We start from the raw sequence: 277,903 nt of genomic DNA on the forward strand, positions 1-277,903 counted from the left end.
GACTCGACCATTCATCCGTTTATTTAAATAAACCACTCACAAAACACTTTCTTATTTCTTATCTATTGAAAAAAAAACAACTGTCATAAGTTGAATTGAATTGAAATTATAATAAGAAGTTTAATTAGCAGTAAAAAATATATTGAAAATACTTTAAACACGATACTACATATATTGTAAATGTTACATACATATATTATGAATTATGAATATTTTTAAAAAGATATTAAAAAGATATTAATATAAAATAAAACAATTATTTATTATAACTTTTTATTCTCAATTATGCACATAAATAGTATTAAAATAGATAAAAAATGCAGATATATATAAGTATATCATTTGTTTTGATAACATTTTTTATGACAGCTATTGTATACAATATATGATTAGTTTAAAATAAAAACTCCAATATAAATTTCTCTAAATAAGCTGTATTCTTTATTTAAAATATTAAGTCGTGTCATACTCCACATATTATAATATAAATGCTAGGTCAACTAGCATTGTTGGCATAATAGTAATGTCCTCAAGACCGATTTCGGTCACGGCGACCAGTTTCAAGAGAAATTAACAAACTGTGCAGGACATATTACAGTGCACAAATGTGTGCGCAAACACAGGTGCACTCTCTATTCCCTAACTCACATAATCCGATGGGACGGCAATCCGACATGACCGGAAAGAGTTGAGGCGCAGAACCAACGGATTTACTTGCTTTCCGAGGCACCGACCTGATTATTTGTCCGACCTGTGATTTGTACCTAGGACCTCCACGTCTGCAGCCTTACATGTAGCTACTAGACCAAAGAGGTCATATTGTTGGCATACCTATAATGTAAATGTATGTATTTTAGAAACCGGAAACCCTATTATACAATCATATTTCCTAACGAAACTCGTTTTACATTCCGATGTTGACAGGGATTTTATTTAAACGGACTTAATAATAAAAAAGTTACTTATAGGAATCTAGGTCGATATTCTTTAAAAAAATTATTCGATCTATTTTTAAATAAAAGTAAACAAAAAACAAAAAAATATCTAACTTAAATCTTTAGATGCTTTTATAAATTTAAACCAAGAATATATTTTAAAAGATAAAAAAATATATATTTTAATACCAGGTCAATATTAGATATTTTTGGACACAAAAAACCCCTAATTAATAGTCCCTTGCCTTTTTTTGAAGGTAAAGACAAAAATAAGAAAAGTAACAAAGAATATCCAATTGCCTCTTTTCCTGTTAATTAAAAGGATTCGAAACCTGACACAATTAGGGTAAAAACCGACTAAGTACAAGTTAAGTTTTTTTTAGTTGTCATCATCATTTGTGTGGAATAACGAGATTAAAAACATCAAAAACAAATTGTTTATGTAGGACATTTAAAACTAAACAATGTTTGTTGCCCACGTGTTTAATCCACAAGGCCATCAGGTGGATTATTAGAATGAACAACCAAATCCGGTAATGAAATTAGTGATTAAGGCATTGTCGTTACAAGCACAAAGGACATTACAATTTAGATTACTGGTGCGATTAATTTAATGATGCCAATGCTTTAGGTAAGAGTCGAGGTAGTATCCTTGTGCATCGAATCCTAATGAAAAGTTGGGGATTCAAAACTTTAGTTAATTTGTGGTTATAATTCATCTTGTGTTCGATTCTATTGGTGAAGGAAAGCAGCTTGAGATACTACATCTGGGCGACCAACGTGCATTAGAAAAGCATTGTGGACCAAACTTCAAAGCAGAGATCTTTGCCCAATGGGACATTTACAAACTGTTGCAAAACAATGGTTGATATAAACGTATAAAATGAATATATATTTTTTTAACCTGGCAATGATCTCCTGACCGATTTTGTTCTTCAGAGATTAGCCCACCGCGCAGGACACAAGTATGTGCGCAAGCGCAGGTGCACTTTCTATTCCCTCGGACGGCAATCCGACACGAACGTAAAGAGATCAGGGCCAACGAGTTTAAGTGTTTTTCGGGGCAAGGGAGTATACTCACTTCCAACTTCCAGACTGCGGGCTACTAAAAACTTAAAAGCATTTTATATCTTATATATTTTTATTATTATTTTTGTGATTATGATTGTGAGCATGAACCAAAGTAAAATTCATGTACCAAAAGTATGGTACATGAGTCAACTTAATAATTGCAATGCTTAATTAATGATAAGTTTATTTATCATTTTTTTCATTCCCTATAATAAGTTTGTATCTAACAAACGCAGAAGTGAAAGAGTTTGCTAGACCATTCCATTTAAATCAGCGATGGCAAGTCACCAATACAATTATTTATATAATAGAATAAATAAGAAGAACAATATTGTCTCACTTACGACTTACCAGTGTAAAATTCAAATGACCAACTGGCTTCTCAATTTGGGCTATGATGAGACTGAAGCATTACTAAAACGATCAATATAACATTGACCTAACCTATTCTTTCTTCCTACCCAACCCTTCCTTATAGTATATATATTTAGATGTATATATTTATATAGTATATTTTGTTAAATTAAATGATATTTGATTATTATGTTTATAATGAACAAATAATAAATAAATGTGCTGTCGACTTGAAGGGCGATAGTAGCTACGACACCGTTTTATACTAATGTAGTTCCTATCGTATTTATTGTTTAATATATGTATAATTTGTTCAAAATAAATAAATTTTACTATCGTACAATTATTTTTCACTATCTATGTTATTACTACAAGCACGTAAACTATACGTTTGTAGTATTTGTAAGGCCGTCAAAACTACGTATAATGCAATGTCGATGAACTCTCAACTAGCGAGGGCGTATCTACACGTATCTAGAATTATAAGTACACGGATACATTTTGCAAGAGTGACGCAAAATACGTCGAGTATCGTTAATCGATTAAGTTTAAATGTTAACATCCTAATACACTTGGACGTCTTGCAACATCATCTGTAAAATAAAACATTGTTGCGTCTATACGTAAAATATTTAAAAAAAAAAAACACATTATCTGTACAGATAATAAATATTTTTAAGCACGCTTTCATTCTCTCGACTATATACATTTTTTTATTTTTATAACATAGGTGGACGGGCAAGTGGGGCACCTGATTGTAGAAATTTTAACTATTGCTTATATCAAAAATGCTCGACCAACCTTGGGAAATAAGATGTTATGTCCCTTGTACTTGAAGGAACTGGCCGACTCAAATTTCAAACCGGAACACAACTATACTACGTAGGTATTGCTGTTTGGAGGTAGAATATGAAATGAGTGTGTAATATCTAGCCTGATGGGCTCGCACAGATCCCTACCATGAAGTTAAAGTAGGGGGTACGTATATTCGTGTACTCCAAACTTCTAAATACATTTGGAATTTCGCAACCCACTGTGACCACTTACCACGTGGTGGCACATTTGCCGGTCCACTGACCTGCTTTATATCACAAAAAATTCCAAAACCCGTTTTTATGTAGTAACAGCCTGTGCATTTCCTAATGCTGGGCCTTCTCTCCTTTTTTGAGGACAGAGCTTATTCCATCACGCTGCTCCAATACGGGTTGGTGAAATACACATGTGGCAGAATTTCAGTGAAATTAGACACATGCAGGTTTCCTCACAATGTTATCCTGCACCGTCAAGCACGAGATTAATTATAAATACAAGTTAAGCACAGATCTTTCAGTAATGCTTGCTCGGATTTGATCCCACGATCATCAGCCATCTCGGCTATTATACTATAAGTATAAAATAATGGTCTATAAATATATATAAAATAACAGGGGCTATAAAATTATTAAAGTGCGATCTTCATTCGTGACGCTATGGTAAGTGGATCATTGACGCGATTACGTGAACGGTCGGCAGTAGGTCACCACTTTCAAGTTTATGTATATTACAATTAATCACCGATAGAGCAGTCACTTCTGATTTATCTTCAGGTAATCCACATCATCATGTATCATCATCCTCAGATGTTTTGTGTCTTTTATGTATCTGTTCTATAATTTGGATTTACGTTATTAAAATATGCAATGTTTTTATTAACAGGCGGCATCACACTAATACTAATACTACAGAGATGCAGCCAGTTCTTCTCGGTGGGTACATTTCGAACCGATGGCAGGTATGTTAAAATAAAAAAATTTAAAATAAAGTATATTTTGACTTTGACTTTGATATGACAAATGTAAATAGAGTATTTTTTTACGGATGTAAAAGTCGCAGGCTCGATCCCAGCTTAGGCTATTGTCATCTCCGCTTTTAGCACACGCTTAACACTTAATTGGAGAGGTAAATAGGAATAATAGTAATTCCTCACAACGGGTATTGCTCTATCAAATCTGAATATATATAATAAATAATAAAATAATAATTTTAATATATATAATGAGAAAACTGTATTAACATGCAAATACTTCCAGTGAATAGTTCTTAAGCTTTCTCGATCGATCATTATTATCGTCCATGAAAGAAATAAATAGTTATAATACAATTAGGTAATTGATTTTACTTTTTTTAATGATTCTTCTCTATCCGTATTCTCAATTTCACCATAATCGGTACAGGTTTTAAAATTATACGTTTAACCAAATAGCTTTTAAATTTAGTTATATTTATTAAATAGAAAAACTCGCGGCTTTGCCAGAGTGGAAGTCAGTTTGTGACAAAAATCCTTCAAAATCTGACATACAAACATACATAAGTATGTACGTCTACTATCTGAATTCCTGCGAATGACAGAACAGTTTAACATAAATAAGTGATTTGTAATGGAAATTATGCTTAACTGAGAAATGTCTAACACTTAAGCAATAACTTTATCCGCAGCAAGTATTTGCGAAGTTAACCAATGCCCGATTGGCCCACAAGTGTTAGGGTTGACACATTGTAGATTTTTTTTTAAAGAAATCTTATTGTAAAGTGCTAGTTTTTTATTATCTATTATTAAGAATTACCTACGAGAAAAAAAATTATATTCAAAACTTGCTTTTAGAAACTTTATAAATAAAAGGCTGACAACCCTATACGGCCGAGTAATACTTATTAAGCCCCGCGTTAAGAAATACTTACAAAATCATTATACACACGATTTCTACCGAGTTTTATTTAATCAAATTGACATCCCAAAAAAAAAAACATAAATTAAATTTCATAACAGCTAATTAAATATGTAAAAAAGAAAGTTCAAGAATTAATGTCGGGCTACTTATATACTTATAACATGAAATAAGTAATTCTTGTAAATATATTGTGTATCTCGGAAACGGCTTCAACGATTTGGCTCAAATTTTGTCTTTAGAAAAAGTTTGGTTTTTTAATATTTTGTAGATGTATTTTCAGAAAAAAAATAAAACTAATTATTAGTCGAATGAAAGTCGGTCGATCTCCCAAGTATCAAGTTGTTTCAGCTTACGTTATTTTCAATGTATCTGCATTTTTTTATTTACAGACAGCTTCACAATCACATACACTTGTGTAGATGCTCACAAGACGATCCAAGTCTTCGTTGAGAACTTCAGCCGACTTCGATCGCTCAAAAAAGTAGAACTAACAAAGCCTAAATTCCCACTGCTGGTCAAAGGCCTCCTCTCCTCTCCAAGAAATTCTTAGAGCTTATTTCACCATCCTGTTGAAATGCGGATTTCATTCGATATTAAGCAATAGAAAAATTAACCATTCTTGCCCGGGTTCGAATCGACAATCTTCGGTTAATATTCACATATTCAAGCTATCTCGATGACTCTAACGATGACGTCATAACAAACTCGTCATGTGTATAATCGATATGATTACGAAAATGTTGGTTCTACTCAGACTCATACTTCTTGCTATAATTTTTCAATGTCATGAACGTTATCTAAGCTATTTTCTGTGAATCACCATGACTCTGTGTGTTACATGACGCCAATAAAAGTAACAGCTTTGGTTTTTTGCTTTTTGTTTGTAGCTTATTCCACCATGCTGCTCCAATGCGGGTTGGTGGACGACGCCAATAATGAGTACAAAATATACAGCTGTTATAACTCTGATATATTATTATTTTATACTTTACCGCCACCCATAGACGTTAGCACTATAAGAAATATTAAATTCTCTACATCACCAATGCTCCACCAACCTTGGGGACTAAGATGTTATGTCCCTTTTGCAAGACACAACTAAAACACAACAATACAAGTATTGCTGCTTGGCAGTCGAAAATGTAATGAGTAGATGTTACCTAACCTTCGAACTTAGATATCCATCACATCAGATTATGAGAGCAAGAGAACAGAGAGTGCAACTGTGTTTGTACACAAACTTATTACTTTCATATCTCTTGCGCAGACGACCGTTTTTCACCTTTTTTTTCTGGTATGAGTATATGCTGTTGGCCCTATTGGCCTTTACAGCGTCACCGGGCGTTGAGGCGAGTACTAGACTCCGCCTTGAATTTCGAGCCGTCTTGGGCTCTACATGACGTCCATCCTGAGGGTGTCTCCTACAAGATCTATATACCTCGTAGTCAGTTTGGTGGGAAGCGCTTCTGCAAGAAGCACCATACTATGTCACGACCGGTTTCGTGACGTCACTAGTCGGGGACCACGTTTCCGCCGGCGGAAACGGTGTATGTGTGTTGGGTATAGTGTCTTCCCTTAGACATGATTTGTGATTTTGTATCATCTGCAGTCGTTTGATCTGATACGGTGAGCAGTGGGCAATGACAGGACTCGCATAGGTCATAATGGGACGTATGAAGGTTTTGTATAATGTCATCTTATTTCTAAGGGACATTTTACTCCTTCCACATAGCATCACATATAATCACCAATAATGGCCAACGTCTGAATAAATACGTCATTCATCTTTACAATTATAGTAGCAAACGGGACACCTTGGTAAAGTACCACTGGCCAGAGACATCTTGTGTTAACAATATAATATGTCTTCAATAAATATCAATAAACAATGGAATACAGTTATATTTCATTCATAGTTTGGTCCTTCTGACATTTATAAGCATTATTGTTATTATTCACAAATAGAATTATATAAAATAATTTTCACAAATTCAACGTTAAAAGATCTTTCAATTAACCCCCAACCAGTTCATACGTAACTGAGTTACTTATTATAAAATCAAGAGAGGAGGTAACACAATAAAAACATGATTATATATTGTATTTCATTTATTCCTTATTATTACATAACACGCACTTCTGTTGTCAACACGTGTACTTAATAGCTGTGTTATTGCTGGCTGGTAATACCAGAGATCCATTCGTTGTATTTTGCGGTGTTCAGAAATACTGAAAAGAATACACAAGAAATAAATTAGATCAATGAACTTCACTTTAAGCCTAATAAACATTGTATATATAAAATGTAATATTAATTATCGTTTAATAGTTTACTTGGTACAGGGCTTTGTGCAAGTACGTCTGGGTAGGTACCACCCACTCCTAATATACACTACCGCCAATACGTAACTAGAGGCACAAGGCTATAACAAATATACAAAGTGCGACCGCTGAAACACTTTGTATATTTACGACTTACGACAGTTTACATCCGACATATTACAATACTGGTGACGTCACATGCTATAAAATTCCGAGTTTACTGTGTTACACATAAATATTCCAATATATTTCATATTTAAATATAATCTAAAATACTACGTCCTTACTTGTAAACTGAGCAGCGTGTAATTAGTTAAACAATGCTGTGTCCTCTTCTTTCGAATTTCAAATCAATAAGGACAGAAAGAGATAAATCTATGTTTAACTATTACGCTGCTAAGCAACTTTTATAAGTAAGTGTGTGAAGTAAAAATTTTATTATGATGCCATTATTTTTAATGCAAAATAAATATTTCCGTTCATTAATCTAAACTTCTGCTGTATACTAAGATAATAAATAACAACTTTTCGTTAATTTCTACTTTTATTACAATTTATGACAAACATTTTTTTAATTATTATTACATTTAAAAATAAACTACGTATTGATATATGTGTATAATATATTCGCTTTATTTATCGGCTAATAATTTAATAATTATGTTGTACAAAATGTTGATGTATCTAACGATCGAATATTGGCGAGATGAGTCCGCAATCTATCATATTAAATGTGATAAATGGGTTTGTAATTGACTAATTTTGACCTCCATTCATTGCTTTTCCCTTGTTGGGAATCTATCATTATATTCGATATAGTATTTTTGTCTTAATATATAAAGAAAACGACCAGGTATTTATGAATTATAAAAATATAAAAATATTTTATATGTTATGTATGTATAAAATATTTATTATATATAAACCGTTTAGCTAGTCATAAATATCTTTTTTTTAAGTCTTTGCTTTTTTCTTTTCTTTTTATGACATTTAAATTAAAAAAAAATTGTGATCAACAACAAATTAATTATAAATCGAATTACATCTTAAAATTATTTATTTCATGATTAAAATTATTTTAATGAACGTTCTAAAACAACAAACGCTAATATCTTGCGATTTATCTTTACATAATTTAATAGTATATACATATTAATATTCGGTCGGTTAAGTAATGACCATGACAGTTGTATAAAAAAAAATTATCATCAGCCCAAAGACGAATTTCATATTTCAAACGTTTCTCGGCATTTAATCTTTACTAATATTATAAATTCGAAAGTTAGTCTGTCTTTAAACCTGCAAACCACTGAACCGATTTTAATGTAATTTGGTGTGAAGCAAGCTTGAACCTTTAGAAAGGATATAGGCTTTTTTATACTTAATACACCTCCCCCCCCCCTTTAAACACGGACGAAAATTGGTCATATAATAAAAACTTCCTTACCTGCGCTGCCTTCCGTGACGTCGGTAAGCACGCCGACTTGCACGCCTTCGCTCACTAGAGGAGCGCCAAAGTCGAACTGTCAAAAAAAATCATTTATAATGACAAACAGTGTTGCTATTCTATAAGAACAAAGTAGACACTCTTGAGAAATCGGTCCTAAAATATCAGAAACATTATGTTTACCTCGGTAGCTTGTCCGTCATCACTGCTGCCGACAATGCTGCCATCTTCGTTAGCTTTCAAATCCACGTTGAAGCAGCTCAGCTTTTCTCCGGGAGCTGAATTAACATGAAACGAAACTCTTGTTGAATGTTCTATTATATAATCCTTATTAATATTATAAATGCGAAAATGACTCAATTTTTTTGTTACATCTTGACACCTCAACCGATCATAATAAATTTTTTCATACACGTTGTAACATCTCTCCCCCCTTAAACGTGGGAGAAGCCGCCGACGGAAACCGGTAATAAATCAAAAGAAGGTACAGAAAAACTGTGTGAAAAGTTTGGGAATGAATATTTCACTAAATTAGGGGCATTAGGTTGTTACACATATATTATTGACAGTGATTAATAATGTTTTATAATTTAGGTCGTATGGTACACAGGTGGCAATCTGCGCCAAAAATATACTTCATGTGCATAGTGCGCACAAGCACAGTGAGGGAAAAAAGGAAAAGCTGACGATCAGAAAGAAATCAGACGCAGAAACAATCGCTTTACGTGCTTTTCGGAGAACGGAAGTGCGACATGTCCAAACACCGAACTGCTACTGAGAATATAAAGACCCAACTATAGCAATAAAACAATACATACACTGTAATAAACAATGCAGCTTATTACGCAGTTTTAAATAATCAAATTATTATTATTATTACTAATTTGATATCTACTGCCGCTAATTACACGGATAAGACCATGGAGATCAAGTAGCTTTGACTATGACATCATGACTTTTGCAATTACAATCCTAAATAGTTATTTTATGAAAAATATCTTACCGCCTTCAACAGCACCATAGACGCAAAGTTTTCCAGATGTAGGCAGTTCAGTGTTACTTGCAGCCAGAGGAATGGGGCTGATGTTTACTACGAAATCAAAAAAAACTATTAAATTAAATAATTCTTTCATCCCACCCCCACCCACAGATTAAATAATTCTTTCATCGTTGATTTGATATTCGAAAGAAGAAAACATAATTATTTATCTATTAACCTCTTAAACGTTTATAGGTATGGATGATTAATCATCAATACAGCATTGATCTGGTCTGGTCTGGTCTCTTTCCCTCAAATTTCAAATCAGTAATGACAGAAAGAGACAAATTAATAAGGGCGATAGTCATCAGTGTTTAACTAAACTTCCGCTAAACAACGTAAGGACGGTAGTAGTCCCTAACTACCATTTTAAAACTTATTTAATTCGAAATAAGATTAATAATTAAAAAAAAATAGTGCTATTAACGGGCCAAAAGTCCCAAACGCTATTGAGACAATCCTATTAGTTAAATAAGAAACATCAGAAGCGTCCAAACGAAATTAAACCAAATTGGTTATTCGAAACTCTAAGAAGTTTGTCTTAACTTCCAACAACCCTTTAATTAATAGAGCGGTCGTTAGCGTCGAATTTTAATTGTGCCGACCTACGTTCAGCTGGAGACTCAATTATTTTCTTATCTTTTTTTATAAAGTTGTATTTCTCAAAACATCTAAAATAAATACAGTTTATAGATATTCCTTATTTTTAATTGTATTAAAAAGTTTTAAGCAAAAGTACTTAGTTTTCGCTTAATACTCTTGTAACTTAAACTATTTAAGTCTAGACTAAATTACTTTTTATAATACAAAAATTGACAATTTTTAAGTTACAATCTTCTATATATATAATAATAATATCCTGGGACATTATTCACACAAAGCCATCTGATCCCAAACTAAGCAGAGCTCGTACTATGGGAAACAGACAACAGATATACTACATATACTACTTTTGTTTTGTAAATACATACATATAGATAATTATACCCAGACTCAGGACAAACAGACATGTTCATGCACACAAATGTCTGTCCTGGGTGGTAATCGAATCCACAACCTTCGGCGTAAAAGGCAAGTATTTATCAACCACGGCAACCGGCCCGTCAAATAAAGCTTATATTGCACAGAATAATTATTTCATATTGAATTCTAGACTTCCACATTGCCGAGAGTTAACCAAACCCTGGCCTTAGGACTAACTTACCAGTATTTTGCAATTTTCTATTGATGTCAATAAGAGCTAGGTTGTTATCGGGGTTGATTGTGACCGTGGTGCTCTCCGTAACCAGTTCAGGACGGATCACGTCAGCAGCGCCATAACGAATCCAGATGAAGCGGGAGCTATGACACAAAGGTAGCTGATGTAATGACATATCACTTTTTATTTATGTAGTGGCCCGAATAAATTGGAATAATCCAGATTTATAAGCAAAATTTTCCAGCCAGTTCGAGACAAAAAGTCACGGTTTAAAAAAAAAATTAAATAAACGTCTACATTATTTAAAAATCCAAAACTTATACAACTGATTTGATTCTTGCATCTGAAGTTTATATACCTACTCGACAGTCGAATCAATTTTTTATTTATTTGTAATTATTATATAAAATAAGTGCGAAATGAAGCTTTCAACAGATATAAAATATTGAAATTGAAATTAAAAGAATTAATACTTAATAAAATAAAGCTTTGTTAATGATGAATATATATTTTTTATAATAGCAACGAAATAATATATAGTTTATGCGCCACGCATACAAGAGGTAGTGTAGAGAGGCGTCGAGTTGGCACGATATATGAATCGGCGCGACATTGGTTGTTTTACATTAAATACTAATGTTATACTTACTTCTTAACACAGCTAGCCGAGGTGAGGACCCAGGATGCGTCGACGATCGATCCAACGCAAGTTCTGAGAAGACCATCGTTGTCGGAGGCGGCGACGCGCAAGTGTACTACCCAAGGGTTTTCGCCATTCTGCGCGGGAGTAGATAGAGCTGTTGAAAGAATTAATGTTAATTAGTTACGTTAATTAATCTCTTTATAATGGTGAGATTATCGGACCGAGTAAAAAGAAAATTTTACAGAAGCACACAAGTACTTTTTTTTTTTTTTAATTTGAAACTTGAACGGTAATGCTTTAAACAAGAAAAAAGAACAATAAAGAATTAAAATAAATAATTATTATAAATAAAAACTATAATTTTTAAATATTTGTTGATAACACAATGTTCTTATTCAGATTGTTTAATAATTTAATATTGTTAATTGACGATCCAAAAGTGCTTCTAAAAACCTAGTATTTTGTTCTGATTTTGATTTAATTACAAATTAAAAAATGTATACTTACACCCTACACCAGTGCTGCGAGCCTGAAAAAAAAATGCTTGATCAGAATTCCGAGTAATAAACATTGATAAATATAAACAATGAGCCGACATAGCGAGATGGCTAGAAACTGTAAATCTTAACCAAAGACCACGGTTTTGGAACCGTGGCTTGGGCCCTGCTCTGCTTGGAACTGCTGAGTTCTCATGTTAATCACATTTGTGTTTATAATTCATCTCGTGCTCGAGATGTAAGGAAAACATCGTGAGAAAACCTGCATGTGTTAGATTACACTAAAATTCTTTGACATGTGTATTCCAATTGGAGTAGCGTGGTCGAACAAACTCCAAAACTTTCTGAACGACAGGAGTCGAGGCCTTGGCCCAGATGTGGGAAATTACCAGGCTGTTTACTATGAAAAAGTATTGTATAGAATTGTATTGTATAGAATAAGATGTTATTATTTAGTGACTAATAAATAGTTTTGACCAAAAAGTTTTTATCATTCCATAATAATGCTTTCCTGGATAAAATACTAATACGCTTCATTAATTTGTATTACATTTATCACAAAAAAGATTAATGTAGATAATACTTATTAATTTCCAATCATATTCAATACATATACAAAAACGTATTTTATCTTTATAATTACCTGATTTGATTACAGATTAAATAAAATAATAGGCCTTGAATGTTATTTCTACGTAAGTGATTTTTAAATAATTCATTTTGATCATTTTAAAACTTTCAAAAATTGTATAATTAATAATTTTCACTGCTTTGAATGGATCTACGTTTTTTTGTTTAAATTTAAGTTTAACAATTTAGGTTAGGTATTTTTTTTTCTTTTTAATATGTATTATATTTTTCAGCAAACTCCAACTTCTGCGAGCATGCCATTTCTACTATAGTTGGAATTATAGAATAGAATATGCTTTATTGTACACCAAAAGGGTTACAGAAACATACTGTTAATTATCTGGTTTTCCTCAACAAATGTTTTAAGAAAATATTTCAAACGTTAGGCATTTTATGGTCCATAAACCAGGGTCATTGAACTCACACATGTGTGTAACAGCTATGCGTGTGTTACTTAAAAACTTGGGAACTAGGTACGCGCTTACGTAAGCTATGTCGATAATTTGTGAAAAAACTTAATAGTTTCACTTAGAATCGCTGGGAATTTATTTCAATTACATAAGAATTTATATCTCAAAAAATACATTTTACTTTAAATATTTGTGAAAACAAGATTAACATACTTAAATATTGAATATACAAAACACGGGCGGTACACAAAAAGAATAACAAATAAAACTCTTTACTGAAAATAATGTGGGTATGACAAAACAAAGATGCATTTCTTTAGAATTGCGAAGCCTTTAACATTATTTTAACTCTACCTAATTAAATAATATACATTATTTAATTTAATCGAAATAGATTTTTTTTAGTGGACGCAGTTTTTTAAAACATATTTTATCTGTTTTTGTAAATTATTTATTCCATATTCAGATTATATGTTGTAATACTTTCTAATTTATGATAATTCCAGTTCATTATTTATTTTGTAATCTACATTATATACTCGTGTAATATATAAGATCCACCTATTGGTATTATTTATACCATTATTATATATAATATAATTTTGTACATTATTATTAATTAATACTAATAAGATATTAATAGATAAATCACAAAATACATAAATAAAAAATACTTTAGTTATATAATTAAAACTATTAACATAAATAATCAAAATCCTGGAATAATTTAGAAAAAGAATAATTAAATAAAATTGTCAAAAAAAACAAAAACGGTTAAATAATTCTCCGTTGAAGAGAAATATACTTTTGCAAAAACTATTGAAATATTATTTTTATTTAGAGGAACTTGAATTCATACTTGGATCCACCCTGAGATACTATGATAGAATTCAAATTTTCGCCTTTGCAGAGGCCGTCATTGTTAAATTTAATTTTAGCTTTAAAGCAATTGAATTTTTTTATACTTTCTTTTTTTCTTTTTTATGGTTTTTAGTGTTACGGTGTTAACCCACAATAATTCAGCCTTATGTTTTTTCACTTTATTCATAAAATGGCGGTGAACTAAATTCTAAAATGTCACTGAAAAATTCAAGAATGTCACACTGTAAGCTAATCTTAATGTACATTTTTTTTTCTCTTTGTAAAATAAGCTACAAGTACAAGGACTGCCAGTGTTAAAATCTAATCTCGAGACCAAAATTGCGAAATATAATATTATTCAATTGAGTTGAAATTATATAACATTCTGCTAAAATAAATTTCAAAGTTATTTAAACGTTTAGGTATTTCATTTCAATGTATTTTAATACTTTTGTTAATACCGAGATTAATTTTGAAATACAATGAATACAAATAAAAATAGAATTAAATGTTAAAAATAAACCTTCTTAGAGTTTTATATGTTAAAAAAATAAATTATTTTATATAGAATGAAGGCTTAACAAACTGATTTAACAAAAATTAGTAAATAAAAAACCCACTCGTGTCTCGAAAATAATTATGATATATATTAAAACATGAAAATCGAATATTGACGACATAACATATTATAAAACTAAGCCGCGTCTTTCTGTATGAGAATGCGATAAACAAAAAAAAAAAGTCGCAGGTTCGATCCAGACCTTTGAGCTGTCCTCCCCACTAACACAAGTTTTACGCTTAATTCGAGGGGTAAATAGGAATATTAGTAAGTCCTTTAAAAAAACGGGCATTGATATTATTCTTATTTTAAATATTCAGAAAAAAAAATTAATTCAGAAAAATCAGGCCGACTAGAACTATACCATAGAACTATACGATATTATTACGAGATTATACGGGTTGGGTGGCTGGTTTTCTATTATTAAATGAAATTTATATTGTCTGTATTGTTTATATTGTAAGCATTAAAATATAATAATAATGTAAATAAATATATAGTCTGTATTACCTGCACTGCGGCGAACACACACAACAAAGCGAATCCAAAAGCCTTCATCTTCGGTCGCGTACAATGAACCACTAATAATTTTCAGCTAATTGTTTTATACTAATTGCATTTTTATCTAAGATTACCGCCCACGTCAGCGATTACTATTATTAACAGTTATTTTTTATCGAGCTTAAAATATATAATCCAATGATAACACATATTTAATAATATTAGTTAATCGTAGAATATAAAAATATTGTTATATATGGAAAATTATTACGTATTTAGGTAATTGGATTATTTATTTATTTATTTATTTATTGACACTTTATTGCACCCAAACTTAAAACTAAAAATTACAATTTTTAAACAAAAAAAAAAAAAAAAGTTGCATGAGGTGCAACAGGCGGCCTTATCGCTAAGCAGCGATCTCTTCCAGGCAACCTTTGGGCAGAGGATCATAATATTTATAAATGGGAAGGGTACAAGCCAGTTTACCTATATACTACATACACTACTACATTCATAATACATACATACATATATATACTACACTACTATTATATATAATTATTAAATTGTTTAATTGTCCATGGAACTAGAGTTTATTAAACTTAAATAAAGTATCAGCCTGTAAATGTCCCATTGCTGGGCTAAGGCCACCTCTCGTTTTTTGAGAAGAATGTTTGGAACTTTTCCCATCACGCTTTTCCGACGCGGGTTGGTGAATACACATGTGGCTAAATTTAATTTGTCTATATGCATGTTTCCTCACGATGTTTTCCTTCACTTTCGAGCTCGAGATGAATAATAAACCCAAATTAAGCGCATGAAAATTCCGTAGTGCTTGAACCGCGGGTTTGAACGCGCAAACTACGGTTAATATTAATGTAATCTCAACACTGGGTCATCTTTTCTTGTACATCAATTATTTTTACACAGAAGGATTAACCAGCGTAAAAATAAACAAACAATTATTTTTTTTTTGGATAATCGACTAACTTATTTACAACTACCCCACTCATGGAGTCAACCAACGGTATAAAAGACGCTGATTTGTCTTAACAAAGCTCGAACTCAATCTATACTCACTATTAGCTAAAAAAGCTGAGAAAGTTTCAAATGACTTTAAATATATTGGACGTCTAGATTGTAAAGACGCTTATTGTTTGTAATTTATTTCAAACGTTGTCCTAGCCCGTGTGGTGTTTGTTGATTAGTTGGACGCAATTTTGAAACTTATTGATGTTAGTTTTATTGTTCATGTAACTCCTTGTAACTACGCACGTGTATATGGCTTTACACCATGATACTTTCTTTAATGATGAGACATAAACTAATATTACAATACAATTATATATTTATTTAAGAGGTCAACCAACAGTGGACACAGTATCACATGAAAATACAATATTACATTTTAAAAATCATCTCGGTAAATGTTGATAAGATAAACGTTTTTTTTTTTTTTTTTTAAATTAGATGTAGGCGAACGGACAAATGGACTACCTGATGTTTTGCGGTCACCGCTGCCGCATAGACAATGGTGCCGTAAGAAATATCGACCATTTCTTACATCGCCAATGCGCCACACACCTTGAGAATTAAGATCTTATTTACCAAAGGTTTTACTGGCCCGCTCATTATACCAACCGAAACACAACAATACTGAGTATTGTTATTTGGCGGTAGAATATTTATCGAGTGGTGTAGCCCAGGTGGGCTTACATATAGCCCCACAACCAACTAAGTACATCTATTCCATCCCATACCGTAATAGTCAATACATCTTAATTAAAGAATTAAATTCGATCCCGGGATCCCGATCGGGAATTCGGGAAATTCGGGATTAAATTTTACCAATCTCGGGATTTTCGTGATTGACAAAAATGAAAGAAACGCGACTAAAGCCTTAAATTTTATGAAGTTTAACGTCTTCATTTTAATTGTGATTTACTAACAATGAGATTATTTCTTTTAGGAATACTTTGTTGGGATAAAAATGTTTACTTTTGAATTATCTACTCAATGTGTTTTGGACTGATCTTGTACACGTATAATAATAACGTTAGAATTTATTTCGAAGTTAATTTTTGTTTCTAAAATGTATACAGAAGCTGTTGTTTACATTTAATTAATATCTTGTGTAAATTAAATTAAATATTATTTAGGTATAAAATATTATTTTGCTGAAATTTAACTTCTGAAGAGTGATTATTTTATGAATGGATATTTTGTTTAAATGGATCGAATAATAATCGATAATGAAAAATAAATATTAAACTATATAAATAATTTTTTATTAGCGTTTGATGATTAAAATTTTATTTGAACGCTTAAAACAGGTTAAGCATAATTAACTTAGGTGAATAATTGTTCTATGTGCGTATTTATAGGACAGGGCGGAAAAAAACAAAAAAAAAACAGCCTATACTTTCAAAATGTATTAATCCGCCCTAACAATGTTAAAATGCAGATTATTTAATATGATTGAAAATTAACTATTGAATTAATATCACTTAACATTAAACAATCACTTATTTATCTAAATCCAACAATCCTTATTTATTTTCCATAATAATTGTCTAATAATTTCAAAGAAGTTTCTTACTTTATTGGTAAAGTATCCATTATCTTGTTAAATTACATTTTAATATTTCTACCAAAATTTCCATCAAGATAAGTTTCTCATTTACATAATTCAATATAAAGAAAGTATTGATATTCAATTTTTTTTTAATTGATACTCGAAATCTCCACATTAGTGTATCAAAGAAAAAATGTAATAAATGACCTACTTGACAATTCATTTTAAAAGAAATATATTTGAAGATGTAAAAAAGTAATATTTCAATTTATTGTTGGTTTAATTTTTAATATTATCGTTAACCTTGGTAAGAATGCGTGCAGCCTTCCCTTTTCTCTTCGTTTACTGTTTGGTCACGATGTCAATTTTTGGCGGTGATTAACCAACAACACTAGGGATATTATAGTGCATACGTATGTGCATACTTAGGAGTCAATACAAACGAAGGCGTTCTTTAAATGTATCTTTGCTTAATATATCTTTTATAGGACGATAGGATGACAATTCGACAAGACCGGAGAAATATCGGGTGCAGGAACACCGGTTGAATGTGCTTTTTCAATTTCGAGGTACGGTATCGCTGCTAACTTCCTGACTCCAGGTTACATTTGAGAATTTCTTTTTTCATTTGAGAATTTCGAGAACCAGGATTTGAAGCCAGAACCTTCAGCCTTATAAGCTATAAGTCAGTAACTCATACAGTTTACTGGTGGTAGGGCTCGTCTGGGTAGGTACCACGCACTCATCAGATATTCTAGCGTAAAACAGCAGTACTTGGTATTGTTTGAGGAGTGAGTGAGCCAGTGTAATTACAGGCACAAGATACATAACATCTTAGTTCCCAAGGTTGGTGGCGCATTGGTAAATGTAGGGGCTGGTTAACGTTTCTTACAATGCCAATGTCTATAGGCGTTGGTGACCACTTACCATCAGGTGGCCCATATGCTCGTAATATTAAAAATAAAAACTATAAATCTAGACACTGAACTAATGAATTGCCGAAATGACTGCCGTCTGGGCTAGATGTTTGTTTTGATGTATATAATAATAATTTCCTGGGACATTTTTCACACACTGCCATCTGATCCCAAATTAAGCTTGTACATAGCTTGTACTATGGAAACCAGAAACTGATATGCTACATATATTATTTTTCTTTTGTAAATACACACTTATATAGATAATTACACCCAGACTCAGGACAAACAGACATGTCCATGCATACAAATATCTGTCCTGGGTGGAAATCGAACCCACAACCTTCGGCGTGAAAGGCATGCATCCACTAACCACGCCAACTGGCTCGTCTAATGTATATATGTATTATGTATGTGTTAAAGTTGTAGTCGTTCCCGTCGTGAGAGTTAATAAATTGTCGTAACAAATTGACATCACCTAAATCTAGATAGATAATGATATTACAATACCGTCTAATATTTTACGCGTTTTCCATTAAATCTCAAAAATTTACTAAAATTACAAATGTATTTGAGTTGAGTTAAAAAGGTACAGACCTCTGATTTTTAAACTTATGTTAAAAACTCACCTGATTTTATACTGATACTTTGAAATAACTACGTAATGAGGCTGAAGTTAAAATCTAGGCTAAATACATTTAATTTTTATCTTAAAATATTATTAGGCTTACAGACGTTAAAATGTAACAACAACAACAATGTCCGTAGCCATTCTTAATCCTAAAAAGTCGCTCGTGATTCTGAAAATAAGAACATGCAGTCACTTCAAAAATAAAGCGAAACTACAAAATTATTACGAAAGGGACAGAAAACACGAACCGCCTACGCAATCTCTTGGTATCTCAAAACATGGATATATATATTATTTTTATTTATTATTCTTTGTCATATATTCGTTTCAATAGGTAAATACCTATAATTAAAACCTATTTCTTAACAGAGATCTTTAAGCACGATAACATAGAAAGTTAATAAGGCGTGAAAATTGAAAAAGTAAAAACCGATGTATTTCTAAATCAGAATCAGTTGAAATTAGTCGTTAAATCCGGATGTAGATTAGTAATCGCTTCGCGTCCAGTGATAAGTTATCTAGTTAAAAGAAACAGATTAATGGATTGATATGATTTTTCTGCTTCTACGACTAATCTTAAAGATACCTATCATTTTTAAATAATTGTTTTCAATAAGGTTTATGTAATAAATTCGTGTTCATATATCGATTATCATGTCACTTCATCGCTTAAAATATTGAACACACCAAGGAAACATCCACACTTCTGCTTACGAGTGAGATTTCTTCAAAAGAGACCTAACATGCAGTGTGTGTCTGATTCAGAAAGAAGTATGTATGTAGGAGAAAGCAGACCAACACAGGGTACTAGTCTTTACTTGAAAATTAACGAATTATCGCTTTAACGCATGGCTACGTCATGTTGATATAATACATAATAGTGAGCGAAATCACATTTTATATTAAATTTGGAAAAAAAATTGAGCATTTACTAACAATATAATAAATTTCATTTAAGATAGTAACTTATTAAATAAAGCTGTACTATTACGGAAAAAATATAACAATATATGGAATACACATTTCCTTTGTTTTTCGGTACTATATATTTACCTAGCTATTGCCCGCGGCTTCGCTCGTATGTATAGGTAAAGGATAAATCGTTGTATGGAAGTCTGTGATTTTAAAGTAACGCATGAAATATCATTCTGGTTAGGAAAAAGTATATTATGGCAATTTTTTCCTCGGTGAACTAACAGTAATGAAAAAAACGCCGTACTTACAAATGTAAGTTTGAAAATGCTCATACTTAAATATTTGTTTTCGGTTTGTAAATAACTTTGTACTTTAAAGTTTATAGGTTAGATAGGTATTTCGTTTCGTCGCGGCATATATTTTTTCTCATTATTTTGTTAAATTTATATCTTGTCGATTAGTTGATAATAAGTTTTTTTTTGTTAAATACACAGATTTACCTTTCAGTTTTAAAAGGACACAACTACTTATGAAGGTGTCGCTTGTCAAAATAAATAAAGCACAGGGAAAGACATTTAATTATATCGGAATAGATTTAAGGGAATGGTGTTTTTCCCATGGCCAATGGTTTGTTGCTCTATCTAGATCCGGCTGCGGCTAAGACCAATAAATACTAATATCCATTCCACTCATATAACATTATAAGTCTGTTCTTAGTAATTTCTTTAAATTAAGTTAAGACGCGGGTGAAACGCGGACACAGCTAGTTAACAATATATGTAAGTAACACACAAGAATCTTTTAACGCTAGTGTTTTGTTTTACTTAGAAATGCAATTACAGCGTGATAAGGGGCTATTTATTTGTCCTATCATGTTTTGCATCGATGCACGAAGGTCAAAATTATCATGAAAACTTCTTAGTCCGTTTTAACTACACTTTAATGTGTTTTAAATGATATACAAGTCAACACAACAGGTCATTTTTTACAACACTTTTTATAATAAGTACGAAATTCAGCGAGATATATAATAATCATTGAATTTGTCAAATAATTTGTTACTTTTTTAATGACTGGCAAAGGTCTTAAGTCTACAGTAATTAGAGTTTATCAGCTATACCCAACAAGGAACAGAGTAGGTACTTATTTCAAGGATAGGGCCGAGTCAATAAAGTGTATATAAAATTACCGTGACAGAGTTATGTTGTATATACTACATTAGATTAACTATATTAATAATCGGACATTAATTCTATTCAATTATGTAAATTAAAAAAAAAAAACTTCATTAGCTATTTTAATAAAAATAAAACAATAATAATTTCAATGTTATATTCCTTGTATTTTTTTATTTATGTTCTTTTATTTGTCTTTAGTCTAACTTTATTATACAAGCTGTGGTTTTATTTCATTGAAGGAACACACATTTTAATTATGATTTAGCGCCATTTTTGCTATGTATATGCATCTTTTTTTAGAGACCCTTAAATGAATTTATATGTAATATCGTATAACTAAAAGGTTCTCCTTGCATTCCAAGTGCGGTTTACTGTAGAAACACTATCAAAGCTAATTTCAATTAAATTTGTACCTTTTATTACGTCCCTCTAAATATTTTCATTTGAATACTATTTATTATCGCCTTATAGTAATACCATTTAAAAAATATAAATAATTTATTTCTTTATAACTCATTACTTTACCAGACCAAGTTACATTTGTTCGGTAAGTATAAAATTTTACGCTTCTAGGAAAATCATTATTAAGATACTGATTATTGTATACAATTCTGTTTAGAATCATATTCATATTATAAAAAAACAACAAAGCTGATAAATAAATTATTTATTATTTATTTCTTAGGACTCTTCGACCACGACTTGCTCCTCTCCGGCTGCTTGGGCAGCGACCAGCTCCTCGACCGGTGTCTTCTCTCGGGGGACACGCGACTGCTGTCCGCGCGAGGCTGGGTGTCCGTCTGTTTGGGGCTGGGAGTTCGACACCTCGACTTAGAACGGGATTTTGTCTTGGATCGTCGGCTTCTAGATTTCGACCGTCGTCGTGACCTTGAATTTGAACGGCTGTGAGATCTGCGGATTGGATTGTACGCATTAGTGAGTTCCATCAGTTTTAAGGAAAACGCCGTGACCGAATGCTTACCTCGTGCGTGGTCGAGAAACAGTATTTAAGAACAAATCGGCCGGCGGTAGCGTTAGAGATGCGAACACACAAATAGACAAATAGATACGATTACGTGAATAGTCGATCATCGTTATAACCGATAAATTTATCTAGACTTTTTCATTTTTATATTACTCAGTACATTAATTGGTGTATAAATGAGACATTTTGTTTTAATACAGTAATTTTGGTGATGTATATATATATGCGTAGACCATAGTCCTGTAGTTTCGTAAACATGTAGAACTTTAAAAATATTATTTTTCGATTCTATTTTATAGTCAAAATTGATTTAATTTAATGACAAGTGGCGCAAAGGTTGTCCATTGCCATTGTCCAGCGTGAAAACACGGCTTGTGTTATGGGCAGCTTTTGTTCTAAATTATTGAAATAAATTAAGGATGTTATACTTCATTTATATTGTATAACAAATATCTAACCTTGACCTCCGGCTCCTCGACCTCGTGCGTCGAGTCCTACTCCTGGATCTCCTACTCCTGGATCTTCTGCTCCTCGAGCGCGACCGGGAGTATGAGCGGCGACGGGAGCGGGAGCGCGAACGTGAGTATGACCGGCGCCGCGAGTGGGAGCGGGAACGAGAGCGCGAGCGATTATCGTGCTCATTGCGATGCCCCGCTTCGGTTAACTTCTTGAAATATCTAAAACACAATTTCGATAGCGTATGTCATAAAAAACAGTACATTAAACTCTTACCAAAGATGTATGTTTCGTTTCGTTAGATAATAGATTTCAAGCTCAATTTTATATAATATTTGTTAAAAGAAATAATTTCAAAGAAATATTTTTGTGGACACAAGGATAATTATCGTAACATTTATAATAATGTGGACTATTATTAAAATTACGAGAAAACGTGCTTCGTGCCATTGAAACCTGTTTAAAGGTTTTCTAAGTTTTAAAGTACTCAGATTGTACTTTAGACATACACGAGGATGAATCAAAAAGTTCTTGGAATTAATTAAAAAAATACGAACAATTAAAAAACTATGTTATAATATCCTACATCCTCCTCTTAATTCAATACACTTGGAATAATATATTTCTAACTTTCTTACTCTTCTTGTAAAAATAACTATCAAAAATGTCATCTACGGAAGCCATACCCGCGCCATCATAGTAAGATTTCGTTCTACGAATAAGCTCTCTTTGATTTTGGGGAAAAGGGAAAATCACTGGAGAATGAGCACGTAAGAGACACTGGATGAAGAAAGCACAGGTCCAACGTTTTCGGAATTCAATTTGCATAATAGAGAAGGGTAATCTGCACTACTGGCATTTTATCAAAGGATAGGTCGCACCCTTTTCGAAACAAATTACCATCCAACCCCAACCAAATCAATTATATAATAACTCTAGGAACAATTTGATTCATCCACGGAGTCTTCAATATTTGTTTTAAATAGATTTAACTACACGAAGCCTCCTGCGGGCCTCCGAGTCGTGTGGTGTGTGTGTGGGGGGGGGGGGGTGTAACGAGAGCAAGGCATACTGGTAGTACAGGTGCGCGGCGTCGGGCCCGTCGAAGTGCGGCAGGCGCGCGCGGCCCCGCCCGCGCCCGCGCCCGCGCGCGCGCCGCGCGTCGCCCGCGAAGTACGCGCCGCGCACGTAGTACGGCGCTGCCGACACCCGCCGTATAGTATAGTGCCGGCGATTCGATCGCGCACACGTACATTTTTTAAATATTTATGCTGACCCACGATTCTAGATATCGCCTTAGGTACAGTCTAAAATCTATTCAGTAATTTTCGAATAATACTTGGCCAGAGGTATTTTTTAAATATGTAGAATTATAACTATCGCTCAAGATTTCGCTTCGAGTAATGTTTTAATTTATATTGTTTTTTCATTTTACAGTGTTACAGGGCAAATAGATAAACTCTTAAGCCGGCGACTGACCTCCGCCATTACCGTAAAATAACATTCGCGAGTGTCTTACGTTACACTGATTACTATTAATGTGCGCAACGCGCTCATTCGGTTGTGCTACACTTGCGTTCATAATGAAAATGTCAAATATATAATATACAGAAAAACTCAAATGTATACGTGCCCTCTATATCGAACTTATAAACTTCTTTATAAACTTTTATAACTATCTAACTTATAAAATAACCCAAATAAATTAATAAAAAAACCGGCTCGGCTCGCTGCACTAACTAAACGAATACCTCCTAACATGTTATATTACGTTAAAATGATACAGATCAGTCACCACCTTTACATTTACAACAATAAAACTAACATCGAACGAATATCGATTTTGAAAAGATCACACAAAAAATATATTGCACGACTTTTTAAAATTCGATGAAACAAGCAACGACGAACGATATACAGACGCACAAAGGACAACAATTAAATAAGTAGTAACAGAAATGCAAAAAATATTTTATAGGTTTTACAAGTACTTTTAATTTGAAGTTATAAAGTATGATGACCTCCTAACCAATTCCCACGGCGACTAATCTCAATGGAGAGCCATTTGTGAAGGACATATTATAGAGCGCAAATATAGACGCACTCTTTTCCCGCACTCTCATAATCCGATGGAGCGGCAATCCGACAACAAGACACAGCCTACTTGATCGTTAGTTGCTATATAAGACCGCAGACCACGAGGTCCTGGGCTCAAACCCTAGGTAGGGCCGATAAAAATGTTATCGGGTTTTCTGTCGAAAAATTCTCAGAAGCAGCCCGGAGTCTGAAAGTTGGAAGTGTGTACACTCCCGCGCATCGGAAAGTATGTAAAACGCCTTAACTCTTTCCGGTTTTGTCGGATTGCAGACCCGATTGGATTATAAGAGCGTGGGAATAGGGAATGCAGCTGTGTTTGCGCACACACTTGTACTCTATAACATGTCCTGCGCAGTTGGCCTCTTGAGATTCGCTGTCGCGGCCGAAATCGGTCAGAAGGACAAAGAGAAAAAGTGTATAATATATTTTATCTAATAAATAAACATGCATATACATTATCTGTGGGCGCGGTCTAGTAGTGCATCTCGTGTTGATGTGACATAAGAACACGAAAGAGGAAACTACACATTATTTCTTAATATTAGCTAAGAAGAACGTTGCTATCGTTATATGAATTTCTTTTTTTTTTATTAAATTTTAATTTATTACATCAAATTATCTTGCCCTGCGAGGTTATTAATATTCATACATATATGAATGTGTCTTTGTTCGAGTCGAACGTACGTGTCGTTCCAAAACCATTCGTTCAATTGCGATCAACATTGTAGTTACTGTTGACACTTGCCTTTAGTATAAAATAGTGCCATCAACGTGCAACAGTTGGCGCGCGAATCGTATCGGATAATTGTTAAAAAAAAAAAAAAAAAAAAAAAAACTAAGCAGACATTTCTAGTCAAGCCGAACAATAACCAGTGAGTTATAAAAAATAGATCAATACTCATACTTTGCGGGTAAGCATACTGCGGTGGCACCGCTGGGAAGGGGTAGCCGAAGCCGTATGGCCCTGGATACCCGTACATTCCTGGAACAATAAAACTCACTACTAAAGTATCCACCAGCAGGCGAGCGCATGCGAGTAATAAACAAAACGATCGTGTCTTACTTACATTTAGACTACAGAAAAAAAGTATTAGCGCACTATCTGTGCTCGCTACAGCAATTTGCTAAATCGCTTGTAATAAAATTTATCATTTTTCCTAATTTAAAACGAATTAACAAGTATAGTTTACTTGGTGGTACATTATGCAAGCCTGTCTGGGTAGGTACCACCAACTCATCATATATTAACCCAAAGAGCATTCATTGTGTTTCAATTGGATGTGTGAGTGAGCCAGGGTCAATAAACACGCACGGCGGCGGATTTCCGTCCCATCCAATAAAGAGTTCATTAATTTGAGGGAAGAAACATCATCATCGAAATTTTTATTATGTTAGTAAATAATAATCGCGTTGGCGATTGATACTGAATGATTAATATTTCGTACATCGCCAATGTCTATGAGCGGTGACCATTTACTAATAGGTGGCCCCGTATATGCCCGTGCTACCTAATACAATAAAAAAAATGTATTCGTCGCACCTGCAGTCTTGTTGTAGATAACCTCTCGCTCTGGCGTGGTCAGCGTCTCGTTCTTGACGCGCTTTCGGTCGCGTTCGTCTTCCGATATTGAACTGATCGACGATTCCCGCTTGGGTTTCTTTGTCTCCAATGCTGACCGGATTATTATACGGCCTGAAATTAAAATAAAAAAAAATCAGTATAAGAGATATAAGAGCCAAATATTACGAAATCCACTCAAGCTATAAGTGGAACACACACATAACCACTTAATTATTATTTTTTGACAGATATATATATTTAAAAAAAAAATCTTTTAAAATAATAAAACATAGCATACTAGTATCACCAAGAGTGTGATAAATATCAACTCAATTGATTTGGCCGAAATGACTTATAATAAAAGCCGTAAAAAGCCGAGATGGCCTAGTGGTTAGAACGCGTGAATCTTAACCGATGATCGTGGGTTCAAACCCGGGCAAGCACCACTGAATTTTCATGTGGTTAATTTGTGTTTATAATTCATCAGCATTCAGCTTGACGGTGAAGGAAAACATCGTGAGGAAACCTGCATTTCATTGAAATTATGCCACATGTGTATTCTACCAACCCGCATTGGAGCAGCGTGGTGGAATAAGCTCAAAACCTTCTCCTCAAAAGGGAGAGGAGGCCTTAGCCCAGCAGTGGGACATTAACAGGCTGTTACTGTTACTGACTTATAATTCAGTTGCAAGATTAGTCTCCCACACACTAGCAGATCAAATGTAATACAGTAACAGCCTGTTAATGTCCCACTGCTGGGCTAAGGCCTCCTCTCCCTTTTGAGGAGAAGGTTCATCAAATGTAATAAGAGCTTTTAATTATCAAGTATAAACAAATATTCAAAAAAATATTTTATAAACAAATGCAAGTAAATTAAACTCTTAAATGATTTTTCTTGTTTTTATATAAGTTGTCTGATGTTCGATGATGGTTTTGTTATTTATTATTATGTTTCATTTCGGCTCTAGTTTTTCTTATCATAGAAACAAGATGTTTGTATTATCTAATACAATAATGTTAAATGAAAATAAAAAAAATTTTAAATTTCCACAGCTGGGCAAGCCAGTGGCAGATGTCTTCCTTCACCTCCGGTGAGAATTTATTAGAAGACATCAATCTATCATACAAAGAAATAGAGGTTCTTGCCTGGATTAGAAATTGCTATCATCAATTAAAATCCATGTGTTCTATACACTGGGCCATCTTATCATTAGTCCCATAGTAATATAATTTATGTATTTCTTTTTATCTTATTACAATAATACTATTTACTGAAATGCATTCTAACTCAAACATTTATTTGCTAAGCCACAGGATAGTATTTTTTTTATAGAATAGGAAGGTGGGAGAGCATATGGGCCACCTGATGGTAAGTGGTCACCAACGCCCATAGACATTGGCATTGTAAGAAATGTTAAGCATTGCTTACATCGCCAATGCGCCACCAACCTTGGGAACTAAGATGTTATGTCCCTTGCGCCTGTAATTACACTGGCTCACTCACCCTTCAAACTGGAACACAACAATAACAAGTACTGCTGTTTTGCCGTAGAATATCTGATGAGTGGGTGGTACCTACCTAGACAAGCTTGCACAAAGCCCTACCACCAGTAGAGTAATAGTAGAGTTAATATGCTTACATACCGTCTAGTGCGTGTCTGAGCCGTTCTCTCTGTTCTTCAAGAGCTTTTTCTTGTTGTTGCTTATAATTGTTAACTATTCTTTGCCTTGCGAAACAATCGCTTGCATTATAATATCGTGATGATCTTTTGCTATTCTGGTGAAGTTCTGGACGAAGCTGTAAATCATTTTATAATATACATATGAGTTTTCTTTCATTATATTCATGTCCGGTTAATATAGTATTGAACTTTGCTATATAACATAGTATGAATAAAGTTGATTGACCGAGTAATTTGTTTCATTCATAATCTGATTCATATAATACATGGTAATTATTCTCAATAGAAGTGTGCTAATCGTGTGCCCTATATAATTCATCATTTTCATTGTGGTAATATCAAGCAATGAATATTGTCAAAATGTTGATTTATAAAAAGACTTAACTAGACGACACTGTATGAATTTTAAGCAAGCTATAGTATTTCTTTTTACTATATAACATAAATAGTGACAAATATTGATGTTTTGTAAAGGTGCAAGTTGAAGTGTCACCGTAGCATGCGCAAGCGACCCCGTGGCGCTCCTCGTTAAAATGGAAAGGGTACCACTGTTCCCGTGGAGAAAATGCGTAATGCGATTTTACAGCGTTAAAAAATACAACGTGCAAGTTAAGGTTTGTAAACTGTGTGTAGTAAGGTGAGAGTAATATAACGAACAGGCAATCCAACATGAATCAGATCAGAATATTTTGTAACTTGATCAATAATAACATTTTATTTCTGGGTCAAGGCTTTTTATTTATCTTAGCCATTGAAATCAGCCATAAAAAAGTAAGAAAGTCAGACTTACCTCAATTCTCTTAAACAATTCATCAATCAATCTTATAGCTTGTAGTCGTTTCTGTGTCTTCAGTAATTTCTTCTGCTCTTCTGCCACTTTTTTATTGAGATCAACATTATCCTTAGCCATCAATTTTGCAATCTGTTTTTTTTTTCTTCTTTCTTCTCTCTCCCTCATCTTTTCAAGTTTTTCTCTTTCATGGTGATCATTTTTTTGCCTTAAAAAACATTTAATTATCTACTATACAATAAATCCAGTTATTTTAAAAATCACTTGATTAGAAGAGACAAGATAACAAAATTTTAAATAATATGTTTATTTAATTAAATGCAATTTAAATAAAATTAAGTAATTAACTGACTACCTTTCTTTGGCTTCTCGCTTTGCAATTTTTTCTTTTTCCCGTTTTTCTTCTTCCTCCTTAGCCCTCTGCCTCGCTGACAGCCTCTCTCTGACTATAGACCTCCTTTTAACTGCAGCATCTGTCATATGTTTTGTCTTATCGAAGTCCACTTGTATGCTGCACCATTCGGCAATGTCTTTATTTTTTCGCAACAATTTACAACCCCTAAGTGAATCCATACAACGTACAAAACCAGCATATTCACTGAACTGCACATATCCTTCAAAATATAATGAAGCATCTTGAGCAGGTATTGTTATACCTCTCATAGGAGCTTTCATTTGCATACGGAAAGGATCAGCAGCTGGTATATCCACCTGTCTCACTATGCCATACCTTTCGAATACTTTTTTGAATATACTCTCAGAAGGAGGTGCATCATCATCAACGTCACGATCATGAACAAACCACCTGATAGGCAAATTCTTTATGTGAATTGTATCAGGTCTCTCACCGGGCTTCATTTCGTCCATGTCTGTTGCATCTCTAAAGAACGAATCCCAAGAATGCCGACTCGGAAAATCAGATTTCACTTCCGCAACTTTAACTTTCAAAGGTTCTGGGTAGTCTGTTAACTGTATTATCCTGTCTTCGAGGCGTGCCAGAACACGATCGAGTTTCTGGCGGTTTTCCAGTTCAGCATCGAACCTAATCACTTCAGAACTGTGCTTTGACACTTTCAATATAGAGAAGTTATCAGGTTGGATCATTTTCCTTAACTTCTCCATCAATTCCCAATTGGACAATGATTTTCCGTGTACCTTTTGCGCGGGGAGCTGGACAGTAATGTTTAGCTTTGCAAACGATTTAAGATACAAACGCTGTGGCAAATACAACACCACAATGTCTGATGTATCTCTACAAACTTGAATACTCATTTTGACTAATTTAATTTATAATTTTATTTTATTTTAATACAATAATTACATGCAAAGTTACGCCCTAAAAATGCTAATTAAATAAAATACTTAAAATAATGAATATGAGAAGTGCTTATGTCTATATAATATTTATATAAAAGAATAAATAAAAGGTTTAATGAAATGACCAAAGAGTAATCCTATGCTAGATCCCATCGTTTGCGCCACTTTAACAATTATTGAATATTTTAAGTAAAACTTCTAATTGCTCAAAACAGCATATTCTGAGTTTTTATTTAATTTACTAAACGTTAGTAAGTTGTCCTTGTCACAACTCACAGATAGAACACAAAAACCAAGATCATTTTATTGACAGATATTCAGAGTTCAGTCTCTTTCTTAATGATTTTATATATACAGCCAAAGCATTCTACTATACAGCCACTGACAACGCATGATTATTGATTTTTGGAATTTGGACATCATACTAATACTATAAAGAGGTTTAAACTACTGATCTTACGTATATGAAAAAAATAATCTTAATTTTGACTATTCCATATAATTATTTTAATCATATTTTTGACTATCATTGGCTTGACACCACAAGTTTATTGTTTATTGGTTGAACATTGTCTATAGACTAGTTATGTTAATATTTTGCAATTTTTGCATATTTTTTGACAGCTTTAATATGCTGAACTAGTCGGAGAGAAAATTTTCTATCCTGGCAGTTTTAAAGCAACCGTTACTAAAGTTAAAATATCGGCAAAATACTTTGTATAAGAGATTTAGTAGGTCTTATTACCTACTTATCAGCGAGCGAATTGTTATCTCCATCGAGTTTCTGGTCATGTTTCCACACCAACCCAATGGATGGCAGCACTGTGCAACGTGAAATTCGCAATAGTCAACTTCAGTGATACGCTGGTTGACCGTTGAATTTGATTCATTCGGAAAAATGTTGTGAAACAGTGAATACCTATTTGTATTACCATAACTTACTGTAATAAATTATAAGTACAACTTGGTTTATATTCTGTATTCTAATATCAGAAGTGTGTTTAGTAACGACGCCCAGGATGCCTCGTAAACGGCCGAAAAATGGGAGACGATCGCGGAGGTAATAGTACTGAAAGTGATTATCGCCGTAGAAGTAAGAGGCCCGACACCGTTCGTCTACTGTGAGTCAACTATTTTATTATCGTCTGTTGTTATATCTGAGTTTGGTCCTTTGTTGCATGATGTGAAATAATCTGGATTTATGTTCTAGAAGCAAGCGCTATTAGTTTTGTGTCGTCAATCACAATAATTAACAATAAATTACATTTAGAGTTTAATGAAAGTGATATAATATACGTAATCGTGGGTACAACAGGCGACAGTAATTTGCGTTCAGCGTCGAAGCGGGTACTTTTAAATATTGTGACAATTACGACTTTCCTTTATAGCAAAGTTCAATTAAGTTCAAATTTTAAGCAGACCTCAAATAAAAATGCAATTTCTTTTCTAAAACAAAAATCGCCATATGTAACTAATGGAAAAACTGAAATAAATAGTCGCCCAATTGAACCTTTTATAAGTAAACAGTCGAATTATACTTCTTATAATTTAACAATTTGTTACCGTTGCGGTCAAACGGTACATAAACGTAATTTCTGTTCTGTTTAAGATACAGTAAAATGTTTACATTGTTACAAAATTTATCATTTAGATAAAGCTTGTAAAAGTAAATATACCCTCTGAAAAAAAAATATTATAAAACTATTTTTGTTAACAATAAAGTTGCGAAGCTTTTATAGATAACTATAGATAGTGATTGTTCCCCATCAATTTAGTCAGATTTACAATGAAGTTCAATCGATAACTATGTACGTAATAGAATCGGTTATCGGTATATATGTATTAGATGGCTCCTATTTGCACAAGTTTTCTTTTGAAATTAATCATAAAGCTGGTTTACAAATGCAACGTAGATGCACTTTGTGGAAATTCCGTTAAAAATAATGAACCAAATCATCAGGCCGTTTGTAAAAAGTACTCAAAATAAATCTTAATTATTAATAATCGTAGATTTTTATAACAATTGTTTTCATATCTGCCGTTAAAAATACCAAAAGTAAATTAGTTATTAATGAATTGGTTACAAACTTTTACAATATTTGGTAATCTGAAAAGACTTGCATATGAATAAGGTAGCGCTTTTACTTCAAAATTATATTTAGATTTTTTTCCGAAAAACGGACTATTAGACGCCATATACAGCTGTGCTGTGCAGCTGTGCTAACCGAACTATATTGGAGGCTCCACGTACTCTGAGTGCAAATACTGATTATATGATACAAAGGGGATCAACATATCACATATATACAACAAGGTATTAACAGTACAATTAATAACACCACAGCAGTGATACCAAGCGAAGTATTTTTCGGGTATCACTTGCGAATGGACGGCGACATTGTAATTGATGATGATGATGATGAACGGTTAATAGACGTAACAATATTGAGAGATAAAGTTGATACTAAATAGAAGAAAGCGCGCAGAAAAAAAATATATAGGTTGGTGATTTAGTCATTAGAACTCCCAAGTTGTTCAAATGATGGTCAAAGCACAAAGTTAATGGAACAATAAAAAGGTCCATTTCAAATCTCCGAAATACTGGCTAACGATCTATGCAAAATTACTGACATGAGAGGTGCGGAAAGAAGTACAGAGCCTGATAACGGAGTAACATGTGTAGAAAATATTAAACCATGGATAAATTTGCAAAATATGACTTATTTACTGGATGTTATTGTAGGTAAAACTTAAGTATTGTAAGTATATTATAATTGTGTATTAATTATTATAAATTACTTTTTAAAATTATATTATTGTTTTTACTGATGTCTAATGTATTTATTGTGAACCAAACAAGATGGTGCGGTAGGGTCTCCAACTTGCAGCTCCAACAGATATCTATAATGAACACTGTTGCAAGGGTAATATGGTGATATACATTGGCTTCTGTCATCTCTATTCCAAACCATGATGAACAAGCTAATCGATACTTAGTACGATTGCTTATTTACCAGGGGTCTAACCGTTCCATTCGAATTTTGATGCTGCGTGAAAACATATAAAAGATAAACACTATATAAAATATATTACACAGAAGTGTCAATTTATATTTATTAGACTAATAGATCAATTAATTATTTCAGCTATGTTATTTTTGTTCACAAGCAAATACATCGTACATATACGCGTTCGAGGACCAACGCGTGAGCAGGAGGGCCGGATGTCGCCATCGAGTTGCCGAGTCATGTTTCTACATAAACCAATGGATGGCAGCACTGTGCAACGTGAAGTTCGCAATAGTCAACTTCAGTGATACCGTAGACAGAGAAACAAATAGACCAAGGGGCTGTGAAACCGCGATTGAGACAGGGATAGTTTGTCAATGTGTGTGTATAATGTTGCCATAGTAACTGCATTCCTTGTTTCAGGAATTAAATAAACCAAAACGAGGGATTAAATTTTTATTTTTTTATATTTATTATACATTTTTTTATTAAAATATATTTTGTTTTCCAACTACACCCAAAATCCGTTGCATTGGTAGTTTTTGTTTCCGTTATCAATAGTACTTCATCATCTTTATATGTTACTGGATTAGCATTTTCTTCAGATGTTGTAATCTAAAACAATCAATTAAATTATTAATAAAAAATGGTTGCCACATATATTTCTATGTTAACCTCTTGAGTCGGAATCTAATAATATAATAAATTAATGAAGAATATGAAATAATATTGTCGTTAGGAAATTATAAATAGTAGAACGAATAAATTAAAATAATATATTTACATATAACGAAGCACTTTAGGTTATTATTGGACTCCGTATTTATTGGTTTACAGTGTCGACGAGTCGATATTTTTTATCGAAAATCGGGACATTTTTTAGCTGACTCTGGCAGCACTTACATGATAAATAATTATAGGTATATATGATAAAAACTGGAAAATCCTATTATCTTCAGAATTTTAATGCAATATAAGGTTCCGTCGTGCTATGGCATAAATAAACATCACTGAGAAACTATATTTAAGGACAAAATATCGTACTTACGCGTGAAATACACGCCGGCAATTTTCTTCTTGCTGTCGCTTTAACATGAAATAATATACGTGTCAAAACGTAAATACGACATGAGATGATTTCACTTTGACCAAGTCGAAATAATATGACAATGCACCATTGTATAACCTTCGATATAATATAAGGGTTGTTTCTCTGTCTTTTCACTAGATAAGAATCGTTTTCTAACATAAAAATAAGCAAAAATTAAACAATAAACACAAGGTGCGTTCAGCACCAACTGTCAAGTTTGTTTCGCTACTTGAGTAGCGAAACAAACACTAAAACTGGTTACGCGATAAGGGACAAAAGATTGGATAATTCTATCTCTATCTTAACTATTTGTAACGCAATTTTCGTTTTCTTTCTTGTGTAAGTGAGAAGGAAATCTTCATTGCGTCTATTAGTTTCTCTGTCTACGAGTGATACGTTTGTTGAATCTGATTCATTCGTAAGTGTTGTGAAACATTGAACACCTATTTGTATTACCATAACTTACTGTAATAATAAATCTTAGATTATATTCTGTAAAGTCTAATGGAATTAATCCTTGTCAAAATATATAATAATTTCGGACCTATTAATAATGAAATATTGAGTTATTTAAGTAAAGGAATTATAAATGTACTTTCTGTTGGGGAATATTATTAACTCAATATATTATTGACGAAGAAAGCTCCCATATAGGAAATCTTAGCCGACAATTTGAAGTAAAGATTTTCTAAGCCTGTCTACTCAATGTCCTTAAATCCGTCTTCTATTTACATTTTTTTGTAAACATATTTAAAATATAATATAATGATCCATAGGTTTTTTTAGGGTTTATTATGTTGTAATATCATCATTTCATTCATTCATCGTCATTCATCATTTATCAAGAGAATAAAATTACACAATATACACCGGTAATTTCATCGCTAGACTTTAGCGGCTAATTTTAAAGGCCGCAGATTTATGGGGTCAAACTTGGGTCGGATAATTATATTACAAATTAACAAACATTCATGTTAGGTAGATATTTCGACTTAAGTATAGCATATAAGCCTCATAAATTAAAAAACTAGAAATTCTCAGTATACCAATAGACACAATATCTAGCATGCCTTACCTGTTTTCATCCTTTTATCTCCAAATTGGATTTTATTCAATTACAATGTTAATTCGTTCCTAGCTAGTCATTTGACTAGTCTAGGGGTAAATTATAAATAAAAGATAATGATTTAATAAAGAATCCTTTTATTCTGTAATACAGAGTCAAAGACTCTACAAACGACATTGCAATCTGGATATCTATTGCGTTTTAAATGTGATAACATATCAAATACTGTTTCTTAAATCTACACCATAAATAATTTAGCAATTTACACAGCTCTGCATTAGCATAAGGTAATTTATATCAAGTTTGAACTTCATAACATGAAGCAATCTTATATGTCTAGACTAACTTACACCAAAATAAATAAAAATTGTGTAGTTACCGAACCTATTTCAGACGTTGCCTGAACTTACTGATGAGTCAAAGCTTCATTATGTTTAATATTACTTGACATTATAATATTCAGTAATTGGTCATGTTGGCATTATTTTTTATTTTTTCCTAGATATAGTTCATTCAATTCCAATTTCGATATATAAATTTCAAATTCACTTAAAAACATCTTTTAATTTTACCAATATAATTTTAAAAATTGGCTTATTACAACCACTTATTAAATGTTTGATTAATATGATGAAGCCCTGACAAAGCCAATATTAGTTAACTATAGGAACCTGTTCTAAATTTACCTAAAAATGTGAGCTTACATTAATATATCTATTAAATACTTTGTCACTGGTGCAATCAGGAATTTCAAGACATTAATAACTACAGCAAACAATTATTACATTATTATAATGTAATATATTAAAAATGCACTTTTCATTGCAGTTTTTAATATTAATAATATATAGAAAGATTGTTTGCTCTCTTATTCCTGATCCAATAGAAAAATATTAACTAAGATTTTAGAAAAGCATTGCATGTGCATTTGTTAGTGATTTACCAACGTGACAAACAAAATAATTACGGCCACGAAATTATAATACTTATTAATGTACATATTATGATAATTCATATAACAATATACTTTTTAATTTACAGTTTAAAATATGACAAAGGTATTTTATGTTCAGGTTAAACATAGATGTATTAGTACCAATCACTGTGTCTACTTTCAATCTCATTGAACATGTGACAATTTGTTGTGAAATCATTTTCAATTGTGATGATAATTTAAAGCGTAATTACTAAAACTAAATTCAATAGCCATACAAATGTATAAACACGTCCATTTAGTGTCGTTGACAGTGAATAAGACAAAATTTACATTATTTACTAGAATTAAAGCTAAAGTGCTCCAAAACATAGTAAATATTTAATATATGGTACATAAAACATTAACTCGCTTGTAACATAAAACCAACTAAAACTCTTATTAGTTTACAACATCAATAGCTTCGATCTATGAAATAATTATAAAATAAAAATCTCAGTCTTCTATTAAATAGTTATTATAGATCATTATTTAATTATACTCGGGATAAACATTGTATCATACATTTTGTACAAATTAGAAATTGACCTGACCTAGATTAGTGTTTAATATTATATATACTATATGTATATATATACTTTACCATTATAATGTGGTTTGTGATGATAAACAATTTGAAACGTTGACTTTACTTTTATCATATAATACACAGCAATTGTAAAGTCTCAACACAGAAGGAATCCCCATCGACACCATACACTAGTAAGCCATTGTCCCGTTAGTTTGCGCGTTTACACCGTTATATTACACAATGGCAGTGTTATTAGCCATTACCACAAATGTTCATTAAAATTTTCTTCTTTTCTTCGGCTTCTGATTGAATCACTAATGTTGTTTGGACTAAATTTCACACATCTTACATCGAATATAATATGCTTGATATGTCTTACAATATCTCAGCATATCTTTAAACTGTTCTGCAAGTAGTGAAAATAATTTTAAGACCATTATTGATTACGCACAAATTTCACTTGGGATAGATTGTTCAATTCAAATTTATTCAACATTTTTTTTTTCAGATATAATCCCGAGTTTATGCTCTGTATACTGATAATGTTTTGCATTAGATTATATTCAGATCTGAATGTCGACTTTTTTTATATAGTTCGATCACTCATTCACCGAAATTCATTTATTTTGAATATTGACTGGCATATTAATTGGCTCTAGCTCGTTTTGCGTGGGAGGAGGGCGGCGCGTGCGCAGGCCGCGGTGGCTGGTGCGGAGGCTCGTCGGCGAGGCCCGACCTCATCATATACTTGAACTGCAACATGTGCTGCATCACATCTCGAATTTGAACCAATGCCATGCCATTCTCGCCGGCCGCTGCGGATTTACACTTGCCTGAGTTTCGTAGTACTTGAAGTTGAGTTCTGGAAAGATAAATTCGACATATTTTAGTAATTTTCTTTATTCAAAAATGCAGTGTGCTTTTCTTTTTTTCTTTAATAATTATATGCAACCAGGTCAATGATCCACTTGATAAAATTAGTCATAAATATTGGCAATAATAAATGTAAGCTAATTCTTAAAGTATAAATTGGACACGAATGATATAAATTGTTGCCATCGGTAGCTCGATAGAATGTGAAAATTAAGGATTTTCAGTATTTTTTAATAATGTAAATGCTCTAAAATGCTACTCACGTGTTAGGCCTAAAGAGTGTGAGGCCCAGCGCGTCGAGCATGGCGCGACATGTGGTGAGCGACACGCGCGGGAAGAAGTGGCTGGCGAGGTCAGGCAGCGTCATCAGCAGCTCAGAGTACTGGTACGGCTTGGCGTTGATACAGGGGACCATCGTGTTTTCTACAACTGCTTTTTGTACCTGAGATAATTGATTCGGTTAATTAATGTGATAATGATGTTCTCCAGACCAATTTTGTAAGTTTTCAAAGTAAGTACAAGATGAACGCAAATACAGGTGCAATCTCTATACCCTCACTCTCATAATCCATATATAGGCCGGAAAGAGTCAGGCGATTCTTAAACTTAAAAACTTGCAATTCGTCGGGGGTTTGAATCCAGGACCACGGGATATGCGGTCATAAAGGACCACCACTTGACCAACAGTACAGAATGTACGATTATAATAGTTTCATCACATCGTGACTTTTATAGGAAAACATGGGCACAAATTAATGCAATATGCAATAGAAAAAGGCTGTGCAGAAAAAGTGGAATGTTTATATATTTAAAATTTGAGTAGCATGTGTATTTCAAATCAGGATGTTTTACCTTATACGGCGTATGGTTGCCACTTATACTGATGTCTGGTATCGGTGTTAGCCTTTTGCGAGTGTCGATGGAGTGAGAGGTTGAGTGGCCATTCATTGACCCAGTGACTTGTGGTGGAACACTGTTAACGATGAAACAATATTAACGTATCTAATCATATAATTATATATATTATGAAATGTGTATTTATTTGAAATTTAAAATGAATATTAAAAAAAAAAAAACTATAAAACAAAACAACAAAAAAAATAAAATATGAAAATGAATATTATAACGCAGTGGCAGTAACAAGACAATGGCGAATGGAATTAATTTGAACTATTTAAGAACATCCTGTATACGCACTCAGTGGAGAAACAAGGATACAGTACCCTGAGGTGTACCAAAAATAGCTTAACAGCTATTAGGGTGTCAAATACTGTTACCAAGATATAAACGTAAAGATGTTTTCAATTATCGTTGTATTCATTCTATATCTTAACCATCTTTGTTTGTATTACAGTTATCTATCTCTTTTTTCTCATAACTCTGAATGTAAAATTAATTATTATGAAATAAACTATTATAAGTATATAAAGGCGTCTATTTCCATAATGTTTATAACAATATATTGTTTGTAATATTGAAACAGATGCAATTTTAATGATTTAAGCAAATAAAATGTAACAGAAATGTAAAAAAAGACTTTTCCTAAGTATATTTATTTTATTTCCTAAGCATTTTAAGTACAAGAGTATTTTGCATTATCATAAAAAAATGGTTATATATAAGCAATTTTTAATATTCTTATTAATATATAAGAGATATCTTGGACTCATTGTTTATTTAAATAGTCTTACATACACCAGTTTGATAAGATAAAACATTATGCTAATGATCAACAACAACCAAGCTAGAGAAATTAAAAATATTCAATCTGAGTCTACAATGAATCTCTGCTATTTATTTATGGAGTATTTTTATGATGTTTGTCATCATATGAATTAATAATAATGTCCTCCAGACCGATTTCGGCAACTGCGGCCAATCTCAAGAGAGATTAGCCAGCTACGCAGGAGATATTATAGTGCACAAGTGTGCACTTTCTATAACCTAACTCTCATAATCCGATGGGACGGCAATCCGACACAACCGGAAAGAGTTCAGGCGCAGGACCAACGGCTTTACGTGCTTTCCCAAGCACGGGAACACACGAGTGTACACACTTCCAGTCTCCGGGCTGCTACTGAAAATTTTTCTGATAGAAAAACCCAATAACTTTTTATTGGCCCGACCTGGAAATTGAACCCAGGACCCCCGGGTCTGCAGCCTTATATCAAGTCACTAGACCAACGAGGCAGAGGAATTCATTAATAGAAGATGCAAACTATAACATATGCATGATATTTTCTCAATTTAATATTTCACTTTCTTATCAATTTTTTTTAATTATACTTTATATTATATATAATAATTATATACTAATCGTATTCATTGAAATGAAATGTATAAGTACGTTATAGCAACTTTTAGAAATTAATTTCCTATTGATTAAATCTATTAACACAAGCTTTGAAAGCTGCACGTATATTTTCGTATATATGGAAACAACGAGAATAGATTTCAGTGAAAGTTATGTCCCGGAATCAAAATTACGATACTCTTATATTAAAATAAATGAAAATACGTCCAAGAGACTGACAAGCTATATTCGTTCACGTTCGGAACATTCGACGATTCATTTATTCACCATTTCAATATAAATGTAACTACGAATTCTGTTCTTGCCAAGTTGCTGACGTATATACAGGATGTTCTGAACGTTATGTCTGTAGTATGGTTAAGATGCTCACTTCATGGTGGTGGTGTTCGCCGTACTCCTCACCAGAGGTGGGGGCGGCTGCTGGCCCATCGCCATTGTTATTGCACTGTTCGGAAACTGGAATAAACGATAACAGAATATTGTTCACCTTCCATTCGCAAGCAAGCTTTATAACGAAAAAATAATGCTAATTTCTAATCATTCATCGAGAAAATATATACGAGACTATCCATCTCGACTTCGTCCGGCGATATAAAAGTTCTTTTTATGTTATATAAATATAAAAAAAACTTCCATACAAGATCTACTAAATAAAAATGTAATCAAAATCAAATCGAATAGCTGATACCACACTGGTACAATTGTAATACATATGGCTAAAAATGTTGTTTCCTATAATAACCCAATGGAGGAAAATATTAGTTTTACCGGTTTCCCGAAACAATACTATTGTGAACATGACTGACCAATTTATAGAGTATTTGTTTTCTGTGTGAATAATTCATCAAAAACAAATTTAAAAAATAAAATAAGCAATAAAAGTTATATATAACAAAATATATGTATAAGATGTAATCAAAAAGTCTTATGGAACACAAATAGTTTGCGTGTGATCATCTACAAATCTCAGATTTAGAAGAAAATATAACTATGAATCTGTATGGTAGTGCGTGTAGGGCGTGCAGGTAGGTATGTGTGTCGCGCGCTTTGTTAGCGAGGTGTACCTGCACGTTCCGGTTGTGCTGCGAGCGGTGCTGCGGCATGGCGACGGCGGCGGCCGCGATCGCCGCGCTGTTGTAGCGCGCTGCGGCCTGCGCTTGCGCCACTTGAGCCTGAGTGACAATTATTGTTATCAACATTTTTAAGTCTTAAGTAAAATCAAAAATACGATAAGAAAATAGAGCCCGTAGTCGGTACGAGTTGAATCAAATCTAATATTTTAGAAACTATTTTAATATTAACACGAGACATAATCACAAACGCATAATTGGATTCAAAGAACCACGCCATACACATCCACATCTTCACTACGGCTTAAATTGTAACAAAGTTCTTCGAATAGTATGATTGATACTCGTTTGTGTCTCAGAAGCAGCGACGCGAAGCTATAAATTATCTTTTCACGGCATCTTCTGACATTTTACATCTTGAAAAACCCCGTCGTTAAATATTATTTTAAAGTCATCAATTCCTCTCATTGATTTTATTACCTATTTATTAGACTAATAATTTACCTAGTATTAAGTATTAAAACGCTAACCTGTGCAAGCCTGATGACTTGTTGCGTCTGCGCTTGCGTCAGCGCTCCGGGCAGATTCCAGCCGTTCGCGAGGGCCTGTACGGCGGCTGCGGATATGCCAGCGTGAGGCATCTGCATGGCCGACGAAGCGGCCGAGTGTCGCTGAGTAGGCCGCCTGCCTCGAGACGCGCTCACATTGGTGACGCCGAGGGACACACCACTACCAACCACTCCGCTTACCGCGCCCGGTGGCGGCGCTGGCGGAGCTCTCGTCCACTGACCACCGCCAGACACTGAACCTAAAATAATTCATATTTTTGTAAACAGGTCAGGTTTGGTCCACAGTTTTTCTATATTAATCTATAATTATAATAACTTATGTCCATACTATCACCACACAGCCACAACTAGCGAGTTTAAATAGCTAAAATTAGGAACATAGTTATATTTTATAACGTAAACACCTCGCCTCGGGTGGCTGTTTGAACATAATGTGTTTTTATTGCCACGGAATAATAATTAAATACGGAATACTATAACATTAGTGAATTATTAGTTTTTCATGTTCACTTGGTATAAGGGCTTTGTGCAAGCTCGTCTGGGTAGATACCGTCTATGTATCACACATTATTCAGTTTTATTGTGTTCCGATTTGAAGGGTGAGTGAGCCAGTGTAACATAACATCTTAGTTCATTACATTGTTGGCACACAGGTGATGTATTTATTTGGCAAATAACATAATATTTTTTTTAATATGAATTTATAAAAAAATATTTAAGAAATATATGTTATAAAGTAATTAAATGATAAGTTTAACCGTAACAGCCTGTGAATGTGCCACTGCTGGGCTAAAGGCCTAAAGGTTAGGAGCTTATTCCACCACGCTGCTCCAATGCGGATTGGTAGAATACACATGTACAGAATGTCAGTGAAATTAGACACATGCAAGTTTCACGATGTTTTCTTTCACCGTAAAGCACGAGATGAATTAAATCACAAATTAAGCACATGATAATTCAGTGGTGCTTGCCCGGGTTTGAACCCACGATCGTCGTTTAAGATTCACGCGTTCTAACCATTAGGCCATCTCGGCTTATGATAAGTTTATTCCAACGGAATTTTTACGAGTGACATATCGGCAACGTCTCTCATACACGAGGTAATCATAGGTTTACTGTTATTTTCAGTTTTTAAATACCGTTTAATTGTTCATCGGAAGTCAACACAGAGTAGACATTTAAATTTATATTTCAAATGTATGTTAAGAATATGTTAATATTTGTTTTAGCATCCTAACTAATATTATAAATGCGAAAGTGAGGTTATTTGTTTGTTACGCTTTCAAGTCTTAACAACTCGCAATTACAACCCCCCCTCGCCCCGCCGTCCCCTCTCACACGGGCGAAGCTGCGGGCGTAAACTAGTCTAACACATTACTCAGAATTCAATAAAACGCGTAATAAAAACTAAATAAAAATCACTACGATTTGAACCTACGAACTTTCAATCGTTGCCACCACGGAGCCAGTACGGCTAACAAGGCTAATAGCGAATAAGACGTAAAATAAATTAAAAAGGAAACATCTACGCGGCCGATGCAAATTATTTTTATCATGTCAAGGATTTGTTGAAGGTCTAACCTCAATACCAAACCACTTTTTAACTCAAGCGAAGTATCTATCTAGCACAAAGAATATATTAATTTTATATAGACACATTACTATTAATAACGTATAATAATTGAATATATAACAATTATAGGTAGTAAATTAAAATATATACATAAATATGTACTAAATATTTATGTATGTGTGTAGTAAATATGTACATCATGTTATAAAGAAATTAAAAAATAAATTACAGACTTCTAATATATTTTAAATCATAAAAAAACTTCGATGTTGATTGTCCGTAAAAATTATTATTAATTGATTTAAATTATAAAAAAACGTTATTTTAAAGTTACAAAAACGTTAGACCACGCTTTAAGTTACATTTAAAAAGTTGTCTAAACACGAGTGATCTTGACCCGCAGTTTAAGGAAAATTGGCAACGGTGTCAGTATTACTTAGCCACGTGAATAGGTCGACGGTGTTTAAAACAATGTTTTATAGGAAACCTGCATTATTATATCTGATCTAGTATCTACGATGCCTCTTGTTAACCATCAAAAGAAGCGTGTGAAGTAAGCCTTAAAGCTTCTTAATAGAGATACCAATAATAAGGCAAATAAAAAATAAAAACTGAATTGTTTTTTTTATTTGTTCAATAATTCATAAAAACCTACTTTTGTTTACTCTTTACCATTGTATGCATAGTTAGATCATACTTATATTCATTACTTTTTTGTGACTCTCCCTCAATCTTTAGAAATAAGTTATTTAATTATTATAAAATGCATGATTAGTTTAAATTAATACTTTTAATAATTTTTACTTATGATTTCGCCGATTGATTTTTTATTATAACAATGACATTATTTAATTTTGACATTTTTTTAAAATTACTGATGATTTTTTGTTATTTTTAATTTGAATTTGATTAGATGAATCTTGAAGTGCTATGTACACTTGTAATTGACATGCATATTAGATATACTATTATTGTTTTATAAAATAATCTTTTCAATGCTTTATATGTGTGTTGTAAGTGTGCTATTATAAATAAATAAATAAACGAATAGATTACTTGATGTCTGTTTCAATTTTAGCAACAAATATTGTTTATATGTAAACGTTCGTTTGTTTTTCTACAATTAGAGTATACCTAAGTGAGCAATAAGTTTATTTGCATATTAAGTTAGCATTTGCGTTGTTTACTAGTTTTGTTACTTTTATATGTCGAGATGGCCCAGTGGTAAGAACGCGTGAATCTTAACCGATGAACGTGGGTTCAAACCCGGGCAAGCACCTCTGAATTTTCATGTGCTTAATTTCTGTTTATAATTCATCTCGTGCTTTTCGGTGAAGGAAAACATCGTGAGGAAACCTGCATGTGTCTAATTTAATCGAAATTCTGCCACATGTGTATTCCACCAACCCGCATTGGAGCAGTGTGGTGGAATAAGCTCCGAACCTTCTCCCCAAAAAGGGAGAGGAGGCTTTAGCCCAGGCGTGGGACATTAACAGGCTGTTACTGATATGCGCATTAAAAAAATTACTTCTTAGTATATAACGTTGGCTTACTAATAAATAAACAAAAATACCTTTAGCTTAAATAATGAAACATACCCCGTGTATGTTTCACTAAAGCTAAGGGTGTTACTGTTTAGCTTTATAAATTACACATAAATGAAAAGTACGAAACCGAACGTAGAAAAACATTACTAGTCTTGTAGGATTTTGACAAGCCGGTTGGCGTGGTTGGTGGTGCTTGCCTTTCAAGCCGAAGGTTGTGGGTTCGATTCCCACCCAGGACAGATATTTGTGTGCATGAACATGTCTGTTTGTCCTGAGTCTGGGTGTAATTATCTATATAAGTATGTATTTATGAAAGAAAAATAGTATATGTAGTATATCAGTTGTCCGGTTTCCATAGTACAAGCCCTGTACAAGCTTAATTTGGGAATAGATGGCCGTGTGTGAAAAAATGTCCCAGGATATTATTATTATAATAGGATGAAGTCCAACAACGTTTATTTAAAAAGTTTTAAGTTTTTAATATGAAAAGGATGATGATCGCTATTAATTTGAACTATTTTAAACACAATAATTGAGATAACAAGTGTAGCCAACTCTGAATCTTGATTCATGCCTCTCGTGCGACTATCATTTTGACAAAGATATTAATACATTTTTGTATAATAAAAATATAGTAACAAACCTTACTAGCCTTAATAGCCATCAAATGTATTTTTATACGTACATACATATAAAGTTCTAAAAACCGAATACTTAATGATTTTTATTTAATATTGTATGCTTTTGTATTCATTTTCTTTCTTTGTCTCTAAGTCATCACACACATAGCCTAACAAGATTTAATAAAAACATAAAAAAATATACTAGGAAATATTATAAATGAATGTTTGTATGTGTTTGACGTTTATAACTCACCACACATACAAAAACATACATTAATGTGGAGGTATTCTTCTAAAATTTTGTATAGAACTCATGACACTTTTGAATGTGTGCTTATTAAATAAAATAGGGTCTCTGAATTTGGTGTTAGACAGCCCATGTATTATTAGAATATCATTCGGAATTAAGACAATCTGAATAGACTATTATATATATGAAAGTTAAAAAAATATTATAATCAATTTCAACTATACTACTATAAAGCTCTCTTAATGCTAACAAACAAAATAGTCTTCGATGACTTCGGAGTTCGGCTTGTACTTAATCAATTTTTTTACGAGAATAAAATACACTGATTGAGAAAGTTTTGCTTCATTTTGTCGTAATAAAAGCAAAAACTGCAATCGACCGAAACATTTTTATTATTTTTATTAAAAAAAAAAACGACTCGTTCTATTTTCAAAGATGGCTGGCTAGATAAAATCATTTTATTTTGTTACATATCTTAATTTTAAAAAAGTTCTTAAACATTTTTATACACAAGAAATTACACTATCATTTTGTTATCAATATAATCCACAAAAATAATTAATATTTGAAGTCCATATATCATATTAAATATTGTATTCAAGTTGTCTGTGACAAAAATGTTATTTAATTTAATAAATGCAGATCAATTCCTTTAAAGGCGGAATTAAAAAGATTTAAAAAGTGAAATGATTAAAATAGAAAACGCCAGTACATTCGGTTTCATAGAAAATTTAAGTGTTACTAACGACATTTATTGTTAAACATATGTTAAAATGACTTTTATTTTAACCACTGTACATCATTTAAAAGATCCATTAAACATTTCCTACGAAATTAAACATAGATTTCGAATTGTGCGATTGTATAACAAAAAACTTGTTATATTACTACGTGAGACAGCAGTGTATTAAAAAAAATAAAGTTTGAAGCAGATCAAATGGCGAAGACGTCAAATGACGATTAAAACTAATCAGAAGGCAACTTTGATTATAAATTGTACTTTGACCTCCGTACATTAAAAAACAAAGTATAAAAAGTTGATTAGAGAAAATATGTCGACAAATAGTATATAAATCTATAAAAATAAGAGTAAAACGAGGCTGCGTAAACACTATGTCTGCGTAAACACACGTTTTAGTCAGTTTAAAATAATAACCGACGTACAAAACGACAGTTTTTAACAACATTGTGTTCTCTGTGATTAGCACGAACGAACTTCCGCTCGGGATACGAGGGGTCAAAAATTCCGCCGAACGAAAATGAAATAAAATATCAAAAATATTTTTCCTTTTAAATGAGATTATCCTCAACTCGATACCTTTAGCAGATCAAGTATTTAAGCCCTTTACAAAAAAAAAAGTCGGGCTTTCACTGTCACTCAATGAACTGAAATGGTACTTGTTTAAAGCAGCCATTGTTAAAAATTGTGAAACGGCATATGTCGGTAGTTTTTCTTGTCTTATTTCCTTGACAGCCTGTAAGATCGCTTATATAGAAGCGTAAAACTGTCAGCTGAATTTATCGTTCAGAGTATGTCCCTTTTCTCTATAATCAATTAATCACATTCTTATTTCCCGAAAAACTGTAGGCTGTAGCCATAATCCTTCAGATTAATTCTGAAACAAATATATTTTTAAGGGACGATATATCATTTTGCGCCATTGCATATAATAATGCTATACTGAATCTCTGTACTTCATTGGTTCAGGCTCTGTGCGCCTGTTACAATTAGCTTAAACAGCTCGCAACTCGCTATCAGCATTCACCAATTTTGCACTGGCTTTCGTTATGCCAAGAGATTCAATGTATCCTCAAAACTGTGACATACACTCCAACTATTACTTGCAATAATTGGAGTGTGAGCCGTTTCTTTTTCAGATATCTTCTAATACTATTTTTTTACTTGGTTGAGATTATAAAAACTGATTTGATTTCGTGATCGACAAAATGTATTAAAAATGATTTACAAAAATACCGTACCGTACCGTAACAGCCTGTGAATGTCCCACTGCTGGGCTAAAGGCCTCCTTTCCTCTTTTTGAGGAGAACGCTTGGAGCTTATTCCACCACGCTGCTCCAATGCGGGTGTTGGTGGAATACACATGTGGCAGATTTTCAGTGAAATTAGACACATGCAGGTTTCCTCACGATGTTTTCCTTCACCGTAAAGCACGAGATGAATTATAATCACAAATTAAGCACATGAAAATTCAGTGGCGCTTGTCCGGTTTGAACCACGATCATCGGTTAAGATTCACACGTTCTTACCACTGGGCCATCTCGGCTGAAATACAGTTTTTTCTAATTCAGATGTAACTGGATCAATTTTAATAAAACTCGGCATAATAATAATTTACGAACAAAGAAACGTTTTAATCGTTTCTGGTACGCTTTATACAAATAATACCCCAATGTTGGACATATTTTATGTAAGCTCTTTGAATTACATGTCTTAATACCTGGTCGGAAATGGTCTCCTTCTGTGTGTGATGTGAAAGTGTGATGTCGCAGAAGGAGGCCGCGGAGCGGGAGCGGGAAGAAGATGCCGCTGCGAATCCGCTCCGCCGAAGAAGACAGGGAAGAAGAAGAGAGGTGCTATGCGCACCTTCTCCCCCACCGCAATCGGCGCCATCGGGACTAGGGAGGTTCACAGTACCCTGGGAACTCTCCCTAAGGAATGAAGGCCGTCAGAGGGTCACGGTAGAATGCGCAAGCGATCCCGTAGTACTGCTCGTTAGGACGGAAAGCGTATCGCTGGTTTTGTAGTGGGTATTTCAATGTTCGGGGTGCTTTGTACACCGGCGAGCACCACATTGGGTATGTGTATCTGTTCCCGTAGGGGAAACGCGTAATGGGTTTTTCTAGCGATAAAAAAAGACTATACATAATAATAATGTCCTCCAGACCGATTTCGGCCACGGCGGCCAATCTCAAGAGAGATTAGCCAACTTCGCAGGAGATATTATAGTGCACAAGTGTGTGCGCAAACACAGGTGCAATCTCTACTCCCTTACTCTTATAATTCGATGGGACGGCAATCCGACACGATCGGAAAGAGTTTAGGAGCAGGACCAACAGCTTTACGTGCTTTCCGAGGCACGGGAATGTACACACTTCCAACTTCCAGACCTCGGGCTGCTACTGAGAATTTTCTGACAGAAAAACCCAATAAATTTTTATTGGAACGACCTAGGAATTGAACCCAGGACCTCCGGGTCTGTGGCCTTACATCAAGTCACTAGACCCACGAGGCAGTTGGTCAAACAACATATGTAAATATCATATTATGTAAATGAGAAAGAGAAACTGCAAGCTGGCCATGAAAAGCTAGCTATTAAAAAGTATGCCTAGTAGTTTTCGCCATGTTTTATATATACTATAATTTACATACCTGATTGATACAGATTGGCATATCAGTTTTTAACTACAGCACCACTCCATAGGGTTGTAGCTTAGTCGTAGTTGTAGTCAGTTGAAGTAATCATAATCATAAAACTTACGACTGTGATGCTGCCTACTAATAACCTATTATGAGATATGAATATAATTAAAAAAAAAAACATGATTTTAAGTAATTTTGCATTCATCAATAAATATCACAATCAGATTTATAAATCTGGAGAAAAACACATTCAATCATACCAACTCTTCAGCTTCATACTGGCACAACTTCACCCACATTTGATGTGCAAGAAGCAAAATTTCATGATAATTGCTTCAGTAGTTACTCAATGAAAGAATAGTAAACAAACAAACTTAATTTACCATTTACAACATATTAGGTTTTAAAATTTACTATCAGTGAGAGGCATTATTTTCTATACAAACCCTTCAACAACTTAAAACAATATAAGAAATATTTCTACAAATTAAAACAATATAAGAAATATAAATATACATTTTTTTTAAATAGTAAAAACTATTAACCATAAGCAAAACTCCAAACATCTTCATATTTTTGTACATTGTTTTGACAGGTATGGTTTCAATTGGAATACCAACAAAATAAAACATACAAATACAAAAATATTAATATTATATTACTTAATGGCATTCTATTAATTCATCAGTTGAAGTTGGCTTAATATTATCGCCCCATTTAAGCTGGTCTTATTATATTTAGCATTATTGGAAATAGAATGAAGACCAAGAGTCAACAAAATCATTGAATTAATAACAATCATTAAAATGTGTTTTTTTTTTTTAAAAAAAGCAATTACTTATCTATTTCATCAATGTCTGTGTACTAGTAGTAGTAGTAATTTTATTAAATCAATATATAAGATTATTGCTCAAGTTTGAAAAAAAAAAACATTCAATATTATAATGTATATTGAGTTGGGAAGTGTTATCAACTGATATGGTATGAAACTTTATACCTTTATACTTTATATAGTAAATACCTAGTTGAACCAAAATATATATCATAGTAAGGCATTAGTAAAATGTGTTCATTTTCCTGTAAAATCCTCATAATATGTCTTCAATTTGGTTTTTATGGCACTGGCAGAAGGTCATTTGAGCTTGATAGACATTGGCACTGTAAGAAACATTAACCATTCCTCACATTGCCAATGTATCACAAGCACTCAAATTGGAACACAACAATACTATGTCTTGCTTTTTGGCAGTAGAGTATCCGATGAGTAGATGCTTCCTATCCTGGCTTGGACAAAACCGTACTACGAGTTATTTTTAACATAGTACATAACTATGTACTATGTTAAAAGTAACTCGTATAACATAACTATGAGTTTTAAACACAAGCTGTTGAGTTTTATGGTTAAATAAGTAAATTTTAATGCTTCTATGGTGAATAAATAATTAAATTTGCATAAAATAATATGTGTGCAATTGGAGATATTATAAAAAGCTGCTACATTTTATATATTAATATTATTTTATTAATATTATTAATATATATAAATATTAATATTATTATTAATATAATACTGATGTTCTAGCAGTTGCTAATTATAGCATAGTAAGAGTGGAGACAATTACAATTGCCATCTCTTTAAGTAATAATATAATAATAAATTCTTACCCTTTGCAGAGATCAGCAGCTGCGAATCAACAACTTTGTTAGGCCAGTACTCTTCAAACTCAGTGCCCGGTGGAAAATAACTTTTAATGTCCGTTAAACTGATCACTGAACATGTCTCACTTGCAAATAATTCATTTCTTATACCTTGCACCTTACAACAGAACTTCAAATAGGACAAATCCCAACCTTTTAACTGATCAGCCTTCAACTTTAAATTGTCCGTTTCGCCTTCAAAGTAAAATAAGGGTACAAACTTCTGTCCATCCCGCACTGTGTATGGCACTACGGACTCCTTGTTTATCCTAATAAAGCCACACTTGTCCTTGTTATTCGTTGTACCACGTAAGAGTTTGTTGTAACACACGTCTAAGAAATTATAAAATTCATAAGCGTCTAATAACCTCACTACCAAGTCCTTCTGCGTAAACGGTTCACGACCAAACTGTCCATCACAATGCCTGTTGTTGATCTCGTTGAGTAGTCGAGCCTCGATCTCCGTTATGTAGTAACTTCGTATACACGTACAGGAGTAGATGTCAGCGTGGAGATAGTTTAGGTACTTGTTGAGAAGTTTGATCTCCACCATTCGAACCGCCACGTATTTCTCCCCTGATCGATATATGTATGGTATGTGACATTTACCAAGCATATCCCAACCAAAGTGACCTTTCCAGCTAGCTTCATCAGGTGCTGGTGTCTTCTTGTCGTCTGATGTCGGTCGTTGTTCTGATGTTTGTTGGGTGCCTGGTTTTCTGGTGAGGAAGTTAAGAATGCCCATTTGACCACCGACAGCCGTAGTCGGAGCTCCCAAGAGCGCTCCGGGTTGAGGCCGCGCGGCGGCTACTGAAGCAGCCAGTGCTTTAGCTTTGTTAGCTTCTACCATTTTAGCGGCCAGTTCCCTGATTTCGGCTTCATCAGGTCGCTCCGTTTTTATCTTGACATTGTTAAGTTCTGTCATTATGGTGCAGAAAAATGCACTTGATTTAATGTTTGGCACTACAGTTTTACAGTTTCACGTTACTCTGACTCCCGCCTACATCGTGTTACTGTGCACCTTCAATCACACATCGTAAACATTGGAACTGATGTACACAACATCAAATTATCACTCACTATTTGACAGATTAGCGATTCACAGCACACACTTCCGGTTGTTTAATTGTTATCAGTGTTTTTTATAATCTCATTGAAGTCGCCAATTGGATTACGCGTCTGCTCGAGGATCTCGGCAACTAGGACTGCGATGTAAACTTCCGTCTTGACGTTTCTAACTTTTAAATGAAGTATTTACCCGGCATATAAAAATTCAATTAAAGTCATAATAATGCTGAAACAACTTTGTTATCCGCAGAAAAAAATATTTTCGTTTCCACGCTGCGGTCGAGGGAACATGAAACCCAAATTTTGTGTTCACGAGGGAAATGCCCAATACCGTTGTATAGTCTCGTGGGGAGTGCGCATTAATTCATGTACATTTTTCACCTTTTGGTGACTCAGCATCGAACAAAATGGCCGCCGACAAGGCTTTGTTGGCCAATCGGGCCATTGCTAGTGATATACATACCTACAAAAATCCCGTCAGTGACGTAGGCGCACTCCCCACGAGACTAGTTCTCAAGGACTTTTCATTTTTAGTTCTCCAACTATCAGTTTATTTTTGGCCACTTATAAATTTTGTACACATTATATATTGCTATAAAATAATCTCAAATATATTTACAATTTTTAAGCCTATTACTTACATAAGATTAAGAATAAAACTAAAACTTCATAATAAATGAGATTTATGAATGTACTCATACAAAGTAGGTAACCACTATGGATAGTCTCGTGACAGAGTTTCTTTGTAAAGAAGGAGTTCGTATTAGAAAATCTATCCTAAAATCGACCTTACAGACTTAATATTAAGGACTGAATTTATTATACAGTAAAAATAATTTTTGCCTTAACGACATGTGTACCGAGACTAGCCGACGCGCGCATTCCACGAACAATAATCCCCTGCACGAGTGAGCAAGATGGCGATAAGTAAAAAGTAGATGTCAAATGTTTAGGTATTTAACTATGAACATAAAGAGAACGTAGGTAGGTATATATAATGCAATTACGAGCTTACGTAAGCAACTCTAACCTACTTCGAATTGAAGTAGGTATTTATACTTAGCGGTATTTTGACAAAACTATTTTATTAAACTTTAATTTTTTTAAACTATCATACGCAAGTAATATAACCACTCCACTCTACTCAACTCCGTTTTAATTAACCGAATCGTTCTTTAACAATATATTCATGTTTAACATTATTTGATACTATCTATCAAATATTCGATAACTTATATGAACTATAAAGAAACACAAAGATTATAATAAGTGCATCTTATACACCGTTTTAAAGCGGTTCTCTTGATTAAGATAACACTTTTAAACAGCTGTATAGCTCATTTCATTAAAATCAATTCAGTGAACCGGTACAACCTGATCTCTCCGTAATAGTTGTTTCCATGTAAATGGAAGGTCATACTTAAATAGTCTGACGTAGACTACACGTTATGGGAAATAAATTATCAGAGCATCGTATTATCAGACATAAATATAATCTGATAAAACGAATTACGCTGTACGTACCAACGGGATAATGAGATAGCAGTTATATATATCAGTTTTTTTATTAATTTAAAAATTAGTCTTAATGTAATTTAAATTTAGTTAATATTAAAAGTATCTTATACTCTTAGCATTGCTGATATAAATAATTTCATTATTTTAAATCAGTATAAACCAGTCCGTAGGCTTGTTATCTTTTACTAGGAATTAAAAAAATACCTACCTTATTTTTAAATGAAATAAATCTTACCTTTTAATCCTTCAATTAATTTTATTTAAAATAATGAATAAATCCCAGCTAACACAATAAACTAAATAACTTAAAAATAGTATTTATAACACTTACTAGTAATCTTGAAATAAAAGCCATTGTAAAACTGGTTTACAATAGGCGAAGGTGTTAATAATAGACAGAGGCAAATTTCCATATTTTTTACACTTATTCTTTCACTCTTAGGGTCGAAGGAAATAATTGTCGAAATAGGCTCATATATAATCGGCCCAGCTTCTGTCCATACACACAAAAATAAGGCAGAATTGATAACCTCTTTCTGTTGGAAGTCGGCTATATTATAAGTGCTGTGACAAAGTTGATGATAACCGAAAATAGGGCCTTTTTATCATGATTATTATTATTTAGTATCGCTTTACTCGCGGCTTTGCTCTCGTCATAATTCAGTATTACTTACTAATTTTCATAGCTCTTTCTTAAAAAATGAAGTATTTTCATACAAACCTTAATACCCATATAAGTTTTGTTGTCTGAGAATAAATTATTATTATTATTGCTTACCTGCCGCACAAAAAGAATCCGTATGCCAATCTTCAGGTAGGCTAGGACTAGTAAGTTGGGCTGCGTGTTGATATATCGGTCAGTTATTCTTTTTTATTATCATTTTAATATTTTTCCATCTCTTGATGAGAACGGGAGCTGAGCTTGTAAATACTTCTAATAGTATGTTCTAGAAGTATCAGACTTTTCCCAATATTACTTTCACTTTTTAAATACCTTTTTTTGACTTATACTGATTTATAAAAACTGTCCGATATCCGTTGTTTTAATTGTCTAAGGTATTGAGTCAAACTTTCTCGCCTAGGGGTGCAGGTTCAAGTTCACCGGAAGTTTTGTATTTAAATAAAGCAAATATCTTTAGCGTTTTTGAGAATTTAGATAACCAAGGTTATCGACATAGCCCAAAGGATTAATAAGTTGAAGTTGCAGTGGGCTGGATACATATGCCGCACAACCAACAACTGTTGGAGTAGACATGTTCTAGAATGAGGAACACGCCTTGGCAAACGTATCGTAGGACGCCCTCCAGTTAGGTGGAGTGACGATATACGCAAGGTGGCTGGCAGCGGTTGGAGATTGAGGCCAAAGAAACATTTATGAACAGATGTTTACATCATCATCATCATCCTTTTCTCGTACACTGCTGGACATAGGCCTCTCCAATGGTACGCCACTGAGCTCGATCTTCAATTCTCAATCTCTATCCGCTGCCAGCCACCTTGAGAACCTCAACCCGACGTTGAGGACAAGGCGCTACTGATGTATATAATTTATAGTAGAAGTCCTGAACTTCCCTAAGAATCTCAAACTTAGAAGCGGCGACTTTTCCCTATGAAGTGGTCAACTTCGTCATATGGCTTCGACCTAGGTGTTGAAAGAAGACTTTCGACCCACGATTTCATTCGATCTCTTCTTTTATAGAGCGTGTATTCGAGTTTCGGAGGTCACGTCTTACTAGTTTTGAAATTTTTTTTATTAAGATCTGACGAAGTGACTGTAGGGTTTTCACGTCGTTTTTGCATTAGCTCTAGAGACTCTCCCGAAAGTTTGGACCTCTTGCCGGTTTTTTGTGCTTGATAGAATTTTGTCCCCTCGTCCCTAAGGATACTTACCACTTGGTCGAGTTCTTGATTGATGTCAACGTTAGTGTTGGTTTCCAACGCAGCGAATCGGTTTTCCAGTTTTAACTGAAATGTACTAGACTCCACGGCTTGGAGCAGTGTAGATCTCATTAGACGGGCGCGCTCGAGTTAATATTTAGAGTGGTCGGTGATCACTTCCGGTATTGAACCTTATGATCACAGAGACATCCTTAAATATTCGCCTCTTGTCCGTCATAATAAAGTCAATCTCGTTGTTAATCATAGCGTTTGGGCTTCGCCACGTCCACTTCCGTTGAGGCTTTCGTAAAGAAAGAGTTCATCAAGAACAGACACTCTTTCTCCAGAAAGTTGACAAGCATTTGCCCCCTATGATTCCTGCTTTCAAATCCGTGTTGTCCTACTACCGATTCGTTGCTAGTATGTACTCCCACTTTAGTGTTCATTACAACTTTCAAGTGGGCCTTTTGGGTAGTGTGCAATGCCTTAGAAATGTCTTCGTACATTTCTTCCACTTCATCATCCGAGTGTGTCGACGTCGGTGCGTATACTTGGATAACCTTGAGGCTATATCTTGGTGAGTCTGATCACAAGGTACACTACCCTTGCCGACATACTGGAGATTTCCCCTGCCCCACCCTTACCATGACCACCGCGTTGGCCAGGAACAGCACGGCGACCGGGAACTAGGGGCCATTGCGTATAGGTGTGTGCCATAGAAGGTTTTGCCCGTAATCACCACGCTGGGCGGGCAGGTTGGTGATTGCAGAGCGTAGCTCGTCGCACAGATGACACTGCAGCCCGATCTGCAGTATTTAGCTACGCCTTCATGGAATGGTTATACCGCCATTAGTCGGTCGCCAGAGCCTCGTTTGTTAATCGGCAGGATGCACCACGTGAGATTGGCTGGGAACAGCTAGATACAGTTGTGCTCCCTTACATCACTTACGTTTACATATTATAATCAAAATTGAACTTTCAGAAATCGTATCAGTTTCAATGTTATTGGCGTTTGGAAGTTTTTGCATTTGTTCGTTTTTCATGGAAACTTATTAATACTTGATTGTAGAGCTTTGTGCAATCCCGTTTTTGTAGATACCACCAACTCACCAAGATATTCTATCGCTAAACAGCAATATTTAGCTTACTTGTTAGGTTCTGAGTTGAAGGGTGAAAGAGCCAGTGTACCTACAGGCACAAGGGAAATAAGATCTTAGTTCCCAAGGTTGGTGTCGCATTGGCGATGTAAGGAATAATTAATATTTCTTACATCGCCAATGTCTAGGCGGTGGTGACCATTTACCATCAGGTGGTCCATTTACCCGACCGGCTACCTATAACATTAATTACGAATAACTCTGCTAAATAAATCTATGGGCCTACATTTATCGATTAGTTTATCGATTAGGCCTAAGATGGATACAATCATTTAGAGAATTAAAACTTTCGACTCAACATTGCTCAGTAGGGCACGTGGATTTGTATAGGAATTTCGCGGTTTCATATTTAATAAATTACCAGTGACAATATTGTAACATTTGTTTCTATAATAAATTATACGCTCGCCAATTAAATACAACACTGTTATGAAATTTCCGCGTTGCGGAAATAATATTATAACATATCTCGTGAATATATTAATATATAATATGTCCGTTGTTTGGGATGTTATATCCGTTAATCCATAGTAGAGCAGAGTGGTGCATGAAACACCAAATCCTCCGACTTAAAGGGAGAAAAGAGTTTTATCCTGTTAACATTAAAACCTTGTGTAATATTTTGTTTAACACGTGGTTTGATATAAGTATGCGAAAACAATATTATTTAGTTGAAGCAAAGTATAGATGCAAGATGCGGCGAGTCTATAATTTAGAGAAATCGTTTGTCCGATATCGATACCGATATTTACGAGTAACTTCATATTGCAAAGAATTTTAGTAAATCGGACAATGCAGACTTGTCATCTTATAGGTGCTACTCATTCATTAGTTTATAGTTACAGAAACAGTCTGGTAATGTCCCACTGCTAGGCTAAGGCCTCCTCTCCTTTTTGAGGAGAAGGTTTGGGGCTTATTCTTCCACGCTGCTCCAATGCAACCCGCATTACACAATGTGGCAGAATTTCAATGAAATTAGACACAGACAGGTTTCCTCACGATGTTTTCCTTCACCGTCAAGCACGAGATGAATTATAAACATAAATTAAGCACATGAAACTTCAGTGGTGCTTGTCCGGGTTTGAACCCAAGATCATCGGTTAAGATTCACGCGTTCTAACCACTAGGCCATCTCGGCTTTTTATTCTTAATGTTGTGTATAACTCATTAGTTAATATACAACATTAAGCCTGAATGAGCCAGAGTCAATGATGAAATAAAGAGCAGCACATAGGTACACTTCATACAATGTCAACGTAGAATCGAATGAAATCGAATAAGTGAAAGGACTTTCTTTATTACATGCGGAAGATCAGCATTTATCATGTTATTTGTATGCATTTGTATCATATATGTGTATTTTTTACATTCCTTGCATTTTGTTACCACTTACGACCTAAACTTCTCGATTAATTAATATTATTTTTGTTATCTATTGGTAGGCGACGAGCAAATGGGTCACCCGATGGTTAGTGGTCAAAACCACCCATAGACAAAACTGTAAGAAACAATACCCATATGTATGATAACAATACCCATGTAAGAAATATTACCCATTCCTTACATCGCCAATACGCCACCTACCTTCGGAAAGTTGTCAGCTCCCTTGTGCCACCACCACATATGGGCCACCTGATGGTAAGTGATCACCAACGCACCTAGACATTGGCATTGTAAGAAATTTTAACCATCGCTTGCATCACCAATGCGCCACCAACCTTGGGAACTAAGATCTTATGTCTCTTGAGCCTGTAATTACACTGGCTCACTAACCCTTCAAACCGGAACACAACAATACCAAGTACTGCTGTTTTGCGGTAGAATATCTACAATGGCTTACTCATTTATCACGTGTTAAGCCAAAACACAACAATACTAAGTACATTGTTGTTTATCGGTAGAATATCTGAATGGGTGGTACATACGCAGACGGGCTTATTAGATCCAATTTTTTGCAACGTATTAAGAAATATGGGATATTAAAAACTATTAAGATCATCAGAAATAAAGGAACTAATTCATAACATGACATGTCATCCCTAAATTATAGTAAGTTATGTCCCTATGTTCCCTATGTAAATACTATATATTTTTATAACGTTATCAAAGCTTTTATATAATATAAAAATAATATTATATTTAACGTTACAGACGTAGACGGGTATAATTTAAATTTGTAAATGACGTAATGCAGACACACGATGTGCAAACCGAAACAGTAGGTAGGTTATATGAAAATTTAATTTGAACTTATCTCATAGCTAGATTTGGGTACATCCAAAAATATTTATTGATTATTATAGATGTTGCTTAGGATATTTTCTTTATATATAAAAAAAAAATATATGGAGTAAAATAATCTGCTAAAAAGCATATATTTGTAAGATTATTAAGTATTATGTGTCATATTTACTAGAAAAATTGGCAGAAAAGGACGGAACATCCATGGTATTTCTGCAACGTGCTCTTTTAATTATAATTAAAAGTTTACCCTTATCTAAAACTCGCTCTCTGAATTTTTAATAAGCTGACCATGTTGTATTTATATATTTAAATGAGTGTTATGATGCAACAAAAATTTTTTTACGAATATGAATGCCCGGAAATACGCTCAGCAATACGAGTATATTGAAGTTGTTTATTATATGAACGACATAGGTATGTTTTTATTAATTTCCTTATTGTCAGTATATTTCTGTTGAAAATGACTTCAACAGATGGTGTTAGAGGTATACAAAAATTCTGAGCTATTTTTTGCAATATAGAAAATTATCTATAATTATTGATAAATTCAAACAGATCTACGAGGGATTGTTAAATTGTCAAAACAAGGGCTTCTACCCGTTATCGGGGCAGTTAGGGTCAGTCAATTAGGTCTTTTTAAAATCATCACGACCTAATCTTATTCCAATAACGTGCCTCTAGTTTTTAGAATGTCTTATTAATAGTGTATTTTGAAAGCTTTTGCACTCATAATCAAAATTTCATAAAGAAAAAAGAAAAAAATAACTCCATAAAACAATGTTACATACGTATTCGCTTGATCGAGGCCTTTTTTCACGCTGGAAAAACGCATTACGCGATTCCCCCACGGGAACGGTTAAGGGGTATGTGGGGCTCGTCGATGTCCGAGGCGCCGAGTGCGCCCCGAACATCGGAATACCTACTAAAAAACCAGCAGTACCCTTTCCGTCTTAACGAGGAGCGCCGCGGGATCGCTTGCGCATGCTACCGCGACACTCTGACGGACGGCTTATGCAGGTCTAGGGGGAATACCAGGGTACTGAGAACTCCTCTAGTCCTGGCGACACCTATTGCGGCGGAGGGAGAAGGTGCGCCTAGCGCCTCTTTCTTCTCCCAGATCTTCTTCGGCGGAGAAGGTCTGCAGCGGCATTCTCTCCTCGCTCCCGCTCCGCGGCCTTCTTCTGCGACATCACACTTTCACAGAAGGAGACCATTTGCGACCAGCACTCCTCGCTTCCGAGCATCACATATAGAGCGAAGTTATAGAGACATACGGAGAGGCACTTGCTGACTCCTCGACATCTCAAACTTTTTCAACCACGTTTGGGCTTTCTTAGCAAGTTTCCCTATTATATATAATATTCCCTATGTATTTGGGCTACATAGTGCCCAGCTATTCTAAATTGATTTCCTAATTCAAAATGTTTCACTATAAAGTGACAAGCCGATTTAACCAGAACTTTAATCTAAATAAAATATTATCGCGACTATTATATTTACTGGTAATCCCAAGACACGCTAAACTGGGCTCGTGCGTAGATTATGCATTACTACTTTTAAACAAATAGACAATGTTTCAAAACCGTAGTCTGTATTATATCTTAAGATGCTCAATTGTGAACTGGCTCCAATTTGTTTGTCAAAAAATGTGAATAGATACATTTTATATATAATATACATAATTATAATAGACATAGGTCTATTTTTCTGAAATTTCATAGCCTTTTCTTTAAAAATCAAGGATTTTTTTTTTTGAAAACAAAGTTCCCTTGTCCCTAAAATTCCTTCCTTCGCACTAACCTATTGTGTAAAAGAAACCCGTATGTATGTATGTCTATATATATATATACATACATACATACGGGTTTCTTCATACATGCATACATATATGTATGTATGTATATATATAATTAGGCTCATGACTTTTATACATCCTCTCTTGCTGTGTTGCTGCACCTGACAGGATCCATAATGGTCTCTTTGTAAGCTTACGACCAAAGAACCTATTTTGAAATACAATAAATTATTGTTGTAACCGCCTGTGAACGAAATACACATGTAGCAGAATTTCAGTGAAATTAGACACATGCAGGTTTCCTTACGATGTTTTCCTACACCGTCACCATAAATTATTGAGTATATATTATTTGTTATTGACAGGTTAAATACAGAAATCATTGCTGTGTTATTTGCAAATCTACTTCCTCCTTAGCAATATCCCACGATGTTGATAACGAGAGAGTGTACACCTGGCCTTCATCCGGAATATTTTTAAAATTAACAAAGAAGGGCATTTATATTTAAATCAGAGACAATTTTTTGTGGTTAATGCAATTATTAAGCAAGCACGAGTGACCTTTAACCGTCGTTCAACGCAATTTTAAACCCTGTCGACCTTTTTTCGTCGCATAACTAAATAAATTCTTTAGATTATTTAAGTATATGAAATTTTAATTAATAATTACATTACTATAAATAATATAGCTAAAGAATAAAATATACTTTTGTTCATACCTCTTTGATATACATCTATGGAATGTTTATTGCCTTCTGCTATAAGCTATAGGGTAGGTATTTTAAAAGTTTGCGACTACAGGTTAAGTGAGGTATGAACGTATGTACATATTCCATTGGATAAGGCAATAGCTCTGCTCTGCTGTATTATGTGGTACAAACATTACTTGATTAATATAAAATTAAAAATAATTGTTGATAATATAATATCGTGGAGTACCGGCTTAGAATAGTACTCCCCCAATCTCATCCCGTGGGTGTCGTAAGAGGCGACTGAGGGACGGGGAAAAGGGGGGATGGGCAGCAGCGTCCCCCCTCCCATAAACATCTTACCCCCTACTGCGCTCGCCAACACGCCTGCCCAGCGCGGCGAGTATGGGCAAACCCCTCCCTTAATGGCAGATGCGCCCAAAAAAAGGCCCCCAGTTACCGGCAAGCCCGCTAGGCCCGACCAAGGTAGCGGTCGCGGTATCGGCAGGGCAGGGGGTGCTAAGAATCACCGGTTCACGGCAGGCTACCGTATAAAACGACTGAAAATGGCAACGTATAATGGACGCTCGATGAGGCTGGACCATCACCTCGCCGAATTAGAAGTAGAGTTAAGTCATATAAACTGGCATATACTGGGGTTATCTGAAGTCCGAAGACAGGGGGAGGACACGATAACTCTAGAGTCCGGTAACTTACTCTACTTCCGCGAAGGTGATAACCTCTCCCAGGGTGGTGTCGGTTTTCTAGTCAAAAAGGATCTCATTAGCAGCATTGTGGAAATCAGTAGTGTGTCGAACCGGGTAGCGTACCTTGTCCTAAAACTTTCCGACAGGTACTCCCTGAAGGTTGTACAGGTATATGCGCCAACTTCGACATACTCTGATGATGTGGTCGAAGCGATGTACGAGGACATCGCAAAGGCCCTCAACGACACCTCGAGGGCCCACTACAATGTTGTTATGGGAGACTTTAATGCTAAAGTGGGAGTACAAGATAGCGGTGAATCGAAAGTCGGACCTTACGGCTTGGGCTGCAGAAATCACAGCGGGCAAATGCTGGTAAACTTTCTCGAAGCGCAGGGGCTTTTTTTGATGAATTCTTTCTTTCAAAAGAAGCCTCAGAGGAGGTGGACCTGGCGAAGCCCCGATAACGTGACAAGGAACGAGATAGACTTTATCATTTCGAATAAAAGGCACATATTTAGAGATGTTTCAGTGATCAACAGGTTTAATACCGGAAGTGATCACCGCTTGGTTCGAGGCACTCTAAATATCAACTTAAAAGCCGAAAGATCGAGAATGATGAGGTCTACTCTCCGACCTACCATGCTCCAAGCTGCTCAAGGCTCCGAAAAGTTCCAAATGGAACTTCAAAATCAATGGTCAAAATACTGCAAAACACATCCCGCAAGTGTTTTCCGCCACAGAGAAGAGACAACGCACCAAAACTCTCTGCTGAGACACTCGAGCTCATGAGAAAACGACGAGAACTACCATCGTTTTTGTCAGATAAGGCCTTAAACCGAACAATAAAAACGCTGACGCGACGCGATCTCCGACGCTCCAATACCCGTGCCATCAAGGCTGCGATTGAGCAAAATCGGGGATCGAAAGTGTTCGCTCGCAAGTTTGGGAGGCCGCGTCTGACAAAACTTAAAACTGAAAATGGTGGGGTCGTTACCTCTAGGCCTGAGATTATCGGAGAAGTAGAGAGGTTTTATGGGCAGTTGTTCTCTTCAAGATCGGATAAACCCGTGGGAATCAGTATTGATGACCAGCGCGCCCCTCTTATGCGCCATTACTCCGAGGAGCTCCCGGTCGTTGACCAAGGAGAGATTAGGGCGGCTCTAGAACAGCTTAAAAACAACAAAGCTCCGGGAGATGACGGAATCACAACAGAGTTGCTTAAGGCAGGCGGGACTCCGGTCCTGAAAGAGCTAGCAAGCCTCTTTAATTCCGTCATCCAACATGGCAAGACCCCGGAAACGTGGAGCGGGAGTGAGGTGGTACTGTTTTTCAAGAAAGGTGATAAAACCCTCTTGAAAAACTACAGACCAATCTCCCTCCTGAGTCACGTGTATAAGCTGTTCTCAAGAGTCGTCACGAACCGTCTCGCCAGACGACTTGACGAGTTCCAGCCCCCAGAGCGAGCTGGCTTTCGATCAGGCTACAGCACCGTGGACCACATCCATACTGTTCGGCAGATTGTGCAGAAGACCGAAGAGTACAATCAGCCGCTGTGTATGGCATTTGTGGACTACGAGAAAGCCTTCGACTCCATCGAAACCTGGGCAGTGCTCGACTCATTGCAGAGATGTTATATCGATTGGAGATATATCGAGGTACTGAGATGTCTGTACAACGCCGCTACAATGAATGTCCACATCCAGGACTGTAAGACGAAGGCGATCCAACTGCGCAGAGGGGTGAGACAGGGGGATGTAATATCCCCGAATGTTCACCGATGCGTTGGAAGACGTTTTCAAAACGCTGGATTGGACTAGGTATGGAGTCAATGTAAACGGCGAGTACATCTCACACCTTCGATTTGCCGACGATATCGTCATCATAGCAGAGTCGCTGGAACAACTCACCGAAATGCTGCGTAGCCTAGGCGAGTCTTCCCGGTGTGTCGGTCTCGGTATGAACTTGGACAAGACCAAGGTCATGTTCAATAGGCATGTCGTGCCGGGACCGATATACGTCGAGGGGAAACCTCTCGAAGTTGTTAGTGAATATACCTACCTAGGACAGATAATACAAGTCGGTAGGAACAACTTCGAGAAGGAAGCCGATCGAAGAATTCGCTTGGGATGGGCAGCATTTGGCAACCTTCGTCAAGTCCTCAAGTCGTCTATACCGCAATGTTTGAAGACGAAAGTCTTCAACCAATGCGTCTTACCTGCCATGACATTCGGTGCCGAAACGTGGACACTAACTGCGGGGCTAGTCCACAAATTCAAAGTCGCTCAGCGTGCTATGGAGCGAGCTATGCTCGGAGTATCTTTGAAGGATAAGATCAGAAATGAGATTATCCGGAAAAGAACCGGAGTCACCGACATAGCTTGCAAAATTAGCAGGCTGAAGTGGCAGTGGGCTGGTCACGTATGTCGTAGGACCGATGGCCGTTGGAGCAGACGAGTCCTAGAGTGGAGACCGCGAATCGGCAAGCGCAGCGTAGGGCGCCCTCCAGCCAGGTGGACCGACGACCTTAAGAAGGTGGCGGGCACCAACTGGATGCGGAAGGCGGAGGACAGGGAGCTTTGGCGCACCTTGGGAGAGGCCTATGTTCAGCAGTGGACAACGATTGGCTGTTGATTGAATATAATATGTTATACACTATCACCCTCAACTAGTTATATCCACTTTAACTCTACTTCCAAAGTTCCGAAAACAACTTCGCCGACATTCGAAACTCCAATTTTGCACGAATATTATAATAAAATATATGAATACCATAGAATAGTTATTATACAGGATTTAGATCTTAAACAAATATATCGTATCAATTCAGTATTAGACTTATTTATTTGTCTTTATTCCTCTTGCACTGGAAAAGAAGATGTTAATAAATACATTAATAATGGAAAAATAGATTATTTGAAGAATGAAAATCTATTCAATAAATATCGGACTTACAATTTTAAGCCGTCGGTTTGTGCTATTTATAATACAACATAATTATTATCTGCAAGATAACTTATATATTTATACCTGTACGTATATATAATAATGTGTATTTTATTACTATCGTTTGCGTTCCTAAGCCATTTATCAAAATGAGTTGAAACTTTGTATTTACAGTTGTTTTTGTAGTTTGTACCTAAAGTTAATACTACATTACCGAGTATGACTCTACAATTAACTAATTTTAACATATAATTATATTTTTTAATGGACGACTCACAGGCAACAGCCTGGCTGACCATTTTTCTTTGATCATTCACAATTTCAAATATGAGCAAATATAATAATGTTTAAAAAATGTTTGAAGCGCTTTTGATTGACACTGCAGCGATATCATAGTGGCAGACGCAGTGCTTAATGTTTTTTAAGGCACTATTAATAATGTCTACCCCATGAGCAAATATCTAAGTGTGTCGTTTATTATCTTCTCCAAATTCACATCAATTTATTTTTGTTTATATAGCCGAGATGGCCCAGTGATAAGAACATGTGAATCTTAACCGATGATCGTGGGTTCAAACCCGGGCAAGCACCACTGAATTTTCATGTGCTGAATTTGTGTTTATAATTCATCTCGTGCTTTACGGTGAAGGAAAACATCGTGAGGAAACCTGCATGTGTCTAATTTCACTGAAATTCTGCCACATGTGTATTCCACCAACCCGCATTGGAGCAGCGTGGTGGAATAAGCTCCAAACCTTCTCTTCAAAAAGAGGAGAGGAGGCCTTTAGCCCAGCAGTGGGACATTCACAGGCTGTTACGTTACGTTTATTTTTGTTTGTTGTAAAACACCTGTGAAGTATAGTAATAATATTAAAAGTATTTTTGATTTCATTGTGTGAAATATTATTACAATGTCCTTATTTAGTATTTAATTGTCAATGCACCTTGAGATAAATGTATTTTTAAATTTAAAATACGTGCATATGAGTTTAATCTTTGTTTGGTTTGTTAATCAGGCACTAAAGCTATCATATAAGCTACACTCATACAAACAATTGAAATCCTAATAAGAAACATAAATTAAGTGTGTGAATTATATCAAATGGACAAATAAAGTAATCTAAAACCAATTATAAAATTGGCAAACCGTGGTAATCACTAATAACGATCATAAAAAAGCGATGTGAACAATTTTAGTTTGAACAAAGTTTGTTATACTTACCTAAGTTTCAAATTCTACACAACGATAGTCAAAGATTGTTTAAAATTAAATATTAAGCATCGACAAATACTTAAACATGCATCAATTTGATGAAATGTTATGATGTAGGGCTTTGTACAAGCCCGTCTAGTTAGGCACCACACACACACATTTTTTTTGTTCGGTTGGAACAAAAAAAATATCCTTCACATTGAGTGATCTTACTATGTACTCTAATTTTTTTTATAGAATAGGAAGGCGGACGAACATATGAGCCACCTTTTTTTTTTTGCGTTGTCACCAAACGCCCTTAGACATTGGCATTGTAAGAAATGTCAACCATCGCTTATAGCCAATGCGCCACCAACCTTGGGAACTAAGATGTTATGTCCTTTGTGCCCGTAATTACACTGGCTCACTTACCCTTCAAACCGGAACACAACAATACCAAGTACTGCTGTTTTGCGGTAGAATTTCTGATGAGTGGGTGGTACCTACCCAGACGAGCTTGCACAAAGCTCTACCACCAGTAGTTTTATATGTTTGTTATTTTCATAACATGCAACCATTACAATAAACACGTAAAGGTTTTTATTTGAACATACAAACTAAAACAAGCTCCTGTATAGGTACTAGCTACCCGACTCGGTTTCGAACATGTAAAATAAGTGACTACATGAAACGTTTATATCTCAATACTTATAAGTCTGCTTTGCCTGTTTTACGAATTCGGTCGTCGTGATTTTCTCCGACATCTTCAACAATTAGTGTCGTATTTCAGGCAATTTCCATTTTTACTAGTTTGATTTTATTTTATTTATAAAACTTAAGTTAGGTTCATAAACAACTTCATTCAAAAGCACAAATAGCGTTCCTACCTTTCTTTTAAGTTAAAATAAAGATGCTGATGTTAAACTTTTTAAAGCGCCCCAAAATTTTGTTGGTTTTGTATTTATTTTAAAGTCGTGAAGCCATGAAGCGTGAGGGGAAAAGGGGGAACGGATAGTTGGTTGAAGCGAGCCAAGTACATCGACTCGACTCATGAGTGCACTATTAGAACAGCTGTAGCTCTGGCGGCGGTAAATAACACGGTATCTGTAAGGTTATTAAAATAAAATGTGCTTATTTTTTCTAAACCACTTACCAACCATTAACATAATTAAGACTTTACTGTTTTTTATTTATTTTATATATTTATTAATCCTTTATTGCACACACTTTACAAACATTTAGTAACATATAATAGCTATAATCTCTTCCAGGCAACCTCTGTAAAGAGAAATGTTTATGTGTTTTTTTTAGCCAGGATCATTAATCGGGCATAATGTGCGAACAACTTATACTTAAAATTTAAGGAGCTTAATACAAATATGTTGTATATATATACACTTATACATATATACATACACACATACATACAAACAAATTTATATAAGAAATAAATAACCAACATTATTTGTTTCGTATTTAGTTACAACAATACAAACAAGAACATTTTAATTATCAATCTGTTTTCGGCTTAAATGCAATTTATCTTCTTAATTAGGTACCACTTTCTCCAAAGAATTTCTAACCACTTGCCCATTTACCTCTTTCCAAGTAAATACCTGAGTATAGAACTATATTCGAATATCCATTCCAAATATGTAAAATTATATATAGGATTTGTTTTATAAATAAAAATTATTATCCAATAAAAACATTTATGCTTTTAGTTTAGTTTAGGCATTTATGCTTGAAGTATAAGAAATTGGATCCTAATTCATCCTTATACTTACTAATTATTTATTTTATTAATTCTTTATTGCACACAATTTACAAACTTGTATATTCTATTCTATAAAAATCTCGTGTCACGGTGTTTGTGGTCGAACTCCTCCGAAACGGCTCGACCGATTTTTATGAAATTTGTTATATATTTGGGAGGTATGAGAATCGATCGTAAAGCATATTTCATATCGCTAGGTGTTAAGTGTGTCCCTATCCAGATTTTTTTTTTCTATTTTGTATTTTATTTAGATTAAGCGAAAAAAATACATATAACCCTAATTTTTCACCCTCCCAACCCATCATCCCATTCTGTAATCACGATTTTTGTATTTTTGTATGAACAATATCAAAATAATTACTTATAGTGAACCTCATCGAACTTTCGTTCACGTCACGAGAAGCGTCGCGTCATTTTGACATTTAAAAATTTGCAAAATATTTAACGATTTATTTAATTGATAAGAAATATAAACGTGTTTTATGATATTGAAAAGGTTAGTAAAATACTAAAAGATCAAATATATTATCGGTATGCCGTTTTTATCAGTAAATACAATAATTTGGTCTATTTGTGTGTGTGTTGCAGTGAAAAATGCCAGCAAGACGCAAGGGGACCCATTTGGCCGTCGAACTAATAAAGCATCAAGCATGCGTAATAATAGAGCAGAGAGAACAGGCGAAGAAATCCAACAAAATACGCGTGTGAGCATGTCACCATTGAACGATTTGCTCATCGGCACGTATCCAGTAGCAAGGCTGTTCCTGAAGTCCAATCGCACACGAAAAAATATCGCAAAGGACTTCGTTCTTCCCCGGGTCCCTTTTTCCCCAACCGTACATTTTTTTTGTTATCATTTTAATTTACGCGGGACTTATATCGTGTCTTCATCGCAATTTTATGGAGGAAAGTCAAGAAACCGAAACTGTAGCAAGTGTAAATAATGCAATCTTGATAAAAATAAGTTAATAAATCATGTAAATTTATTCAAGTATACACACATTACATACATTCAATATTCGTTTCGAGTGATTACTATTGACAGTATAATCAGAGAAATGATAGTATAATCAAATGCTCAGCGTCAAAAAAACTATCGAAAGAAAAAAAAAATAATGACCATTATTTATAAAGCTATAATAACAATATTTAATTTATAGTAGACTCTGTTTTGATTGTTTGAAACTTTTAAACACATATTTGATGTTTAATTTATTGTTAATTTATTTATTGATTTAAATTACTTTGACAACATTAAAAATAAAATCCTTTATAAATAATATTATTCTGAATCAAATTCAATTTTTTAATGCAAAGGCGGCCTTATCACTTACAGTGATCTCTTCCAGGCAACCTCTGTAAAGAGAAATATTTATGTTTTTTTTTGCCAGGATCATTAATCGGGCGTAGTGTGCGAACAACTTATACTTAAAATTTATTGAAAGCTTATGAATTTAATATAAATATGTAATATACTAACATACATACTCATATATATATATATAAAAGCTAAAGTTATATTGAGAGATAACAATTATGCAAACTCTTAAAAATATGTACGGGTTCAGCTTGACGAATTTCTCGAGGCAGGGAATTCCATAGTTTGACTGCTTTCACCGTAAAGGAATTGCTGTATATTTTAGTACAACTCAGAGGGATCAGTAATTTACTGTCTTGCTCAGAGCGCAAATTGATTGGTGTATGAGAGCCAAGGAAGGTAAACCGCTGCTTTAGGTAGGTTGGAGTTTGAGGATGGTAGAGTATGGTATAAAGCAAAGAAAGGACATGCATATTTCGACGCAACCGTATTGGCAGTCACTTTAGTGTTTTACGATGCTGGGTAATATGATCATATTTACGTAATCCAAATATTAAGCGAATACACATGTTCTGTAAGCGCTCTAGTTTATTTAGCAGTTCCTCAGAAATACCTAAATAGACCGAGTCGGTCCAATAGGGGTTATAGCAAAGAGTTGGCTAAGGCGAGATTGGTTTTATACGGCAAAAACTTTTTCCAGCGCTTGAGAGAGCCAATGGAGGCGAAAATTTTTCGACTCACCTCTGCTCCTTGAGGAAACCAAGACAGCGACATCTATTATTAGCCTCAAATTTTTAATCGTTGGGAGTAGTGGAAGCACAGTGCCATTAAGAAGGATGGGAGGGATTCGGGACTGATTAATTTTGTGCCATTGCTGGGAGCTGCCAATAATAGTCGCCTGCGATTTGCTCGAATTTATTAAAAGTCCATTTAAACGATACCATACTGCAATTTTTTCGACTTCGGAATTTAATGTTTGGATAGCATTAGTGAGGTTGTTAATTGGTGTAGTTATGTTTAACTGTAGATCATCGGCATAAAGATGATAATAACAGGAAAGAAGTGATGAGACAGAATTAATAAAAATAGAAAATAGCAACGGTGACAGAACGCTACCTTGCGGTACCCCAGATTGAAGAAAACAAGAAGAAGATAACATATTGTCAAAACTTACGTACTGTTGCCTATCACATAGGTATGAACGAAACCAGACCACGGTAGCAGGTGATAAAATAAGCGCACGCAACATTGCTAAAAGTAAATTATGGTCGACATTATTAAACGCGTTACAAAAGTCAAGAAGAACAATGATTGAAATGAGCTTATTATTGTCTATAGCAAATCGAATGTAATCGCAAATTTTGACAAGCGCAGTGATTGTGCTATGTCCATTGCGAAAACCTGACAGAAGTGGGGTAAGGAAATTAATACTGTTTAGATATAGATTAAGTTGAGAATAGACAACACGTTCAAGGACTTTGGATAAGAAACGAATTGGTGGAAGGATTGGAAGTTTTCGGGATAGGAATTATATAGGCAGTGCGCCAAGCGCTAGAAAAGATACCAGTAAAGAGTACTAATATTATAATAGTACAGTCATTTGGTCCGAAAAAAGGGGTTACCTGGAAAGTTTTGAACTGAAAAACTGCTGTAAGGCGCCATTTTTCCAACATGGCGGCGCCAGTGGCAAAGATACGAGGTGGTAGTTGAAATTCGGAAAGCGCACACCAAAATCTATGAAAATATCAATATTCAAAACACCCGGTACACTTTCCAGGTAAAACTACCAAATTACTGTACTATTATGCAAAAGTGAGATTTTTGTTTATTTATTCGGTTGTTATGCTTTCACGTCTTAACTACTCAAGGGGGTACAGAAAAGGACATTAACATTTAACACTTAATGAATATTTAATAGAAATGAGACTTTTTTTTTTATATTCGCCGGGAGGGCAAATGACTCTACTCCACCTGAAAGTAAGTGGTAGTAGAGTCCAAACGCGACGACGGCCAGTACAGACGGAAAAAACGTTCTGCACTAGCCGCCTTCGCCTTGCCGGCCCGCAAGATGCCTCTTCACTCCTCGTTTGAAGGAACCCGGGTTGTAAGAGAAGGGGAACACGTGAGCTGGTAAGGAATTCCATTTTTTGGAAGTGCGACAAAGAAAGGAGTTGCCAAATTTCTTTGTTCGCGATGGAATTGATGTCACTGTTAGGCGGTGACATCGAGAACCAGCTCGTGTGGATTTAAGAAGGAAGGGGGAAGCAGGAATTAGAGAGAATAATTCCTCAGAGCACTCGCCGTGATACAGTCGATAGAAAGCGCTCAGTGCTGCTATCTCACGACGCAATTGTAAAGGTTCAAGGGTGTTTGTGACCTTTACGTCGCCAATAATGCGTACGGCACGTCGCTGCAACCGGTCCAAGGCCTCAAGTAGGTACTTAGCGGAGCCATCCCAAAGGTGCGAGTAATATTCCACGCAAGACCGTACCTGTGTTTTGTACAGCAGGCACAGTTCTTGTGGCGTGAAAAAGCGCCGCACCTTGTTCAGAACTCCGAGTTTCCGTGAAGCTGTTTTTATAACAGCCTCGATGTAACCCCTTGGACTAAGGTCGCAGCGAACGTCAATCCCCAGCATGGCGATTTTGCTTGGCATCACCAGCGGAGTACCACAGAGGGAGGGAAGAGGGGAAAATGTTGACTTTTTCGCCGTGAGAGCGCATACCTGTGTTTTCTTGGCATTAAACTCAACAAGATTATCAGAGCCCCATTTGGCGATGAGCTCTTACGTCCTATCGAGTTCAATGACAAGATCCTTCCGCCTCTCCTCAATTTCCGCTCGCCCAGCCACTGCGCGTCCGTGGTATCCACCATGCACTGTATTATCGTCTGCATAGCAATGTATGTTCCCAAGAGAAAGCATATCATTGATATGCAAAAGAAAGAGTGTGGGAGATAGCACAGATCCCTGGGGGACCCCAGCATTCACTACATAGAATTGTGAAGCGCAACCATCAACTAAAACACGAAGGCTACGCTTGTGTAGGAAGCTGGCAATCCAGGTGCATAGCTGAGCAGGCAGACCATATGCCGGCAGCTTGGAGAGAAGACTTCTGTGCCAGACCCTCGAAAGCTCGTCGAAAGCCTTGGAGATATCGAGGCTGACAGCCAACGATTGTCCATGCTTGTCGATAGCTTCACCCCAGAGGTGTGTTACGTATGCTAGAAGATCACCTGTGGACCGTTTTGGTCGTACCCGTACGATCATTAATTAAACAGTGATCTTCTAGGTAATGGATTGGACAGTTGGTTGTTTAAAATCCGTTCCATCACCTTACAAAGTACTGAGGTGATAGCTATTGGCCGATAATTTGCCGGGTCAGACCGATCCCCTTTTTTGGGAACCGCTTGCACATTAGCTCTTCTCCAAGCCTCCGGCACACATCCCGAAGAGAGAGAAAGTTGGAACAGGCGCGTTAACACAGGAGACAGCTCCGCTGCGCACTTCTTCAGCACTATGGCTGGTATTCCATCGGGACCGCTGGCTTTCCGTACATCAAGTGATTGCAGCTCCGCACGCACATCATGTTGCCTGATTTTAATGTCAGGCATCGTATGGCCACATGAAGGTATTGTAGGTGGCAGCGCACTACAATCATCGATGACGGAACTGTCGGCAAAGAGTTTAGCCAGGAGATCAGCTTGCTCTTGCGGACTGTGAGCTAGCGATCCGTCCGGATTTCTGAGCGGTGGCAGCGAAGGTTGGCAGAAATTGTTTTGCACAGACTTGGTCAGACGCCAGAAGCTACGGAAGCCCCTAGGATGCGAAACAAGGTCATGACCAATCTGTTCAATGCGCTGTGCATCCGCTCTCGTGTATGCCTTTCTACAGGACTTGGAATTTTTATTATAGTTTGCTTTCAGTGAGTCAAAGTTAGATGCCCCGCTAATGCAGCCGTTGATCCACTTGCGATATGCCGCCTGCTTAGATGATACAGCATCGGCACATTCACGAGTGAACCAACGGTTACGCGTACTCCTACTGACGAGATCTGAGCTAGGAATGTAATATTCCATTCCCAACATGATCTCGTCAGCAACAGCAGCGGCACCAGCTGTCGGGTCATTCCCACTGAAGCAACGTTCCTTCCAAGGGACCGACGCATAGTAATCGCGCATACCGTCCCAATCCGCCGACTTATAGTGCCAAACGCGACGTTTGCATACCGCTAGTGGCGGCAGCTTGGCCTGTGGCACTCTGGTAGATATAAGGCTGCGATCCGAAGAGCCAAGAGGAGCCTGAACTACAACCTGATATTCCACCGGGTGAGAAGTCAGCAGAAGGTCCAGTAGAGAAGGTGCTTGCCCATCAATGTCTGGGATCCTGGTGGGCTAATCAACCAGTTGGGTCAAATTGACATTTTTGCGAATAAAAAGTGTCCCTCAAAATATATGAAAATTAAATGGAGCTGCTGGGGTTACAGGTTGAATTACATTCGCCTTTAACGGAGTTATATTTAAATACCAATCAATAAAAGCATAAATGTTAAACCCTCTAGTTAAAGTAGCTCAATTCTAGTAATACATGAAACCCTGATTTGATTCATTTTGGTTAAACTTTGGTTTACGTAAATGATATTTGTTATTTAATACTTCAACATTCCTGATTATATAACGTAAATTAAGATTCTAATAACTAAGAAAGAAACTAAGATTCTTTGTTTATGTTCCATACCTACCTACTCATTGTTTATAGTTTTATACTTCTATAAGCTGACAGATAATCGCAGACTATTTATTTGACCACAGAATACATAATAACCAATGGTTAGGTACACAATAATAAAACACGTCATGATTGACATTGGCGAATGATTCGCATAATCAATTAATGTTTTTTTATTTAATATAATATTTTCGAGTCTTAACTTACTCACTGAAAACAAATTTTAGCTTCCGCACTTTCTTTCCATACAAATTTTAACTATGTTTATTCTTTTAGTCTTACCATCTTCCGTACGCACATGTTTTTGAATTATTGAAAGAGCTATAACGTTACTTCTTCACGAATTAATATAGACGTATAAGTATGTTACGGAAAATAAATCGATTTAACAAAACAAACGATACTTATATTATTGTTTAGTCTAATGAAATGTTGCTATCGCTATTTGCTAATGTCAACATTTGTCAACACTAAAATGGCAGCTTGATGGCGTCTTTTGTAAAACTAGACATTCTTGTTGCATTTATTACTAAAATAAAAATGAAAGATAGTTTAACTTAAGTTTTGGACATTAAATGTATTTTTAAATATTTACATTATCGTTTTAAATTTATTAAATGTCAAACAATGTGTGGTATATATGTTATGTTTTAAAGAAATATTATAGCTTAGAAGTTCTAATGTTTTCTAACTCTATCATACAGTGTTCGTGTTTGATACCGCGAATTTGTAACTTATTTGAATTTCATTTATAAGTGATTACCTAATTAATAATTGTAAATTAATAATGGAGGATATAAAAGTATGCAGAATATGTCTTTTAATGGATGTAAAAATGTATAATTTACAATCCTACTCATTGGAAACTTATTACGAAGTTTTAGTAGGTAGTAATGTAAGTATTAATTTCAGATTTAATTTTAATAAATAATAATGTTGTATTAAAGTATTTATGATTATGATAATTTTATCGTAAATTTTAATTTCAGACTGAAATTGTAGATCTGCCAAAATATATATGCTATGAATGTACTGCACAATTAAAAAAGTTTTATTTATTTCGGGAGAGATGTTTGCGAGGGCAAGCGACATTAATAGGCTTATTGCACTCATGTGAAAAGGTAAGGTGTGACTAGGTTGTACTATTATTAATGACTAATATAAGGTAAGTTACAGTGGTAGTAATTGTTAATTCTAGGTCCTGCCAGGCTTGATAATTTGTATTACTGTGGTCCAGTTTGTCTTACTGTATTAAATTATAAAAAAAAAATCTGTATATTTCTGTAAGTCTTTAATTTCATGTTTATAAGACAAGTAACCATCTCATGTGTAGTTATCATTTAAATGTTAAAAAAATATCTACTATTTTATTGTACATTGACAATATATGGGCCTAGCTTATAAATTTTGCCTAGTGGCTGTTAAGTTACTTTCGCTCTTTCAGTAATTATTGATTTGACATTTAAAAGAAGAAGACAAATTATTGTTTAAGTAACCACCTACTAAACAACATTTATAAATAAAGCAATATATGTTTTTTTTATAGAATAGGAAGGCAGACGAGCATATATGCCACCTGATGGTAAATGGTCACCAATGCCACCAACCTTGGGAACTAAGATGTTATGTCCCTTGTGCCTGTAATTACACTGACTCACTCACCCTTTAAACCGGAACACAACAACACCAAGTACTGCTGTTTTGTGGTAGAATATCTGATGAGTAGGTGGTACCTACCTAGACGAGCTTACACAAGGCCCTACCACCATTATCTTATATATTACATTTCTGTTTTCAAGCTTATTTACCAGTGGCATGTTGATAGTTCAATTAAAATTAAGTAATTAGTTAAATATACTATTAGATGATTTTAACTCGTTATATATATGAATATACATATGTACAATAATATATTAAGTTGTACCAGGTCACACATGTTTACAAGTCACTTGCAATGAAAATACTTCTTGGAGTTCATTTGTAGAGAATTATCCATTGTTGTCTAAAGAGTTTTATCGCCAATTAACTCTTACTTACATTATCAATGGTCATCTTTAATTTGTCTACAAAGCATGAAATAACGCTGTTATCAATTAATTACAGATTACTAGTGTTGTTATAAAGAACATAGACAAAGATGTATTCCGTTTGTCTTCAAATTTAGCATTTAGCCAAGTAAAGTGCATGAATATAACATCTGATCAAGATATAGTTATAAATAATGAAATTAAAACTGAACCATTTGAAGTGGTTGATGATGGAGATTATTTTGATGACAAAGATAACATTAAGAGGGAAAACAGCTGTGATGATCTATCTTTACTATCAAGTGTTGATAAAGGATTATCAAGTGATGATGATGAACCACTGTCTTTGCATAAAGAGAAAAAAAAAGAAATGAAAAGAAGAAAAAAACATGACATAGAAAAAGCAATTAAAATTGATACGGACAATGTGTCAGAAAAATCAGAGTCAGAAGTAAGTGATAAATGACCGATCGCTGCAGTAATTATTTGAGTGCACTGCAGCACCCGCTTGTGCAATCAAATGATGAATAGTTGAATTTAGCTATATATTGAGCCATAGATAATTTAATTTCTTAAAATGTTAATGTTAGATTGTTTTTCTAATTGTAGTGTTATATTTATTTATAAAATATGATATAAATAATTACATACATATATTGTTAAGCAAGAACCCTGAAGGCACTTTTGAATCTTATTTTAGAAAAAAATTGCAAAGCTATGGCTACTTATGATAACAAACCTATAAAAAACCCGTATTTTATGTATTTATCATGTACAATTAAAATTATTTTTAACCTTGCAGACAACCAACCCTAGTAAAGTATCTCAAGATAGTGTTATGATTGAAGTCAAACCAAAGCGTGGGAGACCCAGGAAGACCGAACAAAAAACTTTCAAAATAAGAACAACAGCAACCAAGCAACGCCGCACCAACAACACTGGAGGTGTTGTTGAAGAGGACTTTGATCTGGAGAACTATTGTGATATTATTACATTAACGGTAATCATTTAGGTTATATACCTATTTAATTTTTATCATATTTAATTTGTGAGCCCATAAGAAGATGGTTTATCTAGAGCTTAAGTGTTTTGCACTTGATTGCTTGTGTTATCATTTTGTTTATGTCTTCTTCATGTGGCAGTTGTACGGTTCCTGGGCTCTTGTTGGTTGTGCCATTTTTTTTTTAAATATTATAAGCCATGCCTATTTTTCAAGGAATTCTTATTTACTCCTCCGGTTAATTGTAAAGCTTGCTTTAGGAGTGGTGACGACAATAGTCCAAGGGGTCAGGATCGAACCCGCAATTTTACACCGCTAGGCGGGTTCGTGAACACGTATATAAAATATAATATAACCTAACTAACCATTTACATCCGTCAATCTACAGGTAGAACAACAGAAGGAGGAGATCAAACAGCGTCAGAGCTCTTCGAATTATCTGAACGCGATATTCCAGTGCAAGTTGTGCTTCAAGGGTTTCATCGACGCGCAGGCGTGGAAGCACCACGTCAGCAAACATGAGCCGGTACCGATCCGACATTATTTCGACTACTCTTAGGTGTACATAAAAAGTCTGCTTATCAGTTTTTTTTTAATACAATAGGAAGGCGGACGAGCATATGGGCCAGCTGATGGTAAGTGGTCACCAACGCCCTTAGACATTGGCATTGTAACAAATGTTTACCATCGCTTACATCACCAATGCGCCACCAACCTTGGGAACTAAGATGTTATGTCCCTTGTGCCTGTAATTACACTGGCTCACTCACCCTTCAAACCGGAACACAACAATACCAAGTACTGCTGTTTTGCGGTAGAATATCTGATGAGTGGGTGGTACCTACCCAGACGAGCTTGCAAAAAGCTCTACCACCAGTAAAATCAGTTTGTTCAAATCAAGAATAACCACTGGAAGGATCGTAGATCTCATTGTTTTCCTTACAAAAAATTACTTGTAAGTTAATTTTAAAGTAAACGGTGCACTGTAAGCTTACGCCTTTCTCCTCCATTTAAGGGAAAAGCTTGGAGCTTATCCAAATACTCTGTTCCTATACAGGTTGGTGGATATACATACATGTGGCAGTTTTCTTATTGGACACAGGTCACCTTACGATTTTTCCCATCACCTTCGAGCATTAGATGAACTAAATGAGCAAATTAAACACATGAGTTCAGTCATGTCTGAATCTGCAATCTCGGCTCTCGGCTTAATTGAATGAACGATATTAATTCCAGAGTGCAGGCGACTTGGAGTGCCAGATCTGCAAGTTCAGATTCAAAACGAAGCGAATACTCCAGAAGCACAGTTCGAATCACGAGAAGAAATATGCATGCAAGTCTTGTACGTACGTCTCTAAATCTGGGTAAGGAATTTTTTGTTTACATCCGTAACCGTAACAGCCTGTGAATGTCCCACTGCTGGGCTAAGGCCTCCTCTCCTCTTTTTGAGGAGAAGGTTTGGAGCTTATTCCACCACGCTGCTCCAATGCGGGTTGGTAGAATTCACATGTGGCAGAATTTCAGTGAAATTAGACACGTGCAGGTTTCCTCACGATGTTTTCCTTCACCGTAAAGCACGAGATGAATTATAATCACAAATTAAGTACATGAAAATTCAGAGATGCTTGCCCGGGTTTGAACCCACGATCATCGGTTAAGATTCACGCGTTCTTACCACCGGGCCATCTCGGCTGTTTGTTTACATATTGTTAGTTACCTGTTAAAGATAGTAGAAGTCATCTTAGTATTTATGATAGTATATACATAATATATTTATATGTTTTTTATAAAGTTTCAGGAATATATTAAATCATTAAAAATTACTAAATTGTCTATGGTTTCATCTTATTATCTTTGATCTGTACTGTCATATGCTATATTGAGTATGCCACAAGGCTACGTGAGAATAAGGTTTTTGCCGGATAATTGTAACAATTAACAAGTAAAAAGGGAATAGTTAAATAATAAAGACAAAAGACGTATAGTGACAACACAGTGGAAAAAAATACAGAGGGATGTTTATAGTTTTTTTTCAACGTTGATCGAAATTTTACTGGTGGTAGGGCTTTGTGCAAGCTCGTCTGGGTAGGTACCACCCACTCATCAGATATTCTACCGCAAAACAGCAATACTTGATATTGTTGTGTTCCGGTTTGAAGGGTGAGTGAGCCAGTGTAATTACAGGCACAAGGGACATAAAATCTTAGTTCCCAAGGTTGGTGGCGCATTGGATATGTAAGCGGTGGTTGACATTTCTTACAATGCCAATGTCTAAGGGCGTTGGTGACCACTTACCATCAGGTGGCCCATATGCTCGTCCGCCGTCCTATTCTATAAAAAAAAAAAAGAATTAGTTTGATGTAAAGGGAAAAGCTGCTGGGCTTACGGTTTGCTCGACTTAATATCAAATCGAACAGAAAAAAGCAGTAACTTTGCTGGCTCTCCAGATTTATAGGCCAGCTACTTGACCAATGAGGCAGTTCTATAATGTTATATATGTTCTAAAAATTGTTCTATAAATACATCATATAATATTCCAAATTCAAAATGGCATCTTCGAACATATTTTCATTTACAAAATATGCAATCTTAGGATATTTAAGGTCATTCAGACCGATTTCGGCCACGGCGGGCAATCTCAAGAGAGTTTAGCCAACTGCGTAGGAGATATTATAGTGCACAAGTGTGTGCGCAAACAGATGGACTCTATTCCGTAACTTTTATAAACCGATGGGACCGGAAAGAGTTCAGGCGCAGGATCAACGGCTTTACGTGCTTTCCGAGGCACGGGAGTGTACACACTTCCAACTTCCAGAGGCTGCTACTGAGCCTACTAATAACTTTTTATTGGCCCGACCTGGGAATTAAACCCAGGACCTCCGGGTCAGCGGCCTTATATCTAGCCACTAGACCAACGAGGTAGTCAGAATTTATACTAACAATAGTATCAGTTACATGAGTAAGAACGTTTCTTTTTCTCCTTTCCTCATATAGGACTCAAGCAAGACAACATCAGATGTGGCATAAAGGTGTCACGTACAAATGCCAACACTGCGATGAAGTATTGACGTGAGTATATGATATATTTTTTTGCGTATTATTTTATATAATAATATCCGTTCGTATCAGCAACAAGTGATCAGAGTGCTAAGTTGCTTTGCGGTTGTATAGTTAATCATTTATTTAGCTCTTTCTATCCTTAATGATTTGACATTCGAAAGACGAAGACACAGCATTGTTTGAATAATTAACACCAACAACGTTTATAAGTAAGGCAGTATGTTGATAAATAACTATTGGTTTTTTAAACTTAAAATTTCGAAATAATTTTTCAAAACATATAAAATTCGAACTTCTTACTGTTAAATTGTATTGTGATTGATTGCGGCCCGCAGTAAATGGACGTCGTACTTGTCGCACGTGCGCATGAAGCACCCGTCGGAGTTCATCTGCGGGGTGTGCGGGTACTCCTTCGTCAGCAAGCTGGGCCTCGCCATGCACAAGACCATGATGCACAAGGCCACTGTCGTGAGTACACTTTCCACTATCAGACCATAAGCAGCTACTGAGGTTTTTACAAAAAAAAAAAAACAATTATAATATACCCAGACTCAGGACAAACAAACATGTTCATGCACACAAATGTCTGTCCTGGGTGGGAATCGAACCCACAACCTTCGGCATGAAAGGCAAGTATCTACCAACCACGCCAACCGGCTCGTCAAATATATATATATATTTAAGTGATATAAAAAAAATATCAGGAAAAAGAAAAAACGAAGGATGAAAAGGACGACATGCCGTACTGCCCGCAGTGCGACGTGAAGTTCGTGTCGATGGAGGCGTACAAGCGACATATGGTCACGTCGGTCAAGCACACGCAGAGCACTGACTTCAAGTGAGTTGAGCGTTTACATTTAAAACTTGCGCTGCTTAGTATTGGAGGGGGGAGGAGGTCAAACTGAGGAATCGAACCCGGGCAACTAGAAAATGTACTGTTGTTGCTGGACATAAGTCTCCTTTTTGGTTATGGAGATTTGGAGCTTATATATGAATGAGAGTCAGCCATACTCGGGTTGCCTCGCGAAGTTTTTTTTCATCGCTTAACACGATATGAGTCATATACTCAACTCCTAAGATAAAAAATACCGTTTTTTTATTATCCTATACTGAGCTTGGATTAATATTTGTAAAATAATTTTAAAACGTCAAAAGGGAGAAAATATAAAAAAGTCTAAAAAATGTGTGATGACGTCACATTAACGGCGGTTGAATGAGGTAGTGGTCTTTGCCCGACTTGCATTAGAAATAATTAATAAACATAAAAAAAATCACTAACGTCGTTTTATTGTAAACAAAAATACGACTTTTATTTTTTTATCAAGTATCAACTCGGTTTATTTAATTACAAATTGAGATAGATCCAGTGATGAGTACACCTATTAAGTAACAGCCTGTTAATGTCCTACTGCTGGGCTAAGGCCTCCTCTCCCTTTTGAGGAGACGGTTTGGAGCTTATTCCACCACGCTGCTCAAATGCGGGTTGGTAGAATACACATGTGGCAGAATTTCAATGAAATCAGACACATGCAGGTTTCCTCACGATGTTTTCCTTCACAGTCAAGCACGAGATGAATTATAAACACAAACTAAGCACGTGAAAATTCAGCGGTGCTTGCCCGGGTTTGAATCCACGATCATCGGTTAAGATTCGCGCGTTCTAACCACTAGGCCATCTCGGCTTCTGATGAGTACACGCTATTGAAAAATTTCAAATCTGCCTACCTATTCTAAAAAAAAAGATGGTTAACATTTCTTACAATGCCAATGTCTATGGGCGTTGGTGACCACTTATCCTCGGGTGGCCCATATGCTCATTCGCCTACTTATCCCTTTGATATAACCTTTATTATAACCCGCACATGTCTGCACTTTGATTGAAACCGAACATATATATTTTTTTTGTAAATAAATGGAAAACACCTAGACTTAAGGCAAATACAAATGTTCATCACACAAACATTTGCCTTCCGCGGGAATCGAACTCACCATACTCGGCATTGCAGTCAGTTACACAGACCAATTGTGCAGTCAAAAAAATCGTATAAATAAAAAATATATAAAGTATTAAACTACTCCATAGATTCACTGTTCTAAAGCAAAAAATTGTTGGCCAAACATTGGCGAATATTGGCGCGTGGGTTGGGTAAAAAGTAAATAATTGTCGTTTCATTAAAATAGTTGGGTATTTTATTATCACGTCGGTGTCACCAATTATCGCACGGAATGGGGAATAATAAATAACTAGTTGATTGACGACCATTTATTCCGCAGTACAGCGATACACTCACTACCGACTAATATTAATTTATAATATGTTTAGCTTTCACGAATAAAGATTGTTGTAGTTGAGTCTTTTTGGTTATAATTATATTAATAAGTCTATAATTTACAACAAAGATTAATCAAACAGATATGTTAAAATTCAAAATGTTAATGCCTATGTGCATACGGCACATTTATATTAAAACAGCATTTAGTTACCGAAAGTATGATATTCTGTCCCGATACATTTATCTGTACAGTTTTTGAACATACACTGAGGCATTGTGGCACGTTAGCACGTTGGCACGTTGGCGCAATCGAAAGTGAAAACCACAAACAAATAAGACCTCACTTTCAAGTGAGGGGTTGGCCTTTTTTGAGACTCTAATCTAACCGGTCATCTAGTGGTGTTGTTGGTCGAAGATACTAAGCCTATAAAGTTAACAACAACAGTTAGACAACTCAAAGTTTAAGATGGCGGTATGGCGCCAATTGCACAAGGCAAATTAAATGACAACGTTTGTCTATTTTTTTGCATATCAAAGGTGCTTACAATAAAAAAAAATTTAAGTAGAATTTCAGAAACAGAAAAATATGTCCACGAGTCCCATCATGTTATATCTAGATTCAAAATATGTAATAATATATGTTGAAAAAATGAAATGTCAGTCGTTATAAAAGAGTAACGGCCGAGTGTCCTGCGTAATTCATGGTAGTGGTGTATCGGTTGCAGCTCGGGCTGTCGCGTGTGCGGCGAGTCGTTCCCGGACGCGGAGGCGCTGCGCGTGCACCACCGGCGGCAGCACGCGCGAGCGCGCCCGCGCAACTACGGCAAGGGCCGGCCCGCGCGCGCGCACTGGCCGGCGCGCTGCGACCACGTGCGTACACACACACGCACCGCACACACGCACGGCACACACGCACCGCACACACGCACGGCACACACGCACCGCACACACGCACGGCACACACGCACGGCACACACGCACCGCACACACGCATGGCACACACGCACCGCACACACGCACGGCACACACGCACCGCACACACGCACGGCACACACGCACCGCACACACGCACGGCACACACGCACCGCACACACGCACGGCACACACGCCGCGCACAGCCCGGGCCCGCGTGCGCGGCGAGTCGTTCCCGGACGCGGAGGCGCTGACACACCGCACGCACCGCACACACGCACCGCACACACGCACGGCACACACGCCGCGCACAGCCCGGGCCCGCGTGCGCGGCGAGTCGTTCCCGGACGCGGAGGCGCTGACACACCGCACGCACCGCACACACGCACCACACACACGCACCGCACACACGCACGGCACACACGCACCGCACACACGCACCGCACACACGCACGGCACACACGCCGCGCACAGCCCGGGCCCGCGTGCGCGGCGAGTCGTTCCCGGACGCGGAGGTGCTGACACACCGCACGCACCGCACACACGCACCGCACACACGCACGGCACACACGCCGCGCACAGCCCGGGCCCGCGTGCGCGGCGAGTCGTTCCCGGACGCGGAGGCGCTGACACACCGCACGCACCGCACACACGCACCGCACACACGCACCGCACACACGCACCGCACACACGCACGGCACACACGCACCGCACACACGCACCGCACACACGCACGGCACACACGCACCGCACACACGCACCGCACACACGCACGGCACACACGCCGCGCACAGCCCGGGCCCGCGTGCGCGGCGAGTCGTTCCCGGACGCGGAGGTGCTGACACACCGCACGCACCGCACACACGCACCGCACACACGCACGGCACACACGCCGCGCACAGCCCGGGCCCGCGTGCGCGGCGAGTCGTTCCCGGACGCGGAGGCGCTGACACACCGCACGCACCGCACACACGCACCGCACACACGCACCGCACACACGCACCGCACACACGCACGGCACACACGCACCGCACACACGCACCGCACACACGCACGGCACACACGCCGCGCACAGCCCGGGCCCGCGTGCGCGGCGAGTCGTTCCCGGACGCGGAGGCGCTGACACACCGCACGCACCGCACACACGACTCGAAATCAAAATAAAAAAATATATTAAAATGTGGGAATAGAGAGTGAACATGTACTTTGGCACACACTTGTGCGCTATATCAGCTCCGGCGCAGGCCGGTCCCTGTAAAATGATTGCCGTGAACGAAATCGGTCAGGAAGACATCATATGAGACACATCCGATTTGATTGTCGAACTGTTTATTGTCGCAGTGCTCGGAGGAGATCCCGAACGCGCGCGAGTACTGGAACCACTTTCGACGCGTTCATCCCGACAAGAACTATCCCGTCCAAAAGGATTACATTTGTGACATCTGCGGAAAAGGCTTTCGGGTAAGTTAATATAATTATTTTGTAATATATTTTGTTCTTTAGACAAAAATTGTTCTCATCGACAAGCGAATTTCTCTTTAAATTCGCTTGTAATAAAATTGTGATAGGATTTTATGATTAAAGCGTCGAGCTGAATAGTCCAAAGATTAAAAGAATAATAACTCAATAAACATTTATTTATTTATTTAATCAAAGGAAGACAAATACAAAAATATTTATCACATTAAATATATATTAAATACTTTATACCAAATAGTAAAATAGTTTGTTTCCTTAATAAGGTTTTAAAATTATATATTAACATTAAATGCACATAGTTACAGTTTTCATTTTATTCAGCTTTTAAAATAGCAGACCGCAATTTTTTGTTAGGTCCCTCTGTGCTAAAAAGATAACTGCAATATTAATCTTTTGAGTATTATCAAAGAAAATACTACTTACTATTACAACTTAGTTTTGTGTTTTTCTGTACCCAGGGTAATGCATTCCTTGTGTACCACAAGAGGACCCACTTCGAAGAGCGAGCGTTTAAGTGTCCCCAGTGCCCAAAGGCATTCTTCAACCGGACAAACTTACAAATGCACGAAAAGACGCATTCGGAGCATCGTCCGCACCCGTGCTCCATGTGTTCGAAGGCTTTCAAGATGAAAGGTGCATTGGACAGGCATTTCAGGGTAAGCAGCTTACGATCGCCTATAGACCCAGAGCCGTTATCTTTATGTTCTACAATATAATGGTGTTTATTATTAATTGCCAGCTCTATACTGAAGGAGCTTTTTCGACCGGCTCGATCCTTTGGCTCTTGAAGGCTGGCTTGGCTTCGGAAGGCGGACGAGTATATTGGCCTACGCCGCCCATAGACATTGGCATTGTAAGAAATGTTAACCATCGCTTACATCACCAATGCGCCACCAACCTTGGAAGTTTAGATGTTATGTCCTTTGTGCCTGTAATTACACTGGCTCATTCACCCTTCAAACCGGAACACAACAATACCAATTACTGCTGTTTTGGGGTAGAATATCTGATGAGTGTGAGTTCACCAGCAAAATTTAGCATTCCACAACGGCGCAATTTTGTATGGCATTTTCTGCCTCGCTCGACCACTCTATGGACAGACAAAATTTTATTTTTTCAATCGTGTCTAAAATAAATAGAAAAGCCGATGTAAATATTATAAATTTGCCAACCCTATTGCAGAGCCACACGGGGGTGAAGCCATACGCGTGCGAAGTGTGCGGGAAAGCGTTCGCGCAGTCCAACAGCCGCAAGCTGCACGTGCGCACCGTGCACCTCAAGCAGCCGTCGCCCTACGTCAGCCGCTCGCGACTCGAGCGCCGCCACAAGCCGCGCGACCAGCCCGCCGCGCAGTTCCTCTACTAGAGCACCACTCGCCTGCTCGCAAGGGACTCGGGGGATTTTTGAGGATTCACGAACTGAACTATTTTGAACGAAGATAATACTCTGGGTGTAATAGAAAAACTTAATTAAAGTGATTATTTGAGACGCATAAGCAACTCAACGAATGAGATAAAAGTTTTCTACTAGGAGAATAAATTGATTTCGATAAACCTTCCGAGAACTGCGGTTTAGGTTTCCGATTAAATTGCTCCGATTCTTAAATAATAATAAAAAAAAACGACAACATTAAAATATATTATACATAATAGTACATTACTAGTCAATAGGTACATAATTATATTTTCCGAAATGAAATGTTACAAATTATATACTTTTATTTTATAACAAATAAAGAAATCATGCACAAAGATGAAGGAAAACGCAAAATGTAGATAGCTAATAAGTTCTAACAATAAGATTTTGATGATGATGCTGTCCTGACGGATGTCGGCACGGCGGCTCATCTCAAGAGAGATTAGCTAACTGGGCACACATATTGTACAGAGTGTGCGCAAACACAGGTGCACTCTCACACTCATGATACAATAAGACGATAATCCGACAGTATCAGTAGAAGTCAGGTGTGTCCTACACTACAAGGGATGTCCAATTACATGTTTCCCAAAGTATGGAAGTGTCACGGTAGTATGCGCAAGCGATCCCGTGACGTCCCCTGACAAGACGGAGTGGGAACCGCTGGTTTTTTAGTGGGTATTCCGGCGCCTTCAGCGCCGGCGAGTCCCACATACCCCCCCATTTATCCCCCAAGTATTTCCCCCACCTCATGTGGGGGAAACACATAAACGTATTTTTCCAGCGAGAAAAAAAAAGGTATGGAAATGTACACACTTCCAGACTCCGGGCAGCTACTGAGAATTGTCGACGGAACAATTCAATATCTTTTTAATGGATTCTTCTGTCCCGACCTGAGTGCTATCAGTCTAGTGGCTAGATACAAGACAGCATCCCTGATCCCGAGGTCCTGGATATAGTAAGAATTTATATATTGCATGAGAAAATTGTGTATTAATTTAATGTTTTTTTTTTAAATTAAAATAATACTTTGTAATTGTATTATTTTTGCCTTTAAAACCAGTATTATACTTTAAGATATTTACATAAAATAATTTTAAGCTATAATAACTAGTTGAATATATAAATGTGATCATATAATGTTCATCCGTTAGTGATAAATAAATTATTTAATACCTTTTTGATTTGCCGTTTATTAATTGTTTTTTTTTCGTAATACAGCATTACTATCAGCAAATCAATACAGAATACAGATCTCGTATAACTCAGCTTTTTAATTAAGGGCACCTTATTCAAAACTGTATTTAATTAATTGCTGTTATTATCAATTTAGGATTTTTATATTAATTTTTGCCGTAACTGGAAGGTACATTTAAAATTCTCGTTTGAATTAAATGTCCTACTTCCTTTCTTATCATTCCATTTTTTATTATTTATACACAAGAAAAAAAATAAAGAAATAAATTATGTATGACTGCCGCCCAAAAAGATGCGTAGTGTTCATGTATATATGTGAGTTTCTTTATTCGACCATAACTTATAAATGCCTGAACAGATTTGGATGTACAGGGTATCCTTGAATCCTTGCAGCATCCTAATCATACTTTTTCGTATTTTTAATTACTATTAAATACTAATCGCTAGGCTAACAAACCAAAGATGTAAGCATAGTCTTTAATGCATGTGCAAAGGAGGAGGATTTGAGTACGACAGTAACAATAACAGTAACAGCCTGTTAATGTCCCACTGCTGGGCTAAGGCCTCCTCTCCCTTTTTTGAGGAGAAGGTTTGGAGCTTATTCCACCACGCTGCTCCAATGCGGGTTGATAGAATACACATGTGGCATAATTTCAATGAAATTAGACACATGCAGGTTTCCTCACGATGTTTTCCTTCACCGTCAAGCACGAGATGAATTATAAACACAAATTAAGCACAGGAAAATTCAGTGGTGCTTGCCCGGGTTTGAACCCACGATCATCGGTTAAGATTCACGCGTTCGAACCACTAGGCCATCTCGGCTTGTAAATAGCGTAACGATAAATAACGTGCACATTAAATACAATAATATCAATGTCCAATATATTATTGTTATATCAGTTTCTTTGAATTTTAATTATTATATTAGTTAAATTAATGAAAGGTTCATAATATTTTTATTTTTAGGAAGTCACATATATAGAATATTAAGTTCTAAGTCATAGTGTATGTAAATATAAATTATTTTTGTTCGTAAATCCTAGAATATCTACATTAACTAGCCCATAATCAGAGATACAACATTTGTTAATATTTTCATACAAAGAATAAATCACGATATCTTTTTATCTTTGTTCCAGTATTGTTATGGCAACCTCATTCATAATTTTCTGTTTGTAAATGTTCCTATACTTAAAAAATTCGAACAAACTAATTATTTTAAACTACATTTTTAGGTATTTTACCAACTATTGTCTTTGATGCCCTCTTGTGAATGATACCAACTTCGGGGTTTTCCTCCCAAATTTGGGGGAATCAAGATGTGCAATGAGTTTTTAGGGAGTCTATTATTAAAGTTTTTTTTTCCTTAAAAAAAACGCAAGACTATAAAATTTATATTAAACTGCGAACTCAACTAACAAACTAAACCAAATATAAACTCCAAGCGTGGCTATAAATGAAATATCAAAAAACTATAATATATTGAGATTGAAATAATAGCTTAACGGTCAGCTTGCTTGTACAACACGTAGGAGGCCCGGTGTTCGATTTCTGGTCACTGAATGAAAAAAAAAATCGTTTAATTTCATTATTATCATCATTAATATTATTAGGTCATTAATTAATGTATGTAAATGTGTAAAATGCACCTGAATAAAAACAACAGCAACTTTATACTTCTTGAATATATTTTTAATTTATACTTGAAATTACCTCTCAAACGGAGTGTACAACAAAATAATTAGGGGTTCTTAATCGACATTTAGGGAAATTTGAAGTTGGTCCTAGGGGGAACATTCTGTAGGAGTTGGCATCACTGCCTTGCTTATGATAGATATTTCACTCTTCGGTCAATATAATGTCACTTTCTGACAACATCGAGACCACTGTGGCAAACATTCTTACTTCTCAGTTTGACTGATCAGTTTCTATTTTTTAGACTGGGGATATTATATTATAATATTAATTATAGTAATAATACATCATACTTATGTACGATAAAACGTTTTTATAAACATTAGACGTGTTCATAACTTTTTATATTTGAAATTAGTCGGTGATAATTTACTTCAATCTACAACTATTCAAATATGTTAAAAAAAGGTAATATGTTTTATTGAAATCGTATATTACTGAAAATATTAAAATAATTATTGAAATGTGTGAGAGTGCTACGGACGCGGTGCATCCACGATTTTTCAAAAAAGATGAAATCCATGTGAAGGGTATAGTATAAACAATATTTTTGTTTAAAAAAACAACTTACAGTATCATAACTATTAGTTTCTTACAATAACACGTGTCGCATAGGCTTAACATGGGTAATTTGCATAACATATAAATTTATAATATAAGTAGAAATTGCTAATATGTAGAATATAAATAATACATAATTGACTTTTAATTAAGTAAATAGTAAGTAAGACTTTTAATTAATATCAAATAATCTCCCACTTACTGTTAATTACATTCTCCTAAAGTAAATAAGTGCTAAAATTATTATATCATAAAAGTTATGTATTTTAATTGCTAGTCATAGTAAAATAAAGACAATTTAATATTTTATAATTTGTTATACTTAATCAATTGAGTGGAAAAATGTGGTGGTCATTGAAAAATTTAAAGAAATGTAAAGCCTATGGCCTAAGGCATATTTTATTTTTATAAAGGCATGAGCTGAGATGGCCCAATGGTTAGAACACAAAAATCTTGACAGAAGATTGTAGTTTCATAGCTAGGCAAATACAACTGAATTTTCATATTGTGCTCGATGGTGAAGGAGAATATATATATGTGTCAGTAGAAAAACTACACATTTGTATCCAACCTGTATGCACAACCAACATGGAACAGCATGGTGGTTCAAACCTTCTCAAAAGGAGAGGTGGCTTCAGATTGCAGATTTGTGTACATTTTAAATGTTAATAGAGCCCAACTATTTATTACAAGCCAAATGTATGGTCATCATAGTATCAGTACATTATCACTAAACTAATTTATAAAAAAAAAATACTTTAATATCTATGCTCCTCAATTCCTTGATTTTGAACCATATTTGAATAAAGAAATAGATATTTATATTGCATCATTATATCAGTAAAATTAACAGTTTATATCAAGTGTATGAGATAAGCAAACATTATTATTCTCATTTACATATATTATTGTTTGTTAATAACACACTGATAAAACAATGAGTTAATAACAAAACTTAGGTTTTTTATATATCACAGAATTTTAATCCTATATTGTTTGAATAGTTATATCAACTTGTATGATACCAATTCATTTTTAAATATAATTATTTATCATTATATATAAGAGACATAACTGCAATAAAGAAGTGTGTGTTATTTGCGACTTTTGTGTATGTGTGTTATGGTTGAATCTATGTTTTAGCAATGCAAAATTGTTATCTTTTGTTCTTTAAAAGTATAATTGGGTAATTGAGTGTAATCATGATTTAATTTTTGCATAAATGTTTTTTTTGGCCCTTTTTTATTCTATCATCATTGAAGGTAGATTGAAGAGTATACTCTTGAAACTAAACTTCTGATCTTTAACTAAAACAACAAACAGTATTACTACGTATGATTAGTCTGTCAACTATAAATTTTAATCTTTTGTCGAAAGATTTACATCTGGTTTACATATATTTAAAAATATTGAAGTAATGATAAATATGTACATGTACAAGATATTCTACGAATATTTTCTAATTAAAATGATTTGTTTATGTTGCCTCTCTTCATCAGTTTGATATTAACTTACTTATTGCCTCATTGGTGTATTGGGTAATTCATAAGGCTATAAAATACTCATGGTTCTGAGGTTCAAACTGATTCAGCCAATAAAACATTATTGGGTTCTTTTGTCAAGAAATGGCACCTGCACTCTAGTGCTAAATAATATATTTATTATATTTTTAAAACATAACTGATCATTATGTGGGGCATCATTATATCTTAAGGCATGACAAAATTCCTTGGCTAGCCCACCAGGTATTGATAAATTTGTGGTCCACTCTAGACATCTTTTTAGCATAACTAAATGAAGTACAAATGCCGAATGAACATTGTTGTTTACAAATGCTCTCGTAACTAGTATTGCGATGCATGCATTTATTTTTTAGAAGAGCTTTTAAGTCTAAATAAATATTTTCTGTTTTAGGTTTTAAAATAGCTCTAATACAATTGGCAGTGGGCCCGGACAAAGCAAAAAATGTTGCATCTGCTGTCAGTGAGATACACAAAGCTAAGGAAAAGGGTGCACAACTGGTAGCCCTACCAGAGTGCTTCAATTCTCCTTATGGGACAAGTTAGTATTGCAATATGACCATCTTATAGTTTTTATAAACTTGTATTGTTAACATAGCACTTTTGATTTTTATATTTAATCTAATGTAGCCGCTGCGAGATAATATGTTCCTCGCAGTTTTGTGATTTAAATAGATTACTGGAGTGGCGAAAAATTTTGGACAAAAATTTTAATATTTTTTATTTGCCATACTAATGAATAATATCAGTAAAAACTATGCCTGACATGGCATGAATTATGTCTAATGTAATTTTAAATAAACAAAAAAATATTAATACAGTGATAATGTAAATAAAGTGTTTAACTAATCATGAACAATTGAGAGAATTCAGGAATTTATTATAGGAATTTATATTTGTGGTATTTCTTAATAAAAAAGGCTGTCTGCATCTAATTTTTTTTTGTATTTTGTAATTTGGTTCATTCAACAAATAAAATTACTAGAGGGATGTAATAAAACATAAAATTCTGCTTGGCCAAGATTATACATAGAGGCACATAATATTTTATTATGAGAATTAATTCCAAATTGTTCAAATTAGGAACCTCTAACGCTATTTTAGTACAAGTATTAGGTCCTTACATATGAAATTGGCGTTTTATACGGGAGGAATATGAAGTCAATTTTTTTTTGTAAAATATATTTAATTAATCAAAATATGCACCGTTGTTATGTATGCACTTTTGCCATCTCATAGGTAGTTCATTGATCCCTTTACTAAAATTTGGATTGCCGCATCGGAGTTGAATTTTTTTCCTAGTAAGAAGTTGTCCAAATTCTGGAAAAAATGATAATCTGTTGGAGCACGGTCCGGGGAGTACGGTGGATGTCGCAGACGTTCCAATTGTAGCTCATCTAACTTAGTGGTTGTTTGTTGTGCAGTGTGTGGTCTTGCGTTGTCGTGAAGATGCAGTGGCCTAGGGCGATTGACCAATCTCGGTTGTTTAGCAGCTAGTTCTTCCTTCATGCTTTGCAATTGCTGACAGTAAATATCTGCCGTAATCGTTTGGCCAGATTTTAGAAAGCTGTTGTGAACGACACCGGCGCTAGTCTACCAAACACTCACAAGTAACTTTTTCGGTTTATAGACATTTATTTCTCATAAAGAATACAAAAAATTCACTTAAAATGAGAAATATACAATTTTTTACGTTAATTTAAGTTAAAAATAAAGATAGTGTCTCGGATACAGTAAATTAAAGTAGTTAACAATATTAAAAAAGATGTAGGTAGTATTAGAAAAGTAATAATTACGCATGCTATAAAAACTTACAATGCAACGCATAGCGGTGAGACCACATTAACTGATATTTATTTTAGTAATAGTTACTTTGTATATATTTGATAAGGCGATTCTTGAATATTGTAAAACTTTCACTGTTTATAATTTCATCGGGTAACTTATTATAAATTTGCACTCCTTCGAACATTATATCCCTTGTTAGAACTTTAGTGGGTTCTAATGGAAGTTAAAATCAAACGATTTAACCTCGGAGTAAAAGTACATTATTCACTTTTGATACAGAGACACAGCGTTCGTTCGATAGTAAAAAGTTATATAAAAACAAAAATATTTATGTAGGTAGGTAAAAAATTAAAAGTAATGTAAAATGAATTAGTGTATGCGGAATTGCTATATTTATTTAGTAGGCGCTTCCTGAAGCCGTAACATCCCTCTTTCCATAGTTAGTTCTAATTATTGGCAACTCTAATTTGTTTCGTCTCCTTGTGTAGTGTGTATGAGTTTTCTTATGAAAGTGTATTTGGGAGTGTATCTCTTGAGTGATTATTTTTCTAATAAGAATGCCAGTTTTAAGAGTGTATAGTTGATTAATGTTAAGAATTTTGGTGTCTTTGTAAATTTTTTCAGTTTGTGTCAAATAATCGTATTTGTATAGTGCTTTTATAATTTTGTTTTGGAGAGTTTGTAGTTTTTGTAAATTTGTCTTTGCAGCTGTTCCCCAAATTTCAACAAGGTATTCCAAATGTGGTTTTACTAAGGTATTGTATATTACTGGACGTACTTTAATAGGAATACAGGCTGATATTCGTCGTAATGCTCCTATTAAGGGTGAAATTTTAGTCTTAACGTGATCTATATGACTTTGCCATGTCAACTTGCTATCTATTACAAGGCCTAGATATTTTTCATGGCTAGACTTTTGGATTGGCTTGTTACATATTGTAAGCTCATCAATATTTGGGATAAATTTATTTTTAGGTGCAAAAATCATGTAAGATGTCTTATTAGTATTTACTGTTAAAAGGTTTGCGAGAAACCAGTTGCTAACTGTGTTTAAATCATTTTGAGCTTCATTTATTAATTTTCTTATATCTTGGCCAAAATAAAAAAGACAAGTGTCGTCGGCATAGAGTGTAATATTTCCAGATATATTTAAGTTACTAATATCGTTTATGTATATTAAAAACAGTAACGGTCCTAAAATCGAGCCTTGTGGTATTCCATATGTTAATTTTGCAGGGTTACTTTTAAAATTTCCTTTTTTGACTACTTGCATGCGATTATTTAAGTACGATTCTAAGATTTTATAAGACGAACCTGTGATGCCTATGTTTCTTAGTTTTTCTAGTAATAGGGCATGGCTGACTGTGTCAAAAGCTTTCTTTAGATCTATAAATACACCGAGAGCTATTTTTTTATTATCTAATGCAGTTCTTATTTTGCTAACCAGATCAACAGTCGCCGACAGCGTATTATATTTAGGACGAAAACCATATTGTTGTTCGAATAAGAAATTAATTTTATATAGGTAATTATTTAGGCGGGTATATATTAGTTTTTCTAAAATTTTTGATAAAACGGGTAAGACAGATATTGGTCGGTAATTTCTCGGGTCCGTTTTTGTTCCTGATTTATATATTGGAGTTACTCTAGCAATTTTCAAAGTATCTGGAAATGTTCCTAGTTCAAGGCATCTGTTCATACAGTTTGTCAGATTAGGCACTATTAAATTTTTAATGCATTTAATTTCTTTAATACTAATATTATCAACTCCATTACTAGAATTAGAGTCCAAGTCGTTAATTATTTTTATTACTTCCTTTTCAGTGGCTGGTTGAAACGACTGTAGTGTATTAAGTGGTGTTGGTTGTGTATTTGTGTTATTTTGTTCGCTAAATTAGAACCAATTGTGGAAAAGAAATCGTTGAAACATTGACAAACCTCTTTCGGATTGTTTATGTTAGTGGAATTTACAATAAGTCGGGGAGGCGTAATATCAATTTTAATTTTGTTCCTAACGAGACTGTTGATTAAAGTCCACATTTTATTCGGCCGCTTAATACACCTGTTAGAAGCGTTGCAATAGAATATATTTTTTGTGTTTCGTATAGTTTTAAAGGTTTCGTATCTTTTTGTTTTGTAGATCGATTCAATTTCAGAATTCTTAGGATCTTTTTTGTGGTGACTCCAAGCAATATTTCTATTAAATATACTACTTATTACAGCCCTATTTATCCAGTCTTCTCTTGGTTTGTTTAGAACTTTTATTTTTATAGTTTTATTTTCTTTAATTTTAGTTATGATATAGTTTTCCAAAATCTCATAAATGCATTGTTCATTTACGATTGGAGTGTCCTTGACTGATTTGTATAGGGCTTCATAATTAGTTGCTAAGTATTCGCGTTTGTCTCTTTTCATTTGTTGTTTTGTCATTTTAATATCTAAATATATCTGTTTGTGGTCCGATAAAGGCGTGTCTAATACAGCCATGTGAAAGATGTTTTCTGGTATATTAGTCAAAACGTGATCTATAATGGATTTTTTGGTTACAGTCTCTCGTGTACAGTAATCTTCACTTAAATTGTTTAAAATATGAAAGCCGGTTTCATTCAGAATAGAATTGTAATCCTTTGTATTCCGGTCACCCTCATCTAATAGGTTGATATTAAAATCACCGAAGATTAAACTTCTACGTTTTATAGTTAGCTGTTGCTCATAGGTTTCTAAAAAATCACTGATATTTGTGTTCGGTGGCTTGTATATAACAGCAATGTTTAAGGCATATTTATTTAAGTATATCCAGAGAAATTAGTTTTCGTTTTTATTGATTGTAGTGGTGCTTTCAAATTTTATACTATTATGAATATAAATAGACACTCCCCCACCAATACGATTTTTTCGATAATTGTACACATGAGTATAGTCAGAAATTTGGAGCAGTGATGCGTCCAAGTCTGATTTTATCCACGTTTCAGTCAGTAGAATTATATGTATAGTTGTTTGTGTAGATTTTATTAAGGTTTTTAATTCATCTAATTTATTACTCTTTACTAGGCTTCTTATGTTTGCATAGATAAATTTTAATGACGAATTGTTTTTGTGTATATCCTCATAACAATTTAGATTCTGATAGGTAATATTTGGAATATGTTCTTGTCTAGTTATTATATTTTTTGTGTTAAAAGTAAGCGGGTTTCGTTTTTTGAATTATCTTTAATTATTTTAGGTATCCCCTTAATATACTTTATGATAAGGTCGGTTTCTCCTTTCTGTACTCGAGATGCTAATTCGCTACGTAATTTTTATATGCTGTTGTTGATTTGGTGTTTCAAGTAACTTTTTCTGAGTCAATTCTCGTTTAGGGCAGGATTTGGTTAGGTCTCCAGGGTTAAGCCATTGCGACGAGCGCTTCCGATTATCCGATACAGTATCCACTTTTCATCACAAGTGATTCGATTTAAAATCCCTTCATTATTGTGTCGGTTGAGCAAAGTAACACAGCAATCGACGCGTGTTTGAAAGTTCGATTCACTCAATTCATGAGGTACCCATCGTTCAAGTTTTTTTACTTTCCCGATTTGCTTCAAGTCGATTAATAAAGTTTTGTCATTTACCCCGAAGCCTGCAGCTATCTCTGAAATGCTTTGTGATGTATCCGCTTCCACAATAGCCTTTAATTCTTCATTTTCCACTTTGGTTTCCGGCTGAAATTTCCAGAACGAAAACGATGAAACCAAAAACGTACCGTGCTTTCTTTTGCGACACCAGCGCCGTACATGACATTAACCCTTCAAGCTGTTTCTGCAGCACTGGTGCCACGGTAGAACCCGTACTCGTAAATATACCGATATTTCATGTTTTCCATTGTGCGGTAATAATCGACGCCAAAGAAAAAAATCATGAGGAAAAAACAAATGAATGACTGTTTTCAAAACTCAAATGTACCAGCTAAATGAATTTATAAATTTGAATTTGGAATTCTTAACCAAAGAGGAGATATTTCAGATCAAAGTGGTCAGTACGACAAAACGCAAATTTCATGTGTAAGGACCTAATATTATAATCACACACACACAGCACTATACAGTAAATTAATAAGCTTATCAATTATTTTTAGAATATTTTGATGAGTATGCTGAAGAAGTGCCTTCTGGTGCAACATGCAGAGCATTGTCCAAAGCTGCAGCTGAGGCAGGTGTGTGTGTTGTGGGGGGGACTGTCCCCGAGAGATGCGGCGATAAGCTGTACAACACGTGCACAGTGTGGGACGGTAGTGGGAAACTATTGGCCCAGCATAGAAAGGTGTCCGAATCAGTCATCTTATAGAGATAAACAAAATTGTATAGTTTTTTTTTTTTTACTAAATTCCATTTTTATGTTCTAGATGCATCTCTTCGATATCGACATTCCAAACAAAATAACTTTCAAGGAGTCGGAGGTTTTGAGCGCTGGTGACCAAATCACCACATTCGAATACCAAGGAGTTAAGATCGGCATCGGAATTTGCTACGATTTGCGTTTTCCGGAATTGGCCCACCTTATGGCCAAGCAAGGTATGATTGAATTTTTTTAATAATTTATAAATGAGTTACACTCGTTATATTATACAGTCATTGCATGATGTCAGGATGCTCGCTGCTCGTGTACCCGGGGGCCTTCAACATGACGACGGGCCCCAAGCACTGGGAGCTACTGGCGCGCGCGCGGGCCAACGACGAGCAGCTGTGGGTGGCGCTGGTGAGCCCCGCGCGAGACCCCGACGCCGGCTACGTGGCGTGGGGGCACTCGGCGCTCGTGGACCCGTGGGCCACGCTCGTGGCGCATCTGGACCACAGGCCAGACACCCTCGTCGCGGACCTCGGTGAGTAGCGGTTGTTTTATCTTATGTTTAGTACCTAAGTAACTGTTCAATACAAAAGGGCTTACATTTGGCGCAGCGCATGTCGCACAATTTACACTAACAATTAACAACATTCTATTTGAAAAAAAATACCTTAAATAAATAAACTGAACAACTACACCTCGAGAGTAACTAAACATGCGTCAGGCATGACATGACGTCATGACAGGAACCTCCGCTCTGATGTACCTAAGCGTGTCTAGGATATAATAAACTTGTTTTAATAAGGGATAGATAGAAAAAAATGGGGTTGAGCGAAACTATTTTTCAATTGGAGAGGTTTCAAGTGTAACTCCAAGATTTCGTATACCGTGTCGCTTCGTATACAGAATAAAGATAAATAAACCTTAGATTTACACATCCCATGCAATTTGTTACATAGTAACAGCCTATAATATATATATATATATATATATATATATATATATATATATATATATATATATATAACTGCTGGGCTAAAGCCTCTTCTCCTTTTTTGAGAAGGTTGGAGCTTATTCCACCACGCTGGTCCAATACGGGTTGGTAGAAAACACGTGCCAGAATTTCAGAGAAATTAGACACATGCAGGTTTCCCGGTTATGCACTTCTACTTGACTAATATATCTTTATTTAAAATATATCAATACTTATATTTAATTTTGCTTCCAAAATTCCTATAACAGCTGACATACATCAAGATCTCGACCAATGATATCGCGTCAATCCAATGTCAAGATTGCTTATTAATCTTTAATCATGTGATTGAAATAGGCTATAGATAATATATTATATTTCTTGTTTTCAGATTTAAGTTTGGTAGAAGAGGTCCGAAAACAAATACCAATTAGAGTTCAGAGACGAACGGACATCTACGACACGATCCATAAAAAGTAATGAAATATAATATCAAGCTGTAAACCAAAAATTAATCACTTATATTAATGCTACAAAAGAATTGAAACTATTGTTTCTAATATGTAATTTTATTTAATGTTTACATTTTTACTATTGTATTTGTACAGTGGATATTTTTTTAATGTTAATAAATAATATATTTAGAGCTTTGATTTTTGTTTCTTCTTGTTCCTTTTCATGTAATTGTCGAATATTTCAAGAACTTCAGACGCACAGCCCCAAAATAAAGTTAAACCACTTCCACCTGAAAAACAAATGTAATAATTCTGTGTGATTTAATAACTGTTTATTTATAAAGTTCTATTTTATCGAATCAACTGAAATTAATATAATTTACTACATTACCAACTGGTTCAATTGGTTGTTTATTAAATATGAATTTCATACTCTATATATAATCTGACTCACACAAACAGCAGTACTTGGTATTGCTGTGTTCCGGTTTGATAGTTGAGCGTGTCAGTGTAATTACAGGCACAAGGGACATAACATCTTAGTTTCCAAGGTTGGTGGTGCATTGGTGATGTAAGCGATGGTTAACATTTCTTACAATGTCAATGTCTATGGGCGTTGGTGACCACTTACCATCAGGTGGCCCATATGCTCGTCCGCCTTCCTATTCTATAAAAAAACACATACTAACAGGTGAATTTAAACTAAGTAAATAATGTTATGGCAATTATATTAATGAGCTTTTTGAGGTTTTGTTTGTCAATAATAAGTTACATTATTTTTAAATAAAGCTTTAACTTAGGTATTAAGGACTAGCTTCCAAAGCTATGACATGAATATAAAAATAATGTTACTGTCATTTTACTCTTAAATATTAATAAGGTCGATTTCGGTATACTAAAAAAAATCAATTCAAGAGTGAATAGTACTTCAAACAATGAGTTAATAGGCGTCTTCTAGACAAACCTTAGGCTGAATAATTACTTTCATCGGGTGTAAACAGCTAGCCTATATAAAATATTGCTTAGGTACTTATAAGAAGATTAAAAGAAGTCAATGCTTTTTTTCATACCATGTCCATAGTTGTGAATGTAGAATTTACCGTCTTTTTCTTCCGATTCAAGTCTAATTTTTTCCCTGCCCGGTCGCAAACCTACCCAATGAGTAATAAGTTTTGCGTGCTGAAATCAAAATGTGCAAATGAAGATTGATTTAGCTTGTACCTATTTCATTAAAAAATTATTTGTAATGCCTTTGTCGGTAAAAATGATGTCAACACCAAAGAATATATGAAATTGTTCAAAAAACATAACAACAAACAACAAGTAGCAACTGGAAAAAAACTTATTCTTTTTGCAAAAACCGAACGCTTAAAACAAGTACTTATACAATAGCTACTTAATTGTTTATTGTTACTAATCTTCCGTCTTGCGTATTTAACTGCACTATGTACATCTATTTGATATATTTAATGCTTATCTATCATATCAAGCCGAGATGGCCCAGTGGTAAGAACGCGTGAATCTTCACCGATGATCGTGGGTTCAAACCCGGGCAAGCACCACTGAATTTTCATGTGCTTAATTTGTGATTATAATTCATCTCGTGCTTTACGGTGAAGGAAAACATCGTGAGGAAACCTGCATGTGTCTAATTTCACTGAAATTCTGCCACATGTGTATTCCACCAACCCGCACTGGAGCAGCGTGGTGGAATAAGCTCCAAACCTTCTCCTCAAAAAAAGGGAGAAGAGGCCTTTAGTCCAGCAGTGAGACATGCACAGGCTGTTACGGTTATCATATCAAGGCTATTGGGATAAAACCATAGAGTATTTAGTACTTTTTAAATATTTAACATATTCCTAACACCAATAAACTTCGCCACCATGAAGAACTCATCTTAAGTGTACTACTATACAAACTTTAATTCCCGGCATCAATTCCATACATCCGTTTAAAATGAAATCAGTGTCATTATCATCGAGATCTCTATTGTAATTATTCTCCTGGTGAGTACCACCCAAAACACAGTTGTATACGCTAAAACAAATATTAATGATTTTAATTTGTAGAAATTGAAATCAGGGATAAATTATAGTAAGTTGTTGGCTTTCTTCATGATTACTTTATAAAGTAAAAGTATATATTATGTACTTTAGTTACATTAATGATATAAAAAGAATAAGGAACGATATCAAAATTCTGAAACATATAAATTATGTATTATAATGTATATATTACTTTGGTATAATATAGTTGCCAGTATCTTCGTCTACAACTGTATGGTTTATCCAAGGCGCGGAAATCTGCAAACGTAATTAATTAATATTTCGTATGGACATGGCGTTTTTATTTTACAGGTTTTATTACCAATACAATGAACTTCACATCATTCGTATAATTACTAAAACATTCTCACGAAAATGCCAATAATTAAAATAAGTATTTCATATAAAAAAAAAATGAGTAAAGAGCTAAACTTCAACACTCACTCGTGATATTTGCCCTCTGATTGGTATCACTTTGTGGTCTGGAACTGCATCTCTTGATCCAAGACCCATGCAGTTAATAACTACGTTATAATCCTTTAGTTTTATATCACTCAAAGAGGTGATATTAGATTGTATTGTAATCCCTTTCGCTTGTTGAAATCGTCTGTACATATCGGCGAGAATAGTTGGTGGGTATACAACAAGAGTTGTAAAAGTGCGACCGACTCTGAGAAAAATACGATGTTCATCAGATTAATAAGATGATGTCGTAATAAGGTAATCGTATATGGTTGTAATTTACTCGGTAGCACAGCTTTGCACAAGCGCTTCTGGCTAGATACCACCCAGTCACCATATTTTCTACCGCAAAACAGAAGTAGGTACTTAATATTGTTGTGTTACGTTGAAGGGTTAGTGAGCTAGTTAAATACAGACACAAGGGACATTACGTCTTAGTTCCCAAGCATTGGCACATTGTCGGTGTAAGGAACGGTTAATATTTCTTACAGCGCCAATGTCTTTGGGCGATCGTGACCATATACAATCAGGTGGCCCAATTGCACGTCGGCCTTTTTTATTTTTATAAATAAAAAGATCAAATAAAATGTAATTATAACTTACACATATTTAACAGAGTACAGCCCGCTCAAGTAATCTAACTGACGTTTATCGAGAATCCGGTAACCGAATACGGATGAAGCCCACTCATCTACGTGCAGTTCTCTTTTCTGTCTGTATAGTTCGAGCATCGGCATAAGAGAAACATCGTAGCCGCCTTTTAGCCAAAGCTTATGCAGGTATTTATAGGTTTCACCGCCCCATTTACTGCAAAATATAACATAAATATGTACATATTACGAATAAATTTATTCGACCCATTCAATATAATATTTAACTAGTATTATTGGCTTTATTTGGGATAAGAAAAGCAGTCAAGATAGAACAACATTTCATTTGCTGCAATAGAGTTAATCCACTGAGGCATCCCGCTTGTTTAATAAAAACAATAAGTGATATACCGCAATGCAGCGTATATACTTCAGAATCCTTATTTTTAAGAGGATACTACTAATAAGGAGAGAGCCAAACGAATTGTGTGCTCACAGACACATATGTAGGTCTCTTTACTAAAGGTCATTTAGGGATACTCTATGCCTTAAAGAAGCATATGCCTTATGCCTATTTAGGAGAACGAATCAGACAGAAATAAGTCTAGTCTAGTAACCTCTTACTGACCTCAAGAGTTGCTGTGGTGTACTCCCACACAGATATGGATACCATAAGCCCCCTGACCCGTCACCGGTAGTATTAGGAGTAAAATCATTTGCTATAATGACTACCTATAAAGAAATAACCTAAATTAGAAAGATACACATCATAAAATAGGTAGGCTTCATTCCTATCACACTAGACAATTATTCAGAAAGCTTTTCTATAACATTATAATCAAGATATGATACTTGAGAGAGAAACACGAAAGCAACAAATCTTTATAAAACCGTCTTGATGTGCATATAAATATTCCATTTTCCATGTTCCATACCAGTTTTCCACTCTAGTATGGCTGAAAAATATCTCTTGAAGATATAAGCTTTTCTTTGTACGACAATTATTGATCATTTTAAATATTGTTGTTAATTGATTTGATTAATAAATATTAAAAACTAAAACCAATTGCTTATTCAAACTCCGATCAGGCATATAACGAAAGCAGTCAAGATTGTTATAACAAGAATTACCTATTGTTAATACTCACATTGACGTTGGGATATTTTTCTTTTATTTTTACAGCACAACTTAAGCCGTTAATACCGGCACCTAAAACGGCGACTTTGGTCATAACTTTACATTTAAAAAATATAATTATTTTAAATAAACTCGCGCCAAATGTTTCGCGGTGAATAAGATTTAAACAATGCTATACAATATACTGGTATATAGTTTTACATTAATACTTATCAACGAGGCACTTACTCTCATATATACAAAGGTCATATAAACATATTAACGCAAGACAAATATAGACTCATATGATAATAAATATTATGTATTGTGAGTTTAATCATAATTGTACTGAAAATATTATTCTTTTACTATTCTCACTACATACATACATTACATTCTAGAACTCAGTTAGTTCATCATGGTGAACATTTGGTGGTGGGGCTTTGTGCATTCCCGTCTCGGTACGTACCACCCATAGAACAGCCATACTTAGTATTGTTGTGTTCAGGCTTGGGGGATGAATAAGCCAGGGTAAATACAGGCACAAGTGACATAGCATCTTAGTTTCCAAGGTTCCTCCAACCTTGGCGAATTCTTACAGCGCCATTTTGTTGGTATCTACTATCAGGTGGCTCATATCCCCGTCCGCTTACTTTTTTATTTTAAAAAATATACCAAGATATATATATACCAAGCGTTGTAAGACATCCTGGATTTCTGCTTTCCGCAGCTAGTCGGGTCCCAACTCCTTGAGTCATCGGTCTACCTGGCTGAAGGGTGACATCAGCTTTTGCCGATTCATGGTAACATCTGCTCCCACGGCCATCCGACCTTTAACAAACTGCCACTGCCACATCGTTTTGCTAATTTTGCAAACTATGTAAAAACTTCATTTCTCCTCCGAAAAACCTCATTTCTGATTTTATAGTATAAAAAAGTAGAATCGCCTTCGTCGTACAGTTCTGGATTTGGCAGTCATTATATTGGTGCTATATAGTCATCTCAGAATCTCGTTCTATCTCCAATCGATATTACCTGTAATGAAATGACCTGGAATCAACAAAAGCCATATACATACATACAACGTTTAATAATCTACTGAATAATATGGAAGTGATATACAGTGCTATAGCCGAATCGAAAGACGGATAGTTGCGTCATTAAGTCTACATTCTCTGGGGCTTATTTAGAAAAAATTATGAAGAAGAATTCTTACAGCCCAAGCCGGATAAAGGCTTTTAACTTACCTACATTGTAGTAGGCTTTCGAATTCCTGTTGGATGTCAAAATCTGCGCATCGCCTGTACGGCCTTCAAAGTGTATCTAAAAGATAGTTTAGGAGTAGGATCGCAATCCAATTTGTTCGCAATCCTGTTGTATTTAATATAACAAGATCCTTGTTGACTAGAAAACCACACCGCCCTGGTGGAGTTTACATTTTACATATAAATTAAGAGATAGAAGATTCAATTCTATAGTGTTTGTACAAAAATTATAAAGCGGTCAAAGCAATTTCAGTAAAACAACAAATGATGATAAAATATATAAGTTATGTTATTCCCACAAGTATCTTCTATATTATATATTAAACTCTAAAAATGTAAGGGATTTAATATAGTTTTAAAGTACGTAAATGAACAATTCTTATTTTTTTATTTGTATTGGCTGTTTTATTGACAAAATAATTGTAAGCCAGCGTCTGTGCGCAACGAAACTTAAAAAGTTGAAGTTTGAATTTAATTTAAACTTGTCAATCTTGTCATATGTCATACAAGTTGAGGCAAACAAAACTTTCGGTTATAAATTAATATTAGTTTTGCCGATCTTTAAAAAATAGAGAGAAAATGAAGTGTGTATAATGCTTTAGAGTGGTTTAATATGCATTACAAAATGTTTCTTACACGGTGTAAATAAAATTTTATTTCAGGTTGACTGTCGACGGGCTACTTGTTTATTTCCCTTACGATTATATTTATCCTGAACAATATGCATATATGCTAGAATTGAAAAGGGCTCTTGATGCTAAGGTACCTTATTCGATATTATAATTACGAAAATATTTTTTATAGGTTATTTACAAAATTAACGTGATTCTAAACTACAACGATCAAGCTTGTCTAAATAAACACGCCGGGTTTAAACAAAATGTGTACAATAAAACATTGTTTTATATATTTACATCATGTTCTTATCTTTGCATAATACAACGAAATATGTTATATAAAAAAATATCGGATTATTTGAATTAGTTCAAAAAGCATTATAAATTAAACGAGTAGTAAGTGTATTCAAATTCTATTGACAGGGTCATGGATTACTTGAAATGCCTTCAGGAACTGGTAAAACTATATCACTTTTATCACTAATTGTTGCATATATGATACACAATCCCCATCACGTCAGGTTAGTTATATATTATAATATGTTCCTTAAATGAAATTTATAACGTCCCAAATACTTTTTATGACATAAAACTTTTAATTAAATTTCATTAGTTTGATTAATTGAAGGACATGTGAAAAACATTTTGTTATATGTATAATTAATTAGTAAAATAAAATATGAATGATAAATTTCTGTATGCAAGAACACTATGTTCAAAAATGGCAAGATATAGGCTAGTAAAGTAAGTAGTAGGCCTGTGTTAAGAAGCTGAAATCCTTGTAATGATATTATTTATAAAACACTTTTTAAAAATTAGATTAAAAAAAAAAGACCATTTTAAAATAGACAAAATCTACTTTTAGAGTTGTTTACTTTAATATATATGTACCTTATGCTTTCAGAAAACTAATCTATTGCTCTCGAACAGTCCCTGAAATAGAAAAAGTTTTAGAGGAATTAAAAAATCTAATTAAATACTATGAAAAATGTCAAGGTGAGATGCCAAATCTTACTGGAGTTGTTTTGAGTTCAAGAAAAAATCTCTGTATACATCCAGACGTAAGTACAAATTTAATATACATAATTATTATCTTTTTATAAGATAGTAATCTATAATTGGGACTGTTTCTGGTGTGACAGTAGCTGGCTTAAATCGCACAACATTCATATTGAGTAAGAGCCCTCATAACATATTTTTGGCTTAAAAAATATGTCTGGTGTATTTAAAAAGCGAGTTTGGATTTTGCATGTTAGAGCCTGGTAACCCTAGTACAATGTTTGTTTTTTTTAAAGTGCCTTAAACTGGAATTAATTCAATTAAATAGGATTATGTTTAATTGTGAAACATTCAGCATAGCTCCAGCTATTAAGCTAAAAAAAAAATTATCCAAAGTCAATAATAATATATTTTAAACTGTTACAATATTTGATGAAAAATTGTTTCTTCAATCGAAGGTGTCTCGGGAGAGGGAGGGAAAATTGGTGGATGGTAAATGTCACTCTCTAACTGCGAGTTATATCCGTGAGAAACATGAGAGTGATAACTCAGTTCCTATTTGTAAGTACATGTATTGAAAATATTCAACTTTGACGTCGATTAAGTCTCGATTTCCGCATTGATTATACACTCAAATAAAATAATAGCATATTATGATTTTACATATCATATATACATACCAAAATGTACACAAATATACACATTAATGTATATGTATGTGTGAATGGATGTATTTACAAATTTAGAAGGAGTTTATCATACTTGATGAATGTATTATATGGTTTCAAATTAAATTAATCATATTGTTAATTCTGATAAAACTTAAAAAAGCTAATTGATTAATTGGATTTAAAAAAAAATACATGATTATTTTATATCTATACATTAAAGTTTACTTGTACTCCCTTTCTCTCTAAGTTTATTTTCGTTATATATCCGTGACTGCCTGTAAGATTTTGCTGTTAATGAAGCCACATTCTGTGTCTATATACTATATTAATTTGTTGCTTTTATAAAGTTTTTATCAATTTAACTTTCCACAAAAATACCGACAATCTATAATATATATTTAGATAAAATTTGCCAATCATATTCACAGGTCAGTTCTATGAAGGGTTCAATCGAGAAGGCAAAGAGTCCATGTTGCCCTACGGTGTGTACACAATGGATGATCTCAAACAATATGGGGCAGATAGAAACTGGTGTCCATATTTTCTTTCCAGATTTGCTGTATGTATAAACCTAAAAACTTCTCTCTACAAATATATAATATGTATGTAGGTTAATTTCTAGAATATTCCATATTATTTAATGTTTATAAACATATGTATATAACGATCAATTAAATAATGAGTTTATTTAAAAAAGTATAAGAATAATACGAGAAAATAATAATTAAACATTATTTAATGTTTAAAGCATGTATCAAAATGTTAATTAAATATACTTAAAATATATATAAGTCGAGATGGCCCAGTGGTAAGAACGCGTGAATCTTAACCGATGATCGTGGTTCAAACCGGGCAAGCGCCACTGAATTTTCATGTGCTTAATTTGTGATTATAATTTATCTCATGCTTGACGGTCAAGGAAAACATTGTGAGGAAACCTACATGTGTCTGATTTCACTGAAATTCTGCCACATGTGTATTCCACCAACCCGCATTGGAGCAGCGTGGTGGAATAAGCTCCAAACCTTCTCCTCAAAAAGGGAGAGGAGGCCTTAGCCCAGCAGTGGGACATTCACAGGCTGTTACTGTATACTTAAAATATATTACATTTGTTGAAGTGCCTTAATATAGCTTTAATATAATGAAACACTGTTTAGGAGGCCTCTAAGACACATACTTTCCTAGTTTAGTAGTCAGGATTCCAATGAATTTTGTAGTACTGAGCTTTACAAATAAAGATTTCTTATTCACATTCTCATTCTTATTTACTTTACAATGGATTGCTTTTTCTTTAAAAAAATATGTATCTTCCACAGATAATACATGCAGAAATCGTGGTGTATTCATACCATTACCTCTTAGATCCAAAAATAGCAGAAGTAGTGTCTAAAGAATTGCATAAAGAAGCAGTTGTTGTTTTTGATGAGGCTCACAATATTGACAATGTTTGCATAGATTCGCTCAGTGTAAAGATCACGAGGCGAACCATAGACAAGAGTACACAAGCCTTGCAAACGTTGGAGAAAGCAGTCGCTGAGTATGTAAATATTTTGCTTATTATATTTATATTATGTTATCGCGGGTTTAAAGCAAACACTGACTCAATGTGTTTAATAAGTATTTATTATCTGTAGAGAAGTTCTGAAGAATATATACCAAAGCGCATTACAGTTTATTTATTTTCATAAATAATTAATTGGTTCTGTCCAGGTGTAGTATGTACCGTTGTAGTACCTGAGAACCTTAGTTTAAATCATAGTTTGGACCAAAATAATTTATTGAGTTTTTATGTGATGGAAAGCTCATAAAACCGTGTCTGATCTGAGTGAGAGAATAGAAGGCGTCAGGAGAACATTACAGATAATCCAATTAAAATGATTAATATAGATTGAAACAAGAGGACGCGTCTCGTCTCGCGGCGGAGTACGAGCAGATGGTGGAAGGTCTGCGGGACGCGGCGGTGGCCAGGGACACCGATCTCATACTCGCCAACCCCATCCTACCGGACGAGGTGCTCAACGGTCAGCACCATCATTTGCTTCCACCTCTCCCACCCACCACTCAGTGTCGGCGCAGTGTATTCTCTGTGTGGAAATCACTTGCAATACTTTTATATCACCACCGCTCCTCCTGGAGACGGCCATCACTAATGGTCTCATTTTCCGCCTTTTTACGGGTGGCTTAGGTCATACGCGGACGATCGATTCGATTCGATCGATTTTTCGACCCCTAAGCGGGTCCCCGTGGGTATCGACCCACGAGGGTCATACGAGTCGAGCACGAGCACCCTAATACACCGACAGACGTACACAGAGAATCCTCCCGTGTGTCGGCAGAGGTGGTCCCGGGCAACATCCGGAACGCGGAGCACTTCCTGGGCTTCCTGAAGCGCTTCGTCGAGTACGTGAAGATGCGGCTGCGCACGCAGCACGTGGTGCAGGAGTCGCCGGCCGGCTTCCTCAAGGACGCGGCGGCGCGCGTGTGCCTGGAGCGCAAGCCGCTGCGCTTCGTGGCGCCGCGCCTGCAGGCGCTGCTGCGCACGCTGCGGGTGGCCGACCCCGCCGCCTACGGCGCGCTCACGCTCGTGGCGCACCTGGCCACGCTGGCCGCCACCTACACGCGCGGCTTCGTCGTCATCGTCGAGCCCTCCGACGACCGCCACGCGCTCAACCCCGTGCTGCACTTCTCGTCGGTACCCCCCCCCCCACGCACACTCGCGCACTCGCACACTCGCTCGACGTCTAGCAAATATATATATAACGTTTCAGATGCATGGACTCGTCGATAGCTATGAGACCCGTGTTCGCGAGGTTTCAGTCCGTCATCATTACTTCCGGTAAATATTTCGAATTGGGTGTATCTCATGTTTTTGCTGTTTTTATTGATGACGATAATCTGCGTGCGATCGGGCGGGTAGGAAACCAGGTGTTCGGTTCGGGTTGCTCCTGCTGTGTTCCTAGTGTGAGTGACACTAAACAAAAAATAACAGTATGTTATTATTACACCGACGATGGACAACGGTGTATACGATCACCAATAATATAAACTCGCTGTGATTATTTAATCATAAGTAACTTTATATTGCAATTTATAAACGAAGCAAATATATTAATTTAGAAAATATAAAACAAGTCATGAACGCAATTGGAATAATAAAAAAAACCTTTGCTCCGAACTGTGATCTAATTTGTATTATGGTGGTGGGTTCGATTCCCACCCAGGACAGATAATTGTGTGCATGAACATGTCTGTTTGTCCTGAGTCTGGGTGTAATTATCTATATGAGTATGTATTTACAAAAGAAAAGTAGTATATGTAGTATATCAGTTGTCTGGTTTCCATAGTACGAGCTCTGAACAAGCTTAATTTGGGATCAGATGGCCGTGTGTGAAAAATGTCCCAGGATATTATTATATTTATAGGAACGTTGTCTCCGCTGGACATGTATCCCAAGATTCTTGACTTTAACCCGGTCATCATGAGCTCCTTCACCATGACCCTGGCGCGGCCGTGCATACTACCCATGGTGAGTTGACATTAGTCAAAATATAATTTTTTTTTTTTGTTAATCCCCGGCATAAAAAGTGGATTGTTCTTATTTCATGTTACGTGTGTATCTGTCTATATGTGATCCATCCCAGCTCCTAAACTTTTTGATGCAGTTTTTTCCTTTTGAAGTCTGGTGATATCGGTTCTTAGCTATGAATTATGAAAATCGGTTCAAGTGTTTGAAGATCATCCGCTCATTATCAACTTGACAAAAGAGTGTTACCAAATTCGCAATTTCGATGGATTTGTATATGTGGTATTAAAATATTCTCATGTACTTTTAATAAAGTTAATGGCCAACGAAAACACATTTAATTTTTTACTTTTTAGAGATTATTTTGTTTCGTAACCGTAACAGCCTGTGAATGTGCCACTGCTGGGCTAAAGGCCTCCTCTCCGTTTTTGAGGAGAAGGTTATTCCACCACGCTGCTCCAGTGCCGGTTGGTGAAATACACATGTGGCAGAATTTCAGTGAAATTAGACACATGCAGGTTTCCTCACGATATTTTCCTTCACCGGAAATCACGAGATGAATTATAATCACAAATTAATCACATGAAAATTCAGTGGTGCTTGCCCGGGTTTGAACCCACGATCATCGGTTAAGATTTACGCGTTCTCACCACTAGGCCATCTGTTGGAGTGTATTTAAATTATTTATTTTATTACTGTGCAAAGAAACAGCAATAGTTTTTTTGCGCTCCTTTGTACTTGTTCTCCAATAACCGTGACATATTTCGAATATTTGTCGTAATTTTACAGATAGTATCAAAGGGCAGCGATCAGGTGGCGATATCGTCCAAGTTCGAGTCTAGAGAAGACGTCGCCGTCATCAGGAACTACGGACAGCTGCTGGTCGAGGTACGGGTACATCACCAGTTCATAATTACCCTTAAAAATGTCAGAGATTATAAATTTAAGCGGGTATACGACGTCATTTATTAGAATAGCAACACCGCACAACGTGATGTATGTCATGGAGGTTGGTCGGTTGTCAGACGCCAAGTATGAAAAATATAAGACGGGTGCCCATTTTATTATGTAGCCGACTGATGGAAATATAAAGTATGAGGGAGTATGTCAGTAGCGCCTGTGCTCGTGTTGTCTCGCGACCCCCGCGGTCTGTCGGTCCCGCGCCCCCCGCCCGGCGCCGGCGCCGGACGGGCGCGCTGACTGATTGAATAAAATCAACGTATTGGACGGCAATGGCGGCCATTTACATAGCAATCCATTTGAATCCGCGACATATATGTTGGTGATATATAATTAGTATTATTGGTTAAAAATGTACATTGATGCCATTTCCTAGGATAGATATCTCTTATAGATAGATATGGAAATATAATAAACTAGCTATTTACTCGCAACTTCATTGCAATCGTAATTTAGAATTACTGAATACCATTTTCCATCTTTCTTAAAAGAAGAAGATTTTCATACAAACTTTCATCCAATCTATCACTACCTTAGCAAATATAAAGGTCTCAATAAGCCACCTCTATTATAATTTTTTTCTGGTATATATATATTTATCTGGTATATATATATATATAATATATATATACCAGAAAAAAAAAAATAAAAAAAAAAATATATACCAGAAAAAAATTACAATTAATTTTAATAAATTAAAAAAAATACAATTTTTTTTAATTTATTAATATAATATACATATATATATATATATATAATTAATTATATATACAGAAAAAATTATATATATATATATATATATATATATATATATAATATATATATATATGGGTTGTGTGTGTGTGTGAATCCCACAAAAACCGCCCCTCCCCCATGGGAGCCATGTACCTTTCTGAAGGTTTTCGCTGCGTGAAAAAAAGGGTTGTGTGTACAAACAAAGGACTGTCGAATTGTTGATTAAATTAATCAACTAGATGTGCCCCGCGGTTTTACCCGCATTAAACTTGTATTATACGTATAACTATGATTTTAACCAACGTAATTCCCGACAATATTCTAAGCACAGATCTGTTTGAAAGTCAATCAGAAATGATACAGTATGTGTGTGTGTGTTTGCAGATAGCGTCGTGTGTGCCGGACGGCGTGGTCTGCTTCTTCACGTCGTACATGTACCTGGAGAGTGTAGTGGGGGCTTGGTACGATCAGGGTGAGTACACGCTGACCACTTGTGGTACCTAATTAGACCAGGAGGCGACCTAAGCATGTGCTACTCGATCCCGTCGGTAGACTCACCGCTGCCAACATGCACTTGTTAGGGATCGCAAGTAACACACACCGACGACCCTCATACGTCACGTCCCGTAAGCGCCTCGGCGTATGACGGCGTTCATCGTTCCTCCTGATTTCAACGGCGTCCTAAGCCGAGGTCCGGCCTCACAGGAGGCACCTTTAGAACGTCCGTCTCTCTTGAGCCCCTCGTGTGGCTCCTAACATCCGGCTGAGTTTAACTCGCCCATCCCGCCCGGTGACGCTGTAGAGGCCAGTAGGGCTAACAGCAATACACAGTCCGGAAAAAAAAGACCACTTGTTCCCACTATGTTTGTCCCATTGTACCACAGTAACGGAATTAATACGATACACAAACACAGTGTTGATCGTCTTAACTATAAGCACAAAAGGACATAAAATCTTAGTTCCCATGATTGGTGGCGCATAGGCGATGTACGGGAGAGCTTACCACCACTTACCACCAGGTGGACGACCAATTTGCCGCCAACCAATTTTATATAAAAAAAACGCCTGGACATTATCATGTTCATCATATATTACTTCATCATATACATCATCATAGCTTAAATCAGTGATCCTGCGGCCGCTGCAATAAATAATAACCATCAAATATTACTCACGAATAAAGGAACTGATTGAATTTGGCAAATTTGATGAAATTAATTTACATGGCGATTTGTAATGTAAACAACAAATTTTGTTTTATTTTTTTGGTTAATCTGTTAGATAATATAAATATAATATGTTGTGTCAACTCCAGGAGTGGTCGCGAGTCTGCAGCGACACAAGTTGCTGTTCATAGAGACGCAGGATTCCGCGGAGACGAGTTTCGCTTTGATCAACTATATTAAGGTACGGGCGAACTCTGTTTGCTGGCAAGTATCACTGGATATTATTGTATATCATTTGTTTTTATAATTTACGGTCACATGTGTGTCCAACCCGCATCGAACTAATGATGTACAAGGTCATTGGCCCCGGGTGAATGCCTAGGGACCTATCCAAAAATAATATAATTTAAAACTAACAGCTTCGGATTAAAGGGATGGCCTCAAATGTCTAGGGGCCCTGGATTTCTAAGTCCAACCAGGAAGTCATAAAGGTTACTTAAATTACGCAGTAATAGTAGAATCACGAACGGATGAAATTGAGTTTAACGTTTCGCTACGTAAATTATGTAAATTGAACCAGTCACGCATCGATGCAGATAAAATTGTGTCTGCTTTACTAAGTTCCAATTCTAATAGCTGCCAACTCGTGCGGTGTTTCAGGCGTGCGAGAGCGGTCGCGGGGGGGTGCTGCTGTCGGTGGCGCGCGGGAAGGTGTCGGAGGGGGTGGACTTCGACCACCACCTGGGCCGCGCCGTGCTCATGTTCGGCATCCCCTACGTGTTCACGCAGAGCCGCATCCTCAAGGCGCGCCTCGACTACCTGCGGGACCAGTTCCAGGTAGCGCCGGCCGCCCGCCACCGGTCAGCGTGTCGCTTGGCCTCAGTAACCACCTGCTTCGTTGCAGATACGGGAGAACGACTTCCTGACGTTCGACGCCATGCGGCACGCGGCGCAGTGTGTCGGCCGAGCGCTGCGGTGAGTGGGGAAAGGGGGGGGGGGCAACAGGCCACTCTCCTACTTCAAAAATTTAATCGAAAAAAAAAAAACATTAATTATGGTCTAACGATTTCACGTGTCTCTGCACAACAAACTTCATAGATTTAAAACTCTTAAACATATAATTTTTAAACAGAAAATTTCGATAACTTCAGTTGGCCAGACACAGAGCCTCTTTTCACTAGCTTTCAAAGCTTTCCACTAGATTAATGATGTAGTTAAATTAAATAATTATTAAATTAAAACCTAAAGCTATATTCTGTGTGCAGAGGGAAGACCGACTACGGTATAATGATCTTCGCGGACAAGCGCTTCAGCCGCGCCGACAAGCGCAGCAAGCTGCCGCGCTGGATACAGGAACACCTGCGGGACTCGCTCTGCAACCTCAGCACGGAGGAGGCCGTGCAGGTACACACGGAAACAGACATACATACACAGCCAACCACAGGACAGAGAACTCATCACTGATTCATTTGCAGTGATCTTTGTGTTCACGATTACATATTACTAACGAGCTATACTTTTTTACATTAAATATTTACGCAAAAAGGGGATTTCTTATATTTTTTAGTAGACGATATGAAAAAAACATTGTCAGGTAGCAGAATCGCTTGTTAATACATAAATAAAACACAAACAATTCCGATTATGTATATACATATATATATATATATATATATATATATATATATATATATATATATATATATATATATACATAATCGTAATTGTTTGATAAATAATATCTTAATAATAGAATGATCTAGACAATTGTTAATTCTAGTGAGAAAAGTACGACCCGCAAATAACAATAATAATAATGTGATGAGATTAGATCAAGACAGCTGAAAGATTTTTTATCTGTGGTATCTAACAATAGCTATAGCTTTATATTTGTATTAATGTCCCCTACCAGTAATAAACTATTTTATATTTTTTAACATTAATACCTAGAAACGATGGAGGTCTGTATATAGATATGAGTCATACATCACTTTTTGTCCGCCATCCGATTTCTGTTACTATCCAATTTGCCTCTAAAAATTTTGGCTCATATGTTCAGTGCCGGTGTTAGGGTTACTGACCCCCCGGGCAAAAATTTTGTGGCGCCCAGTTAAGGTAATCATAATTGAGTGATAATTTTTTGCTGATCCAAAAAATTTCAATCTTTCCTTTAGCATAACCCAGAGCTAACTGGCTCTGGTTTTTGTGATTTTGACTTATTTCATATTTTCAATAATTTACACTTAAGGGTTAGCTTTTCAGACCACGAATTATTATGGAGTGTTTGTTTTCTTGTTAAAGTTCTGTGAATTGATTTGGCACATAGACATATCACTTGAAACGACCCCACCCCGGGCCTCGTGACCCTAACCCCGTCTCGAGTTAATAACCCCCGAGTTAATTTACTATTATTGGCCTGATTTTGCAGTAAAGATTAATGTTGACGGAATAAAAAAATACTTTCTTATTGGTAGTTGCAGTTTCAGAGGACGGTGCTAAAGCAAAGCTGAAGCGCACGTCTTTATGGTCTTAAATTTGTTATTAGTTTTATTGATGGCTTGTGTGTTATGTTGATGACTCACTCGGTGCCAGCGTAGCGATGCGATCGTTTATCGACGCGAAGACTCCTATTATTTATTGAGATTGTTTGTAGCTATTTTATAGTTAAAAAAATAATAATTTTAATTTATAAATGAACGATAAAAACATGAACATGTCTAGTCACTTCTGCGTCCGAGGGGCGAAGGAAAATGCTATAATTGTTAACATTTCGGGTCATTAGAAAGTGCGGTGACTGTATATCTATATGTAAATAAATCTTATCACCGTTCTTCACAGATAAGCAAGCGCTGGCTGCGTCAGATGGCACAGCCGTTCACTCGCGAGGACCAGCTCGGCGTGTCGCTGCTGACGCTGCAGCAGCTGCAGTCTCAGGAGCAGCAGGACAAGATAGAGAAACAAGTCATTCAGAAGTGAGCTGCTGGTACGAGTCTCCAGGAAACATTGGAAGAGGCGTTTTGAGTATAACAAAGTACACGAGGCCACTTCTGTGCTGTACATATGCGTAGAAAAGTTATGAGGAATGCTTTACGTGACATAATAACGTAATTCTAACAAAAAACAGTAAAAGACAGCGGTTAAGACTTTTTTTAACACTTTTTCATTAACTTGACAATAATGCTACTTCTGATACAGATACTTTTTACAACATTGATGTGATAAATAATTGTCTCGTATTAAAAGAAACAGCGGGTCTGATCCATATTGTTACAAACGACTTGTTATTTATAAATAAAAATTGTAAATAATATGCGAAATAATACATAGAATAAGGAACAAATGGCTTGCAATGGTAAGATTCAAAAAATAAAATACATTTTGTAATTAAAGACTTTTTATTTTTCATCCACACTGTTTTTAAAATCAGACAACATTAAGTTACACATAAATTGTGTATCCAGTTATTTCGTCTCGAGTTATAGAAAACATTAAGAAGCACACACAATAAAAATAGCACTAAGGCTAACATCTATAATTGGTCAACCCATTAAGAGTTTACAAACATAAGTTTCAATTTTAAAGCTGGACATTAAATATTAATCCTAACTGCGAATGAGCAAAGTCTCGTTGAATTATATTTAAAAACAATCTAACATTTTCGTTAATAGCCGACTCATAATAATTTATTAGTTTCATACTCGAGTTAATTAATTAATTAAACAGCAATACTTGATATTGTTGTGTTCCGGTTTGAAGGGTGAGTGAGCCAGTGTAATTACAGGCACAAGGGACATAAAATCTTAGTTCCCAAGGTTGGTGGCGCATTGGATATGTAAGCGATGGTTGACATTTCTTACAATGCCAATGTCTAAGGGCGTTTGGTGACCACTTACCATCAGGTGGCCCATATGCTCGTCCGCCTTCCTATTCTATAAAAAAAAAAAAATTAAAAAACAAATTAGCAGTCATGTTTACTTGTTTAGCTAAAATACACAAGATATTATTTCATTTATTCTCTTTTAAAATGTTCGTCTTATAATAAATATAAAGTATGACACACAGTTTCATTGAAATATGAAATGTCGACAGAGTTAATACCTATTGAACTTTCTTCGGAGACCCTAGTCTCAAACAATTAAAGCGTTTCAAAAGGAAGCATTTTAAATTTTGTCACAACACAAATAGTCTCCTGAAATATTTTTCGTGAAATAATTTGAATCTTTGGAGACCGAGTATATACACATTCATAAATAAATTTCAAAAATATTAAGATCTTTATAAAACTTAACAATACTATGTAACCATACAAGTAAGTACTCTCGTATAGTCGACATATGTTATTGTCCTAAATAAATAATATTCCTTGTAATGTAAAATCAACAAAATGGACCTTAGTTTGATCACATACAGTTCACTTTATTACTAATAGTACATTTATATTTAAATATTTATTAGCAAGATAGAAATTTTCTTTAAAATAAAACATATAAATTCATTTTGACATTTAGATAATAATAAATTTTCAATAAATTATGTTAAGTATTTTTAAATTAATAAGTTTAATTTATATAATTTTATAAACATACTTATATGTATATGTGATAGTAATTATTGTGCTTTTTGGTTCACATTAACATCACATGAAACGAAATGTTCTAAATACGAATATTCATTAAATTTATACTCATAAACAGTAATTGCTTCATTGCCACGAGCACCATAACGAATAATTTCTAAAATCTTTAACTAGTGCAATTGGTGCGGCTAGTGCAGTTGGTGCGGCTAGTGCGCATACCATCTAGCGGCTAGTCCTTACGCTTAACCAATTAATATAAATATAAACAAACAATTATTAGTATTACTAAGCTATAACTAGGAATACCGAAGCTTGGTTTGTTTAATATTTATACACAGTTACTTGTGTGGTCGTGTGAACAACCGTTTTACAGAAATACTTTGATATAACATAGTAGAGTAGCACATATATTGCTGTGGAGACGATTATTTTAATTATACATTAGGTATACAGTAAAATTTGTGGCTGAGTAAATACTTAGTAATTCAGGGCATATTCTTAAAAATTACATAATGTATAATGACGCGTCGGAGGGCGTACGTCGCCGAGCCGGCAGACGCGTCACCGAATCTCAGTCATTTTCAAGTTAATGCCGGTCGTAACCGTTTTGGGATGCTTTTACAGTTTAAAAGCGAAAACTAGAAGAAAGAGATTTAAGCTTTCCTGTACCGGTTGCGCCGCTATAGGTCACCGGAGTGCTTCTGAATGGGCCTCGGCTGGTGCGGGTGCGCGTGCTGCGGGTGCTGCGGGTGCTGCGGGTGCTGCGGGTGCTGCGGGTGCTGCGGGTGCTGCGGGTGCTGCGGGTGCTGCGGGTGCTGCCCGTGCGCGTGCCGCCGGCGCGCCGTGAGCGCGGCCAGCAGTGCGCGGCCCGCCGCGCCGCACAGCTCCGTGCCGTCCCGCGCTCCCGCCACGCGACTGCCGCCCGTCAGGGAGTTCGCTATGTGTCTGACAATGGGCGTCGATTACTTGCGGTGTCTAATATTGTACTACGGGTAGAGCTTCGGTTGAGCTCCCACCGAGTGCCAATGCCTTTCCAGACACCCGTAACAACGATACAAATAATGTGTAGGCGTTTTGTTTTAAAGTGAGCGCGATTGTGTAATTGCAGCGTCGAGGGACGTAGTACATTAGTTGGCTCGGTCGGTGTGTAAGGAATAATTAAATTTTTTTACAGACGGGGTGATGACCTACTGTCGAGCGGTCCTCGGTCCTATTATATTGATTTAGAATGCTCGTATCGTACTAACCGTAGCGTGTGGTACGGAGCGTGCTGTCCGCTGAGCCAGTCCAGCGCGCCGGAGTCCGTCAGCGTGGCCGCCCCCACGAACTTTGAGGCGCTGGCCACGGAGAATAGCACCACCACGCGATGACCCTCCTAGGGACGGGAGCAGGGTTAGTGTGGCTCACTCGAGGAAGGACTGAGTTAGGTGTCTTAATGCACATCGATGTCGCTCCCGGTGTCGATGAGCGATAAATTTCCTGCAAGGCGCAGTGAGCTCACCTGCTGCGCTTTCTGCAGTTTCTTGGCGGTGGCGTGCGCGAAGGGGAAGGCGGCGGCGGCCTGCGCGGCGTCCACGGCCGGCACGTCGTCGGCGCGCACCACGAAGTAGCGCACGCTGCCGTCGCTGGCCTCCGCGTACTTCTCGATGTTCGCCAGCAGCAGCTTCCCGCTGGCGGATATGGGGCTCTTCGGGCCGCTGAAGGATTGCGGCGAGAACCCTTGCGGCATGCCGTCGTTCCTCCATCCCGGCCTCTGACCGTTCCTGTACCCGTAGCTCTGGTAGTAATTATTCCCGTAGTCGTTTTGGCTGTACTGAGGGTGGTATTTGTTCTCGTGCCGGTACTGCTCCTCGTCGACGCGCATGCGCCAATTTGGAGAATCTACCGTCAAAGGCTTAGGTCTCTGTCCGATGCCGCTCGGTTGAATCAATCCTATATTTTTCTCTTCGGCGCCGATGACCTGCACCACTGTATTTAAAATTTGTTCATCCAATGGACTCATAGGTTTGGCGGGATTCGACATACGACGGAGCACTAGAGCGCTTAGCTTTTGCCGCAAATAGAAGACGCTGATGGCATCGGATGCGTCGGCGGTGAACGCCATCCAGTCGTCGAGGGTCAAAACTGCCGTGTCCGGTGAAGAGTTGTTTTCGTCTGCTTCACTATCGGAATCGCTCGATAAGCCTGGAGGGTTCGCTCTCTGAGTAAACGCCCCATTCTTAAGTCTTAATGGCCCTCCGAACAGAGCAACAGTCAGTGGAGTTACTAAAGTATTGCACCGAATGAAACAAAACCGTCCAACGCGCGATATTTCCTCAAAAACAACCCAATCAGTCGGTAGATTATGGATCGACTTTTGCGTCCCTGTGACGCCAGCTCCGCGGTTTAAGGTAGAACTTGGATGGAAGGCTACTTTTACTTCTTTGGAAGTCCTCAGAGTACACGAGTCCCTGTCTACCCTCGCTATAGAGGGGTAAAGGCCACTCACCAAGACTGCTTTCACAACGTGCCACTTTTCAGAATTTATATTCACATCCTTTATATCACCGGAGCCTCTCGCTTTAACGAGGCATAAAGCCCTAAGTTGGGCCAATAATTGAGATCGGAAGCCCACAATCATTTCCATAGTTGCACCGCAAATTAAATACTTAGCACAGAAAGCCTTCTCTGTGCCATTGGCTCTGGCTGCCTGCCAGGCTTGGAAGGCCCTGAGCAACGCCATGTGGTCAGAGTAGCAGTCAGCGGCGAATTCCTTCCTAGCTAAGCTACCCTTTTTCCTATTTTCAGGATTCATCGATATTTGGAACGGTTCCTTGTTGGCTAAACTACATACGATAGTCAAGATAGGGTCGAGACACTTCATGACGCACGCGTAGAGCAGCATTTTGCCCAATTTTGGTTCGACTGTGAGATCCAGCAAATGTTGACCGACCTCCGTTAGATCTTCCATCGAGGTCAAAGCTCCGATCGTTTTGAGTAAAGTGACGGCATTGCGGACGGCCAGAAACGACGGTGGTTCTAGAGCTTTCGCTAAGAAATCCGCTATCGGTGTGTTGCCCGGGGCTAACAGTTTAGTATGAAGGCACAACTCTTGCAGTGGAACTCTCAGTATTTCTGGTACGGAGTTGAGAGGTAGAGTTTTGAACCTCCGCTTGGAGCACATGTGGAAGCAATGTCCGGGCTTGGTTCTGCCGGCGCGGCCCGCGCGCTGCTGGCAGCAGGCCCGCGAGGTCCACACGCACTGCAACGAGCAGACTCCTCCGTTCGACTCGTAATACTTTTCTTTTACCTTGCAGGAGTCTACGACGTAGACCACATCGTCGATCGTGATGGACGTCTCCGCGATGTTGGTCGAAATAATTATCTTCCTCGCATTTGGCAAAGGATTGAACACCTTCTTTTGGTCCATCGTTTGCATATTGCTATGCAATGTGAAAATCTGGTACTTCATTACGTTCATTTCCGTACAGCCTTGGATCAAGTCTCTCAGGGTGACGATGTCGTCGTACCCTGGCAGAAATATTAGAATGCTCCCCTTGGGCATGTTCATGTGAATGTGTCGGACCAGCGCGAGCATAAGGTCGTGATCGATCAGCTCCTCCGAGAAGGCGTGGTTGTAGACGTCCAATAGGAAGTCGTCGGCCGAGGTGTCCTCCTCCTGATCACTCCTGACCTCCTTCGAGCGGTCGAAGGTCGCCAGAAGCTTGGCACACTCCGTGTGGCCATTTTCGACGGCATGGTCGTACGGCGTCTTCCCGCTCTTGTCTTTCAGCGTCGGATCGGCACCTGAATGAGATAAATATACATATATATATATATATATGTATATATATATATATATATATATATATACATATATTCAAGGAGAATAATAAGAATAAAAACACCGAATATCAATACCCATTAAGTAAACGTTGGTAACACTTACCATCGGGAAAAAACTCACTTTTAAACAGGATTGTATATTAAAAAATTAATTATACTTAAGTTTTTCATCTAATAGAATAGTATTTTAGCACAAATATAGTGTGTCCAAAATTCAACTATATTGAGATTGTGATATGGTGCCAGCGCCGACCGCCCGCAGCGCGAGTGCGCCAGCGACGAGTGTGTGTGTATGTGTGTGTGGGGGGGTTACCGATGCGCAGCAGCTGTTGCGCGACGTCGCGGTGCCCGTAGCGCGCGGCGCCCGCCAGCGCCGACCGCCCGCAGCGCGAGTGCGCCAGCGACGAGTGTGTGTGTATGTGTGTGGGGGGGTTACCGATGCGCAGCAGCTGTTGCGCGACGTCGCGGTGCCCGTAGCGCGCGGCGCCCGCCAGCGCCGACCGCCCGCAGCGCGAGTGCGCCAGCGACGAGTGTGTGTGTATGTGTGTGTGGGGGGGTTACCGATGCGCAGCAGCTGTTGCGCGACGTCGCGGTGCCCGTAGCGCGCGGCGCCCGCCAGCGCCGACCGCCCGCAGCGCGAGTGCGCCAGCGACGCGTGTGTGTGTATGTGTGTGTGGGGGGGTTACCGATGCGCAGCAGCTGTTGCGCGACGTCGCGGTGCCCGTAGCGCGCGGCGCCCGCCAGCGCCGACCGCCAGCAGCGCGAGTGCGCCAGCGACGAGTGTGTGTGTATGTGTGTGTGGGGGGGTTACCGATGCGCAGCAGCTGTTGCGCGACGTCGCGGTGCCCGTAGCGCGCGGCGCCCGCCAGCGCCGACCGCCCGCAGCGCGAGTGCGCCAGCGACGAGTGTGTGTGTATGTGTGTGTGGGGGGGTTACCGATGCGCAGCAGCTGTTGCGCGACGTCGCGGTGCCCGTAGCGCGCGGCGCCCGCCAGCGCCGACCGCCCGCAGCGCGAGTGCGCCAGCGACGAGTGTGTGTGTATGTGTGTGTGGGGGGGTTACCGATGCGCAGCAGCTGTTGCGCGACGTCGCGGTGCCCGTAGCGCGCGGCGCCCGCCAGCGCCGACCGCCCGCAGCGCGAGTGCGCCAGCGACGAGTGTGTGTGTATGTGTGTGTGGGGGGGTTACCGATGCGCAGCAGCTGTTGCGCGACGTCGCGGTGCCCGTAGCGCGCGGCGCCCGCCAGCGCCGACCGCCCGCAGCGCGAGTGCGCCAGCGACGAGTGTGTGTGTATGTGTGTGTGGGGGGGTTACCGATGCGCAGCAGCTGTTGCGCGACGTCGCGGTGCCCGTAGCGCGCGGCGCCCGCCAGCGCCGACCGCCCGCAGCGCGAGTGCGCCAGCGACGAGTGTGTGTGTATGTGTGTGTGGGGGGGTTACCGATGCGCAGCAGCTGTTGCGCGACGTCGCGGTGCCCGTAGCGCGCGGCGCCCGCCAGCGCCGACCGCCCGCAGCGCGAGTGCTCCAGCGACGAGTGTGTGTGTATGTGTGTGTGGGGGGGTTACCGATGCGCAGCAGCTGTTGCGCGACGTCGCGGTGCCCGTAGCGCGCGGCGCCCGCCAGCGCCGACCGCCCGCAGCGCGAGTGCGCCAGCGACGAGTGTGTGTGTATGTGTGTGTGGGGGGGTTACCGATGCGCAGCAGCTGTTGCGCGACGTCGCGGTGCCCGTAGCGCGCGGCGCCCGCCAGCGCCGACCGCCCGCAGCGCGAGTGCGCCAGCGACGAGTGTGTGTGTATGTGTGTGTGGGGGGGTTACCGATGCGCAGCAGCTGTTGCGCGACGTCGCGGTGCCCGTAGCGCGCGGCGCCCGCCAGCGCCGACCGCCCGCAGCGCGAGTGCGCCAGCGACGAGTGTGTGTGTATGTGTGTGGGGGGGGTTACCGATGCGCAGCAGCTGTTGCGCGACGTCGCGGTGCCCGTAGCGCGCGGCGCCCGCCAGCGCCGACCGCCCGCAGCGCGAGTGCGCCAGCGACGCGGGCACGCCCTCCGACATGAACATGTACAGCAACTGGCTGAACGAGTCCTGCACACACGTACGGCAACAAATACACATTGTTCTTACACAACGGGAACTCATCGGACTAGTGCAGCAATACAATGGATATCTATTTGGCGATACACATGGGGCAGTTTCATCTGACTCATGTAACGGACACCAACATTTTTCTCCAGCGCCAATTAACTAGATGAATAATAATAATAATACTATTAGAACATTTTTTATATTATTTTGACTTCGACCTCACTCTTATAACTTAAAAAACTTACCAAGCTGCCTTCATTAAAACATTCATCTAAGAATTCGTCCATGTCGGCCTGAAGAGCTGGATCGATAACTTCTTTTTCTTCCTTATTGGACTCTTCTAAATTTTGTTTTTGACCTGGAATCAGAAATTTAATATGTATTGTAAATTGTGACGGTATTATTTTGTACAACAGCCCATTTTGTCTTAGAAGCAAAGAACTACTGTGACTACTTTTAAAAACAGGATTAAATAGTAGGATTTTACTAAAATTTAACATTTCATAAAAAAATCACTCTTTAACTTCATTACCCAATATATAAACAAACAAAAATAATATATTTATATAAATAATAGATTACAAGCTGTCGTTTGTTACCTTCAAGATGCGACCAATAACTCTGTCCGCTGATGAGTTTAGCTTTCAGTTCCCTTTCAACATGAAGCATCTTTTTGTTTGTGTACTTTGTCATCTTCAGGATATCCTCAAGGTAATAACGCTGGACTTCGTGGAGCCGGCCGGGTATCGTTACCACGGGACAATTGTTGAAATATCTGTTTTAAAAGATAAGCAATGTATTAATTTCTACAGATTATTAATGATTTGTGAATAGAAAATTTTTAAAACGCTAATTTAACTTAGTTATACACTTAAAACATTTTTACATATATGTCGGAAGAAGTGACAGAATTGTTGGTTGCAAAATAAAAGTTACAGATTGTTTATAATATAAATAGTTTAATATTTTTATGTTATTTATTTCATTTTATTTGAATGTCGAGAGGTTTTACACCCTTCTCGTGCAATTAAGAATGCACCATTTGGATTTGCAGATTACACCTCTCGGTGATTTTATTGGAAATTACCCAGTTAGTTCTAAGAGTAAGATAGCAAGATTATATAAAGTTAAAAAATACCTCAACCATACAGTTTTCCAATAAATGTATGTTAAGAAACACTAAAAAAGCAAGTGTTCTATCAAGGCGTTAAAGATTTATTTTAAAACTCATAATGTCTTTCACAAAAGTAAAAAAAACTATTAAATTATTATATCTAATCTGTGTTTGGCTGTCAATAATGGAATATAAGGAATATTATTATTGTAATGGTCATAGAGTACACCAGTACCTGGAGAAAATCTGCGTGTCCATAGTGGCAGACATGAGCACCAGTTTGAGGTCCTTGAGTCGTCCGAGCGCGTCTCGTAACGCCACCAGCAGGAAGTCACTGAACTTGTCGCGCTCGTGCACCTCGTCCACCAGCACGTGCGTCACGCCTGCACACACAGACAGACACACACACACACATACCGCCTTAGTGCATGGGCCACTGATTCAACATCTGTAACTGCTATTGTTACAGATATTCAAAGGATATTAATTATATATTAATGTCCTTAGTATTAGTACAGTACAGTACTGTTAATGTCCCACTGCTGGGCTAAGGGTTCCTCTCCCTTTTTGAGGAGAAGGTTTGGAGCTTATTCCACCACGCTGCTCCAATGCGGGTTGGTAGAATACACATGTGGCAGAATTTTAATGAAATTAGACACATGCAGGTTTCCTCACAATGTTTTCCTTCACCGTCAAGCACGAGATGAATTATAATCACAAATTAAGCACACGAATATTCAGTGGTGCTTGCCCGGGTTTGAACCCACGATCATTGGTTAAGATTCACGGGTTCTTACCTCTGGGCCATCTTGGCATTTTTTAGTATTAGTATTGAATTAGGGTTAATATTAGTATTTAATATTTCAGCATTTAGTTATGTAATGATATGAACTTTCATGAATTTTACAGAATACTAGAAGTTATGAGAGAAGACCAATAAATATAGAGAATCTTTTGAAAAGTTTCTTGATTATTCACCAGTAAGAGCAGTATCTCCACCCATCAGAGTCCGCAGCAGCACACCATTGGTACAGTATGTAAGTACAGTCCGGGGACTTACACGAGACTCCAATCTAATCTGGTAACCAATTGACTGGCCTATTTTCTCCATTCTTTCATGAGCCACCTGCAAGTAAAAGAAGATGTAATATGTTTATTTTTGTTTCAGTTTATCTAAGTTTTATATAATGTTTTATTTAAAATTCTATTACCAGTTGTGGATCAGGTGATCCTGAGATTTACAAAACACTTAACTATTTAATACATTGGGGTAAGTAGTACTTTACCCTCTCAGCCACTGAAACTGCTGAAATTCTTCTAGGCTGCGTGCAATATATTCTGGCTGGCTGCTTCTGTTCTTGACAGTAGTCTAGCACCAGCTGTGGGAGTTGTGTAGTCTTGCCGCATCCTGTTGCACCCGCTACAATTATTACCTGAAATTTAACAATTAAATTTAGTTTTTTATACAAATACGATAGGTATTTAAATGTTAAAAGCATATAGTACCATTGACAAACCTGATTATGTAAAATTGCATTGAGTAATTCCTGTCTTTGCTCATATACTGGCAACTTTTCCCTGAACTTTAGTAAATCTGGATTATATGTTGTATTTGGTATCTGAAATATAAGCAAACATTTAAATATAAAATGTTCAAAATTATTTATTTATCTATTTATTTAATTAATTTAATTGTTGTTGTTTTTTTTTAATATAGTTTGTTAGTTACATACACTTGTATGTTCTTGTAATAAATAAAAAAAAAATATGCATACATATTTTGTTGCCTAGCCCTGTTTATGTTTAAGGTAAAGTGTATTTTGTAAGATTATATTGTTATTCTAATTCGGATTCAATTGTAGATTCTATTAAATTATTTTTTATATATTTAGAAAAACATAAAATTTGATAATCATTACCTGTGCCACACCATTATTTAATTGTCCAAGTGTTTTATGAATAAGTTGAGGAGCCCTTTCTTTTTCAGGAGACAAGGACAAGTCTTCCTTTTCTTTGGTTGTAATTGGAAATGCATTGAAGACATCCTTGATAGCGCATCGCATATTAGAGTCGAGTATGAGCTTAGCATCATTTTGGATAATAGTTGACCCCACTCGCTTATAAATAGTTAAGAATCGGTTCACACCTATATTTAAGCAGTATGAGTTTTTAGCATGTTGCTCCATATTTCATAAATTGAGCAATAGGTTATAAAAGAATATCATGACCAGTCTTATTGGAAAGTTATTTTCATTATAACAATTGGAATGGAAATAACTTCAAAAACAATTAATAAATATTATTATAATTATTGGAAATTGAAAGGTAGGCGAAAATAAAACTATTAAAGTATAACTTTATGTTGTACACTAAAAGTAAGTAAAAGAAAGTAGAAGAATTTAACCTTTCCCGCGTGATTTAGACTTCAAGCCCAACTTGGCGACAGTCTCGTGAATGAATCCTCGTTCTTGGGCTGACAGAAAAGTTGGAAACTGAAGTTCTGTTTCATTTTCATCGTTTAAAAACTTATCCAACTGTATCTTCAGGGCTATACTCACAGACTCGGCTATTGGAAAATGCTTATTACCTAAATTACGCTTACCCTTCTTTGAATTCATTTTATATTATATTTATAATACGAAAACAATACGAAATTAACCATTGACGAGTGTTAATATATTATACTTTGTTTACTCCGTTATATTGGAGAATAAATAACAAGTGACAAAAATTGGTTATGGTTATCTATTTCAGATATAAGATGTGTTGCCAGTAGAGCCAAAGAAAAAGAAATAGTATTCCAATATTTTTTCCTATGATTACAATTAATTATGAAACAAATGTATAAATTAATTTATTATTTATTATAAGATTTGTATACAAAATAGGAGGCAATATATGATGCCAGTTTTACAGTATAGGTGGATAGATCGCTTCGCATCCTAAATTAGTTAATAGTTCGATACTAAACTTCGAAACAGACCCCAATGGTATTTTATGGTAATACTCTCTAATTATAAAACTATAAAACTTTATGTTATATAATCTCAGGTAATATTTATGTTATAATGTAGATATGTTATGAGGGAAAACATGAAGTCAGTACGTGTAATTGATATACATTGATTTTAAAGTGATAGCATTGCATATTGCATAGCATATGCATGATGAGAATGAAATGATATTGGTATATTCTGTGATTTTTCTAAAGCATTCGATTGTGTAGGTCACGAAACGCTTTTACATAATATTAAGCATTATGTTATTAAAGCTTTTGATATCATTGCTTCATACCTAAGTCAAAGAACTCAATATGTTTTTATCAATAGAATAAACCTATCTATCTGGGTAATGGGCGTTCGACAGGTATAAAGTTTTGGTCCATTCCTATTTTAATATACATAAATGATCTCTCGCTCTATGTTAATGGTATTTATGATATTGTATTGTTTGCTGATGATACATTTCTTACTCTTTAAAGTTGACAGAAAAAAACATTAATAACAACGACGTTAACAATGCAATATCAATGATATAAAATTGATTTACTACTAATAACTTCCGTTTTGAATGTCAAAAGCTCAATGTGTTGTGTTTACAAAACTTGATATAGACATTCTAAAATATTCGTAAAGTTTGTCATCATCACATAATTTTACCCAATATTTTCTTTGATTCTGTTTTTTCTTCGTCTTCGTCTTTCGCGGTTCATGTCAAGATAAAAACTGTATTGGAAGCGTTGGTTGCTGGTGTGTGCCAGCGCGGTGCACCGTAGGCATGTGTCTACGCTCTAATAAACGTCTTCTAAGAAACTGACTTACATATATTATTATTTCCTTTGAAGGAATATAGCAACACTATAACGTTTAGTGAATCTTTAAAATTAAATCTATTGTAATTGTAAAGGAGAATAACTGTCAAGTGTCAATGTCAATTTTTTCTAATTTTGTACGAAATACACACGTGGTTTTATTTTGTCTTTTTGTATTCTAAATAATAAAGAAATTTTAAAAAATAAAAATAGAGTTACTTTATTATGCTTTACTAATTGCAAGTACTCAGTATTCTTATCTTAAATTAATCAAATAAAGCCACGACAATGTCAAAGAAAATTAATCATTTGGTTGTGGATACCACTGCTTTTATAAAAGCGGCCAATTTACAAAATATTGCTGAGTCAATATATACAATTCAAGAAGTTATCGATGAAATCACTAACGACAGGCAGCGCCGAAAACTCGTGGTATTACCATACGATTTAAAGGTTAAAGATGTTTTTACAGAAAACATCAAGTTTGTCACAGAATTTTCCAAAAAGACTGGTGATTACACCAGTCTATCAGCGACCGATATCAAAGTTATGGCCTTAACATATCAATTGGAGAAAGAGATTTTAGGAACTAATCATCTCAAAACTGAACCTACAATGCAGAAAACTGTCAAGGTATCAGGACTCTCTGGTTTTAATTCAAATACTGAAAATAAAACAGCAGTCCAACCCGTTAATTCTGCAGACTCAACATCTGATGGTAATCTAAACAATAATATTACTAGTAATATTAATGAGATATCAAATAATATAGAAGAAACTAATGACTCAAGCAAAATTGAACCAAATATTAACAATGATAATGATAGTTATGAAGACAACATACTAGATGAGGCAGTAGTGGAACAAATCAAGAACATGGATTTAAAAGAAAATGAAGTTGATGCATGCATTGTAAAAGTATCTGATAATGAAGAAACTGATAGTGAACAAAGTGAGGAAGAATCTGACAGTGATGATGGAGAATGGATTACACCAGCGAATTTAAAAGAGAAGAAAAAGGAAATGGAAGAAGGAGAATTTGAAGATATAAGTGTAGAAATTGCTTGCATAACATCAGATTTTGCTATGCAGAATGTTTTAAAACAAATTGGTTTAAATGTAACATCAATTGATGGTAGAATTATTAGGCAACTTAGGACATTTATTTTCCGTTGCACCACTTGCTTTAAAACAACTAGTGTTATGACTAAACTGTTCTGCCCTAAATGTGGCCATGCTACACTTAAAAAAGTAGCAGTCAGTGTTGATGATGAGGGAAACCAACACATTCATATAAATGGGCGTAAGCCTCTTACGGCCAAAGGCAAAAAATTCAGTTTGCCCACACCAAGAGGCGGACAGCACTTCCAATATCCAATCCTTACTGAGGATCAACATATACAAAAAAGATTTGCAACAAAATTAGCCCGAAATAAAACGAATGCCCTTGATGCCGATTATATAGCTGGATTTTCACCCTTTGTTATGAAGGATGTTAACTCAAAATCAGCAGTTTTGGGTGTAAGAGCTGACAAACAGGATATTAAATATTGGATGAAGCATTACTCAAAGGGAAAGAAAAAATGATAATTTTAAAAGTATAATATATATATATTTATCATAACATACTTATAAGTAGTAGATATAATATATGTCTCACTAAGCAAAAATATAGACTTTGCTCTGTATAGTTGAAAAAAATGTAAGCAATCCATTTTTTGTGCTTAATAGTAATTATTGTGAAGATTATAAGGGCACTTATTGAAGTTATATTGCTGTTTTATTTGTCATTATGTTCTTTTAATATTCCTTCAAAATATTTGAAGACCGAATCAATACACTTGGAAGACGTCATTTCATGTTTTGGGTGACCTGAAAATTAAAACGAAAGAATGACAAATTTCCTATACTAGAGTAATCAAAAAATTCATAACATTTTCAAATAAAATTACAAAAACGAAAGATTTGTTCAGGGCTCGGGGATAGAATCTATAAATTAAGACATCAAAACACATTTATATTATCTAATTACAGTATTATACATTTTTTTTTTTTTATAGAATAGGAAGGCGGACGAGCATATGGGCCACCTGATGGTAAGTGGTCACCAACGTTCTTAGACATTGGCATTGTAAGAAATGTCAACCATCGCTTATAGCCAATGCGCCACCAACCTTGGGAACTAAGATTTTATGTCCCTTGTGCCTGTAATTACACTGGCTCACTCACCCTTCAAACCGGAACACAACAATATCAAGTATTGCTGTTTTGCGGTAGAATATCTGATGAGTGGGTGGTACCTACCCAGACGAGCTTGCACAAAGCCCTACCACCAGTAGAATTTATTTGTGTATATTTTTAGCATAACTAACAAACAACTACCATTAATATTTATTTAAAAAAAAGTCTTGAACTCAACCAACTTGTATTTATTATATGTTATACTACTACCTGTAAATTTTACTGGCTTAATCTGAGTATTATGAAGCTGTTTTTTTGAAGAATTACACATCAAAAGAATATGATTGTTATATTTTGAATAGTCTACTCTTACAGTATTAAAATTATCTCATTCTTTACTTAAAAACTTAAATGAGTATACATATATATATTCATAGCTGGTGGTAGGGCTTTGTGCAAGCTCGTCTGGGTAGGTACCACCCACTCATCAGATATTCTACCGCAAATCAGCAATACTTGATATAGTTGTGTTCCGGTTTGAAGGGTGAGTGAGCCAGTGTAATTACAGGCACAAGGGACATAAAATCTTAGTTCCCAAGGTTGGTGGCGCATTGGCTATAAGTGATGGTTGACATTTCTTACAATGCCAATGTCTAAGGGCGTTTGGTGACCACTTACCATCAGGTGGCCCATATGCTCGTCCACCTTCCTATTCTATAAAAAAAAAAAAAAATTATATATATATATAGTATATTCATTTTATTTTTTAAGTATAATATATAATATTATATATATATATATATATATATATATATATATATATATATATATATATTTATTATTGTTGTTGTATCTCCACAGGTGTGCTGTCCTTTGCCTTTGTTGTATTTGTCTATAAATTGATTTACAATGCCAGACAGCATTACAATCTATTTATATCTATCTAATATTACCATTGCAAGTGTCAATATTTATGTTATTAATTAACTGTATACATAATTCAAATTTGCTCTGAAAGTATTTACCTGCTGATACCCTGTAGATATCAGAGCTAGGAGTTTTCATAGGAGTATCTAATGGAGATGAACTTGCTATCCAATTTCTTGAAACCTATAATAAATTAAAATTGTACACTCAATTCTCGTAATACTATAAATATTTTATTATTGGATCACCACCTAAAAAGTTTCACTTAAAAAGATATTCAAACAAGACAGAATTAGAATGAAATTATTAATAACAAAAATATTACAAATAAAGATTATTGTTAACTACATGTTCTAATATATAACATTTTATTAAGAAGAAAACTTAGCCATGAATAAAATATTCTAATAACAAAAAAAAAAATCAAATATTTACCTTTAATAAATGTTTCGAAATTTTAATTCCAGAATAACTATGAACAGAGTCGGTCAATGCAACAGCCTTTACTCTCTTCTCAAACTGCTTTTTTTGTTTATCTGCCAGCCCAACAGTTAAAATTCCACCATAACTATGCGCTACAATAACAATTGAAGACGCTTTTGTATTTGGAATGTATTCGTCCCATACATATTTGACATGTTCTTCAGAACTACCAGTATGTGGTATCCTTTTGTCTTCTCTGTAGTTGTCATTTGAATTAAGAACCATAATTCCATATTCTCTGGCTTTTGCCTGTCTGATGTATGGAATTTGAGTACCACTTTCTATACAATCATTAATTATTAGGCTGTTAAAGGTAAAGAAAAAAATTATCTATTTTATAAATCTTTATGTAGCAAAAGCATAAGGAAACACAGTAGTGCTTAAAAAAAATAATAATAAAAAGTGTTATATTACATAATATAATTTTTAAATCTGATAAATTTATTTGACACAATAGTCTTATAGCTTTATATTTAATTACATTTTTAATTATTAATAAATATAATACTTACGACCGAGCCCACTGTCCAGCTCTCACAACACCGGATCCATGTATCAGAACCATCAACACATCTTTCTTATCATAATCCTGTGATACAAATATAAATGTGCCATTTTTTTCTGTACTCCCTTTGGGTATGGGAAGCTTTATTAAATTCTCTTGTGATTCAAGTAAATGGTACACATGCTCAGTTACTGCTGCCCCAAGTACCTCATAATGTGCTTGACATTCTTGATGATCATTACTTATATTAAATTGAAATGGCTCCTCGCCAGGCTCTCCATTGTCATTGACTTTTCTTAACTGGCCTTCTGTAACAGTTTTTTTTTTACTTATGCAAACTATATAGATATATTCTTTTTTATTCAATTATTTGATATGTGAAGATAAATTACTTGATAAATTACTTGATATGTGAAGATAAAAATATATACAACCAGTACCATTTATTTCGGAGTATTTTTCACAGAGCAAGAGATTTATTTCAGTTATACATTCATTGTGGTTGAAGTTCACCTAAAGAACAATGTAATAAAAAAGTATTTACCGGCATTAAACGCATACCCCAAGTCTGCTATACTTCTAACAGGGGACATCCTTGTCACCTTAGATAAGCAATAGTTTGTTATATTATGAGTGAATTTTCTTTTAGACAATATAAGCGACGTATATATTATTGACGAGAGACGTATGGTATTCATTAATGAGCGGTAATAATATTGTTCGTGTATAAAACACGCCTATATATAATAAAATACACTATTATCAATATATTCTACATCAAGTTATCATCGCCGATTCAAAACAAAATATTTGATTTGACATTGACAGTTTCTTTTTTTTGCTAATATTTTTGAAAAGGCAAAGGCATTTATATATAATATACATACTTTATACTATTGAGTATTGCCTCATTTCACTTCGTTATTTAAATCATAATATTATTTATTAGCCGCTGTTAAGCTGTTCTACCAATTTTCTTGTGATTCTCATGATAAGTTTTATATCTATGTATAACACTATTAAATTTTTTTATATTGTTAAAATCATTGATTTTTAAAAATTATCATTTATTTTTTGCATAAGTAATAAAATGACACAATCTTTAACATTCTTGTTTTTAAGGCTAAGTATGGCATAACTTAATTCTCAAATTGAACCAATTCAGAGACTTTGCACAATAGTTAGAACATCTAAATCCTTACTGAAGAGTTTGAGTTCAAGCCCAGGCAACCATCACTGAAAAGTCAGGTGCTTAAATTGTGCTTATATTGTGCTTGACATTGAAGGAAACATTGTGAGGAAACCTGTATATGTTTGAACTCTGTTACATGTATATCTCCATATTGGAGCAGCATGGTGGATAAGTTGCTAACAAAATGAGATAAGGCTTTAGCACCCAGTAGGAAGATTAAGCTTGTAAATTACTTTTAAATAAAAAGAAAACATTATTTATTTAAAATAATCATCATAACATTGCGCAACATTAGCGAAATAGATTTAATTCATACTTTTGACTATAATAGATATACAATGCACTTTAAATACCATGTACACATTGCATATTTAAAAAATAAATTTAATTATTCATTGTACCAGTCCAGGAATAGAAGTGTAAATGACATTACAAGTAAGAAGAACAAAATGTAAACCCTAAGACCAGCATTCCTTTGGATGGCTTGCTTTATTTGTTCATTCGCATCTTTCATTGTTTCTGTTGTGCCAACAACAGTATTTGCTATCCTGTCAATATCTTGTTCTTGTTGTAGAACCTGAAAATAATTTAATTAAAAAATTTAAGAATAATTTATTTTTATTTTTTAGAAAATGAATTTTAAATAGATTTTTATATACCTTTTCTGTAAATATTTCTTGTAATTCTGCAATATGGAGTACTTTACTTTCAATCTGTCTAACTTCTTCAGTCATGCTGTTCAATTCATTCAATAGTTGAATGTTCTCGGATTCAAACATCTGTAGTTCCTCTGCGCTGAGTTCCCCTTCATCAGACATGACTGCTACTTCATTTTCTGATAAGTCGATTTTTGTTTTTGCATTGTCCACTTCTTCTGTTTCACTATTTTCTTTTTCTTCTTTTTCTATGACTTTATTTTCTATGAATGGATTAAGTATATTAGACTTTGTCTGTGGCAGTTCCAATCTTGATAGTTTTCGAATATCTAAGGCTTTTTTCACTCTCAGAGCTTTTAATTCACTGTGTATTTTACAAACAGCTTTCAAGTATGAATCTATAAGGTCAATTACAGCATCCATATATTCCCGAGTCTGTTGAGCAACTGCAAGCTTACGATTATCATTTCTAAATTCTTTTAGTAGATTTGAACAAGTATTGATTATTCTTTGCGCTCCAGTGTCTATCTGGTCACGTTCAGCTTCGGACATTTCGTCACCAGTTACATTATTATAGAAACTTAAGTACCTCTCTCTGTGCTCCAGCAGAAAGTCTCGAAGTTTTGTTATTTGCGAAGATATAACTTTAGCTGTTGCTATAAAACCCGTTTTCGGTTTACTTTTCAGTATACGTTGTTTGTCATCGCTTGTTGGGCTTTGGATGCCAAAGGCTTTGTTACGAGTTCTTACTGTTTTAATACAAGCCCTAAACAGTGGTGTTATATCCATTTTGTTATTTTAAATTAAAATTTTAAATTTATGATAGGCAAAACAATTCGTATTTTGCAAGTGACGTTGGTTATAATTTGTCAAATTGACAGTGACGTTAATGAAAACCTCACAATTTCGGGTGGGTCTTCACTCTGTATTTACATAAGATACTTCTCCATACATTTGTATAATGCACGTATAGTGGTTAAATATTATTTTGTTAAGAATTTTTTTTTTTTCAATATTAAAAAAATAATTTGCTTCTTCTTTCTTATTAGTACTAAACATTACTTTATAGCCTCTTTATTGATATTAAATTAATAAACCGAATGGAATTGTCGAAAGGCGACCCTAATTTTGTTAAGTTAATAAGTGTTTTTGTTGTAGTTTAAAGGCAGCTGTTGTAATAATAGTAATATTCTTTTAGCTAGAGATTTTTATACTACACTCGTATAGTTGACCCTAGGTATTAATAATTTTTAAAAATATTTTACGTGTGTGCTATCATTGCTGCGTATACGATACGTTGTGGTTTGGTTCTGTTGTACTCTATTTATAAGATTACGATTTCAGCGTTAGCAATACCTGCTATTGACAAACAAGACAATAATGAGTATATACTGTGGGTACAAAAAAATAAGATTTTTTAAAAAAAGCGTACGATTTTGGTCTTATAGTCTACTATTTTTAAATTACATTGTATAGGGTTCATATAGCGATAGATTTTAAATAAATCAACAATATGGCAGCAGCAGATAAAATTTCGCGTCAGGGAAAGCACTCCATTCCTATTGAAATATTGGACGATCTATGCAGGTAATTACGCACATTGTTATTTATAAACCACTTTCATTTACAGAAAATTATATACAATACTGGATTTGAATATCATATATTTGTTGGTTATGTTATAGTAAATAATCCGAAGAAACAATAAGATGTTATAGATAGGCGTTATGTAAAGTTTTTAATATTATATTACTTTCAACGAAAAATCATCATCAAAACAAATCATCAAATGCATGGTATTTCAAGTGTTTGCATTTATATTATACTTTGACCTACATGAACCTCAAAATCTAATTTTGATCGAAAGCTTTTTAACAGCCGATTCATTATCAACCTGCCTCAAGAAGACAGAGGCAACTTAGTTCGAATCTGCTTCCAAATTGAGTTGGCCCACTGGTTCTATTTGGATTATTATTGTACAGATGAGAGTAAGAAGCTCAATACATGTGGTATTCGGGACTTTGCAGCACATATATTTCAGGTATTAATATTTTTATAGCCTACTACTTTATGTCTGTAATAAAATTAATGATCCAGTAAGTATCCAGTATGAATTATTTTCCAGTACATAAATAGTGAATTTACTTGATCGTCTACTGGCCATAGGACTGCATAATTCTAGGTTTTGGGTTTAATTTCTGGGTGGGGCCAACAAAAATCTTGCTGATTTTTTCTGTTAAATAAATAACATTAGTAGCTTGGAGTTAATAATTGGGAAATGTTTTAATAATTGGGAATTCTTTGCTTCGGAAAATATCTAACGCTGACTAGTACTGTTGAGCTGTCCCATCAGATTATGATTCAGATTATGTGTAATGCACTAAAAGTCTCCATTTAATCATAATATAATTATAATAATTCAATTGAATTATAATAAATTAGGGATAAGAAAATTATGTTAATGTGTATGAAAATCAAACAATATAAATAAATACAGTACTGTCTGCTTAGGCATAAGCAGTTATCAAGTTCTTAGCAATATTCAATTTTCTCCTTAGCTTCATACAGGTACAGTGAACAGACTTTCTCAGCTCAGGGATTGGTCTTTAATCAAAAAATTGAGTTTTGTGTGAAAAATAATAACAAATTAGTATTATAAGAAAGAAAATTTTAGAATGTCTGTTTAAATATAAACTATTTTAATTTTAATAATACTAAACCATTAATATTATGAAAAATGTAATTATATAGTTCTTTATATAAAACTTGCCTCACTTTGTCTACAAAAATGAATCTAATTATTAAATTTCAGCATGTCCCACAACTACGAGAGCACATCAGCAATCTTGATGAAGTTTTGGATAACTGGCGTGAATACAAACAGACAGTACCAACATATGGAGCTATCCTCCTAGACACTGAACTGTCCCATGTGCTGCTTGTGCAGTCTTACTGGACCAAAGCATCATGGGGCTTCCCTAAAGGCAAAGTGAATGAAGATGAGGAGCCGTGGAAGTGTGCTGCTAGAGAGGTAAACATAGCTATTATTTGAATTAAAACTTTTTTAAGTGATATTTTAATATTAATTAGTATTTGAAAAATTTATGCTTCATAGTTCAGTATTAATGAATATATATTTTTGATTTTATTGAAGGTTCTTGAGGAGACTGGATTTGATATAAGCAATTTAATTAACAAACAAGATTATATTGAGGCAATGATACACGATCAAATCGTCCGCTTATACATCATTGCGAATATACCACGCGATACAAAGTTTCAGCCGCGAACGAGAAACGAAATAAAGGCTTGCGAATGGTTCCCACTAGCTGACCTACCCGCTAACAGGAAGGATATGACACCTAAAGTTAAAATGGGTGTCAGCCCCAATGCATTTTTTATGGTATTGCCATTTGTTAAACGAATGAGACGTTGGGTAGTAGAAAGGAATCTAAAAGTGGGCAGAAGAACGAGACACAAATCAATGGGTGACATTGAATCGTGCAAAACAAAGAACAAAACCATCTCACAAGGTCTACAGAACGAAATACAGGAGTATCAGCAGAGTTCTGGGCACAAATATACAAGTAATAATCATGGCAACCATTCAAATACGAAAGCGAATGGTAACAATGGCGGCGGTCTTAAAAAGGGCGGGAAAATGACAAAACGTCAACTTTTCACTCCACAAAATACATATACAAGTAATTTCTCCCCCGTGCTAAAAGATAACAGTCCAGCGGAAGAGATTGAAGAGAGCACGTATTTGAACTTCGTCGCGCCATCTTGGGCCAATTTTAAATTTGATAAACGCGCCATCTTGGAATGTCTGACTTGAAAATTAAATATTGTGACTAATGTTGATCTCACTTCTAAAGACTTGTTTCTTATAGGACAAGCTTTCATTCTTTGTTATTGAAATTATAATTTTCTGACGTATATTGTTGTATTATTTATACGTACTTTAAAATAAAAAAGAGATTTATAAAATCTAAAGTAATTCGCTTTATTTATCAAATCTAACATTGTTTTTCTTTATAAAGAGTTTTCAGCGACCAGCATTATTACTTTTTATTCATCGAATATCCAATTGCATTGAAATGATGTCTTTATGTGAAGAAAAACATCTGCCCATTTAAATATTTTTTGCTTAATTTTAGCAAACGCACTATCTTTTTTTTCTTAAACAGAACATCTCTTTAAGAATATGCAAATCACTAAAAATAATTTGTTCATGGTTTCATCTACATATTTTTGATTAGTTTTTAGATTAGTAGTTGAGTAGTAAAACGCCACAAACTAACTTACGAAAAGTGTATGCCGGAAACCTCTGTCAGAATGAATACCTATATAGGGCATACAAATTGATAGATAAAAAAGACTAGGCATATAGTTATAACAATACACAACTGAACATAATTTTTTGTGCTATAAATGGGCAGAATTCATAAGACAGTTCAATTAATTTATGGTTGTAGAGCAAAGTGTAACGCGCACACGCATCCATCAATTCGCGGGTTATCACTGGCCACAGCCCACGAGGACAAAGTTAATTATAATTATGTACCATTGCGCAGTTATCTTGAAAAATATATATAATAAAATACAAATATTTGAGGCGTGAATATGTAAAGTGTTTATTTGAATTGCATTAAAACCTTTTTCTCGGTAATCGTTATCGGAAAATATTGAACAAATATATATGATAGTTAGGAGATTACTTGATCCATACAGCAGCGTTGTTAAAAAAAAAAGTCGCGCCGTAATTTAAAACCTCCATTTTGTAGTCCACTAACAAAAGGTAAAGTAAGTTAATTATAGGCGCAACTTGTGGTCTGTTGAATGTGTTTGTGTTATTTGGATTTTTTAGAATAATTGAGTGAATAATTTGTGATTTGGTGATCTATTTTTAAAAACACCAATTCGAGGTTTTTCAAAATCAGTTTCAACTCTGGTTGCTTAATAATTATATACCTATTTACATCATTTCTTTGTTACAATTTTTTATCAATTAGAAGCAATGGAAATAAAAAACAAAAGTAGGTATTCTTTCTGTTTTCGTACTTATTCCCTTTTTGCTTTTAAGCTATCTATCACGAGATTGTTTTTTTGACATCAGCATATTCAATAATACAAGCCCAACGTTTTTTACGCAATTGATGCGCGTAAATCGTGATGTAAATCCTCAGTCGCGGATTCTTCTTACAAAGCAGTGCGGGACGTGGAGTTCTGCTGAACAGACCTATAGCACTGCAAACACGGCACAAGAGGTGCGAGGTCTGTACGGGGCATAACGCATATTCATCGAAACGAACAACACCCAATCGAGCAAAAGCAACGACGTACATATATTCTCTCGCCTTTAAATAAAAATCAATTCCAAAATGATATACTTGATAAGAAAACGCGTTCAAAATATCAATTTATACAAGAGATTGATGCTTGTTTTGCTTATCTCAGTCATTTACTTTAAATCATTTACTTTAGAAAAAAAAAATTTTTCTAAAGCATGGTCATGGCCTCCAACAACAAAATCACGCTACTTTTCGTACCAATAAATAAGATCGTTTATTAATTGTATCGGGTATTGTAAAATAAGAACACAAATAAATAATACCATTTTTAATATACTTTTATACAGCCCAATTAACAAAATATCACATCAAAGTGTAAGACAAATACAATAATTTACAAAACTATCCATAAACATGTCATTACAATTAATAACGTCCTAAAATAATAAGTTTAATTTTACGTCATATAGAAACTTTGATTGCGTGCATTTTTAACTTATATTAAAATAAAACACTTCCAAAAATTAAATTCATTTCGTTATTTACATTTTTTCATAAACAATAATAGTCAATACTGGTCTTCAATTTATTCGATTATCACAAAATTTATACAAAGTAGATATTTTTTAATGAAATAAACTAAATATTTTTTTGGTTAAATAATATCAAATTTTCGAGTTTAGTGTCATAGAGTGATGAGTGCCAATTGAATTTAATCACTTTTCAATGTATTTGATACTGGAAGGATGTTTTTAAAGTTAAACGAAAAAAAAGGAATTACTGTTCTAATAGCAAGTGAAAAAAAATAGTAGAACTTATTAAAATCGATTTAAATAACAAATATGTACAAAACAATATTTTATACAAATTAGTCTAATTATAAAATAACTGAAAGTACAAAATAACCATAGAAATTCGCGCCAAAAATAGTATTTAGGAAAAGTTTAAAAGAAAAAGGACACTGCCTATTTTTTTATAATATATATTATTTTCGCTGTAATTAAATATGGCCATTATTATCATAAAACAGCCATCAATCTGTAAATATTATTTTCTTCCTTATAACTCGACATGAAGGGAAAAAAATTTGTTTCATAACAAAGAAATGTTTCATAATTCAAATTTTGAACGATAACATTTAAAGTTTCCAATATTTGATTAAACTTAACAGATAATGAGAATTAATAAAACCAAATTGGTGCTTTCTTAACGCTGCCTAAGTAATGCTAAACTTATTTAAAGTCAGAATATTTTTAATGGAACTTTTTCACTAATGCTTATTTAAGCTAAAAAATAATTTAATCACGACTGTTAAATAAATTACCCTATAATTATCTCTTCTGTTCGAGAAATGTTTTTTTTTTTTAAATTATTTAATAAGATTCTGATTAGTAAATAAGCCTTATAAGAATTTAAATCCGTCATTTATTGTACATAGTTTTAGTCAAGGCCAATATAATAATTTTTTATCATTAAATCGTGTTACTAAAGGTTTTTAAAAATATTTATATTAGTACATTTTTTTTTGACAGCTTGCAGATCTATTTGTCATACTCTACATGATGTACACATACGTCTTATGGCGTAGCGAGTTCGCGGACTTTCCTTTATTTTCCAAATACAGTTTTTTATTATTATGGAATATTCAATAATTTTTTTATTCTATCAACGTGTCGGATTTTATTAACACTTCGAATGTGTCAAATAAGCCAAATATTTGCATCGAGTTCGCTCAATAGTATGGCAACACTGGATGTTTTTTTTTTTTTGTGAATATGCAAATACTTATCGGATTCTGTCCTAAGCCAAGCGAAGTGCCGCTTATATTCAATATACTAAGGTCGAATACATATTATTAAATGAGTATAATGTTATATTAACTGACATAAAATGAACGCGACCTTAGTTTACGTTACGCATATAAACAATTAATTTACAACAATTGGTATCTACATTGGTTATAACATACTATGCGTTCGGATCGCATTGTCTAGATTTAATCTTCGTTAGTGAACCTTGTCCTATTATTAAGGTGCCTGTATCGCCTTAGCAGTACGTATGTAATTCCCGAGAGCGCTAGAACGACCGGCACTCCAAGACCTATGGATATTATCATAATGACGAAGAATGAAAAGCCTTCCACTGGCGGTGATCCGTATCCCATGGTGAATGACCTGAAATTATGTTTTGTATTCTAAAATATACTGTTTGTTATTTTGGTTTATGAGGAGGCTTTTGAGGAGAAGGTTTGGAGCTTATTCCACCACGCTGCTCCAATGCGGGTTGGTAGAAATCACATGTGGCATAATTTCAATGAAATTAGACACATGCAGGTTTCCTCACGATGTTTTCCTTCACCGTAAAGCACGAGATGAATTATAAACCCAAATTAAGCACATGAAAATACAGTGGTGCTTGCCCGGGTTTGAACCCACGATCATCGGTTAAGATTCACGCGTTCTAACCACTAGGCCATCTCGGCTTCCAATCACAAGAGGAGTAAAGACAAATAAACAACTTTGACATTAAACTGACGCGATATCATTAAACGAGATTTTGAATGATCGGATTCGTGAAAAAATGTAGGCGAAGTTGTAATCGGAACTTTGGAAGTAAAATTAAAGTGGATATAAGTAGTTAAGTGGAATCGTGTTGTATTATAAATAAAGGGGAATCAATCAGGAACTGTTTGTAGTGCAAAGAGCAACAAGTCATCAGCACCGTATAAATTTATTAGTAGACGGCACTTTTCGTTGTCCATTGATATATTGCCGCGCGGGCCGATTCAAAAAATCCGTTCCAACTGCGCGCGCGGTCGACCTGAGCTCCTAGCTCCGCCGCGCGAGCCAATGTTCGACGGTTTGCCGCGCGTATTGTATACGCAGCGTAAGGCTATAGCAATACTTGATATTGTTGTGTTCCGTTTTGAAGGGTGAGTGAGCCAGTGTAATTACAGGCACAAGGGACATAAAATCTTAGTTCCCAAGGTTGGTGGCGCATTGGCTATAAGCGATGGTTGACATTTCTTACAATGCCAATGTCTAAGGGCGTTTGGTAACCACTTACCATCAGGTGGCCCATATGCTCGTCCACCTTCCTATTCTATAAAAAAAAAGGTTTGTTTATTTTTACACCTTCTTCGATTTCAGTAGGATAATTCGATTATAGGATTTAAGATTAGGTATTCATTGTAGAATTAAATTATTAATTTCCCAATTCGTGCAACGTGCTTAAATAATAATAGCTTAGTTGTCAGGTTTAACGTACCTATGTATGTATGTATGTCTATGAGTTCTTTTTATTCCAACATAACTATTAAATGCCTAAAGAGTTTTGGATGCATTTTGGGTATTGTTAAAATCTTTAGATCATCCTGAGTGACACTGTATATATATTCACTCATTCGGGGTAGTCAGGTTTTTATTGTAAGTGTCAACTCATATATTTCCAATAACATGTGTGCGCGTGCGTGTATGTGTGTATATCGATTTTAGTGTAGTGTGAACTCACCATGCTGTATAATTGTGCTGCTTGTAGTACCCGTCGCCCGTTTCTCCGAACGACACGAACATGTCCTGTACGAGCAGGTCGGCCTGATCGGTTTCGGAGTAGAACAGCTTCAGCGTGCTATCACGCGGGAGGTCCGCCCTGCAATATTTTGTTGATATGAGTCGCAATCAATATTAACTTTATTAATGCAATTATGAAAAATGGATATTATTTTATTTTATTTATACGTACCATCATAACAAATTAATGATTGTTCCCAAAGTTAATAGTGGGCACTTGATAGTTTCTAGAACAATCTGTTATGTCTTTACAAACACACACTATCAAATAGATTTTAAATGCCAGACAAATTTAACTACGAATGACAACAATGACAGTCGACACTAAAAATTAAAAAAAAAAAACACCGAAAAAAAAACAAATCAAGGTTAAATTCAAACTATACACCTAACTTAATAATGAATTTATTTATTAATTTCTCCATTATTTATAAGAGCAAGTCATATCAGCGGACAGTAGGTGGTACGCACCGTGTGAAGGCGGAGACGCGTGCGACGGTGGAGCTGGCGACGCCGCGCGCGTCCTCCGAGTAGGCGACGGGCCGGAACTGCAGGTATCCGCCCTCGCCCGCCTCGTACAGCGACGGACTCTTGATCTCTATGATCTGACACGACTCCGTTAATATACATACGAGTACAAACTGCGCTCCGAAACCTACTTTCGGATTTTATATTCACATCCAAGATATGAGCTATCGTGATAAGTTTCATTAAAATCGATGAGACAATACGTTCATGATTTAATGTACTGTACTGATGATTTTGGGTTCGATTCCCACCCAGGGCAGACATTTGTGTGCGTGAACATGTCTTTTTGTCCTAAGTCTGGGTGTAATTATCTATATAAGTATGTATTTACAAAAGAAAAGTAGTATATGAAGTATATCAGTTGTCTGGTTTCCATAGTACAAGCTAGGCTGTGTGAACTTGGCACCCGACTTTTGAAAATCGATTTTTTTCTTTTTGATTCTTATAGATAATCGTATGTACTTGATTGTAATAAAATTTATTTTAAAAAAGAGACCCAGAAAGAGAATCTGAGTACACAGACAACCCAGAACAGAGCTCTCTAGCGCAGATGTACAAGGAGACCCGACCCCAGCTGAACTGGGAAGAGGGTTTGAACAAAGAAGAAGAAGATTATGTGAATCGAGTAGCTGACCTAGCCTAATGAGATAACACATAGCCTTAAGTATATATCGTCTCACCTCAAAAACGCCTGGCGTATGTTCATCGTCCAAGCTCTTCCGCATCGTGTAATGCATGGTCTCAATAACTGGATCAGTGCTGACCAGCAGCAAGTGTAACGCGTACCGCGACGCGTTGTACTCCCGGCTCGTGGTTAAGTTCACGAGGCTCACGTCGACTAGCGTTGAGTTAGCAGTGTGGATCAAGTGCGGGAGATCCAGTGCGTAGTCTTTGAAGGGGATTAGGTCCAGCTGGAAGAAATACGTTTCATAACTGTATTAGAATTTCTAATTCAAACAAGCAGTGAAATTTATGATATAGGTGCAAACACGTTCGTGACGATAGCCAGTTTTCCGATATGGATGGCCATGGCTTCGCCAGCATGGAATTCAGTTTGTAACAAAATCCTGCCATGGCCAACCTGCCATGGTTGGTGAAGGATATTAGAATAAACATAAGCCGAAAATAGTAGACAACAAAGATACATACGTGAACTTAATAGACGAGACCGATTTTGATAAAATAAAGACTAAATGGTACCTTGTATAATAATAATAATAATACCTTGAAATATTTCTTTAATTTTAAGCCGTTAAGAAGACAAAAGAAAAAAATGTATTCGTTTTAGTTATTTGCCAATTGCTGTATTAACTTAAAAAGTAGCAGAAGCGCTTCCATGACATTAAACGATACATTGTATGATAATATCGTTAAGAGTATTATAAATGATAATTATAACGCTGTTTTATTCCATTTTTATTAAAATGAACCCCCATTTGCTTTGACAAAGACTTTAACAACAATGTATATAAATCACAATTAAGACAAGTTGCACGAATTTGCATAAGTACTTGTGTTATGAATGTAAATTTTTCGCCTCCAAAAAGGTTTTACTAGTAATAAAAAAACGGTCATGAGCGAGGCGGAATCTACGGGATAAGTTTATCATTTAGGTAAAACCCGTATGCAACGTATGAGTTATATATAGTGATAATATTTTTCGTAATAACGTATGATCAAATTTTAACTTTGTTCGTCGTAGTAGTATTTTTTTTAAATTGGATATGCGAAATTCAATTTAATAATTTGAAACTCAGTTGCATTTGTACGGCTTAAATATAGCTTAAAGCTAATGATCTTCGCTACGAGCCACGTGTTCTGTCTATTCAGCCACGACAGCCCTTCTATATTATACCCTAATTAAATAAAAAAAAGCCGAGATGGCCCAGTGGTAAGAACGCGTGAATCTTAACCGATGATCGTGGGTTCAAACCCGGGCAAGTACCACTGAATTTTCATGTGCTTAATTTGTGATTATAATTCATCTCGTGCTTTACGGTGAAGGAAAACATCGTGAGGAAACCTGCATGTGTCTAATTTCACTGAAATTCTGCCACATGTGTATTCCACCAACTCGCATTGGAGCAGCGTGGTGGAATAAGCTCCAAACCTTCTCCTCAAAATGAGGAGGGGAGGCATTTAGCCCAGCAGTGGGACATTCACAGGCTGTTTCGGTTTCGAAAATAAAAAGATAGTTTTCTATTATATAGAGTTACTTATCCATTTTGTCTAAGTTAATATATGTTGTTTTATCAAAATACGCTAGTTTTGATACCTACTCCTTATTTTAATAAATGGTGTAAGTTCCGAGGTACTTACGAGAATCCATGTGTTAACATGTGAGCTCATATACCGACCTCACGCACACATTAACGCACTCACAATAACAAATCTTACGTCTACGTCATCTGACGCACAGGATCATACGCTGACGTCATCTCACGCTCGAAATCTCAGTTAGCTATGTGTACAGAGCGCAAAGATGTTTTCACATCAAAATATCGTGTGATATTTGGTATATCAAAATATGGTTTATATTCGTTTAATATACATTTTAAAAAAATTCGAGAGCTGAAACCCTAATCTTACTTGTGTGACAATTGTATTCCGACCTTAGCTCTAATTATTGCAACTCATACGTTACAATGCTTATTCTGTGTATATTGTCGGTAAACGTAACGCATACATAGCATAACACATATAAACATACACTTTCATCATTATAATATCGAGTGCTTCCTACGCCGGACTTCCTGCGATAATTATAGAACGAGGTCTTTTTAATTGTGTAGGTTTATAAGAAAGTTTTAAGGAGTCATTAATTCAGCCCGCATTTGTTGGTCTGACAAAAAAGTTTCAATTCGAAGTTCTTTTTTTTATAGAATTGGTAGGCTTACCTGATAGTAAGTGGTCATCAACGCATTGGCATTGTAAGGAATGTTAACCATTGCTTACATCGCCAATGCGCCACCAACCTTGGGAACTAAGATGTTATGTCTCTTGTGTCTGTAGTTACACTGGCTCACTCGCCCCTCAAACCGGAACACAACACCACCAAGTACTGCTGTTTTCCGGTAGAAGATCTGACGAGTGTGCGACAGACCAGACGAGTTTGCAAAAAGCCCTACCACTAGTAACAGTATTCTGGATTTAAATCTTGCCTGTTCTACATAAGATTTATTTCGTAAAATTGCATTTAGAGTAAAGGATAACAGTACAGTATAGTAACAGCCTGTTAATGTCCCACTGCTGGGCTAAGGCCTCCTCTCCCTTTTTTTGAGGAGAAGGTTTAGAGCTTATTCCACCACGCTGCTCTAATGCGGGTTGGTAGAATACACATGTGACATAATTTCAATGAAATTAGACACATGCAGGTTTCCTCACGATGTTTTCCTTCACCGTCAAGCACGAGATGAATTATAATCACAAATTAAGCACATGAAAATTCAGTGGTGCTTACCCGGGTTTGAACCCACGATCATCGGTTAAGATTCACGCGTTCTAACCACTAGGCCATCTCGGCTTTAAAGGATAAGTGTACACATAAAAATAAAATAGCATCTATTATTTTATGATAATTTTCATATTTTCAAAGTTTGAAAAAGAAATCGCTGTTATTAGCGATACATACCTACACCAAACGGAACTTCTTACATTCCTATGATTTATTATGTAACTATGTCACGTACACAATATATTTCACTAATTGGATTGCGATAAATAAGTAAATATTGTATACGAATATGCTTAAATAAATTATCTATTTCAAATATATAACAAATTTTACAAAAATACATTACAAATTCATTACTTATACTTTTAATTTTCTGTTTTTACGATTAACAAACGTCGCGACGTAATTAATGTTCTTAGCTAATCAAACTTTCACTGTTACGAAAAGTCTTGGCTATGATTCACTTCCTTTTGCACATTTTATTTTTATTTTTTAAATTAAAATTGTCGGATAGACGTATAATATTCTAACATAAGTTAGATAATAATATTTTCTACAGGACATGATAACTTTTGAGATCTTACGCTATTTACATTTCACGTTTCCCTTAATTTTTTTAAAAACTTTAAAAAAATGATTATACGTTCACAATCATTAGTTGATTTTGTTGTTGGTACTATTGTTATAGCAAAATTAAAAAAAAAAAAAGTTAAAATTATAGTACTCACCTTAATGTTAATAATTTCAGGTCGCCCTCGTCTCTCCTCATTTAATATCCCATAGACATGAACCATCGCCTCTTTATTTGTCAATATACTCTCGTTTAGATGCCAACGAATCCTGTCAAGTTTGTATGCTTTCTGGGGAAATTTCGGGTCGATGTGGCCGTTGTCATCCAAGTCATCATATTCGTAAAGCTACAAATTACAATAAAAATCTCTTTAACCAAAAAACAACAAGCAAAAAAATATTAGTAAAAATGCAATAGTAAAAAATAAAAGCAACTTGGAAACTATATAACTCGTAAATAGTCAGTATCGTGTCTTTTTGCATTCACCTCTTTCTCTTTTAACCGATGAAAAATTGACCAAAAAATAATTTACATATTGACTTCTGAGCATTTTGAGGTGGATGCCAATATATATCAATTATTTTTAGAAGACATTTCAAAACTGTCTTATATTGCGGTAAAGTATATACCTGGATGGTAATTAAAACAAATAAATTTCGTTGTTATTAACGAGTAGAGAAGTAGAGTATGTTTGCTTTTAAACACATCACTGATCACAGACAATATAGATCGTCGTCGTCGTCGGTTTAATTTAAAACAAAAAATCATTTAGTATATAATATCTAGTACGACCATAACTTTCTTACGACCGAATGTCGACCGCGGCGGCAATTTAAAAGACCAGTAATTTCTAAATTATAAATTGCTTCTTCCATTAAAAACCTTTGAATAACTCATGTGATTTATATATACTCTGGATTTAAATATGTAATTATACATTATATTTTTAATTTAGTATATTAATATCTGTATCTCCATACTTCTATGATCGTATAACTTCTAGAAAAATAACAAAAAATATGAATAAACATTTTAATCTCAACGATCTTATAAGGAAAAACTTCCACAGAAGCCATTACATAAAACAAGTACCTATCTAGAAACACACGCATTATGAATATTTGTTATGACATGAATAAGAATTGAGTGCGAAGCGTATTGAATATATATATATATATATATTTTATGTTATAGGTAGGCGGACGAGCAAATGGGCCACCTAATGTTAAATGGTCACAAACGCCAATAGACATAGGCAATGTAAGAAATTATAACCATCGCATACATCGCCAATGCGCAACCACCTTGGGGACTAAGATATTTATGTCCCTTGGCTAATTACACTAGCTCACACACCCTTCAAATCAGAACACATAAATACCAAGTACTGCTCTTTTGCGGTAAAATATCTGATGAGTGCGTGGTATCTACCCAGGCGAGCTTGCACAAACTCCTACCAGTAAATAAAATATCGATTGTATTCTTCGTCTGTCGCTGGAACTCGACAACAACGGCGATGATTTCGAAGACGACCTACCTACTTCATTACCTCTTAAATTTTCAATCACCTAGCAATGACATAGCGATCAAAAAACTCATCCATTTAAAGATCCCTAAAGTTAGACTCTAACCTTTTAAGGCAAAATCTTTGACTTTTTAGCAGACGCTTCCTGCGAGATAGTGTCCGGGTCGAGTGGCAAGTCTCAAGCCTATATTCAGAAAGACTTTAAACCTTTATTACTGCAGCAAATGCAATGATTACAGCGTGAACCACTTGTTTATATTACGAGCATAATAACTCGACAAAAACCATCATCACCCAGTCATCACATCACGCCGAACAGCAATACATAGTATGTTTTGGTTTAAGGAGGCACAACGGCGATATAATGGATAATTAATATTTATTTTAGTGTCTGTCTGATAAACCATTTGCCAGTCTGCCTATTTATTTTAGGAATACGTTAATAATATATGTTATCTGTCAATGGAATGCATTTATTGATACAAATACGTCTTATCAATCTAGTTCACTTCTTCTAATTAATTTGAAACTAATTTTTATAACAATGAGGTAGCGCCTAGAATCGCTTAAATCGTTCTCTATGTGTTAGACTAAATTGCCAGCTGTTTTGATTAAGCCATTGTCATGCAATTGTAATAAATACAAACTTTTGTCAGCAACCCTGACAAAAGTTATTATGGTATTATAATATGGTCTGATTTCCCATCCCCTTGATTTCTAAGAGTAAGGGAATAGAGGACGTAACTGTGTTTGTGCACACTCTTGTACACGATAATATAACGCGTGCAGACGGCTAGTCTCCCGTAAAATTGACCACAATAAGGTGTCAAGTCAAAAGGATATTAACAAAAATGGTTAAGATCTTTGACATTGATGCTGCGTATAAGCTACCGTTTTTGTAAAATCTTGGTCAATTTGTAAAGCTTTTTACTTGATGGTAGGACTTCGTCTTGCACAACTGTCTGGTTAGGTAACACCAACTTATCACATATTCCTACGCAAATAGCCATATCAACTTAAATATGTATATATAAGAGCGAACTTGACTGCTTTGTTGGTCTAATGGCTTGATGTAAGGCCGCATACCCATAGGTCCTGGGTTCAATTCTAAATCCAGGTCGGGCCAATAAAAAGTTATTGGGTTTTTCTGTCAGAAAATTTGCAGTAACAACCCAGAGTTGGGAGTGTGTTCACTCCCAAGTGTCCTGCGCCTAAATTCTTTCCGGTTGTGTCGGATTGCCGTCCCATCGGATTATGAGAGTTAGGGAATAGAGAGTGCACTTGTGTTTGCGCATATACTTGTGCACTATAATATATCCTGCATAGTTGGTTAATCTCACTTGAGATTGGCCGCCATGGCCGAAATCGGTCTGGAGGACATTATTATAAGAGCAAACGCTTTCAGATAAATATTTGTCTTTCTAGAGAATGTGCTCATCTCAAAATATATTCAATCTCGCAACCAGTGATGCTTTCAAAGTTAACAATGCCAGCATTAAAAAAATTTTTTTTGGGTTTTTTATCTGTGAATATGTATCATATAAAAATATTTAAACAAGCATTGCAATTAAATACGGTCTTTAATGTTGCAATTTAGTTAGGTATGTAATGTATATATACATTTGTTTACAATTTGCAGATAATTTCACAATTGATGAATAATATAGGCCAGATAGTATAGATCAGTGAATCATTGTTTTATATGGATAAGTTATACATTACTTCCTGATTATACATTACTTCTTAATTATGCTTATTGTAAAATTATTAAATGATAAATCCTACTAATACTATAAATATGAAATTCTGTATTTTTGGATATTTGTTACTTAATTAGGCAAAAATGTCTAACGCATTTGAAAGAAATTTGAAATAATAATATGATATACCTTAATTAATATACTGCAAACATGCAGGTGAAGCCTCAGGGTGGAAGCTGATCCGAATGAATCTGATCATTTATTTGTATAATAATTATTATTACATCTTTCATATTTTTTATTTGCAATCATTATTAACAATTACTTAAGTGTTGTTATTAAAAAAAAAGATTTATATCCCTAAAATGTTGTCGATTTTATAACTAGTTGAAAATAACAATAGTTTTATTTCATCACTATGATTGACAGCAAAGAAAAAAAATTATGGATGATTAAGTAACAAGCTTTCAAACAACCACCATATTTATAATATTAGTAAGGATAATTATTTGTACTTACCTTGTCGATAGCCGTAGCAAAACTATAGCTTGGTTCTTCTGACAGTACAATGTTCTTTGGTAAAGTGTCACTCCAAGTTACATTTAAAGTTGAATTCAAACTTGTTACAGCAAAAATTACAGTTGGTAAGTGTCTTGTAAAGTCCCATATTTGATGTATTGTGTCTGACGCACCATCACATTTCACATACAATAGTGTTGTGTTAGATGAACAGATGTCACAACCTGGATTTAGTTTTGCTGTTATCTAAAACATAATGAAATTAAATGAACTCAAGCAACAGCTTATAATTATTTAGACCTGTAATTTAAATATATATAATAATAAATACAATAATATATTGCAAAAACTTCGACAAAATCTACTAAAAATTATAGTCTTTTAACATAACAAAGAGATTGACTATTATGAAACCAAGCATTATTTACAAACACTTACCTTTCTATCTTGTCCATATGCGTAGGAAAGTCCAATAAAAATCAATATCGTCTGGAGATTCATATTTATCGTAACAATAAAAGTATATATTATAAAAAAACTATCAAGTATCGATTACAAGGGTCGAGTTCACGATGCAATAAACATACTACAAATTACACGATAAACACTTCAGCACGTGCGAAAGCTTCGAGTGGATATAAATGCACTCGATAACGCCTACCAATATACAGCTATATTATATTAACATCTCTTTTTGTATGTTATTTTAAATATACACTTAATTCTGTCTTTCCATGATACACCAAGTGTCTAAAGTGTCAAGTGACATTTGATGATTTGACAATTGCGTTGTATCATATGGCAGTGGACATAGTCATAAAAGTAGGCCTAGCAGCTGGGGCGAATATAGAAATATTATAAAACTAAGATTAACACGCGTTAACATGTCACGAGTGAAATTCGATATTTTCGTTGTTTCTATGTATCATTTAGAATCAAGAATGTTATATTACTAGATTAAACTTATTATTAACTCACTAAACTATTTAAAAATGTCTGGATATTTTAAAGTTAGTTACGTAATTTTTATTATTATATTTATAAAATATATGTTTATAATTTATAAAAATTGTAATTGCATATTTATATATATTTAAAAAATATACACCATTATGTTTAATACTAGCGGCCCTCCCCGGCTTTGCACGGTTGTAATTTACAAATGAAAAAATAGGAAGCTTGTAAAAAAATATTTATGATTCTATCTCCAGTGGTTTAGGCTGTGCGTTGTCTTTCAGTCAGTTCGTTTAGATCTTAGAATAGATTTATCTAAGTTAACATTTTATTTGTTATTAAAATATGTGAAAGTAGAACTTCAAACTGAACGCTTTTTTGTGTCAAAATTTAAACCACAGAGTAGGTACAAAACCACTACGTTTATGTGAAAAAAAATTATGAAAACAACATTAAAAATTTTTTACAAGTATAGATTATCATAGCTTTGGATATAAGACAATGAAAACAACACTTCTGGGTTATATTTTTTAATATTCAATATAACTTCTTATTATCATAAACATGACTAACAATAAGTCAAGCAAAATGTTCTTATAAATTATTTACACAGCTGTCGCGACAGTGTCGGGGTTACATTTTTTTCGCGAATCCTCATCCTCAGGTGAATGACCGCGTTTATCGTTTCGCTTACCCTTGCTCTTTTTGTTTTGATTGCGTATTGCTTTAGACATTTTTTCTTCACCGGAGCTGAAAAAAAAGATTAATTAATATTAATAATCATAAAAAAATATATTTCTCTAGATTCCCAGCGCTGTTAATGTAGCAGTTTCGATTTTAATCTCTTCAGAAATTTGTCCTTTCTTTAGAGGCTCGTAGAACGTCCCGGCGATTTCACGCCACTACAGTCGAGGTTAATGTACGACATTACCTCGTGATTGGTAGGTGGAATTATTGGCGCGACAGATAACGCGAAATATCCGAGACGCTTTACCTGCTCTGATACACAAGTTTTACACTTTTGAGAGAATTTAAAATAGAAATTATTAAATCCTAGTGTTTTTTTGAGAAGAAGTCGTTTGCTATCATTTGTTCCAGGGGTCTAATTCTATTAAATAAAATTATGTTTATCCTAATCGAATCGTAATCGTTGCTGTTTAGCCGTTTACATATTTTTAATTTAATTATCGACATAAAAGTTTAGTTTTGGTATTATGGTATATGGTAACATTATATCGGTATGGTTCCGAACCTATCAATATAGAATAGTCGAAGTTGGTATGAAAATTGAATCGTATATTAACATCAGCCTGTCTTATCGCATAACATGAACGTGTCGGGTGGGTATCGCTCCGCACGGGAGCGGCGTGGGGGCCACGTTAGGGGCTGGCAGTGCGGGGGCTCACTTGACGGCGGCGCGCGCGCCGGGCCCCCAGTGCGGCGCGGGGTTGAACTGGAAGCGCAGCCGCCCGTGGCGCCGGCTGCTGGGGTTGGCGTCCGGCCGCTCGCTCAGCTCCACCGCGCTCGACACCTCCTGGCTCAGGATGTACTTGGCGACAGGATCCGATTCTATCCTGGAGAAATCATCTTTTGCCGTGAATGAGTCACGTATTATATTGTTTAATATTGATTAATTTATTTTATTAGACGAATCGGTGGCCTCTTGCATTAAATTCATTAAAAAAATATTATACCACATCTTAGCCGTTTTAAACTAGGACTTTACTATACATACTAGACTTGTGTTGCTCGCTAACGAGATATATGAAAGATATATATCGTACTAAAAGAGCGAGTATATCACCATTTCCTAAACAATGTCTTTACATTCTAGTGATAAGATTGAATTCAGATTAACTCAGAGGGAGAGCTACAGAGCGAGTATACCAGTAGCTCACCATTTCCTAAACTATATCTTAATATTCTAGTAATAAGATTTAATTCAGTTAACTCAGAGCGAGAGCGAATGACGAAGGATACAGATAAGACGAATAAAAAAATGTCAGAATGTGTTCCGAATGCAGTGTTGCCCGATTTTAAAAATGATCAGGGCTGTAAAGTTATACAGAGAATTACAAACTGTAGTACGTCATACAAAAATTTAAAATAGAAGCATTTGGACCTAAAATAATCTCTACCGTTCTCGCTCCGAGCGAGATATAAAAGAGCGATGTATATCTCAGAGCCGAACCGAACCGAAACAGCCTGTGAATGTCCCACTGCTGGGCTAAAGGCCTCCTCTCCTCATTTTGAGGAGAAGGTATCTTAGAGCGAAAGATATATCTCTCTTTTCTTCTTAGTGATATGTTTTGCGCAACTCTAATACATGACACATGACGGTTGTATGAGGCTAAGTGGTTTTGTCCTGTAAGTTATGCACTATTATCCGTTTCGTGTGTGATAGTAAATAGTAATTGAAATATGCGTTTTGCCGTGTCTCGCAGGGCTGTGTGCGGCGGCCTCACTTGTGGCCGGCGGCGGCGCGCAGGCGGCGCCAGTGCCGCACGACGTCCCACACGGCGCGCGCGGGCGCGCTGGTCTTGACGGACAGGCGCGCCGCGTGCGAGTACGACACGCGGTGGCCCGCGTTCAGCAGCGCCGACCTGCGCCAGCGCGGCTCGTATACGACTGTCCAACTTTTTTTTTTTTATATTCGCCGGGAGGGCAATTGAATCTACTCCATCTGATGATAAGTGGTTGTAGAATCCAAACGCGACGACGGCCAGTACAGTCGGGAAGAATGTTCTGCACTAGTCGCCTTCGCCTGTCCGGCCCGCAAGGTGCCATGTGTTACAACTTGTGCCATTGTAACACACTAGCTTCCGCCCGCGACTTCATGCGTGAGAGGGGCAGGTTTTAGGTACCCTATATCCATTTCTTTTCTCTGGCCGCCTCGTTGGTCTAGTGGATTGATGCAAGGCAGCAGACCCGGAGGTTCTGGGTTCGATTCCCAGGTCGGGTCAATAAAAAGTTATTGGGTTTTTCTGTCAGAAATTTCTCAGTAGCAACAGGAAAGCACGTAAAGCCGTTGGTCCTGCGCCTAAACTCTTTCCGGTCGTGTCGGATTGCCATCCTATTGGATTATGAGAGTTAGGGAATAGAGAGTGCACCTGTATTTGCGCACACACTTGTGCAATAAAATATCTCCTGCGTAGTTGGCTAATCTCTCCTGAGATTGGCCGCCGTGGCCGAAATCGGTCTGGATATTGTTATTATTAGTATCCATTTCTATATCTGAAAATATGTATGCAAAATTTCATGACGATCGGTCGAGTTGTACGTAATACGCGAAGCTTTACATACAAACAAATTCGCATATTTGTAGCATTTTAATTAGGATTTGTTAATCTTGATATACTAAGAAACTGACCCTGACCGATCTGGCCTGTGAAATTGCACAGCAACAACTGCCTTGTCTTCGTATTTCGAATGTCGTATAATGTCAGAAAGAGCGAAATATGTGTTCAACTAATGTCACTAAGCAACGTTTATAAGTAAAGCTGATAAATTGTACAAATAATATATCAATTGATCAATTTACTTACCACACATTACTACAGTAACAGCCTGTTAATGTCCCACTGCTGGGCTAAGGCCTCCTCTCCCTTTTTGAGAAGAACGTTTGGAGCTTATTCCACCACGCTGCTCCAGTGCGGATTGGTGGAATACACATGTGCCAGAATTTCAGTGAAATTTGACACATGCAGGTTTCCTCACGATGTTTTCCTTCACCATAAAGCACGAGATGAATTATAATCACAAATTAAGCACATGAAAATTCAGTGGTGCTTGCCCGGTTTGAACCCACGATCATCGGTTAAGATTCACGCGTATTTACCACTGGGCCATCTCGGCTTACTAAAATAATATTATTATACAAATAACTCACCTCATAACCAACATTGGCATCGTCTCCAAATGTACTGTCCCGAATATCTTATCAAGTGTATAGTAAAGTGGAACGTCCGGTAGTTCCTCTCTGACCATCGAAAGAATTCCCTGTATACGCTTGGCCGTTCCAAATAGCTGAGGATTGTCTTCCACGTGACTCAGGACCCGGGTGACAAAGAGCTCATCATGTATAGGTGCCGACCAAATAGGACCACCCAACTGAAAGAAATCATAATTCTTAGTTCAGTTTACGATAACTTTTATTAGTTTATGGTTGGTGCTGACCAATCGAGGTGGTGACTGGTGTTATTACTATTTACAGGGGACAAAGTATATTAAAAATTCATAATGCTCGTATACCATTCACTATATTATTAAAATAGATATAATTAACAATTTTTGCTTCATAAAATAAGCCTATGTCCTAGCAACACTCAATTGAATTGTTTAATGAGTCATCTATTATCTTTCTATTTCTTACTTTTAAGACTTTTTTCAATAATAATTAATTGATTGTGTTTTATACCTACTTAGTATAATCGTTTATTTTTATTTCGCGTTATACAAATGAATTTTTGAAATGCCGCAAATAAATACTTACTCGATGCCGTTGGTTACAGTGCTCACAATGTTCCCTGACAGACGGCGCTGGGGGGAGGAAAGCCTTTGTTTGGTCTGGATTCTTTTCAGTTGGATTAGGCTTAAATCCTCCAAGCGGTTGCAGCACCGTATTGTCGCAGCCCACGCAGTGGTATACCATAGACAATTTACTAAAAATGAAACATTATATTGTCGATCCCACTGTATTATAATTCCGTACACACACACACTTTACCCTTTCTTGTGTGTGGTTTTATGAAGGACTTTTATTTTAAGGACCTGCCTCGTTGGTTTAGCGGAGTTTATAAGGCTCTATAGACCGCGAGGTTAAAATCTCAGGTCGGGAATTAATGCAAAGGAATTATCTTGTTGCAAACAGGACTTTGTAAGTTGGCGTTGTTTATGATCTCGTAATTTGGTAAGTGCACAAAGCCGTCACTCCTGATCTCTTTGCAGTCGTCCCGGATAAAGACACATCGGGTTACTAGTGTGATGAAATAAAAGCTAGGAAGATAACAACAGCATTAAGGATTTAAATTTACAATTTAGTCGACCGATGTCGGCTTTCTGTCAAAATAGTACAACATTCTGCTGATGGTCGGCTGTTCTTTCAATTCATACTTGCAAGAATTCTCTTGCAGGAATAGCTATGAGGACATTTAAAAAGTTTTATATTATTGGTACAAGCATTTGATTTAATAATAACGTAAGTAAAGTGGCTTCTTTTAAAATGTTTGGCAATTTGATCAATAAAATTCACCTTGTAGTTTTCTTGCAGTGTATAGCACCAGAATAAATCTTAACAAATACTCTTATGTAAAAATCTGCCGATATACTTAATAACGGTACTATATACCGGCTGTATCTGTTTGCATGTTGCTCTATGCACTGTAATAGAATTCTCAAAGCCTAAAACAACAAAGAAAATTATCAACTGGCAATACTGTTAAAATAACATACCATAAATATAACACAATGGGGTATTAAAATTAAATACCATAATTTTACTAAACAAATAAACATATTTGAAAGTTTTTGTGAAGCATTTTTAGATTTATAGATCTTTAATACTCAGTTACAGCATGTAACACTACACTATACTCTGTGTTGAAGTAAAAGTACATAATATTTATAAGCAAATAAAGTATATAAAATATATCTATGATACTATGCTATTTTTAAAATATATGCTGTCCATTATGTAAAAATTGTGTCAATTTGTCTATACAACACAGAGTATATTTTTTTTCATATAATTTAGTAGTATAATTATTTCAGCAAAAAAATTATATGGTAATTATATGGTAATTTTTTATGGTATGTGTTTCTGGTTTCAAAACATATTTTTTGTTTTTACGCATCTCTTTCGCAATAATAACAAAATGTGATATTTTTTTATTTTGATATATGAAAATATTGCTTTGAGTCTTACCATTTCGTGACAACATTTTGTTTTAAGACTAATAGCACCATATTTGCTGTAACAGGTCTCTGGCGAATTTCCCGCCAAAACGGCCATGTCAGTTGCTGTCACAAGTAAAAGGCCGCCATCTTGAACACTCTGGACAGCAGAGTCGAGGAATATAGATGGACAGCCATATGGGTCTAAATCAATGGCTGCAAACCTTTTTGCTGGATGCTTGTGTTTATACATGAGCATGCTTAAAAATACAATTCAGTTAATGAGAACAATCCTCCTTTTATGAAAGTGCATACAATATAAGAAGTACAAAAACTTTTTACATTAATATTGTTTATAACAAAAACACAATGACTACAAGCGAAATAAATTTTAGTTAATAGAAACCATTTATATCTTAAATTTTTGAAAAATAAAATAAAGCAAGAAATATAAACTTACCAAGCATCATCGTGGCTAGTATCAATCAATGATTCCACTCCATTATGAACTATATTAGCCTTTATTGTTTCAACAGCTTGCTCGGAAAGATCATTGGCTAGAATTTTAGTTATATTTGGTATTTCTTTTGCATATCTGATACTTCTAAGCCCAGTTGCAGATAAAGCCTCCAGAATTGTTACTGGAACCTGTAATTCAAATATATATTTTTATCTTATTAGGATGCCATTACCATATCTCTACTTAGCAAGATTAGCAAGCAAATGATTAATATGCATGTAATGTCTTTTATACCAGTATTGGCATCTTCATATTATTCATATAACTAGAAAAGGCTTTAAATACAGTAATTCAGCAGTTCCTGACCTTCAAATAAATATATTTAAAAAACTTACTGTTTTAATATGTGCAGCCTCAAGGTATAAAATTAGTGGTATTTTATAAAGTAAATATGCATTTTTTTATAGTTTGTTGTCAAAATAAAAAACAATCTATAAAAAAAAAATAGCTTACAAAGGCAATATTTTTATAAAATAACTACCTACCCATCCCAACTAAAGGACTACGTAATATCTTTATATTGAAGGACAAACATACAATGAAAAAATCTTGTTTTATTGGGCCAGTAACTCTGGGATGTAAGCAGAACAATTTACAGAGTTTCTGAGTGTTATGACGATTGTATTTTATTTAAAATAAATTTCAAACTTAACAGCTAGTTAAGTTATTAAATATGTAGATATTTAAAAAGTAATGTATAAAACAGACCTCTATATTACCTCCGGTTCCTGCTGTGTCTTCAACTATATTTTCGGCTGAATTTTTTGCATTTTTTCTTCCTCTAGCAATCTTTTCCGCTTTATAATCTTGAGTGAACACACTTAACACAGCTATACTCAAATCTCTGTTGAATTCCTGTACAGGGTTGTAGAAGACCTTTTCAGTAGTCAAACGAATTTCGGCTTTGCCTTCTTTTATACATTTTTTTTCAAGATTCACTGCTGCTGCTGCTTCCATTTTCATAATAGTCTAATAGTTATAGAGGTTATTAATTTATTTTTGAATTTACATTGCAGTAAATAGCGAAAGGAGTATTTAGTATACTGACCGAAATATTTTTTTTCAATATCTGTAAGTACTTCATATATTATATCAAAAGAATTGTAGATATTCTTAAAATAACCAAGAAATAAAATAAAAACATATGTAGTCATATGAATATGTCAATAAATTGTCAAACGTTGAGCAATTGACATTTTGACACATCGTCCCCAGTCTGACACTGGACTCCGTAGACAGAGACTAACTTTCTCTGTCTACGCTAGACTCACATGAAACTATCATAGACAAAATAGTAGCAGGAAGTCTAAATAAAAAAAATGAGATAGTAAATAGCACGTCTTTATTAATTTTGTAAATTATACAAGAATCTCAATATAACTGTACATACATGATGAATGAAACATAATGTTAATAGATTTTTTTCTTATTTATGAACGAAATAGCATTATAAAGCTCTTATCAAATACACTGTCAAAAATTGATATTGTCAAATTTGACAATAGGCTTGAACTTTGAATAATCTGGAAAAATAACCTTTCACAAATATTAAATAATAATCTATAGCTTTAGTAAAACTTCTTTATGTGGGATATATTATAATAAATAAAGTATAAAATGCACACAGCGAGTGCGATAGTGAGGAACACAGTCCTTTTTAACCCGGCCTTAAGAAAATCAATTCAAATATCTCGTAATGTTACAAGAATTGCATCACATTTGCACCGCAGGCCGGTAGAAAATGCATTAATTAACAGTATTAAGCCCTATGGAACTAGAAATGCTCGAATTTGCAGTCAAAACAATGATTTTCTACTTATGAATTCAGTTAGTATTGTGGTATATTTTTTTATACAGTATTTAAGCCTGTGTTTGATTCTCTCTTTCTTAAACATGTCTTAACAAATCTATATATTTCAAAATAAAATCCTTCATTGGTTTTAAGAATATATTTTATGTATGTATTTATGTTATGTAGTAATTATAATTAATATGTATTTTTATTATACATCTTGTTTTATGTTATTTCAATTTATATGAGCAACTTTTATAATTTATTAAAAACATGTTTATGTGGTCATTTTTATAATTTCAGGTTTGTAGCCGAAGACAGTATTCAACTGGCAATAAAAATGATCCAGAAGAGGAAGAACCGATTGTTGATGTCAAGGAAGAGACTCCTTTGTTTTCCAGCCAGTTGCCAGCTACGGTAGCAGTGCCAGAAGTGTGGCCACAGGTTCCAGTTATAGCTATAAATAGAAATCCGGTCTTCCCTAGATTTATAAAACTTATAGAAGTGAGCTATACATCTAAACAAAATTAATATTAGTGTCTGAACCTTTGCATTTAACCACATTTCGTTCTTCCAGATCTCGAACCCCGCTCTAATAGATTTAATAAGAAGAAAAGTTAAATTAAACCAACCCTACATAGGTATATTCTTACGTAAAAAAGAAGACGAGAAATCTGATGTTGTTTCGAATTTAGACGACCTACATCAAGTTGGTGTGTTCGCACAAATCCATGAAATGCAAGACATGGACTATAAGCTACGTCTTGTTGTAATGGCGCATCGACGGATAAAGATCACGGGGCAGTTTGTCGAGGATGAAGTTGAAACAGGACCGGCTGGTGAGATTATAATACAGTCTTATGAATGAAAATTAATAACTTTGCTTATATTCTATGTTAATATAACTCATATAAATTATTATCAAATATTATATCGTCAGGTATCTATAACCTGATTGGGTCGAAACTTTGTTCAGTTGTTTTAGTTTCTTGTTTTAACCATTTCTAGTTACTACAATACAATAGTTGGCAGGTACGTTGTTTAGAATATTCATTAAACAAAAAAGTTAAAGGGATGTTGTAACACATGTCGGAATTAGCCAAACCAAGCCAACGGAATTAACCAAGCATATATTTGTCTGATTTCGAAGGAATTACAATATTTAGTATGCTATTGTTTTTCAAATGTATTGTAATCAGAGTGTGTAATATTTGAATTGGTTACTTACACTAGTGGCTTAAAATTCAGTTTCAATATTTGACCCGTACATACCTACTGACTGGTTTAGTTAAATAAAAACTTGTAAATTGTTATTAGTATTGCTTATGGCAAGGAGATTGTATTGTAAAAAGGTTTTGGGTAAATCATTTACAAATATATATATTTTGACAAATGCAGACAAATTTCTACATATTAATTAATGTTAGTGTACTTTTTTTTTTACATTGTGTCTGTGACGTGTTATTGAACTTCGCTTATATATTAAAACTACTGTATCTAACTTAATGTATTCAAAAGTATTTCTTTTTTACTAATTTTCAAATGTGTGGCTGTGATAAAACTTGCAGCTTCAATTCTGAAATAAATAATTTCAGAAATGAAGCTTAAGTTTCCGGTATTTAACGTGGAATTTAACGTTACCCGCGAAGAATCAGATGCAGAGAGACGTAGGCGGAAGCATCGCAACACCAGACGACAACGCAACGACTCCGACTCGGAGGGGGAGAAGGAGACGAAGAAGACTCAAACCGATCAAGTCATGATGGTGAAAGTCGAGAATTTAATGCACGAAAAGTTCCAACAGAACGAGGAAGTGAAAGCGCTGTCGCAGGAAGTTATCAAGACCATCCGGGACATCATAAACATGAATCCTCTATATCGGTAAAAATTATTACAATAATATAAATGCGGAAGCGTGTCTGTTTGTTATCCTCCTTGCATCTTGAAACCGATAAGGTGATAAATGTACCCGATTGGCAATTTTGACTAAGACGCTTCTAATAATGTACTAACGTAAAATGGGTAAAAATAAGCGTTACAATAATAATAATAAATGTTTATTTGGAGATAAATATCCATAGCGTCAGTTACAAGCTTAAAAACTAAGTAGACTTATTAACTGTTATTTAGCATACATAAGGGGTCTAAAACAACGAGTTGATACATGAAATTCCCCCAATGTTTAACAAATGGGTTATCCATTTTCAGCAACAATGTATTCAGGATACCGTTAGAATCCGCACATCCTAGCCATTATAGACGCTGCTCTCTTTCTTATGACGGCATAGAAGACACACGGGCTTCAGCGAACATCAGTGATGCACTACAAAAGCGCGGCAATCCTAACAGTATCCTGAATGCATCGATATACACACAACGAACACCATAAATGGAATAAGAAGGAATTAGTAATCGGAATAAGTCTCCGGTAGTAAGTAGTCCAATGCGCTGGAGTGTGCAGGGAGTCGCTGCACCACATGCTGGCGCAGGGGCAGCGCGTGGTGGACAACCCGGTGTACCTCGGCGACCTGGGCGCCGCGCTCACGGGCGCCGAGCCGCACGAGCTGCAGGCCGTGCTCGAGGAGATGGACGTGCGTACCCCCTTCCCCGCTTGCCGTTTTGTCCTTATCCGTCTAATGCAATCATGCACGGTGCTGTGCATAATATAACCTTTCACGTGTTTTCGTATTTTTGTTTTTTTAACATTTGTATGTTTTAAAATTCGCTCAAAATTTATGAAAATCTCTTTATCCTTTGCAATTCAGATACCAAAACGTCTGATGATGTCACTGTCGCTGCTGAAGAAAGAATATGAATTGTCGAAATTGCAACAGAAGATAGGCAAGGAAGTTGAAGAGAAGGTGAAACAGCAACACCGCAAATACATACTCCATGAACAGCTGAAGGTAAAAAAGCTACACCTAACTTTGTTCGGTTTCTCCGATAAAGTTTTCATAAAAATCTTGCAATCGTTAGTGTCTTAATCCACTAGTGTATTGAACTAACGTGTTAGACTAACTTGTATATTATACTGGTCCAGTTTCCGTGCTTTTGTCATTGTTGGCAAGAACTGGTGGACGACCAGTATTTTAAATTTAAAAAAAAAAACCCACAGATAGCAAAATAACAAATTAAAATTTTTCTGCAGGTTATAAAAAAGGAGCTTGGCTTAGAAAAAGATGATAAAGACGCTATAGGTGATAAGTTTCGAGAGCGTCTCGCAGATAAAAAAGTCCCGCAAGCTGTACAGACAGTCATAGACGAGGAACTAAACAAACTCAACTTCCTGGAGAGCCACAGCTCGGAGTTCAAGTGAGTGAGATAAAACCTCCTCCTCCTGCTTCCCCCTTCCTGCATAAGTCTACGCGTGCTGGCTCTCGATGTCACCGCCTAACTGTGACATCGATTCCATCGCGCACAAAGAAATTTGGCAACTCATTTCTTTGTCGCACTTCCAAAAAATGGAATTCCTTACCAGCTCACGTGTTCCCCTCCTCTTCCAACCCGGGTTCCTTCAAACGAGGCGTGAAGAGGCATCTTGCGGGCCGGCAAGGCGAAGGTGGCTAGTGCAGAACGTTTTTCCCGTCTGTACTGGCCGTCGTCGCGTTTGGATTCTACTACCACTTACCATCAGGTGGAGTAGAGTCATTTGCCATCTCAGCGCATATAAAAAAAAAACTACTAACTAAACTATTCATGGTTGTTTTGTTTTATTTTATTACATGATTCCATTTAATACATTATTTTAGGGGCTTAACAGCGATCGTAACTTTTTTTTTTAAATTATTTCCGTAGATATGTTTCCCGATATATAAAAAAAGAGGTTAAATGCGTTTTAAACATGAATATAAAGCTACACACTTCTATGAATAACTTTAGTTGCGATTTGTTCGTGACTGTACTGGTTTTCGCTTTTATGATTGTAAAGCGGGCATTTTATACGGAATGATTGTCATAAATCGTGCAAGTTCAGTGTTTTTTTTTTTCTAAATAAATCTTCAAGTAATTTTAGTTGTATTTTTAAACAATAACTTGTTTTTCATGAGAAGTGTTCCGATATAACCAAAAAACTACTACAAAACTGTATGCTTTATGTTATAATTTCTTATTGATAGTAATTTCTTTGGTCTTTTTATAAATGTTTTTATAAATGTTTTTTTTATAAATTTTTCGTATAAAATGTTTGCATAGAAACATAAACTGAAAACTCATTTATATCTTATTAATTATAGTGTAACACGTTGCTACCTCGATTGGCTAACTTCCTTACCCTGGGGGTTAACTTCCGAGGAGAACCTCAAACTTGAAGAGGCTCAAGTTATCCTGGATGAAGACCATTATGGTATGGAGGACATCAAGAAGAGGATATTGGAGTTCATTGCCGTGTCACAACTTAAGGGGAGCACCCAGGGGAAGATTCTATGCTTCCATGGACCACCTGGTGTTGGAAAAACTAGTATAGGTAATATTTAATCAAGTCATAATAGACATATATAAAATAATATATATATATATATATTTAGGAAATACTTGCCTTGTTAAATCGTTGCACCATATCCCCAAACTATATTAATGTCTCCCAAATCACAGTCTTAAGTCTAAGACAGTGGTTTCTTAGACTCTAAAATATTAAGTCTCTTTTGCCTGCAAATACATTGGCTCACTGATATTTCTATCGGAAACCAGGACTGGATCGCAACAGTCTGTCGATCGGATAAATATTGAGTGCATGCACACAGCCCTGTTACGGGGTATTTGATAAAGTTAGAACTGATCATGTGGTAAATATTTAAATGTAATGTAAAAAAATAATAATTAGTCCTTGAATAATTTACCATAGACACAGAAGACAAGAATGACGAAGATAGAATAATATTAGTTTTGTCTTAAATAAATTTTGTTTATATTTTTAATATTATAGTCGTATGAAATTTCACAGACAAAAATAACAATATATTTTTCAGCTCGTTCCATTGCAAGAGCCCTCAACAGACAGTACTTCAGATTCTCAGTTGGGGGAATGACAGACGTTGCCGAGATAAAAGGACACAGACGGACGTACGTGGGAGCCATGCCGGGGAAACTTGTGCAGTGTCTGAAGAAGACTGGCACGGAGAACCCTCTAGTGCTTATCGATGAAGTGGACAAAATTGGCAAGTAAGTCAGTGGTGAATGTTTATTATGTGTTCAATATATTTGGTTTAATACAATTATGTCTTATTATAAAAGTAATGTTTCAAATATCAAAGACAATTTTATTATTATTTTTATTTATTAAAATATTGTGAGATGATGCCCTGACTAATTTCGGTCACGGCGGTTAATCTCAAAGAGACTAGCCAATTGTACAGAACACTGGTGGTAGGGCTTTGTGCAAGCTCGTCTGGGTAGGTACCACCCACTCATCAGATATTCTACCGCAAAACAGCAATACTTGATATTGTTGTGTTCCGGTTTGAAGGGTGAGTGAGTCAGTGTAATTACAGGCACAAGGGACATAAAATCTTAGTACCCAAGGTTGGTGGCGCATTGGATATGTAAGCGATGGTTGATATTTCTTACAATGCTAATGTCTAAGAGCGTTGGTGACCACTTACCATCAGGTGGCCCATATGCTCGTCCGCCTTCCTATTCTATAAAAAAAAAAAAACATATCAGTTTATTAGTTCAGGCGGAGGATCAATGGCTATGTGATATGGCGGAGGTTAAAAAAATATTGTATTTTTTTATCGTCCCAACCTGGAGTTTCAACCCAGGACTTAGGGATCTGCGGCCTCATTTAGCCACTAGACTCTTCACCAGTGTTCCAAACGCGTCTTTGCCGTCGACGGTATATCTCAACTTTGTGGAGTCGGAAGCTTATTCAATCAAGTCTATTACACAAATTTAATGTCATAATCGTTTCAAACAGAGGTGTGCACGGCGATCCATCGTCAGCTCTACTGGAACTCTTGGACCCGGAACAGAACGCTAATTTCCTAGATCATTACCTGGACGTAGCCGTGGACTTGTCTCGCGTTCTGTTCATATGCACAGCCAACGTGGTGGACCTCATCCCGGAGCCGCTGCGCGACAGGATGGAGCTCATTGACATGTCCGGTGAGTGAGTGTGTGTGTGTTTTGGGGTAATAAGTCCCGTTGAGTTTCTTTCATACTTCTCTCATATTCCCCCGTAGCTTTATGAACCGTTTTTTTTTTAAATTTGAAATGGGTGGGCAGACTAGCAAATGGGCCATCTCATTATAAGTGGAAACCACCGCCCATAGACATTGGCACTTAAAGAAATATGAACCATCCCATCCAATTTGCCACCATCCTTGGGCACTAAGAAGTTATGACCCTCGTGCCTGTACACTGGCTCACGCACACTTCACACCGAAATACAACACAACAATACTAAGTATGGCTGTTTGGCAGTGGAGTACGTGATCAGTGGACGGTACATACCCAGCCGGCTTGCACAAAGCACAAGTGGTAGATTTTAACAGTCTATAATTGTGCTTCTTTGTACATAGAAAAGTGAGAAGAAATGAGAATATTTGTTAAATAAGTCAATAACACTGTTACTTCAGGTTACGTGGCGGAAGAAAAGCTGGCGATCGCGCAGCAGTACCTGGTGCCGACGGCGCGCAAGAACTGCGGCCTGTCGGACGAGCAGCTGCACCTCAGCGCGGAGGCGCTGCACGCGCTCATCAAGTCCTACTGTCGGGAGAGCGGCGTCAGAAATCTACAGAAGCACATCGAAAAGGTAACTATTTTTTTTTATTAATGTTACCAGTTTACAATATTTTAGGGTTTAATTATCGTGATATTTTAATTATTAATTACTATAAAATTTGGTTTTCGAGTTTCCATCCTCACCAGGTGTTTATCTACTAAGGTATTTCTCATTTATAGAAGACGTGTATGGAGTGACACACGTCGAGATGGCCTAGTGGTTAGAACGCGTGAATCTTAACCGATGATCGTGGGTTCAAACCCCAGCTAGCCCAATTGGATTTTCATGTGCTTAATTTGTGTTTATAATACAGCTCGTGCTTAACGGTGAAGGAAAACATCTTGAGAAAACCTGCATGTGTCCAATTTGTATCCTACCAACCCGCATTGGAGCAGCGTGGTGGAATAAGCTCTAAACCTTCTCCTCAAAAAAGGGAGAGGAGGCCTTAGTCCAGCTGTGGGACATTCGCAGGCTGTTACTAAGTAAAGTGAGATAACATCACTCGTGACGTGACGTTCATGAAAATTAAATAATTTTTTCTAGATGAATATTTAATCTTTAATATCTTGTTTGTGTCGTAACAGATCGCTCGTAAAGTTGCGTATAAGATAGTGAAGCAGGAATCCGACAAGATGGTGGTGACTGACAGCAATTTATCAGAGCTGGTCGGGAAGCCGACCTTCAAACACGACCGCATGTATGACCAGACACCACTAGGCGTGGTGATGGGACTCGCCTGGACGGCTATGGGTGAGTATTAGGATTTGATTGGGATAATTCAAAGGAAATATTAGTTTTTCGCCCGCGTGTTTAAGTAGCCTTTCCTTTTTTTGGGGTCAAGTCAGCTTCATATTTTCGTCATGCTTTGTTTTGTGGTTTAACCGTGAAAACATAACAGACATTTACTTTCGCATTTATAAAATATTATTAGAGATTAACAGTCATGTAATAGATTTTCTTGGCGTGTTTTGCGTTTTTTTTGGCGTGTGCGCGTGGTGGAGTAAGTTCCGAATTTTGCCGTTAAATAAGTCCTTGTCGAGCTGTGGTACAACAAATTTTATAGTTTTGATATTGCAAGAGATGTAATCCTCTTTTTACATTATATAAGAGGTTATGTGTTTTCGTCGCTGTCATTGTATATTTACCAGTAAAGTTACAAGTGTTCAACTTGTACGCCAGGTGGCAGCACGTTGTACATAGAGACGGCGATCCGCAACCCGATGAAGGAGGACAAGCCGACCCCCGGCTCCCTGGAGTTGACGGGTCACCTGGGGGACGTCATGAAGGAGTCCGCCCGGATAGCGCTCACAGTCGCCAGGAACTACCTCGCCGAATACTATCCTGATAACAACTTCCTGAATACCAGGTAATATAAGGTGCTACTACTATACATGTAAGCGGTCAAAGCCAAGGGTAAGAGTGTATACGGATACTGTCCACGATTATAAAGTATATAATTGAATCGGATTATGGGGGACGGTGAAGGAAAACATCATGAGAAAACCTGCATGTGTGTAATTTCATTGAAACTCTGCCACATGTGCATTGGAGCAGCGTGGCAAACTTCTCCTCAAAAGGGAGAAAAGGCCCTAGGCCCAGCAGTGGGACACTAACAGGCTGCTACTGCACGTGGGATCGGAGAGGCTACGGCATCGTTTTGACAAAACACATCTCAATGGGGGGGGGGGGGCTGAGAGTGCGATTAGGACCCTCACCGGAGCGTCGGTGTCCACTGCCGCCCGTCTCTAGACGATAAGTGAGCCATCGCGAGCGAGTAGTAACGGGCGGGCGTTGCAGCCACCTGCACCTGCACGTGCCGGAGGGCGCCACGCCCAAGGACGGCCCGTCGGCCGGCGTGACGGTGGCGAGCGCGCTGCTGTCGCTGGCGCTGCGGCGCGCCGTGCGCGCGCGCGTGGCCATGACGGGCGAGCTGTCGCTCACGGGCCGCGTGCTGCCCGTCGGCGGCATCAAGGAGAAGATCATCGCGGTGAGCCGCCGTCCTGCTTAGCCCCGGCGACGCTGGACTCCTTGTCTTGTTATAAACTGGATTTTTAAAGTATCTCTGAATATACGACATATCATAGTATATATATATATATATATATATATATATATATATATATAACAGTAATTAACGTCTCGCTAGCATTTGGATCCGTAAACCTTGCTTGTCATTAATATATAGTGAAGTAAATTTGACGTCTAGTATTTATTTTTTAGTAACGAATGGTAAAAATAGACTGTATTAACATATTTTCTCTCAATCAAATATATTATTTTTATTGATCTACGAAATCGAATATTGAAAAAAAATATATTTGAAAATTTTACTTAATTTAAATTTATTTACTTTTTTTCTATCCGTATAATTGAGGTACGCTTTACCTTATTTATCGAATGTATTATTTTGTCAAAAAAAAAAAAAAACTCGATTGATTTAATAATGCGATTGTGCTGCCCCCTTCAAGGCCAAACGAGTCGGAGTCACCTGCGTCATACTGCCCGAGGAGAATCGTCGAGATTTCGACGACCTGCCGTCCTTCATCAAAGAGAACATTGACATTAATTTCGTCAGCGACTACGAAGAAGTGTTCAAGATCGCCTTCGAAGATCAAAAGGTTTAGTTTTGTTATAAATATGTATGAGTATAGTTGTTGCAAATTGTACTTTATGTAATTGTAGTTAGTTTTAGTTTGGTCTGTATCGTTTGAATATAATGCCTTTTATAAAGACACACTTAGTATCACAAGACAGATATTGATTGCTTAAAAGTAACATAAGAACATTTTCCGAAAAATTTTATTCCGTTTTTTTTTTTTTTTTAAATAATGTTAATAAATTATTTTTTAACACTAGCAACACTACTAGTGTTGCTAGTGTTAAAAAATAATTTAACCGAGCCTGTGCTATAAAATATGTCAACTAGTTTGACACCATGGGAATTATGACGTTATGTCCCTTGTGCCTGTAATTACACCGGCTCACTCACCTTTCATACCGGAACACAACAATACCAAGTACTGCTGTTATGCGTTAGAATATCTGATGAGTGGGTGGTACCTACCCAAACGAGCTTGCACAAAGCTCTACCACCAGTAAAGCTGTGCTCAACATCTCGCTACCATGATGACAATGATGTAGCATTCCTAGGTATACAACGGAGCTCATAATAAATATTATTTTGATTATATTTATACAAAAGAAAAGCTCAAAGCAATTTGAAAAAAAGTTACATGTTGGATAGTGACGGGCAAATGAACGTTACAATTGAATCGACTGCTACGTGATTTCTTCATCGAATTTAAGTTATTCACCATTTTGAAATAATACCTACCTAATAAATATTATAGATAGATAGATTTATACGTACTTGTGGCCACAGTTCAATTTCCGTTGCTCGATGACCTTATTATGATAAACATTAATTCACATTCATTTACTACATGAAGAAGCATTACACTTACTTATATTAAAACATAATTATATCAAACAACTCGCAATACTTTTTATCAATAACTAATAATATTCAATCAATTTGTGAACCGAAATCCTGAATAACGCCTAGTTCACCTTGATATTCGGCAAAAATTTGAGACCTGGCAACACTGTATACTATTGTATTCATAGCCGATATCACTACTCGTGAGCATTGTTTCGAATAATTCAAATACACAACATTTTAAATGACTGCCTTTTCTAAGTTTAGTTGGCAATTCCCTAATTTTAGTTTTAAGAGTTTTAAGACTAAGTAATTATATTCTAGATTAATAATCGTAATTTATATCCTAAAATGTATATAGGTTTTAAAAATGTTTTATAAAGAACGTTGTTTTGAATAGTGCGCATGTTTATATAGAATTTGAGTATATTTAGTAATACATTACATATTTTTATCATTGCATGTCTACATACTGTTGTTTGGTCAAAAAGCAAAAATACATAATATTAGGTCCTTACATATGAAATTGGCGTTTTGTACGGGAGGAATATAAAGTCAATTTTTTTTTGTAAAATATATTTAATTAATCAAAGTAGGCACCGTTGTTATTTATGCTTGATTCCTTAACTAAAAAAACCATGGGGGCGAGAATCAATAAACTCTTTGAAGGCGGTTTGGACTGCCGCATCGGAGTTGATTTTTTTTCCTTGTACGAAGTTGTCCAAATTCCGGAAAAATGGTAATCTGATGGAGCAAGGTCCGGGGAGTACTTCATGTTTTCCATTGTGCGGTAATAAGCGACGCCAAAGAAAAAAATTATGAAGAAAAAACAAATGAATGACTGTTTTCAAAACTCAAATGTGCCAGCTAAATGATTTCATATATTTGAATTTGGAATTCTTAACCAAAGAGGAGATATTTCAGATCAAAGTGGTCAGTACGACAAAACGCTAATTTCATATGTAAGGACCTAATATGTACAAATGCATATTTAATTTAGCAACTAAAAGTAAAGAATTAATTGACGTTTAACCGATTCTCGTTGAACCCTTTGATAATAAGATTGTATAGCGTTGTAAAGTAACACACTTTGTCTTCCTCCTTCGATTGTCAAATTATTATTATAGATGACAGAAAACCTAGTGTCCAACTATTCACTCACTATACAATGATATTAGAGTATTAAAAACCCACGTATATTATTATATATTTAGTATCAATATAATAATATTTATCTTGATAACTACATAATGAGTACTTTTAGAAAAGTATTATAAAACCGATTAATAAAAAAATACTGTTATGTATTTATTAAAATTTATCACTTTTTAAATTGGAATAACATTACATTTAATTTTATAGAAATTTCTATTGATATTTTTATACTTTGAATGATGTCAATTATTTTCATAAACGAACGTTATCCACATGTGTGATTTGCATTATTATACTACATTGCATGCCACGCCACATGCACATTATAAATCGTACGTATTGTTTATTACAAATAAGTTGAACCTGTATAGAATTAAAGTAAATAGTTTTGTTTATTATTATTTAAATATTGTTATGGTTTTATTAAAAAAATAGTATTTATTTTGTTCTTTTTTTTAATTACCCTTTACACTAAAGGCCCAAATGTAATTTTACTAACAATGAATATGTTATGTTTTGACGTTCTTTTTTTTTATATATTTTACCATACAACTCTGAGATGTAATTTTTCAAGCTATGCAAGGCATGCGTTGTACATTTTTTAAAAGTTTTAGCATGTAATAAAAATAACTGCACGTGCATGAGTTATGGTGATATACCTCCCATTTCTAATTATATGCTTTTTTGACTAGTTCCGCCTTTACAAAGTGCTTTTTAATATTAGCAAGCTACAACATTATCTAAAATTAATGAGTGCATTCATTTAAATTATTATTTTTTGTTTACTATATACATATATGTATACGAGTATATAACTGTACAATATAATTATTATTAACAAATAAAGTTCAATTCTTCTATTTGTCTGTTCGATATTTGTCGATGTTGTTTAACCGAATAATCCGTTGTAAAAAAATGAATACTTAAATCAAAACAACATAAATAATAAATAAGTTTTATAATAATTGTCTGCTATTTACTATCCTTTTATTGATATGTAGATGAATATTATAATCATTTATGTTTGATGTTATAGCGAAGAATTGGTGAATTGCAGTAAACAAATTTGATCAAGACAGAAGCCAATCTCATGGACAGTATACCCGCAATAAGAACACTCGTTTTGTTTAACAAATTTTATTTTAATAAATAGTCTATTTTAAGGTGGTGTTTAATTTCTTAAGTTCTAATAAACAAAGCCTAATTTATAAAAATATTTCATTATATAGTCATACATTAATTTATTTGTTCAAAACTTTTCTTCCATCTTCAAGTAGTTGTAGTAACACGGGGTACATCTCATCGTATGTCGTAATTTGGTTCTGTCGAATATGATTTTGATATCTTTGCAAAGAACCCGCTACAAATTCTAGCCTTTCTCTTTCATTTTTATGTGAATCTAACCATTGAATCAATTTCTGTATATTCCAACCAGCACATGTGTGAGGAGCTAACAGCTGAGGACCCGCATGGGAGAACAGAAACATCATCACCAAGGAGTATGGCAAGGATGCTCCTTCGTGCTGACTTTTAGCAACTTCTTGTGGTGTCTTTTCTAAAAGAAGACTCAATGCTTTCAATTGGCGATAATGATCACCCAACTCTGTCACATCATTTACCAATGGAGATAGTGAAATTTCCAAATGCTTACAGTCTGCCTGAAGTTTCGCGCGACCATATTTACTCAATGGTCTGACATTACAGACGTGTTGAACAAATCTCTCGATGCAGGATTTTGATATATCCAAACAACATTGATTAAGTGCTGATTTTTCCGTGAACAAAGATAAATAGATTTCTTTACACCTCGACACAAAGTGCTGCAATTCTTTCATGTAGGGAGAACATGATATATTCTTGTTATTTAGGTCATCGGCTCTAATTAGGTCTGGTTCATCGTGCATAGTTATGAGAATAAGGTAAAGAGAGTTCTTAATAGATTCGGCAAATAGATTGAGAACTGGTAAACTTGAGATATCTTTCAAACTGTTCTGGACTATTTGTATGCTTTCTTGTGGCAACATTGAATTCATATTTGCAAGAACTCGCTTTATTTGTGATGAAAAATAATGTAATGAGTTGCAAAGATCGGCATTTTTCTGCTGTGAGCTTGTTGGTGCCTCTATAATTTGGGCAACATCACTTTCCATTGAAAGTCTTTGTTCAGCTTCTACATTCATTTGTTTAATGCTTTTAGCTACACTGTTAGCTAAACTTATGCTTAACTGTTTGTCACCCAGCGATATACTCAGGGCTTCGGCTATAACTCTTATTGCGTTATCTATTTGGTCCATAGTGGGCACCTGGTTTAAGTGCCACATACTTCTCACTGGTTCAAGAAGCTTACCTAAAGACTTGGACAAAAATGAATTCTCCCATTTAGTCAAGCAGGAACGATTCATTTCTAAATTTTTACATTTCAACCTGGAGAGTAAATCATTAAAACACTTTAAAAGTTTTGGAAAATCAATCTCAACGGACTGATTTACTGTTGAGGAACTCTTTTCTAACTCATTACTGAAAATTATCGATAGCTCATGCCAAAAGTTCCTGGCAATGTTTTTGAAATTACCGATCGCATGAAGTTCATTTACGACATTCTGTAACATTATTACTTTCATGCAACTATTATAAATATCAACTTTAAAAAGCTTATCAATGTTATCCCACAGTTTGATTTTAAAATCTTGTGCATTCATAATATTTGCTTTACCAGGAGCTGAACGACCTGAACTTGATTTTTTTACTTCTATAGATACCATTTGTACATTTAGGGCAATGCCAATCTCTTTCCTTGTGTCTTTAAGGATGCAATTTACAGTGCTTTTTATTTGTTCCTCTGTGCATTGCAAATTGTGGAATACTTTAAAACATTGAAGCAGTTTAGTTTTATCACCAACCAATAAGCTGGACTGCAACAATTCTGTTGAATTCCTTAACAATTCTTTCCTTTGATGGTCAACTTGTTTCAAGACATCTTCAAGTAGCACTATTCCTTCAAAATCATAGTCACTTATTAATTCATTAAGTTCAAATAAAATCATAGCTTCCTTAGCTGGGTTGTCTTTCACTGTACTGAGCTTGTTCCAAAGAGTAAGTATTTTAGCTGCATGTCTAAGTAAATTACATGTAACTTGAACACGTTCAAGCATTACCGTTTGACTTTTTAACTCGTAAAAGGGAGTATGGACCCTTTCTTTGATTTTTTCAGCCCTCTGTAGTAGAACTTGCACTTGGGATCGTACTGATGCTAGCATAGTTTCAAGGTCCGATATATTGCTCGCTTGGGTAAGGAGATCATTATGTTTCGCAAGGACCTGCGTCTCTAAGTTTTTTGTTAACTTATCGATACCTTGAGTAAGCTTAGTTACTTGTTCGGTGACTGATATGTTCTCGCCTACCAGAGGCTTTACGGAATCTACAAGAAACTTGCTATAGAACTCATCATTCTCTATTTCTATACACACGTCTATAGCCTCCATTACGTAATAAAGTTTATTTAATTTACTTTGGAGAGTTTATCTAGCGGCTTATAATAAAAACATCACTGTTTTAATTTTTCACTAACAAGTAACAACGTCATCTTTCATTTAATTTTGACAGACTGAATTTGACAAGTGCAACTAAAGATCTCTGCTCTACAGTCTCAACACGATAACAGATTTGGCACAAGTAAAATCCATTATGCAAAGAATTGAAATTGATTGATTTGAGTCGACAATAAGCGAGTTTTGTGCTATCCAATAAGAACAGCTGGATATTTACTCCTAATGGATATAGGGCAATTTAAAAAAAACCCATATGATTAATATATTTTCATTATAAACCATTGGTGACATTTTTAGACTTCTATCTCATTAAAAATTAATGCATTATAATATAATTTTCATATTTAAATTACATAAGTCATTTCTAATTCTACAAAGCAAATATGTTTACATAGAAAACTAGTTAGGTAGGTATATGAAAGTAATTTAATTTTTTGTTTTAGGTATTTACTGGACACTTAGAAGTTAATAAGATTACAAAAAAACTTCAATTACTTAATTCTTTGTTGAGTTATGACTTAAGATAAAACAATGAACGGCAACTCAGGTCTTATTGTACCTTTATAAAGACGGGACTTTGGGCAGGAAAGTTCTTACTTAATAAGATGGAGATGAATGAAGAACAATATTTTGGTTAAGTATTTTTTTTACTCAGGGACACTTTTATGTATTTAATTATGTGTTAAATATAATAAAAAAACGAGTCATTTTTGCCAATTTTATTTATGTCCATTAGCACACACGACTGTTGTGCTATTTTTACAGATATTCAATTAAAATTACCTACTATTTTAAACAATTGTGCAGTAGACCAGACCTGATGTTTTTAATTAGAATAGATCAAATATAAATAAACAATTTATAATATTTATTGTTGTACTGATTGTATATAATTCATCATAATAAAACTATAAAAAATAATCACATAAAACTGTTTATATATTTCCATGGCAAAAAAAATCAGGCGACTTTCCCATTGGCAGCTTGCTTCTAAATGATTTAATGTAACACATTTCTAAACTAAGGTACACAATAATTATTATAACTTAACCTAAACAAAACTGACAAACCATAAAATTAAATGTTTGTATAAAATTCGTTTGTTTTCATTGTACCTATTTTATATGTGACTATACGTATTTGTAAGGCGACAAAGTCACCTAAGAAATAATTAATCTTATTTTCTATAATAAAAATTAAATTCCTTTCAAAGATAGTGATTAATAAAAAAACTAACTATATTTAAAAATACTAACAATTTTATAGAGTTGGCAAAAACGGGGTTCAAGGGTTAATTGTACATGAGGCTGTGCGCTTTTATTGTACAAATTATTGTTATGTATAGTTTATTTAACTATTGAATAAAATAAAGATTAAAATTTTCAAATAATATGAGTGAAAAACAGTTGTGTATTAAGGACATAACAAAGAACATATTTTAAATTCACTTGATTTACAAAGAAAAATAACTATTCATAAACATCAATCAGACCATAGCTAAATTATCTGCTTCGTTCATATACATATCGTGTATGTTATAAAAAATAATTTATTAAAAACTTTAGTTGAGTTTTGATTAATGGTCAAAAGTATTTTTTGTAATTAAATCGCAGGGTTATTGTATGGAATTAAAACGAATTTTGTCAGGCGTCTCAAATTCATATAAAATTTGTAATTTAAACATTCGGTGAGATTACAAATAATGATCGAATTGTTAAGTTTTATGTGGATTGGCCATTTATTCATAACATCAAAATGGTCAATAACCCTACGACATATATACCACATCTAAAATGGTACAAGAATATCTATATATTATATTCCGACCACAGTAAATGTATCTATCTAGCTTTATAGAAAACACTTGACAACTTACTTACAAGTATTAAGAAAATATAAAATGTTATCAATTTAATTTAATTTTTTAGACATCGTTTCAATTATTTTCGATATGAGAAGCTAGCGCACGTTGCAATATTTGTTGCTTATATTAACAATTTAGAATTATTTCTGAATATGTAATGATTTAAAATTAATTATTATCTATTCAGAAATAATTTACCTTTTTTTATAGGATCAAAGGATAGTTTCGTTCTATGTAACATGCATAAATAACGCCAGATATAAACTGTGCTAAGGCGACACTATATTCATACAACCGCAAGTGCCTTGTAACGGAATTGTCAAATTTCGTCGAATATCTGGCGTCAGTCATACTATGAATTTGATGCAACTTAAGACAGTCACGAAACACTATTACGGTAAAATGGCTATGGTAGCACTTTACTGTCCACTTATAGTAACTTATTGTTTACAGAAACATTCATCATATATTTTTTTAATGTTGCATTCCATTCGACAGTAGTTTAACAAAGAGCAAATAATATTTTTTATTATAAGAAAAATTAAGGATTATTACACCTAAAATGGCAACACAGTGGTTTATATATTTATAAAATAATTGCATGCCATTTCTGAGAGTGTAACAAATTCAATTTGTAATATGAAAAAAATGAATTATCAATAAGCATTAGAATTCTAGTCATTATACGGACGCGTTTCGCGTATTTTATATCTAATATTTGTGAAACGTCCGAGATCAGTTCGAAACAGAAAAAATCTAGGCAGTGCCTTAATTCAGTGTAATTGATGCCTCTTACGTAAAACGAAATCTAGAAGTAGTAGTAGAAGATTGCGCACAACCATGGCTTTAGCACCTACCTATTCAAAATACCTGACTTTGATATGAGCTTAAAATCAAATCAGTTGATACAAAACTGCAATGACACGAAACAGTTGTTAGATATTATTTATCTGTCAGTTTTTATTTTGTAGAGTTGAATCCCTTTTTTACAAATAGAAACGAGTAAACATTGCGTAACTAGAGTTAATTCTGGATCAGTATTTTCCATTATATTTACGTCCCTAAAGTTTTAATATTAAACTTGGCAAAAAAAAACTAGTCAATAGGTTATAAATTTTTGCAAATATGCAGCAACCATTGTAGCGTTCGGTTTGCTAAGACCAAATGTATATTTTGAGAATCTTAGCAAAAAATCGATCATATTTAAATAATTTAGATGAAGAAAAAAGCCTTTAAAAATAAAGTCTATTTACTTATATACTTTACTCACCTAATAACATTTGCATTCATCAGCACTTAACATTTCTAAATTGATATATCACTATCTAGTAACGCATGAATGAATAGCGAAAGCTTATATCTATTAATTTGAAAGAAGTTATTCCTCATCTTAAAAATTCAATTAGTATAAAAATATGCGAAAAAAAATCTTTCAACTATCTTTACATAATAATCCATTTCAATGTACTTTATACAAAATGTAGAAAAAAACTATCAAGTACCAAAAATGTTTTCATAACCTACCTAGATAATAAATCCCTAAAGTTAATAAATATTTATGTGCATATATGATGAATAAGTAATCTCTCGTTAAAACCACACATAGGAAAAGGATAGCAGTGCTGTTAAATTAGAAAATTTTAAAATTAATTTGACTATCGCTATGCCACGTGTCTTAGAATATTAAACCAAATACATAGGGATGATTTACTTTTTTTTATAGGATGACGGTGAAGTGTAAGCATAACAAAGTGATAGCGGCCAAGAAGTGTATAACTTTGTCATCATAGAGTTAAGAAAATAGTATAGAAAGTGCGGGCTTCATTTTATTTTCTTGAGCAAATAGCTGGCAACTTAATGTTATTAAAAAGGTTTGAGCTATAACGTTATTATAGTTTAACAGCTTCGTACAGTTTGATATATAGCTTTTTCATTATTAATGTACCCCTTGGTTTTGTCGTCCGCTAAAGACACCATACTGGAGACAATTATTTGCCACAAAGTAACTTTCTCTCTGTCCGTGGTAATTTTTTCGAGGTTAAAGTTTGTTTGTCAATTAGTTTCCTATGAGAATGATTTAAAAGTCCGTTTCGTCAATTAATATAATATTAAATTATGTTACGATACATTAAAATATTACTTCTTTAAACAATGGTTAACTTGAAATAATAAAATAAGCTCTGTTAGGCTATGTTTTTTAAAAAATAACTCAGACAAGTAGCTTCATTATAGTTTTATTTGTTTGAACATGTTGTACAAATTATACTGAAATGGATTGTAAATGTTATCATTTGTTGAAATTTACTAAGTTATCAAATATTGTATGTAGTTGATATTTAATTGTAATTTATTACATAATACCTATTTATATGTTATGTATTTGTGATAATTGCTATTAATGGTGGATAACTTTGTAAGATCAAATAAGAGATATTCATGAGATACATACGAATAAGGGTTATTTAGATTCTGCATTTGAAATAAAAAATTGAAGTGACAAATGTTTATTTATTAATTTGAAAACGGATTATGCAATTAATTTAATTACTTTCATTAATTATTCCCAAGCGTTATGAAAAAAAACCTTCTTAACAATAAATGGCACTATAATGACAAAAGAACGTCAAATGCAGAGCTAAATAAGACCACCATGTATATAAATTTAATTTTAAGTTATCAACGTTTGATAAGGGAGCTATAAAAGGGGAATACTCCAAAGTGTCGAAGTCAAATAAGAAATATCCATAAAACTTAGCATCTTAATTTAAATAAGCGTACATTTAAAAGTACGCCGGGATCCGAGTTTGTTCCCTCTTCTGTACTTCTTACCGCGGCTCTCTTTGTCCTTTCGGATCTCACGGACTAGTGTGTAGAAGGCATCGTCAACGCCCATACGGGTTTTTGCTGACGTTTCTACGAATGGTACACCATAACTTCGCGCCACCTGTAATTTTAACAAGTACTTTGTTAAAATAAAAAATATAGTTTTAAGCTAACAAAGAAATAGACAGTTATTCGAATCTATTTGACAAGAAACACTTAAGTCTTTTGAAATAGGATGCATTATCTAAATTTCTAGTAATTAACTTATGACACAGGCATTTAAAAACAAAGTACGGTAATATTTTAATTGTTACAAATTGTATTCACATGTTCGCTTCGTTGAATACAATTTATTGTCTACAACTGATGCAACTGACTCACATCATACATTTATACACTTTATATAACTTGCTATATTTATTTTTCTATTTATATTCTATTTTAGTTTTATATTGTGACATATGAACCATGTTTAGAAATATAACTAATTATTTTTTGTATAATTACTTTTAAGCAATTTTGCAATTGGAGATCAGTGGCAAACAAATGTTTGAATTTTCAGAGAGTTTTACTCCTGTTAATTTTTTTTTAATAAATTAGGTAATTTTGTACTGTATGGGATTATATATATTGTAGAAGAGCTATGAGTTAGTAGTTATTGATGTGTGTGTAGGATATATAAATATATTATATGATTATTACATGTATGTTTTTTTGAAACATTTCTGTAGATAAGTTTTTATATATTTATTTACTACTCAATTATCATTTATTCTAATGTTAAAAATTTCAAAGGGGAGTGAGCCACTGTAATTAGAGGTATGTTAGGAATGTTTAATATCAAGACACAGTTGCAATATTTCAGAGTAATGCTCCCCAATGCTGATTGGTGGAAACATATTTGGCAGATTTTCATCCGACACATGCATATTTACTCCCAAAGCTTTCCTTCAGCGCCAAGCACAAGACTAATGATACAATTTTGCTGATAAAATCATGTGTTCAAAACACTGGGCTAGCTCTGCTTCGAATTTATAATTTGACAGAAAATATCAAAACATCTGTGTGAATAAATATATTATTGTATTATATAGATTTCATAAATATCTATGTAATATAATAAAATTAAAACAATTCATTTGTCTTTTTATTAAATGGTTATAAATTATAAATAAAAACCATTTATTACAAGGGCAAGTAATAAGGTGAAGTCTAGATTAGATCATACAGTAATTATTGTAAAAGAATTTCTTAGGTGGTAGGTTATACAGTCCCAAAATCTTCTTTTCTTTGTAAATATAAATAAATTCTAGTAATCTCTTTATTCTATGAATCTATATTATACTTTTAGGATTGCTACTATAAAATATACAAACTAATTTTTGTTTTATAGATTATTTGGTAGATACTCCATGTCGATAATTTTGCTATAATGATATACAACAGAGTACAAAGTAACAGCTATGACTATTACTTAAGATATGATGGGAATAGAACATAAAAATTGTTGTCAATATCAATTAAATGTTTGCGGAGGCAGGAGACTAACAAAATAGATTTGACAAAACTATAGAAAACATTTTTAATAACCATATCGATACCTGTGGTTCTTAATTGTAACATTATACTTTACTTTTTAGATCTAGGAGTTATATTCATTTTATATTAAAAGAACAGATAGAATTGTGTGTATTTATTTGTTGTGTAGTTGAGTTTTATGTACATTAAAACTATCAAATACATGTAAAGGTAATTTTTAACATTCTTTCAAGTATTATAAAATACTTTAGATTATCTCAAGAGGAACCAAAAATAATTTAGGTCATCTTAATACAGAAACAAAAAATGTTTTTAACTTCTACAAAAATTATGATTTTTTTTAGTCATTAGTCACAAATTTTCTCACTTGTATTTAAAATGAAAAAAAGTTATGGACAAAAACTGGGATTTTAATTCAAATCAGGGTGTATTTAGCATCAAATTGAAAGGTAAACAAATTAATGTCTCACAATATTCCCTGTGTTGCCTTATAAATTCCCAATTGTTTAGGTATTTGTTACAAATAGTTTTACATTATTTTACAATCAATTATAATCAATTGTTATGGGTGGAACCGAGAACTAATGAGTGCATTAATTTTGATAATTACAAAAAGCACACATTTACATAAGAAAAGTATAGTTATTAAAATATCTTTCAATTCATATATACCATTCTTGGGTTTGTATATAAGCTGAAGACTTTATATAAATAAAAATACACATATAATTATTAAGTATGCAGTATTTATGACTAGAAAATTATGTTGTTTCTATACAATATACATATAATTTTCTTTTTAAATTTAAAACATAAGTATTGGCAATTCTCACAATCATTAATTAAATCAGAATATTGTTTAGCCTAATTCAACTACAAGAGGAGTAAAAACAAATAAACATTGCCATTGAATCAACTAGATATAATCTGTTGTGATCTTGAATGATATTTGAAGTAAGTACTAAGTTGAATATTAAGTACAATTAAAGCGGATATAAGTAATTAAGTAAAATAATATAATATTATAAATAAAGATATATTAATGAAGAACAGTTTGTAGTGAATAATATTGTAGAGCTATTATCAAATTGCATAGAATGTGAAAATCTAAGGCTTGTTTATATCTACTACTTCATCGATTAGAATAGACTATGGGTGCTAATATTGATGACAAAGACATGGTTTTATTATTTGCTATACAACTTTTGTCACATTTAAATGTAAATAAATGATATGCTACTGTTATGACTTAGTTCACTAGAAATAAATAAATTAACAAAAGTAATGCAATATATTTATTTTTTATTAAATATTTCATTGTCATATTAGAATTTGCGATTAGGTATATAATATTTTATAAAGCAAATAACAACATACATGTGTAGTTTTTATACACAGTAAATTACATTCATTAATGATATATGAGTTCAAAATGTAATTACTTTGAAGAGTTAAGAGAAATGTCACGAGAGAGATAATAATAAACAAACATACCTCTCGCGCTTGCGTCATGTCCACAGCCCATGCCTGAAGGTCGCACTTGTTACCTACTAACACCATCGGCACTTCTTCCGCGTCCTTAACTCGCTTTATCTGCTCTCTGTAAGATCCAATGTCCTCAAAACTCTTAGCACTATTCACAGCGAACACCAACAAGAACCCTTCCCCTGTCCGCATGTATTGGTCCCTCATAGCGGAGTACTCTTCTTGACCTGCCGTATCCAATATATCTAACAGACACGTCTCCCCGTCTATTACCACTTGTTTCCTATACGAATCCTCGATCGTTGGATCGTACTCATCCACGAAATGATTTTGAATCAACTGTATAGTCAATGCGGATTTACCGACGCCACCAGCCCCTACCACCACTAACTTGTACTCGGTCATTTTGCGACGAGATAGTAGGAATATTTTTCGTAACACTAAACGTCACTGGTACACCAAGAAACAACGCCCCAGACCGACACGCCACACCTTTGATATTACTCACATCGGCATGGCTGTCACGACCTGTTATGTATGTTATTGCACTCACTGTACCCGTAAAACGGCTAATTAATGTATTATTAGAGTCAAATGCAATAAATAACAATGAGGCAGTTCACTCACCCTTCTACCACAGACTAAGTAGACTATATTTACACGTGACAGAACAGAATGAAAAGATTTATAACTATTTGTTTTAAATTTTAATATCATATAAAATGTTATCTAAATTATTTTATATAACGGTAATTTACGAAAACTTTCCTTATTTTAAATACATCTTAAATTATTGGTTCGATTATTGTCAAGTTTTAAACACTATAATATTTTTTAAAGTGTAAATAACTTGTTCATAGTTCTAGTTTCAGTTTTAAGATGGCGCTGTATTAGTATATAATCCGAACTATTATTTTTTACTTTAAATTATGTTCCTGGCACAAAACATTTTTATAAGTATAAAACAGAATAACAGATGTTATTTTAAAAAAGAAAAAAAGACAAAAACTTCATTATTGTATTAGTTATTTTATGTAAACATAATAGAGGATTATAACATATTTTTGAGATATAATAACTGTATTTGAAATTAAAATATACCTAATCAATTTATTCTAATTAGATTAATACATATTTGTTCAACATGGCAACAGATAAACCAGATGATGAGGGGGATCCCGAAGCATTGGAAGAAGCGGGAATACTCGAAGCAGATGTTGGAGCCAATTTGTGAGTTATTTATGTTCATCTTCTCATCATCATAGCTTTTTTGCAATATTGGATGTCTATGTAAACGTATAAAAATTATGGAGCCATTTGACATTACGAATAAATCATGAAAAAACTTTGTGTTATTTTTTAACATTTTGAGTACCTAGTTATTATTTTATACAACATTGCAAAGCAGATTAAAAAAATCATTGGACCGAAGCAAGTAAAAAAACTAAATAATACACATGACAGTTTCAGAACTAGATATTTCTTATTTGTACAGAAATGTAACAGTTCCTCTGCATTCTTTCTTACTATCAATAAAAAAATATATTTACAGTACAGTATCAGCCTGTTAATGTCCCACTGCTGGGCTAAGGCCTCCTCTCCCTTTTGAGGAGAAGGTTTGGAGCTTATTCCACCACGCTGCTCCAATGCGGGTTGGTAGAATACACATGTGGCACAATTTCAATGAAATTAGACACATGCAGGTTTCCTCACGATGTTTTCCTTCACCGTTAAGCACGATGAATTATAAACACAAATTAAGCACATGAAAATTCAGTGGTGCTTGCCCGGGTTTGAACCCACGATCATCGGTTAAGATTCACGCGTTCTTACCACTGGGCCATCTCGGCTTTTAAAAATATATTTGGTGAAGTATTATTTTGTAAGTAGTTTCTTTATAGTTGAGTATTAAAATATATTTTTTTCCCAGTGATCAGCAACTTGCCGGTATAGATCCTAAATTGAAGATTAATATGGACCCACAGGCTCACCGCCATCTCCGACCTGAAATGATGTTCATTAGAGAGGAATTACGCCAAGCGAAACAACAGACCTTGGCAGTGAGTATCGAATATCAGACGAGCATATGGGCCATCTGATGGTTACCAACGCCTATAGACATTGGGATTGTAAGAAATGTTATGTAATGTTAACCATTGCTAACATCGCCAATGCGCCACCAACCTTGGGAACTAAGATTTTATGTCCTTTGTGCCTGTAATAACACTGGCTCACTCACCCTTTAAACCGGAATACAACAATACCAAGTACTGCTGTTTTGCGGTAGAATATCTGACGAGTGGGTGGTACCTACCCAGACGATCTTGCGCAAAGCCCTACAAACCAGTACTATGCAAGTGTAAATATATTATTTATAGTTTTAATAAGATGTTATTTTAATCCAAATACTTCATATAAGAAAGTATGGTTGTCATTTCACTAGCACAAAATATGTGTGCGAAATTTCAACTTGCCTAATAGTTTGAATAGTAGTAGTAGTAGTAGTCGTAGTAGTAGTAGTAGTAGTAGTAGTAGTAGTAGTAGTAGTAGTAGTAGTAGTAGTAGTAGTAGTAGTAGTAGTAGTAGTAGTAGTAGTAGTAGTAGTAGTAGTAGTAGTAGTAGTAGTAGTAGTAGTAGTAGTAGTAGTAGTAGTAGTAGTAGTAGTAGTAGTAGTAGTAGTAGTAGTAGTAGTAGTAGTAGTAGTAGTAGTAGTAGTAGTAGTAGTAGTAGTAGTAGTAGTAGTAGCTACCTTAAATTTTAGCTGCCATTATATAGGTAAAATTAAATAAAAGCTTCAAAAATGTTAGAATACATTTTTCAATAATACCACCAGTCACAGTCATATTCAATGAAAGAAGTTTTAGTTCTGTTGGCCATATCCCTCTGACAAATCCTGATTCTTTAAAACTATTCCACGTGAAATCAACTTATTTTTATAATGGAGACTGTTGTAATATTAATGTAAAATGAAGCCTCATTGAAGTCTTTCGTCAAATTTTATTTTAAGGTACGTCGCACAGCGCTGAAGAAACTTCTTTTGAAGGACTCTATGCAGGAGGACTGTGAGCTAATTAACATAGGCTTAAGTTATGCGCCCCCAGATCCTTAAACATAAAAAACAATGATGGTACCAAAAGGAATTTTATTGTGTTACCTTTTTTGCTGGTGTTTAATTAACTATTAAAAAAAAGCCGAGATGGCCCTGTGGTAAGAACGCGTGAATCCTAAACGATGATCGTGGGTTCAAACCCGGGCAAGCACCACTGAATTTTCATGTGCTTAATTTGTGATTATAATTCATCTGGTGCTTTACGGTGAAGGAAAACATCGTGAGGAAACCTGCATGTGTCTAATTTCACTGAAATTCTGCCACATGTGAATTCTACCAACCCGCATTGGAGCAGCGTGGTGGAATAAGCTCCAAACCTTCTCCTCAAAAAGAGGAGAGGAGGCCTTTAGCCCAGCAGTGGGACATTCACAGGCTGTTACAAAAAAAATTAACTATTCCTTCCAAAAGGCTCAACCAGCGAGACCTCTTGTATATGTCTCGCTGGTTAAGATTATGATAGACAAAATATCCGCATTTTTTTTTAATTTCAAAACTACCAATCAAACCAAATATTCAAACAAAGGTACTAAATGCTAGTAGTATTTTAAAGCTGATCTGTCACATTGTACAGTCATTCCGATTAATTAATGAAAACTATGGACTTTTTTTAAATATAATATTTACGTTCATTTTAATAAATATTGCTGTGGTGAGGAAAATTTACGAAATCAGCCCTTGAAAAGATTGTCCTTATTTCATTTCGTTTCGTTTTTCGTTCAGTTTTCGTGCAAATGACTTCGAGACAGGAGACAGCCCAGGATCAAACCCTACTGCCATGACAATCGCACATACAATTAAAAGGCATTTTCATGCAATCCTTCTAGAGTTTATGACTAATTAAAAATATTGCCTTTAAATTATACCAATATAAGTGAAAATGTCTATTGTAAGATAATTGGTAAAGATCCCAAAAGTTTATAATGTATTTATTAGTCGGAAGATAATTTAATTTCCATTGTGTTATTAAAATTGTTATATTGGCGTAATAAAAGTAATATAATTCCTATCGTTAACGTCTCTTTGATAAATTAAAAAACGCTAATTATATTTAGCAATGTAATGAACTCTTTCATTAAATAGTATTTTAATTAAGTTTATTTCAATGGAAAATTATATTAACTACAAGAACCTAACTTAATTGTTTCTAGACTACATTTAGGATTAGGTAGGACTTTTGGTTAAGTTATACTTATTATCGAAAGTAAAGGTTTTTAAATGTTATTTCTAGGAAGAATCAAAATTCAAAATATACTTTATTGAAAGCAATATTTTTCAATATTAAAATAAATAGGTACGTTAGTTAAATACTATATATATAATGCTTTTATATATGACCAATAAAAATAAACTACTACTAGCTCGACGCTTTTTTATTGAGTAATACGCTTAATTAATAATGTTTATTAAACATTGTTCAGAATCCTTCTGAAAACATCCACCGTTATTTACTGACCACTTTGATCTGAAATATCTCCTCTTTGGTTAAGAATTCCAATATTTTTATATCAATTATAAATTCATTTAGCTAGTACATTTGAGTTTTGAAAACAGTCATTGATTTGTTTATTCCTCATAATTTTTTCTTTGGCGTCGGTTATTACCGCACAATGGAAAACATGAAATATCGGTATATTTACGAGTACGAGTTCTACCGTGGTACCAGTGCTGCAGAAACAGCTTGAAGGATTAATGATGTGTACGGCGCTGGTGTCGCAAAAGAAAGCGCGGTACGTTTTTGGTTTCAACGTTTTGTTCTGGAAATTTCGACCTTCAGAACCAACCCCGTGGACGGCCGGAGACCAAAGTGGAAAATGAAGAATTAAAGGCTATTGTGGAAGCGGATCCATCACAAAGCACTTCAGAGATAGCTGCAGGCTTCGGGGTAAGTGATAAAACTGTATTAATCCACTTGAAGCAAATCGGGAAACTAAAGGAACTTGAATGATGGGTACCTCATGAATTGAGTGAATCGAACTTACAAACACAAACACGCGTTGACTGCTGTGTTACTTTGCTCAACTGACAAAATAATGAAGGGATTTAAATCGAATCATTACTTGTGATGAAAAGTGGATACTGTAAGATAATCGGAAGCGCTCGTCGCAAACAACCACTGAGTTAGATGAGCTACAATTGGAATATCTGCGACGTCCACCGTACTCCGCGGACCTTGCTCCAACAGATTACCATTTTTTCCGGAATTTGGACAACTTTTTACAAGGAAAAAAATTCAACTCCGATGCGGCAGTCCAAACCGCCTTCAAAGAGTTTATTGATTCTCGCCCCCATGGTTTTTTTAGTAAAGGGATCAACCTATGAGGGAACTACCTATGAGATGGCAAAAATGCATAGATAACAACGGTACACACTTTGATTAATTAAATATATTTTACAATAAAAAAATTGACTTTATATTCCTCCCGTACAAAACGCCAATTTCATATGTCCTAATATTTTCTTCTTTTCCAATATTATTTTAACCATCAGATCCTCGAGCAGGTATGAACAAATACTTCTAACTATACTGATTAGTACTTCTTTTTATTTTTACACATTTAAAGCGATGTAACTCAAAAACGGTCGCTGCGTTGCGTAGGATCTTAACTTGCTGGATTAAATCAATTCGTATCGATCTGATCTTTAATTGTTACAGATATGAAACATGAGCAAAATATATATCAAAATGCTCGTCAACAGCCATTATTTCTCGTTTTTATACAATGTTTGGCAATATTTCTAATAATATTATCGTGGATATATGCATAATGTTGTCATTTAAATAAATTGTAAGAAATATAAAAAGTGTTGGAAACATAAATTACATACAGTCGTATGTGTATTGCTTGCCATTGAAACGTAAACTTTGGAAGTAAGATTTTATAAAAGTTTTAAAACTTCAACTCATTGCTTGTGACAAACACACGTGTCGCTAGTTTCAGAGAAATATACTTACACAGTTTAAAAAAAATAAATGAAAATATTGAACATAACTATCTTTTAAAAGTATAACGTAATCGCGACAGTTAATTTGTTTGCGAACTTCATCTAAACATACTTACACATTCTCACTTCTAACTTTCTCACAATAGTAGACATATTTGATGTTTTGTAATGAAAACGTTATAAGTTGTTTTAAGGGCGTTAACATGGAAGACACTGACTAAACTATAAAAGATACATCGAATTAATGTACCACTGATTCTTAGGTTTTAAGAATGTTTGCAGTAACGTAACTACTTTAATTTAAATAGAAAATTAAATTTGTTGAATAAATAATTCGATGCATTATATACATAATAGTTGTCCATTCCGGCTTCGTACGGTTAAAATTCATACAAAGTTCCGCCTTTTAAGTTGAAATTTCTGAAAATCTTTTTTTAGCGATTTTTTACTTTATAAAATAAACCTACGTACAAACTTTCATCTAATTAAACAAAGTAGTTTTGGCTGTGTTATGAAAGTCAGTCAAGAGAAACGATTCATAAGTAAAGATTTAATTATAAACAATATCAAATCAGCTACTGTAAGATGGTGTTATCTCAAGCATTACAAATGTGTTTAGATACAAACACAGGTCTTATAAAGGTTTGAATTGAAATAACCCGCCAAACACATTCGATATGAACGTTGCGTAAACGTGGTATATGCAATAAATAAATTGCATATGGCGGAATTAGTAGCAGCAGTATAAATGCCTAAAGTTATTTGAAAAGAAAACTAAAATATTAATCACAGCCTGTTTAAATATAAAGTCAATTCAAAAAGTATATTTAATTTTTTTAATGTTGTCTCTAAATTTTTGAGTTTTAGCTTTCGGATGGTTCAACTAACGATAAGCCAACGTTTTTCTGTCAGACAATTATTATGTAATTGCTGCGTATAATCTTCGTACAATCCATTCACTCGTTCGTTACCGAGTCGCCTCATATCATAGTTATCTATATATAGTATATTAACCGACTTTAAATGTAGATAAGTGATCAGTGTTGTTTTCACTAACAATTGCCACACTTGTCCAGCGACTAGATATTCGACTGATAAAGATATTGATTTCGTTACATTACATATGTAAAATATTTTGTAAACAGTGAACGTGTAATAAATATATTTTATATTATGTGAGTATGATATAAATTTTAATATGACAATGTCATTATTGAGGGTCATATATGTGACACGGCGAACTGTATTGGAAGTTAACAAACTTGATTTTATGATTTATTACTTAATATAATTGAATTCAGAAACAACTTTTAGTACAATAATATTTTTTATAATGATATTGAAACTAGGATCTAAATATTGGTTCTTAATTTATTTTAACAATAATAAGTAGCTATAATCCAAGAAATCACATTAATATTAGTATGCTTTATCTGCATATATCTTATCGCAGACTTTTTGAAATGATTTGTTTTTTGTACAAATCTTTAATTCGTTTTTTTGCCAAAAGCTGCCCCGACAGGCAGTGTATCTCAGATTTTTATCTATTTTTCTGTAGAAGTTCCATTCTCAATAATAGCTAACTGTGCAGGAAATATTAAAGGTGTGCATCAGAATTACTGTACAAGGTGTACAAAATAAAAATGCATGTTTAGGTACCAAATAGGTATTTACCAAATGATTGTGTAAAAACAATTGCACAATACGGAGCCTTTTTGCGGAAATTATAAGTGGTCGGTCATGTTGACATCATTTTTTTTTCTTATTTATGATTTAGGTATTAAATGCTTTTAAACAAAGGTACTAAATAGTAATAAATAGGTACTAAATGCCGGTAGTATTTTAAAGCTGATCTGTCATTTTGTACAGTTATTCTGATGCACGCATATTAAAGTGTGCAAGTTTGTGCGTAACGGTGTATCACATCATACTAGGATAACTTCGACAAAGGACTAATGGCTTTACGTGCTTTCCTAGGCACGGTGTAGGCACTCCTTATACTGCAGAATGCCACTGAAACTTCAGAAAAACGTAATCACTTTTTATGGGTTCAACCCAGGATTTGCGCCACGGTAGCGAGCGCAAGCGATCCCGTGGCGCACTTCATTTAGACGGTATCGCTGGTTTATTAGTGGGTATTCCGATGTTCGGGGCGCACTCGGCGCCTTGGACACCGGCGAGCCCCACATACGGGATATGTTCTGTTTTTTCCCGCGGGGGAAAAGCGAAGTGTCTTTTTTCAGCATTAAAAAAAAGATTTAAAGTGAATGCCACGAAATCAGCCTAAGCTATACATTAAGTCACTTATACAAGTATTATTACAATATATTTTGATAGTTATGTCGAGAAATAGTAATAATAATTATTGTATAAAATATACAAGGCAAACAGTTATCCAGCGATGTTGATTAAAATTAATACGTCGTTTATATAGCAACATTAAAGAAGATTTTATTTTTGTATATTGTCGAGTTTCAAATTAATAAAAAAAAAACTAAATTAATTTTAATTGTTGAAAGAAGGCTGTTTTTTAACTACTTCAATGTGATACGAATACAATCTAATATTTGCGGACAAAGGTTCGGCTAACGCGACACCGACATTATATTTTATTAATAATTTAAAAACGACAGCTTTTTAAATATAGATAAAACATTTCGTAGATATTCGATTACCCATGAAAGTTACTATAACTTAATATTATACTATTTTGCTAGCATAGTAATATTATATTCTCTGCCTCGTGGCTTGATTGATGTAAGGCTGCAAACCCGGAGGTCCTAAGTTCATTTCCAGGTCGGACCAAGAATAAGTTATTGGGTTTTTCTGTCAGAAAATACTCAGCCGTGGCCGTGGCTAAAATCGGTCGGGAGGACCCTAATATTATATTCAGAGAAATAATATACATTAGCCATTTTATTACAAAAAACTGACACATTCCACACTTACGGGTCAGTAAAAAGTCATTGAGTTTTTCTGTCTAGAAAGACCTTCAGTAGCAATCCGGTTATAGGAAGTTGGCAATTTTTACAACATTCCTTAGAATTTGGAAACCAAATGAAGCCGTTGGTAGTGCGACTGTCCTTTTTCCGGTCGTGTTGGAATGCAGTTCCATCGGATTGTTAGAATAAGGAAAAATCAGTTTAACTTTCGGAATATATGTTCTGTCTAGTTGGTGATCTCCCTTGTGAATGGTTACCGTCGTAAACATCCGCTAGGAGGACAGCATCATATTTATTCGGAATTTGAAGATTCTGAACAGAGGCGATCTTTAAACACGAATAATCACAATGTAAATATTCCATGATGACTTAAATAATCGTTTTAGTGGTAATCCGGTAAGCGACAAACAAAACTCGCCTTTAATATACAATTGCGAGATTAGTAAATATCAAATTCGTATACATAACAAAACCAATAGAATAGTAATGATTTTGTGATGAGCATTTGAGTGGTATTTTTATTTCATTGGAATTGCGAATTTAATTATGTAAAAAAAAACACATTATCTGGATTGGAAACCATAATCTGTCCGACACGATACAATTTAAAGTCAATTAATGTTCATTATTCATCAAAAACGTTTTAAGAACAAGAGTATAATGATCTCTTCAGACGATACCGTTACAGACATGATAATAATTAAAATCTTTTTACGCTAAGCATGATACCATAAGTGTTTGAACCTCGAACAATTCAGACTTCTTCTTATTTTATAAATTAGTTTCAGACAATAATTATACATCATGAAGTTCATTAAAATATCGCAATGTTTGATTAAATGTTTTAATTAACTTGTTGCTCAAGTATACTTAAGACTATTAAAATACCAGTCGACGCCCTTAATACAGTATTTATATACTGTAAATGTTACTATGTATTCCTTTAACTAAGCACTCGATTAATCAAAATAAAAATCACGTGATTGTGACATGTATTAATTATTATAATTATTTACAAACATTGATGCAAAGATTTTACAAAATATTATATAGGGTCGAGATGGCCCAGTGGTAAGAACGCGTGAATCTTTACCGATGATCATGGGCGTAAGCCCGGGCAAGCACGAGTGAATTTTCATGTCCTTAATTTGTGATTAAAATTCATCTCGTGCTTTACGGCGAAGGAAAACATCGTGAGGAAACCTGCATGTGTCTAATTTCACTAAAATTCTGCCACATATGTATTTCACCAACCAGTATTGGAGCAGCGTGGTGGAATAAGCTCCATACCTTCTTCTCAAAAAGGGAGAGGAGGCCTTAGCCCAGCAGTGGGACATCAACAGGCTGTTACTGTATATAAGGCAGAATGAAATTAAACATGATAAAAATCATAATTATTTAATTACAAAAACTTTCACTTTAGGGTACTTTCCAGTGATGAATTATTTCTTAGTTTATTCACTTAACAATAAATAATTAATAAACATGGCATAATTCTGTCAGACTTTCAAACATTAAGCCTTATTATGAGAACTTGAACAAAGAGCCTAAGATTTTATCAGACAAAAAGTCTAAAATTTAGTCTAAGCTCGACACACGAGAAAATTAACATAACAATTTGATATTTTGTAAAATTTTTTATTTTATATTATAGGTTGGCGGACGAGCATATATGCCACCTGATGGTAAGTAGTCACCAACGCCCATAGACATTGGCATTGTAAGAAATGTTAACCATCGCTTACATCGCCAATGCGCCACCAACCTCGGGAAGATGTTATGTCCCTTGTGCCTGTAATACACTGGCTCACTCACTCCTCAAACCAGAACACAACAATAACAAGTACTGCTATTCTGCGGTAGAATATCTGATGAGTGAGTGGTACCTACCCAGACGTGGTGCCCACTACTGGTGGTAGGTGGTTTTCCGTTGGTTTCAATAAGTATTAATTCAATTTAAATTCAATTAAATTGTTAATTTTTCGGTACTTCCCCCTCACTCTATGTTTATCTCTTTTTTATAACAATCCTCAGTTACGCTCTATATAATTCAGCTCTTCGCGATCTTGTACTATATATTGCTTACTTAGAATTGCAAGTTTATATAATACTACATCTACAAATAATTTACAAGTAGTAGAAACACCGGTTCTGACTCATTTATAATAGGTCTCAAAGACCGGTTGTATAAAAAATATTTTAGTTTACGCTCCGCAATCTACGTAAGCGATTGTGTACATGGTGACCTCGGCTCGTCTTAGCTATTGTTTGAGATGATCGTGTCAGTAAATTAAAGAAGGATTCAAAAGTATACGTAACAGAGGTCACGGTCTCGAGTCTCATTGCATCGTTACAATCGGTTAATGAAGATACAAATGATATTCGAGTACAGCTGTACCTTGAATATAGTTAATATTTTTTAATTAAATTGTATGTTTACAGAATTCACTTAAATTAATTCGAGTATATGATGAAAATGATTTTACGATTTGTCTATTTAATCTTCTTATTTTTTTCAGATGTCCTGTGCAGAAACATTTTAAATTATAGTGTTCTGTAGATATATCAGTTAGAGGTCAAAATGCTGTGGCAAATATTTTTGGCTATTTTAGTTTGTTACGTGTTGTGGAAAATTTTCAAAACAGATGAAAATGAACTGAACCGTTTACCCGGGCCGCCGAAATGGCCAATAATTGGGAGTGCACTATCGTTTCTGGGATTGTCTCAAAGTAAGTACATCGTAAATGATTATTTGACATTACGTTTAAACAATATGAAAAAGGTAAGTTATTTGGATCTCGGATAAATTAAAACGTAAATGTAAAACTTGGTTTTACATTTTACGTTACAAAAAATTACTAAAAATATACTAATTAATACAAAATAAAATTAAGATAACATTATTTATTATTTATTTATTTATTTATTTATTTATTATTTATTTGCATCTCTCAACAATTCTAGCGCCCGTTTACGATAAATCATGGCAGAGTCATTAAAAATATCTAGATCTTGACAAAAACCATTGTACAACCGTGATGATCTAGGCATTGGTGCATTACATCCTAATTTCGTTTTTGATATTCTGACATCAAAAGTGCCCAGAAAACTACGAACATTGCGCCTTGGAACACTTAACTTACACTTACAAAACTACACTTAAAAAACAAAGAAATAAACTCATTTTCGCATTTTTAATATTAGTTAAGATGATTGAATGTTTGGTATGGAATTTCTTTATATTATACACTAACAAATAATTACCTAATTATACGATTCCAATTGTAGGTTGACGGTACTATATCATAGAGAGTCATGTTTCAAGTACCAAGTATCATCTGAACGAACGATGTGTGACCAAACGGAGAACGTATAAAAACAAGCATTTATCTTTACAGACTTGTTTAATTTTACAAAACGAGCATGCAGAAATAAACAAAAATATTATTAAAAATACAATTCACAGTTCCTTACACATCCTGTTATGATTATTAATTCAATTTATATATTTGATAGACTTTTTTATGACGATTGATTTAAATCTAACCTACACCATTTTAACCTACATCATTCATACAAGTTAGTATAAATATGTATATTTATACTAACTTGTATGAATCTATTAAAGCCGAGATGGCCCAGTGGTAAGAATGCGTGGAACAAAACCGATGAATATCTGCCTGGTGCCCTGCCCGGGTTTGTACCCACCCATTCGTCGTTGACTGTCGTAGCGTGCGGACGTGTTTGTTATCTCGAGCGAATGTTGCTAAGCAAGTTACAAATAATAACTGAAGCGAAACATCGTGGCTTTGGCTGCGTTGTCTATGCGTTGTGGATGTTTTTACGACTACTTTGGCTTTCTTTAAGGGTTTTTGTTGTTTCTGTTGTGACATATTCTGAACTCGGCTGTGCAAATGGAGTGTTGTTTCGTCTTGAGATTGGTTATGTTGGTTTTCACTGTTGTTTGTTGATTTGTTTTTGTTGTTCAATTATTTTCATTTTTTAATTTTATATAGGGTTTTTTGTTTTCTTTTGTTTCGTTTGATTGTTCGTTGGTTTTTTTTTGTTCTGATGGATGTCGACACGGATTTGTCGTCGTCCGACGCAAATGCTGAGCGTAAACGCCCACTTGTGGGCCTTCCGCTCTTTGATTCCGGTTCAGATACGGAGATCGAAATCAGATCGGCGGCGAAACGTAGCAGTGCTAGCCGGGGGAAGCTCACTTCCAAGGGACGCGGAACTGGCCTCGCTCGTGCCAAAGCCAAGCTTAAGGCAAAGGCCGCCGAGGCTAGGGAGGAGGCGTTTGAGCGCTCCTTAAGAAGTCGGGCTTTCCGTAAGGAGACGGCTGTGATCGCGCTTGACTCTGAGGAATCCTCTTCCTCGGAGGTCCGTAGGGAGGATCCCCTAAAATTGGGTGCAGAGGAGCTGCGTGCGGAGGCTGGTCGCAATGCAGCACTTATTCTGGAGATTGCCCAGAAATCCAGCAACCTGAAGGGTGGCTTCATCAAGAAGCTCAAAGAATCTGCATCTTCGCTCCAGTCCATTGTAGATGCTCTGGCATCAAGGACCGAGGCGAAAGAGACGCGCAGGCTTCGCGCTGATAATGGCCGCCTACGCAAGGAGGTGGACAGCCTCAAGGCTGAGTTAAAAGCCCACCGCCGTGAGTTTGCGGAAATGCGGACCACGGTGGCAGTGGCAAATGAGGCTTTGGAGGAATTTAAGGCCTCTATAATGTCGTCGGTGGGCTTTATGATTAAAGCTCAAATGGAAGGAATTCAGGACCGTCTCCTTCCAGCGAAAGTGCTCCGTCCCCCTCTGGCCGCGGACAAGAAGCAGGCTGTAGTGCAGAAAATTGCACCTACATACGCGCAAGTGGTCCATCCGACCCCACCACCGAAACCCGCACAGGCGCCGAAACAGGTGCCCGGATGCGCAGGAGAAGGGCGTTACATACGCTCACATCCTGGAGCGTGCGGAGCAGGGCGTTAAGCTTCAGGATATTGGAATCTGTGGCGGCCTTAGGGTCCGACGATCGGCGACGGGAGCCAGACTCCTCGAGCTGCCGAAAGCACAGGCGGAGCAGGCGGATAAGCTTGCTGAGAAGCTCCGCACTGTCCAAATTGGTCGCCGCAGTTGCTCGTGCAGGGAACTGCTCCCCTGACTCAGTCAGATGCGGAGTGTTGCAGCGTGATCCCGGATATATGGGAATAGTCCGCGTCACCTGTCCTCTCACAGCGGCGAAGAAGATATCAGTTGCCGGTCGCCTCCTCGTAGGGTGGAGCTCGGCCAAGGTATGCGTATTGGAGCAGCGCCCTTTGCGCTGCTTCAAGTGTATGGGCCTTGGCCACACGAAGGTGCTTTGTCCATTCAAAGCGGAACGAGGGGGGCTATGCTTCCGGTGTGGCCTAGATGGCCACAAGTCGGTGGGCTGCACCGAGAAACTGCGCTGTGCTGTGTGCGCAGACGCTGGCAAGCCCTCTGGGCACGTGATGGGATCAGGGGAGTGCAACCCCCCATCACAAAGGGTACGGTGGTCTTAGACACCCAGACTACCACCAATGTCAGACGGCGCCAGGCCGAGGAGGAAGCTTCAATGTCAACATGAGCACAGACATAAAGTTCCTCCAGACGAACGTCAACCACTACGCCGCGGCGCAGGACCTGCTGCTGCAGTCCATGGCAGAGTGGCAGATCGACCTGGCTGTGGCCTGCGAGCCATATTATGTCCCTCCCCTACCTAACTGGTTAGGGGACTTGGACGGCACCGTGGTGGTTACTACCCGGAGTAAAACGAGTTCTCTCTCACTCATTGAGAGGGGCTCGGGTTACGTAGTGGCAGGGTGGAGAGAATTCGTAGTTGTGGGTACGTACTTCTCTCCCAACCGCGGCCTGGCGGAGTTCGAGATTTATCTCGGCTCGATCAGAGCTGCGGTGACCAGGCAGTCACCGAGGCCGATACTGGTCTTGGGTGACTTCAATGCCAAATCACGTGCCTGGGGCAACCCTGCCACGAATCCGCGAGGAAGGGCCATTCAGGTGTGGGCACTATTCTCCAGCCTGTCCCTACTTAACAGGGGGCAGGTTTACACGTGCGTGCGGCAACAGGGGCGTCCGTGGTGGATCTCTCTTTCGCCACCCATGTTGTAGCACGCAGAGTGTTGAATTGGAGAGTAGAGGAGGAGGTGGAGACTCTGTCGGACCACAGGTACATCCGGTTTGAGATCTCTACCTCTCGCAGGTCGGTGGAACCCTCAAGGGTGCCAACCACGCTTCCGAGGTGGTCTCTTAGCCAGCTAGATCGTGAGCTGGCCAGGGAGGCTGGCATCGTACAGCGGTGGGGTTCCACAGGAAGGTGGGAGGGCGCCAGTGCAGAAGAGCGGCCACATGTGCAGTGCCCTCAAAGAGGTCTTCGATGCTGCCATGCCTAGGTTCCGGCGTAGAGCTCCGCGCCGGCAGGTGCATTGGTGGTCGCCCGAAATAGCAGAGCTTCGGGCGACGTGCAGCCGGGCGCGTAGGTCTTACGTCCGTTGTAGGTGGCGCAACAGCTTTGATGCGGACTTGGAGGGACAGCTATTGGCTGCTTATCGTCAGCTGAAAAAAGACCTACAGCTGGTGATAAGTCAGGCCAAGGAGAAAGTTAGGGAAGAACTACTGGCGGGTCTGAACCGGGACCCCTGGGGGCGTCCGTTCCGCGGTGTGCGTGGAAAATTCCGCACGCAGGGTGCCCCCGTGATAGAGACAATGTCGCCGGATCTCCTCCTGCGCCTGGTCGGGGAACTTTTCCCCCCATTCAGGTGAGCATGTCCCTCCACAGATGGTCCCTCGCTCCATGATTGACGACACAGTGGCTCCACCACTGATCACGGAGCGGGAGATGGAGGTGGCATTCGACCGCTTGGGGGCCAAAAACACTGCGCCGGGCCCAGACGGGATTCCAGGGCGTGTTCTATGTGACGCTCTGGAATACCTAGGCGTAAGGCTTCGGGAGCTGTTCGACCAATGTCTGTGCAGCGGGCAGTTTCCGAAGCCTTGGAAAGAGGGAAAGTTGGTCCTGTTGCCAAAGCAAGGTCGACCGCCAGATTCTACCTCGGCATACAGGCCGATTGCGCTGCTGAACGAGACGGGCAAATTCTTTTAAAAAATTCTCGCTGCCCGTCTTATTCAGCACCTCGACGAGGTGGGGCAGGGTCTGTGAGAGGCTCAGTAAGGGTTCAGGGCGGGTCGATCAACTATCAACGCCCTGGACGCCCTGGAAACCCGGACCACGGATGCGGTGGCCCGAGGGGACGTAGGTCTGACAGTATCGATAGATGTTGCGAACGCCTTCAATAGTCTTCCTTTCGAGACTATTGGGGAGGCACTCTGATAGCACGGGGTGCCTTCCTATCTCAGGAGGCTGTTGGGGGCATACCTCCAGGACCAGGTAGTCCTCTGGGAGGGGGGAGATGGGCGTCTTGTCCGGCGTCGGGTAGGCTGTGGCGTTCCACAGGGGTCAGTTCTCGGCCCAATTCTGTGGAACGTTGGCTTCGACTGGCCGAAGTCGGTACGTACAGTGGACCGCATAGGAATGTTGGGCTTGAGGGTCTCCATCTCAAAAACGGAGGCCCTCTTATTCCACTGTCCACATCGAGGCCCCCCCTCGAGGGGCGTTTATCACCGTCCAGGAGACGGTGATTAGGGTGCAGGCCCACATGAAGTATCTGGGCCTGACCCTGGACGGAAGATGGAGCTTCAGGCAGCATTTTGTCCAACTTGGCCCGAAGCTCATCAACGCTGCTGCTGCCTTAAGCCGGCTCCTACCAAATGTAGGAGGGCCGGAAACGCCATGCCGGCGATTATACGCCGGTGTTGTGCGGTCCATGGGTCTGTACGGTGCTCCCATCTGGGTGGACGCTCTCACCACTCGTAACAAGGTTCTCTTGCGAAGGCCGCAGAGAATCATAGCGGCTCACCGCTATGATGCACCGCGTATCACCCTCAGGTGATACGCGGATATCGCACGGTGTCGTGGACGGCGGCAACACTCCTTGGGAGCTCCAGGCGGAGGTGCTCGCGGAAGTGTACCGGTTCCGGGCGGAAGTGAGGTCGCGTGGCGACCGTCCAGGGTTGGAGGAGGTGCTGCGAATCAGGACTCTCGCCCAGCAAGCCCTGATTCGCAGGTGGGAGGAGGATCTGAGGTCCCCTTCAGCAGGCCTGGCGACAGTCGGCGATCCGTCCCCACTTGAGTCGCTGGGTAACGAGAAAAGGCGGCACACTGACCTTCAGACTGACTCAGGTGCTTACTGGACATGGGTGCTTCGGTAAGTACCTGCACGGAATAGTCAGGCGGAAGGTCACGCCCTCCTGCCACGAGTGTGGTGCGCCTACGGACACGGCATACCACACTCTGATGGAGTGTGCCGCTTGGGGGCCTCTGCGCCTTTCCCTGGCGACTTTAATCGGCGGAGACATTTCGCTGCCGAGCGTGATAAATGCCATGCTTGGTAGCGAAAGGTGCTGGATGGAGATGGTCTCCTTCTGCGAAAATGTCATGTCGCAGAAGGAGGCTGCGGAGCGGGAGCGCAAGGAGAGTGCCTTTGCTGACCCGCTTCGCCGAAGAAGACCGGGGAGAAGACGTCGGCGCTATGCGCATCTTCTCCTCCCGCCATGAGTGTCGCCGGGGCCAGGAGGTCTCTGTACCCCGAGTACCCCCTAGGATTTGGAGGCCCGCAGAAGCGGGCCAACCGTTGGGACGGCACGGTAGTATGCGCAAGCGATCCCGTGACGTCCCCCGACAAGACGGAGTGGGTACCGCTGGTTTTTTAGTGGGTATTCCGGCGCCGTCAGCGCCGGCGAGTTCCACATACCCCCCACCTCATGTGGGGGAAACACATAAATGTGTTTTTCCAGCGAGAAAAAAAAGGGTTTGTACCCACCCGGACAGGCACCTCTGTATTTTCATATGCTTAATTTCTGTTTATAATTCATCTTGTGCTTTTCAATGAAGGAAAACATCGTGAGGAAACCTGCGTGTGTCTAATTTCACCGAAATTCTGCCACATGTGTATTCCACCAACCCGCGTTGGAGTAGCGTGGTGGAATAAGCTCCATACCTTCTCCTCAAAAAGGGAGAGGAAACCTTAGTCCAGCAGTGGGACATTCATAGGGTGTTACTGTATCTTATGTTAATTTAAGGTCAAAGTTATTTATTTTCCTTACTCAACTGTCATAGGGAATGCACTATATTACTATAAGCTCTTACTAATTTCTAAACATATTTAATTTTTGATCAAACAGGGGCTGAATTCTACTAATTTATAACGATTACGATACGTTCCCGATTCAATTCCGATCTAACTTTCTATCATCTGTACTTATTAGAATCGGAACCGAACAGATAATATATCAACATATACCGTTATGTCAAAATCAAACGTAATTGTTAACTTTTTCAGCAATAGTCGATAATTAAATTAAGGAATAGGAAAACGGAAGAACGTGAACATGATGAACAATCACGCTTCGATTCGATTGCGATTAAGTGATAATTGTTAGTAGAATTGTTCCCTGATATGGACAAAATAGTTAATCTGAAGATATTTTAAATAATATCCATTTACAATACTCTAATAGTGGATCAAGTAAATGAATAATGAATATTTATATTAATTTATGTATAGATTTGGCTTAGTTGCTTTTGACAGCATTAATGAATAAAATCCTTCGTGTAATATAAAACTTGTTTTAACAAGGTTAAATGTTACGCATTGGCGTACACACAGTAATAAAGTTACCATATATAAATATACATTACTGTAGTATAAAATGCTACAAATTTATTATTTTATCTTAATTTTATATTTTTAATATAAAGGTTTAATTTGATGAAATTTTAGTGTAGATTTTTTGTATTATTTGTTTCATTTTTTCTTCCTTCCTGTATTATTTTTAAGTGGAAACTTATGTTTATATGATTTAGAATTAATTGATTTGTATTATGTAATACTATACTGTTTGTTTCCTTAATAAACATAAAACAAAATTAGAAAGCAATTATCTCTTAATCTCAGGGCCAATTACTCATCAATTTACTTATAAATATCAGCATTTTATAAGTAGAAATATTATGGAGTTACAATCAGATATTATTAATAATTATAATGCACCATAAGACCAATTGTCAAATTCAAAGGGTTGTCGATTGAGAGCACTTTGAATTAAAAAAAAAACGGGATTACTATATTATTTGTTAATGTCTGGCTTTGACGCTGAATTCAGAATAATTGTGAAAACAAAGAAACTCAAACCATGTGCATATTTTGTGATAATTTCACAACTACGCCTCAGGATGATTGAATTTTCTTTGTTTCTGTACAATACCGACATTACGACTTGAGTTAAAGCACGGTTAAAGGATGAACATTACAGTTTCCAAGATGATTTTATCCAACAGCCTTAGTGGCTAATTGCATGAACTAATTAAGTATCTTGTTTAATATTACAAATTTAAAGCACTGTAATGCTACGTAGGACTTTAATTCGATACGAGTCGATTGTATAGTCCAATGAAGACTCGAATAGATTTAAATATTTTCGTTAGCGATACGATATTTGATCAAATGCTATACCAAAATGCTCACCAGTTCCCAAGATTAAAGTTCTTTTATTTAATGTAGTATTATTGTATTTCTTTACTTACAATGAAACTTAAATTTCTATTAGAACTTGTAAGGATAGCGTGGAGTTGATAATACATACGTTAGTAATCGCTTTATCGTAAGTTTAATCATTTTTATACATAGTTGTATGAATATTTATTACTGTCCATTTCGAGCTTTGTGTATTATTTGCACTTTCATATATAAGGCATATTCTATTCAGTTGGTAAATACTACTCGCCTATGTCATTGGTAACGGTGTTCGTTTTAGTATAAAATAAAATGTTACAGAGCATAATAACTTTACATGTTGTTGCCAATATGTATCTATTATATAAACGTAATAGGTAACTTCCTCGTTGATTTAGTGGCCAGTTTATAATTAAGCTTTAGTTATAACAATAGCCCTAAATTCTCCATTTACTGGACTCACTTCTTATTCAGATCGGAGGCTTAGCAGTTTATAAAACAATTGATGTCATATTTTACGGTGAAATAATTAATTTTCCTCTTGATTCTGTTTAAGTTTCCAGCAACAAATTTTGATTATTTACTTCCGAAGTTCAACCAGTGTCAGTTTCCTATCAGATGTAGCTTGATGACATCGTTTGCAGAACTCGATAGTTCTGGATGGATACTTACTCGCCCCTCTACTCCACTGATTATATGTCCTATCTTCTGCAAAACTCGGTAGTTTTGTTGAGTCACTACATTCTCACTGGACTTAGTTGTACCAAAGTTAAATATGATCATAACATTATTATAATTATATCAATTTATTTCATTCATATAAAATTGACTTTAAACAGAACTGAACTTTTGACTTGGATAATAATCATTTGAAATAACATAACATATTTGTTATATCACAAACACGTAAAAGATGAGTTAGACCAGTGGTAAGAGCACGTGCATCTTCACCGATTGGGGTTCATACTTCGGCACAAATGAACTTTCAGGTGGTTAATTTGTTTTTATAATTAATCTTAACAGAAAAATCTTAGTAACTATATTTATTAATTCATTTTAGTGGTAATATATTCCATGACGTGACTTGTATTAAAGAAAACCATAAATAAACTTATGTATGTACCGTGTTGACTTTTGGTTATTTGAAAGAAAAATACACATCCTTGAGACAGTTGCAATGTTATCAATACATATCCTACAAGTGTTATGGTCCGATCCAGCACACACACAATCACTGGTTACACACCGATTAGATAATTGTATTCCGGTATGAGGCTAAAGTGAGAAAGTGGAATGTCACTTAAATGATTTTTTCTTTAGAAACGGTAATGCTTATAGATAGAATTTTTCATAGAATTCTGCAAACTCAACAGAACACAAAATTGTTTATGAATTAGAATCAACTAGCGCTTTACCCCTTCGCTCACGTTATAATTCAGAAATGCTAAATACCTTTACTATCTTTCGATATAATTCGCCCACTAAAGATTTTTTTTTATAAATGTTCACATGCCATTTCACTGGCGCTCTATTTTCATAACCATTCATATTAGTTTAAAAAAAAGTTTGCGTACATAAATGAGTTTGTATTTGAATATATATTTAAAATATATATAAAATTGTAATATTTACTTTATTTATTTGAATAACCTAATTTAGCAGCACCAAAACAAGTGTCAAAGTAATATACAAACATATTGAATATAGGTGATCTAATTCATTCATACAACATAGTTTAAAATTTTAAATAAGTGTGAGTCGTTGGTCCAGTAGTTAATAATTTCAAATACTGTAGCTCGCAAAATCCTGAGTTGAAATCCCGGGTCGGGCAAGTAAAGCAATCCTCCAAACTTTGGGTAGTTGAACTAAGTTTAGAAATCGGCAGTGATTACTTTCACGTGACCTTGGAAAACATCAAATCCTAAAATTCTGAATCCAGAATTTTTTCCGATTGTGTCGGGGTGCTGTCCATCAGATTATGAGAGTGAAAGAATAGAGTGCATTAATATTTATGTACACGCTCGTTAATTACAAAGTTACCTTTGTATTTATCTGATATTTTTTGAGATCGGTCGCCGCAGTCGAAATCGGTGACGAATTTCGCCGTCAAAAAAGGGCTTTTGTGTATGTATTATTAATATAATGTCCAAAATTAGTCTATTTAAATATAAATGAAATAATTACGTTATATAACTACGTTATTTTAATACAGCTTGTATTTGTTTTTAAGGTGAGATGTTTGACAAGTTGTTGGAGTTTAGACAAAAATATGGTAATCAAGTCGTCGTCAAAATTTTAAATCGATACATTCTTCATGTCTACGATGTTAAGGATATCGAGGTATGTAAACAATTGTCTTATTCTATATCTACTGGTGGTAGGGCTTTGTGCAAGCTCGTCTGGGTAGGTACTACCCACTCATCAGATATACTACTGCAAAACAGCAGTACTTCGTATTGTTGTGTTCCGGTTTGAAGGATGATGAGCCAGTGTAACTAGAGATACTGGCACATTGGCGATGTAAGGAATGATTAATACTTCTTACAACAGGTGGCCATTTGCCCGTCCACCCAGCTATAAACATTAAAAAAAAACTTGCTAACGTACAATGACGGCGTAAGAGAGCGTCATACCGTTCGCCGTCACGGCATACGGTACGGCGAGTCATTTAGATGATTCACATTAAAAATAAATAAACAAAAGTTATCAACTCCTTTACTTTCAATTTACATACATAATTTGTTTATAACAATCACAACCTTCCCCACGATACGTAAATATATTTTATGCCTATATTTGGCTTCGATTGTGAATAACACATAAATATAATATGTATATATATATTACATTAAAATTAATATAAGTATAAATGAGTGCGTTTAACTAAAAACGATAATTTAAAAGAATATAATTTTATTATTTGTAACCTTATTACAATTCTAGAACCGAATCTAATTCTGTTCTCATACAATTGCTACCCACGATTCAAGACTGAAGTGCTTTTCGTTACGAACAAACTCGAGCACCGCAGAACATGATTTCGAAATGCCAGGGAGTGGTTTGCGAAAATGACTTTAATAATTATAAAGTTTAAAGGACACGCATCAAAATAGCGTATCACCGTAAATTTCAGTTGTAATTACAGGCACAAGGGACATAACATCTTAGTTCCCAAGGTTGGTAGCGCATTGGTGATGTAAGCGATGGTTAATATTTCTTACATTGGCATTGTAAGAAATGTTAACCATCGCTGTCTATGGGCTTTGGTGACCATTTACCATCAGGTGGCCTGTACGCTGGTCCGCCTTTATACTGTATAAAAAAAAGTCTAAGAGTGATTAAGCTTTGTTGTTACATATATATCAGATGTTTATTTATGCTTATATTATGTATTTAGTGACCCAAAACATATTATATAACGTATTGAGTGGATGGATATAAGGCCGCAAATCCTGAGGTCCTAGGTTCAAACTCCAGGGCGGGTCGTATGTTGTTGGGTTTTTCCGTCGAAAAATACTCAGTCTAGAAATTTGCAGTGCATATAATCTCGTGCCTCGGAAAGCACGTAAAGCCGTTAATCCTGCTTGAACTAAAATATTGTAACTTATAGCTTAACGCATCCGTCGAATTCTTCTGGGTTAAGGTGCACGTCAGAATTTGGGGAAACGAACGCGCAGACGAATTGGCGAAAGAAGCGGCTTTAAAAGCTAAGACCGCCGCCAATTATGACAAATGCCCACTATCGTATATAAAGCAAACCCTCAGGAAAGAAACCCTAAATAAATGGGATTACCGATATCGAAAAGCGGACACGGCAGGTGTCACTAAGATTTTCCTCCCAAACGCAATAAAAGCTTACCAAATAATAAGGAAAATCAAGATGATACCTGTTCTAACGCAAGTAATGACAGGACATGGGGGATTAGGTCAATACTTACACAGGTTTAGGTGCAAAGACAGCCCATCCTGTGTATGTGATGATGGAAAGGAAGAAACGATCATCCATCTGTTGACCGGATGCCCTAAGTGCCAAATAGCTAGAATGGACACAGAAGTCCAAATTAAGTGTAAGATAGAAAATAACGAACTAAAAAATATAATAGAGAATAAGAAAAAAAGAGACAAATTTTTAGAATTCTGCAGTTATATAAAGAAAAAAAGTATACAAAGAAATAAAGCAACATAGAATGAAATATGACAGAGAAGACAATAGACGTGGACAAGGTCCCCGACCTCCATGTCGGGGGAGAAGCGACCGGCACTTCAAAAAAAGTGCTATGTATTAAAAAAAAAAAAAAAACTATAGCCTAAGACCTATTTGTACTAGTAGATTTTATTAGACTACGTTACAAATATTATTTTATTCACAGTACAGTACACAGTGACAGCCTGTGAATGTCCCACTACTAAGCTAAGGCCTGCTCTTCCTTTTTGAGGAGAAGGCTTGGAGCTTATTCCATGACGCTGCTGCAATGCGGGTTGGTGGAATACAAATGTGGCGGAATTTTAGTGAAATTCGACACATGCAGGTTGCCTCACGACGTTTTCTTTCACCGTCACGCACGATATTTATACATCAAACTGTCGACGGTGTATTCATGGCAAATGGTGATTTAAGGCCTTTTACTTTTCATCCATCGATACGTATTATATAAGCAATTATCGCATATATAATATAATAGGATATTGATATACGGTTGAATTAAGAATTGGACAGTAAATATATACCATTGGACTGGAATTGGACAGTATATATATATATATATATATATATGTAACTTATATTATTTGTTTTTATAAAAAACAAATTATAAAAATAAACACTGGATAATTTTTAATAATGACATGATTTATTTTCACGCTTGCTCAATCTTTAGAAAAAAACCTGAGTTCATCACACACTAAGTGCTAAATATTACATTTGTTTATCATTACCTCATCGAAAATCATAATATTTAATTTTATATTTGGCATTTGACAACTTAAGATTATAATTTTTTTCCTTTTATTTTGCAGACCGTCCTGACACATTCCCGGAATATAAAAAAGAATAAGCCGTATACGTTCATCGAGCCCTGGCTCGGCAATGGCTTACTACTCAGTTCAGGTAAATAAAATATCAATATTTATCATACCCTTAACTAACTACAGCTCTTGATTGGAATTTAACCGAGTGGTTAGGACAAGTGAATCTTAACCGAATTTTGTTCGCAACCACTGAATTTTCATGTTTATAATTTGTGATTCTTAATTTGTGTGTCTTTCATGTGTTTACCATTTTTACCAACCAACTCATGTTGGAGAAGTTTGGATAAGCTCTAAACCAGAAGAAAGCGAGCTCCAAGCAAGCTCTAAAAAGATCCCTGTAGTGGAAAATTTACAGGCCGTTACTTCCCTTTTTATTTTTAATTGTAACATCCATTCCCCATATCATTACGCTCAATAAGATATTTATATTACACTATGCGCTCTTTTTAAGCAGTACAGTTCAAGCTATATTTTTCATTTGTTTTTATATTAATTTCAAAGTAACTCAACAGTATGTAATGAATTCAACAGTATGTGAATTCTATTGATTATTGAGCTAAAAAGCATGAAATGGTTTTTTATACAAATAAGACAGACTCACAAAATCTCTCTTTATATACGATAAGCTTATTTGTTTGATACAAGCAAAACGACATACCAGTCACGTTTCGTTAAATAAATAATTTATTCAGTGTTACACATACACCAAACACGAACGAAATGTCGAGATTTGTTTTATTTTGTTTGAAAAAGAATAGTATATATTATTTTTTAGAAGATATTGTTATTTTTAAGAGATAGCAGCGTTGAGCGCTTTCTATCGATTATACAGTCGATAGAAAACGGCGATTGCTCTGAGGAATTATTCTCTTTAATTTCTGCTTCACCTTTCATTCCTTCATAAGTCTACGCGTGCTGGCTCTCGATATCACTGCCTAACTGTGACATTAACTCCATCGCGCACAAAGAAATTTGGCATCGAATTTCGCACTTCCAAAAAATGGAATTCTTTACCAGCTCACGTGTTCCTCTCCTCTTACAACACGGGTTCCCTTAAATGAGGCGTGTTAAGATGCCTGGTGCGGCTAGTGCAGAACATTCTTCCCGACTTTACTGGCCGTCATCGCGCTTGGACTCTACTACCACTTACCACCGGGTAGAGTAGAGTCATTTGCCTTCCCGCCAAATATAAAAAAAAATCCTGGTGATAGGGCTTTGTGCAGGGCCGTCTGGGTCTGGTACCATTCACTCATCAGATATTCTGCCGTTAAGCAACAATGCTTAGTATTGTTGCGTTCCGGTTATAAGGATGAGTGAGCCAGTGTAATTACAGACACAAGGGACATAATATTTCAGTTTCCAAGGTTAGTGGCGCATTGGTGATGTGAGGAATGATTATTATTTCTTACATCGCCAATATCTATGGGCGGTGGTGACTACTAACCATAAGATGTCAATTTGCTCGTCCACTTGACTATAAAATATCACAAAGTCACATAGATAAGTCATATAAAAAAATGACTTCTCTCTGCGATAAAATCTCGACGTGGAACTACAGTAACAACCTGTGAATGTCCCACTGCTGGGTTAAGGCCTCCTCTCCCTTTTTGAGGGGAAGGTTTTTTGGAGCTTACCACGCTGCTCTAATGCGGGTTGGTGGAATACACATGTTGCTGAATTTCAGTAAAATTGGATACATGCAGGGGTTTCCTCACGATATTTTCCTTCACTGTAAAGCATGACATGATATATAATTATAAATTAAGCACATGAAAATTCAGTGGTGCTTACCCGGGTTTTAACCCACGATCATCGGTTAAGATTCACGCGCTCTTACCACTAGGCCATCTCGGCTTTTTTCACGTGGAACTAATGAAGCGAAAAGTATTTGCATTTACATGACTGCGTGTTATCTCTCCTACGTTTTTAACATATAATGAATAATGTATTTTTGTGAAATTATTTCAAGGAATTACGAATAGTCCTATTTTTTTTACCTGAAGTAGCAGAATTTATACGTATTTCTGTTATAAGAATACCAAAAGAGAAAAGCACCATTCTGTGTTCACCCAGTTATAAATGAAAAATAACTCATTTTTTGACGCTTTATAAAAATTAGTACAAAATTCTGATGCTACAGATACGAAAAGTGACAGTGAAAAGTCGGCGGAGCTTTTAAAATTGCTCGCCCGAGCGTCTATGTACATTTTCCAATGTGACATGTACGGGGCGTTTTGGCCTCTGAGTTAAAAATAAATCATGGCAGATATAAACGAAATTGACATAAAAAACGCACACATGAAAACATACATACGACAAATCGTAATGTCTATTTATAAAGTTGAAAATGTGGATTAAGAGTGGATACATTAATAGTTTAATTAGTAGGATTGAACCTGCTGCTTTCGCATCTATATGCAATGGATGGGTTGGCTATAAGCTCATACATTTAGTCTATTTATTTAAGACATAACAAAACGTTCGTTTATTTTTTAGAATAACCGACTAAGTGATCATCATGCCTCGTTTGTCTAGTGGCTAGATATAAGGCCACTGACCCGGAGGTCCTGGGTTCAATTCCCAGGTCGGGCCAATATTTGTTGGTTTGGAAGTTAGAAGTGTGTACGTGTGCACTCCCGTGTCTCGAAAAGCACGTAAAGCCGTTGATCCTGCGCCTGAACTCTTTCCGGTCGTGTCGGATTGCCGTCCCATCGGATTATGAGACCTAGGGAATAGAAAGTGCACCTGTGTTTACGCACACACTTGTGCACTATAATATCTCCTGCGCAGTTGGTTAATCTCTCTTGAGATTGGCTGTCGTGGTCGAAATCGGTCTGGAGGACCTTATATATAATCTCACGAAATATTACAAAACAAATTTTTATTGTAGTATAAATCCGGATGATATATTTATCTCTGTGTTTTGTTTATATGTGTTTGTGAAAGTGTCTAAAAACAAATAATAAGTTCGACTAAAACCAATTTCATCCTATACGTAATATCATAAAAATACGATTTATTTTCGTTGTGTTTTTTTTATAGTTTAAATGATATATATGTATATTATCGTTATTTCTGGGGTCTTCTAAATGGGGTTAATACTGAAAAACCAAATTAAAAATAAATTGAAGCAATAAGTGCATCTCATAACAAATCATCACATCTCTAGCACCGATTTCAATAGTTTACGCATATTATGTTTATTATTAAAAGCCCTTAACGATGTAAAAGTAATTTGTAGTTTCGTGTTCTATTTATTTTAGTTCACGGAGTGAAAACGACTCTATGGTCAAAGTTTCGATATTTGTTCATGAGGAATATATACTCAAATATTTATTTAAGCAGTTGCTCTGGGAGTTCGTTTGTGTTGGTAGCTTTATGTGTCCACAGAAAGATTATAACAATCCAATGCGCTTATAGTGAGGCTGTAATAAATGCATATTGCTAAGTTATATTGCTTTAGTTAAAAATTCAGTCGTTTTTTTAGTTTTATTAAAACTAAAAAAACGACTGAAATTTAAAAAAAGTTAAACTCGATTACGAATAAAATCGTGCTTTAAAAAGTACGACATAATTGAATATTCTTGTCTGAAATTTTCATCTACTTATATTACAATTATGTGTCATCTAATATGTAAACAAATTATATATTTCAATTTAAAACATAGTACTTCAGTTCTTCAGAGAAAATTCGTGATACCACCTTTCCATAAGGCTTCTTAAATAATAATACCCTAAAATGTATTGTAAACTAATCATTTCTACAAAAAGTAAAAAGCTAGTAATGTAAAGCTTATAAATGTCCCATTGCTGGGCTAAGAGATCCTGTCTTTTTGAGAAAGCTTATACCACCACATAGCTCTAATACTGTTGGTGGACATTCAATGTGGCAGAATTTTTAACGGACACATGCAGGTATCCTCACGATGTTTTCTTTCACTTTCTTTTCGAGAATGAGATGAATTATAAATAAAAAAAAGTACTAAAAATCCGTAATCATCGGTTAAGATTCGCGTATTCTAACAACTGGTTCTACAAAAGCAAATAAACTATCTCGTAAGGATTTTTTAACATTTTAGGCGCTAAATGGAATGGACGTAGAAAAATTTTGACACCCACTTTCCACTTTGACATTTTGAAAAGTTTTATGGAAGTATTTGAAGAACAGAGTAAGAATTTGGTTAAAGAGTTGGAGAAGCGAGTCAGCGAGGGTTTGGATGTGGTGGATGTCAGTCCATTGATTAGTGACTTCACACTTTACACAATCTGTGGTAAGTTGTTCAATTTCATCTTTTAAAATGACGATTACAAGTTGCTTGTTTTGAGTTGTGTTTGAGGATTAAATATAGTATATTTTAATTATTAAACACTTTGATAGTAAATTCAAGTAAAATAAAGTTGATTCTAATATATACAAATATAAATATTGGTCAAGAATTTAACTATTATATTATTATTTTTTGATTTGATATACTGATTTTTCACATCGGTTAATAATATATTTTGATGTGTTTTAATAAAAATCTTTTCTAATTTACAAAAGTAATTACGAGAGAAAAACTAATTCAACACCGTTTTAGATATTTTCCGTAATAGATTGTAATATGTTATGTACTTTTTAATTAAGCGACTTTTATTTCTAAGCATAAAACAAAATTGAAAACGTATTTTGACACTTTTAGTCAAGAAACGAATCAGATTTAAAACTTTATTTAAAATCTTTGACGTCCATTGAGAATTCATTCATGTCAGGTCCACCATTTTGTTAGAAACTTGACAAATATTTTATTGATATTCTAAAGCAAGTAAACCAACTGAATTACGAATTGTTTATTTTAAAAGTTGATTTCTCTCTATTTATAATCATTGATTTGACATTTGAAAGAAGAACACAAAGTAACATTGTGTATCTAATCATCCTCTAAACGACATTTATTTATCGATAAAATCTATGGCTAAAAATGGTTGATAATATTTCGTATGATGATTTGTGTATCACCAACATATTTTGTGTGATCGTCATTTGGGTATCAATTTTGCCGATGTTCATCATCTTATTCAGTCCGTGTGATTCCGCTGACGTTATCCATAATCTTGACAATATTTAAAACTTTTTAGAAGAAAATAATATTATATTATTTAAATATGTTTTAAGTTCATTATTTACCATAACTGTTCATCGAATTGTATTACAGTACCTCTTATAACATCAAGTGATCATAAACTAATCTGCGAGTAAAATAATTGTGTAGATTAATCAGCTTAAAATAATTTTATTCTAGAAACAGCAATGGGAGTTCGACTAGATTCAGACAAATCTGAGGCCAAATTGAAGTACAAGGATGCTGTCTTGGAGATAGGCCAACTTGTAATGGAACGGCTTACAACGATTTGGCTTCATAACGATTTTATTTTCAGTTTGCATCCTATGGGTAAAAAGTTTGCTAAATGTTTGGAAAAAGTTCATTCTTTCGCGGATAGCGTAATAATGGAGAGGAGCATGTCATATGAAAACCGTGGGGAAGATTTAAGTGAAAAAGAGAATAGCCGCCGCTGTGCATTGCTAGATTTACTTTTAGAAGCAAGAACCAGGAATGAGATTGATCTGGAGGGTATCAGGGAAGAAGTCAATACGTTTATGTTCGAGGTAGATAGTAATGTATACGAGTAGACTATAAATATGTCACGAGTAAAACTATAGTTTCGTATCGTTGTCATTGTCGCAGGATGTTGACTTTCTTTTTATTCTTTGAAAATGTACTAGTCGTTTGCGTTGCCGATGCTTGCCTTGACCTCGGAGAAGAGTTAAACAATTAAACGAGCACAAACAACAATTTAATCTTTATTTAAGAGAATTCAACTATTAAGTACCTTATAAAAAAATAAAATGCAGGCGTGTTTTTAAAACATAATCGGTTAAGCTCATATCGCTTCAGGTTTGAATTCTTAAAACATACCTACGATACCATTATTCTCTGATTATAAATATTAATCTAAAAAAAAATCTTTCTTATTCATCGTTTATTCACAAAATATATTTTCAGTAATATTATGTACATTATAAAAGTTGTGTTCTTTGTGTAAGTACAATTCCAGTAACTTGTTGTGAAGTCCCAATACAAATAAGAATATGTCTATGAATTATTGGTTTATCTATAGTATTCGCATTCGAACATCGGTTATTATATTATATTATTGATTACGCTTTATAATTTTTTAATGTAACTATTTGGGATTATCAGTAATATATCATTATTTTCATATATCGATCAAATTCCACGAAGATGACGCAAAAATAATTATCAATAAGTTAGTCCTATAATTGTAAGTATAAAATATGTTACGCAAAAATTGCATTTTTTGTTTTGTACATATTCATTTTTGGATAGAAAGATTATCAATATATGTATGTCTGTTTGTTTACACCGAAGTAATTTCGGGAATCAAACGGTACATGAAACTAAGGAAGAGCTTTTCTCTTTACACACAATTAAAATTTTTTTTGATCACTTTAGAAAATTACTTCTATGCTATATATACTCTCTAATGTGACAGATTCAATCAACGCTTATGGACTATAAATTTCTTTGTGTTAATAGTCATCATTTTGAATCGAGGAACTCGGATACACACTTACTTTGATTTATATTTATTATATTATTGATATCAAAATCAGGACTATGGTCGCCTTCTCTAAAATTAATTTCTATAGAATTACAAGGTTATGTTTAAATGATCAACAAAGGCCAGAATTCATGAAAATATCTTTTCCAGGGTCATGATACTACAGCAACAGCGTTAACGTTTGGATTGATGCTTTTAGCAGATCATGCAGATGTACAGGTGAACTAATTTATTATCTAAGATATTTGTTTTTATAGTTTGTTTGTAGTATGTAGATTGAAATAATCTATTTGTATATTATATAAGTGATTTCCGAACTAAGAACGGATTGTGTTCAATCTCAATCGAAATATATATATATATAATCAAGCAGCTTTAAATATTATGCAGTCAACTTTTACTTCTAATTTCTGTAACAGTACCAGATTAACTAATTGAAATGAATTGAATCGAAATAGTCATTGGTCAAAAGAGGCCTATGAGGCAATTGGGGATCAATTAGCGTTCAGTATTTAATCAGATTTGTACATCTGACTTTGCTCATCTTATCAAAAGTGACGGTTAGTAAGCGAAACAATTTTATATACGGTTAACGTTACGTATGTCTGAATGAATAACTTTTTTCAAAGCTTTATGATTTTAGTTTGAAATAAAGCTCATTGTGAATCTTTGCAAGTACAGTTTATGAATTTTATAAAACTGTAAAAGTTATTAAATACTTCCAGAGCATAAAGAGGCTTACAGGGAAAAGTATTGAATATATATTGTTAATTTTAGTTGGATGCGTAGTTTCAGGTGTTCCATTTTCAATAAGAATTTTAATTATAAATGTTTTTTTTTAGAATTGAAGTGTTTTTAACCGACTAAAAAAATGTTTATATGTACGTGTATTCATTCACGAAAAAAATAATCTTTCTTTTAATTTTAAATTAGCATTGTATAAATAATATAAATAAAAAACATTAATAAAGAAGTTAAAAAAAATATACATAATAATTAGGTAGGGCTGATGGTCAACATTATCCTGGAAATGAAGAAAATTTACGTCCAAGGTACATCCAATGGTCTGAATTTTCTGGGATGTAGTTGTGGAAATGTAAAAAAAAGCTTTACTAAGTCATGATTTGGAAAATGGAAAAAAATTGGCGGGAAATCAAGACACCCTAAAAAAGCAAAATATAATTTACTAATCTGTACTTTAAAGCCTTCTTCTTCCTGATCTTTTTTTAACCTTTTCGCTGTCAACTGAAAATGTTGAGGCAACGTATTGGTAGACAATTTTTCTGTTACAATATCATTAATCGAAAAATTCTCTATTAAAAAAATATTGAATAAATAAAAAAATGTGTGCTGCAGTGAGTTCCATATAACAACGGATTATGCCCATTTTGGACATAATCCGTTGTTTACATTGAATGAACGTTTTTCACATTGAATGAACGTTCAATTTTATATGTCTTATGTTATGTATTTATTTAGGTATTATAATATGTCTTATTTCATATTTAAAAAAGGAATTTTATAAAATTAGCCTATCGCTGCATTCGAAATAAAATACGTCGATTTGTCGGTTTATGTTTAGATATAACGATCAATAACAACTCTTACGTGTTATACATAGAGATATGGTTGTTAGGCTTCTAGGAGGATTTAGTTGTTAAAATAATCTTCCAGAAATCTAGAAAACCTAAAAACAAATTAACATATACATTTAACTTAAATTACATGTCTTATGTGTTTGTGTAAAACCAGAACATCGCTCTGATTTTCATGAAGTGTATCAAAAGCCAACGAGTGGTTTTCGCGTTAAACGTGTGTAAATGCGTGAATTTTAGGAATAAAATTAATGATTTTAATCTCTTCTTTAACGATAACTGAAACTATTGAACTTTTAATAAAACAACACTTTTTTTTAATAGAAGGAGTCTCTCTCCTTCTATTAAAAAAGGTACTACTTAACTTAACTTAAAAAAAGTACTTTTTAAGGAGCCAATGTCTCCATTGGCTCCTTTAAAGTATTAACCATTCCTTACATCGCCAATCTATCAATCATGGAAACTAAGATGTTATTTCCTTTAGCCAGAAGTTTCACTGGCTCATTTATCCTTTTAACCTGAACACAACAATACTGAATAATTTAAAGGTAGTATATGTGATGGGTGGGTAATACCTGCCTAAATGGTTTTGCACAAAGACTATTCTTAATTCTTTTTGTGCCTGTCATTTTAGTAGAGTTATATCACCCGTGAAAAATATCTTACATTCAAATATTACCAATTTGAGATTTGTTATAAATGTAATTGTCAAATTTTTAGGAGTCTATTTTCGATGAATGTAAAGTTATACTAGGTGACTCTGATCGGTCTCCTAGCGCGTCTGAGTTAAATGACATGAAGTACCTCGATGCTGTGATTAAGGAAATATTGCGTCTCTACCCCAGCGTCCCTTTCATAGGCCGAGAAATCGTCGAGGATTTTATGTTGGGTGAGTCATGAATGCATTATGATTAATTAATTGGTATTAATTATTCCATTGTCACTTTTGTTATAAAACTTAATTGTTCACAAAAATTTAAGTTTCAAGTGTATAAGAGTAAAGAAATCTGTGGTATTTCTCGTAGAATATAAAATTAGGTCTTGTTTTTATTTAAGTCGTTTTGTTTAAGATCTGCCTTATATTAAAATACCAGAAGAGCTGCGCGTTTGGGAAATAAAATTATAACGTAGTTCTTTATATACTATTATATGATAAAGTAAAAAAAATAACTTTCCACGTTGTTTATTGTTTCGCGTTCAAAGCTCGATCATCAATATTTTTTTTATTATTATATGTAGGTATTTAAAAAACTAGTAGCTTCATAAATAAGCTTTGATTTTATGTAAAATTGAATGCTTAAAATGTACATGTACAACTGCACTGAACGAATCAGGAATGTTTCAGGAATTTGAGTATTTTTTTTCAAACGAATTTTACGAAGAATTGTACTTGCCTTCTACGCGAAAGGTTGTGGGTTCGATTTCCACCCGGGTGAGACATTTGTGTGCATGAACATGTCTGTTTGTCCTGAGTCTGGTTGGAATTATCTATTTAAGTATGTATTTACAAAAAAAGTAGTATCAGTTGTCAGGTTTCCATAGTACAAGCTCTGCTTAGTTTGGGATCGGATGACCGTGTATGAATAATGTCCCAAGATATTATTTATTTATTTGATAAATTGGTTTTTGTTATTTAATTAAAAATTCTCATAGCCTATTAGCTTCCAGATTATTAAACCCTATGACCTCTTCACAGAATTTGCAGATTTTTGCCGAAATTAGAGATTCACATTTGCTATTTCTTTACTTTTCTTCATCATCTTTTGTTGTTTTTTACTCATGTATAAGCTAATAATAAAGTTTCAATACGCGAAATAATAAATTGTAATAATAAAGCTGCGATTCCACTAAAGTAAAAAAAAACTGTTTGTTTTGCCAATACGGACAAAATTAAAGATTGGAAATGCTGATTATTTCAATAGGAACGCCCGGTGCGATCAGGTTAATATAAGAGTAGAAAAAAGGTCACACAAACTAGAAAAGTCTTACGGTTGGTATTATTAGAAATATATTGCATTAATTAATGAAAATATCCTTATTATATATTATAAACATGATCCTTGGTTCACTTGCCTACTAAAAGTGACACCATTAAGTGACGATCGAAGGGCTTTCGGTACACGTTTTAACACCTTTAAATGTCGTATGTTACCTCTTTGTTGACTGTCGAAAATTTCTACCGCCCTATATGGAAGCTAATGTAATAACTCAGATAATTGTAAGCTAATGTTTTGATAAATCTACGCGTTTTGTATTCGGTAAAATATTATATGATTTGAGAGGATCTCTTTCACTGTGCTTGCGTGCGTTTATGTTTATGTATTTATGTAAGTATACATAATGTAGATACGTATCTAGTTGACTGCCTTGTTGGTCTAGTGGCTTATTATGGCCCAGGTCGGGCCAGTAAAAAATCATTGGGTTTTTCCTCATAAATTCTCAGTAGCAGCCCGGGGTTTGGAAATTGGAGTTGTGTACACTCCTGTGCCTCGGAAAGCACGTAAAGCCGTTGGTCCTACGCCTGAACTCTTTCCGGTCGTGTCGGATTGCCGTCCCATCGGATTATGCTCTCATAATATTTATATATTAGGGAATAGAGAGTGCACCTGTGTTTGCGCACACACTTGTGTACTATAATATCTCCTGCGCAGTTGGCTAATCACTCTTGAGATTGGCCGCCGTGGCCGAAATCGGTCTGGAGGATATTATTAGTTTAACGTATAGTGTATCTTGTAAATGTTTAGGTAAATTTTGTAATCAAATTATGATATTGACGTCAAACTAATAAATTCCGACGATTAAATAACTTGATATATTTTTAATCTATATTTTATTCAAATTTTAAATTCAAATATCAAATTAATGTAATTAATAAAAAAATGCAATTGTCATTGGAACGTTTTATACGTTACTCAATTGAGTGCATTTTCAACAATTTTTTTTATAGTATAGGTAGACTATCGAGCATATGGGCCATCTGATGGTAAGTGGTCACCAATGGCCATAGACATTGGCAATGTAAAAAATGCGATGGTTATGCTTATATCGCCAATGCGCCACTAATCTTAGGAACTAAGATGTTATGTCCCTTGTCCCTGTAATTACACAATTTTTGTTATTAATCAAATAGGAAATGGAATTAATACTCATGTTAACATTTTGCAGGACGAACGTAATACTTTATTAAAACTGAAGTGATTACAATACCAATAATATCGTAAACATATGAGCCTTGGTTGTATTACCCTAAAGAGTGAAGGGCGAGTGAGTTAAGTGACATAACATCTTAGTTCGCAAAGCTGATGACGTATTAACAATGTAACGGTTGATATTTCTTATAGCGTTCATGTCTATGGGCCTTGGTGGCATTACATTTAGGTGGTTCATTGATAAATAAATAAAATTGCCAGCGGGAACTTTTGCAAGTTCGTATTATGCCGATACGGCTATGACAAGTTTTATTTATTAAGCTGTTCCATTACGGTACTTGTTGAAAATATATGTAATATAATTACTTCAGAGCATTTTACCGAGCACAAGTCAATAAAACTTAACGGTTCATATTTGAATGACAAACGTGCAGTGGATATGATCTCTACGCCCTCTCAGTGAACCATTCTGTTTAACAAACTCGAAGCTCACCACAGAAAACAGTCGTAAAATGACTGACAGTGATATGCGATAATGAACATAATAATTATGGCATTTCAAGATTGCACGGCTCAAAATAATAATTTTTTTTTTATAGAAGAGGAAGGCGGACGAGCATATGGGCCACCTGATGGTAAGTGGTCACCAAACGCCCTTAGACATTGGCATTGTAAGAAATGTTAACCATCGCTTACATCACCAATGCGCCACCAACCTTAGGAACTAAGATGTTATGTCCCTTGTGCCTGTAATTACACTGGCTCACTCACCCTTCAAACCGGAACACAACAATACCAAGTACTGCTGTTTTGCGGTAGAATATCTGATGAGTGGGTGGTACCTACCCAGACGAGCTTGCACAAAGCCCTACCACCAGTGTAATTATATTACCATAAGTGGGTTGGTTAACATTGTTCCTTTGGTTTTAAAGATTATAAATGTTTTTTTTTTTCAGGAGACATTAAAGTATCAAAAGGGAATGAAGTTATCGTTCATATTTATTATATGCAGCAGAGAGAGGACTTGTATCCTGAGCCCAAGGCCTTTAAACCAGAAAGGTTCCTTAGCGGCGAGAAGAGGCATCCGTTTTCGTTTGTGCCTTTTAGTGCTGGTCCTAGAAATTGTATCGGTTAGTATTTTTTTGCAATCCAATATTCAAGGACAACATTCCTCAACTGTGGTTGTTATCTTCTATATTGTTTTTGGAGGATTTTCTGGTTACGGTTTTAGAAAGTGCGAAGTTTTAGTGATTTAGTGTTATTACTTATATACTTTACTATCGTATTTGCGTCGGTTATTTATCCATAAAACATAACTTTATATTTACATTACAAGATTAATTTAACTTCATATTACCCATAAACTAACAGTATAACCTTAATATAGAATCTCAAAATATTTTAAAACTTTTTTTTTGTGTGATGTACTTTTAAAGATTTTTAAGTTTCCTTTGATCGAAGAAAATAATTTTTTAGTTAAGTTTTGTTTAACTTAAATACAATTGAATGTTTCAGGTCAACGATTCGCAAAAATGGAAATGAAGAGCGTGATCAGTGAAATTATCCGGAATTTCAAACTCGAGCCAATAAAGAAGGGGGCTCGACCCATCATCAAAGCGGACCTCGTGCTGAGAACTACCGAACCCATTTACGTCAAATTTATAAAACGATAATAAATACTTAAAATATATAAATATTTATAGTTATTTAATAAACCTGCAGTCCTATTCCCTTCATCACTCATCCGTGAAATGTTGACAGTCGACTTATGGTGATATACTATTTTGATGGGTATATTCATGAAACGCTATGACTATTATGGTCAATGTCGTATAACCACTTTCTTACATTTCACGGCCGTTTATTGCGGTGAGTTTCGAGTTTGTTCTTACAGTATTGCCCTACTATTGTAGAAGAAGTTCTGATTAATGTGAATTGTAAATGCTTCTTCGGTTCAGTTAGTACAATAGGTCTTAAAATAATGGGGTTTTTGAGCAACTTCAACAAAATTAAAAAGTAATTTTCCTGTTTTTTTTTTGGAAATAAAATTAAATATAGGATCTTCGAAATTAAATTAGGTATAAATTCTAATTAATAAATTCCGTCATTCCAAATTCCAATGATCTTGTCATTTTAATAAATTAAAAAAAATCAATTTAGTGAATTTTGACGGTCTTTTTATATGGGTTAAATTTAATTCATGTCTTAGTAATAAAGCTCAATACAATACACAAGTTGCCGCAGAGACGGTTTGTTAAATGCTTAGACGTGGGTCTTGTGCGAGAATTTCATTAAGCGTATACCAAAACGTAGTTTTTTATCCTATAAGTATTTTATTACCAGAGATGGCCCTACAAAGGCGGACTTGGCAACGGACGATGGTGTTTAAATTTAGAATGGTAGAATTTTCTTTTTATTACTTTAGAATATATATTTTTAATTATACTTTGGGGTTATGATATTGTTTACCTTTTATTTGGTAAAGAGCAATCGGGAGAAGTAAACTATACGCCAGCAAAATATAGGCTTGTGCTTGAACTGGAGTTAAAGTATATTTTTTATCCTTCTGGATAATACATATTCATTTCTCTTCTCTTAGAAAACAGGTTGCCAACCTAATTACTGGCCACGCCCGGTGGTTTTACTCGCGTGATATTTATATTAAGCTAGGAAGTAATATAAAATCATTGGATCTAACAACATTAAAGGACGCAAAATAACGCTTTTTATCCCATTTCGAAAAATCTTAATTTTTTTTTTAAATAAAATAGCGGTAAACATATAACTATGTATGTAAACTTTTTGTTTCGTTAACCGATTTTAATGAAATACAATAATACAATGAACTAAAGATGATTAATATATTAATAAGTAATTTCTATTTGTTTTAAAAAATAATCTGATCAAACAAAAAATAAACATAATGGTTGTTACAGTTTTGTTGATTTGCAAATAGCAAGTTTTAACTTTTAAAAACCTAAATTAAAATTTACCTTTAAAAAAGGCATTTCTTTGTTTATAAGATGTCTTTGGTTACGTCTTTGGTTACGTAAAAACAAATCAAAATTATTTTTTAAGTATCGCCGAGATGGCTCGTGGTCCATTATTCTCGTGCCCAGTGGTGAAGCAAAGCATCGTAACGAAACCTGCTACAAGTGTCCATCAATCAATATTCGAGCAGCCTGGCGGAATATGCTCGGAACCTTATCGTCAAAAGGAGAGGAAACTTTTGTTCAGCAGCGAGATATTTTAAGGGGTGTTAATGATTATAAATTTTTATGTAGTTGTGGAAACTTTGCTTCAAGTGTTGCCATTCATACTTGGGTTTGACTTATAATAAGCCGGTATGATTATTACGAAAAAAATAATAGGATCGTAAACATTGAAATTCGGTATTATGGCGTAGTACCCTTAACTTTAAATAAAAATTTAATAACAGTGTAGCGGAGTTGTGAATGATGTTGTAGATGAGTTTTGATTAAAACAAAGTTTCTTCCACTACTAATTTATTTCTTGTAGAAATAATAAACATAAAGACAGGCACAGCACAGAGTAGAATGAGAAGAACGAAGTATGAAGATAAGTTTTAATGCAAGAAGAAAGTATGACTTATTACAAAGACTTAAGGTGCAAAATTGTGTAGCAAATTACAAACTAAAAGCGACGTGCGTTCAGTACGAGATCTAGGATTCGACTTGTTGGCGGAAGGCGGCCGACTGCTGAGCCTATGCGCTTACGTTTCTTTGTTCAAAGTAACGGTATATAATCAAAGAATAGACATTTCTATTATATGATCGCGCGGCAACTGCCTTCCGACATTACATAAATTATTATATTATATTTTAATTATTTATATGATTTTAAAGTGTAAATATTTATATTGTGTATTACATGTATATGTTATAATATATAATATGTATTTATTATATAATTTATATAAGTGTATAAAGTATTATAGTATATATAGTATAGTTATATGTACATAGGTTGTAGGGATCTGGTAAGTGTCGCGTTCGCCACAACAGTGTAACTGCACTACCACACACCAACAACATAGTCTGTGTCGCCTTGTATAGTATTTAATTTATTATATATACTTTTTAACTTATTATTTTTGTAACATTTACATTTTATTTTTCCCAAAAATTGTGTGTTGCTACTTTTGTTAAAGGTTAATAGGTTTGCATAATTCTATAGAAAACAGTTATAGGGAATATGACTAAAATTTAATTTTTTTAAATTTAATTCATATTTTTATTATTATTTTTTCTCGAATCTTTATTATCATCACATTTTTATTAAGAGGTATTTTTTATTTAGTTATTATTTAAACCCATAAAATATTGTATTAAAAGTGAAAAATAAGGGAGGGAAATTCAAACTTACAAAACGCGTCACCATTGGTCGAAACGAAATGTGACGTCAGACGACACAACATTGAGAAAAACAGTTTAAAACTGTATTCCTGTGTTGATTTTTGATTCTGTGAATTTATATTTGTAGTAAATTTAGCACGATGACTAAAAACTTTGTTTTGCCAAAGCACAATCGGACAATCTACCGAAAATAAATTCATTTATTAGCATATTTTGCATCAAATCTCGATTTTACGAGCGCAGAGATCAAAGGAGTGAAGAGTGGAGCTGCAAGGTAATTATTATGTTACATGGTATATTGTAGCCCATAACACAGATTTTTATAATAAAATAAAATATTTTTTTAAATTTAATTTTGTGATATTTTAAAACTTTGTGTTATATTGAAATGTTAAATTGTATTTTCTGTAATAATGTTATTAGTTATGTCAATGTTATTGATTATTATGTAATGTTTTATTGAATTTATTATTATTGTTTTTTAATTTAAATCTTGATATACTACAATTATTATATTTTGCATGATGTGATAGCCTATAATTAAAAGGACATTTAAGTTATTGTTAATAGTTTGATAATGAAATGAATGTAATAATGTTTTCTTTTGTTGGTTATCCAAATAATAATAATAATAACAATAATAATAATAATAATAATAATAATTTTTATTCATAAATGTTTATAATGTACCAAAACATAACCTATACATAACCATTTGTCATTTAAATTGTCCCTAAACGTGTACATCATAATAATTTATTCGTAATATAATATTATTAATGTTCAGTCAAGTATGAAAAGTTTATTTACTTTTTTTAAATCGTTAAAATAATCTCCACAACAATATAAACACGATAATGAAAATACATTATCCCTTCTCACCATCTGATACTGAAGATAGTGTATCTGCTTGTGTATGTTATATTCGTACGTTCGCATCGCTTGGAATACGAAAAAACACTTCAACGTGTGTATTTGTAATAGTGTTTTTGCATTTCGGTTCCATACAATACTTATAAGATGGTTGTTTAGCTTCTTCCATGATCTGTATAGCAATTAAAACTGAAAATATGTATACGAAGTAACTGAAACGCTTAGAGTAACCAAAAAAGTCGTGTAATGTGACTTCATCCAAAGCACGCGCTAATGGTGGCGTTTGAGCAGCTCAAATTTATTCAATGTTTTAAATTTCACTTTGAAAAATAATTTGAATATTTTCAAGCCTATTTATATTTTTTCTACGTTAAATAGATGTTAATGATTAATTCAAGTCATAAAAATATGCATATTTCTTATTTGCTTGTATATTGTATTTTTAATGTATACGTATTTTGTATAATGCTGTTATTTTGCTTAAATAAATAAATAACTGCGCTAATAGAGAGTGGCGGTGGAAAAGTAAGACGGAATACAGATCGTGTCGATCGTGAGTAAGAGACTACATTTTTACAAGATTTAATTAAATTTGATTAGAGTTGAGTGGAAGATCTGTTGCGGCGCGGTCGTGTTTTTCTACAATTAATAACTTATCGTACTAAGCGTTGAGATAAGAAACCGGTTTGATCGCAAGCCGTCTGCATTCTGCACTATCGGGCATTCTTGTGGACAGATCGCGTAAACAATATTATGCTTTATACTTATTATGAATAATATCGCAAACAGCACGTCGCCCGTGCAAGATCGCATGGATAATAGGAGCGAAGTAGAACAATATAATGAAAATGAAGAATTATGTCGAGTGGAGGAGGCCGAAGAAAATACTAACCTATATACAAAAAAAAGGGTATCGTGATGAGGACGATGGAGAGATGTGGACTTTAGTGTCTAGAAATAACAAAAGAAGGTATCGTAGAAATGAATCAGAAAAAAGTATAGAAGAAATAGATGATAAAATAGAAGTTTGTATTACTAGCAAAGAAAAAAATCCTAAGCAGACAGAACTAGCGAGGTTTCTGAATGAACATAATATATCAAAGATAACAAGAGTTAAATATGCAACACCTTATAAATTTTTTAATTTATTTGAGGAAGAAGGCGATGCAGATAAATTATTTACTTCTACAGCGTGTCAGGAAAAAGGCTGGAAATGTTACAAAACAAGTGAAGTTGGATTTTCCTATGACATTATCAGAAATATTGACTTAGATCTGCCCGAAAATGATATACAAGTGAGCATTTCGTCGGATATAGAGATAATATCGGTTAAATGATTATTTCGTAGAAATGATGAAATCGCTGGTTGGACTGAATATGCGACAATTCGCCTTTGCTTTAAAGGTCCCTCCTTGCCATCACATATTTCCATATTTGTCTTTAAAGTAATGGTTGAACCATACATATTTCCGGTGACCCAATGTTCCAAATATTGGAGATTTGGCCACACCCATAAATATTGTCCTTCAAAAAATATTATATGCCCTAAGTACACAAAGAATCATAGTAATTGCGAAACAAACCAATTTAAATGTATTAACTGTGGTGGACAACATATGTCACTGTGAGAACAAGTGAGAACATGTCCGATATTTCTTAAAGAAAAAAGAATTAGACAGTTAATGGCAGAGTTTAACTGTACTTTCAGAAAAGCGACTATGATGTATGTTCCACCATTTCCTCAACCAGAGAAAGAAAATAATCTGAACATAAATGAACATTTCCCTGCACTTGCCTCATATCAGGAGCCCACCACAGTTACGAGTCAAACACAAAGCTATTCAGAAAAAGTAACGTCTGCTAGGAAAATAAATAGTGAAGAAAATCAAAAGAAAGGAAAAAAAATATACAAGAAAAATATATTGAAAGAAAAGAACATTCAGTCACGAATCACTATGGACTGGGACATGTCAACAAATTCTGATTCGGAAACTAATATTGAAGTAACACCAAAACGTCCAAAGAAAGGACAAAATAATAGCAGAGATCGTATACCATTTAAACAACTTGTAGAAAAACTGAAAAACATTATATTTATACGAAGAATATCTCTAAAGGAGTAAACTATAGAAGCTTAACAATTATATGGGAGTGGCTAATTTCTTTACGCAAGAGCAAAGTTTTAGAGTTACCAATATTTAAAAAAATATTTGAATCTTTATATGGATAATTTATTGTCTAGAAAATATATTAAACTTAATATTCTGCAGTGGAATGCACAAAGTCTTAAGCCTAAACTAAAAGACTATGAGGTTTTATTAAATCGTGAAAAATATATTGCCAGGACAGATCTGATGGTTATGGAGGTATCGCTGTTTTAGAGTTACCAATATTTAAAAAAATATTTGAATCTTTATATGGATAATTTATTGTCTAGAAAATATATTAAACTTAATATTCTGCAGTGGAATGCACAAAGTCTTAAGCCTAAACTAAAAGACTATGAGGTTTTATTAAATCGTGAAAAATATATTGCCAGGATAGATCTGATGGTTATGGAGGTACTCATTATTCTGTTAGAACGGAGGTTTGCCAATTTAATATAGCAAATTCAGATATTGAAGTTTTACAAATCAAAATTCATAATTGCAATAATCTAGAAAGTATTTATGCTATATATTGTCCACCATCGGCACGAATCTCGCAAAATAATTGGGATGAAATTTTTTCAAGTAGCACGCAAAGATCTGTAATATTGATTGATTGGTGATTTTAATGGTCATCATCATAGCTGGTCTAATAGAACAGACAGAAGAGGAATCCAAATTTTTAATTCGGTTTTAGATAGTAGTTACGTAATCCTCAATAATAGTAGTGTGCCAACTCGTGTTAAATTGATTAATAATAGTTTGCAAAAATCGTCTCCTGATCTATCTTTTATATCATCGGACATTGTCTTAAATTGTGAATGGTCGGTAACAAACGAGTGCCTAGGAAGTGATCATCTAATAATTAAAATAATTAATAACTTTATAAAAAATAGGAACTTCAAATTAGCCAAATCATATCGTGCTGAAATTGATTCGTCACTGCGTGATATTACCTTTCCTGTAACTGCGCAATTAGGTTACGATATGTTGCTTGATTGTATAAACCGTATTGCAGACAAGTATATTCCTTTTATTAAATTTAGCTTAAATCCGAGTAATGCCTTTAAACTTAAACCATTTTGGAATATGATTGTTTCGAAATTCATAGCTGAACGCCGATTAGCACTTGTAGTATTTAGAGATAACCCAACGCCAAATAACCTTGGTATTTTACAAAACAAAGTAAGTGAAGCTTAAAAAATATTACGTCAGTCGAAAGCAAAATCTTGGCAAAAATTCTGTAATGGTATATGTGAAGTGTCTTCAATAAATGAAATGTGGTTTCGAATGAAATGGATAAGAGGGCGATATTCCAAATAACCTTATATAGGTGGTGATAGCGCTAGAGATCTCCTTCAAACTCTTGCTCCGTATTATGTTGTAAATAATTGTCTTACCTTTAGATCAAGTAACTACCTCTTAGAATCATCAATTTCTAGAAAAGAATTAGAAGTATCCATCAAATCTAAAGATACCGCTCCAGGAATAGATATGATTTCATTTTCAATGATAAAAAACCTGCCTGAATGTGGTAAAGATTGGCTTTTGACACTTTGCAACATATGTAATAGTAAATATGGAATAGTTCCAAGGCAGTGGCGAGAAATTGCTATTATTCCTTTTCTGATACCTGGACGTGATCCACACTCAATATCATCTTTAAGACCAATATCTTTAATGTCCTGTATATGTAAAGTTTTTCATTCAATCCTAAACAAAAGACTTGAATGGTATTTTGAAAGATTAAGTATCATCTCTGAGGACACGACGGGTTTCAGAAAAGCTCATTCTTGTTTAGACAATTTAAGCGAACTAGTTTTATGTATACAAAACGGATTTGGACTAGGCAATCCTAGCTCTTGTTGTTTCATTGACATTGATGGAGCATACAATAACATAAATATATCTAAACTTTTGACTTTAATGGACAATTATAGGGTTGGATCAAAAATTTGTTATTATTTATGGAATTTTCTTGATTATAGATCTCTAAATATTAATTTAGATACGGTATCGATTACAAGATGTTGTAGCCAGTTGATGGCTTAGCTCAAGGAGATCCTTTATCGCCTTTACTATTTAATATTGCGACAGCTGCCATATGCCAGTCTATTAAAAATGTTTTTATTTCACAGTATGCAGACGATTTTGTTTTGTATACATCAAATAAGAACTTAACTATCGCCGCCAATGATTTACAATCTGCTTTGAGCATTTTTACTGCATTTTTGATGAATAAGGTTTACGAATTTCTGTTCTAAAAGTAAAATATGCGTGTTTAGTAGAGCTCACAATATCCAATCTATTAATCTTCGAATGGATAATATTTCTATAGAAACAGTAGAAAATATAAAGTATCTAGGGTGGTGGTTTAATCGGAAATTAAAATGGGGAACTCATGTAAATAATGTAAGAGAAAGTGTCCAAGTTTTTAAATTTATTTAAAGTTTTAGCAGGTTCTGGCTGGGGTATCTATCAGAGGCATTTAAGGAAGCTATACATCTCTCTATTAAGAAGTGGAAATGAATACGCAAGTTTTTTGTTCGATGACGGCCCGCACTCACATTTGTCCAAATTAGATCAAATTCAAAACCAATGTATGAGAGTGATTGGTGGGTTTATAAGAACAACCATTAAATAAGTTTAGATATTTAATGAAGAAAGTTACTTCTCCCAATTGCCCCAATTGCGGGGCTATAGAGAATGTATATCACATTTTTAAGGAATGTGTTCGTAGCGAACCCCTCCTATCACAATTAATAGATAGATAAATGGGACTATGTAATATCTATCTTGCAAATCCTACTTCAGAACTAGCCAAAATTATGTATAAGATAGGTAAGCATAATATAAATAAGCGAAACTAAACAATATATTATAATTAATGTATAATTAAGAATATTTGTATAACCTACCAGAGCAACATAGTCACCAAGTGACTCAGCTCTTTAAATGAGATAAAAAAAAATTAAAGTCGTTGGTAGTAAAGTAAACATTGTTGGCTTTTAACGTTTCTCAAAAACGTTGGCAAAGGTTACACGTGTACTTTCAATTTCAAACCCTGTAAAAGCTTTTCAAGGCAGGGATATTACATTTACATAATTTATTAAATAAAATAATTCACGTTGACGACGGGTGACTCATTTCAAATCAAAATACACTTTATTGCCAATTGTTTTTTATAAGTTAAATATGAAGCTATCATGCAGTGTGGAACTTAGATTCTACTAAGAGAAATCGGCAAGTAATTCAGTAGTTATCTTTTCCATCAACAAATTAAATAACTCATTAACTTTTTTTCAGCCCGACTTTAGGTTTAAGCCCAGGACTTCGGGATCTGCCGCTTTATGTCAAGCCACTAGATCAACTAGGCAGTGGTTGCTAGTTTTATTATTTATCCATCGTAACAATTTTATTAAAAAGGCAATAATTTTTCGTAAGTAACAACGTAAACAAACACAACGTAAAGAACACAAAATATATCTACTGCTATACTGTATTTCATAATGTTTAATCCATCAGTTATGGGAATTTAGGATTACCAATTAGATATGGTCTCACTTCTCTGTAATTATGACATTTGATAAGGGACCGACATTAATTTCAATTTTGGATACGCACCAAAATATTGTTGTCTAAAATTTAGCATTCTGCTAAAAATCACTATCTTAAAACTGGAGACGACAATAAATGATTTTCTTTTTTCTTATTTATGACAGTTTATTTTGGAATATTTTTTAGTGTAGGAGTTATATCTTTTTCGTATTATACGTGTATTATTATTATTATTAGTTTGTTCATACTTGGATGTCAGTCTATTGCTGCACCGCCTACCCTGTTTTAAATTTTTAATACTGTTGAATCGTCCGGAAGTCGAACTAGCCATAAGACCGCCCCTTGTACTACACATTAATTAATCAAAAATACCATCCTACACACACACGCACACGAGCACAAAGCACGCATAAAGCTTAGAATAAGCGCTTTTAATTTACCATTATTGTTAATGTCATTATCTAATTTATATTTATACTTATAAAAAAATTGGAATAGGCCAATGTCTGTACTACATATTTATTAATTCTAAGCAACTTCTGTACTATTTTTCTAGTGGCGTACAATACAGAATAAAAATAATAATAATATTGTTCGTGGTAGAATACGATTTTTCCGAACATATAACCTCATTTAAATAAATGATTTATTTTATCACATTAATTATTATTCAGGAGAAAATGAACAGATTCTACTCGTTTGAAGCCGTATCACACGATTTCGTCTTGCCGAAGTTGTCTATATTCGTCTTTATTAGCACCATTTTTAATGTATGAGCGGTTGTGACTGATAAGCTCATTACACGGATTTCTAAATGCAATTATGAAACAGATTTGTATGAGTGAAAAAAAAATAACAGCAGTAACTTATTAAACGAGTGTAACATCTGATATTTGGCAAATTATTTATGTCACATGTTGAACAGTCTATTATTTCAGTGCTTTATTTTGATTTATTATTATTATTATTAAATAACTTTACTGCACACTCACAAGGAAAAAAAGACAAATACAAGTAAAAAAGAAAGAAAGATAATTTCGGTCTGGAAAATAATACATGCAAGGAGCTTATCACTCGAGTAGTTTAGTATATTATTTAATTTATTTTATCTGTAATTCGAATTTATAAAGTTCACATAAGGTTAAGGTTCATAGTTGTAAGGCATATCAAGTACATCACATATCATACACACACACGCACACAAGCTTATAAAACACGCAAGAAGCTTAGAATAAACGCTTTTAATTTACTGTATTGTTAATGACATTATCTAATTTATATTTATAGTTATAATAAAATTGGAATAGGCCGATGTTTGTACATTATGGATATTGAAAAAACTTAATGTTCTTTATTAGAGCAATGGAAGCCAAAACAACAGTTTTTAGACTGCCTGTCTGTATGTTTGTACACGCATCGCGCAAAATCTACTGTCGCTAGGATTTAACTTAAAATATAGACTTCATTTTAATGCAGTCTTACGTCTACGACGACGCGGGCAAAAGCTAGTTTTTAATAAGTCTAGGTTGGACAGCCGTAAAAACTCTAAGAATTTACATTTCGAATATATTTGAAAAAAATATTTACTTCACCACTAAAAACGAGGCGTAATTTAATAATAGTAAACGCTAAAAGCCAACTTGAGCTTGAATCTTAAATTATATGTGATTAAATTCCAAGAAGAAAAACAAAATTAAAAAGGTAGAAGTCTTTGAAGACGTACTTTTAAAGATATATTATTTTTATTCGCTACATATTGTTTTTACTTGTCTAGACATTATTTTTCTTACGTTAACCTCTATCCGGATTAACCAAAATGCCGACGATGATGTTTTTGAAGCTCTAGAAATGATATTTATTTTAAACGGAAAATCTTTGAATATTATTAAAATAAATCGACATATTTTTATGTATTTAAAAAAACAGTATAATATAACATCTATCTATAAATGTATAATTATTCTCTAATCGCTGATTTAAAGCTGTAGTCCAGTTTGAATCTCGTGTCAGGCCCATAAACAGTTGTAGAGTTTTTATTTAAATGAATCATCAGATCAGTGGTAATTCGGAGTTATCAAGAGGCAGTGTTTAAACATTATATTAGTATGGGACACTATACACAATCTCGTAGGTTAGCTATAAGGCCGGAGATCCTGAGGTTCTAGGCTCAAATCCTTTAGCAGTCAGTTAAAAAATATTGGGGTTTTCCTTCGCGAAATTCTCATTACCAGCCAGGAGTCTATAAATTGGTAGTGTTTAAACTCTCGTGCCTTGGAAATTACGTAAAACTGTCAGTTCTGCAACTGAACTCTTTCCGGTTTTGTAGATTTTGCCGCCATTTATCAATTGGAATCAATACCATGTTCACAATAGTTTACATTTGAAAGAAACATAAACCACAATTGTTCTAAATTACTTCTTACCGATACAAAAATAAGGTTGGAAATTATATATTATAGTAATTCTAAAAGTAATAGAATTCGAAGAGCGCGTTCACAATAGAAGAATGCACTCAACTGTAAAAGGCTTCTTAGTACTGAGATTGGATATTAGTTTGTGATACTGTGTGGTATGTGGTATGTAGAATAAATGTTACAAGGATATAATGATATACGGTATGTAGTTGTCTTATATGTTTAAATAAAGTAGATAATTACATACTTATATTTAGCCATATTTATTTATTTATTAACAACAAAATACCGCCATTTTGTTAATGGACAGTAAGGTAAAGTAAAGAAATTAATTCGTGTTTGGTGCGACTTGTTGATTGTGTTCAATTGTGTTATTTGGGTTTTTGAGTAATTGACTGAGTAATTTACATCAATTTGAATGATTTTGTGTTCTATTTTTGTGAAGACCATTTTGGGGTTTTTATAACTGGGTTAAGTAATTTTGGAGTCTATCGTCTAGTCACATATCTAGTCTTCACGAACACTTTCAGTTACTGCGGACATTCCCTGCGCTGGACATATTATAGTGCCCAAGTGTGTGTGCAAACAAAGTTGTATTCTCTATTCGCGCATAAGCCGATGGGATAGCAAGTCTCATCTCAATAATAATTCCTCAGAGCACTCGCCGTGATACAGTCGATAGAAGGCGCTCAGCGCTGTTATCTCTCGACGCAATTGTAAAGGCTCGAGGGTGTTTGTGACCTTTAAGTCGCCAATAATGCGAACAAAAATTTATGTTAGCTTTGAAGATTTACAGCTTATTATGCTTCGTCGCTCCTGTGCGGGTTGTTGTATTTGTTTATAAATAGAAAAGGAAACCCTATTCTATGTTATTAATTAAAAATGTGTTATATCACAAGGCGATTATATTTCTTTTGTTCTGTTCGTCATTGTTGTTGGAGTTGATCCCTTAGAAATTAGTTTATTCACTAGCGCCAAATTAGAGACATAATATTTTTCATTGCGGTTAGCTGTTGAACTATGCAGCAAGACCAAACTCGAATTCACCGCAGAACATGATTGTGAAATGTCAAAAAGTGATATGTGCAATAGTGGAATGTGGAATATGATTTTTTTTATAACTTCAATTAATCATTTACATCTTTATACCGTAAAAAAAAGGAAAATATTCAAATTATTTTTCAAAGTGAAATTTAAAACATTGAATAAATTTGAGCCGCTCGAACGCCACCATTTAGCGCGCGTTTTGGATGAAGTCACATCACATGTCATACATATTTTCAGTTTGAATTTCTTAATTCTTAATTTCTATACAGATCATCTCTCATCAGTCGTTCGCTCTTGACAGAGTGGTGGTGGTTGACGATGACGCATCGTTTTTGGCTAATGTAGTTTTTTGTCTCCATTTGATGCGGTCTTCAGCATCTCTAGAACATTGGACTATGGCTGTCTGTGTTGCAGCTTTTATAATGTCTGTCCAACGCTTGGGTACTCGACCGCGAGACCACTTGCCTTCCACTTGCCCTTGGACAACGAGTCGTTCCATGGAGTGTTCATTTCGAACAATGTGTCCGAAGTATTTAAGAATTCGTGTTTGCATAGTCGACGATATTTTTTTTTTGATATTTAGTTCCTCCAAGATTGAGATGTTGGTCCGAAATGCTGTCCAAGGGATCCGCAGCAGTCGCCACCAACACCACATTTTGAGTGCGTCAATTTTGCGTCGGTCTTTCTGTCGAACCGTCCATGTTTCTGCACCTTAAAGAAATATAGGGAAGACCAGGCTTCTCATCAGGCGGACTTTGGTGGCTTTTGTTATATTGCGGTTGCACCAGACTCTTTTTAGCCTATCAACAGCAGACGTTGTGAAAATCTCCTTTGAATCTCGTCCTCACATCCACCAGTGTTCGTGACCGTGGAGCCGAGGTACACGTAGCTTTGAACTACTTCACAGTTGCCAATCATAGATATATCTGGGTGATTCAGTTCAGCATGGTCTCCGATCATCATCTTGGTTTTGACTCTATTGATCGCAAGTCCAAAGGAGAGGCTTATTGTTTCCAGGCGTGTCAGCAAGTGTTCCATGTCTTCTTTTGTTTGAGCGAGAAGAGTAGTGTCATCGGCGTATCTTAAATAGATATCCAATCTTACGACCTCCTACTGAAACCCCCTTGTCCCCTTGCTCCAAAAAGATTCTCATAATACACTCCGTATATATGTTGAACGGGAGTGGAGAGAGTATGCACCCTTGCCGAACACCAGCATGATATAGATCATAGAAGAAGCTAATAAACCTTTTAACAAATATTGTCCATATAATTCGGTATTACTACCGAAGTGCAAAAACACTATTAGAAATACATTGAATTGTTTTTTCGTATTCCAAGCGATGCGAACGTACGAAGATCACTATCTTCAGTGTCAGATGGTGAGAAGGGATAATGTATTTCCATTATCGTGTTTATATTGTTGCGAAGATTATTTTAACGATTTACAAAAAGTAAATAAACTTATTATACTTGACTGAACTTCAATAGTATAATATTATTTATAAATTATTATGATGTACACGTAAAATAGGAGTTTAGGAACAATTTTAATGACAAATGGTTATGTATAGGTTATGTTTTGGTATATTATAAACATTAATGAATAAAAAAATTTGTTATCGACTACAATATACAATGTAATATAATATTTACTTTGCAGCTTTCACTCCTTTGATCTCTGCATTCGTAAAATCGAGATTTGATGCATAATATGCTGTCATCACAAATGCATCTATTTTTGGTAGATTTTGCTTTGACAAAACTAGTTTCAGTCGTGCTAGATTCACTACAAATATAGATTCACACAGAATCAAAAATCCCCACAGGAATACAGTTTTAAACTATTTTTCTCACAAACACTACTAACACAATATGAATATTAACGCCAATAAATCCAATTTTGTATCGTCTGACCTCACATTTTGTTTCGACCAATGGTGACGCGTTTTGTAAGTTTGAATTTCTCTCCCGTATTTTTCACTTTTTATATAACATTTTATGGCTTAAAATAATAACTAAATCCCTATTGACTCTAATATGTAATTAGGACATTAAATAATATTTAGAATCCAAAATTTATAATCAAAGAAAACCTATAAAGAAATATAGAGTAAAATGAATAAAAACATATACATAGGTTCACTGATAAAATAAATTTATTTTAATTATAATAATATACAGACATATACATGGGAGTAGAGAGCGGCGGCAGAGTACTTTATGATACTCTCTTATTCCTTCATGAGGCATGAAGCCATTGAGAATGAGCGTCATAAAGTTTGTCGTCACGGCATATGAGTTTATTGTGCCTACAAAGTGTGCCAAAAGATGTTCCACTTAAAACATATAAAAGAAGTATGCAAGTCTGTATATCAAGATAATTTTTATATTGAATAAAGATACAGATAAATAGCTCGGAGCTATGAATGTAAAACGAATAGAAATGTTTAATAAGAATTTCCTGTATACTAAATAAGTTAAGCGGTTCTAAGATACGTTTCACAAATATCTCAATGGATACAAAATTGAAGCGTATTTTTAACACTAAGAAGCGGGATCTTCAATATATTGGAATGTAATAAAAGCGTAATAACTGAGATTAAAATTTTATTTGGTTTTGTATGCTTAGCTTTATAATTGGGACTTTGTAGCTCAATAGCCTCTAAGAGAGATTTTAATAATAATTTTTGATTCTGGTTATTGATCTGGGCAGCACTATCAATTATTATTTTAATATAACGGTACGCTCCAAACGTTCTTCAACTTTATGTTGTTTGAAATATTGTCGCTTTGATATGTTAGATTAGGAATCCAGAGGTGGATTTTACAAGCGTTATTATTTGAAACTCGGTCCAATATCGTGATATTTGTTGATATGGTAGTGAGCAATATTGACGAATCGCAATACGGTAGCAAAATAACGTGATAATTTGCATCCTGGCTGCAAGTTTGTGCTATTACAATATAGTTACTAGTTTCCGTTAACGGCTTCGGACACGTGAGGGGTGAGTGGAGGGGGGGAACTGGGTCAGATGTTAGGTTGAAAATGACGTTGCATGACGTTCTTTTATACCTCTACTCCCTTATTTGTACGTGAAAGAATGCACTGGTTAAAAAGCGTCCAGCGTTGTTTCGTGTTAAAATAACGTTTAAGTGTGGTCTGTGTTTGATCTGGTTGTTACTGGTAGTTTGCTGTCAATGTTGTGACAATAACAAAAAAGGAAAAATAAAGGAAGAATGAAACAAATGGGATTGATTCAAAATACGGCACAGCGCAAATAAAATAAAACTTCTTTCCAAGAGGCAGGTGACCACAACAGGAAGCCTTTACACCTAATTAACATTTTGAAGCGCTGTTTACAACGTAGAGGCAACATACTGGCAGACTATTTTTGCGTTCCTTCTCAAGGTTAATTACCTAAAAAATCAGGTCTGACGAGTGTGCACCTCATATAAATACAAAAAATAAAAGTAATTGTCATACGGGTCGTGATTAGGATTTATCCGCCAGACGTGTCAAAACTGATATTTATTTTAATATTCTATCTCATCTCTTGTTGCTAAGGTTTCTTATTCTAACATAATAAACTTCGTATTTTTATAAATATTACTCTTTCTTTGACGTGATTGCTTATAAAATGTTTAATTACATCATACTAATTATTAAGGGCAGAGCTGTCTATTTCAAAACGTTGCATATGTGTACATCTATATACTGGGGACAAGTACATAGATATAGTAGTATTAAACTAGGCTAGCGTTGTGTTCAGTTACACGAGCCCTCCTAATATCTTAGCTAGGCTATAAGCAATACAAAACCGATTTCTACGTATTGCCTGGGGTTGCCCGTGGTATATGCTATAGCCCCTTAGAGCTACCCAATTCGATCCATAGGTGACCTAAGCACGTCCTATACGATCCAGTCGACAGACTTACCGCTGCCAAAATACATCTGTTAGGGAACACAAACAACACATCGACTCCGCCGGCGGGGTCGACGACCCTCGTTCGTTACGTCCCGTCGACGCTTAGGCTTATGACGGCGTTTAAATTGCACACGACTTTCATACCCGACTTCAACTGCGTCCTAAGCTGAGGTCCAGCCTCACAGGAGGCACCGTTAGGGCGTCCATTTCCTTTGAGCCCCTTATGTGGGCTCCCAGCATCCGACTTGAGTTCAACTCGCCCGTCCCACCCGGTGACGCTGTAGGGGCCAACAGCCAATAATCCGAAAAAAAAGATGTAGTAGATCACCACCTTGCTGGCATATAACAAACTCCTAAATATAAGTAGGAGTAACAGCCTGTAAATATATAATAATTCCAACATAACATTTATATAGATGAATTTTTGCATATGCATATTTATTAATGCATATTTATTAATTACTGGTATCGTAGTAACATGAATTAGTTTTTTATTTCCATATTAGGTGCCGTCCAGACGCACGGAAGACCTGCGCGTGCGTGTTCTAATAGACACGGCATAACTAATCATTAAGTCATATAAAACTTTTACCTTTTCTATACTTTCTTTATCTACTTTTTCTCGTTGTTGTTATTCTTATTAGATGTTAGTGACCAAAATTTATTTAAAGATGGCTGCCCACGGTTCATGACTTTGATTATTCGCGCACGGCCGACGGCCACGAACAGCCACGCACCGCATCAACGGTGCTTATCGGTCTGAGTCGGTCTTGGCATTTCAAGCCATTTTGTGATTCCAAAATAAAAAGTGTAATAAACAATTATTATACTATGCGCAAAAACATTGCGAGGAAAAAGCAATTATACTGGTGGATTTCGGTTTGCTTTGATATAAATAAAAAAAAAAACTATCTGTCAAATAAAATTTACATTGTACAAGAAAGCTCTACTATAAGTGCACGGCTTTCGGCGAAATTAACAATTTTTGACATGCTCATCTGTCTTGACACCGAAGACAACCAACGGTAGTGCAAGAGCTCCTCAAAGTTACCGACTCTCAACGAATCCCACGCACTTCAACGGACTTGCCTACGATACTCTTCCCATGGTGCGTCGGTGCGGGCTGGTCCGCGTCCATCCGTTATATCATTTACACAACGAACTTTGAAACGAAACGAAAATTAATTTCTAGCATATAAATAAATCTACACATAACATTCAACCAAGATAATAATTTAAATAAATATTCTTTTATGACATTGATTAACCGATTCAAAGCTGCGCCTGGCGGTCACTACACTGGATAATTTGGTCGAATGTAACTTCGAAAATTACAAATAGATTATGTGGCATCGGAGGTAATGTTGTGTTTTAGTTTGTAATTATTATTGCTATTGATAGTTAAAATATTAATAAGCAAATGAAATATATGAACTTCAGCGGTGGATCTGGATACTACCCATTGAATGATATAGTCAAATCTACTGTTTCTAGTTGTTATTCTTTATATATGTTATTTATTAGTTGCAATTGCATTACTCATTTAGTTGCAATTGCACAACTCATATGAATCTACTCGATTGAGCTCTGCAGCCTTCGGAATTAAAAACGTTTGATTTCTAATAGATGTGGATACGGCTCTAGAACTACAATAGATGTCAATAAAGCCGGTATCAATACGATAATTGTGTTACAGAAGAGGGCAGCGCATTATATACCTTAAGATTATAAACCCAAAGATTCAATAAGAAATAGATTTAAAGAAATTCAAATATGGACTGTTGTTTTTCTGTTGCCCTATTTAAAACATCCGAAGTTACTCTCAAGCTCCAACAACACTCATATTATAACGCATCAGCTCTTTTTTGTAGAATGTATGAAAAACAGTTTTATCCCAGTCATGAAAATATTCAATACCAGACGATATTTTGTCAACGTATTTGCTTACAACATTACTCTAAATAATCTATTGAATTTTGGTGTTCATTGAATCGTAAGCGTTATTATATAATTTGATTTTGTTACAACAATCTTAAACAATGCCGTCATACAACGCAGTCAGTATTTATGTTTTAATGTAATTAAGATAGGTTTCGATCATTACCATTTTGAAATAATATTCATTTGATTATTATTATTATTTTAAACACTGTTATACGATAATCAATACTATATTTAATTAATTTAAATAATACTAATTATAGCAAAGAACTGATGTTCGTAAAATGTTTTAAATACCGTAATAAATCTATATATTTATTCATTGATGGCAAAAAATTAAATGCAGCTGTCCTTAATAATCATTGTCGACTCGGTTGGTTTTTATCGTGTTATGGTTCAAGCTACCGAAATTTAAAGTCAAAATATTCTTTTGTTATGCAATGTTTAGCCTCCAAGCACGACAGCTCTCTCCAATCCTCTCACGACAATCACAAAACGCTAGCACTTCACTTCAACCTGACTGACGACGTCGTCGATGTGGTACAGCCGTGCTCGAAATTTTTTTAAAAAGTAAATAAGTTTTAGTTATTTCACTGTGGACCGCAACATTAAATTTATAAAGAAATAAAAAATGTACTTTGACAACCCTAAACTTAAGTTTTAAACAAACTGAGAACCTTATCTAGGTAGGTACGTATTTTTCGTAGAATGCCCACATTTTCTCTGTAAGCCGCGTGAAATATCGTTTGCCGGCTCACAGTATGCGGCCCCTATGATACAATCTGTTTTTACCCTTGCGAAGCCAAGACTATAAGAAGATATACTTTTAAATACTGTTGTCAAAATATTTTTTACCAAATAGCCATTTTTAGTAAGCAAATAATTTCCCTACTAACTCGCGTGACACGTATTGTATACGACGTTGCTAGTAACATCAATTTATGCTTAAATAAATAATTATATACGTTTTCATTCATTCATTCCTGCAACTCAATTCGATGAACGATATTACGAGTAGAACGTTTAGATTACGGTCAATACATCAAAATATACTTTATTCAAGTTGACATTAGATGTTATTTAATATGACAAGCATTTTAAAATTGTTATTTTCTAAGATTACGGAGTTTCAGTCCCGTTTTCGTACGGGTAAAATAAAGATATTTTTTTATTATTTTTCATTATTAAAAATTGTGGAACTTAAGCTAAAAATTAAGGGTTTTAAATATATTTTTAATTTGTGCATTAAAAAATATACATATATTATAAAAAGAAAAATTCGTCGGTAAATAAAAAAAAGATGACCGCAACGGTGTCACCTACAAGATCCAACCAATAGACAAAACTATACAGATTTGCAATGAAAAAAAAAATCGATTAAACCATTTAGGAGTAGAACGACGTACCAACATACCGCACACCAGAATTTGATATAATAACAAATGTGTTAACCTAATTAATAAAAAACAACAAATACGAACTCAATACGATATTGTTATAAGTGTATGCTCGGACAAATGGTGAAAAACATCTCGTATTGAGTATTTCCGTGTGAATTTTTATTATATTATTAATACATGTTTTTTTTATTGTTTTTTTTTTTAACATTAGTTTTAAATTTATTAACTCTCAAACAAACAAACATTTGCTTATATATCTAAGATTTATCTAATGAGGTAAATACATAAGCGAGAGAACTATTTCCGTAAATTATTTTCCTCAAATACGTCGAGACTCTCTTAATAGGAAATCTGTCAGATGTCAGTAGCAAAGTAGTAATTTGTGTTTATAATTCATCTCGTGCTTGATGGTGAAGGAAAACATCGTGAGGAAACCTGCATGTGTCTAATTTCATTGAAATTCTGCCACATGTGTATTCCACCAACCCGCATTGGAGCAGCGTGGTGGAATAAGCCCCAAACCTTCTCCTCAAAAAGGGAGAGGAGGCCTTAGCCCAGCGGTGGGACATTAACAGGCTGTTACTGTACTGTTACTGTACAGTAGCAACCATTAGAGCTGTAATTCTGTTAGTACAAACGAGCACTAAAACAGAAAAATACTGTCAGTTTGGCGTGAAACTTATTTAACGGTCACTTGCAAGAACCAAATGTAACGAAATATGCTACCACGAGGTCTCTTATTACTTTGTAATTTTAGCACCTACCGGCATATTTTAATAACGTTATATAGAGATTAGAAGCCTTTACTCAGTAATGCATATATTGTTGGCGTAAGTGGCGCTAGAATTGTGCGCAGGACCGCGCAATTCGAAAAAAAAAAAATACCAATAAATATTGTTGTGTTTATTTAAGAATAACTCACTTTTTGAGTGACCATTGATCGAATCGCCAACCAACCAACCAACCTTGGGAACAATGTTGCAATGTCCACGTGTAGTTACACTGGCTCACTCACACTTCAAACCAGAACGCAACAATACTAAATATTGCTGTGTAGCGGTCGAATATTTGATGAGTGGGTGGTTACTATCACAAGCTTGCATACAGCTCTACCACCAAATTAAAAAATAAGCGTATAATATTAAAAAAAACATTTATTACTCTTTTGTATAGTATGGGAATGAATATTTTAATATACACCATGTATATCAATTATATATGTTCATTTCGGCATTCGAAAAAACGTGAACGTGAAATGTGATGGTAATTGGTACATCTAGTAATTCTTAAAAGCGATATGATTTTACTGGTTTTATTTATAGAATATAAAGTTTTTTAAGTATTGTAATATGTAACATCACCACTAAACATTATGTACATCTCATATTATATACCTTATGTCGCATTTACATATTTGCACGAGAGATGAGACGTGTAGTGAGCCGAATAACGAGCACGCGTGTGAACGAGCGTTTGTCATTCGCCTCGTATCTTGAAAGCTTTCAGTTAAAAGTCTTTGCACATACATAAGTCGTAATATTAATGTATCGTAAGTTTTTATATTGAACTAAAATTTCGCACAATTAAACTTATTAGCTTACTATCAATTTTCATCGATATCACGGCGATTTCATTTATTTGATTTCAATTTATGCCTGTCTCCGTAAATCTTTTTAAAGAAGAGTTTTTTTCATTATTTTATTTCATTATCATTGTACACTATGCGGGTAGAAAACAATCAAAACAGTTGTTACCGAAGTAATTTTTCATTGCTTCTGACAAGTTATTATATAAATATTTTCTAAATAACTTAATTGAACAATGTAGTCGAAAACTCCTTTAAAAATATTAACGTCACTATCAGCATGAAGTTTATTTATGTAATTCTTGAAAACTTTCCACTTTTCGACGATCGAAAGCCTTGACTGTAATGGGAGCTTTGGGACTTATTCTATCACGTTGCTCTATTGCGGCTTGGCTCGTGCGGACATTAAAGCTTTTATTAAATTTATTTTGTGCTGGTAGGTAGTTACCAGAGACACTGTCACTGGAAAAAGTATAAATATCTTTACACTATTAATGCTACAGGATCTTAGATATGACAACGTTTGTCCTTGTAACTACGCTGTCTGACTCTTCTTACTCACTTTTCAAGTAAAAACACCCCTCGGTAGTAGTTGACTAAACTATCTTTTGTGAATGGCTTACATAATTGATATCGATTAGGAATATTCTATAATTCTGAGCGATCAGTTATTTATAGCTTGGATTTTTTTAATTTAAAAATGGCTCAATGGCTCTATTGATCACCTGATCGCTGTAATAATTATTTACATTAATATTAAAAACAGATTATTTCTTTCATAACTGTAATATCAAATGCTCACTTCTCGTTCAAGCCGAACCAAAATTATGTTTCGTATTACGGTTCACCGGTAAACTTTCTTATCGGTACCTACCCAGATGAATGCCAACAGTAAAATTGAACGCAAATTTCAGGCAAATATTAATTTTCACATGAATGTAATCATAATACGTATTATATAGGTTTCTTTACTACAATAATCGTCGTATACTGAGAAATGCGATCAATAATTTTTTGTCTCGGAACTATTTATTCTATTTACTCGAATAAATCATGAATTAGAGAGACGAGTTTCCTGCCGGTTAATTTTGATAGAATCTACATTACGAACCAGAGACAGTTATCTATTCAGTTTAATCACAACAAAGTAAATGTTACATGACAACTCAAGAGCCTACATATGTTCCATGTTTGAAAGTAAAAATTTTAAAGTAATAAATAAATAAAGAATTGTAACAAAACTTGTAAATAAATAAAAAAAATCCCAGTGCTTGACCAGGCTGGCTTCGAGGCTTTGGAGTTTAAACTACAACGCTGATTCAACGCGACTTGGTGGATACAAATGTTGCAGGTTTTCATTTAACATATTTTCCTACCGATGTTTTGGAATCCACGGATATTCCAATAATCGTTAGTGAAATTATTATTCGTGTATCTTTGTACTTCGCAGCTGTAATCTTACTTCTGAACATTTGTTTCAAATGAAACTGTATATTTTGTAACAAGTTTGCAGTGTCGCGTTCAACACGGCAAGAAGTTGATTTAGTTCTTGAAAAGTAATTTACGACTTAGATATAGCGGCGACACTTCTATCTCGTTATGAACCACTTCTTGTGTCTTACTTAACTAATTAAAAGTCGATTAATATATATTTTATTTTAATAGTTGACGAATCACTGCACTGAATTCCCGCAACCCACAATTCGGGGCTGTGTAATACTTATAACTTTGTAGCAATAAGTCATGTTTGAGTACACAATTGAAGATTAATAAAGTAATATAAACGGCCATACAATTTGATAATAGGGGTATGTATAAATCCTCTAAAAATATTTTGTCGACCTCTTAACTTAACGGATAAAAGTAATTCAGCAGTAGCGAGCTGAGTTAAAAAGTGTAACAATTTATTTTATATTCACGTACATGTGCGTTTCACATTTGTCAGAGAAATGGTGACAAATGTCTCAAGGCAGGTCAGTCCGTGCGCTGTGAAAATGGCATGGAACTTTGACAAAGTATATCGAAAATGATAGTTCTTCGACTTTGCTGAAGCCAAAAGTGGAGACATGGTTTGAGCAGATTATGTTTATGCATCTTTTGTTACTATAAAAATGTATATATTTTTAACAATGAGAATATAATAATGAATATTTGTATTCATTTCGGTGAATTTGTGTTTACACATTTTTAGGTATACTTATTTCCATCCGCAGCTTCGTCTGTATTTGAGACGGGGAAGGGATGTTTTAGGTAAAAATAAAATATAAGATATCCTGAGAAGCAATAACAAATAAAAGCTTGGAAGTTAGCAGTGTTAAGAACGGGCTCGAATATCATGTAAAGCGGGTTTGCCCCAGAACTCTGTCCCATCACATTATTACTCACAACTTATGAGAGTGATGGAACAAAGAGTGCACCTGTGCTTGTGTATTTTATCGAGTATTATGATATCTCCTGCTCAGTTGGCTGTTCTCCGTGGTTTTTTGAGAATGAATGAAGTCGACTGAACGAATGAAATCGGCGTAGAGGTATGAAATTCGGATTATAGTCGAAATGAACTTATAGTTCGTAAAGGAACTTAATCACGGTTGAAGAAACTTGAGTTTTAAAAGTTGATTACATCTTCGCTTCTAAGATGTGATCGGATAAGCGAATTTCAAAGCTTCTTCGTTTCTATACAGTTTGTTTTGTGAAACTTTACAATAGTCTTTATATCGCGGTCGCTATTGTTGGTGTTAACTAGGTTAACTTTTGTTCGACGCTTTTTGTAAAATTGTCGAAGATCATATTTAGCAAATTTAAGACTTCCATTGTTAGCGGTCTTTATCAAAAACGAATAAATAAATAAAATATTTACTAGAGGCAAATTTATATTTTTCTCGTAATATATCGTTTTTAAATGTAAATTTACACGAGTTGTACTTGAATGACATCTAATTGTTTGTTACAAAATAATTAGTAAACAAGGCTTTTTTTTTTGTTTTAAATATCCTTTATTTAACAATATAAACACAATTATAAAATAAATATTGACGTAAAAGTATTTATATTGTTAAGGTTTGATTATACATTGCAAGATTTTTTTTAAAGCTAAACATATTCTAAAAAATATCTCTTACATTTGTTAACGCACTTGGCGACGAGTCTAGCAACGCAGGCACGAAATTGGCACTCAAACAAGATTTCATCGAATTTACGAGTACCTTTTCCTATCGCAATACGGCTTAGTAGATTTTCGAGTGCGATTTTGTTCTTATTTTACTAGGATCATCAAAAGCTTAAAGTCTAAGCGGCGACCGCATATTGGTCTGGTACGTTAATACCTGACCAAAATTAAAAAAAAATATTAGTCAAGTTACAGACAGCCAGACCAAAGGTTTATTATTTATCCAATATCCAAAAGGTAGTAGAGTGTATTTTTGTACTTATATTTTATGAACACCATTTTATGCGGTCACTAATACATTAGACATTAGACTAATTATATGTTTCTATGTGTCAATTACAGGAAACCGCAGCATCCATCTTAAGGTGCTTCCACAAAGCAGTTACATATATTAGAAAATGTTGCATAAAATTTGTTATCTATCTTTTTTTAACAAATTGTAACAAAAGTTATAAATTATTAGTGATGTTATAAAATTCATGTAATAAAATGTTATATAACTTATTACAACATGATACAATCAATTAAAACTTTTGTTGTATATATATATATATAGGCAACTCCTGTGTTTGTCGCACTTCCAAAAAATGGAATTCGTTACCAGATCTCGTGTTCCCCTCTTCTTACAATCCGGGTTCCTTCAAATGAGGCGTGAAGAGGCATCTTGCGGGCCGGCAAGGCGGGGACGGCTAGTACAGAATATTCTTCACGACTGTACTGGCCGTCGTCGCGTTTGGACTCTACTACTACTTACCATCAGGTGGAGTAGTCATTTGCCATCGCGGCGCTTATAAAAAAAAACCCAAACTGATGGTTACAGAATGTTATACGATGTTGTACAACGAGTTGAACCAGTGTTACTCTGTTTTAAAATGTTATCATGCTACATAATGTTTTAATTACTACTGTGTGTGAGCACCATAATATAACTAAGTAAAAATAAATATTATAAATAATTAAATTCAAATAAAAAAATAAAACTAAATCTGAGCTTAGCTAAGCTTTTCATATAAAGTTGAAGTTTGAAAAACTAGAATGAAAAGAGAAAAGATTATTTTTTTAAATTGTTATCCAAATAAGTATCATAAACTTTAACATTTTTATGTTATTTTTATCAAAAAATATTATATATATAAAAATATAACACTACTTTCAATATTATGTCGATCAAAAGAATTATATTCGTACAATAAACTTCTTAAATAAGTATCATTGAAAAACGTTGTTTTTATTTCCTGGAACATGTCCTTTAAATAAAACCTATTTTATCTAATTTTAAGAATGTTTTCAAGTTAATAACAATATCTAGGGCAGCTTGTCAAGCAGTTTTGTTAGCAAAAAGTTTTGAAAACTTTTTTAAATAGTCAGAAATCACATCACAAATTGTACTGCCAAGAGTAAAAAAAAACCACTCTGTGGATTATGCAAGCATTCCTCGTTTCAAACCTTCAAAATCAAAAACTTGTACAATGCAACCTGAGTGGGATTTGAATACATAATCTGTGTACATTGTGCAGAAATAAATATTTTTGTATAACAAGAGAACTTACTTGCAACATACAAATATTTACAAACTAATACTAAGTACATAAATGAAAAAATTACAGTAATAAATATCTTAAGATGATAAAGTACATAAATTAATTATTAACCGCTGGTGTGTGCAAATTAGGGAATTCAGCGTGAACTCATTGTACCTGTACGTGAGCTACGTACATTGATCGACTTTCCTTTTAAAGAACACAATGGACTCTTATTGTCAACATACTCAATATCGCTTACACAGCTTTTCGCACTTCCTTAAAATATCTTCGTATGAGTCGATATAAATCCATTGAATCTAGCAAGTTGAATCGTCTGAACATATTTGACATTGTAATTCAATCTAATTGACGCAACAAAAATCGATTTAATAGAGGTTTAATATGATACAATTGAAAATTTAAAATTCAAGGCAAGGATGCTCTCTCATGGTGATGCCCTTCTCCGCCCTGTGAGTGCGTGACGTGTATTAACAATGACAAAACATATTTCTTTTATCGACCAAACATTTTTATTTATTAATTTTCTTTAATTATAAATTCATTCCATATGCCGAGCGTACCGTGACTGTCACATTGGTGTTGAGTGCATATACCTAAAGTCAACAAATCAGATTTCAAACGCGCATTCATAACACTCCCCTCTCGGAGTTTTTTTTTTATCAAGAAAACTTTAGTCCTTTCACAACTTGAAAATATAATATTTTCTTTTTACATAGAATACGATGTACTATGTAATAAATTACGACACCCATGGGAACGAGAGGGGCATTTTACTGCCCATACATACACTCGAAATACACTCAAATCTCTCGTTCCCATGGGTGTCGTAAGAGGCGACTAAGGGATATCTGAGCGACCATCTGCTCATCTGGTGGTAGGATGTTAAACATCCGCATGGCTTGTTACCACCGTACGCATGGTGAAAAACTCGTGAAGTGGCTTGCAGCCGCGTTTCGAGGTCAGCCAGCGTACAGCCAGTGCCCGAGCGAGTATTGCCGCGATGGGTGTTGGTCCAATGGAGACGGCTGTTGAACCAATGCCGGTGGAAACTGTATTGACCTGCCGGACAGGGAGACCCGAAGAAACGGCTGTTCCGTTGGCCGCCCGTGGCATAGTACAGGGGAAACACACTATATATTTTTCTTTTTAGAAATCACTTGGGGAAACACGCCTCCACACTTTGCCCATCCCTATCGTGGCAATACGTCGCTCGCTTCACGTCTCTTTTCCATTTTTTTCCCAAATGGTAGCGCAACAAAACAGAAATAACGGCCGTACAGCGGTGCACACCCCCACCATACCCTCGCTGTTTCGAGGTCGAGTTCTCTAACATCCGTGGACTCCACGCTAACCTCAACGCTGTCCTTAATTATCCCGGCTACACGCTTGAATAATCCTTCAAAGCGAAAGCCGGAGTATGCTTGTTCGTCAGGACGGATGTTTGCTGTCACCGACTGCGCTGCTTGGAGGACCCCTCCTTCTCCATGTTGGTGGTACGTGTGGACCTGGTTCGTCAGAGTCGAGTCTACGTGTGCCTCTACAGATCCCATAATGGTGACTTGGAGACAAGCCGATTATTTGACCATCTTAGTCGGGTGGCAGATGCTGCGCAAGAGCTGTTTCCTAACGCGGAATTGGTGTTTTTGGGGGATTTTAATGCTCACCACGAATCATGGTTGAAATCCCTCAATACTGACCATGCCGGAAGAACTGCTCATGCTTTTGCTCTCACAAACGACTTGACCCAACTGGTTGATCAGCCCACCAGGATCCCAGACATTGATGGGCAAGCGCCTTCTCTACTGGATCTTCTGCTGACTTCTCACCCGGTGGAATATCAGGTTGTGGTTCAAGCTCCACTTGGTTCTTCGGATCACGGCCTTATATCTACCAAAGTGCCACAGGCCAAGCTGCCGCCATCAGCGGTATGCAAACGTCACGTTTGCATACCGCTACGGCTTACGGCAGATTGGATACCGTATGCGATTACTATGCCCTCAGACAGTCAGTCCCTTGGAAGGAACGTTGCTTCAGTGGGAATGACCCGACAGCTAGTGCCGCTGTTGTTGCTGATGAGATCATATTAGGAATGGAATACTACATTTCTAGCTCAGATCTCATCAGTAGGGGTACGAGTAATCGTTGGTTCACTCGTGAATGTGCCGACGCTATATCATCGAAGCAGGCGGCATATCGCGCGTGGATCAACGGCTGCGTTAGCGGGGCATCTAACATTGACTCACCTTCGCTGCCACCGCTCAGAAATCCGGACGGATCGCTAGCTCACAGTCCGCAGGAGAAAGCCGACCTCATGGCTAAACTCTTTGCCGACAACTCTGTGATCGATGATTGTAGTGCGCAGCCACCAACAATACCTTCATTTGGCCACACGATGCCTGACATCAAAATCAGGCAACGTAATGTGCGTGCGGATTTGCAATCACTTGATATACGGAAAGTTAGCGGTCCCGATGGAATACCAGCCATTGTGCTGAAGAAGTGCGCGACGGAGCTGTCTCCTGTGTTAACGCGCGTGTTCCAACTTTCTCTCTCTTCGGGATGTGTGTCGGAGGCTTGGAGAAGAGCTAATGTGCAAGCGGTTCCCAAAAAAGGGGATCGGTCTGACCCGGCAAATTATCGACCAATAGCTATCACCTCAGTACTTTGTAAGGTGATGGAACGGATTCTAAACAACCAACTGATCCATTACCTGGAAGATCACTGTCTAATTAATGATCGTCAGTACGGGTTTCGACCAAAACGGTCCACAGGTGATCTTCTAGCGTACGTAACACACCCTGGGGTGAAGCTATCGACAAGCATGGAGAATCGTTGGCTGTCAGCCTCGACAGGGTCTGGCACAGAAGTCTTCTCTCCAAGCTGCCGGCATATGGTCTGCCTGCTCAGATATGCACCTGGATTGCCAGCTTCCTACACAAGCGTAACCTTCGTGTTTTAGTTGAGTGGTTGCGCTTTACAATTCTATGTAGTGAATGCTGGGGTCCCCCAGGGATCTGTGCTATCTCCCACACTCTTTCTTTTGCATATCAATGATATGCTGTTTCTTGAGAACATACATTGCTATGCAGACGATAGTACAGTGCATGATGGATAAAACAAATTCAAATAACAAGTAAGAGATTATATAAAACTGAAATCGAATTATTTAAAATTATACTTTTATATACTATCAGACGGTTCAATTCAGACTAGACGGTTAAGATACAAACATTACGCATGACTTGGAATCCACTGGGCTATATCTGCAATAACAATTTATTTAATATATATATATATTAAATACAAGTGTATTATCAGGCTAAGCATACATTATGTAAGGTAAATTATATGTGTAAATAATGAATTTAATAAAACGCAGTTTTTTTTTCTACAAAATAATCGTATAAATAGTAAACAAAATGTATAGTGTATTGTAAAATCACGTACGTAGCATTTATTCGTGAGCTTATCAAATATGTCCAGTTCGTTGCTTTATCCCATTCAATAACTTTTCGACATTCCAAACTTTAAAATGAGCGAGCTGTGACTGTAAAACTGCTTTGTATTTCTGTTTCAGTTATATATTTTGTTTTATTATATTTCTATTGTGAATAGTCTTTCATTTAATGAGGAACTCACATTTTCTAAATGAAACAGTAATTTTTTTATAGTAGTATAGGTAGGCAGACGAGCATATGGGCCACCTGATGGTAAGTGGTCACCAATGCCTATTGGAGATGTTTTGTCTATATACAAAACAACATGGACCACTTCAAAGTCTAGGGGTATAATATTATTATAAATATTAAATTTATTAGTAATACATCATACATGAACAGTGTAATAATTAGTTACTTAAAAAAATACATATATTTTTTTTATTGAATAGGTAGGCGGACGAGCATATCTGCCACCTGATGATAAGTGGTCATAAACGCCAATTGGCATTAGCATTGTAAGAAATTTAAACCATCGCTTACATCGCCAATGCGCATCCAACCTTGGGGACTAAGACATTTATGTCCCTTGGCTAATTACACTAGCTCACACACCCTTCAAACCGGAACACAACAATACCAAATGTTGTTTTGCGGTAGAATATCTGATGAGTGGGTGGTATCTACCCGGGTGAGCTTGCACAAAACAATAACCTATTAACAATATAATGCACTAAACAGAGTCATACACAACAATGCCAAAAAAACCGCCGCAAATACTTTGAATATTTTAATTTGTTAAAAGCGTAAACTATTAATAATTATCATTTGTAATTTATATAACATTCAAGTGTATAACACATAAGTAAGTATAAACAAAAAAAGCTTTCTACACTGTTTATATAATAATAGGTTAAACAAGTGAAATATTTTATACGCTCTTCGTTTGCTAGCTTAATTAAAACAAATAACAAGCGTATATACTCCCAACCAATTTTGGCTACGGCGGTAGTTCTCGAGGTAGGCTTACCAAATAACAGTTAACGGAAGGTCTTATTATAGAACGCAAGTGTGTATTCTTTCTTTATTCTTTCCCTCACTCTGATAATCCCATAAGATAGCATTTCGACACGACCGGAGAGATTTCAGCCGCGAGACTAGCCTTATTTGCTTTCCCAAACACCACTAACCTGACTCAGAGGTGCTACTAAGAATTTCCAAAGCGAAAAACTCGACAGCTTTTTATTGGCCCGACCCAGGTTTCCAACTCAACAGCTGGTTTGTTCGTTATTTGATAGGACAGTCAAAATCACAAATATATCTACAACATTAAAACATAACAAACAAAAACATCGTAAAGGTAAAATTACATTTTGAAATATTATTTGTCATTATTTATATTCGTTCGGAATTCGATACATCGTTCTTGTTTTCGTGGAGATAATTTATTCAATGAACCGTCATCTATCCCGTCCGTCACAGAGTAAATAAATCCATTTCACAGATTGTTTGTTGACATTTAATAAAAATAATAGATCAATGATACTTTTGTAACCTTACATTTTACATTAAGACAGCTATCGTTATGTAACCCGAATTTCACGGACACAAAGAGCTGATCAGACTTGAAGTATCTTATATGGAAAAGTTCCGCACACTTTTTCCGTTTCAATTTAATATCACACAAATTCATTTTTTACAATTATAGTCGTACCGAGCTCCATTCCACCATTTCCTAAAATCTTTCCATACACTTGTTTCAGATAGCTTCGCGTCATCGTTCATCATCTCACACAGCTTGCAGATATCATCGTTATCAGAAGTTTCTCTGTACACGTAATGATTCCTCCATCTGAAGTAATCGTAGTACATCGATTGGTTTCCAATTATTTCGCTCATTCGCCGAGCCAGCTCCTTCGGTCCAAGGTCTCTGCCATCTAGATAGCTGCCCGGAGGTAGAAATCTGGAAAGAATAAATAACCATAATTATATGTGAAGTACATATTATATAATATAAAATAAACAAGCTGTTTCTACAAAGGTATGTACTTATAATAAAGAAAAAGTTTAATGATCGAAATATAAGATTATGAAAAAGTTGAAGCCAAAAAACGGCGGTAATATTTTTTTAATGCGAATTTATTTTATGCTAATTTTTTGCTAACTTTGTGCTTAATATCATAATAAATAGTGGTTCCTAAATGTCATGACATTTTGGAATGAAAAAATTTCGATGAAAAAAGAGATCGGTTACTTCGATATTTATTTATCAATGTGCGAGTGGAGCTCCTTGTATGCTCAGATTATATTCATTCTGTCTCAGCTTATTATCATTTATTATCATAATAAGATAGAAGTCTACTATATCGCAGACAAAATATATGAACATAAAGCTTAATACAAAAATAGTGCGTTATTATGTTTGTTTCAATATTTAAACATAAAATAATGTGTCTCTTTTGGCACTCATGTAAAAGATCTCGGTGCACATTGATGATGCAAAAAAATGTACATAATGCATTTGCTCTAAATCCTAGAGAATTATTCCCTATTAAGATAATATTATTGGTACAGGCTCTCGTATTTCCAAGAAATAATTACGCTGATCAATGTTATCCTGACTTCACGGAAATTTATTTAAATAAGCTAGATTACATTTTGTTCAATTTTTAACATTTCTCTATAGCGCGCTAACATTAAATGGTTTTGCTATTCGAGAACGTAGATATTTCCGATTATTAACGTCTCTTATTTCTATTCTCTTTGACTTTTTAAAGCAAAACTCAGGCTACGTTTAAACAATTCACTTTCACTTGGAATTCCTATCTTAGTTCTGCTTATTTCTCTAATCAAATCAAACCAAATAAATCTGGCTGGCTTATAAGGGCACTTTTGAATCATCGTGTAACAAAATTAAATTTAAAGCAATCAACGGTTCGGAATGCAAATTGTAATAAGAAGAACCGGCAAGAAAGTCAGTATTAACTCTTTTTTTTATCCTTTTAATTATAGTATATAATATATAAATATCCTTATAGAGTCTGTTTTGATAAATACAGATATTAAATATTATATTTATATAACGCTTATAGATAATTTATTCGTGTATTGTTTTTATTGTTTTAGTACCGCTTTCAATCTCCTCAATAGTTCACCTCTCGTTTCAATTAAACTATTTCGTCAGTCAACAGCTTTTTTTAAATAAAATAAATAAATAATAGTGTTTTATGAATAAAACCATATCGCTCAATTACCTGTTCAAACAAAGGCAATAAAAAACAATACATAAAACATAAATGTATTCTATCGCATAATATAATGTCTGTTGTCACTACTTTTTTATTTATAAATGTTTCTATTAATATTTTTTGTTTCATTTCTATGTACCATGATTTTGTTAAGAACATAAAAAATTACTTTTAAGTAACTCAAATGCCTTATAAAAAACTATAATTTTAATCAACTCAAGAGTAAATTAAAATACTATACTAAAATAAGCTCTAAGCCTTCATATCAAGAAGTGAGACAGTTGCCTAGGTGTGGGACGTTTATAAGCTGTTAAATTTCAAGTTGATATTTTTCAAATTGGATTAATTTGCAAAATCACCGTAATCATTATAATTATTTTTTTTATGTAATAGTCCTCTCTAATAATCTAATACCCAATATAATCTATAATAGTCTCTAAACAAAACGTCTAATGTCGCATAGTAATTACAACGAGGACGAAAGAACCTTCCAACTATCAAAGAGACCATTCAACAGAACGTCAAATTAACGTAATCAACAATGTAAGGATTGTATAATAAATGTTTTTTGCAGCCATTGTTTATGGACGATGGTGACCATGTACCATTAGGTGGCTCACTTCTTCGCAATTACTCATAAGTACTAAGTTTTAAGCTGATAAAGTAAAGTCTTATAAGAAGTGTTGCTTGCAAATGTATTTTTCTTTCATGGCAGTAGGAGAAAAGAATACTTTTTTTTCAATGCAAAGTGCAAAAGAATGCTAAAAAGCCGAATGAAGTAAATGGAATTTTGAAGAAAAATTTAAAATGACACACAAGAAAAATGGCTTTGGTTGCGCGACGTTATGCCCGTACGAAGTCTGGTTAAAAAGTAAATAAAAGAAATCGTCTTCACTGCTGTATGGTCTCGTATTGTATATTTAATACATTTGGACATATTAAATAAATATTTAATAGATAATAATAATAAAGTCCTTCTGACCGATTTCGGCCATGGCGACCAATCTCAAGAGCCAAAAACGCAAGAGATATTATGTGCTCAAGTGTGTGCGCAAACACAGGTGCACTCTCTATTCCCTAACACTCATAATCCGATGGGATGGGCAATCTGACATGACCGGAAAGAGTATAGGCGCAGGACCAACGGCTTTACGTGCTTTCCGAGGCACGGGAGTGTACATACTTCCAATTTCCAGACTCCGAGCTGCTACTGAGAATTTTCTGACAGAAAAACCCAATACCCTTTTATACTGGCCCGACCTGGGAATTGAACTCAGGACCTCCGGATTTGCGACTTTCCATCAAGCTACTAGACGACAACGAGGCAGTCATTATTATTATTTACTAGATACATATATTTATATATTAATATATTTATTCTTTGATGTTTTTGGAAAGATGTGTAGAATTATAAAAGCTTACGCAGTATATGTACAAATGAATTTCCATTTTAATATTCTGTATTTTCTTTCGAAAGGTTTTAAGAGTAAGTAACAAAGTGAAATCGGGCAATACTCTTAACAATTCTTTTGAATAAAGAGGATTAAAAATTAACGTACGTTGAACGTATTGAATAATTTTGTGGAGAAATAAACGCACAGTTAAATTGAAAACAGCCAAGCCACAAAGGTAATTATTTCACATTTATATTAAATAAATCCAATAATAAACAACGATGAAATTGGGAATTTACTAGTATGTATTTTGTTGTGAACATTTATTAAATTACGCATTTTATTCTGAAATGATAAATTTATTGTTTTTTTAATTCGTTTGTGCAAAAGTGAAGACTAAATGGACCCGATGTTGACGTTCACCTATAATATTGGCAAGGGAAGAGTGAACCGCCTTTTACGCCGGCAAAGCGTCCCCAATTTTCTAGACATTTACCGTCAAAATTAGTGTTGAAATATTGATTTTACGACCCTTGAAACTTCTAAAGCGTATTTTTTTAATAGAGTTGTTGGATATACATTCGACGCATGCATGCTCCTTCACCATGTTTTCCTTCATCTTGACACGTTACCTTGGTGCTTGCTCGGCCTTGAACCCGCCATCTTCGGCAAAGTAAAAATTAATGTGCTTTATAAGCTTAAATATAAACAGGCAAATTATGTAAAATGTTTAGTTTTGGACATTTCATAGTGAACTAGTTACAGTAACTTTCTATTTGTACGGAAAAATCGTCGTCAAACGCCTTAAATTTTTTTTTGCAGCAACCGTTTCGAAGATATGGAATACGAATTTTTAAATGCATAAGCAAAAAATTGGACGGACTGACCAACTACAAAAGAAAATAGACTCTTCTACATTTCTATTCATCGAATTGATTTGATTAATTTCAAGATTTCAATTTTACCAATCTATTTCAGACTGAATGTATTTGGGTAACGAATGAATAACTGAATTTGGTGAACACGACAAATTCCGATATTATCAGAGAGTATAGTTAACTACGTCATATTTTATGTCGTATAAACTCTAGTAACTAGCACTAGTGCTAGTTATAAAAAGCATAGTAAAGGAAAATCCATCCCGAATTTTGCTTTAATATGCGACGTGACATCTCAGTTTTGACGACAAGACAAACTTGACGTGACATTATGACGTCTAAAGTATAACTTAGGAAGCTGATAGCAAAAACATATTTTTATTCAATTATTTATCGTGTCAATATGATTGTTAAAATTGTACTTAACGATTCTAATTATAGTTATAATTTACATTTTACTATTCCATAAATATGTAAAATGAGTATAAATTATCCGATATTTAAATTATGATTCAGATTATAATATATTTTAAAGATTTATTATTAGATTAGATTACTATATTAGATTATTAAATAAATTAAAGTTTTTCATTTCATTTTAAATTTAGTTTGAATAATCAGGTATAAACGTTTAATATATATAATAAGTTTTATATATTACATAAAATATACTGGCAAGTAGCACGCACACACACAACGCATATTAAATAATACTTTTAAATAAAGAATTTTCAAAAAAAATAAAAAAGTTACTTTGTGCTATATAAAATATCTTTATAAAAGTCAATCAATACAAGGCTTTGTAATAGAGCTGCGTATTCACGCTCATATAACACATAGACACGTGTATCATCAAGGAAAATTGCTTGTAATCCAGGAAAACAGTTCTAAGTTTGCAAGAGCTTTAAGTCTTTCTAATTCATCACGTATCTCGGCGATTAAGGAAACTATAACTATGAGATAAAAAGCACGATATTTAATTCTGTCATGGGTCAATAAGCTCCAGGATTCTTTTTATAGGAAGAAATGTCATTTTTTTAATGTCTTAGGAAAGCAGACCGGTATATAAGCTACCTGATAGTAAGTGACTACCATCGCATGTAGAAGTTTCCTAAGAAATATTATCCATTCCTTTGATCGATATGCGCCCTCACCCTTGGGAACTAAGAAGTTATGTTTCTTGTGCCTAAACTTACACACCCTTGAAACCGGAACACAGCAATACTGGTGGTAGAGCTTTGTGCAAGCTCGTTTGGGTTGGTACCACCCACTCATCATATTCTACTTCTAAGCAACAATTCTTATTATTGATGCGTTCTGGTTTGAAGGATGAGTGAGCCAGTATAAATAAAGGCACAAGGGCCAAAATATATTCGATCCCAAGGTTGGTGGTGGTTGGTGGCGCATTAGCGATCTAAGGAATGGTTAATAAAATAAATAAAGACATACAACATTCGTATGATGGTCATCACAACCATGATGTTGCATATTTTTTTTTAGTTTAAACGCTTCTTTTTTAAAAGTAAAATAAGATGGTCAAAGTTATTGCATCAACGTTAGTTTCCGTTTTAAAAGTTAAACTAAAGAATGTTTTAATTAAAAAGTTTTTATCAGAGAAGCAGAAAACATTTTAGTGTACAACAGTTTTTTAAATTACAAACAAAATTGTTTTAATATTCTTATCTTGTATCTTGTAAATAGGTATTTTTATTAATATTTATGTAGTTCACTAATTTCAATGTAGTAAATTTTTTATACTAATTAGACTTCGAAAAGCAGCATCGGTCATCGTTCTGAGGGAATACTAAGGGTCTGTCTGTCCCTCCCGTCATGTGCTCGTCAAGTATTCAATCTTGATGAATTATAAAAAGATTTTTTTTATTAAAATACATATTCGATTATATTCCAAGATATATTAGAAATACTATAGAGGTAAGCTTCAAATATTCATCCAATGTGTTTACAATATTACGCTTGATGGTAAGGCTTCGTTGTACCTACCCAGGTATCACCCACTCTTCAAATGTTCTACCGCTAAATAGCAATACTTAATATTGTTGTGTTATATAAATATAAATGTAATCAGTGATATTCATCTCCAAACCTTCAAGGCACATACGACCCATTATTAAAACCCCTATTATCTTTATCATAATACATACATATACAATAATATGACTTATATAATTCGATATGTTAAAACTATATTCATGCAAATTATGAATACGGTTAAGAATATCGGAAAATAATACGGTGTATGTTACTTTTCAACTGCCCTAACGTTTTAATACGTATATTGTGAATGTACAATATCTAATGTCACAATGTCTAAATGAATAATATGAATAAATAAATAATGTTAAGGTTGCATGAAAATTAAGTACTTTACCAGGTGATAGACTTTGTGCAAACCCTTGGTCTAGGTAGGTACTACTCACTCATCAGACATTCTACTGCTAAACAGCAATACTAAGTATTGTGTTCTGGTTTGAAGGGTGAGGGAGCCAGTATAACTATAGGAACAAGGGACATAACATCTTAGTTCCCAAGGTTGGTGGTGCATAGGCGATGTAAATAACGGTTAATATTTCTTAAAATGCCAATGTCTGTGGTCTGTGGTGACTTACCATCAGGTGGCCCATTCGCCAGTCCGCCAATAAATTTTATAAAAAAAACGATGTCAGCTTAGTATTTATAAAATTGCTGAGTACGAAGTTAGTAAAATAAGATTAATTTGTCCCGGAATATTTAAGCCATTGACATGTCATTGGTGAAACATGTTTCACGGAAGTATTTTGCCAACCGACCTATTAGTTCATTCTATGCGAATTCATCGTTCATCTCGTGCCGCGTATTATTTCAAGAATTTATTCAAATGGTTACTAAAATTAGAAATAATGCATTAACATATAAACATTTCGTTCCCCATTTAATCTCCTTTTGAGATGAAATTTGAAAAATATTTTCTTATTGCTCACCTACGTTCCATAAGAAATTACTGTAGAAAATTTCACCCTTTCAGACCAAGAGCCGTCACATGTATAGTCGGACATTTTAAAATATTATTAAGTAAATCTCGTAATTTATTTAAACAATCCTAATAATTCTAAAACTACTGGTTTTAATAGAAAAGTGTCATATGTAATATTTATCTAAATACGTATTAATAAATATTTTCGCTATTTTTATCCTTAAATTTAGAACATAAAAATGTGAAGGTTAGCGTGAATTATAATAGAAAAAGAAAGACTGTTGTATAAGTCACTAACTTATCTGTAGATATTTTGTAGATCTACAAAATATGATGCAGTTTTATTGTATCAGTTATAGTTTTCATAGCGTTCGCTTCAAAAGAGCCTAGATTGACAACATCATCATCATCAACCCTACGTCGTCCACAACTGGACATAGACCTCTCCAATGGCACGCCATTGAGCTCGATCCTCAGCTCTCAATTTTCATCCGCTGCCAGCCACTTTGCGAATATCGTCAATATAATATATATATATATTGACTATATTATATTGAATATCCACCTAGCCGGAGGGCGTCCTTACGCTACGTGTGCCAAGGCGGTTCTGCGACATATGTTTTTTTTATTATATATGTGTGACAACATATTAACATATTATATAGCCTAATGTTAATGTTTAACCTAATATAATATGAATCATTCTATATTAGTTTCGTTCCATATCAATCGGATTAGGAGTTTGAAAAAAACAAACAACTTACTTACCTTTATAATATTAGTATGACGTATGACGCTACATACAAAATTTGATAGTATGATTAGCGCTCTTTCTTTTGTAAATCTAACTAGATTATCGGCGTTATTTATAACATCTGTAGTAACATGTATCGACTCAAAGGAGGTTACAAAACGTTGTAGTGATTCAGTTATTCCACAATCTATTTAATTTTAATTGCAATGCGCAAGCCGCTTGGAATAACTAACGGTTATCATTTTGAAGTGTTTCAATACTAAGTGCTGAGGGTACTTATCATACAATTTATCAGGTTAGTTATACATAAAACATGACTTATTTTAAATGTGATTTAAAGTTAAAATAATGTAATAATGTTACGTAAGTAAATTGTGATAATACAAAAAATAGTTCTAAAATTAACTGAAACTGAAAATAAAGGCAATTTTTCTAATATGATATTTATATGATACTTAGATATAGAAGCCGAGATGGCCTAGTGGTAAGAACGCGTGAATCTTAACCGATGATCGTGGCTTCAAACCCGGGCAAGCACCACTGAATTTTCATGTGCTTAATTTGTGTTTATAATTCTCGTGCTTAACGGTGAAGGAAAACATCGTGAGGAAACCTGCATGTGTCTAATTTCATTGAAATTCTGCCACATGTGTATTCTACCAACCCGCATTGGAGCAGCGTGGTGGAATAAGCTCCAAACCTTCTCCTCAAACAGAGGAGAGGAGGCCTTAGCCCAGCAGTGGGACATTAACAGGCTGTTACTATACTATATACTATTAGATATAGGTATTGGTTTACATAAAAGTATTCATCACTTACTACAAATCTATCATTTGTTAATGAATAATTTTTTTATCAAACGGCCCAATGTCACGTCAATTCAAGATCAATGTTGTTTATTTACCTTTTCTTAGATAGGCAACAAAAAAGCAACAATAAGCTGAAATTTGCTAGTTAGTTCAGATAACTACGATATAAAAATTACTTTAAACTTTATTCTTGGTGCTTCATTTAATTCATATATTTTAGACAGCCGAAAATTGGACAAGTCAAAAATTGTTTTTCTGTATAATTGTACTTTTTTATTTCTTTATATTAACGAAGCTCCAAATTCATCAAATCAATCAAAATTTTATTTTACGTTTTTCTATTATATAGATAAATATTTTAATATTATTATATTTGTATATTTAAGTCGTAAATTTAATGTTAAACAAACCTTAACAGCAAAAGTTGAATACTGTATTGTAATAAACGTAGTGATATATAAATTAAAACTAAATTACCTATATGAGTAAAATATTAAAATCAGTAATAGTAACAAAGTAACACAGTAAAATACCTGGAATAATTGGCAGCACCGAAAACGACGGGAATTGCAGAATATTGTACGGCGGTTAAAAGTTTTTCCGTCACATAGTCCTCGGAAAAAGAATTTTCCAAAGAAAAATAAAAATAATAATCCTTTTCGATCAATTGAAAGCACAAGTTCTCGTTCGATCGAGGGCATTGGAATTGACCACATGCACCGTACACATCGACTGTCCATCCGTAAGGACTTAATTCCTTTTGAACTTCTTTAACAAAAAACTCCCTTCCACTTTTAGTAGAACAACGCGAAACGAACCACGCAGCAGCCTTCGATTTACTCGACAACTCCACTTTCAAAGCTTCGCTAATTGGCTCCATATCATTATTCCATTTCATATCGATAGCGGGACCGACCACGTTGCCTTTCAAATCGTAAATTGTTATGTATCCCCAACGAAAATCCGAATCGAGTTTGTAGGTCCATGTCCAGTTAAAAAATCCGTCGAGGTTTTCATCGCACACTGGATAATTATCCGGGGATTCCATTGCGCCGAAAATGTATTTCTGTCTCGGCGTTCGATTCTTCGGCATTTGAAACGGCCACAGATGAATCACATCCCGGCCATTGAATGCGATCGCGTCAAAATCCGAGTGATTCAAGAAGTGCGAGCTGTTGTCTGTCACGTAGCAGTTGGTAAATTTACACTTGTTCTTCACAAACGCAGAATTCCCTTCCCCCATGAAGTCGAACGGTGCCCTGGATCTCCTCGTCCATTGCAGAATGTATTTCATGTTTCTATGATTTAGGTACGACATATCCTTTTTCTCTAACCGTAAAGCATACAGCTTCGAATTGTAAGTACTTAATAACCAAATAATGTATATTAGGATAACTAGAATTATTAATTGAGTGAAGTTTTTGGATACGACTCGCCATTTTGACTGTAACATGTCTTTTTGATGTTATCTAATGTACTACTACTCGATACACCGTTGTGTCCGAACTGATAAGCCCAACTCGAAATGCTGATTGTCTATCATTATCTATCTCATTCGTCCTATACGTTATTACTCAGTCTGTTTAAAATACTTTGAGTGGACTTTAGTTGGTCATTTGAATACGATATTTTCTAACTAGATCGTACTTTACATATATAGCTAAATAATGTTTAAACGTTGATAAAAATACATATTAATCTTAATTAAGTATCAGGTAAGGTGATGTTAAAACAGGCTGTTAAACACGAATGAGAGCTCCGCCGAGCCACGAGTGGAGCAAAGCACGGGAGAGGCCGCGGATGCGTTATATCAACACGATCCCGCAGTCTCTCCGATCCGTGTTGAGGACGGCCATCGCAGTAGTTTTAGTGGGTAAGAAAAAAAAAAGAAAAGGTTGTTAAACACGAGTGCTCGTGATGTATTAGTCAAAATTAATGCCAGAATACTCATAGTTAGGTGATATTTTATCTCCAAACAGCAATAGTTACCATTGTTATGTTCCGGTTTGAAGGGTTAGTGAACGTCTCAGTCCCCGAGGTAGGTGGCGCATGAATGGAATGATTATTATTTCTTACAGCGTAAAAGTCTTTGTACGGTCGTGACCACTAATCATCAGGTCATTTATTTGCCAGTCCGCCTACTTCGTACATAACGTAAATCGCTTGATTTACTCTTTCAAATCATTGTAAAGCATCGTACCTAGAAACATAATTATATTCAAACTTAAATTATATTAGATTACTAATTAATTTTGACATTATAGTATATTATACATATATATATATATATATATATATATATATATATATATATATATATATATATATCTTATATAATAAAGTATAATATAAGTATATAAAAAGTGCATCGTAGCTACCGCGTGAAATACTTGTAACTTCTGTCTATTTGTTTTTGTAACGCAAAAACAAATAGACAGAAGGTAAAAAGGTATACGCCTGAGTATTAAATACTAGCTATCTTTTTGTCATATTCTTGAAATGTTTTTGTCGTTGTGCGTGCTGCACCGAATATTTTTTCGTTGGTATAGTTTCGTTGGTATAGTATATTATACATATATATATATATATATATATATATATATATATATATATATATATATATATATATATATATTTATCTTATATAATAAAGTATAATATAAGTATATAAAAAGTGCATCGTAGCTACCGCGTGAAATACTTGTAACTTCTGTCTATTTGTTTTTGTAACGCAAAAACAAATAGACAGAAGGTAAAAAGGTATACGCCTGAGTATTAAATACTAGCTATCTTTTTGTCATATTCTTGAAATGTTTTTGTCGTTGTGCGTGCTGCACCGAATATTTTTTCGTTGGTCCTTGTATAATTATAATATAATATCTATACTTTTTAAATCATCGGTACCCTCATTATCCGGTTGTTATAGAACTATGTATGTGAAACTTGCGTGAAGGTTTCTCGCATAGTATTATTAACGTGCAGTAGTTGGCACGCACACTAAAAAGTTTTAAGAAGTATTGCAACGTATGCGGGCGTTTAATATAGGATCGATGTGGGTACAATTCAGTCTATCGTATGTAAAAATATCGTTATTAATTTTTTTTAATAATCTAGTGATTCAGTAAGATGTCAACAAATGTACATCGGTCGACATAAGTCTGGATTTAAGATCTGCGAAACCCTTTTTTATTTTTTTCTCTTATGTCAAAACAATTATTAGATCGATCACCTTGCGGATACGATCGACGTTTCGTATAAAGGACATTAATTCAATCGAATCACGAATTACTAAAACTTCCCTAATAAAAGTATATATTCATTTATATTTCCCGTTACGAAGGGGTTTGGAAATTGAATTGATATTTTCTGATACTTAAAAGGCTTATATTGTATAATACAGTAACAGTATGCGAATTTCACACTGCTGGGCTAAGGTCTCCTTTAATTTTTTTTGGGGAGAAGGTTTGGAGCAAAAGTCAACATTTTCCCCTCTTCCCTCCCTCTGTGGTACTCCGCTGGTGATGCAAAGCAAAATCGCCATGCTGGGGATTGACGTTCGCTGCGACCTTAGTCCAAGGGATTACATCGAGGCTGTTATAAAAACAGCTTCACGGAAACTCGGAGTTCTGAACAAGGTGCGGCGCTTTTTCACGCCACAACAACTGTGCCTGCTGTACAAAACACAGGTACGGTCTTGCGTGGAATATTGCTCGCACCTTTGGGATGGCTCCGCTAAGTACCTACTTGAGGCCTTGGACCGGTTGCAGCGACGTGCCGTACGCATTATTGGCGACGTAAAGGTCACAAACACCCTTGAACCTTTACAATTGCGTCGTGAGATAGCAGCACTGAGCGCTTTCTATCGACTGTATCACGGCGAGTGCTCTGAGGAATTATTCTCTCTAATTCCTGCTTCCCCCTTCCTTCTTAAGTCCACGCGAGCTGGTTCTCGATGTCACCGCCTAACTGTGACATCAATTCCATCGCGAACAAAGAAATTTGGCAACTCCTTTCTTTGTCGCACTTCCAAAAAAATGGAATTCCTTACCAGCTCACGTGTTCCCCTCCTCTTACAACCCGGGTTCCTTCAAACGAGGCGTGAAGAGGCATCTTGCGGGCCGGCAAGGCGAAGGCGGCTAGTGCAGAACGTTTTTCCCGTCTGTACTGGCCGTCGTCGCGTTTGGACTCTACTACCACTTACCATCAGGTGGAGTAGAGTCATTTGCCCTCCCGGCGATATAAAAAAAAAAAAAAACCACTCTCCTCCAATCCGGGTTGGTGGAATACACTTCTCGCGATGTTTTTTTTTCACCGCTTAGAGATGATATATAAACACAAATATATATAAATTATTGTATAATATTGAAAGTATTTTCCTTGTGATATCATTTTGTATTGGTAGCTGTTATTTTATTACTTCCGTAATTCGTTATTTGATTGAATTAATGTCCTTATACGAAACGTGATTTTGAGGAAAATACATTAGGTAGACCTTATGAGGATTTTTGAAACAATAAAATTATAGATTTCTATTATTACAGAATTTTCTAGTCACGTAGTTACTGTGTGTCATGTTACATACATGACACACACACGCACGTACTGTTATTTTGAATTAAATTTGCAAAGTAAAAAGTTTTGTGTTTGCTTTTTTCGGATTAACACAAAACTGCCAACAATCTTACTATATGTCTTATGTTATAGGTAGGTAGATAAGCGAATGGGCCACCTGATGGTAGCCCAGTGTCCATCGTCATAGCCTTTTGCGACCCATTCTATAAGTCGCCAATGTGCCAACAACCTTTGGTATTAAGATGTGATGTCCCTTGTGCCTGTAGTTACATTTGCCCTTCAACTAGAACGCAACAATACTCAGTATTGCTGTTTAGCAGTAGAATGTCTGATGAGTGAGTGGTACCTACCCAGACGGGTTTGCACAGTCTACCACCTGTAAATGTAGTTAATTTTAACATTAACATTATTCATATAGAAGTACATTTACAATATACATATTAAAACTATACGGCAAAGTTGAAAAGTAACATACACCGAATTATTTTCCGATATTTATAATCGTGTTCATAATTTGCATAATTTAATTTGCATAGTTTTAACATTTCGAATTATATAAGCCCAGTCATATTAGATGATAAAGATAATAGGGGTTTTAATAATGGGTCGTAGGCGTCTTGAAGGTTTGGAGATGAATATCACAGATAATAAATCTTCTATCTTCTATATATTATAAACGCGAAAGTTTGTATGGATGTTTGTTACTCTTTCACGCAAAACCATTGAATATATTTTAATGAAACTTTACAATTACAATAATATAGCTCATACACCAGAATAACACAAGGCTATAGTTTATACAGCTATTGATGAAATTGGCCAAAATATAACACTAAGTATCACGTAAGTCGGAAAAAAATCTCCTATCTGCGAGCCATTCTGGCGTGCGTTACAAAAATCGTAAGAGTTATAATGTATGGTGGAAATGTGTCTCTTAAATAGTTCTACACAAAAGTCCGCCACAGTATATATCTATCTTTTATGTGTAAGCCATTATAACTAAAATAGAATTAATGATTCGAAAATACAATAAAATTTTATATTTATTTCCAAAATTCATATTTTGTATTAACAGATTGATTCTTATCGAAACAAATACTTTTATCATTGCTGATATTTAAAGTAGATAAACTTTGTCTTTTACACTATGTCATTTGGACAAATATTTTAAAAGTTACGACGTAGACAATGTGAGCGCGGGCCGCGCGGTGCTATGCATGAGGGCAGACGTCGTTAATGGCTGTCTGTTTTGCGATGTAATCGGTAGGTATTGGAAGGTTTTTTTGTGGTTAGTTACACTTATAACAACTTATTTAGTTTTTATTTAAATTACATAGATAGGCATTTGATTTTTTGTTTTGTTTATAATAAAAGCTAATTACAATAAGACTGCGAAACCGTTACTTAGTAAGTTTACTTAAATTTTTTTTTCAGCCTTTTGCCGTCCACTGCTGGACGAAAGCCTCCCCCATAGTACGCCAACCATCTCGATCTTGGGCAGTCCGCATCCATCGAACCTGCCACCTTTTTTAAATCGTCGGCCCATCTTGTCACAGGGCGTCCTACACTACGTTTGCCTAAGCGTGGTCTTAAAATATTATATTGTTAAATTAAATTATTACTACCTATACACAAAATAAATTTGTAACTGATCGCTGTCTGTACATTGAAGATATATGGGTAAAACGGTTACCGGGGGCCGTTATCAACGCAATATAATCCAAAACATCTGTCGTCTGTTTATTTGTTTGTCTATGCGTTTGTGCTAGCTAATGTTAGAAAAGGTTTAACGGATTTGAGTGCGATTTTCACCACTATTATGGCTAACATCCTTTAAATTTAGTGTTTGTTTTATTTCAATCAGTTCATAAATAATAGAGTTATGTCAATTAAAAGAATCACGTTGAATATATATTCGATAAAATTGCTATAAAATAACTGTCCAGTTGATTTGGTTAAAACTTTTGCTACCTATAAACCCTAACATAATAATAATAATGATATAATAATAATAATAATAATGTAATGATAGTCTGTAAAATGATAATGATTGAAAGTTTATAGGAACAAAACAAAGTTAACAAATGGACAGATTTAGTACTTCCAATGTAAGTTGAACTCAAATCTATACGATCAATCATATTAAATAGGGTTCAGCTTATATGGTTGTACGTCGGTTAACTCGCCCATGCATAGATATATGTCTATTTTTTAAGATTGATTATAACTCTTTGTATGGTAATCAACTTTGTTCTAAGATAATGCATTATTTGCAAAATTCGTTTTTATAAAATATTAATTCTTATGAAAGATATCGAGATTAGACCGAAAATAGACATAGACAGTTTTTATTACTTTTTATAGTTTTGAAATATCAACGGGTAGTTGAGTAGGTTATTTGAAAGTACTCATACATACATACCTACGTATTTATTTTCTTGAATAAATACTAATATCCTACGAATATAAAACTAAAAATGTTGTATATACTGAAATATTATGTCTGCTCTTAGGGATTTTTTAAGTTATACGGACGTGAAACCGAGGGCACAGCTAGTTTTTTCTGAAATATAATGTATTGGGTAATAATTAGTTTTAACGTTACTGTTTAGTTAAACTGATTTCTCTCTTTCTGTCATTATTGATTTGACATTCGAAAGAAAAAGACACGATATTGTTTTTTTAATTACCCCCTAAACAATCTTTATAAATAAGGCCGTAAATTGTTATAGAATAGTTTTTTTTTTAGTTTTACTTGGCACCGATTTCATAATCTTGTAGAAAATATTTTGTTTTTTCTTCAGTAATTCGTTTTTTAGTCAACATTACATTAAATTTACTTTTTATGGCGGTATTCTGTTTTTATTTTGTATTTTACACTTATATACAAATATGGTTAAAATAAGTCAGTCAGCTTCTCAAAAGCAGACACGACGGTTAGATAAAACGAATAATGGCAAATTAAAAAAGGTCAAGAAAATTACGAATTAGAAAAGTCGACAGGAGCGTAAAAATACATTGTCTGTGATGGAAGTTTGTGTGTCATACGGAATGAAAATCAAGAAGAGCGATCCATCGCTATCTACTATACGTAATTAATCTGATGAACACCTGCTCGTCGACTTTGTTTAATACCTAAGCGATTAGCTACCGCAACATAAGAAGAACGTGTTCAACAGTTTAATCAAATTTCATTGATCTAAGACAAGCAGCGTATTATCGTCTTGATAAAGCTGTAATAGACCTTGAACATAAAAAAATCGCTAAAAGCCAGGTTTAACTAATTCTAAGACGTGTGTGACCTAGGAAGGAATAGCAATGTCCGAAATTTTGCCATGAAATGATAAAAAGGTCTCACCGGTGCCTAATTAAATGTACCTTATTATCACCGGTATCTTGTATATAAATTATTTCTATTAATATTTAATATCTATATAAATCATACATCTTTCAGGACTCTTTTTTCTTTACATACAAATCGTAGTAATTTTTTTTTTTGAGTAATTGGCTTCGAAAAAACAGAACCAATAGTCAGCGTATAAGAAGCTATACCAAATTTCATCAAAATTCGTTCTGTAGTTTTTCCGACAAAGATCTCTCATCATAAACTCACAAACTTTTGCGTTCATTACATTAGTAGAATCTGTTAATATTTCTAATAGTCATAAATATGTTTGAACTAAAACTAAAAACTTAAATAATATGAATGCGCGAATGCGCATGCTAAACTGGAATAACGTACAAACAAAAGTTACTCCTATAGTATGACACATGACGTTATATAGAAACTTTGACAATAATATTTACGCTCATGTCTTGTAAATCTAATTAGATTTATTGGCGCTATTTATGACAACTGTAGCAACTCATACCGATTCAAAGGAGGCTCCACAAAAATTTGTACTGGTTTAGCTAATCCACATTCGATTGATTTTTAATTGCAACGCGCAAGCCGCTTGGATTGGAATAGTTAACACTTTGCTATGTCACAAGACTGAGTGTTTAGGCTTCATAGCATAAGCACTTAATAATTAGGTTAGTTAGCATATTAACTTTGAGATACTATAATGTAAAGTAAACGTGTATATATATATATATGAATCGTTAAAATAATAAATTTTAAAAAGCTTTGTTTCATGGCAATTTTACAAGTTAAGTAATTAAATTATTATGTAAGATAAAAGTGTACTTTTAGTATTTTTCGTTAAAATATTAAATTATAAAAATCTTTGAATCCTGTCAAATCACAATTTAAGTAATTAAAGTATCTGGTTAATATTTATAGAGTGTCAATGTCAATGGGCAGCAGTGACCGCTTAATATCAGGTGACCCACTTGCTAGTCTGCTTACCTATTTAAAAACAACAGGAAGTGAAAATAAAGGATTGATAATTGTACGTATTTTTATGTTTACCATATATTACTGTATAAGAGTAATGAGTTATGAAGACATTAATCTCTTAGTTGTATTTTTTTTTTCCTTAACCTACCTAATCTTCACTCGAACGCGTATTCCGTGTTGTTGGTGGATCATTTCATTATTATGACTGAACTACTCTGACGTGCCCGCATGTTTGTGCTACCAAACAGCAATGTAATAAATTGTAATCCTAAAACTTAAATTGTGGTAATTATACCTTCTGTATATACTTTAATATTTTCTTTGAATATTTTATTCGAAAAATTAATATTAAACATACCTGGAATAATTAGCTGCGCCGTAAACGACAGGAATTGCAGAATGTTGTAAGGCGGTCAAAAGTTTTTCCGTCACATAGTCCTCGGAAAAAGAATTTTCCAAAGAAAAATAAAAATAATAATCCTTTTCGACCAATTCAAAACACGAGTCCTTTTTCGATCGAGGACATTGAAACTGACCACATGCACCGTACACATCGACTGTCCATCCGTATGGACTTAATTCCTTTTGAACTTCTTTAACAAAAAACTCCCTTCCACTTTTAGTAGAACAATGCGAAACGAACCACGCAGCAGCCTTCGATTTACTCGACAACTCCACTTTCAAAGCTTCGCTAATTGGCTCCATATCATTCTTCCATTTCATATCGATAGCGGGACCGACCACGTTGCCTTTCAAATCGTAAATTGTTATGTATCCCCAACGAAAATCCGAATCGAGTTTGTAGGTCCATGTCCAGTTAAAAAATCCATCGAGGTTCTCATCGCACGCTGGAAAATTATCCGGGGATTCCATTGCACCGAAAATGTATTTCTGTCTCGGCGTTCGATTCTTCGGCATTTGAAACGGCCACAGATGAATCACATCCCGGCCATTGAATGCGATCGCGTCAAAATCCGAGTGATTCAAGAAGTGCCAGCTGTTGTCTGTCACATAGCAGTTGGTGAATTTACACTTGTTCTTAACAAACGCAGAATTCCCTTCCCCCATGAAGTCGAACGGTGCGCTGAATCTCCTTGTCCATTGCAGAATGTATTTCATATTTCTATGATTCAGGTACGACATATCCTTTCTTTCTGACCGTAAAGCATACAGCTTCGAATTGTAAGTACTAAATAACCAAATAATGTAGATTAGGATGACTAGAATTATTAATCGAGTGAAGTTTTTAGATACAATATGCCATGTTGCCTGCAACATGATTTTGGTGGTATCTAATCTACTACTACTCGATACACCGCCGTGTCCGGACTGATAAGCCCTATCCGAAATACTGATAATCTGTTATTATCTATCTCACACGTCCTATACGTTATGACTCGGTTTGTTTAAAATATTCACTTGACAATGATATTTTTTAAATAGACAGCACTTAACATATATAGGTAAATAATGTTTAAACGTTGATATAAATACATGTTTATCTTAACTAAAGTATCAGGTAAGATTAAATTTGTAGGTACTAAATAAATGATGTAAAAATAGCTGTTAAACACGACTGGTCGTGATGTACTTGTCAACACTAATGTCAGAACACTCATAGCATCATGGACACGATCATTAAAGGAAAATCTTTAATGAAATTCTACATACTATTGTATGTAACAATAGTATGTTGTTTATAAAAACGATTCTTTACAATCAACGTAATGTTTCAATACATAAAACATAATATTACATATAACTCATACCTTGATTTATAGTGCTGTGTCTTGTTTAATTTCACTTTGTGCATTAAATAGGTCGTTATGTTTATATATTTTACGTTTTATACCGATACATATTTATTAATAGTCATTTACATAATCATATTTATAAAAAAATATGATTGTTTGTGATCTTATTTTATGAGTTCGTGTATTATTAGTTAATGTTGAAACTATGTACAGTAGCAGGTGTCTGGACAAAATATGCGCAATAAAGGTATAAGTGCAAAATTAATTTATTAACATACTTATTTTTTATAAATAAAAGAGTGTGTGTATAAATCCGATTCTATACGTGCCATGGAAAATGTATTTAATTAATGATAAACATTTTATATACATTTTATTTTATATTTATTTATATTCTGAGCAGTCAGGGTCACTATGTTTTTTTTAACATAAAACATAATATAATATTGTAAAATTTACGTTTCAATAAATCTAGTTTTTTTTTTATATAAACGTTACGTTATATTATACATATATATAACTTCGTGGTTAAATTTCACCTGTATGACAACTAAATGGGTATTGAGTACGAGAACGTTATATTAATATCACGGACACAGCTTTGTGGAACCTAAAGAGATAGTGGTATCCTGTAGATATTAAAATCGAAAAAATACAATACAATATAGAAATTATTATAAATTTAACTGGTGATAGGGCTTCAAGCTCGTCTAGGTAGGTACCACCTACTCATCAGATGTACTACCGCAAAACAGCTGTACTTGGTATTGTTGTGTCCGGAACACAACGGGGTTTTAGAACGGTTTGAGGGTTGAGTAAGCTAGTGTAATTATAAACATCTTAGTTCTCATGGTTGTTGGCGCATTTACGATGTAAACTCTGGTTAACATTTCTTACAATGCTAATATCTATGGGCGTTGGTGACCACTTACCATTAGGTGGCCCATATGCAGGTCAGGTAAATTTCAAATACGTGTTAATATGCCGAAATGCTTTATTTTTTATTATATGTCTTCGTAGTTTTATTGTATGTATGAAATAGTCCGTTAGAACCTGTAAGATGTTCAACAAATCACGCATCAGTGCAACTTGTCTGGATTTTAATTCGCAATTTTCGGTTAAGCTCCAACTTATTCTATCGATTGGGATGAGATGAATTATAATTACAAATTAAGCATAGAAAAATTCAGTGGTGCTTGCCCGAGTTTACCCACGATTATTGGTTAAGATTCACACGTTCTAACCACTAGGCTCTTGAAATAATAATATTGTTATGTTATAGGCAATCAAAGTAAAGACAGACGCGATGAAATTCATTTTAATGAACACTCAGATTGTAAGGATTACATAATGATTTAAATTTTTCTTTAACTCATTGTAAAAAAACACTCGTTCGCTTTAAAAAGAGCAATTAGAGATAAGCCACGTAGCAGACTTGTTTTTGTGTGATCATTTGAGCATTCGATATTCAGATTGTCGAGTCATCTCATAAGAGTTATTCTGATATTTTTAAATTTTAAATGTTTTTTTAGGCAAGAAAAAGGAAGTCTTGTTATTATCATATAATAATCGTTAAATGTTTTGGCTTGAGTGCCAGTGTAACTACAGGCAATATTGGTTGCGCATTAGCGATGTAAGGAACCGTTAATATTTCTTACAGCACCAATGTCTATAGACGGTGTTCTTTAATATCAGTGTTTATTTCTTCCAAATGTGTGACCGTTTGACCTGTTGAGCGTTAAACTTATTAGTATTTTAAATGCGAAAGTATGTTTATTTGTTACCCTTTACGTCTTAACTACTCAACTCATCGTGAAATTTTGCATACACATCATGAAATTTTGTCTGAGGAACAGAACAGAAGAAACTTAAACACACGTGAGCGAAGCCGCGGGTGGAAACAGTTCTTACAATTTTATTCGTTAACGTATGCAGTTTGATCATATAATAACAGCTGGCAACTATACCATGAAAACTAATTGTTTGTAAATATTTATAGAAATTAAGATTTATATATTTCGAGTACAAAAAATCATTTTATTATAATTTCTGTATTTTACTAGTAAGATAGTTTTTCTTGTTATGGACTGTAAATCAGTTGTGCAGCAATTATTATCATTAAGTAGTAGCATATTAAAAAGTCAGACCGCAATTATAATATTATTAATAATATTTACATCAGTAATGTAAAATTACGATCTTGATACTGGCTAGAAACAAAAACATGCAGACACGTTCAAAATAAACTTAATAAATCGAAATAATAGAAATAAAAACCGAAGGTATGAACAACACTTAATTTAAAGAAGATCAGATATGGCTAAGATGCTGGCTTGTCAACTTATTTTGAATACAACTTCATTTATTCATTACCGTTTTTATACATTCAATTTAATATAAAAATATATGCTATTTTCTTAGAGATTTAATATACTAAACTATTATTTGAATTAATCTATTTGACGATAACATATTGTTTTTGAAATCAGTTTGAAAATAAAACAACACCCTAGCTCGATTACTGACACTTAAAACAATAGGTCCGTGAGGTCCGTATCTTTGATGCAGAGTTGGGGCAACCCTGATATTATAAGCAAAATTGTAGCATACTTTTTACATTTAACCAATAATTTACTCAGATGAGAGTTTTCAACAACACATTCAATAAACTATTATGGACATGATGAGGAGATGATCTGATTTATGTTATTTAAGTCAAGAAAGAAGGCATAAATTGCCAACCGGTTCGTATAATATGAAACTCACTTCATTGCTCACCCGTGAAATATTGACAGCCGATTTATGGTGATATACTAGTTTTTAGATTTTGAATTTGCTCTAATACAGTAATATATAATAGGGCTACTATTGGTTATTCGATTAATATGTAAAATAATTCGAATTAGTTATCATGTGGAGTTATATATTCACTTATGTCACTTTTATATGTAATTTTTATATTTTTGTTTACTTTTTAGTACTTGCAATATATTTTCTGGTTTGTTTTTTCTGACATCCTTTTGCCTAGAAGAGAATTATATCTACCGTTGCATAATTTGTGTAAATAAATAAATAAATTAAATCATATCACTATCATCGACAATCATTTTTTAAATATTTGACGCTTTAAATATTGGCCTATAGATATTCTTGTCAGTAAAAAAGCCCACGATTTCAACTATAGGCATTATGAATGTACGCGTTATTTATCTTAACAATGGCTCATTGCGGAGTTGTATAGTAATATCTAAATAGTCTCTTAAATTTAATAAAAAATGATATATTCTATTATTAGTCATTGGTTAACAAAGAGTAGGTATTCTTATACGTAAAATCTTAGACAAAAAAATAAATACAGAATTTTTGAGGGAGCAAAATTTTATAATAATTTACCTAAACAAGTAAAAACTCTAACAAATTTTTCTATGTTTAAATCTCGACTTTATAACCATATTCTTCGTAACGATTCTCTGTTAAAATAATTAATTGAAACTTTTATCTCATCTGTTTTGCTGATCCGAACGAATTGTTATATTTATAAGTTAGATATAAGTTCTCATGTAAATGACGTTGTCGTAATGAGAATAAAGTTCTATAAACATAAGTCACGAATGATAAGTTCTAAAATAATCGTGTGCTATTGATTAGGTTGGTTATCCTAGTTTCTTTAAAAAAGTTTAATCGAAACAGCACTACCAGCTATATACGTTAGTAACTAAACAAACAAGACATTCAAACCAGATGTAAAATATTCACGTCCTTATCCTTCTATTTAAATACTTACGTTTATGTAAGTAAACCTTTTATTCCATATATATAGCCACCCGTAATAATTTGCATTCAAATGAAAATCTTGTTCTAGTTTAAATTTAGCTTGAAGTATTAAACAGTGTGTATTGCTATACAATAAAATCTCATTAACTGAAGCAAACCTCAGGTTTATAAATAAAACTCTGGTACTACTAGTACGTGGTATAATTGTATTTCTCAATCGATACGGTAGGGCTATTCTATAAGTACAAACTCGACTTCACTGATGAGGTCCCATCGCTTTCAATTTTTTTTTCTATAACAATACACGTAAAAACAGCAAACTACATAAGCGCGGCAAATTTATTAACAAATAATACTTTCTAATGTATGATTAAATTTTGATTAACATGAGTCACTGCAGCGTTGACATTACAAAAGTATTTAAAATGTCTGATTTATTAATATGTAATTTTGCAACTTTTTGAAATTGGAAGCAAACGCGATATAAGAAATTATAGTCTTATTTCCTTAGTTTGTGTAATATCGAACACATATTTCAATTATATAATTTAAAAACTTATAAAGATATAGTAATTTTAAATTTCTACATGTATTTCTTTTAGTATCAGGGATTTTATAAGCAATTAATTTTAATTTTACAAAGAAAATTGAACATTAATTCTTATACATTTTACCTTAGAGAACATAAATACTTACTGTATGAGAAATTACTAAAAACACTAAATAAATTTAAGCCAAATAGGTATAGCTTAGAGCTTTGAACTGTTTCAATTAAAGCAGCTTTCATCCGTAAGTGGTATTGCATCGTTACATCCGCTTTGGAGTTACGAAGATAAGAACCCATACCCAGACATAGTTGTTGTAATAAAAATGTATACTTAGCAGAAGTTTAAAGAGTAAGTAAAAATGTTGGAGTTACATTGCTCCTCCTTATAATTAGTGGTGCTGGCCAAGGTTCGACCACGAAATCTTCGGTAAAGACTCACGTTTGGACTGTTAATATCAGAAGTAGCTCATTATCTTGTAGGTATTTATTTTCTATGATTTGTCTACCTGTTTTTTTTTATATTTCTGTATGTAAACTTTAACATAGTTGTGAAAGTATTAAGTATATTTATATATTAAATATATTATTATGTTTCCATTTTAAAATTCAATAGAATATGATGCATGCGTATTGCTAACAGTTCAGATCAGTTACATTTCATTCGATGTAAATATAACAGAAACATTGTTTGCGATTCTTGAAAGAAATACTTTCAAAACGTGGTCGAAACTTTAAATTTTCATTTCTTTGTAAACTCCAAATCAATAGAATAATTCAAATAGCAATAAATTAATTAACTAATATTATCAAATCAAATTTTATTTTTTTTAACTTGTCATTCTTCCTGTCTTAGCTCAACCGATCAAAAGGATCATTCACACGAACGCTGGTGGAAACTAATCACAAGAAATCCAACGGTAAGTCTCACTATAACACGAACCGACACATTCCGCCCGAACAAGCATAAATGACACGAACTTTGCCTGAAAATACGGAGTATAAGTAGAAACTATGTAATATAAATTAAAATGTAATTAAGTCAATCGCTCAGGGCTGTACCACATCTCGATAGGGTCTTGTTAGATTATATTAATTAATTAATTTTATTATTGTAACATTTTCTCATTATCATGGCTTGAACAACATATTTGCCAGAGAGGAAAATTAATTTAAAAAGCAATTAGGTAATTATTATAGCCGAATATTTATTTGCTTCAAAATATATTGGGATCATTATTTTTCCCTTAAGCGTTTATTTGAAGTTGGCGACATTTTTTTTTTTTTTTAACATTACTAAAAATATAATTGGCATAACATTGTACGGTCGGTCGGCGGTTTATTTAAAAAAAAAAAAAGAATAATCGGGATGTACAACGATATACAGTAGCTTAAAAGGCAATTTTATAATTTCGAAGTTATTAAGATTTTAGTGGTTTACGATTTCTTTTTTTTTTACAATTAATATCATAATTAGACAATTAATGAGCTAACACCAATATTAACCAACAACTACCATCAATTCGCTACTATGAAACTTAAAATATTATTTATTCTGATTGTAATAACATCGACTCACTTGGCCATCTAACCAAAATCGGGACTGACATACAAATTGATATATGACATTATATTAATATGCTATTAAAGTTCATCTTTTACTGGTAGGGCTTTGTGCAAGCTCGTCTGGGTAGGTACCATCCACTCACCAGATATTCTATCGCAAAACAGCAGTACTTGATATTGTTGTGTTCCAGTTTGAAGGGTGAGTGAGCCAGTGTAATGTAGGTACCACCCACTCATCAGATACTGGTGGTAGGGCTTTGTGCAAGCTCGTCTGGGTAGGTACCATCCACTCACCAGATATTCTATCGCAAAACAGCAGTACTTGATATTGTTGTGTTCCAGTTTGAAGGGTGAGTGAGCCAGTGTAATTACAGGCACAAGGGACATAAAATCTTAGTTCCCAAGGTTGGTGGCGCATTGGCTATAAGCGATGGTTGACATTTCTTACAATGCCAATGTCTAAGGGCGTTTGGTGACCACTTACCATCAGGTGGCCCATATGATCGTCCACCTTCCTATTCTATAAAAAAAAAATCTATTAAACCAACTTTATATAGTCGCAAGAAATTGTTAAAAATATTTGTTGATTTGAAATAATTAAAAGTGACCTTATGATGAAAAGATTAATTGACTGGCTGACTGACAACCATGCACAGCCCAAGCTACTGGAAAGGATTTTAGGACATTGAACCCAATGATGTAATTGATAAAGGGATGAAAGTTTGTATGAAAATCCGTCACTTTTGAAGATAGAGCTATGGAAGCTGTATTTAGCAATTATTATGTATGACGCGATCGAAGCCGCGCGTAAAGCACTAGTCTTGTATTAAAGGTCATGTCTGTTTATTTTCGACAGAATTTAAATTCTGAACCCGCATCACATTATATTGTCGTAATTATACCGGGAAAATAAATAAACGATTCAATTTGGGCACAATATTTTTATTGACAATCGTT

The 277,903-nt window shown here is 34.9% G+C and overlaps 20 protein-coding genes and 1 long non-coding RNA gene across 36 annotated transcripts; 8 read left to right on the forward strand and 13 right to left on the reverse strand.

Moving 5' to 3' along the window:
• Nucleotides 1-7,224: 7,224 nt before the first annotated feature.
• On the reverse strand, nt 7,225-12,410 carry LOC126773514 (serine protease 28-like). The gene is made up of 8 exons (XM_050494463.1): nt 12,354-12,410; nt 12,225-12,246; nt 11,724-11,871; nt 11,081-11,217; nt 9,841-9,927; nt 9,021-9,115; nt 8,838-8,913; nt 7,225-7,297 (listed from the first exon to the last, which is right to left on the reverse strand). The coding sequence occupies exons 1-8, from the start codon at nt 12,408-12,410 to the stop codon at nt 7,239-7,241; spliced, it is 681 nt and encodes a 226-aa protein (XP_050350420.1). The 3' UTR covers nt 7,225-7,238.
• Nucleotides 12,411-22,046: 9,636 nt separating this feature from the next.
• Nucleotides 22,047-30,552, reverse strand: LOC126773219 (A-kinase anchor protein 17A). 2 transcript variants are annotated; one of them, XM_050493969.1, is made up of 9 exons: nt 30,408-30,552; nt 29,321-30,135; nt 28,966-29,173; nt 28,138-28,291; nt 26,473-26,625; nt 25,837-25,914; nt 23,908-24,034; nt 22,838-23,056; nt 22,047-22,306 (listed from the first exon to the last, which is right to left on the reverse strand). In XM_050493969.1, the coding sequence occupies exons 2-9, from the start codon at nt 30,085-30,087 to the stop codon at nt 22,069-22,071; spliced, it is 1,944 nt and encodes a 647-aa protein (XP_050349926.1). In that variant the 5' UTR covers nt 30,088-30,135; nt 30,408-30,552; the 3' UTR covers nt 22,047-22,068. The 2 variants fall into 2 exon arrangements, with proteins under 2 accessions (XP_050349926.1, XP_050349925.1); XM_050493968.1 differs by lacking the exon at nt 30,408-30,552 and having other exon boundaries at nt 29,321-30,273.
• Nucleotides 30,553-35,566: 5,014 nt separating this feature from the next.
• Nucleotides 35,567-52,514, reverse strand: LOC126773223 (uncharacterized). The gene is made up of 7 exons (XM_050493974.1): nt 50,818-52,514; nt 41,739-42,016; nt 41,203-41,310; nt 40,509-40,594; nt 38,677-38,797; nt 38,088-38,266; nt 35,567-37,813 (listed from the first exon to the last, which is right to left on the reverse strand). The coding sequence occupies exons 1-7, from the start codon at nt 51,773-51,775 to the stop codon at nt 37,597-37,599; spliced, it is 1,947 nt and encodes a 648-aa protein (XP_050349931.1). The 5' UTR covers nt 51,776-52,514; the 3' UTR covers nt 35,567-37,596.
• Nucleotides 52,515-74,367: 21,853 nt separating this feature from the next.
• LOC126773221 (zinc finger protein 700-like) lies at nt 74,368-87,005 on the forward strand. The gene is made up of 13 exons (XM_050493972.1): nt 74,368-74,757; nt 74,852-74,983; nt 75,966-76,340; nt 76,692-76,889; nt 77,278-77,415; nt 78,126-78,253; nt 79,884-79,958; nt 80,285-80,417; nt 80,654-80,787; nt 82,948-83,092; nt 84,476-84,595; nt 85,072-85,269; nt 85,796-87,005. The coding sequence occupies exons 1-13, from the start codon at nt 74,650-74,652 to the stop codon at nt 85,976-85,978; spliced, it is 2,067 nt and encodes a 688-aa protein (XP_050349929.1). The 5' UTR covers nt 74,368-74,649; the 3' UTR covers nt 85,979-87,005.
• Nucleotides 87,006-89,096: 2,091 nt separating this feature from the next.
• Nucleotides 89,097-98,732, forward strand: LOC126773287 (omega-amidase NIT2). 2 transcript variants are annotated; one of them, XM_050494117.1, is made up of 6 exons: nt 89,097-89,332; nt 91,400-91,546; nt 96,908-97,092; nt 97,175-97,343; nt 97,418-97,651; nt 98,478-98,732. In XM_050494117.1, exons 1-6 carry the CDS (start codon nt 89,320-89,322, stop codon nt 98,564-98,566), a joined length of 837 nt encoding a protein of 278 aa, XP_050350074.1. In that variant the 5' UTR covers nt 89,097-89,319; the 3' UTR covers nt 98,567-98,732. The 2 variants fall into 2 exon arrangements, with proteins under 2 accessions (XP_050350074.1, XP_050350072.1); XM_050494115.1 differs by having other exon boundaries at nt 89,311-89,454.
• LOC126773278 (D-amino-acid oxidase) lies at nt 98,640-102,953 on the reverse strand. Its single transcript, XM_050494102.1, has 8 exons — nt 102,787-102,953; nt 102,267-102,370; nt 101,652-101,855; nt 101,031-101,256; nt 100,780-100,844; nt 100,461-100,578; nt 99,612-99,720; nt 98,640-98,831 (listed from the first exon to the last, which is right to left on the reverse strand). The coding sequence occupies exons 1-8, from the start codon at nt 102,868-102,870 to the stop codon at nt 98,728-98,730; spliced, it is 1,014 nt and encodes a 337-aa protein (XP_050350059.1). The 5' UTR covers nt 102,871-102,953; the 3' UTR covers nt 98,640-98,727.
• Nucleotides 102,954-103,087: 134 nt separating this feature from the next.
• Nucleotides 103,088-116,071, forward strand: LOC126773215 (general transcription and DNA repair factor IIH helicase subunit XPD). Of its 3 annotated transcripts, XM_050493963.1 has the most exons (19): nt 103,177-103,216; nt 103,486-103,558; nt 104,683-104,782; nt 105,061-105,158; nt 105,542-105,698; nt 106,095-106,197; nt 106,736-106,866; nt 107,624-107,844; nt 108,195-108,328; nt 108,644-108,995; nt 109,076-109,143; nt 109,730-109,833; nt 110,620-110,718; nt 111,910-111,997; nt 112,841-112,932; nt 113,352-113,528; nt 113,596-113,666; nt 113,957-114,095; nt 115,530-116,071. In XM_050493963.1, the coding sequence occupies exons 3-19, from the start codon at nt 104,750-104,752 to the stop codon at nt 115,665-115,667; spliced, it is 2,205 nt and encodes a 734-aa protein (XP_050349920.1). In that variant the 5' UTR covers nt 103,177-103,216; nt 103,486-103,558; nt 104,683-104,749; the 3' UTR covers nt 115,668-116,071. The 3 variants fall into 3 exon arrangements, with proteins under 3 accessions (XP_050349919.1, XP_050349920.1, XP_050349918.1); XM_050493962.1 differs by lacking the exon at nt 103,486-103,558 and having other exon boundaries at nt 103,088-103,216; XM_050493961.1 differs by lacking the exons at nt 103,177-103,216; nt 103,486-103,558 and adding an exon at nt 104,514-104,604.
• LOC126773318 (uncharacterized) lies at nt 104,411-104,768 on the reverse strand. Its single transcript, XR_007669728.1, has 2 exons — nt 104,657-104,768; nt 104,411-104,579 (listed from the first exon to the last, which is right to left on the reverse strand). It is a non-coding gene; the product is annotated as an uncharacterized LOC126773318 (long non-coding RNA).
• Nucleotides 116,072-117,383: 1,312 nt separating the features above from the next.
• LOC126773192 (3'-5' RNA helicase YTHDC2-like) lies at nt 117,384-126,986 on the reverse strand. 2 transcript variants are annotated; one of them, XM_050493919.1, is made up of 12 exons: nt 126,688-126,986; nt 126,203-126,429; nt 125,801-125,902; nt 125,570-125,716; nt 125,262-125,409; nt 124,519-124,666; nt 123,769-123,944; nt 123,415-123,527; nt 123,028-123,169; nt 118,769-121,053; nt 118,515-118,642; nt 117,384-118,212 (listed from the first exon to the last, which is right to left on the reverse strand). In XM_050493919.1, the coding sequence occupies exons 1-12, from the start codon at nt 126,899-126,901 to the stop codon at nt 117,948-117,950; spliced, it is 4,095 nt and encodes a 1,364-aa protein (XP_050349876.1). In that variant the 5' UTR covers nt 126,902-126,986; the 3' UTR covers nt 117,384-117,947. The 2 variants fall into 2 exon arrangements, with proteins under 2 accessions (XP_050349876.1, XP_050349877.1); XM_050493920.1 differs by lacking the exons at nt 126,203-126,429; nt 126,688-126,986 and having other exon boundaries at nt 125,790-125,893.
• A 1,230-nt stretch (nt 126,987-128,216) lies between these two features.
• Nucleotides 128,217-129,864, forward strand: LOC126773257 (RNA-binding protein NOB1). The gene has a single exon (XM_050494073.1). The coding sequence runs from the start codon at nt 128,383-128,385 to the stop codon at nt 129,679-129,681; it is 1,299 nt and encodes a 432-aa protein (XP_050350030.1). The 5' UTR covers nt 128,217-128,382; the 3' UTR covers nt 129,682-129,864.
• Nucleotides 129,745-133,001, reverse strand: LOC126773282 (FAM172 family protein homolog CG10038). 2 transcript variants are annotated; one of them, XM_050494109.1, is made up of 5 exons: nt 132,735-133,001; nt 132,198-132,495; nt 131,638-131,989; nt 131,301-131,385; nt 129,745-129,966 (listed from the first exon to the last, which is right to left on the reverse strand). In XM_050494109.1, the coding sequence occupies exons 1-5, from the start codon at nt 132,886-132,888 to the stop codon at nt 129,875-129,877; spliced, it is 981 nt and encodes a 326-aa protein (XP_050350066.1). In that variant the 5' UTR covers nt 132,889-133,001; the 3' UTR covers nt 129,745-129,874. The 2 variants fall into 2 exon arrangements, with proteins under 2 accessions (XP_050350066.1, XP_050350065.1); XM_050494108.1 differs by having other exon boundaries at nt 132,198-132,498; nt 132,735-132,999.
• Nucleotides 133,002-133,638: 637 nt separating this feature from the next.
• LOC126773283 (syntaxin-18) lies at nt 133,639-134,891 on the reverse strand. The gene is made up of 2 exons (XM_050494110.1): nt 134,042-134,891; nt 133,639-133,959 (listed from the first exon to the last, which is right to left on the reverse strand). The coding sequence occupies exons 1-2, from the start codon at nt 134,825-134,827 to the stop codon at nt 133,771-133,773; spliced, it is 975 nt and encodes a 324-aa protein (XP_050350067.1). The 5' UTR covers nt 134,828-134,891; the 3' UTR covers nt 133,639-133,770.
• A 344-nt stretch (nt 134,892-135,235) lies between these two features.
• LOC126773269 (m7GpppN-mRNA hydrolase) lies at nt 135,236-137,977 on the forward strand. 3 transcript variants are annotated; one of them, XM_050494090.1, is made up of 4 exons: nt 135,236-135,625; nt 135,906-136,079; nt 136,851-137,069; nt 137,193-137,977. In XM_050494090.1, exons 1-4 carry the CDS (start codon nt 135,620-135,622, stop codon nt 137,874-137,876), a joined length of 1,083 nt encoding a protein of 360 aa, XP_050350047.1. In that variant the 5' UTR covers nt 135,236-135,619; the 3' UTR covers nt 137,877-137,977. The 3 variants fall into 3 exon arrangements, with proteins under 3 accessions (XP_050350047.1, XP_050350046.1, XP_050350048.1); XM_050494089.1 differs by having other exon boundaries at nt 135,239-135,625; nt 135,917-136,079; XM_050494091.1 differs by lacking the exon at nt 135,236-135,625 and adding an exon at nt 135,817-135,834.
• Nucleotides 137,978-141,058: 3,081 nt separating this feature from the next.
• Nucleotides 141,059-151,968, reverse strand: LOC126773262 (glycosylated lysosomal membrane protein B-like). Its single transcript, XM_050494080.1, has 7 exons — nt 151,637-151,968; nt 151,199-151,444; nt 147,612-147,800; nt 144,110-144,340; nt 143,373-143,506; nt 142,843-142,980; nt 141,059-141,506 (listed from the first exon to the last, which is right to left on the reverse strand). Exons 1-7 carry the CDS (start codon nt 151,697-151,699, stop codon nt 141,329-141,331), a joined length of 1,179 nt encoding a protein of 392 aa, XP_050350037.1. The 5' UTR covers nt 151,700-151,968; the 3' UTR covers nt 141,059-141,328.
• Nucleotides 151,969-152,666: 698 nt separating this feature from the next.
• Nucleotides 152,667-159,719, reverse strand: LOC126773229 (probable tRNA (guanine(26)-N(2))-dimethyltransferase). 3 transcript variants are annotated; one of them, XM_050493984.1, is made up of 10 exons: nt 159,613-159,719; nt 159,273-159,533; nt 158,505-158,692; nt 158,076-158,304; nt 157,404-157,552; nt 156,645-156,813; nt 156,042-156,262; nt 154,618-154,755; nt 153,559-153,726; nt 152,667-152,902 (listed from the first exon to the last, which is right to left on the reverse strand). In XM_050493984.1, exons 1-10 carry the CDS (start codon nt 159,646-159,648, stop codon nt 152,758-152,760), a joined length of 1,704 nt encoding a protein of 567 aa, XP_050349941.1. In that variant the 5' UTR covers nt 159,649-159,719; the 3' UTR covers nt 152,667-152,757. The 3 variants fall into 3 exon arrangements, with proteins under 3 accessions (XP_050349941.1, XP_050349942.1, XP_050349943.1); XM_050493985.1 differs by having other exon boundaries at nt 154,618-154,780; XM_050493986.1 differs by lacking the exon at nt 154,618-154,755.
• A 354-nt stretch (nt 159,720-160,073) lies between these two features.
• Nucleotides 160,074-172,812, forward strand: LOC126773201 (lon protease homolog, mitochondrial). Of its 2 annotated transcripts, none has more exons than XM_050493933.1 (16): nt 160,074-160,391; nt 160,660-160,860; nt 160,934-161,195; nt 161,952-162,237; nt 162,818-162,947; nt 163,122-163,262; nt 163,505-163,668; nt 164,589-164,818; nt 165,321-165,513; nt 166,268-166,455; nt 166,929-167,104; nt 167,659-167,824; nt 168,254-168,440; nt 168,872-169,061; nt 169,543-169,692; nt 172,705-172,812. In XM_050493933.1, exons 1-16 carry the CDS (start codon nt 160,182-160,184, stop codon nt 172,726-172,728), a joined length of 2,898 nt encoding a protein of 965 aa, XP_050349890.1. In that variant the 5' UTR covers nt 160,074-160,181; the 3' UTR covers nt 172,729-172,812. The 2 variants fall into 2 exon arrangements, with proteins under 2 accessions (XP_050349890.1, XP_050349891.1); XM_050493934.1 differs by having other exon boundaries at nt 162,006-162,237.
• Nucleotides 172,806-175,274, reverse strand: LOC126773216 (conserved oligomeric Golgi complex subunit 5). Its single transcript, XM_050493964.1, has one exon. The coding sequence runs from the start codon at nt 175,148-175,150 to the stop codon at nt 172,910-172,912; it is 2,241 nt and encodes a 746-aa protein (XP_050349921.1). The 5' UTR covers nt 175,151-175,274; the 3' UTR covers nt 172,806-172,909.
• Nucleotides 175,275-175,920: 646 nt separating this feature from the next.
• Nucleotides 175,921-183,553, reverse strand: LOC126773303 (GTPase HRas). The gene is made up of 2 exons (XM_050494133.1): nt 182,937-183,553; nt 175,921-180,024 (listed from the first exon to the last, which is right to left on the reverse strand). Exons 1-2 carry the CDS (start codon nt 183,330-183,332, stop codon nt 179,845-179,847), a joined length of 576 nt encoding a protein of 191 aa, XP_050350090.1. The 5' UTR covers nt 183,333-183,553; the 3' UTR covers nt 175,921-179,844.
• Nucleotides 183,554-183,936: 383 nt separating this feature from the next.
• On the forward strand, nt 183,937-186,899 carry LOC126773310 (uncharacterized). Of its 3 annotated transcripts, none has more exons than XM_050494142.1 (4): nt 183,937-184,157; nt 184,858-184,987; nt 185,935-186,054; nt 186,783-186,899. In XM_050494142.1, exons 1-3 carry the CDS (start codon nt 184,072-184,074, stop codon nt 186,034-186,036), a joined length of 318 nt encoding a protein of 105 aa, XP_050350099.1. In that variant the 5' UTR covers nt 183,937-184,071; the 3' UTR covers nt 186,037-186,054; nt 186,783-186,899. The 3 variants fall into 3 exon arrangements, with proteins under 3 accessions (XP_050350099.1, XP_050350098.1, XP_050350097.1); XM_050494141.1 differs by having other exon boundaries at nt 186,757-186,888; XM_050494140.1 differs by having other exon boundaries at nt 185,935-185,989; nt 186,757-186,888.
• A 3,127-nt stretch (nt 186,900-190,026) lies between these two features.
• LOC126773244 (cytochrome P450 4C1-like) lies at nt 190,027-220,624 on the forward strand. 2 transcript variants are annotated; one of them, XM_050494047.1, is made up of 10 exons: nt 190,027-190,154; nt 194,441-194,650; nt 204,759-204,868; nt 207,545-207,635; nt 211,636-211,827; nt 212,839-213,203; nt 214,331-214,399; nt 216,496-216,664; nt 219,881-220,054; nt 220,440-220,624. In XM_050494047.1, exons 2-10 carry the CDS (start codon nt 194,503-194,505, stop codon nt 220,595-220,597), a joined length of 1,476 nt encoding a protein of 491 aa, XP_050350004.1. In that variant the 5' UTR covers nt 190,027-190,154; nt 194,441-194,502; the 3' UTR covers nt 220,598-220,624. The 2 variants fall into 2 exon arrangements, with proteins under 2 accessions (XP_050350004.1, XP_050350003.1); XM_050494046.1 differs by lacking the exon at nt 190,027-190,154 and adding an exon at nt 194,130-194,351.
• A 26,136-nt stretch (nt 220,625-246,760) lies between these two features.
• Nucleotides 246,761-270,877, reverse strand: LOC126773261 (alpha-(1,3)-fucosyltransferase C-like). 2 transcript variants are annotated; one of them, XM_050494079.1, is made up of 2 exons: nt 269,667-270,877; nt 246,761-252,303 (listed from the first exon to the last, which is right to left on the reverse strand). In XM_050494079.1, exons 1-2 carry the CDS (start codon nt 270,584-270,586, stop codon nt 252,030-252,032), a joined length of 1,194 nt encoding a protein of 397 aa, XP_050350036.1. In that variant the 5' UTR covers nt 270,587-270,877; the 3' UTR covers nt 246,761-252,029. The 2 variants fall into 2 exon arrangements, with proteins under 2 accessions (XP_050350036.1, XP_050350035.1); XM_050494078.1 differs by lacking the exon at nt 269,667-270,877 and adding an exon at nt 260,928-261,894.
• Between the last annotated feature and the right edge of the window lie 7,026 nt (nt 270,878-277,903).

Source organism: Nymphalis io, chromosome 14, assembly GCF_905147045.1.
Source record: "Nymphalis io chromosome 14, ilAglIoxx1.1, whole genome shotgun sequence".
NCBI lineage: Eukaryota > Metazoa > Arthropoda > Insecta > Lepidoptera > Nymphalidae > Nymphalis > Nymphalis io.

Bases quoted from the DNA above. Each gene is read 5' to 3' on its own strand.
- LOC126773244 (XM_050494047.1), top strand. From the start codon at position 194,503: ATGCTGTGGCAAATATTTTTGGCTATTTTAGTTTGTTACGTGTTGTGG. The intron at 204,869-207,544 runs GTATGTAAACAA...TTTATTTTGCAG, and splicing joins ACGATGTTAAGGATATCGAG to ACCGTCCTGACACATTCCCG. The intron at 207,636-211,635 runs GTAAATAAAATA...TTAACATTTTAG, and splicing joins TGGCTTACTACTCAGTTCAG to GCGCTAAATGGAATGGACGT.
- LOC126773229 (XM_050493984.1), bottom strand. From the start codon at position 159,648: ATGAAGTACTTACAGATATTGAAAAAAAATATTTCG. The intron at 157,553-158,075 runs GTAAGACTCAAA...TTGTTGTTTTAG, and splicing joins CAAAATGTTGTCACGAAATG to GCTTTGAGAATTCTATTACA. The intron at 154,756-156,041 runs GTGAGTTATTTG...GCGCTGGCGCAG, and splicing joins ATGCCAATGTTGGTTATGAG to GTCGGCGCTGCTGAACGCGG.
- LOC126773262 (XM_050494080.1), bottom strand. From the start codon at position 151,699: ATGAATCTCCAGACGATATTGATTTTTATTGGACTTTCCTACGCATAT. The intron at 151,445-151,636 runs GTAAGTGTTTGT...ATTATGTTTTAG, and splicing joins CATATGGACAAGATAGAAAG to ATAACAGCAAAACTAAATCC. The intron at 141,507-142,842 runs GTGAGTTCACAC...ACATAATTTCAG, and splicing joins CAGCACAATTATACAGCATG to GTCATTCACCATGGGATACG.
- LOC126773192 (XM_050493919.1), bottom strand. From the start codon at position 126,901: ATGAATTCAAAGAAGGGTAAGCGTAATTTAGGTAATAAGCATTTTCCA. The intron at 125,410-125,569 runs GTAAAGTACTAC...TTTTACTTGCAG, and splicing joins CAGTTTCAGTGGCTGAGAGG to GTGGCTCATGAAAGAATGGA. The intron at 123,528-123,768 runs GTAACAAACGAC...TTCTGATTCCAG, and splicing joins TTATTGGTCGCATCTTGAAG to GTCAAAAACAAAATTTAGAA.
- LOC126773216 (XM_050493964.1), bottom strand. From the start codon at position 175,150: ATGGAGGCTATAGACGTGTGTATAGAAATAGAGAATGATGAGTTCTAT.
- LOC126773221 (XM_050493972.1), top strand. From the start codon at position 74,650: ATGGAGGATATAAAAGTATGCAGAATATGTCTTTTAATGGATGTAAAA. The intron at 74,758-74,851 runs GTAAGTATTAAT...TTTTAATTTCAG, and splicing joins AAGTTTTAGTAGGTAGTAAT to ACTGAAATTGTAGATCTGCC. The intron at 85,270-85,795 runs GTAAGCAGCTTA...ACCCTATTGCAG, and splicing joins CATTGGACAGGCATTTCAGG to AGCCACACGGGGGTGAAGCC.
- LOC126773215 (XM_050493961.1), top strand. The intron at 104,783-105,060 runs GTACCTTATTCG...TTCTATTGACAG, and splicing joins AAAGGGCTCTTGATGCTAAG to GGTCATGGATTACTTGAAAT. The intron at 108,996-109,075 runs GTCGGTACCCCC...ATAACGTTTCAG, and splicing joins AACCCCGTGCTGCACTTCTC to ATGCATGGACTCGTCGATAG.
- LOC126773283 (XM_050494110.1), bottom strand. From the start codon at position 134,827: ATGGATATAACACCACTGTTTAGGGCTTGTATTAAAACAGTAAGAACT. The intron at 133,960-134,041 runs GTATATAAAAAT...AATTATTTTCAG, and splicing joins AAGAAATATTTACAGAAAAG to GTTCTACAACAAGAACAAGA.
- LOC126773223 (XM_050493974.1), bottom strand. From the start codon at position 51,775: ATGACAGAACTTAACAATGTCAAGATAAAAACGGAGCGACCTGATGAA. The intron at 41,311-41,738 runs GTTAGCGTTTTA...ATTGTCACTCAG, and splicing joins AAGTCATCAGGCTTGCACAG to GCTCAAGTGGCGCAAGCGCA. The intron at 40,595-41,202 runs GTACACCTCGCT...CGTTTATTCCAG, and splicing joins AGCACAACCGGAACGTGCAG to TTTCCGAACAGTGCAATAAC.
- LOC126773219 (XM_050493968.1), bottom strand. From the start codon at position 30,237: ATGAGTATTCAAGTTTGTAGAGATACATCAGACATTGTGGTGTTGTAT. The intron at 28,292-28,965 runs GTAAGTCTGACT...AATGATTTACAG, and splicing joins AATTGTTTAAGAGAATTGAG to CTTCGTCCAGAACTTCACCA. The intron at 23,057-23,907 runs GTATGCCTTGCT...ATTGTGTTTTAG, and splicing joins GCCGCGCACCTGTACTACCA to ATATTTCAAGAAGTTAACCG.
- LOC126773261 (XM_050494079.1), bottom strand. From the start codon at position 270,586: ATGTTGCAGGCAACATGGCATATTGTATCTAAAAACTTCACTCGATTA. The intron at 252,304-269,666 runs GTATGTTTAATA...TATTCTTTCCAG, and splicing joins GGCGCAGCTAATTATTCCAG to ATTTCTACCTCCGGGCAGCT.
- LOC126773303 (XM_050494133.1), bottom strand. From the start codon at position 183,332: ATGACCGAGTACAAGTTAGTGGTGGTAGGGGCTGGTGGCGTCGGTAAA. The intron at 180,025-182,936 runs GTATGTTTGTTT...TTAAAATTACAG, and splicing joins ACATGACGCAAGCGCGAGAG to GTGGCGCGAAGTTATGGTGT.
- LOC126773257 (XM_050494073.1), top strand. From the start codon at position 128,383: ATGTCAAAGAAAATTAATCATTTGGTTGTGGATACCACTGCTTTTATA.
- LOC126773278 (XM_050494102.1), bottom strand. From the start codon at position 102,870: ATGACCAAAGTCGCCGTTTTAGGTGCCGGTATTAACGGCTTAAGTTGT. The intron at 101,257-101,651 runs GTAAGTTATAAT...TATTTTTCTCAG, and splicing joins CTGTACTCTGTTAAATATGT to AGTCGGTCGCACTTTTACAA. The intron at 100,845-101,030 runs GTGAGTGTTGAA...TTACGTTTGCAG, and splicing joins TCAGAGGGCAAATATCACGA to ATTTCCGCGCCTTGGATAAA.
- LOC126773201 (XM_050493933.1), top strand. From the start codon at position 160,182: ATGCACACAGCGAGTGCGATAGTGAGGAACACAGTCCTTTTTAACCCG. The intron at 163,263-163,504 runs GTAAAAAAGCTA...ATTTTTCTGCAG, and splicing joins TACTCCATGAACAGCTGAAG to GTTATAAAAAAGGAGCTTGG. The intron at 169,062-169,542 runs GTGAGCCGCCGT...GCCCCCTTCAAG, and splicing joins TCAAGGAGAAGATCATCGCG to GCCAAACGAGTCGGAGTCAC.
- LOC126773282 (XM_050494108.1), bottom strand. From the start codon at position 132,888: ATGAATACCATACGTCTCTCGTCAATAATATATACGTCGCTTATATTG. The intron at 131,990-132,197 runs GTAAGTATTATA...TACCTTTAACAG, and splicing joins GCTGGACAGTGGGCTCGGTC to CCTAATAATTAATGATTGTA. The intron at 131,386-131,637 runs GTAAATATTTGA...AATTTATTATAG, and splicing joins TTTCGAAACATTTATTAAAG to GTTTCAAGAAATTGGATAGC.
- LOC126773310 (XM_050494140.1), top strand. From the start codon at position 184,072: ATGGCAACAGATAAACCAGATGATGAGGGGGATCCCGAAGCATTGGAA. The intron at 184,158-184,857 runs GTGAGTTATTTA...TTTTTTTCCCAG, and splicing joins GCAGATGTTGGAGCCAATTT to TGATCAGCAACTTGCCGGTA. The intron at 184,988-185,934 runs GTGAGTATCGAA...TTTTATTTTAAG, and splicing joins CGAAACAACAGACCTTGGCA to GTACGTCGCACAGCGCTGAA.
- LOC126773287 (XM_050494115.1), top strand. From the start codon at position 89,388: ATGTGTGAGAGTGCTACGGACGCGGTGCATCCACGATTTTTCAAAAAA. The intron at 89,455-91,399 runs GTATAGTATAAA...TTTCTGTTTTAG, and splicing joins AGATGAAATCCATGTGAAGG to GTTTTAAAATAGCTCTAATA. The intron at 97,652-98,477 runs GTGAGTAGCGGT...TCTTGTTTTCAG, and splicing joins CACCCTCGTCGCGGACCTCG to ATTTAAGTTTGGTAGAAGAG.
- LOC126773514 (XM_050494463.1), bottom strand. From the start codon at position 12,410: ATGAGAACTCAGCAGTTCCAAGCAGAGCAGGGCCCAAGCCACGGTTCC. The intron at 11,218-11,723 runs GTAAGTATAACA...TTTGTGTCATAG, and splicing joins TCGGCTAGCTGTGTTAAGAA to CTCCCGCTTCATCTGGATTC. The intron at 9,928-11,080 runs GTAAGTTAGTCC...TTGATTTCGTAG, and splicing joins TAGAAAATTGCAAAATACTG to TAAACATCAGCCCCATTCCT.
- LOC126773269 (XM_050494089.1), top strand. From the start codon at position 135,552: ATGGCAGCAGCAGATAAAATTTCGCGTCAGGGAAAGCACTCCATTCCT. The intron at 135,626-135,916 runs GTAATTACGCAC...GCTTTTTAACAG, and splicing joins ATATTGGACGATCTATGCAG to CCGATTCATTATCAACCTGC. The intron at 137,070-137,192 runs GTAAACATAGCT...ATTTTATTGAAG, and splicing joins GGAAGTGTGCTGCTAGAGAG to GTTCTTGAGGAGACTGGATT.